General features: G+C 44.4%; 2 protein-coding genes across 3 annotated transcripts; both read right to left on the reverse strand.

Annotated features, from left to right (window-relative positions):
- Positions 1 to 54,257: 54,257 nt before the first annotated feature.
- Positions 54,258 to 162,803, reverse strand: LOC309555178 (baculoviral IAP repeat-containing protein 1e-like). 2 transcript variants are annotated; one of them, XM_082257022.1, is made up of 15 exons: positions 162,748 to 162,803; positions 154,288 to 154,872; positions 130,622 to 130,721; positions 122,785 to 122,866; positions 99,620 to 99,671; positions 97,820 to 97,939; positions 91,648 to 91,747; positions 90,277 to 90,373; positions 86,396 to 86,441; positions 84,223 to 86,178; positions 81,181 to 81,354; positions 74,004 to 74,162; positions 65,654 to 65,740; positions 64,091 to 64,258; positions 54,258 to 54,766 (listed from the first exon to the last, which is right to left on the reverse strand). In XM_082257022.1, exons 2-15 carry the CDS (start codon positions 154,862 to 154,864, stop codon positions 54,402 to 54,404), a joined length of 4,083 nt encoding a protein of 1,360 aa, XP_082113148.1. In that variant the 5' UTR covers positions 154,865 to 154,872; positions 162,748 to 162,803; the 3' UTR covers positions 54,258 to 54,401. The 2 variants fall into 2 exon arrangements, with proteins under 2 accessions (XP_082113148.1, XP_082113147.1); XM_082257021.1 differs by having other exon boundaries at positions 84,223 to 86,304.
- A 7,346-nt stretch (positions 162,804 to 170,149) lies between these two features.
- On the reverse strand, positions 170,150 to 203,589 carry LOC309555209 (avidin-like; the record flags this gene model as incomplete). Its single annotated transcript, XM_082257083.1, has 4 exons — positions 170,150 to 170,183; positions 174,370 to 174,487; positions 203,116 to 203,314; positions 203,533 to 203,589. 4 exons carry the CDS (start codon positions 203,587 to 203,589, stop codon positions 170,150 to 170,152), a joined length of 408 nt encoding a protein of 135 aa, XP_082113209.1.
- Between the last annotated feature and the right edge of the window lie 39,882 nt (positions 203,590 to 243,471).

The raw sequence follows: 243,471 nt of genomic DNA on the forward strand, positions 1-243,471 counted from the left end.
ACGTGTGAGAGAGATCCACCTTTCCAAGTTGTTGGGGTTCATCTCATACTTCTGAAGGTTTGAGGGTGCTGCCTGTTCCATACTCCCCCTACTCCTAGCCTTTTAGGGGTACAAACAATAGTAATTGGGGCCTAGTGTGGTTGTGTACGTGTGATATACATACACTTTTTTTGGATCATATTTTCTATTCCGCTATTTAATCAAAAACCTTTGGGGATCAGTTAAATTGGGGGATAGTCTGTGTTGGTACGTGTGAGAGAGATCCACCTTTCCAAGTTGTTGGGGTTCATCTCATACTTCTGAAGGTTTGAGGGTGCTGCCTGTTCCATACCCCCCCTACTCCTCATCTAGCCTTTTAGGGGTACAAACAATAGTAATTGGGGCCTAGTGTGGTTGTGTACGTGTGATATACATACACTTTTTTTGGATCATATTTTCTATTCCGCTATTTAATCAAAAACCTTTGGGGATCAGTTAAATTGGGGGATAGTCTGTGTTGGTACGTGTGAGAGAGATCCACCTTTCCAAGTTGTTGGGGTTCATCTCATACTTCTGAAGGTTTGAGGGTGCTGCCTGTTCCATACCCCCCCTACTCCTCATCTAGCCTTTTAGGGGTACAAACAATAGTAATTGGGGCCTAGTGTGGTTGTGTACGTGTGATATACATACACTTTTTTTGGATCATATTTTCTATTCCGCTATTTAATCAAAAACCTTTGGGGATCAGTTAAATTGGGGGATAGTCTGTGTTGGTACGTGTGAGAGAGATCCACCTTTCCAAGTTGTTGGGGTTCATCTCATACTTCTGAAGGTTTGAGGGTGCTGCCTGTTCCATACTCCCCCTACTCCTAGCCTTTTAGGGGTACAAACAATAGTAATTGGGGCCTAGTGTGGTTGTGTACGTGTGATATACATACACTTTTTTTGGATCATATTTTCTATTCCGCTATTTAATCAAAAACCTTTGGGGATCAGTTAAATTGGGGGATAGTCTGTGTTGGTACGTGTGAGAGAGATCCACCTTTCCAAGTTGTTGGGGTTCATCTCATACTTCTGAAGGTTTGAGGGTGCTGCCTGTTCCATACTCCCCCTACTCCTCATCTAGCCTTTTAGGGGTACAAACAATAGTAATTGGGGCCCAGTGTGGTTGTGTACGTGTGATATACATACACTTTTTTTGGATCATATTTTCTATTCCGCTATTTAATCAAAAACCTTTGGGGATCAGTTAAATTGGGGGATAGTCTGTGTTGGTACGTGTGAGAGAGATCCACCTTTCCAAGTTGTTGGGGTTCATCTCATACTTCTGAAGGTTTGAGGGTGCTGCCTGTTCCATACTCCCCCTACTCCTAGCCTTTTAGGGGTACAAACAATAGTAATTGGGGCCTAGTGTGGTTGTGTACGTGTGATATACATACACTTTTTTTGGATCATATTTTCTATTCCGCTATTTAATCAAAAACCTTTGGGGATCAGTTAAATTGGGGGATAGTCTGTGTTGGTACGTGTGAGAGAGATCCACCTTTCCAAGTTGTTGGGGTTCATCTCATACTTCTGAAGGTTTGAGGGTGCTGCCTGTTCCATACTCCCCCTACTCCTAGCCTTTTAGGGGTACAAACAATAGTAATTGGGGCCTAGTGTGGTTGTGTACGTGTGATATACATACACTTTTTTTGGATCATATTTTCTATTCCGCTATTTAATCAAAAACCTTTGGGGATCAGTTAAATTGGGGGATAGTCTGTGTTGGTACGTGTGAGAGAGATCCACCTTTCCAAGTTGTTGGGGTTCATCTCATACTTCTGAAGGTTTGAGGGTGCTGCCTGTTCCATACTCCCCCTACTCCTCATCTAGCCTTTTAGGGGTACAAACAATAGTAATTGGGGCCCAGTGTGGTTGTGTACGTGTGATATACATACACTTTTTTTGGATCATATTTTCTATTCCGCTATTTAATCAAAAACCTTTGGGGATCAGTTAAATTGGGGGATAGTCTGTGTTGGTACGTGTGAGAGAGATCCACCTTTCCAAGTTGTTGGGGTTCATCTCATACTTCTGAAGGTTTGAGGGTGCTGCCTGTTCCATACTCCCCCTACTCCTAGCCTTTTAGGGGTACAAACAATAGTAATTGGGGCCTAGTGTGGTTGTGTACGTGTGATATACATACACTTTTTTTGGATCATATTTTCTATTCCGCTATTTAATCAAAAACCTTTGGGGATCAGTTAAATTGGGGGATAGTCTGTGTTGGTACGTGTGAGAGAGATCCACCTTTCCAAGTTGTTGGGGTTCATCTCATACTTCTGAAGGTCTGAGGGTGCTGCCTGTTCCATACTCCCCCTACTCCTAGCCTTTTAGGGGTACAAACAATAGTAATTGGGGCCTAGTGTGGTTGTGTACGTGTGATATACATACACTTTTTTTGGATCATATTTTCTATTCCGCTATTTAATCAAAAACCTTTGGGGATCAGTTAAATTGGGGGATAGTCTGTGTTGGTACGTGTGAGAGAGATCCACCTTTCCAAGTTGTTGGGGTTCATCTCATACTTCTGAAGGTTTGAGGGTGCTGCCTGTTCCATACTCCCCCTACTCCTCATCTAGCCTTTTAGGGGTACAAACAATAGTAATTGGGGCCCAGTGTGGTTGTGTACGTGTGATATACATACACTTTTTTTGGATCATATTTTCTATTCCGCTATTTAATCAAAAACCTTTGGGGATCAGTTAAATTGGGGGATAGTCTGTGTTGGTACGTGTGAGAGAGATCCACCTTTCCAAGTTGTTGGGGTTCATCTCATACTTCTGAAGGTTTGAGGGTGCTGCCTGTTCCATACTCCCCCTACTCCTAGCCTTTTAGGGGTACAAACAATAGTAATTGGGGCCTAGTGTGGTTGTGTACGTGTGATATACATACACTTTTTTTGGATCATATTTTCTATTCCGCTATTTAATCAAAAACCTTTGGGGATCAGTTAAATTGGGGGATAGTCTGTGTTGGTACGTGTGAGAGAGATCCACCTTTCCAAGTTGTTGGGGTTCATCTCATACTTCTGAAGGTCTGAGGGTGCTGCCTGTTCCATACTCCCCCTACTCCTAGCCTTTTAGGGGTACAAACAATAGTAATTGGGGCCTAGTGTGGTTGTGTACGTGTGATATACATACACTTTTTTTGGATCATATTTTCTATTCCGCTATTTAATCAAAAACCTTTGGGGATCAGTTAAATTGGGGGATAGTCTGTGTTGGTACGTGTGAGAGAGATCCACCTTTCCAAGTTGTTGGGGTTCATCTCATACTTCTGAAGGTTTGAGGGTGCTGCCTGTTCCATACTCCCCCTACTCCTAGCCTTTTAGGGGTACAAACAATAGTAATTGGGGCCTAGTGTGGTTGTGTACGTGTGATATACATACACTTTTTTTGGATCATATTTTCTATTCCGCTATTTAATCAAAAACCTTTGGGGATCAGTTAAATTGGGGGATAGTCTGTGTTGGTACGTGTGAGAGAGATCCACCTTTCCAAGTTGTTGGGGTTCATCTCATACTTCTGAAGGTTTGAGGGTGCTGCCTGTTCCATACTCCCCCTACTCCTCATCTAGCCTTTTAGGGGTACAAACAATAGTAATTGGGGCCCAGTGTGGTTGTGTACGTGTGATATACATACACTTTTTTTGGATCATATTTTCTATTCCGCTATTTAATCAAAAACCTTTGGGGATCAGTTAAATTGGGGGATAGTCTGTGTTGGTACGTGTGAGAGAGATCCACCTTTCCAAGTTGTTGGGGTTCATCTCATACTTCTGAAGGTTTGAGGGTGCTGCCTGTTCCATACCCCCCCTACTCCTCATCTAGCCTTTTAGGGGTACAAACAATAGTAATTGGGGCCTAGTGTGGTTGTGTACGTGTGATATACATACACTTTTTTTGGATCATATTTTCTATTCCGCTATTTAATCAAAAACCTTTGGGGATCAGTTAAATTGGGGGATAGTCTGTGTTGGTACGTGTGAGAGAGATCCACCTTTCCAAGTTGTTGGGGTTCATCTCATACTTCTGAAGGTTTGAGGGTGCTGCCTGTTCCATACCCCCCCTACTCCTCATCTAGCCTTTTAGGGGTACAAACAATAGTAATTGGGGCCTAGTGTGGTTGTGTACGTGTGATATACATACACTTTTTTTGGATCATATTTTCTATTCCGCTATTTAATCAAAAACCTTTGGGGATCAGTTAAATTGGGGGATAGTCTGTGTTGGTACGTGTGAGAGAGATCCACCTTTCCAAGTTGTTGGGGTTCATCTCATACTTCTGAAGGTTTGAGGGTGCTGCCTGTTCCATACCCCCCCTACTCCTCATCTAGCCTTTTAGGGGTACAAACAATAGTAATTGGGGCCTAGTGTGGTTGTGTACGTGTGATATACATACACTTTTTTTGGATCATATTTTCTATTCCGCTATTTAATCAAAAACCTTTGGGGATCAGTTAAATTGGGGGATAGTCTGTGTTGGTACGTGTGAGAGAGATCCACCTTTCCAAGTTGTTGGGGTTCATCTCATACTTCTGAAGGTTTGAGGGTGCTGCCTGTTCCATACCCCCCCTACTCCTCATCTAGCCTTTTAGGGGTACAAACAATAGTAATTGGGGCCTAGTGTGGTTGTGTACGTGTGATATACATACACTTTTTTTGGATCATATTTTCTATTCCGCTATTTAATCAAAAACCTTTGGGGATCAGTTAAATTGGGGGATAGTCTGTGTTGGTACGTGTGAGAGAGATCCACCTTTCCAAGTTGTTGGGGTTCATCTCATACTTCTGAAGGTTTGAGGGTGCTGCCTGTTCCATACCCCCCCTACTCCTCATCTAGCCTTTTAGGGGTACAAACAATAGTAATTGGGGCCTAGTGTGGTTGTGTACGTGTGATATACATACACTTTTTTTGGATCATATTTTCTATTCCGCTATTTAATCAAAAACCTTTGGGGATCAGTTAAATTGGGGGATAGTCTGTGTTGGTACGTGTGAGAGAGATCCACCTTTCCAAGTTGTTGGGGTTCATCTCATACTTCTGAAGGTTTGAGGGTGCTGCCTGTTCCATACTCCCCCTACTCCTAGCCTTTTAGGGGTACAAACAATAGTAATTGGGGCCTAGTGTGGTTGTGTACGTGTGATATACATACACTTTTTTTGGATCATATTTTCTATTCCGCTATTTAATCAAAAACCTTTGGGGATCAGTTAAATTGGGGGATAGTCTGTGTTGGTACGTGTGAGAGAGATCCACCTTTCCAAGTTGTTGGGGTTCATCTCATACTTCTGAAGGTTTGAGGGTGCTGCCTGTTCCATACCCCCCCTACTCCTCATCTAGCCTTTTAGGGGTACAAACAATAGTAATTGGGGCCTAGTGTGGTTGTGTACGTGTGATATACATACACTTTTTTTGGATCATATTTTCTATTCCGCTATTTAATCAAAAACCTTTGGGGATCAGTTAAATTGGGGGATAGTCTGTGTTGGTACGTGTGAGAGAGATCCACCTTTCCAAGTTGTTGGGGTTCATCTCATACTTCTGAAGGTTTGAGGGTGCTGCCTGTTCCATACTCCCCCTACTCCTCATCTAGCCTTTTAGGGGTACAAACAATAGTAATTGGGGCCCAGTGTGGTTGTGTACGTGTGATATACATACACTTTTTTTGGATCATATTTTCTATTCCGCTATTTAATCAAAAACCTTTGGGGATCAGTTAAATTGGGGGATAGTCTGTGTTGGTACGTGTGAGAGAGATCCACCTTTCCAAGTTGTTGGGGTTCATCTCATACTTCTGAAGGTTTGAGGGTGCTGCCTGTTCCATACTCCCCCTACTCCTCATCTAGCCTTTTAGGGGTACAAACAATAGTAATTGGGGCCCAGTGTGGTTGTGTACGTGTGATATACATACACTTTTTTTGGATCATATTTTCTATTCCGCTATTTAATCAAAAACCTTTGGGGATCAGTTAAATTGGGGGATAGTCTGTGTTGGTACGTGTGAGAGAGATCCACCTTTCCAAGTTTTTGGGGTTCATCTCATACTACTGAAGATTTGAGGGTGCTGCCTGTTCCATACTCCTCCTCCTACTCCTCATCCATCCTTTTAGGGGTACAAACAATAGTAATTGGGGCCTAGTGTGGTTGTGTACGTGCTAGATACATACACTTTTTTTGATCATATTTCCTATTCCGCTATTCAATAAAAACCTTTGAGGATCAATTGAATTGCGGGATAGTCTGTGTCGGTACGTGTGAGATCCACCTTTCCAAGTTTTTGGGGTTCATCTCATACTTCTGAAGGTTTGAGGGTGCTGCCTGTTCCATACCCCCCCTACTCCTCATCTAGCCTTTTAGGGGTACAAACAATAGTAATTGGGGCCTAGTGTGGTTGTGTACGTGTGATATACATACACTTTTTTTGGATCATATTTTCTATTCCGCTATTTAATCAAAAACCTTTGGGGATCAGTTAAATTGGGGGATAGTCTGTGTTGGTACGTGTGAGAGAGATCCACCTTTCCAAGTTGTTGGGGTTCATCTCATACTTCTGAAGGTTTGAGGGTGCTGCCTGTTCCATACCCCCCCTACTCCTCATCTAGCCTTTTAGGGGTACAAACAATAGTAATTGGGGCCTAGTGTGGTTGTGTACGTGTGATATACATACACTTTTTTTGGATCATATTTTCTATTCCGCTATTTAATCAAAAACCTTTGGGGATCAGTTAAATTGGGGGATAGTCTGTGTTGGTACGTGTGAGAGAGATCCACCTTTCCAAGTTGTTGGGGTTCATCTCATACTTCTGAAGGTTTGAGGGTGCTGCCTGTTCCATACTCCCCCTACTCCTCATCTAGCCTTTTAGGGGTACAAACAATAGTAATTGGGGCCCAGTGTGGTTGTGTACGTGTGATATACATACACTTTTTTTGGATCATATTTTCTATTCCGCTATTTAATCAAAAACCTTTGGGGATCAGTTAAATTGGGGGATAGTCTGTGTTGGTACGTGTGAGAGAGATCCACCTTTCCAAGTTGTTGGGGTTCATCTCATACTTCTGAAGGTTTGAGGGTGCTGCCTGTTCCATACTCCCCCTACTCCTCATCTAGCCTTTTAGGGGTACAAACAATAGTAATTGGGGCCCAGTGTGGTTGTGTACGTGTGATATACATACACTTTTTTTGGATCATATTTTCTATTCCGCTATTTAATCAAAAACCTTTGGGGATCAGTTAAATTGGGGGATAGTCTGTGTTGGTACGTGTGAGAGAGATCCACCTTTCCAAGTTTTTGGGGTTCATCTCATACTACTGAAGATTTGAGGGTGCTGCCTGTTCCATACTCCTCCTCCTACTCCTCATCCATCCTTTTAGGGGTACAAACAATAGTAATTGGGGCCTAGTGTGGTTGTGTACGTGCTAGATACATACACTTTTTTTGATCATATTTCCTATTCCGCTATTCAATAAAAACCTTTGAGGATCAATTGAATTGCGGGATAGTCTGTGTCGGTACGTGTGAGATCCACCTTTCCAAGTTTTTGGGGTTCATCTCATACTTCTGAAGATTTGAGGGTGCTGCCTGTTCCATACTCCTCCTACTCCTCATCCATCCTTTTAGGGGTACAAACAATAGTAATTGGGGCCTAGTGTGGTTGTGTACGTGCGAGATACATACACTTTTTTTGATCATATTTCCTATTCCGCTATTCAATAAAAACCTTTGAGGATCAATTGAATTGCGGGATAGTCTGTGTCGGTACGTGTGAGATCCACCTTTCCAAGTTTTTGGGGTTCATCTCATACTTCTGAAGATTTGAGGGTGCTGTCTGTTCCATACTCCTCCTACTCCTCATCCATCCTTTTAGGGGTAGAAACAATAGTAATTGGGGCCTAGTGTGGTTTTGTACGTGCGAGATACATACACTTTTTTGGATCATATTTCCTATTCCGCTATTCAATAAAAACCTTTCTAGGGCAAGATCTTAAATTACAGAAATATGAGGAGACCGTCAAATAAGGGCCGTGGCCTGGGTCGTGGTGCTGCTGGTAGAGCTCCTGTTGCAAGGAGAGGACGTGGTCGATCTGTGCCAGCTACACGCACAAGTGAAACACCTTCCTCAAGTGTGAGTAGGCGACAGAACCTGCATCAGTATTTGGTAGGGCATCAAACGCCCCTAGAAGTGATGAGGCCAGAACAAGTTGAGGCGATAGTAGATTGGTTTGCTGCTGACAGTGCCTCCAGTTCCTTCACATTGTCTCCCACCCAGTCTACTGCAGAAAGGTCAGAGTTGGCACCTGCAGCCAATGTCCAACCGTCTTTCACCTCACCCCCTTGCAAATCAGGCCAGCAGTCTGAGCCCCAAGCCATACAGCAGTCTCTTATTCTTTTTGAGGACTCTGTCAGCAGGGTTTCCTAGGGCCATCCACCTAGCCCTGCCCCAGAAGTGGAAGAGATTGAGTGCAGCGATGCCCAACCACTTATTTCTCAAGATGAGTACATGCAAGGATCATCGCAGCACGTCTCCGATGATGACGAAACGCAGGTGCCAACTGCTGCGGCGTTCAGCATTGTGGAGACCGACAAGGAGGGCAGGGGTGAAGACTGGGTGGAAGATGATGTGGAGGACGATGAGGTCCTCGACCCCACATGGAATGAACGTCATGCAGGTGACCTGAGTAGTTTGGAGGAAGAGGCGGTGGTCGCACAGAGCCACCAGCACAGCAGAAGAGGGAGCAGGGTGCAGAAGCGGAGCGGCCGTGCCCTAGACACTACGCCCGCTACTGCCCAACGCAGCAAGGGAACGAGCGCACCAAAGTCAGCTCAAAGGAGTTCTCTAGCGTGGAAGTTCTTTAGAAAATGTGCTGATGACAGGACACGAGTGGTTTGCACCCTGTGCAATCAGAGCTTGAAGCGAGGCATAAACCTTCTCAACCTGAGCACAACCTGCATGATCAGGCATCTAAGTGCAAAGCACGAGCTGCAGTGGAGTACACACCTTCAAAACCAAGAAACGTCTCTGGCTCATCCTGCTTCCTCTTCTGCTGCAGTCTCGGCCGCTCCAGCCACATCTGTAGTGATACCGGCACCTGCCACCCCGCAAACAGACGATCTGTCAGCAACACCACCACCTGGGTCACCAACAACCATCTCCACAATGTCCCGTGGAAGCGTTCAGCTTTCCATCTCCCAAACACTTGAGAGGAAGAGGAAGTACCCCCCTACCCACCCGCGATCCCTGGCCCTGAATGCCAGCATTTCAAAATTATTGGCCTTTGAAATGCTGTCATTCCGTCTGGTGGAGACGCACAGTTTTAAAAACCTTATGTCGGTGGCTGTCCCACAGTACGTCGTGCCCAGCCGCCACTACTTTTCCAGGCAAGCCATCCCTTCCCTGCACAACCAAGTGGGGGAAAATATCAGGTGTGCACTGCGCAACGCCATCTGTGCCAAGGTCCACCTAACTACGGATACGTGGACCAGTAAGCACGGTCAGGGGCGTTATATCTCCCTAACGGCACACTGGGTAAATGCAGTGGCGGATGGGCCTGAGGCGGATAGCAATTTGGCGCATGTCCTTCCACCACCGAGGATTGCAGGGCGCTTCAGTTTGCCTCCTGTTCCTAACTCCTCCTACTCCGCTTCCTCATCCTCTACCGCCTCCTCATCCGGACAGCGTAACGCCTTCACCACCAACTTCAGCACGGCCAGGGGTAAACGACAGCAGGCAGTTTTACAACTTGCCTGTTTGGGGGACAAACCACACACCGCGCAGGAGTTGTGGAGGAGCATGGAACAGCAGACAAATGAGTGGTTGCTGCCAGCGAGCCTCAAGCCCGGCCTGGTGGTGTGCGATAACGGGCGAAATCTCATAGCAGCTCTGGGCCTAGCCGGTTTGACGCACATCCCTTGCCTGGCGCATGTGCTGAATTTGGTGGTGCAGAGGTTCCTTAAAAACTACCCCGATATGTCAGAGCTGCTGCAGAAAGTGCGGGCCGTTTGTGCGCACTTTCGGCGTTCTCACCCTGCTGCTGCTCGCCTGGCAGCGCTGCAGCGTAACTTCGGCCTTCCCGCTCACCGCCTCATATGTGACGTGCCCACAAGGTGGAACTCCACCTTGCACATGCTGGAAAGACTGTGCGAGCAGCAGCAGGCCATAGTGGAGTTTCAGCTGCAGCACGCACGCGTGAGTCGCTCTGCGGAACAGCACCACTTCACCACCAATAACTGGGCCTCCATGCGAGACCTGTGTGCCTTGTTGCGCTGTTTTGAGTACTCCACCAACATGGCCAGTGGCAATGACGCCGTTCTCAGCTTAACTATCCCACTTCTATGCCTCCTTGAAAAAACAATTCGGGCGATGATGGAAGAGGATGTGGCACAGGATGAGGAGGAGGAGGAGGATGAAGAGGTAACATTTCCAAGGCTTTCAGGGCAGTCATTCGCAAGGGGCTCCGAGGGTGGGTTCCTGCACACGCAAACGCCAGGGACGCAATTGTCCAGCAGGGGCACAGTTCTGGAGGATGAGGAGGATGAGGAGGAGGAGGAGCTGGAGGAGGAGATGGAACCATGTTCACAGCAGGGTGGCACCCAGGCCAGCTCATGGCCATCACTGGTGCGTGGCTGGGGGGATACAGAGGACACGGACGATACACCTCCCACAGAGGACAGCCTTTCGTTGTCTCTGGGCAGCCAACGCAACCAGGGCACCGCCAGCACCTCAGAAGGCAGGGTTAGCATGGCCGAAATGTGGAAAAGCTTTGTCAGCACGCCACAAAAAACAGCAGCACCAGCAGCTCAGATGGAACGTCTTAGCAGGAGGCAGCATTTTACCAACATGGTGGAGCAGTATGTGTGCACACGCCTACATGTAGTGAATGACGGGTCTGCCCCCTTCAACTTCTGGGTCTCCAAATTGGGCACATGGCCTGAGCTTGCCCTTTACGCCTTGGAGGTGCTGGCGTGCCCTGCAGCCAGTGTATTATCTGAACGGGTATTTAGCACGGCTGGGGGCGTTATAACAGACAAGCGCAGCCGCCTGTCCAGAGACAATGTGGACAAGCTCACGTTCATTAAAATGAACCAGGCATGGATCCCACGGGACTTTTCCGTACCTTATGCAGAATAGCAATGGATACCGACCTTACCCACCCATTGTTCCATTTTTGCTCTTTCTCACTCTTTTGGGGTGTACCCTCATTTAAAATTTTTGAAAAGAAGCAGTGTTGGCTACCTCGTCCTCCTCCTCAGGGCCAGATTAATGTAGGGGCTATTGGAGCTGCAGCTCCAGGCCCCTACCTTTTATATAGGCCCCGGGTTGGCCATATTCACTGTTACCGCTCTTCTGTCACTTGTAAACACAGAAGTCTGGCTTCTATGCTCGCTTCCCCAGGCAGCACCCTCAGAACCTCCCCACACAGCGTGAAGGCCGGACAAGGAGGGACAGTTGGCGATGCATGGATGTGTTTATGGGCTTCAGAGACAGCATCCCATGTTGAATTAGGCATGCATGGCTGCACCCTTCCTCCTCTGGGTGCATGGCAAGGCACGGCCCTTAAGGCCCTTCAAAATCCTCAGCACCAAGCCCATGATGCTGTTAATCCGGCCCTGGTCCTCCTCCACCGCCGCTTCCACCTACACCGCCCATAGGTGTGCGCAGCCTATTGCATTAAGGTGTGCACCCCAAAGTTGAAATACACATGCATGTGTTTGCCAGCAGGGAGAGTAATGTATCGGGGCCATGTACCTGTAGGCAAGGAGAAATAGAGCAGAGCAGGTCCCAGGGAGATCTTTCCCATCTCCTCACTGGCAATGCTATGTGCCCTAGGTGATTAGGGTGTGCCCAGGCACACCCAGCACACCCTGTGCGCACGCCTATGTCACCGCCACATCCACCACCACCTCAACCTCCCTCCTACTCCATATGGGCCTCGTCCTTCAGAGATGAAGAAGAACATTGTTTTATTTTTCTGTTTTTTTTTGTTGTTTTAAGTTATTTCCCTATCCACATTTGTTTGCAGAGCACTTGCCATGCTCTTAATTACGTTTTGCTGCCATTTGCAGCACTCTAGCCCTTTCCTTTGGTGTTTTAGAGCCATTTTAGTGCCTTAAAGTTCGGGTCCCCATTGACTTCAATGGGGTTCGGTGTCCGGGAAAAGTTCGGTAAAAGTCCGGGACACGGACCCGGACTTTTTTTTAAAGTTCGGCCGAACCCGTCGAACACGGACATCTAGGTGTCCGCTCAACCCTAATCTTGAACCATAACACTCTTCAGCCTTTTTAATTCACTTCTCATGGAGTAGGTGGGTCCCCTTGGTAGCTGCTCTCGTATTTTCCTGTGTTTTTCTTCAGCAAATTGGATAGATTTGCTTACATCCATATGCATTATAGATGGTGGTAAAGGAATGTTGTGAGGTGACTCAAACTCGGATATATTTATCAGGTCCATGAATTTATGCCTACAAGATAGGTTAAAAAAAAATTGATAGTTTTTAAATGAATATTATAATTGTAGGAAGCAGTGTGTGAATTTGTAAATAGCTGTTTCGTGTTAATAGTCACGGAGTTAGTTGGTTATAGATAGGTGTAGCACCCTTCTAGAAAGATGTTAGGATTAGGTAGATTTAGTTCTGGCTCACTGTGTTCACAGGAGATGTATTTTTGTTGTTAAGTAAATGTATCTTGTCTCACTATAATCAGTGTGGCTGCAATCTCCGGGTTAGGCAAACTAACTCTAGCTCACTGTATTCACTGCAGCTGCGTTTGATTAGTTAGGTCTGATCAGTGTTTCAGCTGCTGCTGGTTTGATTGCTTTCCAGAGAACAGAGGAAGTCTCTGGAACATAGATGTGTAACAATGCAATTAGCAGTATAAATATGTATACAGCCCTGGCCAATCCCAGGGAGGGTGGTCCCGTAGGCTGCTGTGAAATGCTGAGAAATGTGGTCCCGCAGGCTGCTGTGAAATGCTGTGAAAAGTATAAATGCTCTGAGACACAGAGCTTTGGGGTCCTGTTCTGGAGAGAAGTCCAGCCTGGAGAGCTTGCTGCCCTCTGGACAGCACTGCCATGTGCTTGATGTTTGTGAGGCTTAAGCTTGGCTAGCTGATGGGCCTGGATGCTTAAGTTAGAAAGAGCTGACTGAAGGGCTGTCGTCTGAAGATATAGTCTGGTATCACAGGAGAAAGGTGTCACATGGATGTTGGAAGGAGGCAACCAACTTCCTTAGGGCCTTTGTGACTACAGACTGCTGTGAGAGATCTTAGAGACTTTTGGGCTGCTGCCACCACTCTGGTGCTATAGAGTCAGCTGCATGTTTGTCTAAAGGCGACATTGGTTGGTGTCCTGAAGAGCTCAGTCTATCTATTTCTTGGTGAAAAGCCTCTGTTCTGATTGCTCTAAAGGAAGAAGCTCTTGAGCTTACTGCTTTTACAGGAGCTAAGTATAGTTTGCTTTTGCAAGGACTTTTGCTTCAGCTCTACAGAAGGAAGTTTGCTGTCCTCATCTTGTACATAGTTATTTTTGGAGTATCCCACTCAATTCCCTCAACCCTATCCTAGTTACCCCACATATAAAACCACCAAAAAGAACACCTCTAGACTTGGTATTGAGTCAAAGAGTGACTGTGATCAAATGCCTGGCTGTGGGGCAATTACTGGGAAAAGGAATCTGGGCAATTTCCAATGGTTCCTTCAGGGGTAGCGCTACACAGGTATTTCCTGTACCTGCTAGCTGGGTTAGAAACTCCAAATTGGAGTACACAGAATTGAACTACATGATAATCAATGCAAGTGTCCCTGTGTTCTAATAGTTGACCTCTTTAAATAGTTTTGTTTTAAACCAGCACCAGGGATAGTACTTACATTGCATGTAAAGTGTCACTTATGCTGGAGTCTGCCATCTTCATTAAAACCTTTTTTCCTCTACCCCTGCAGCTCTGATCTTCCAGTGCTGCAAGGGTAATAGAAGCCACTGGATCTATCACAGGCACTCATGTTAAGTGATGAATATGCCTAGTTTATGAACGGAGGAGGCAAACCTTTCATCCCTCCACTATAGGAGTTTCTGTGTGAATATAGTTATTTTTATAAAGTCAGTGGTTACTCAGGAGGGGTGATTGGTAGAGCTACGGGTAGATATGGATATAGTTATTTTTGCAAATACAATATATAATATAAAAAATCTGAGTGCTATGTAAAGAAAAGGGGTTGATTGCTAAAGCTGCAATCGTGTTTTGTGTATGTATGTAGGAGTAAAGCATTATGTGAGTGATGCAGCAATAGGAACAATCCCTAAGAATGTGTGCTGATAGCTGAAAAATATAATGTTTCCTTTTTATAATAGAGAAGGGCATAGTACTCAAAGATTACAGCTGTGGGGGTATCTGTAACGCTCCGGCGTTTGTTTAGTGAACTGGATTTGCAGCTGCAGAATTTCCACTCAGTAGTCGTGTAGAGATGTGTTGAATCACCATATCCAACTCTCCAGACTCATCATTGTGGCCCAGCCTGCCTCAGCATGCAAATATACAGACACTCAGATAAGATGTTCCTGGAGTGATAGGTTGTATACGATAGTATAGAGGTGATGTGCTGAAAGGACAGGCGTGAGTAGTGATAGCAATGATAGGCACTCAATAGTAATGTTCAGGAGTGTTAGCAGATGGTGATAGATAGTATGCAGATAGGTTAGCAATCATGTACAAATAACAGGTGGTAGGGGACAGCAGATGAAGTGTACAGGAATTGCTAACTCAGTGCAAGGATATAGATGGTAGTAGACTCAAGAGCTAGCAATCTATGTAACAGTGCAGATGATAGAAATAGTAATGCATAGATAGCAACAGTCTTTAGTATGCAAGAGTAGATAGTGTAAGTTGATAGGAAGGAATCCCCTGTGGGGTACTTATCACTAGTTGGTTTAGAAAGATGAGGGGTCCGGTAATGAGATAAGGATCAGGTAGCGAGATACAGGATCAGTAGCGAGATACAGGATCAAGTAGCGAGACTCCGGTCTATCCAGATACTGGGGAAATAGCTGGAGGCTTCGGCAGCATCAGACATGACTGTATAACGGTTTGCACGAACACCTTGTGAGTGAAAGCCGGATTGAAATAGCCGCTCAGAGCGGCGCCTAGTGATGACGTCATGCGGCTTAAAGAGATAGGCAGGTATATGCGTTCCACCTAGCTGAAAAGGTGGGACGCAATGCGGAAGAAATGGGCTGGAAGGGTACCGAAGGTACCAGAATCTTACAGTACCCCCCCCTTAAGGCCGGCTCCGGAAGGCCTATAGCACTGGTCTCTCCAGGTATTTGGAGTGGAACCTTCGTATAAGCCTGGGAGCGTGAACGTCAGAAGTATCCAACCAGGTGTCGTCTTGGGGTCCATAGTTTTTCCATCTTATGAGATATTGGAGTTTCCCTCTGTGGATACGAGAATCCAAAATCTCCTTAATCTCAAATTCTTCTCCGCCCTCAACTTGTACTGGAGGTGGAGGCGAGATGGTAGGTCTTATTCCTTGGTTGGGAACATGTGGTTTCAGTAGCGACACGTGAAAGATGGGGTGTATTTTAAGATCTGCCGGTAAGGTGAGTTGAACTGCAGCTCTCCCAATGAGCTTCTCAATTGGGAAAGGTCCTAGAAACAAAGGCCCAAGCTTTTTACTGGGGATCTTTAACCTTAAGTTTTTCGTAGATAGCCAAACGAGATCCCCAATAGCATATTGAGGAGAAGGTCTTCTACGAAGGTCGTAGTACCTTTTTTGTTGGCTATGAGCATGTGAGATGGTGGTGTTAAGTAAACCCAGAGAGTCTTTTATTTGGGTAAGATAGTCAGAGGCTACTGGGTTACTTGATGGCAGGATGCGTGGTGGAAGAAGTGTGGGATGAAACCCATAGTTTAGGTAGAATGGACTTTGCTTAGTAGTACTGTGGGTTGCGTTATTGTAAGCAAATTCTGCCAGAGGGAGGAGGTCCACCCAATCATCCTGTAGGTATGAGGTGTAGCAACGCAAATATTGTTCAATGCACTGGTTGACTCTTTCAGTTTGTCCATTGGTCTGAGGGTGGTAGGGAGAAGTAAGTTTTCGCTCAATTCGTAGTATATGACATAGAGCTTGCCAAAACTTGGAGATGAACTGTGGACCTCGGTCAGATAAAAGAGTCTTTGGAATTCCATGTAGCTTGAACACATGTTTCACTAGTAATTCCGCTGTTTCCTTAGATGAAGGTAGTCTGCGAATAGAAATGAAATGTGCCATCTTTGTCAGATGGTCCACTGACACTAGAATGGTAGTAAATCCTATGGAAGGTGGTAATTCTACTATAAAGTCTAAGGACACAACTTCCCATGGAACTTTGGGTATTGGTAGACTGCAAAGTAGACCAGATGGTTTTGTAGTGTCAATTTTGGACCTTGCACAGATGTCACATGAGGAAACAAATTTTTGTACAGACGTCTTCATATCAGGCCACCAAAATTGCCTGGTGAGCAAATTGAATGTCTTAGTCATACCCATATGTCCTGCCATAGGTACGTCATGTGATAATTCCAAGATCTTGGTACGCATACCAGGAGGTATGTAGAGTTTGTCGTTAAAGTAGAGGAAGCCTTCTGCATCAGCACTTAGTTGTGGTGGTGGTGAATCCAGTCCTATACTGTGCAGAATCTCTTCCTTCAAGGAACGAACAACACCAATAATACGGTCATGGGGTATTATAGGAAATGAAGGGATTTCGGCGCAGTTATCTTCAGTTAGCCGTGATAGCGCATCCGCTTTTTTGTTTTTGTCTGCAGGCGTGTAGGTCACTAGGAAGTTGAATCTTAGGAAGAATAATGACCAACGTACCTGCCGGTGGGAAAGAGTCTTGTTGGTCTGAAGGTATTGGAGATTCTTATGATCTGTATATATGAGTATTGGCAATCGAGTACCTTCAAGTAAATGTCGCCAATTTTCTAGTGCCAGTTTTATGGCAAGCAACTCTTTTTCACCCACTGGGTAATTCACCTCTGGGCTACTTAGTGATTTAGAGAAAAAAGCAACTGGGTGGAGTGGTGAAGTATTCGTTGGTCGTTGGGAAAGAACTGCTCCTACAGCCATATTTGACGCATCTACCTCCAGGATGTATTGGAGGGATGGGTCTGGATGGCGTAGTATGGGAGCAGAAGTGAAGCTTGATTTTAACAAGCGGAAAGCTTTATTTGCTTCTTCAGACCATTTGAATGGTTTCTTTACACTTGTAAGTTGTGTGAGCGGTCTCACAATAGAAGAGAAGTTCTTGATGAACTTCCTATAGAAGTTTGAAAATCCAAGGAATCGTTGTAATGCCTTACGAGTTGTTGGTACAGGCCAATCCAGTATACACGATATCTTGCTCATATCCATCTTGATACCGTTCTTAGATATGATGTATCCTAGGAATAGTACTTCTACCTTATGAAATAGGCATTTTTTCAATTTTACGTATAAATTGTGTGCGAGTAATCTGGATAGCACAAGTCTTACATGTCTTACATGTTCGGACAAGGACTGAGAATAAATGAGTATATCATCCAGATATACCACAACACAAACATCAAGTAAGTCTCTGAAGATGTAATTTATGAATCGCTGAAATGCTGCGGGAGCATTACACAACCCAAAAGGCATCACTAGATATTCGAATAATCCGTATATGGTTCTGAATGCCGTCTTCCACTCATCCCCATTACGGATTCGGATGAGGTTGTATGCCCCTTTTAGGTCCAATTTTGAAAAGTAGGTAGCTCCGCGCACTTGTTCAATGAGTTCGGGAATGAGAGGTAAAGGATAGCGATCCTTTATCGTAATGGTATTTAATTGCCTATAGTCAATAATAGGCCTGAGACTTAAATCCTTATTGCGGACAAAGAAAAGTCCTGCAGCTGTGGAAGAAGTAGAGGGTCTGATGAACCCTTTCGCCAAATTCTCATCCAAGTATTCCTTGAGATGAGAAAGTTCATCCTGAGAAAGAGGATAAACATGACCGAAAGGTAGTTTACTATTAGGGAGTAGATCAATAGAACAATCGTAGTCCCTATGGGGAGGCAATACTTGAGCATTTTTCTCAAGGAAGACTTCTGATAGATCCTGATAACATGGTGGTGGTGAAATTTCATCTGACACCATGGACAGGATTTTTTTATATGACTGGAGGTTACACGTGGTCTCGCAGTAGTGAGAGGGGAAGGTTAGAGTCCGTGTTTTCCAATCAATGGTTGGTTGATGTATGTGTAACCAGGGAAGTCCCAAAATAATGGGAAAATGTGGTGAAGGTAATACATCAAAAGTGGTGGTCTCAACAAGGAGTGCTTGTGTCTGATTGGTAATTGGACCAGAAGATAACGGAATACCGTTAATAAAACTAACAGAGACAGGTTTAGATTTTGAAATAATAGGTATTTTATTTAAAGCAACAAAACTAGTGTCAATGTAGTTCCCACAAGATCCTGTGTCGATCATAGCCTTGGTGGTGATCCTATTGTGGTCCCACTGTAAGGTCAAATGAATAAAAAGATAGGGATTAGAAAAAGAAGTCGTTAATCCCCCCAGCAAGACATGTGAACACTCACCCTCTTTTTTGCGGACAAGGGGACAGACGCTTATCAAATGATCCGGGGAGGCGCAGTACATGCAGAGATTTTCAGATCTTCTCCTGGCTTGTTCAGTAGACGATAATGGTGGGCGTATGGTTCCTACCTCCATAGGAGTAGGGTCAACGGGCGAAACCCGAGAAGGATTGGATAATGGTACTCCCATTTTCTCAGCCTTTCTTTCTCGCAGTCGCCTGTCAATATTGATGCTGAGTTGTATTAAGGCATCCAAAGTGCCAGGTAAATCCGCTCGGACGAGCTCGTCTTTAACGGCTTTTGATAACCCGAGTCTGAACTGGGTTCGCAAAGATGCATCATTCCACCCTGAATCAAGGGTCCATCTTTTGAACTCTGCTACGAAGTCTTCAACAGGTCTCCTTCCTTGTTTTAAAGCCCTCAATTGGCTGTCAGCAGTACTCTGCCTATTTGGGTCTTCATATAAGCTAGCGAGTTCTGCTAAGAATAAAGGATAGGAGTTAAGAAGAGGGTCATTTTTCTCAAAGAGAGAGTCTGCCCAAGCCCGTGGATCACCCGACAAATATGAGATAGTGGTGCAGACTTTAATTTGGTCTGTAGTGTAAGTACGAGGTTTTAAATTAAAAAGCAATTGACATGCGTTTTTAAATTCACAAAATTTTTTCCGATCACCTGTAAACACTAGAGGAGGGTTTATTTTGGGCTCACGAGGTTGAGCAGCAGTGAGCTGTGAAACACGGGCTATCTGCTGTCTCAAAGTCTGATTTTCATTTTTCACTTCGGCAAGGGAAAGGATTAATGCATCTACCTTTTGTGTTAGTTGTATCACATGAGTGGCTAATTCTGCTGAATCCATTTTTTTTTCTGGTTCGTGCAATCTGTAACGCTCCGGCGTTTGTTTAGTGAACTGGATTTGCAGCTGCAGAATTTCCACTCAGTAGTCGTGTAGAGATGTGTTGAATCACCATATCCAACTCTCCAGACTCATCATTGTGGCCCAGCCTGCCTCAGCATGCAAATATACAGACACTCAGATAAGATGTTCCTGGAGTGATAGGTTGTATACGATAGTATAGAGGTGATGTGCTGAAAGGACAGGCGTGAGTAGTGATAGCAATGATAGGCACTCAATAGTAATGTTCAGGAGTGTTAGCAGATGGTGATAGATAGTATGCAGATAGGTTAGCAATCATGTACAAATAACAGGTGGTAGGGGACAGCAGATGAAGTGTACAGGAATTGCTAACTCAGTGCAAGGATATAGATGGTAGTAGACTCAAGAGCTAGCAATCTATGTAACAGTGCAGATGATAGAAATAGTAATGCATAGATAGCAACAGTCTTTAGTATGCAAGAGTAGATAGTGTAAGTTGATAGGAAGGAATCCCCTGTGGGGTACTTATCACTAGTTGGTTTAGAGAGATGAGGGGTCCGGTAATGAGATAAGGATCAGGTAGCGAGATACAGGATCAGTAGCGAGATACAGGATCAAGTAGCGAGACTCCGGTCTATCCAGATACTGGGGAAATAGCTGGAGGCTTCGGCAGCGTCAGACAAGGCTGTATAACAAGCGGTTTGCACGAACACCTTGTGAGTGAAAGCCGGCGATTGAAATAGCCGCTCAGAGCGGCGCCTAGTGATGACGTCATGCGGCTTAAAGAGATAGGCAGGTATATGCGTTCCACCTAGCTGAAAAGGTGGGACGCAATGCGGAAGAAATGGGCTGGAAGGGTACCGAAGGTACCAGAATCTTACAGTATCAGGGGGGAGGGGGTGTTAGAGGAATGAAGATTTCAATGAATATCAGCCACCAGCACAAGGAACACTTTTAATTTGATGTAAGTTCCCTCCCTGGTTCTGATAAAAAAAAAAAAGAGCTAAATGTAAGCTTTAACTGTAGCTGGCTATAGGCTCTTGTGTATGTTTCTGAATCCTGGTCACAGAAGTGTATCTGTTCTATTGTTACATGCACATTGCCAGATAGCTAGGTCTGTGTGTATGTGTAGGGGTCACCTCTCAGTATATTATTAGGTGAAAAATTGGAAACAAGTCGCGCAGAAGTATCACCATACAAATAATTGTGTCACAATCTAACAAGACAATATACAGTATATATCTGTGATAGCTGCACTCACGGTATATCCACATATGTAATATATAAACCTTAAAGACAAATATTGTATTGCACTATCATTAGAAAGTGCATACGATTATTGTAATAATCAAGTGAAAAGAAAAAATATGTGTTTGCAAACATATGTGCAAGTAATAAAAAAATATCTATAAAGTCCAGGAAATAAAGTGCTTCAGTGAAAACATGTTCATGTAAATATTTAAGTGTTGACAAAATCCAGTGCTCCATTAAGTAAATGAAGAAGGATTCTTTACACCCAGACAGTGCACAATCCACTCACTTGCCGCTTACCAACTATTAAGATCCCAGGATGGAGGTCAGGCTGCGCCTTATCCCAATATTCTTATAGGATGGATGGATGCAAGGATTCCAAAATGGACAAAACCAAGCAAACAGGTGTAGCACCCTCCTAGATAGATGTTAGGTAGGAGAGTGGTTTTGGCTCTGCCTGCTTATCAGGAGAGCAGCAGGCAAAACATAGATGCCCTCTGCCTATCAGGGGAGCATGATTTGTAGTTAGGCCTGTTCCATGTGCTCAGTGTGTGTTGCATTACGGCTGAGGGAGTGTCCCCACTGTGTCCAATGGGGAGGCACATTGGACAATGGAGGAAACCCAGCCAATGACACACAGGCTTTGATACTGTCCCATAGATTTGGCATCGAGAGTGATGCATTTTGGGATAGGGTATAAAAGCCAGGAGCACATGTGGCAGGAGGAAGCCAGGTCCCAGAAGGAGGGTGACGGCTGTCTCCTCTTCTGCAGTAGTGGATGCTGGTCACAGGCGGTCGGCCTAGTGAAACAGAGTGTGTGGCTGAATCCAGAGGTCCAGGAGAAGCTGACTGGTGGAGTTGAGGGCAACGTTGACTCTGGAAAAACAGTGTCCATGAGTACAGAGGAACTTGCCCGGGGTCTGCCCAGGAAGGGGACCACTCCAGGGTGTAGAGTCAGTGGACGGGTGTCAGCACACAGTGCGAGAGAAAGGGGGTGCCAAGTTCGAACCCTGAAGATAATTACAAGCAGGAACTTTTATTCTATCTTCATTCCAGTTACAGAGTGAAGCAGCGGCCTTGCCGCATCCTCAAGTCAGATGTCCTCAATACTGTGATTAGTTACTAACTAGTTGGAGTATCCCACTCATCCCTTCTCCTATCCCAGTTCCAAATAAAACCACAAAACAACATCCCCTGGACTGATCATTGACTGAGCCAAGTACTTAAAGTGATATGTTTCTGCAAACTGTTGCTACGGGTAACCCAGGGGAATCCAGAAAGTGATATATTCAGCAGTCCTCAACTCCGGTCCTCAGGGCCCACTAACAGGCCAGATTTTAAGTATTACCTTGGGGAGATGCAGACTAGAGTACTGCAATCACTGAGCAGCAAATGATATCACCTGCGATGTATTTCAGTTATCTTGCAAACCTGGCCTGTTAGTGGCCCCGTAGGCCAGGGTTGAGGATCACTGCTCTATGGGGCAGTGCTACACAGGATGATCTAAAATTAACCGCTGGGACCCAAGGTGGAAGTATAGCTGAGCCTAAACCCAATATCCCTATGGGATGGATGCCAAGAGCAAGGGTTCCAAGATGGATAAACCGTGTAGTCAAAACAGTCCAGCAGTGCACTTAATGAGAAGGGGAGACAGAGGAGGAACTCATAGTGTAGTATTAAAAGTGCAAGTTTTTAATAAAGGTTAAAACTACTTACAACAAGCAGGAGTAAACTTGCATAAAATACAGTCAAACAAATGCAGCACTCTGGCAGGTGTGATGGCCATTTTGTAGCTGCTAGTGAGTGAGGTGTGCACTGTCTGGGTGTGAAGAATCCTCCTTCATTCACTTTTGAAGCACTGAATTTTGTCAACACTTTAATTTTTATATGAACTTTTTTGCACTGAAGCACTTTATTTCCTTGAATTTTTGGAATGTTTATGGATTTTTTTAAATTAGTTTTAAATTACAAGTGTTTTCTTTTTCATATTATTAGGTGAACCTCTTTATTAACCACTTAAGCCCCGATTTATTCTAAACTTGCATCAATAGATGAAGTGCATTTATTACTAAATGGGGGTGTGTCTATTTTTATGTTTTCAACCCACAGCCAGGCAAATGGTATTTAACCACTTAAGCCCCGGAAGATTTTACCCCCTTCCTGACCAGGGCCTATTTTGCGATTCGGCACTGCGTGACTTTAACGGACAATTGCGCGGTCGTGCGACACTGTACCTAAACGTATTTATGTCCTTTTTTTTTTACAAACAGAGCTTTCTTTTGGTGGTATTTGATCACCTGTGCTATTTTTTGATCATGCGCTATAAACAAAAAAATAGCGTAAATTTTGCAAAAATAACAATATTTTCACATTTTTTTATATGAAATTCCCCAAAAAAAACCGCAAAAATCAAAATTTTTTAACATTTTTGGCCAATTTGTTTTATGCTACATATGTTTGGTAAAAAAAAAAACGCAAAAAGCGTATTTTGATTGGTTTGTGCAAAAGTTATCGCGTTTACTAACAAAGGGAAAGATTTTTGTCATTTTTGTTGTTTTTTTTAACAAGTAATGGCGGCGATCTGCGATTTTTTTTGCAGGACTGCGACATTGCGGCGGACAGATCGGACCCTTGACTGACATTTTTGACACTTTTGGGGTTACCAGTGACATTACTGCAGTAATCAGTGCTATACATATGCGCTGTTACTGTAAAAATGACACTGGCAGTGAAGGAGTTAACTGTATTGGAGAGGGAGGGGTCCTAGGGGCGTGTTTCTAACTGTGATTGGCTGTGGCTACTAGTGTAAGAACAAAGATCAACGGTCCTACGTAGTAGAACCGTCTGATCTCCATTCTTACACAGGGGAGACTGACAGGTGGCTGTGTTTACATTAGCCGCCTGCCTTTCTCCTGCTCTAACAGACGATCGTGAGTGCCTCCGGAGGCGTGCGCTCTCTCCCTAGAGCCTCACAGGCTAATGACGTAGCCCTACGTCGCTTTGCCTGTGAGGGGCTGACTGCCGACGTAAATAGTCGTGTGGTGGTCGGCAAGCGGTTAAAGTAGAGTTTACATACAGTTTATGTTACCTTTATTAACTGCCATCCCTCCTGGTCTGAGAGTCTCTAGATAGCTTTCACTCAGTACAGCATAGTGTGGAGCCAAGTTAGACACCTAAAGGCTCATAGATAACTAGAGTGCCAGTTGCATGGCAGATAAAACACACCTGTGTAGTGGGTGCTACCTGCTGATTTGTGGAGTACCCCCTCACCCCCCCAGTGTGGAGAAGTGCACTGGCTCTGCATACTAGTGTTGGCCCTTCCCTTGCCACCCAGGACATGGCAGGCTGGGCTGCCCTGTGTCTGCCCCGCCCTACAGCTGCCATGCTGGGGTTTGAAGCGGCTATGTCATAAAGAGAGGAATAGTGTGGCTGCAGGCTGCCTGTGTCACCTCTCTCACTTCACTGAGCTGTGTAAAATACAGAAGCAGGAGGGGGATTTATTTTATTCTAAAACTTAGATTTATTCTAAACTTGCATCAATAGATGAAGTGCATTTATTACTAAATGGGTGTGTGTCTATTTTTATGTTTTCAACCCACAGCCAGGCAAATGGTATTTAACCACTTAAGCCCCGGAAGATTTTACCCCCTTCCTGACCAGGGCATATTTTGCGATTCGGCACTGCGTGACTTTAACGGACAATTGCGCGGTCGTGCGACGCTGTACCTAAACTAATTTGACGTCCTTTTTTTCCCACAAACAGAGCTTTCTTTTGGTTGTATTTGATCACCTGTGTGATTTTTTTGATCATGCGCTATAAACAAAAAAAGAGCGTCAATTTTGCAAAAATAACAATATTTTTCACATTTTTTATATGAAATTCCCCAAAAAAGAATGTAAAAATCAAAATTTTTTAACATTTTCAGCCAATTTGTTTTATGCTACATATGTTTGGTAAAAAAATCGCAAAAAGCGTATTTTGATTGGTTTGCGCAAAAGTTATCGCGTTTACTAACAGGGAAAGATTTTTGTCATTTTTGTTGTTTTTTTTTAACGCGTAATGGCGGCGATCTGCAATTTTTTTTTGCGGTACTGCGAAATTGCGGCGGACAGATCGGACCCTTGACTGACATTTTTGACACTTTTGGGGTTACCAGTGACATTTCTACAGTAATCAGTGCTATACATATGCACTGTTACTGTAAAATTACACTGGCAGGGAAGGGGTTAACTTTTTTTAAAGGGAGGGGCTGTGTGTGTCCCTAGGGGCGTGATTCTAACTGTGATTGGCTGTGGCTTGAGCTGTAGGAACAGTGATCAACGGTCCTACATAGTAGAACCGTATGATCACTGTTTCTACACAGGGGAGAATGACAGGCGGCTTGTTTACATCAGCCGCCTGACTTTCTCCCTCTGCAGCGACGATCACCGAATGACCGGCGGACATCGGGTCCGCTGGTCACACGCGCGGGGGGGTCCGTGACCACGCGGGAGCACGCCTCTGGGGGTGCGCGCTCGCTCCCTAGACCCTCACAGGCTAGCGACGTAGATCTACGTCACTTTGCCTGTGAGGGGCTGACTGCCGACGTAAATAGTCGTGCGGCAGTCGGCAAGTGGTTAATATTGGTTTCTTTATATTTGCTTGCAGTGATTTACATTCAACGAGGTGGGTCAGAGGGCTGAGATTGTTCTTGGAGTCAAGTCTCAGAATAGAGAACCCAAAAATTACCAAGCGGCTCCTTTGGGGGTGGTGCTACATCTGCATAACCAATGATCCAGTATTCAGCTCTACGGAATTAGAACAAATGCCATACCCACAATCATCTCCCTGTGACTGGCCTTTGCTGCAACTTTCATCCACGGGTATCTTCGCTAAAACATTGTAGACATGTAGACAATATAGTTACATAATCAGGTTGAAAAAAGACATAAGTCCGTCTGGCTCAACCAATAAAAAACCAAAAACATATATAAATATATTTGTGAATAGGTGCACAACTCCTCCATAACATCCTTTGTGTTCACTTGCTGATGTTTTATGTTTGTATAGTGGATATACATACTATTACTAATATTTTATTATATAAAGTTTGTAATACTTCATTCTTGTGTGTTTCTATATACTCAGGTTTATTGTCATACTGTATGTTTTGGCAGAATTGCTTTTTTATTGCCAAACCCAATCTTCCACTTGGATGGTGCTCCTAGTGCCACAGCCTGTTTGGGGAAGGATAATTCCCATAAAAAACAGGGTTATACAGCTGACATTTGGCCCGTGTGTATGACCGTCTCCCGATCAGCACTCTCAGCCAATGGCAAAGTTGAGAAACGCTGCAATGAGCAAACTGCAAAATCTTATTGTAAAATATTACATAGTTACATACTGTAGTAGTTCCATAGTCTGGTTGAAAAAAGACACAAGTCCATCTAGTTCAACCAATAAAAAGGTGGTAAAAAATTAAACAATCCTTTATACACAATCCTTCCAGAGGAAGGCAAAAAAAACAGCAAAGCATGATCTAACTTGCTCCAGCAGGGGAAAAATTCCTTCCTGATCCCCCAAAAGGCAATCAGATGTTCCCTGGATCAACTTTATCTATAAATGTTGCATTTTCATAATTGCATATGGTTAATACATGTATTGACTATACCTAAAATATCATTTTTATTTCACTTGACTTTATTTATATTTTATCTACATTTACATATAGTCCAAGCTGTAACAGGGGCTGGGGCAACCTATAAATCTCCTAGTGACCCTGTCACCTTTTAATCCCATATTTTTGTTTTTGTAACAATTTTTAATTGCTGTGGCAATTTCTCGACTACCCCTGGGCTTGTGAAATTAATTCTAAAATCATGTATTATTTAAACATCATACAAATACCATGTCACCCTGAACAGAAAAATTTACTATTTTGCATGCTTAAAGTGATTGTAAATGATCACCTTATAAAACAACCCATTAAGTTTAAAATAGAAATGAAATGCAAAACATTTTTGTATAGATATAAAAAAATATATATAAATATCTTTTCGCCTTTTTTTATAAGTGATCACATTCCCTCTGTTCTCAGCTGTATAAGAGGTGGGGGGAGGAGAAGCAGCAGCACACTGAGCTTCCCAGTGAATGGCTGTGCAGTGGGGGCATTTCAGGACAAGTCTGACCATTGGAGGAGAGCATACTGAGTTCCCAGCATAGCTAGAGCACTAACCGCAGTGTGTTCTCTTGCTTAGTGTGGTCAGTTTTTAATAGGAAAGCAGAGGAACTTGAAGGAACACCAGAGATTTCACATAAAGGAACCAATACAAAGGCTCCTTTCACACTCTGCACTGCGTGCTGCGGTTCGTTCTCTGCTCAGCGGGGATCAATCCACCGATACCCGCTGAGCAGGCGGAAGACAGCTCCGTCTCCGCACTATGTGCAGAGATGGAGGTGTCAGAGCCCCCGCTGCTCTTTATGGGGAATCGGATGAGAGCAGACCGCCTGTCCGCTCTCATCTGATCCCATCCGATCCGATCCCCTGGACGGATGGAAAATAGGGTTTCCATCTGTCCAGATTTCAGAGACAGGATCGGATGCAGATGGCAGCGAGTCTCAGCGGAGATGTCTCCGCTAACATCCGCTGCTCCATAGGGATGCATGGAGGATCCGATCAGATCTGCCTAAAAAACTGACAGGCAGATCTGATCGGATCGTTCGTGTGAAAGGAGCCAAAGAGAACAAAATACTTTTTCATACAAGCACATGGTACAGCAGGCACATATCAGGACTATGAAGTGTTAATGAAGGGGTAACAAACGTTAAAATGAGACGTTAGTTAGAATTAGATCACTAGAAAACAGACAAAAAAGGAAAATATTTTTTTTTTTTTTGTATAGTTATTGTTTAAACGTTAATACTGTTAGACAAAATGCACACCTGTAATAAGCTTGGAGGAGGAGTGGGTGACTTAATATTCCTATAAAATACCAATTTCATGGGGAGGGCTTCAATTACTCCCACTGACATCAATGTCTTGGGATGGGGAAGTATTTTATTACTCCTACCCACACCAGTAGTAGTGGGTTTCCAAATTCCACCGACACTGATGATGGGGTATTGTGTATGGTATAAGCAAAAATCGGCGCTAATTCAAAAAATCGTATAAACTCCCAAAACAAGAGTCAATATACAGATGGCACATATAATTCAATTGGGGTGAATCAACATCGGCATAAAAATCGGTGCTACTAGATATGAAAAACTAGATCAAAAGAATGTGTGGAAATTATATATTCCTAAAAAGATCTATGATACTCGTGCAGGTATACAATGATGTAAAGGATTAACAAATCTGCATAAATTCATGTGGGTGAACAAATCTGTAGTAAACTTGTGACAGGTGAGATAATTCAAAATCAATACGAAACTACTATTTACACCTTTTCCACATAGGATTCACCATGTTTTTTTGGACTGATTGGGCTAATCACTATCCAATGCGATCCCTTTATTTGATTGGAGTCATTTTATATATTTAGTGTTGTCACACCAGCATTATTCATCTTATATATTTTTTATTTTTTTATTTTGATTGGGACAGCTTCTTACATTTTTATTCATTCTCTCTATTTGTGCTCACACGGCTGACCCGGGGAAGATCAGTCAGATATTTGCACAATCACACTGTTTATCCACAGCATTTATTTATCTCACTCTTTTGGTTACTATTTGTTTCATAGTAACACATTGTTTCCATTTTTGTAAACACGATTGTCCCTTGGAAGATTTGTTGGATCACTGTTCACTCGGATCGTTTATCTAAAGCATTCATTGATTGCACAACTTTTTGCAGTTTGGGATAATCTACTGCACTGATTATTCACCTGCACGGATATCGGATTTGTTTAGTAGTTTCGTATTGATTTTGAATTATCTCACCTGTCACAAGTTTATTACAAATTTGTTCACCCACATGAATTTATGCGGATTTGTTAATCCTTTACATCAGGGGTGGGGAACCTATGGCCCGGGGGCCGTATGCGGCCCTCAAAGCCATTTGGTCTGGCCTCCCGTGCAGTTGAGTCTGTGTCTCTCAGCTGATCTGTCAGAACGGAGCCGATGCTTCCTGTATAGTTCCAGCTCTGTTCTGACAGTCTGAGTGAGTCACAGGCGGAGTGATATCAAATGCACTCCGCCTGTGACCAATACAGAAAACATTGTCTCCAGCGCGGCGCCGCTGCTAGCCAGCTGCACACACAGCAGTACCAGCCAGAGCCAGCAGTACCAGCCAGAGCCAGCAGTACTCACAGCAGTATCAGCCAGAACCAGCAGTACCCACAGCACAGTACCAGCCAGCAGTACCAGTCTAAGCCAGCAATACCCACAGCAGTACCATCCAGCGGTACCTACAGCACAGTACCAGCCTGAGCCAGCAGTACCTACAGCAGTACCAGCCAGCAGTACCCTCAGCACAGTACAAGCCAGCAGTATCAGCCAGCTGTACCCACAGCAGTACCAGCCAGCTGTACCCACCAGCAGTACCAGCCAGCTGTACCCGCCAGCAGTTCTTTTCAAAACTTACCACCACAAAGAGTCGACTGCGCTCCAGACTGACCGACGGAAACCTGGAAAACCAGTTGCGAGTAGCAACATCATCAATACCAGCTAATATCACACACCTCACCAAAGAGAAGCAGTTGCAGCCATCACATTAGGGGTGAGTTAATTAACTGTTTAAACCAAATATAACCGGCACATTTTTAAGTTGATAATTTTGTACGGCCCCCAAATGATTTTATAAATACCCAAATGGCCCTTGGCAGAAAAAAGGTTCCCCACCCCTGCTTTACATCATTGTATACCTGCACGAGTATCATAGATCTTTTTAGGAATATATATTTTCCACACATTCTTTTGATCAAGTTTTTCATATCTAGTAGCACCGATTTTTACGCCGATGTTGATTCACCCCAATTGAATTATATGTGCCATCTATATATTCACTCTTGTTTTGGGAGTTTATAAGATTTTTTTGAATTAGCGCTGATTTTTGCTTATACCATACACATCACTATTTTATGGTGGGGACACCGATTAAAATTGGCAGCTTTTTCTTATTTAATTTTTCCTTCATTTTTATACTTAATATTTTTTGGCTTGCTCCTATCAAACTCCTCTCGGTAGCGCATTGATCCTCATTTGTATCCGATGATGGGGTATTATTTCCTACATTATCACAGGGAGTTTTTCTTTCTGACATTTACACAGAGGCAATCCTTATTCCCACCAGCCTTCAACATAGAGACATTTTTACTCCATGTCAGGAAGCTAGTTCAGCCAATGCTAATCCTTCTGCAGATAATGCTAATCCTTGTGCAGCTAATGCTAATTCTTCTTCAGCTATTGCTCATTCCCATACAGCTAATGCTCGTTCACGTGTACCAGCGCACAGACGAGCTCAGGCTAACTGGTCTGAGGTGGTAAGCGGGGTCCCCCAAGGCTCAGTCCTGGGACCAACCTTGTTCAATTTATTCATAAACAGCATTGAGGACGGGATCAGTAGTTCGATATCAGTTTTTGCAGATGACACAAAATTGGGCAGGGCAATAACTGCACAGCATGAAGCAGATATCCTACAGAATGACCTGGACAAAATAACAGAGTGGGCAACGACATGGCAAATGAGGTTTAATGTGGAGAAGTGTAAGGTTTTGCACTTGGGGACTAAAAACATAAAAGCACAATACATGTTAGGGGGGGAACCCTTGGGGGAATCAAAAATGGAGAAAGATCTGGGAGTCTTGGTAGATGATAGACTAGGCAATAGCATGCAATGTCAAGCAGCAGCTGCCAAAGCCAGCAGAATATTAGCATGCATAAAGAAAGGGATGTATTCCAGAGATAAGACTATAATCCTTCCACTTTATAAAACTCTGGTCCGACCACATCTGGAGTATTCTGTCCAGTTCTGGTCGCCAGTCCTCAGGAGGGATGTGTTGGAGCTGGAGAGAGTCCAGAGAAGGGCAACTAAACGGATTAGGGGATTGGAGGACCTTAATTATGAAGAGCGTCTGCAATCGCTTGATTTATTCTCCCTGGAGAAGAGACGCCTGAGAGGGGACATGATAGCAATTTATAAATATCTCAATGGTGATCTCGGCATAGAAAAACAGCTATTCAGTCGAAGGGATTGCATGAGGACTCAAAGGGCATACAATGCGATTAGAGGAGAAGCGTTTTAACCTCAGGCAACGTGAGGGGTTCTTTACTGTTAGGGCTACAAGATTGTGGAATTCTCTACCACAAGAGGTGGTTTCTGCGGGAAGTATGGTGGCTTTCAAAAGACTCTTAAGGATCAGAACATTCAGGGGTATGTGAGATGATTACAGCCACACACACCTACACAGGTTGAACTGGATGGACTATTGTCTTTATTCAACCTCACCTACTATGTAACTATGTAATGTCCAGCGTGCACTGACATGAAGCCGCATCGCCGTGCGCCAATGTGCATCAGCACGCATGTCTTCACGCATTGGCGCCAAATGGCATATATAAATGAGACCCTGATGGATGCTGGATGGTGGAAGTTCTTCAGTTTCCCCTGATCTGTGTTCCTGTGTTCTTACCTGTACTGACTGATCTTCCATTGCTGACCCGGCTTGTTCATAACCTCGCTCTGGGGATCCTGACCTCGGCTTGCCTCTTACTATTCTCTGCCTGATCTCCTGGTTTTGACTTCGGATTGCTACTGGACCCTTCTCTGCCTGCCTCCCCTTCATCCTGCTGTCTTACCGTGTATGACCCCGGCTCAAATTGACTACATCCCTGACTGTGGCAGTCACCTGCTATCAAGCTAGAAAGCACTCATGCTTGGCAGTCACTTGCTATCAAGCTATCGGCACTCGTGCTTCTTTGAGCCTTGTACCTCTGTCACCACCTCCAGGGGTGCTCAGACCAGAGCCATAAGGGAAGCCCAACTTGGCCTCCAATAAAAGGTACGTGACACTCCCACTGATCATCGAATTAGTAGCATTTTACTTCCACTGACCATTAATAAGGGATATTTTTAACTCACACTGACCACTGTCATAGGGGCATTTATTACTGCAGCCAACCACTAATGTAAGGACATGTTATCTTACTACCCCGATCACGGATGTTGGGACTTTTTTTTTCTCCCGCTGATAACTGATATAGAGTTACCCCTGGAGACTGAGGAAAGGGAATTTTTTGCTCCCCCTGACCACTGATGTAGAGATGTTTTTTGTTCTCCCTGTTCTTCCTGACCACCAACATGGGAGAATTATATGCTCCCCCTGACCACTGACATAGAGGTATTCTTTGTTCTCTGTGTTCTTCCTGACCACCAACATAGGAGCATTATTTGTTTCCCCTGACCACTGACGTAGAGATATTCTTTGTTCTCCCTGTTCTTCCTGACCACTAACTTAGGAGCATTATTTGTTACCACTGATGTAGGGTAATTTTTTACTTCTTCTGACTACTGACATACAGACATTTTTTACTACTCCTGACCACCGACTTGGGGCATTCTTCCCACCCTCTGACCACTGATGTAGGGGCATTTTCTACTCCCCTTACCACTAATGTAGGGGCAATTTTCACTCCAACTGACCCCCTATGCATTTAAAAAAATATATATATACTGACTGCAGTCCAGCCCTTAAACACTGTCTGATGGACAGTGAATTTGCCCTTTGTTTAATATGTTTTGAGATTGTGCTGAACATACGACCACCATTAGTGTTCAGCGGGTGCTAATGCTCCTATTTGCTCATTTTACCTACATAGGGATCTACAGAAATCCTTGAGAGGAATACTGGAAGTCCCGCTTCCATAGGCACTACTATACTTCTGTCCTACTGTATACTTGTCAATGTTTATACAGAGAAAAAAAATCTTGCTTTGGTAGTATGAGGATTGTGCTGTACATATGACCATTATGCAGTGTTATTTAATTTGACATACACAGAACATTGAATATGGACTTCAACGTCCAGGAGATGTTCAGTGGTTTTACAGAAAATCAAACAAAATCCCTTTCACATTGCCAATTAGACTTTGGTAAACGTTTGGTCAGCTCATCATAAGGCAGGTAGAAATGCACTTCAATATAGACATCTTGTCTTCAGTGCCCACAAACAGTATTACCTTACATACTATGGAAAGGAAAATCAATGTACTTACCAAAGAAAACCAAATGAAGAATAAAAGGAAGAAATCCAGATGTTTAGGTTATTAGTACAAATCACTTCACAAACATCAAGGACATTGCTTCTGAACTGCTGCTGTAAGTCAGAAGTGACAAAGGAGGAAGAACCATCCAGATAAGAAAGTGGCATTTTGATAGGTGGCGCATTGTTAAGACAGAGTCTCTGAAACTTTAAAGAGAAAGTGTAGTGTATTTTGAGACGATGCATATTTATAGCCAGTATTGCAGTATTTACCAAAAAACAATGTTTTAAATATAAAATTGGACTAGTTAGCATGACAGGAACAGACCTAGAAGTCCAACTCTTGACCAGAGAAACCTTTTATTCATAAAAACATGACATTTTCGTCTCAGCATATTTAGTCTTCCTAACAAATACTAAGAATACTGTATGTAAATATGCTATTTGAACATAGTTTAAATATAATTTCACTGAGGTAATATTGTACATTGTATATAAAGGATGGATATACATAATGAGATCTACAGTATAAACATGAGTATTGTCATGAACGGTCAAATGCGCATAATGATTATTCCCATATGGCATTCACAGGACCATGAAAATGACTCCTGACTGTTGACCTCTCCAGTCACTGAAATATTCCCATTAACAAAGAAGCATGAGGAAACATGCCCATAGCATGACTCAATTTTATTAAAAAATGATAGCATGTGCACTTACATCAGGCATGTGTACTAAGTACCATGCATACCAATATGTAGTCAGTTCCCAGAAAATCTTCAGTTTGTGTCCCAGCCACTTCCACACACAGCGAACCTTCTTTTGGTGGACCTACTGTCAGTGTGCAGGGCTGGCGTGATGACATTTCCTGTTTAGACATGTCCAATGCATTACGACACTTAGACCTCATCAGGGATGCACACAGGAAGAATCTTATTGTTTTTTTATGCTCACTCGCATCCATTAACCCTTTGTTTGCCATTGTCCATTGTCATTTATTTTAACCTTAAATATGCAGTCACCAAAGCCTGACCTGATTATTCACTACTCCACCCACTCTAAACAATAAATAACAATCCACAAAAATTGTATAATATTCATGGATATATATTGTATGACATTAGACATTGCTCTATTAGCATAAGATCCAATATATCAGGAAGAAAAAAAACAGTGGTGGAAACAAAATTCCATGCTTAAATAAATTAACTTAAAAAAAAAAGTGAAAATATATACTGTGTATAGCTGTATATACCAAATTAGCAATGTTTGCAGGTTAGATTGTTTCCCCCCTGCATTCTGGAGGCTTCCAGAACATAGAGGGTGGGCAGGAAAGACAAATGAGCAGCCTGAATATTTATGAAGCTTCAGCCAATTTCTGGGGAGGTGTGCTAAGTAGGTGGCTGAGTAGAACATAAATAGTCCGAGGCCTGGAATAGCCCTGGTCTAGTCCTGCAGGAGGATTCCCCCAGCCCCAGAGGCTCTGCCCCTCTGAGGCATATTGCTGGAATTTGCTACATGTTTATCAAGATCCCAGCTTTGGCATAGCTGGGGAGCCTATTTCCAAAATCCGTTTTGAGCTAAGGATCTGGTCTGGAGAACTCACTAAAGAGTGCCCAGTGGAAGCTGGAAAGTGCATAGCTGTCCTGAGGCAATGTGAGCATTACCTCTCCCTCATTGAAGAGTATCTGGTGGATACTGGGTCGTGTTCAGCTATCCTGTGACATTGTGAGAACTGACCTGAGCTAAGTATTCTAGTGACTGTGTGCTGGTTTCCTTTGATTAAAAGTGCTAGGGGTAGTCCCAGAGTTGTATAAAGTACTCAAAACCCATACTTGAGTAAAAGTGCTCGATCAAAAAGTGACTTGAGTAGAAGTGGAAGTGCTCGATCAAAAAGTGACTTGAGTAGAAGTACTAAAGTATTCAACATTCTTTGTACTTAAGTATTGTAAGTAGTTTTTTTTTTTAAATTTTGCTACTCAAGTACTGAAAGTAAAAGTACCAGTAGTTTTGAAAAAAAAAAATGCTACTCAAGTACTGAAAGTAAAAGTACAAGTACTGTGTTATGTAGTTATTAAAGAAATAAGTCAAAAGTTTGAACATCATATTGTTTTTTATTATTTGAAATGCAGCTTTTATTTATGCATACAGTAGCATTTATTTTCGTATGCGCTGATAATACACATGAGTACACATGAGTAACTATGCAGCACAAAAAAAAATATCGGAGTAGAAATATTGAAATCATCGAAAAAATGTAGTGAAGTAAAAGTGGAAGTAGGAGAAAAAATTCTACTCTAGGAAAGTACAGATACCGCCTTTCGGTACTTAAGTACAGTAGTGAAGTAGTTCTACTTAGTTACTATACATCTCTGGGTAGTCCTAACTGAGAGAGCTTTTACAGGGTCTTGGTTCTGGTCATCCCTTTTCCCCCTGGTATTAAGACTGTTCAGAGACACTTAGCCAAGTGAACAGTGTCCTCCTGTTACTATTCAGTGTTCTTGGAGTATCCCATACCATCACCCTAAATCCTTTCCCAAGTTTCTACAAGCAATAAATACTGAAAAGACATTCCTTAGATTTATGTTTATGAGCCAGAGTGAATGGACTGTTGCTGTGTACCTGGCTGCCTCGGCACTAGTTTGGGAAACAACCAGTTAAATTAAAGCAGCTTTTTCGAGGGTAGTGCTACACTGATATAATATTTTATACCCTCTTCAACATTTAAACCTTTTGGAATGAGTGTATCCATAGTATAAATCTCCTTGGTTTAATTAGATAATATCCAACATTTCCTTATTGTGTCTGTTCCATAGGATTGGCTCCCTTTTGTGACATTTCTGAAATGTATTGATAAATTGAGTGTTTAGAGGTCTTTTCTAATATTTCTCATGTTTCCTATGCAGACTTGTATTGCCCTAAAGGTATGCCAAATATATTGAAATTTGAATGGGCATTCAATCAAATAAATTTAAAATATTTTTTAAGAGATTAATTGATATTGATAGTAAACCTCTTTCCATTCATATCAAACTCAGTTTTCTGAGGCATCTTGTTGCAGTTTCTACAATCTAGGCATCTCCCAATCTCTTTCAAAGACGCCTAAGCTTTTTTTAGCAAGGAGAATCTAAAATGTTAGGTGCCAACATGGTATCTTCCTATGTATTCTTTGGGTACTCCTCAGTAATAGGGGACAAATTACCTCATCTTTTAATAGAATTGGCCAATATTTAAAAAGAATGGCCTCTATATTTTTACATTGTGTATTATACTGGGTAAAAGGAGCCCAATAAAAACAATTCCTTTAATATTATTTTTATCTTCCATATTTACTCAAGTAATTTCTATCTAAATTGGCAATTTTCTACTTTCTGAATTTTTTTTAGAACTTCTTCCCTTTTTTTCTAACCTTTTTTAAGTAATGTGGTTTTTAGAGTTCCTGTCCGCTCATGAATTTCCTTAATGGAACAGCAATGTCACCTAATCATTTTAAACGGACTTCCTGGCATATATTAAATCCACAGAGGATGGCTGCAAGCTTGAACATGGCATAAAATCATTCCTATGATTACCATTGAAAAAGGTTTTAGTATAGATGGTGTTGTCTTTAACCACTTCCATACCGCGCAATTTCTGGCACTCCCCTCCTACACGTAAAAATCATAATTTTTTTGCTAGAAAATTACTCTAAACCCCCAAACATTATATATATTTTTTAACAGAGACCCTAGGGAATAAAATGGTGGTCATTGCAACTTTTGATGTCACACGGTATTTGCGCAGAAATTTTTCAAACGCATTTTTTTTGGGAAAAAAAAGCCTAATTTTTTTGTATAATGTGAAGGATGATGTTACATTGAGTAAATAGATACCTAACATGTCATGCTTTAAAATTGCGCCAAACTTCGGTACTTCTCTAAAATCTCTACAGGCGATGTTTTAAGATTTTTTACAGGTTATCAGTTTAGAGTTACAGTGGAGGTCTTGGGTTAGAATTGTTGCTCTCACTCTAACGTTCGTGGCAATACCTCACATGTATGGATTGAACGTCGTTTACATATGTGGCCACGACAAACGCATGCGTTCACTTCCGTGTGCGAGCACGCAGGGATGGGGACACTTTCATTTTGTTATTGTTTGTTTGTTTTATTTATTTATTTTTTTACACTTTGCCTTAAAAAAATTTTTTTGATTACTTTTATTCCTATTACAAGGAATGTAAACATCCCTTGTAATAGGATTAGTGAATGACAGGTCCTCTTTATAGGGAGATCTGGGGTCAATAAGACCTCAGATCTCTCCTACAGGCTAGAAAGCCTGAAATAAAAAAAAAAACGATCTTGGCTATACAACCGAAATCAATGCAGTATTGAAAACTGCCAGGCTTCAAAGAGTCAGAGACTGCCAGGGACCATCTGGTCCTCGCAGTCTCTATGGTGACACGGGTGAGCCGGTAGAAGCACTGAAGGGCGGGGGGGGGATGTCCCCTACCGCTGCCTGTAAGAACGATCAAGCGGCTAAAGAGCCGCTATGATTGTTCTTATGGGGAAGGGAATCGCTGGCTGAAAAAAATGATATCTGAATGATGCCTGCAGCTGCAGGCATCATTCAGATATCCCCACTCAAAGTCCAGGACGTCATATGACGTCCACCTAAGGGGAAGTGGTTAATGAAAACTGTTAAATCTAAAAAAAAAAAAATGATAAGCATTTTGTCCATACAGAAAGATGGTTGAATTGCATAATCATCAAAGCCCAACTCCTGGCAAATATGACATTTAAATAGTGCATTATGCATCCATTTTCTTTGCGCCACTTGATTGCAAACACTTCTTCCTAAGCCATCCTGCAGTATAATGGATCAAATTCACAGAGCATGATGCCAATAGTAGCACTTGCAGTGAAATGGGATTTTAGAGGTTAAAACAGGTTGTAAGGAGGCAACATAATGTCTTCTCAGTGCCTGCCAAGCACCTCTGAAAATCCATCCATCGCAGAATCCACTTCAGAGGGCGACCACAAGTGTAAATGAACCCTAAGGGAGAGATACATTTAGGTGGCTCTTGGGGGAGGGGGGTTCCTATGAGGAGAGGGGAGGTTTTTGGCTAAGTTAACCCCCCACCCCCACCCCCTATCTTTCCACATTTCCCACCTCAGTCTCAGTGTAGCGCCTGGCAGGAATGAAGGCAGAAGTAAATATGTTGTAGAGAAAAGGTTAAAAATTCCAATAAAACATGCTTCTGTGTTTGTGGTATGCACCCATCCTTCTCTAAAAACTTTTTACTGCTTGCAGACTTTCTGTATAGAAGATCATTTTGTATAATAAGGAAACACCAGTTGTGCATTGTATATAATTCTGCTTATACATTAACTTACCTAATAGTTGCATAAAGTGTTTAGTGTCCTTGGTGTAAAACATTGTATTAGCCTCCAGCAGTTGCAAGAAAAGCTTGCCCTACTCTCCCAATTGTGAGTTTAATGAATTGTCTTCATTCATGATTTATGTTGTTTACTAATACCAAAACTCTGAAATATAATATAAATATTAATATAATATATACTGTATCCCACAAAAGTGAGTAAACCCCTCACATTTTTGTAAATATTTTATTATATTTTTTCCTGTGACAACACTGAAGAAATTACACTTTGCTACAATGTAACGTAGTGAGCGTACAGCTTGTATAACTGTGTAAATTTGCTGTCCTATCTCAACACACAGCCATTAATGTCTAAACCACTGGCAACAAAAGTGTGTACACCCCTAAGTGTAAATTTCCAAATTGGGCCCAATTAGCCATTTTCCCTCCCCGCTGTCATGTGACTCGTTAGTGTTACAAGGTCTCAGGTGTGAATGAGGAGCAGGTGTGTTAAATTTGGTGTTATAGCCCTCACTCTCTCATACTGGTCACTGGAAGTTCAACATGGCACCTCATGGCAAAGAACTCCCTAAGGATCTGAAAAAAAAAGAATTGTTGCTCTACATAAAGATGGCCTATGCTATAAGAAGATTGCCAAGACCCAGAAACTGAGCTGCAGCATGGTGGCCAAGACAATACAGTGGTTTAACAGGACAGGTTCCACTCAGAACAGGCCTTGCCATGGTTGACCAAAGAAGTTGAGTGCACGTGCTCAGTGTCCTATGCAGAGGTTGTCTTTGGGAAATAGACGTATGAGTGCTGCCAGCATTGCTACAGAGGACGAGGGAGTGGGGGGTCAGCTTGTCAGTGCTAAGACCATACGCCGCACACTGCATCAAATTGTTCTGCATGGCTATCATCCCAGAAGGAAGTCTCTTCTAAAGATGATGCACAAGAAAGTCCGCAAACAGTTTGCTGCAGACAAGCAGAATAATGACATGGATTACTGGAACCATGTCCTGTGGTCTGATGAGACCAAGGCAAACTTATTTGGTTCACATGGTGTCAAGCCAGTGTAGCGGCAACCAGGTGAGGAGTGGTGGGAGTGTCACGGCCTGGGGCTGCATGAGTGCTTCCGGCACTGGGTAGCTACAGTTTATTGAGGGACCATGAATGCCAACATGTACTGTGACAATCAGAAGTAGAGCATGATCCCCTCCCTTCGGAGACTGCGCCGCAGGGTAGTATTCGAACATGATAATGACCCAAAACACACCCCCAAGACGACCACTGCCTTGGTAAAGAAGCTGAGGGTAAAGGTGTTGGACTGGCCAAGCATGACTCCAGACCTAAACCCTATTGAGCATCTGCGGGGCATCCTCAAACGGAAGGTGAAGAAGCGCAAGGTCTCTAACATCAACCAGCTCTGTGATGTCATCATGGAGGAGTGGAAGAGGACTCCAGTCGCAACCTGTGAAGCTCTGCTGAACTCCATGCTCAAGAGGGTTAAGGCAGTGCTGCAAAATAATGTTGGCCACACAAAATATTGATACTTTGGGCCCAATTTGGACAATTTCACTTAGGGGTGTACTCACTTTTGTTGCCAGCGGTTTAGATATTAATGGCTGTGTGTTATTCTGAGGGGACAGCAAATTTACACTGATTACAAGTTGTACACTTACTACTTTACATTGTAGCAAAGTGTAATTTCTCACATGAAAAGATATAATAAAATATTTACAAAAAGGGGTGTACTCACGTTTGTGAGATACTGTGTGTGTGTGTGTGTGTGTGTGTATATATATATATATATATATAGGTAGCACCCTACAGGTAGGTGCTAGGTAGATGCATAGTGGGCCTTGTCTACCTAACAGCAGGGCCATGATTTTTTTTTGGTCAGTGTGTCATAGCTTTCAGGTGTGTCTTTGTCAGGTTCTGACTTTGTGAGAGGTTTCCCATAGGGCAGTGGAGGAAACCCAGTCAGGGACACATTCAGGCTTGTAACTACCCCAGAAGGCAGATTCTGCCGCAGAACATTCTGGGAGTGGGCATAAGTTTGAGGGAAGTGCATGACTCAGCATCTTTGGCGGGAAGCAGAGTCCCAGGAGGGAGAGGACAGCTGTCTCTCCTCCTGTCAGAGGAAGCGGATGTCTCTGGGTGCTGCCTGAGAATCCAGAGGGTGCTGAGTTGAGCTGAAGGGGATCCAGTGTGCCGAGAACCAGCGGAGAGAGAGAGAGGTCCAGTCCCAGGAAAGCCTACAAAGATCGTGAGTACTGTGGATTGCCCCTGGGGGTCTACCCAGCGTCGGCTGGCGTCAAGACAGTGCTAACAGGCATTGTTCTAGAAGAGTCCCAAAATTGTACCTAGTTAAGCCAGAGGAGTATCCCACTCATTCCCTTCTCCCATCCCCTAAATACAATAAAACAAAAGAAAGCAAAGATGCCGGAATGGTCATTGTCTCAGTTCTCACACCTGGGGTTATAGCTCAAATGTGCTGAGAGTGTCACCGGTAACATTGGCAGACCCACATTAGGCTCAATGCCTGGAAAACCTGCTATATATATATATATAATTACCATCTTATGGCTTATTTATTTATTTACTTATTACACTTGAACCTCTCTCCCTGGGCAAGGGGGCTGGCGGCTGTGTGGATGGAGAAATTCTTTCTCACATGGTGGTGGGGGGGGCATCAAACTGAGTCTTTGCCCAGGATGCAAGAATGTCTAGTTTCACCAATACCTGTATCCTCTGATCCACCCCTTCTTCCAGAGTCCCCAATCCATCTCCGGATAGTACAGAGGCTAGGGGACAAGCACATGCTGAGTTTGGCGTGTATTGCTAGAGTTTTTTATTTTTTTTTTTCTTGGGAGAGTACATGTGATCAGCACAGGGCCAATCAGCACTGTCCAGACAGAGGGTCAGGGGTCCTGCATCCTCATAGGACAATCAAGGGAGAATGAAAACTCCTTCTACACGCTTTAACCAGACACTGATAGAAGTCACAAGACTGCTCAAACTGCTGATGGGAAAAGGTATTTAACAGTTTATAGTTATTGAAATAACCGCATGTCCATGTTCTGTGTACTGTGGGAGACCACATATAGTGAATGCAGGGATCTGGGTATAGTAATACTTTAAACATCCAAAAATATTATTTATCAGAATCAGGTGCAGCAAATAAAGGCAACCCTTTACCAGCACAACAGAAATATACAGTATATGCAGTTATTCTATCAATAACAACAACAAAAAAGTATCAAGAACAGCTAACTACAGAGTGTGACTCTTCTTACATTCTCATCAAAAAATTGCAACATTCTGTGGCATCAACAGAATCAAAATTTAAAGGGGGACGTTTCTCAATTAAAAATATTTTGGACATATTTCTTAGGTATGCAGAACTAAACTCTCTCAGCATTAACAATTTTAATCCTCACGCTGCAAGCATTAGTACACAGACAGGAAGGCATATTATTTTGACTTTTTTTGAACTTTTTTTTTTTTACGTTTGTTCAGTTGCTTATGGCCTGGGTCAAAATTATGTCATACATGCCAGGAGTGTTCATGGGCATTTCATTTTCTTTGATCTGAAAGAGGACAGGAGGGGCTTTCTCAACTAAGGGCAGATGGATTCCAGGAAGTAAATGCTAATGAATTATATGCTCTTACTTTAAGATGATCATAGCTAGAAATGCTAGATTGCAAAACAAATACATTTTCCAACAATAAGAAAATTGAATGAACATTCCTAAAATTAAAAATTTCTGATTAAAGCCATGGGCAATACCCTGCGCTGTGAACGCCTGATATACCAACACAGGGGGGTTCCGCATAGGTATGATAAGATCTGGGGAGGATGGCTGGCGGTGCCTGGCCTGGCTCCCCAAGACCTGGTTATGGACCGCCTTCTGCAATGATCGTAGACTTGGAATATGTGCGGGAGGGGGGAGAACTGTATTTTGTTTATGCTGCTGATTACGATGCTGATTGGTTTGCCTCCTCGTCGGGAGCGGTTCCTGACGGGGGGACTTATTTTCTCATTTTTCATGTGTATGGCCTCGTTGGAAGATTACTTTTGTACTTGATAATGGGAAGTAAGTGTATTGAATGTATTCTGTATTGTTGGTTTTTCTTAATAAACTTGGTTTCTGATTTAAAAAAAAAAAAAAAAAAAATTCTAAAGAAATTATGCTAGGGTTTATAATATTTAGAATAGGGTATATTATACTGTATATGCTTGTAATTTCTGTTTACCTTTATAGATTGTATTTTTGAGGGGTATTCTTGAATTACTGTATGTCCGTATATACTGTAGGTGCAGTGAAGGGGAAGGTTTTTATTATAGATCAAATAGTTAATAAAGAAGGAACACCCCTCATTTACTATTACCACACTATAAATATATTTTCCAGATGCATTCAAAAATTGTAGATGATTCCATTTATATACTTTCAAAAACCTAATCAGAAATGTGACCATCTTGCACATAACTAGCTTTAACCAGTTCGGCTACAGAGCTATTAGTTTTATTTGTTGCATACATGTACAATTCTTAATTTTTTACAATAATATTACTTAAATCCCCAGAACATTATATATTTTCTAAAAGCAGAGGCCCTGTAAATTAAAAAGGTGATAGTTGCAAATTTTTGTTTCACGTGATATTTGCGCAACTGTTTATTAAACGCAAATTTTCTGGAAAAAAATATTACAAAATGAATTTTAGTACAAAACTACACCATATAATACCAATTTTTGGTTGAAATATAAAAGATGAGGTTGCATTGAGTAATTAGATAGTAAATTTTTTATGTCTTAACCACAAATGGGAAAGAGGAGTTTTGAGCTGTCCCTTGTGTGCCATAATCCTATCGACTAGAAAAAGAAGAACCATTGATACAAACTAGTTTGTTCAATGAAAAGGAGTATATAGCAGACTTTATAGGCACATGTCAAGCAGGCAAAATTCATTCGTTTAAAAAACATATATTATTTTATTGAACATATATTAAAATAATAATCCAAATGAAAAAAGACAGAGCGTGACATACACAGTTTGGATATGTTAAAATTCACATTTTCTATGAATCAAATTTAGGTATACAGACATTATAGTAGTTACATATGGTAGATAGTATGGTAATAGTCTGAAGAGGTCAACGCGTTTCACCTTAGCTTCTTCTGGACCTCAGACTTATATGTGTTTACTTTTAGTGAAGACAAAAACACGTAATTAGTCCAAGAATGTACATTGTGAGCTCTAACATAGTATTTCCTTAGGCATCAAATGCTACAAAACACACCTCTCAAAATGCAGAAAATTGTGCAATCCGTGGCCGTCAGTACACCATAGTGATCATAGAGAGGAGGAGAGGGAGATGGGCGGGGGAGGAGAAGAGAGATGGAATCGATCCAACTGTATATATAGAGCAAAAGGGAGCATATAATCCCCAAAAGTACATACGAGTTCTCTTTATATATTGAATAGTATTGCATTGTAGTTACCTAAATTCCCAAAACAACAAGATTTGGCAGGGACAAGGAGTAGCGATATGGCGGCTGGTATCAGCAGAAAATAGATGTTATCTAGTAAAGAGAAATACATATATATATATGTATATACTGTATACACACATAAATATCTCTTTATACTTCCGCTTAGTTAAAATATGGAACTCAAAATTTCATATCAGCCTTTAAATTGAGATAATTCATTTTACCTTATATATTTGTGTGGTTTGAATATTCATCATGGAGCCTAGTCCCCTTGTGGTAGAGAATATATATCCCTTGTAGATTTAAGTGGAAATGTTCCACTAGATTTTCCTGGTATGAGCTAAAGATGCGGCCGGATAATAATAAATTGTAATTAGAATTGGAAAGAGAACTAATACCTCTGTCTATCTTAATAACTATATATTTTTTACTCACATGTTGTGGTATATCTATTTAGAAGGTTCTGGCCTTGCTGGTCTATTTCAATGGGCACTGAAGGTTAATTTCAGCCCGTAGAGATGGAGGAGAAAGGAAATCTCATCCAAGGGAAAAGCACTAGGAAGATTACAAAATAAATATATCTAAGTCGCGCAGAGAGTTATATATAGGTTAGGGGTCATTATTGTCATTAGACTTATGGGTTGTTGGTGAGCGAACGTCACTTCCGCCCGTCTCCTTTGCTCTTTTCCGGCACGTGTTCGTTCCATTGAACACCACGGCCAGATGCAAACATATGACGTACTTCCGAGGCGCCGGAGGTAAGAGGTTAAGGCGGGAAAATGACGCACTTCCGGTGCACGGCAACTAACAAACAAACACCTGAGCTAAATAACGCCCTGATGGCTTGTAGATATATAGCGTGCACACAAACACATTGATCATGGCGGGACAACGAGCATGCTGGCGGAGGCATACAGCGCAGTAAGTCTAATGACAATAATGACCCCTAACCTATATATAACTCTCTGCGAGACTTAGATATATTTATTTTGCAATCTTCCTAGTGCTTTTCCCTTGGATGAGATTTCCTTTCTCCTCCATCTCTACGGGCTGAAATTAACCTTCGGTGCCCATTGAAATAGACCAGCAAGGCCAGAACCTTCTAAATAGATATACCACAACATGTGAGTAAAAAATATATAGTTATTAAGATAGACAGAGGTATTAATTCTCTTTCCAATTCTAATTACAATTTATTATTATCCGGCCGCATCTTTAGCTCATACCAGGAAAATCTTGTGGAACATTTCCATTTAAATCTACAAGGGATATATATTCTCTACCACAAGGGGACTAGGCTCCATGATGAATATTCAAACCACACAAATATATAAGGTAAAATGAATTATCTCAATTTAAAGGCTGATATGAAATTTTGAGTTCCATATTTTAACTAAGCGGAAGTATAAAGAGATATTTATGTGTGTATATATACATATATATATATATATATATATATATATATGTATTTCTCTTTACTAGATAACATCTATTTTCTGCTGATACCAGCCGCCATATCGCTACTCCTTGTCCCTGCCAAATCTTGTTGTTTTGGGAATTTAGGTAGCTACAATGCAATACTATTCAATATATAAAGAGAACTCGTATGTACTTTTAGGGATTATATGCTCCCTTTTGCTCTATATATACAGGTGGATGGATTCCATCTCCCTTCTCCTCCCCCGCCCATCTCCCTCTCCTCCTCTCTATGATCACTATGGTGTACTGACGGCCACGGATTGCACAATTTTCTGCATTTTGAGAGGTGTGTTTTGTAGCATTTGATGCCTAAGGAAATACTATGTTAGAGCTCACAATGTACATTCTTGGACTAATCATGTGTTTTTGTCTTCACTAAAAGTAAACACATATACGTCTGAGGTCCAGAAGAAGCTAAGGCGAAACGCGTCGACCTCTTCAGACTATTACCATACTATCTACCATATGTAACTACTATAATGTCTGTATACCTAAATTTGATTCATAGAAAATGTGAATTTTAACATATCCAAACTGTGTATGTCACGCTCTGTCTTTTTTCATTTGGATTATTATTTTAATATATGTTCAATAAAATAATATATGTTTTTCAAACAAATGAATTTTGCCTGCTTGACATGTGCCTATAAAGTCCGCTATATACTCCTTTTCATTGAACAAACTAGTTTGTATCAATGGTTCTTCTTTTTCTATGTCTTAACCACTTTAAGACCGGAACATTTTGCTGCTTAATGACTAGACCACTTTTTTCAACTTGGAACTGCGTGACTTTAACTGACAATTTCTTGGTCATGCAATGCTGTACCCAAATTACATTTATGTTCCCACAAACAGAGCTTTCTTTTAGTGGTATTTTATCACCCCTGCGCTTTTTATTTTTTTGCGATATTAATAAAAAAAGAGTGAAAAGCTTGAGAAAAAAATGACATTTTCTACTTTGTCTTTTAAAAAATATCCAATATACTCAATTGTTGCCATATATTTTGGCCAAAATGTATTTAGCTACATGTCTTTGAGAATAAAAATCTTGATAAATGTATTTTATTTGGTTTGCGCAAAAGTTATAGCGTCTACAAACTATGGTGTAAATACTGGAATTTATGCAGCTTTTACTTTCTGACTGCCTATCTCATTTCATGAAATGCTAGAATGGCAGGGCAGTACAAACCTCCCCCCCCCCCCCAAATTACCACTTTTTGGAAAGTAGACTTCCGAAGGAATGTCCCGAGAGGCATGTTGAGCTCATTGAATATTAAATTTTTTTGTCCCAGGTGTTTTGAAAAATGACAAAAAAAATGAAAAAAATTTTTTTACACAAAGTTGTCATTGAAATGTTATATAGCTCACGCATGCCATGAGTATATGTGTAAATACACCCCAAAATATATTCTGCCGCTTCTCCTGAGTACAGGGATACCACATGTGTGAGACTTTTTGGGAGCCTCGCTGTGTACGGGACCCCGAAAACCAATCACCACCTTCAGAATTTCAAAGGGCGTAAATTTCTCATTGCACTTTCTCACTACCTATCACGGTTTCGGAGGCTCTGAAATGTCAAGATAGCACAAAACCACCCCAAATTACCCCATTTTGGAAAGTAGACACCCAAGCTATTTGCTGAGAGGCATGTTGAGTCCATGGAATATTTTATATTTTGCCACAAGTTTTGGGAAAATTACATTTTTTTAAATTTTTTTAACACAAAGTTGTCACTAAAAGATAAATTGCTCACGCATGCCATGGGTATATATGGAATGACACCCCAAAATACATTCTGCTGCTTCTCCTGAGTACAGGGATACCACATGTGCGAGACTTTTTGGGAGCCTAGCTGTGTACGGGACCCCAAAAACAGTTAATTGTGCATACTTCCTCACTACCTATCACAGTTTTGGAGGCCCTGAGATTTCAAGATAGCTAAACCCCCACCCCCAAATGACCCAATTTTGCAAAGTAGACACTTTGGGAAAATTATTATTATTTTTTTTTGTTTGTTTGTTCTTTTACACAAAGTTGTCACTAAATGACATATTGCTCACACATGCCATGGGTATATGTTAAATGACACCCCAAAATACATTCTGCTGCTTCTCCTGAGTATGGGGATACCCCATGTGTGAGACTTTTTGGCAGTCTAGTCATGTACAGGACCCCGAAAACCAATCACCACCTTCAGGCTTTCCAAGGGCGTAAATTGTTGATTTCACTCCTCACAAACCCCCCCAAATGACCCCTTTTCAGAAAGTAAACACCCTAAGCTATTTGCAGAGAGGCATGTTGAGTGTTTTGCAGATCTCATTTTTTGTCACAAAGTTTTGAAATTTGAAAAAAAGAGGAAAAAAAGTGCATTTTCCTTTTTTGTCTTCATTTTCCAAAATAAATGAGAGATGCAAAATACTCCCCATGCATCTTAGCAAATACCTTGGGGTGTCTACTTTTCGTAAAAGTGGTAATTTAGGGGGTGTTATGCTATCTTGGCATTTCATGGCCTTCAAAACTGTGATAGGTAGTGAGGAGTGAAATCAACAATTTACGCCCTTAGAAAGCCTGGAGGCGGTGCTTGGTTTTCGGGGTCCTGTACGTGGCTAGACTGTCAAAAAGTCTCACACATGGGGTATCTTCATACTCAGGAGAAGCAGTAGAATGCATTTTGGGGTGTCATTTCACATATACCCATGGCATGTGTGAGCAATATATCATTTAGTGACAACTTTGTGTAAAAAAAAATAATAATAATAATTTTCCCGAAACTTGTGGCAAAATATAAAATATTCCATGGACTCACCATGCCTCTGAGCAAATAGCTTGGAGTGTCTACTTTACAAAATGGGGTCGTTTGGGGGGGGTTTTGTGCTATCTTGCAATTGCAGGGCCCCCAAAACTGTGACAGGTAGTGAGGAAGTAAAATGCACAATTTACTGTACTCCATTAGAAAACCTGAAGGTGGTGATTGGTTTTCGGGGTCCCGTACACAGCTAGGCTCCCAAAAAGACTCACACATGTGCTATCCCTGTACTCAGGAGAATCAGCACAATGCATTTTGGGGTGTCATTTCACACATACCCATGGCATGTGTGAGCAATATATCATTTAGTGACAACTTTGTGTCAAAAAAACAAAAAAACAAAAAACAAATTGTAATTTTCCTGAAACTTAGGGCAAAATATAAAATACTCCATGGACTCAATATGCCTCTCAGCAAATAGCTTTGGGTGTCTAATTTCCAAAAAAAAGGGGTCATTTGGGGGGTGTTTGAACTATTCTGGCATTTTATGCTCGATCTTAGCCACACTCTTTTTTTAACAAATTGGGGTCTTTTAGACTCTAGATCTCTCCTCTGACCTTAAAGCATCTGATCACACCAAGATTGGTGTTAATTAGATTCTTTCCCAATTTCCCGTCTGGCTTTACGGGCAACTAAGTACGGCGCCAAAAGCTGGTCGATGAGATCCACCCCTCCCATGTTATATTCATGGACACAGAGGGGCTTCTCCAAAACACCAGTTGCCATATGAATTTGGACCGTCATGTCTGCGTGAATGGAGGACAGAACGAAAACATTCCGTGTATCCCTCCACTTCAAGGCAAGCAATTTGTCAGTTTTTAAGCAGGCTCTCGCCCCCTGACTAAGATGGGAATCTACAAGCCGTTGGGGGAAGCCCCAGCGATTAGGTCGCACAGTGCCACATGCACCAATTTGTAATTCGAGCAGGTGACCAAAAAAGTGGCACGCTTTAATAAAAATAGTCCACGTACAAATGGTACCCCTTTCCGAATAAGGGTGACACCAAGTCCCAAACTATCTTGCCGCTGCTCCCTATGTAGTCTGGGCAGTTGGGGAGCTCCACAGAGCTATCTTTTCCCTCATAGACCCGGAAACTAACTGTATAGCCTGTGGTCCTGTCACAGAGCTTGTACAGCTTGACCCCGTATCTGGCACGCTTGCTGGGGAGATACTGCTTGATAGCAAGGCGGCCAGTAAACTTAATCAGGGACTCATCAACGCAGACAACTTGTTGTCTACAAGGCTGCAAACTGCTAATTGAAGTGGCTTACGAGGGGCTGAATTTTGTGGAGCCGGTCATATCCAGGGTCTCCCCGAGGACGACAGAGTTCATTGTCACTGAAGTGCATGAACCGCAGAATTTGCTCGTATCTCATCCTGGACATGGAAGCAGAGTACACGGGTATATGGTGAATTGGGTTAGTGGACCAATATAACCACAACTCACTCCTTTTAGTTATACCCATGTTGAAGGAAAGGCCCAGAAAAGTTTTAAACTCGGAAACCGTTATAGGTTTCCAGCTGAATTCTCTGGCAAGGGACGAATTTGGATTGGCGGCGATGTATTGACCAGCATATAAATTGCTTTGGTCTACAATAGATCTGAAAAGATCTTCCGTGAAAAACAGCTCAAAAAAATGAAAGGGAGTAAAATTGGCTGTTTCCATGTGAATTCCGGGTTGGGCAGTGAATGGAAGAAGTACGGGCGCTGTAGAATCAGTGGGCTGCCAATTAGGATATGCCAGCGCTTCAGGGAGGACACTATGGGCTCTACGGGCCTGTCTTTGAATTTGCAATGGCTGTGGGCCACTACTCGTGCTAGCCACCGCACCAGCTTCAACTGCACTTATGGGACTCGCCACGTCACCAAGTGATACTGCAGTGCTGGTATGTCTAGGTCCATTGTGTACTAGGCCGCTGGTGCTTGCCAGTTCACCAGAAGTGTGAGCGGCACTAGTACTGGCTCTCTGCTCCATACGAGCACCCTGCAATTCCTGCACCTCAGCAACTCCAGAATGGGGTCAGGCACGCCTGACCTTAGCAGGGACCCCTCCGTCGTTGGAGCTATCTGTCAGGGAGCCACTGCTGTCTACAGGACCCTGATTCTGCCAGTGAGGCTTCCCCATCGCTCTCATTTGACATGGTCAGTATGCTGTAGGCCTCTTCACTACTGTACCACCGTTTGGACATTTTAGCTACTAAATTTACAGGTACAGTAGTGTGACTCCCAGATAAAAAAGCACCTGGTTGTCAAGGACTATTTCAACCGCAGTGGTTTTGTGTGTTTTTTTTTTTGGAAATGACAGTAGTTTATTGATTACTGCACTTGCCTGGGTGGGGTGGGGTGGGCGAAAGGGGCTAAACGCAGGTGCTGGCAGGTGTCGTGACCGATCCTGCTAACACTGCGTTTTGGGAACCCTAAACTATTGGGGATGCTAGTACAGTTCTGATCAGATCAAAGATATTGATCAGTTCAGATACTATACTAGTAATGGAGGTGAATGTGTGTGTATGTGTGTGTATGTGTGTATTACTGATAATCAAGGGGTTAACTAATATTTCTAACTATTCAGTGGGGGATTTAAAGAGTCATTGTAATCATTTGATGAAGAGTTTTCTTTTGTTTCTTCACTTGTCACATTCAAATAAAAAACAATCGAAAGTTTTAGATTCGACCGATTTAAAATTTGTGTATACTAGACAGGTTGTATTGCTTCCTGCAGCAAAGAGGAGAGCTGAACGGAACAAATTTATGAATGTGGGTCAGGGTCAAACAGGCACAGTACATTTAGTATGTCTACATAATGTAACAGTTGTGCTTATCCCTTTAAAATAATCAGAATCAGAATCACATATGCATAAACTGAAAATCAATACATGTACATACAAACTAATATACAACAATCCAAGAACCACAAAAGGCCATATTCAGAAATTAATGTGTAAAAAATTAATAAAAAATGATAGTGACCAAAACATATAATCCAGTCCAAAAGAGTATATATTACATGCAAATATATAATAAAGGTCAAAAAATGAATGTGCAAAAAAATAAATCCAAACTTTTTGGAAGGTTCCAACTCTATCAGTAGTGATAAAGTGCTCGCAGTGCAAAAAAAAATAAATAGGCAATCAAAGTGCTCCAGTGCAGATGTGCACGAAGCTTACCAACAGCAAAAATCTCACACACAGCAGATCTGATATGCTAGCTATAAAACGCGTCGGACAGAGCTGATCTTGTGAAGTCATCATGCGCAATAGCTGCCAGAGCAGAATACTGTGTAATACACTGCTGTTTGCATGCTGCTTAAGTTGTAAATGCAACATCCCATTATTAAATCTTACTAGAGTTTACTGCACTATAAGGCTTCTCCCATATTTTAACTGTTACATATAACTGAGTGATATGTGGAATTGGAGCTTCAGGTCTATGATCTTCATCAGGTAGATGGAGTCCTGAGCTGGCCAGCGGAGTTACTTACCTGTATGTACACAAGAGCATATCAGATCTCCTGTGTGTGAGATCTTTGTTGTTGGTAAGCTGCTTGTATGAGAGTTGCACATCTGCACTTGAGCACTTTGAGTGCCATTTTTTGTAGGGTGAGCACTTTATCACTGCTGCTAGAGTTGGGACCTTCCATAAAATTTGTTTTCTTTGCGCATTCGTTTTTAGAGTGAGGTACATTTATTATATATTTGCACGTAATATATACTCTTTCGGACTGCAATATATGTTGGAATATATGCTTTGGACACTGTCAATTTTGTTTTTTATTCTTTTTTTTTTTTCATATGAATTTCTAGTTATGAATTTGTGTGGAATATGGATTGTTGTATATTAGTTTGCATGTACATGTATTGATTTTCATTTTCTGTATATGTGATTCTGATTTTTTTAAAGAGATAAGCACACCTGTTTCATCATGTTAATTTATTGGGTCCAGTATTCAGACTAGGTTGGTGCAGCTGCCTCAGATAGTCTAAGCACAAGTTTTGATTATGTTATTTATTTATAACATTCTGTATCTCTGTCTGTAAAAAGACTAATTGTTTTGCAAATGTTTCACTTGAAATTAATTTGTCATATCTATGTAAAAAAAAAAAAAAAAAAAAAACAGGGAATACAACATACAAATTTACCATCACAATATGGATTAATTTTTCCTTAAGGGGAATCTAAAGTATTTTATTTTTTGTTTTTTAGCTATGCACAATCATGTATAATTCTATATCAACACACGCATTGCATATGCTTTTCCAAAATCTAATTTCTGGTACACTTTGTCATTATATGTGTATCTGGAGAAACCATATTTGTTCATTCCATATGAACAAATTTCTTTCTGTTTACTAAGGCTATACAGCAATTATGCTTTGCCATTTTTCTCTCAATGCATTCTATCAGTCTAATTATACAGAAAGAAAAGGCCCCATACAGCTAACTAATCTTGTCTCAGCAGTCTATCATCATAGATCCTAAGCACATTATCTGATGCACAGATACAGTGCCTTGAAAAAGTATTCAAATCCCTTGAAATGTTCCACATTTTGCCATGTTACAACCAAAAACGTAAATATATTTTATTGGGATTTTATGTGATAGACCAACACAAAGTGGCACATAATTGTGAAGTGGAAGAAAAATGATAAATGGTTTTAAATTTTTTTTTTACAAATAACTATGTGGAAAGTGTGACATGCATTTGTATTCACCCCCCCCCCCCCCCCCCCCCTGAGTCACTACTTTGTAGAACCACCTTTCACTGCAATTACAGCTTTAAGTCTTTTTGAGTATGTCTCTGCCAGCTTTGCACATCTAGAGAGTGACATTTTTGCCAATTTTTTTTTGCAAAAAAGCTCCAGCTTTGTCTGATTGGATGGATAGTGTCTGTGAACAGCAATTTTTCAAAACTTGCCACAGATTTTCAATTGGATTTAGGTCTTGGACTTTGACTGGGCCATTTAAACACATGAATATGCTTTGATCTAAACCATTCCATTGTAGCTCTGGCTGTATGTTTAGGGTCGTTATCCTGCGTGAAGGTGAACCTCTGCCCCAGTCTCAAGTCTTTTCCAGGCTCTAACAGGTTTTCTTCTGAGATTGCCCTGCATCTGTCTCCATCCATCTTCCCATTAACTCTGACCAGCTTGCCTGCCCCTGCTGAAGAAAAGCATTCCCACAACATGATGCCACCACCATGTTTCACAGTGAGGATGGGGTGTTCAGGGTGATTTGCAGTGTTAGTTTTCCGCCGCACATAGCATTTTGCTTTTAGGCCAAAAGGTTCCATTTTGGGCTCATCTGACCAGAGCACCTTTGTCCACATGTTTGCTGTGCCCCTCACATGACTTCTTGCAAAGTGCAAATAGGACTTCCTATGGCTTTCTTTCAATAATGGCTTTTTTCTTGCCACTCTTCCAGAAAGGCCAGATTTGTGAAGTACACGCCTAATAGTTGTCCTCTGGAAAAATTCTCACACCTGAGCTGTGGATCTCTGCAGCTCCTCCAGAGTTACCATAGGCCTCTTGGCTGCTTCTCTGATTAATGCTCTCCTTGCCCAGCCTTTCAGTTTAGGTGGATGGCCATGTCTTGGTAGGTTTGCAGTTGTGCCATACTCTTTCCATTTTCGGATGATGGATTGAACAGTGCTCAGTGATATGTTCAAAGCTTGGGATATTTTTTTTATAACCTATCCCTGCTTTAAACTTCTCCACAACTTTATCCCTGACTTGTCTGGGGTGTTCCTTGGCCTTCATGATGCTGTTTGTTCACTAAGGTTCTCTAACAAACCTCCAAAGGCTTCACAGAACTGCTGTATTCATACTGAGATTAAATTACACACAGTTAGACTCTATGTACTAATTAGGTGACTTCTGAAGGCAATTGGTTCCACTATATTTTAGTTAGGGGTTTTAGAGTAAAGGGGGCTGAATACAAATACACGCCACACTTTTCAGATATTTGTTTGTAAAAATGTTTTAAAACCATTTATCATTTTCCATTCACTTCACAATTATGTGCCACTGTGTGTTCATCTATCACATAAAAATCCCAATAAAATACATTTACATTTTTGGTTGTAACATAAAAAAGGGGGAACATTTCAAGGGGTATGAATACTTTTTCAAGGCACTGTAACTGCCAGAGGGAGAATCTACAAGTCTGTATATGAAAAATAATCAGCAAAATGTTCAAAAGAAAGCAAATAAAAAAATGAATTTATATACAAAAGTGTATCGGTTAACATTATGATACTTACTCAAAATGAATCTCTCACTAAAAATATACTCAGGTTTCTCCCTAGCTGTCAGCAATTCTACTCAAAAAAGTGCATTTATTTCTCTATAATTGGGTGGAATGGTAGCGTTGTTTGCCAAAACAGTGTTAGACTGTTTCCATTTGGATGCTTTGACTTCATCTCATTAAGTAGTTCCAGATCTTTTTCATCCAACAGCCATCCAAACATGTCCAATTGTTTCAGGCTATGAAGTTTAGATACACTTCGAATTAAGGCAATCAAAGTTACTGGTTCTGTTTTAAATTGTACTTGAATGGTTCTGGAAATGCCAAAATGTTGTAATTTTGGCACATTATCTATAACATTTAAGAAGTCTCTCCATCCAGACTGAGTGATGTCCGGGTTATGGTTCAGATCCAAAACTTGCAATTTTCTCAGATAGCCATCAGCACAGATTTTGCCTGTAAAGAAAGCAATATTATTATTACTGGTGTGAAAAAGGAATTAAAAAGGTATTAAAAAGGAATTAGACAACAATAAGAAAAATGAATGAAATACATAAATGAACATGCTCCAAGGCATACATCTAATAGTTCTGGTTCCATTACCATAGACACATAAGGTTCAATCTTTTCTACAATCAATTTTACTTATTGTTGATATTAATAGGTACATTTTTATTTTACAAACATGTCATACTTACCTGCTCTGTACAATGCTTTTTCACAAAGCAGCCCCCCCCCCCCCCCCCCCCTACGGAGCCAGCAGGAGCCAAAAGAGGGAGAGAGCCGGGAGAGCCAATGCTCTCATGCACATTACTAGATCAAGATTAGGCTCAGGCAAGTATTAGGGGGCTGAGGGGGGAAGCTGCACACAGAAGGTCTTTTACCTTTATGCATAGAATGCATGAAGATACAAAACCTTCAACCTTTACAACCATTTTATTGTAACTGAACCTTAAAAAATATAAATGTACATTGTGTGTGTAATGTTTTATGTTTACCTTTAAACCTATGAAGTACCCAACTCAATACAGAAAATGTCGCTATATAACTAAAAATACACATTACAATCTGCTTAGATTTTATTTCCATAATAAATTTTATTTGGAGAAAAATATAGCAAACATTAGGCTTGAACAATAATAGTACAGTAAAATTCCAAAATCAAAGCATAGCGACAAGTGAGCTCAAGTTTACTATTCATAAACACAGATGGGGGGTGTCATCTTGTTTTATGTATTAGAACATAGAGTTCAGAAATATGGATCTATATGTGGACCAGGGAAAAACCCCCTTCCTGCCCAGGCCAATTTTCAGCTTTCATCGCTATGATATTTTGAAAGAAAATTGGACGATCATGCAACACTGCATCCAAATTACATTTTTTTTTTTCACACAAAGAGCTTTATTTTGGTGGTATTTAATCGCCACTGCTTTTTTTATTTTTTTGCTAAATAAATGAAAAAAGACTAAACATTTAAAAAAAAAAAAAAAAAAAAGCAAAACCTTTTTTTCCATTTCTGTTATAAAATTTTGCAAAAAAAATTTTCTTCTTCACTGATGTGCGGTGATAAGGCTGTACTCATGGGCACTGATGAGCTCTGATGAGGCACTGACAGTCAGTGATATGCTGCGCTGATGGTCTATGATAGGTGGCACTGATGGTCACTGATATGCTGCACTTGTTGTCACTGATTGGCAATAATTGGGCTGAACTAATAATCAGTGCCTTGATTATCAGTGTAAATGTTCCCTGTCACAGGATACCTAGTTATTGGCTTTCCTTTCCTCACATTGTGAGGAAAGGAAATGCTGATAGCCGGCATTTGTTTACGTGACCAGCTGTGATTGGAAACACCTGATCACATGGTAAAGGGCCGTTGTGATTGGCCTTCTATCTCGATTTGTGATCAGCTGTGTCTAAAGGGTACAACAATCACAGAGCGCGCGCCTGATGTGCGCATCATTGTGCATCCTCCTCTCACTTGCTGACTGCGCCACAGCTGTCTTTCCACTATAACACAAAGTGGAAAGTGGAATGGGTGGATGCGGACAGCTGACAAAAGCCCAGGCGCCAGGACGCAATTTCTAGTCACCATGGCGACCTGGCGCCTGGGATTTGTCGAGCTCTGCATTAAGATTACTGTCACAATGGCCATTATTAATCTCAGAAGTTCAACTTCCCTTTACCTAATTGAGTCACTCTCTCATTGGCCGAAAAAAATGCAGAACCCTGATAGCTAACGGTAAGCAATATCTTGTTGGTCTGGCCAGCTACACTTTAGGAGAAGGTAAGGTCACTTTTAGCCAGTCTATCACTATGTTTTCTTGCCAGCGACAGAATCGTTAATGTGAAATGCCAAAGAATAACCAACTTAATTGCCTGAAACATAAAAAAATGTGCAATTTTTATCTTCCATACTGGTGCCGGGATTAGCCCCACTGTCCCTCTCGGCATGGCCGACTACGATCCCCACAGTATCGGTGCAACAACTATATAGAATAAATGTCCCGCTGTCAAATGCACGGTCAACATCAGTCCACATAGCATGCACATACACCAGGCTCCTGGCACCTCTCTTCATGTGCCCCCGGCCTTCATCTTCACTGTCCTCACTAGGACCACCGGCGTCCTCTTCTCTGTCCTCCCTGGGACCCCTGACGCCATCTTCACTGCCCACACTGGGACTTCTCTCTGTTAAGCAGTTGCAGCACTCATGCACTCTGACCCTTTTTCCCCCCTGCTCTCCATGTTCTGACAGCAGAGTACATCTCATAGTCCATATGAAAAGTCCTCATCAGGTTATAGGTTTCCTTTGAACATTTGCGTTGCCACAGGCAACCTTCCATATGGGCTTCTAGCTTCATCCCACTCTCCCTGTCTCCCGCAGATGCAGTCTCACACCTGACCTGGCACTTGAACAACTGTTCTGGGCACAAAAATTGACTTTTCTGACTTTTTCTTCTGCCGTAACTAATGGCAAAATCCCAGACGAGCCCCCAAATGTAGCAGTTTTTCCAGGCCTTGGGCCTGATGTGGGTCTGCCATTGTTACCGGCGACACCTCCAACACTTTTGAGTTGTGAACCCAGGTGTGAGAACTGAGACAATGAACATTCTGGCATCTTTGGTTTGTTTTATTGTATTTAGGGGATGGGAGAAGGGAATGAGTGGGATAATCCTCTGGCTCAACTAAGCACACTTTTGGGACACTTGAAGAAAAATGCCTGTTGGCGCTGTCTTGACACCAGCTGAATGCCGACCAGCGCTTCCTGACGCTTAAAGATACTGTAGTACTGAAACTGTGCTGGAACCTCGACTGTAACTCAGAAGATCTAGGACTGTAGAACACTTGACTCCTGACACTGCTTTAGCTCAGAAGTCACTGAACAGCTCCTTCCAGTCCTGCACTGGCTGAGGTAGCTCTGTGTAGATAATTGTGCTGCTGCAACTCTTAACCTTGTACACTTCCCACTGTACACTGACTCTTCAGGGCCCAAACTACAAGTGCCCCCTTTCCCACTTCAGGGTCCTCTACCTAGGTACTCCCTCTAATACTTCAGGGTCCTCTGACCAGGCACCCCCTTTAACCGCTAGCTGACTCCTGGATCCCTAGAACCTTCTCCGGAGTGGTCCACTCTGACACTAGGCAGACCCCCATGGGCAGTCCACAGTACTCACGACCTTTGTAGGATGCCTCTCTCTCTCCGCTGGTTCTCGACACACCAGATCCCCTCTGCAGCTCAGCTCAGCACTCTTTGGATTCCCAGGCCGCCACCCAGGACAACCGCTTCCTCTGACAGGAGGAGAGACAGCCGTACTCTCCCTTCTGGGACTCTGCTTCCCACCAAAGACGCTGTGTCATGCGTTCCCTTCAAACGTATACCCACTCCCAGAATCCTCTGCGGCAGAATCTGCCTTCTGGGGTAAATACAAGCCTGACTAAGCCACTGATTGGGTTTCCTCCACTGCCCTATGAGAATCCTCTCACAGAGCCAGTGGGGAGACTCCCCTCTCAGTAACCTCACCTGGGAGACATGACAGTCCAGCAGAAATCATGGCCCTGCTGTTAAGCAGCCAAGGCCCACTATACTTTACCTAGCACCTACCTGTAGGGTGCTACAAGAACATTTACAAACCTATTGGCAAGCTTTGTTGAAGTTTTTAATCACTTGAGTCCCAGATGCCATTTTAAAAGAGATGGGGGTTGATAGTCCCAGCACTGTTTTAAAATGGCATTTGGAATCTGCATTTTTTGGGGTCCTGGCTTGAGTGCAGGCTAGAATCACCAGCTGTCAGTAACAGCTGAGGTCCACTGTTAGGTCCAAGTGCTTAAATTATCAGATTCTAGGTTTCCAATGTTGCTACACAGCATTCCACAGGAGGTAGCAGATCAACCTAAACACAATGGTTCTGTGTTTGCACCACAGCACTTCCTCCTAGTACAAAAACCATGCAGAGCTGTTGCAGCTCTATCCAGTTGCTAACTTCAGCAGTAGGTCACTGCTAAAGCGATCTTTTGCAATAAATCCCTATTAGAAATAATCTCCACTGACCAGATCCAGACCCCCAAGGAAAAAAAAAAAACAGTTCAGCTTTACCATTACGGCATATTCGGCAATCAATTGGGGGTGTGCACGCTATGTAAACATTGTGTTGGCAAAAATTACAGGAAAATGCATTTTTTATTTTTTTTTACTATTTATTCCCAATAAAAAAACAAGGAAATAAAAGTATACATATATTATACAGTATCTCAGAGAAGTGAGTACACCCCTCACATTTTTGTAAATATTTTATTATATCTTTTCATGTGACAACACTGAAGAAGTGACACTTTGCTACAATGTAAAGTAGTGAGTGTATAGCTTGTATAACAGTGTAAATTTGCTGTCCCCACAAAATAACTCAACCCACAGCCATTAGTGTCTAAACTGCTGGCAACAAAAGTGAGTACACCCCTAAGTCAAAATGTCCAAATTGGGCTCAATTAGCCATTTTCCCTCCCCAGTGTCATGTGACTAGTTAGTGTTACAAGGTCTCAGGTGTGAATGGGGAGCAGGTGTGTTAAATGTGGTGTTATCACTCTCACTCTCTCATACTGGTCACTGGAAATTCAACATGGCACCTCATGGCAAAGAACTCTCTGAGGATCTGAAAAAAAGAATTGTTGCTCTACATAAATATGGCCTAGGCTATAAGAATATTGCCAAGACCCTGAAACTGAGGTGCAGCATGGTGGCCAAGATCATGCAGAGGTTTAATAGGACAGGTTCCATTCAGAACAGGCCTCGTTATGGTCGACCAAAGAAGTTGACATATGAGTGCTGCCAGCATTGCTGCAGAGGTTGAAGGGGTGGGTGGTCAGCCTTTCAGACCATACGCCACACACTGAATCAAATTGGTCTGCATGGCTGTCATCCCAGCAGGAAGCCTCTTCTAAAGATGATGCACAAGAAAGCCCGCAAACAGCTTGCTGAAGACAAGCAGACTAAGGATATGGATTACTGGAACCATTTCCTGTGGTCTGATGAGACCAAGATAAACTTATTTGGTTCAGATGGTGTCAAGTGTGTGTGGCGGCAACCAGGTGAGGAGTACAAAGACAAGTGTGTCTTGCCTACAGTTAAGCATGATGGTGGGAGTGTCAAGGTCTTGGGCTACATGAGTGCGGCCAGCACTTAGGAGCTACAGTTCATTGAGGGACCATTAATGCCAACATTTACTGTGACTTACTGAAGCAGAGCATGATCCCCTCCCTCAAATGGAAGGTGGAGGAGCGCAAGGTCTCTAACATCCACCAGCTCCATGATATCATCATGGAGGAATGGAAAAGGACTCCAGTGGCAATCTGTGAAGCTCTGACGAACTCCATGCCCAAGAGTGTTAAGGCAGTGCTGGAAAATAATGGTGGCCACACAAAATATTGACACTTTGGGCCCAATTTGGACATTTTGACTTGGGTGTACTCACTTTTGTTGTCAGCAGTTTAGACATTACTGGCTGTGTGTTGAGTTATTTTGAGGGGGCAGCTAATTTACACTGTTATACAAGCTGTACACTCACTACTTTACATTGTAGCAAAGTGTAATTTCTTCAGTGTTGTCACATAAAAAGATATAATAAAAAATTAACAAAAATGTGAGGGGTGTACTCACTTTTGTAAGATACTGTAAATACATACATACATACACTGCTCAAAAAAATTAAAGAACACTTTGAAAACACATCAGATCTCAATGGGGAAAAATATCATGCTGGATATCTATATTGATATGGACTGGGTAATGTGTTAGGAAGGAAAGGATGTCGCATCATTTGATGGAAATTAAAAATATCAACCTACAGAGGGCTAAATTTAAAGACACCCCAAAAATCAAAGTGAAAAAGATGATACAGCAGGCTAGTCCATTTTGCTGAAATTTCATTGCAGCAACTCAAAATGGTACTCAGTAGTTTGTGTGGCTCCCACATGCTTGTATGCATGCCTGACAACGTAGGCGCATGCTCCTAATGAGATGACTGATGGTGTCCTGGGGTATTTTCTCCCAGATCTGGACCAGGGCATCACGGACCTCCTGAACAGACTGAGGTGCAGCATGGCGGTGTCGGATGGCCTGAAACATAACGTCCCAGAGGTGTTCTATTGGATTTAGGTCAGGCGAGCGTGGGGGCCATTCAATGGTATCAATTCCTTCATCCTCCAGGAACTGGCTGCATTCTCTCACCACATGAGGCCAGGCATTGTCATGCACCAGGAGGAACCCAGGACCCACTGCATCAGTGTAGGGTCTGACAATGGGTCCAAGGATTTCATCCGTATACCGAATGGCAGTCAGGATGCCATTGATTAGCCTGTAGAGGTCTGTGCATCCCTCCATGGATATGCCTCCCCAGACCATCACTGACCCACCACCAAACCGGTCATGCTGAAGGATGTTACAGGCAGCATAAAGTTCTCCACGGCTTCTCCAGACCCTTTCATGTCTATCACATGTGCTCTCATCTGTGAGAAGCACAGGATGGCAGTGGGGGACCTGCCAATTGTGGTGTTCAATGGCAAATGCCAAACGAGCTCCACCGTGCCAGGCACAGGGCTGCAGATAAGGCAGTACAACTGGTCCTTTTGTACTGGGCCTAGGCCTCATCAGCTAAACAGGGGTGCCTGGGCAGCTTTACTGTTCATTTCTGCCAAAATAATACATTATTTTACTAAACCACAACACTGCTCCTACTGGCTAACCAGGGCTTAAATTACATTTCCCTGGACCCCATCACATCAACAGAGGGGCCCAGGAGCTAGGAGCAGAGGAGGAACTTTTTTTATTTTCGAGGAGTAGGCGGATAACATCAGTGCTGCACCTTGGGGGCTGGTGTTGGTGGGGTTGGGGGGCCTATCAGGAAAGCTATATGGGGCCCCATGATTTCTAACAGCAGCCCTGGCCAGGCAGTGAGCATAGGGCCCACTAGACGACAATGGGCCCTCAGGCCCCCCTCCTGAAGTCTGTTTCTGATTGTTTGGTCAGAGACATTCATACAGTGGCCTGCTGGAGGTCAATTTGTAGGGCTCTGGCAGTGCTCATCCTGTTCCTCCTTGCACAAAAGAGCAGATACCAGTCCTGCTGATGGGTTAAGGACCTTCTATGGCCCTGTCCAGCTCTCCTAGAGTAACGGCCGTCTCCTGGAATCTCCTCCAAGCTCCTAAGACTGTGCTGGGAGACATAGCAAACCTTCTTGGAAATGTCACGTATTGTGCCATCCTGGAGGAGTTGGAATGCCTGTGCAACCTCTATATTGTCCAGGTATTGCCCTAATGTGACACTGACCCTAGCCAAATACAAAACTAGCTGAAAACAGTCAGAAAAGATGAGTAGGAAAAAAAATGTCAGTGGCCTCCACCTGGAAATTGGGAAACCTGTTTTGGAGGTCGTCTCATTGTTGCCCACTTAGTGCACCTGTTGTTACTTTCATTACCATCAAATCAGCTGGAACTGATTAACAACCCCCTCTGCTACTTAACTGACCAGAACAATATCCCATGAGTTTAATTGACTTGATGCTATACTCTGATTAAAAAGAGTTCTTTTACATTTTTTTGAGTGGTGTGTATACACAATATACACACACACACACGCACACACAGGTGTTTGAGCTTTGAGGTGCACAGCCTAATGCAATAGGCTGTGCACACCTAAGTTTGAGAAGATACAATAACTCTAAGCTATGAATATTTAGGTCTCCCTGACCAACCATTAGGAGTTTTTTTTGTCAGTGGAGCATGATGGGGAAGAATATAAATATTTGAGATGACCTCCTGGAAGTTCTCTCACCTCTAAGGCTCTGCTGATGAAGAGATAATGGTAGCTGTATCTCTCTTGCTTTCTGGGCCCTGCAAAGAAAGGAGACATGTACCTCCCACGCCTGCTGCCTGGACAGAACTAATGCCAGAAGACAGGCTGAATTTGAGGCTTGGAAGATTTCTGAGCTGACCTGCTAGAGGAAATCCAGGGAGAATAGAGCAGGAAGGTGACTATTTGGATTGGAACACCAGGGGTTAAGACTTCACGGCTGAAGAGTGTCCTGGTAATCTGGGTAGAAGCTTCTACAAATGGACTTCTGAAGAGTGAAGAATGCAGAGTCCAGATTAAAGATCCTTTTTCTGTAATGCCTCTAAGTAGAGTCTGGAGTCTGCATTTGATTGTTATTGGCTACCCTGTGCCCTTTTCACTCTCTCTATGGGTTTATGGTCCTAAAAAACTCTGTTAAACTTCCAAACATTTCTTCCAAACCACAAAGAGTCAAGAATTCTTACCTGGGGGTGATCCACTGTCTTTAGGAGGTAAGGGCAGTGGTGTATTTTGCTTTTGTGCTGCCCTAGGCAAGAATAAAATTGGGCGCCCCCCCCTCCCCCTCCTATGTAAATTTGCCCCACTCCTTTTTTAACGGATGTGGCTCCCTCCAAAATTGAAGGACTACAAGTCCCAGCATTAACCCCTTAGATCTCACGAGAGGGGAGAGGGGGGGATGAGAGAGCGAGAGGGGGGATGAGAGAGAGAGAGGGGGGGTGAGAGAGAGAGGGGGGATGAGAGAGAGAGAGAAGGGGGGATGAGAGAGGGGGGGTGAGTGAGAGAGCGAGAGGGGGGATGAGAGAGCAAGAGGGGGATGAGAGAGAGAGGGGGGGAATGAGAGAGAGAGAGAGAGAGGAGGGGTGAGAGAGAGAGAGAGGGGTGAGAGAGAGAGGGGGGTGTGAGAGAGAGAGGGGTGAGAGAGAGAGAGAGGAGGGGTGAGAGAGTGAGAGAGAGGGGGGTGTGAGAGAGAGGAGATGAGAGCAAAAGAGAGGGGGGTGAGAGAAAGGAGGGAATGAGAGAGGCAGCTCTAGCAACCAGTGGCCAGAGAGAGGGGGTGAGAGAGAGCGAGAGAGGAGGGGTGAGAGAGAGGAGAATGAAAGAGAGAGAGAGGAGGGGGGTGTGAGAGAGTGGGGGGATGAGAACGAGAGAGAGGGGGGGTGAGAGAGAGGGGGGAATAAGAGAGGCAGCTCTAGTAACCAGTGGCCAATAGAGTCTCAGGTAGAGGGGGGGCAGCTTTTTTGCCCCCCCTGCAAAGTGCCGCCCTAGGCCTGGGCCTTGTTGGCCTAGGCCAAAATACAGCACTGGGTAAGGGGGTACTATGTGTGTATACCAGAACAGATTTTATATGAGCTGCTATGTAATCAAAGCTGGTCATGTACAAATACAGTTATTTTGTTGTACATTTCCAATAGGTATTTGTCAACTGTGTACCTACCAAGCTCTAACAGGCTGCTGTCCGTCAGTGGTCTGTGGTTAATGCACAGCTTCCTGAGGTTTGGCATATGCTTCAATTGCTGTATGAAACAGGACACGGTTTGCCTTACTGCAGTTCCTCTTGGGAAAATGAATTCTTCAAGCTTCTCCAGAGATGCTAAAGCTTTGGCTGGGATAAAATGTTTAGGAAAATGTAAATAATTTTTTGTACTCCCTTATCAAAGCCCAACTCGAGTCAATATGTTCTTTTCAGTTTTGGGGTGGGGAAGGGAAATTTCTGTTTCTATTGCTTTCAGTTTCCCCATACACACACACACACACACGACATTTCTTCAATACAATAAAATAGTAAAAGTAATAAAGAACCACAGCCACCGGGAACAACTCCACCCCCCCCCCCCCCTTCCTGTCTTGGTGACACTGAACAATTTTGGAACAAGGACAGCAATAAATGTCACGCAGATCTTCTATCCAAAACTAGCAAAAACAATTTTGCCTGGAATTAGACTTTGACAATAACAATCCCACAGAAGGGCCTGCCCCATTGTATAGAAATAGGAAGACCCCCTCCTCCAATCACAAAACATATAAGAATAATTTTTACTGCAACTTTTCTCAAAGCACAAAAGTCTATAGGGTACCATTATCTCCTAGAGCAGTGATCTCCAAAGTGCATCCCTTTACTTGTCTTTATCTAACCCTTGAGGCATTATTCCTGTTACTGACATCAACAATAGGGCATTATTTCTGCCACTGAAACCAACGATGGGGCACTATTCCTTCCACTGACACCAACAATGGGGCACTATTTCTCCCACTGACACCAATGATGGGGCACTATTCACCTCACTGACACCAATGATGGGGGTCCTTTTCCTCCCACTGACACCAACAATGGGGCACTATTTCTCTCCAATGCCAACAATGAGGCACTATTCCCCCCTCTGACACCAACAATGGGGACCTATTTCTCCCCCAAATACGACATATGGGGCATTGTTTACTCCCATGGGCACATTCCAGCCCCCCTAAAGTTTATAGGACAGAAAACTGGCCCTTTGTTTATAAAGTTTGGAGACCCCTGTCTTAGAGCACAGGAAGCAATCTAGTTTTATAACAGAAATTCTTCCAATGTAATATATTATAATTTCTTTTTATTATTATTCTATGTAAAACAACTTGAAACAAAGTAATCATTAATTTTTCATCATATTAGGATAGCAATCTTTTTTTTTAATTTTTTTAAAGGTGTAAATTTGTATTATTAATTACACAAAAGGAACAGTATAGTAAATGTATACAACTGTATACATGTGTATAAATGGGATAGCAATCTTTAATCTCTTATTAGTGACTTCTGCCGAAAACAGCTCCAATTCTGATCCAGTTGTAATAATTGTGTAATGCAAAATAATGTGACCCTTCTGGTACATGAGCACTATAGCAAGGGGAAAGAAATACAAAGAGAATTCAGACTTATATTTAGATAATGTTTATAAATGAGCTGAAGAAAAAAATAACAAATCTATTAAGTATAAATTAAATGTATGCATAATTGTAATACCAAATGTTTCTGATGCTTCAACGTTCACTGAATATTGATCTTCAACTTCCAAAATTTTCAGATTTTTAAGAGAGGGTAATACAGAAGCTGCAAAAAAAAAAAAAATAAATAAACACAAAAGAAAAATGTAAATAATAATGTGAACAATGTATCATGTCAGATAATACCCCGTGTCATGTTTCCAAACTCATAGTAAATGGCTAGAGGTATAAGAATAAAGTACACCTGGGTGAATAACTGTGAAGTTTCTTAACCACTTGCCGACCGCCGCAAGTACATATACTGCGGCGGTCAGCCCCGGGCAGGCAAAGTGACGTATCCATACGTCACTAGTTCTTGCCGCTCTGGGGCGCGCGTGCTCCTGTGGTCCCGCTGATGGCTTGATTGGGTTCAGAACCGATCAGTCATCAGATCCAGGCCAATGATTTTTGGCCTGGACCTGTTGATCGGTCCTGCCCAATCAGATTACATGCTGAGCCTGTGTAATGTAAACACAGGCTCAGAAAAGACGTGCTCTCCCCTCCCATGATCCTTTTTGGATTCATCTCGAGAGGAGAGCACATCTAACTGTAAGTACTGCACCAAGCACATACATATACACTTAGATAGGCACATTTAACCCCCGATCGCCCCCCCCCCAGTTAACCCCTACACCCCCTGTCACAACACACGCTGTATACTGTATATAGCATTTTCCTATATACCCGTATAAGTGTGATCTTTGACCAGGTGTAGCGCTTGCGGCCCCCCCTTTTACATTTAAAATACCCGCCACCCCCCCTAATAAAGATTTAACCCCCTGATCCCCCCCTGACCACCCCCAGTTAACCCCTTCCCCCCTGTCACATTGCACACTAATACAAACATAATATACTGTTTTTCTGTATTTTGTATTAGTGCGATTGTGACTTGAGTTAGCGCTAGCGACTTAGTTTCTGTCCCAAGTAGGTTTAGGGTCCCCGCCCCCCAATAAAGATTTAACCCCCTGACCCCCCCGTTCACCCCTACACCCCCTGTCACAACACACACTGTATACAGTATATAGCATTTTCTATATACCCATATAAGTGTGAACTGTGACCAGGTTTAGCGCTTGCCGCCGTTCCTTTTATACTTAGGATACCGTCACCTCCTCCCAATAAATATTTAACCCCCTGATCCCCCCCTGATCACATCCAGTTAACCCCTTCCCCCCTGTCACATTGCACACTAATACACACGTAATATAGTGTTTTACTGTATTTTGTATTAGTGTGATTGTGACTTGAGTTAGCGCTAGCGAGTTAGTTTCTGTCCCAAAGGAGGTTTAGAGTCCCCGCCACCCCCCCCCAATAAAGATTTAACCCCCTGATCCCCCCCTGATCACCCCCAGTTAACCCCTTTATTGTCCTGTCACAGTGTCACTTTTATAGTGTACAGTTTTTTTCTGATCACTATTATTAGTGACACAGGTGACATTAGCTAGTGTTAGTGTCAGTCTAAAATAGCGCAGATCCCCGGCGCATAGTTAGAAATAACCCCTTGATTACCACACACACACACACACACACACACACACACACACTTCCATTACTAGTATAGTGTTTGAACAGATCAATATCTGATCTGATCAGAACTACACTAGCGTCCCCATAGTTTAGGGTTCCCAAAAGGCGGTGTTTGTACGATCAGCAAATCAATAGATTACTGTCACTTACAAAAAAACACAACACACAAAACCACTGTGTTAGCAGAGTCAGGTCTGATCCCTGCTAGCATTAGCAGTTTTTTTTGGTAGCGGTTGAAATAGTCCTTGACAACCAGGTGCTTTTATTACCTGTGAGTCACACTACTGTACCGGTAAATTTAGTTACTAAAATGACCAAACGTTGGTACAGTAGTGCAGAGGCTTATAGTATACTGACCATGTCAAATGAGAGCGATGGGGAAGCCTCACTGGCAGAATCAGGGTCAGTATATGAACCTGATGACAGCAGCGGCTCCCTGACAGATAGCTCCGACGACGGATAGGTCCCTGTTAGACCCAGGCGTACCCGATCCCATTCTGGAGTCTGCTCGTATGGAGCAGAGTATCGGTACTACGGCCGCTCATCCTTCTGGTGGCCTGGCAAGCGCCAGCGGCCTAGTACCCCCTGGACCTAGTACAACCAGCACTGCAGTAACACTTGGTGACGTGGCGAGTCCCATAAGTGCAGTTGAAGCTGGTGCGGTGGCTAGCACGAGTAGTGGCCCGCAGCCACCGCGTATTCGAAGACAGGCCCGTAGAGCCTATAGTGCCCTCCCTGATGCGCTGGCATATCCCAATTGGCAACCCACTGATTCTACAGTGCCAGTACTTCTCCCATTCACTGCCCAACCTAGAATCCACGTGGAGACAGCTGGTTTTACGCCCCTGAACTTTTTTGAGCTGTTCTTCACGGAAGATCTTTTCAGATCTATTGTGGATCAATCAAATTTATATGCACAACAATTTATCGTCGCCAACCCAAATTCGCCCCTTGCCAGACAATTCGCCTGGAAACCTAAAACGGTTCTCGATTTTAAAATCTTTCTGGGCCTTTCCCTCAACATGGGCATAACCAAACAGAGGGAATTTTGATGTATGTATGTACTCCAGCTCAGATTTATTGCCTTTTCATTTTACCTACAGTTGCTATGTATATGAGCATTTATATAATAAAATTGTTACTATCATTTTAACCATCATGGCCACTTGGGCGCGGTCGATCGGGTGGCTGTCCCGATGTGCATCGGCGCCACGCTTCGTGCCATACCTGTGACGTCACATCTCTGGCGCCGCGGTATTGGCTGCGTATTTTCCATCTGGCGTGTTTTTAGGCACCCTTCCGGAGGTTGACTGCCTGTTGGCGTCCACACTCCGTGGAGGCATGCCTCTTCCCTCACACGCTCGTGTGGCGTTGGAGATGCTGAGGGGGCTGATGGCTGACACCTCTGGCGCATCTTTCTCCTGGATTATTTTTACTTCGACTCTTGTTTCATCGTTCCATGGGTCTGGCACACCTCATGACACTTGTTAAGCTATTACTTATGGTATGTTAGCCAAGATTGCTATCTCCATATATCCCCATACACACTGCCTACCCCATTGTTTCTCTCACGGTGATTCCTGGGAATCTTTTCCTTTCCATTCTTTCGTTGACATTCTCTCACTCCTTCTATTTCCCTGGGCCCATTTGTTATGTGTCCCAAGCACTGTTTGTATAATTTCTACTCTGGTACATACCTAGGACTATTTTCTAGTACTCCCTGACCTCATGCCCTTTAGCTGCACTTTGCATTGCACCCCATTTTCAGTTCATTCACTAGTCCCTAGGAATGTCCTGATATTACTACCTCTTTCACTGCTCAACCCGCTTCTTTCCTCTTCTTTTGTCTTTTCTTTTTTCTTCTACTCCTATGCGCCATGTTTCATGCCTGTTTCTGCCCCTTCTTTTGCATCCCCACAGCTCCTGGTAAGACTATCGCCAGCATCATGTACCCATATGACTTGCTACGATTTGAGCTGCCCTGTGAGTAGATCTGGGTGGAATTTTTCCATGTTGATTCTTTTCATTATTTATTTTTTACCATTTTTGTAATCTTTGCGACATTTTCATATATATATTCTTTGCAGATTCGCATCACATTCTCCTGATGAAGTGGAATATCAGTCCACAGAAACGCGTCGAGCCTATCTTGATGCAGACCATTACTAATACTATGGGTTACCTTTACATATTTATTTTGTACAATTTTGACTGATGTATTGTGCTATTTTGATGTATGTATGTACTCCAGCTCAGATTTATTGCCTTTTCATTTTACCTACAGTTGCTATGTATATGTGCATTTATATAATAAAATTTTTACTATCATTTTAACCATCATGGCCCTTGTTACACGCCTCATTCAAAGTCTCAACCTTCCCCCCTCATGTACATTGAACCGGGATGGAGATGTTTTTCATCTCATTTAAAGTCCCAAACCTTCCTTATTGCTTTTGCAGAATATCAGTCTGTCCCTGATGTTTTTCCTGGAGAGAAGTAGCTTCTTTGCTGTCCTTCTTGACAACAGGCCATCCTCCAAAAGTCTTCACCTCACTGTGCGTGCAGATGCACTCACAACTGCCAGCTGCCATTCCTGAGCAAGCTCTACACTGATGATTCCCCGATGCCTCAGCTAAATCAACTATAGGAGACAGTCCTGGCATTTGCTGGACTTTCTTGGTCGCCCTAAAGCCTTCTTCACAACAATTGAATCTCTCTCCTGGAAGTTCTTGATGATCCGATAAATGGTTGATTTAGGTGCAATCTTAGTAGCAGCAATATCTGTGAATCCCCTTTTGTGCAAAGCAATGATGACTGCAAGTGTTTCTTTGCAGGTAAGTTAACAGAGAAAGAAAAATGATTTCAAGCACCGCTCTCCTTTTAACCTCCCTGGCGGTATGATTATGTCTGGAATTTTGTACCAAAAGCGGTACAATTTTTTGCATGGAAATTTGGTGTTATGTATTATAGGCCTACAATTCTTAGTAATTACTGACTTAAACCTGACCAAACAAGACTCTAGTAGACATCCCAGATGTTATAAAGTTTGAAACACAAAATCATGAATTATAATCTAATAAATAATATAATTTTATTCAATAATGTAATAAATAATGAAATTTGTCAAACAAAGAAAATTCAATACACATCCTGAGTGTTATAAATTTTGAAACATGGAACTGCACAAAGTCCGACGTCACAATCAGGACAATGGAACCTGGTTTCTTTTCTGACTTTCTTTCCATTGCCATCTCTCTTTGAGCGGCAAACTATGCACATCCTGGTAGGTGCTGCCTTTTTTGCGGTTGGCGGGATATAGTCTGCAAAGTGACGACCGGTCAGGCGTTCTGGGTTGACAATGTCAACAACGCGAGGTCCATGTCTATTTACAACTACTGATGGCGTCTGGTGCTTGACAAAAATCCGCTCAGCCACCTTCCAGACAAGCTCAGAATGAGCAAGAGGCTTGTCACTCTTTGCTCTGTGCAGGATATATGCATTCCAAAGGCATTGTTCCAGAAGATGTCTGAATATTTTCTTATAATATTTTTTTTGCTGTTTGCTCATAGCCGGATAAAATGTCATTGCCTGATCGGCTCTGTCGACACCTCCCATGGTTTTGTTATAGTCTATTACGACTTGCGTCTTCAGCACATCTTTCTCACTTTTTGTGTGGACCATGGCAGTGGAGGTATTGTGCACAGTGCTCATGAGACACACATCCTTCTTGTCTCGCCATCACATTGCCATCATCTTACCCTTCTGCCAGGCAACCATTTCTCTGGTTTTTAGTTTATTTTTGGCAAACATAGATGGCATGTCTCGTCGGTTAGGCCTAACGGTACCATATGCGTTAGTTTTGTTTTGTAGCAAAACCTCATATAGTTCCGGGGACGTGTAGAAATTGTCCGTGGTCACACAATATCCCTGGTTCAGCAGTGGCTCCAGAAGTGTAAGGACAGATGATGTGGCCATCCCATAGCCGCTGTACCTGGGGTTGAACTTCGTGCCTATACCGGTGTAAATTACCGAATTCCAGATGTACCTAGTGGATGACTCGCAGAGCATATAGGATTTGATGCCAAACCGCGCTCTTTTGGATGCAATGTACTGTATCCAGCTTAGGCGTCCCTTTTAGGCCATCAAACTCTCATCCACGCTGACGTCCCTTTCTGGCACGTAGGTCCGCTGGAAATTGGCCGCAATAATTTGCATACCTCCCAGATTTTTTTTATTTTGGGAGCAGGATGCGTGGCCTCATCAAACTCGTCATTGTTTGTGAAGTGGAAATACTTCATAATCAGGGAAAAGCGGTATTCAGACATTACAGTGCCAAAAAACGGAGTGGCCAGTAACTTGTTGGTGGTCCAGTACCATTTCTGGAACGGTTTCCCCACCAACCCCTGAAGAATGATGAGTCCCAGAAACTGCCAGATGTCCTCTTTTGTAACCGATTCCCACTTTCTGCTTCTGGAAAACCTGGCATGCAGCGTAGCGGATTGCTGCTCTTGGTAGCGATTCGTCTCCGTGACAATTTTTTCAATTACCTCCTCAGTGAGGAATAATTGCAGGTATGCCAGAGGGTTGTCACGCTCGACATCTACCTTCATCCCAGGTGATCCAGTGAACGGGAATCTTGGGGGAGCTACCTGGTCCGCATCGCAGTCAATAGCGCACCAAGTGCGCACATCACTGAGGTCAGGTGCAGGATCATCGCCGTAGTCACTTGCCAGATCAGCGTCAGTGTCAGTGTCAGACGACAATTCACCCCACGACTCGATATCGCTCAGTTCTGCGAGCACCTCCGTGTCGCTGTCGCTGCCGCTATCATTCAACTGGTCCAAAAGCGCTTTAGTAAAGTGGCGCTTTTTTGACGCCATGTTATATTTTTTTTTGGACACAAATGCCAGTATAATGTCAGGCAAGGGGCACTGTAATGTATCTAATGTCAGATCTGAGGTAATCTGAGGTAATACAGTGTAATCCTCTCAGATTGCATTGTATCACCTCTTTTATTTATTTTTACACTTTTAAATTTCCCGCCCAGCTCCGCTCCCGTGCGCCGCCTCTGCTCGCAGGAAACGGAACCAGGAAGTCAGACACCGGTCAGCCGGCGATCAGAGCGAAGGACATCGCTGGATCGCCAGGACAGGGTAAGTGGACTTCACTGGCAGCTAAGGGGGCTCCGCTGGCACTCTGCAATGCTACCCCAAGCGTGACTCGGGGTTACCGCTCCTGCCAGTAAAAGTTAACCCTCGGGATCACCGCCAAGGAGGTTAAAGCTTCCAGTTTGTTATTCTAACTCAATCAGCATTACAGAGTAATTTTCAGCCTTGTCCTCATCAACACTGACAGCTGTGTAAGAGAGAATCACTGGTCCTTTTGTGGCAGGGCTGGAATGCAGTGGAAATGTTTTTTTTTGGGGGGGGGGGGGGGGGTTAAGTTTATTTTCATGGCAAAGAGGGACTTTGCAATACATTTGCAATTCATCTGATCACTCTTCATAACATTCTGGAGTATATGCAATTTGCCATCATAAAAACTGAGGCAGCAGACTTTGTGAAAATTAATATTTGTGTCTTCCTCAAAACTTTTGGCCAGGGCTGTATTTATTTATTTATTTTAAACGCATATACAAAATTATACTTTAACCACTTTACCACCGGAGGATTTTGCTGTCTTACGTCTGGGCCACTTTTTGCGATTCGCCACTGTGCGACTTTAACTGACAATTGCGCGGTCGTGCGACACCGTACCCAAACGAAATGTACGTCCTTTTTTTCCCACAAACAGAGATTTCTTTTGGTGGTATTTGATCACCTGTGCGATTTTTACTTTTTGCGCTATAAACAAAAAAACTGTGTAAATTTTGAAAAAATAACAATATTTTTCAGATTTTTTATATGAAATTCCCCCCCAAAAAAATGTAAAATTCAAAATTTTTTTACATTTTTGGCCAATTTGTTTTCTGTTACCTATGTTTGGTAAAAAAAAAAATTGCAATAAGGGTATTTTGATTGGTTTGCGCAAAAGTTATTGCGTTTACTAACTAAGGGTGTTTTTTTTTAACGAGTAATGGCGGCGATCTGCGATTTTTTTTGCGGGACTGCGACATTGCGGCGGACAGATCGGACCCCTGACTGACATTTTTGACACTTTTCGGGGTACCAGTGACATTACTACAGTAATCAGTGCTATAAATATGCACTGTTACTGTAAAAATGACACTGGCAGGGAAGGGGTTGATTTTTATTGGTGATCAAGGGGTTAATGTATGCCTGGTGCTTACTGACGTGTGTGGGGGGAGGTGACTATGTGACACAAGGACAGATCGCAGGTTCAGCTATGCTGAACCCTGCAATCTGACCCTGCCTGTCACTTAGGAGATCCACACTAGATTCCCAGACGATCGGGGAAGAGCAGCGACGATCGCCGCCGCTCCTCCCCTGGCCCGACTCCCGCAGTGACTGAAAACAGAGGGAGTGAGCCTCCGGCGGCGCGCCGCCAAGAGAGGGGAATGTCTGGCGACATAGTACAACGTCGCCAGACGTTATCGAGCCACTTTGCCGCAGTACAGCTCTAGTGAGCAGTGCGGAAGTGGTTAAAGAGCGACAATGATATGGGACATGGAAAAAAAACATTATAACATATCAGTACCAATTGTCAATGGGTGTGATTTTGGTAAAGTGTGAGTGGCTGATCTGAGTTACTGCAAAACATTATTACTCTTTGCAGTGTTTTAAGAAATGTACGCACATAAAAAGGATACATTATTATTACTAGACAATAAATTATTGACTCACCCAAATGGATTAGTTCCCAATTTAGCATTGGTTTCTTAATACAGAGAGTTTCCATTTTTGTATTCTGACATAAAGAAGTGATAACCTTCTCAAACTCAGGACAATGATTACATTGTATCGTGAAAGAGTTCAGATTGGGAAAGTGGTCAATCATCTTTGCTGCAAAAAAAGGTACACATTCATTGTGATTAAAATGACAGCAATGACACATATTAGTACACCAACAAATACACATAGCGTCTCTTAGGCTACGTTTCCACTAGTGCGACTCCAAATTTGTGCAATTTAGACTGTGACTTTAATACAATTTTGAGTGCAGCTTTGATCCAACTTAACACTCTCTGTATCAAAGTCGCATCAATAGTGCAGGCACCTTTTCAATGTCGCATAGATGGGAACGGATGCCATTGAAATCAATGGGCTGTGACTTGTCATGTGACACGTGTCCAAAGTCGCATGACAAGTCGCACTAGTGGAAACGGAGCCTTAATGAGATGGAAAAGAGGGACAACTTTTAGTAAAATGTATGTGGGGAAAAGGACCCATCCATTATTTCCACACTGAGGGCTCAATTCACTAAAGAATATCTCATGAGATCAGTGAATCACGTGACACATTTTCTCCAATTATCTCATGAGATGCTGAAAATGTCAGTTCACTATTACCTCATGAGTTATTTACCTCACAAACCAAAAACATGAGGTAAATAACTCATAAAACAGTGTTAAAGTCAATTCATGAAGGAAATAAATAATTAAACACATGAGTTAATTAAGTATTGGTCCAGGCATGAGGTATGTATATTGTAAATGTTTGTTTAAAAAAAAAACACGTTATACTTAGTGTCGGTTCACACTATGGTGACACGACTTCGGGGCGACTTGAACAATTCGCCGTGCACCGCGACTTCGGCGCGGCTTACACTGACTTCACATAATGGAAGTCAGACCAAGTCGCCTGACAAGTTGGAGTAGTGTGAACTGGCACTTACCTGCTTTGTGTGATGGTTTTGCACAGAGCAGCCCCAATCCTCTTCTTCTGGAGTCCCCCGCAGGTGCTCCAAGCCCCTCCTCTTCATCGGGTGCCCCCACGGAAAGCAGCTTTGCATGGGGGCACCCGTGCATGCTCGCTCCCAAGTCCCGCTGCTGCGTCCATTGACACGGACAGCGATACTAGGCCCCACCCTTCGCTCCCGTGTCCCAGGATTTGATTGACAGCAGCAGGAGCCAATGGCTCTTATGGCGCTTTTCCACTGCATGGAACCAAAGGGTTCGGCTCGCTTTTGCACTTTTCCACTGCATGGTACTGCATGGTACGGTGTTGGAACGGTTCGGTATGGTACGGTACGGTACGGCGGCGCTTTTCCACTACATGGAACCGAACGGTACGGCTCGCTTAAACAGTACCACCTCGGTTGTGGTTCCAAGAGGGCCGTACCGGTACCGTATCCCACAATCCTTTGATTGCAGCCTTGACTGTTTGTCACTACTGGCCACTGATTGGTCAGAGAATCATTGTTATCCCACCCACTTTACTTTAGTGGAGAAGCAAACCGTACCAAACCATACCGAACCGTTCCAACACCGTACCATGCGATACCATGAAGTGGAAAACCAAACAGAGCCAAGCAGGGTCAAGTAGAGCCGAGCTGGTACTTGCAGTGGAAAAGTGCCATTACTGCTATCAATCTGTCCAATGAGTAGAGAGACAATGGCTGGAGCCGCTGCGCTCGTGCACATCGCTGGATCGGATAATAGCCAAGTTTGAGTAGTCTCTACCTTTTTGGATCAGTTTCTGAACCGTATTGCATAAAAACCTAAATATGGAAAAACACAGAATCATCGGGTCTGATTTACCTAAAGTATTACTAAAGGCAAAACTTTTTTTTTTTTTTTTTAGTTTTGGATAAAGTGGAGAGGGAATAGCACCCCTGTCATGTTTTTATTGCTGTCTGTGTCCCTGTTAGGAAGATTCACACACTCTATTTGTCCAGTTTACCGTTATCAGTAAAAGTAAAAGAAAATCCCAATTTTTGGGTTGTCCCCAAAAAAGTAATAGAGGGGAAATCTCCCAGTAGGGACACTGGTTCTGGTGACCTGGGGGTCCCCAAGAGACTCTTTTAAATTGTAGGGATTTCCTCTCACTTCCTGTTTTGGCTATGGGACAGAATTGAAGAGAAATCTCCCCAATGACAAAGCTGCCTTTTGTATTGGTGGAAGAATGGTATTTATATATGTGTGTGATTTTTAAACTATTTTCATTCAATATTTGACATTTATAAAGATATTTTGTATTTACTTAACTAGTAGCCAGGCGGGAACTGGTTAAGTAAATACAAAATATGTGTTTTTTTTACCCTGACTAGACAACATATGACATCCTGGATAGAATGGATGGCTTCCTTTCATGCCATCCGTTGGATACAACTCCGTTGATAGCTGTGATTGGTCAGTTAGATCACATGATAAACACAGAGCCAATCAAAGCCCATTTGTACTATGTGATTAGCTCTGGCCAATAATAGCTAATAAAAAAAAACAGACTGAATCTGTTTCATTCAGTAAAATGCTTGCTTATAGCAATGTAATGCACTGCTATAAACAAACAAAATGTGTAAAAAAAAAATCCTGATTACTTTCCCAGAGTAGTGCAATGTTACTAAAGTAATATTCTATTGCTCTGGTCACAGTGTGTTAAAAAAAATGTAAAAAAATAAAAAAAATTGAAAAAATATATTTTTATTTTTTGTACTGTTACCAGTCAGTGTCCCTGATTAACACCACACCTGTTAAATGATAACGCTGTACTGCACTGGTGACAGCATGTAAAAAAAAATTTTTTTTTTTTTTAATTTCTTAATTTTCCAAAAAATTCTAATAAAAAATTACAACTTTAAAAAACTCGCAATGCATCTTACTAAATACCTTGGGGTGTATTTCTACTGTCCTGGCATTTTCAGGCCTCAAGCAATGAGATAGGCTGTCTGTACATCAGGATTGATACATTTTCAGATATATCCCAAAGTTTGTGTAACTTTCACACAGACTAAGTAATATATTTGGGTTATTTTCATCAAAGACGTATAGCAGAAAATACTTTGACCTACATTTCTGAAGAACAATTATTTATTTGCAAAATGTTATAACAAACTAAGATTTTCAATCTTTTTTTAAATTTATTTAGCAAAAATAAAAAAAAACCCAGTGGAGATTAAACACCATGTGACAACCCATACCTTGGATTACTCACCTGCACAATTTCTCATTCACCGCATGTCTCATCCTCACAGAGCCTATTATAAATCGTTCGATATGCACATGGTGAACGCAGCGAAATGGTGCATACCAACTCATTGGAACATGGCCCACACCCCCTCACTCTCTGAATGGTTCACACACCTGCAAAAAAATCGCTGACATGGAAGAACTTATCAGCCACTTGGGCCTGCCGGTTCCATTACCGCGTTCCATTACCGCACTACTGACCATCAGGCCTGGACTGGGACAAAAAACAGGCCCGGGCATTTTAGACTGAGCAGACAATTTTTCCAAGGACCGGGGGGGGGGGGGGGTGGGGGCAGAGGGGGTCCTCTAATGTACAGGTGATATAAAGGAGACTGCACTGTAAAGGAGGTTGTCTGCAGCTTTTCTCTCTGGATTTAAACTTACCCGGGAAGTGTGGCAGGGCAGACCCAGGAGGAGAGGGGCGGGAGGAGCAGATAAGTGCTCTCTCCCCCTCTCGTCCCTGCAGAGACAGGAGAGGGGAGACAGGAGAGGGGAACTGTCAGTGGCGGCTCTGAGGCTGAGCTGTGTGAGAGATACACAGCTCAGCCCTGCAGCCGGAGGAGACACTGTCATGGCCACACAGCGGAAGGTAAGCGGCGGCTGTGGCCTGTGCTAACCCTGTCCAGGCTACAGTTGCCGATTACCTCCAGCTGTGCGGCCTGATCATCAACCGGCCACAGAGCGGGTGGCCTGGCCCACCAAGCAAATGCCCGGTCTGCCCTATGGCCAGTCCGGGCCTGCTGACCATTACTAAAGCCTTGCGGGCTCCTAGGTTTAACATTCCAATAAGTAAATGACCACCATAATTGATTCTTTACCTTCCCCCCCTCCTCCTTTTGGGGGAGTTAGCAAAGGATCTGGTTTATGATTCATATGTACTACCTATCCAAGTAGGGTGTGGGGACTTGAGGGGGTCCAACCACCGGAGAGGTCTCGCAATGGTCTGTCTTTCCTCCATGCCCTCAACATGTCCCTTACCCCCTATCTCTTTTCTCCCCTTCTATTAATTCCTACAAACCTAAGAAGCCACCCCACCCCTTCTCCCCATGGGTTTTTTTTTTTCTGTTTCACCCTCCCCCTTTACGGTAGTCGATCCAGATCTAGATAGGAGGCCAGTGTACTTTGTCTCCTTTTTTCGTTTTGTATGTCCTTGACAAACCCTCCCACCCTAACTAAACATGCTCAGTAAACTATCTTCCTCTTACCCCCCCCTTTTTTTTTCTTCTTTATGCCCTCTTACATATCGACATGGTGGGCTTTGTCCAGTTATTTGATGTTCATTGTCAGATGATTGATACATGTTGCCTTTTTCAATTTCATGCAAGGACGGCCCCTGAATGGGCAACTTGGTTTACCTGTGTTACTCCTACTACTGTTCAGCATAACACATTTACTGTATAATTGCTTAGTCTACATATTCTTATATTGTATGTTCCAAAAAAGTTTTCAATAAATTTTGTTTGAAAAAAATGCCACCAAAAGAAAGCTATTTGTGTGAAAAAAAATGATAAAAATTTAGTTTGGGTACAGTGTTGCGTGACTGCGCAATTGTCATTCAAAGTGCAACAGCGCTGAAAGCTGAAAATTGGCCTGGGCAGGAAAGGTGTAAAAGTGCCCGGTATTGAATTTATTTTAACTTGGTTGTTATTTATACGCCATGTGTAATCTGTGATAGCAGCTTCCCTTTGACTGGTATTCTAGTCATCTTTTTTTCTGATTAATGAAAAAAACGCACTGATTAGTCAGTTGGCATATTTCCACAGTTTAATCCATTTTACCTCTTTATTAGCACTAAAAACTGACAGGGGTTCTAATCCTTCTCCACTGTATCCACCCACTGAGCATCACATCCATCCTGAGATAAAATACCACATGGTTTCATGAGTAAAATGCCTCACATTTTGATGAAATATCTCCTGCTTTATTTTAGTGATGTTTTTTGTGAATTCTAAAAAAGTGTGTGAAAAAATCTATGAGTTATTTTATCTCAAATTTGAACTTCAATTTTTAGTTGTAGCCTAATCATCTTGTTTGAAAAACACACTTTTTGAAGGATCCCACACATTTACTTAATTGAATGCAGCGACACATATTCACTATGTCTCACTGCTGGGTCACCCTTTTCACAGAAACCCCATACTAAGAAACTGAGGGTGCCCCTTCAGGCTCTAGTAGGTCCGTATATGCTGACTACCGCTTGGAGTGCAGGCAGGGAAGGAGCTCGTCTCAGCTCCATTTAAGTCAATAAGGAAAGGAGCCAAACATCACACAAAACCCTCATGCAAAGAGTGGAAACAGCCTCAACCCATACTCCATCCAGGCTGAACCTTCGACATGCTTCACCTTGCCCACGGGGCTTAGTAATGGAGATAAAGAGATAAAAATATAATCGGCTGCTGCATAATTGAGAACAAAATCAATCTGGTGAATGTTTGCCACACGTGGGAGCCATGGAACACAAGGATCTAGCCCACAATATTTCAGAGAGATGTCCAAAGGATACAAAACATCCTAGGTATGTGGGATAAAAGAACACCTCAAAACGTGTGTTGGCAAAGTGTTAAAAGAAAAAAAAAAAAGAAAATAAGAGAATATGCAACAAAGAAACAGGCCAAAATAATGAAAAAAGATTAAAGAAATAAAAAATAGTGAGAAAAGACAAAAAAAGGTGAAATTATGGTATCGTCCTCAAATTGGACCCCCTCCTTTTGCGTCCAAATATGGAATAGGAAGTCCAACAATATATAAAAAAATCTGTTTAATTACATTTTAATACATAATAAACAAAAGTAAATCTGAATAAAAAAAAAAGTGAAAAAAATTAACGGAAGAATACCAAAAGGAAAATAAAAGCATGAGGAAATGAAGAAATAAATAAAACAGAGATAAAGAAAGAAGGAACTACCTTGAAAAAAGCAGTCTTAATTGACAGTATATTAGGTTTTTTTATATATATATATATATATATATATATATATATATACACATACATTTATATATAAATAACCAGACCGTACATGTCTGGTAAAAAAAAAACATATGCATAAATATACAGGTGCATCTCATAAAATTAGAATATCATCAAAAAGTTAATTTATTTCAGTAATTCTATTTAAAAAGTAAACTCATATTTTATATAGATGTATTACACACAGTGATATATTTCAAGCATTTCTTTCTTTTAATTTTGATGATTATGGCAGGTGCCAAGTCCTGCTGGAAAATGAAATCAGCATCTCCATAAAGCTGGTCAGCAGAGGGAGGCATGAAGTGCTCTAGAATTTCCCAGTAGAGGACTGTGCTGACTTTGGACTTGATCAACACCAGCTGATGAGATGGCTCCCCAAATCACCAAGGACTGGGAAAACTTCACACTGGACCTCAAGCAAATTGGATTCTGTGCCTCTCCACTCTTCCTCCAGCATCCGGGACCTTGATTTCCAAATTATATGCAAACTTTTTTACTTCATGCTTCCCTCTGCTGACCAGCTTTATGGAGATGCTGATTTCATTTTCCAACATGACTTGGCACCTGCCCACACTGCCAAAAGTACCAATACCTGGTTTATTGATCATGGTATCGCTGTGCTTGATTGGCCAGCAAACTCACCTGACCTAAACTCCATAGAGAATTTGTGGGATATTGTCAAGAGGAAGATGAGAGACACCAGACCCAACAATGCAGATAAGTTCAAGGCTGCTATCAAAGCGACCTGTAATGAGGATTTATTTTCCTTCCTCATTTTAAGGTTCCAAGTAGCTGTGGTTGAGAAAAGTTGTTCCATGCATTTACTGGCACTTTATGCTGTCATTATTCTTTTACAGGCACCTGAAGCTATAATACATTTACTATCAATAGGAGATTAAAATACTAATCATTACATTTTACACACCCAGTTGTTCACACTGTGTTTCCATATTCTCATTCTTGAATACAAGTTTTTCAATTCTTTGAAGACTTTTAAACTCCTCTGGCAAAATCCCAATGATGTCCCATTTACCACTTGGACATCCCACCTCTAGTTCCTTCAGCTCTTTGAAATTGTGAATGTTTGAAAGGATGTACTCTGTAGAAGATAAAAGAGCTACAGTGACCAAACCAAGAGCTACATCTAAGTGACCAAAATAAAAAAAAAAACATTTTGTGCATAGTAAACCATGCAAGGTATGCTACTGGCCACAGGTTTCAGGAATCCTGTTAACACTATTTAGATGTGTGTACTGTAAGCCTTAGCCAGGTTCCCAAAGGTACCGTTGGCTTTGCAGGGCTAGTTTTACCTCAACCTCACTGCTTCAAACTTTGGTTGTAATTATAATCTTCTAGCAGGCTACAAAGTCTCTATCTGTCAATCAACAGAACTAAACACAGCTAAAATGTGGAAATTACTTTACTGCAAATAATTTGTCACTGACAATTTCCTTGTTCAGACACCTAAGCCACACAATGCAGAATATACCTGTAGCACCCTGCTAGTTAGGTGATAGAAGAGAGTATAGTTTTTGGGTATTTCTGCTTACCAGGAAGATTGTCAGGTAAACTTTTAGTGCTCTCTGCCTACCAGGGAGCAGGATCCATTGGTAGGGTCTGCTCATGGTACTCAAGTGCAGCTCAGCTTGTCTGAATGTTTCACACTGGTCGAATAGGGAGGCATATTGGACAGTGGGAGGAAACCTGACAAGTAAGGGCACAGGCAATGTTACAGCCCTGGTGATTGGTAGAGGAAAGTTTTTTGGTGCATGCTGGATGACTGTATAAATGCCAAGGGCCATGTGCTTGGGGTCTTCGGCTAGAGAGTGGGGTCCCGGAGGGAGGGGGCAGCTCCCTTCATTTTGTAGAAGCTGCGATGCGGCCTTGGGTAGTCGACCTGAGGGCCTGAAATTCAGATAGGAGCTGAACCCAGATGTCCTTCAGAGCTGACTGGAAGGGAGACACTGGAAAGTATCTGACTCTTCCTATAGTGAGTACAGATCTGTGTCATGGGACCTGTCATGTGATATGTAAAAAAACCCCTCCAACTGTCTGCAGGTAATCAGAGGGAAGCCTAAAAGGTCAACACACAGCAAGCCCTACGGGGACAGTGCTACATACCATTTTAACTATCTGCTTTTCTCCACTGCTATTATAGCAGTAAAGCTTAGTCAAGATTATGATTTAAAATATAATAAAAGACAAAAGTTTTTTTTTTTTTTTTTTTTTTTTTAGTTTTGGATAGAGTGGAAAGGGATTAGAACACCTGTCAGTTTTTATTGCCATCTGTGCTCCCATTAAGGAGATTCACCCTATTTTTCCTGTTTACTATTATAACTGAAAATTAAACTAAAAGAAAATCCTAAATTTGGGATTGTCCCCAGCAAAGTAATAGAGGGGAAATCTTACAACGGGGGCACTAGTTCTAGTGACCCGGGGGTCCCCAAAGAATCCCCTTAACCACTTCCATACCGCTGGATGTTATATGGCGTTCTGGGCTTTAAATGGGGATATCTGAATGATGCCTGCAGCTGCAGATTCTCTTCACTAGAAAAACAATCATAGCAGCTTGAGTGTTCTTACAGGCCGCTGGAGAGGACGTTACTCCATCCGGTGCTTCTACTGCCTCACCCGTGCAATCGGTGAGCCAGAGAAGGAATCCGCTGGCAGTGGAAGTACACTATAAAGAATAATGAGGACCAGATGGTCCCTGCCAGTCTCTCTGACTTTCGGAGGCCCGGCAGTTGAAAATACTGCCGTGATCTCGGCTGGATAGCCGAGGTTGTCTTTTTTTTTTTATCTCAGGCTTTCCAGCCTGTAGGAGAGATCTGAGGTCTTATTGACCAAATATCTCTCCATAAAGAGGACCCGTCATGCACTATTCTTATTACAAGAGATGTTTAAATTCCTTGTAATAAGAATAAAAGTGATCCAAAAAAAAAAAAAAAAATGAAAGGGAAAGGGTAAAAATAAAATAAAAAAATAAAATAAACAATAGAAAAAAAAAATGTCAAGTGCCCCCCTCCCCGCATGCTCTCATGCAGAAGTAAATGCATACGTAGGTCGCGCCCAGATATGTAAACGGCATTCAATCCACACATGAAGTATCGCAGCGAATGTTACAGGGAGAGCAATAATTCTAGCCCAAGACCTTCTCTGTAACTCTAAAAAGGTACCCTGTAAAAATGTTTAAAGCATCGCCTATGGGGGTTTTTAGGTACCGAAGTTTGCCGCCGTTCCACCAGTGTGCGCAGTTTCAAAGCATGACATGTTAGGTATCTATTTACTTGGCGTAACATTGTAATTCACATCATACCAAAAAATTGGACTAACTTTAGTGTTTTTTTTTTTTAATTTAATAAAAAAAAAATTTTTTCCCAAACAAAATGCGTTTTGAAAAATTGCTGTGCAAATACAGTGTTTCTGCTAAAAAACATATATAATGTTTGGGGGTTTTGAGTAAATTTCTAGCAAAAAAATTATGATTTTACATGTAGAAGTGGAGTGCCAGAATTGGCCCGTATGGAAGTGGTTAATTTGCAGGTATTTCCCCTCTCTTCCTGTTTGACTATGGGACGAGAAGTGAAGGGAAATCTCTGCAATGGGACACAGATGGCAAAAAAACAATTTGATGATAACCCTCCATTGATCTATCCAAAATGAAAAAAAAAAAAAGTTTTGCCTATAGTTCTACTTTATTGTTGAAGAGGTTATGTTTTTGTAAACTAAAGGTTAAAGGTTTCACACACAGTTGTCTTACTAGTGCTAGCGATCTGTCGAGACCACATTGTGACTTTAAAAAAAAAAAAACAACCCTGCTTTTAGTTAGATGTGGCCAAGCTATTGTAAATCATAATTATTAATATTAATATTATGAATATTATTTTGACATTCGTTTAGCATCAAAGGCGTTGATAATGTTGACTTACTTTATATCAGTGATGTTAGTATGTACTTTGCTGTTTACCTGGTGGTGGCATTTCATTTATTTGCAGGATTTCCAGTGAAGTCAGATGTGTAATTATTTCTTCTTCCTCTCTGGAAAACTCAATAGCCTGTAGACTTAATTTCATAATGGAAGCCTTGTACAGGTCAATTACAGGCCAGATGAAATTCAGAATTCCTGTGCAGTTAGTTAAGTCTAATTCAATGCGATTAGCTAGACTGCAAAATACCATGAGGTTACCTAGGATGTTTTCATCCTCCATGGCACCACCCAAAGCTTTAATTCTTAGCACAGAAATTTTGTGTTGATCAGGGTCAAAACCAAGCTTGGACAGATCGGGAACCTTTAAACTGTTAATATATTTAAGCTCTGGCTTAGTCAGAACATCTGAAGTATGCCGGAATGCATTAGAATAGTCTTCCTCAACTGTTGGGACAGTCCAAATAGATTTAAATCCTTCTGAATTCCAAAATGCAGGGATTGCATTATTCATAGCATTAGGTAAATTTATCTCCAGACTCTTCATTAACATCAGTCCTTCAGGGTATTTGTGCAGGAATTTCAGCAGCCAAAGGTCTGGTTGTCCCCAATTTACAATGTCTTTCTCCTTGATAAAATGCAAAATAATGGGAGCACAGTCATCCAAATATTTACTCTTATTTGCTATGTCAATAGCAAACTCAAGCAACACATTGACTACAAAATCCTGGGAAAGCGTTGGCTTAATGACGCTGAGAAGAGAATCCATGATGCCCAAATCTGGAAGAGAATGGACATTTGTAGCCCCTTCATGTGCAAATGCTTTTGGATTACTCATCAAACTGAAAAGATGAGAGATGATCAATGTAGCTGTTTTAGGAGAATGCATGCATGAGTTTTTTAGGAAAGAATGATAGCGATTCTGGACACCTGAGAAAGTATGAATTTTCTGCAGATAAGATAAGCCACTTTTATTTTCTGCAACATCTTCTGACTGCAGAAGTTCATTCATCTTCCTACCAGCTAAGTACTCCTGGAATAAGGGATGGAAGAATTTGAAGATGGGCTTAAGTCTCTGTGATGTAAATCTACTCATTAGGCCAAACCGAAGAGCATCCTCGCTTTTTACACCTGCTTTATCAAGATTCTCTTGAGTAAATTCAAAGCGTGATTGGAAGATACCATCAAGTGCAAGCTGTCCACATGACAACACCGCAGCTTCTATTTTGTCTTTTTCTGTGCCGTATTTTAAGATTTTGTGCATCACGTAAGTCGTACAAATGAAAAAGTCCTCTGATTTGTTTTCAGCAAAGTTTTGTACCCAAAAAACACAAAGAGCAAAAGCAAATAGAGGAGTTGTTAAAGCTGCCTGGAGCATAGCAGATTTAGGTAGCAGCAAGTGAAAGCCAAAGGTTTCCAAAAATGTTGTATCATGGGAGAAGAGCTGTTTCAAAATATATGATGAACTAAAGAGAGGGAATTCCTGAATACTTAGTATGTTCTTTGCATATTGTCGCACCTTGCATGAAGAATTGGTGCTCACTGTGACTGCTAGAGTCATTCTGTTCCAGGGGTTCTTTGATACAAGTTCTTCTATGGCTCCAGATGCAGAGCCCACCAAGCCATAATCATCCAGCAGGAACAGCACCTTTTCTTTTAGGTGCTGTATCATTTCTCCCAGAGACTCCTCAGTAAGAGATGCGGCAGATCCCTTTAGTTGCTGGCAGATGATGTCACACAAGGATTGATGCCTCTGAGTGGAGGATACAGAGATATAAAACACAAGGTTGAATCTGTTGAGAATAGGACACTTTCCTGAGGCCCAAAGAATAGCAATCTTCCTGAGCAGTGCTGTCTTCCCACTCCCGGCTTCTCCTTCTATCATAGTGATATCCCCCAGCTCTGACAGGACATCTGGTAATGTAAGCTGCCTCAATGGGCGATTTCTAGTGTCCTTCAACAGTACAGAGATATCAGCAAAGAGTGACCTCAGATCTACTGAAATATGAGAGAATTCTGGAAATGGTAACATGTTACTGAAGGTAGAATTATTATAGACATCGGTCAGACACCGTCTTAATTCCCTTGTTTTGTCAGGCCAATGTACATTGGGGGTTTTTAAACCTGGCAATAGAAAAAGTATAAATATAATAGGGCACATATGTACAAACCCATTACAGTTTGTTAACAGCTTAGTACTAAAATACAGACTTACAGATCTCTATGTTGTGAAGCTCTTTCCTGTCCACATCCTGATGAGGCTGGATAGGGAAGATAATCATGAAAACATTTTAATTAAGTTGTCACGTGGCTCAGTCTGTGTGATACAAATGGTTCTGAGCACTTGTGTTGTATAGCATATGTAATATAAGAATGTTAGTGTGTAAAATCAGGGAGAAAACTGATTAGACATTCTTGAAGAGTAACATTTTAGTCTACTTTTATGGGGTAAGAAGGTGTTCTTTCAAAGTCTTGGGTAACATAGATATGCAGAGTGGTCTCTTAGTATCTATGTGGGAATTAGTTGATGAATAAGGCAGGTCCAGATCTAATACTATTCTTGGCTTCATGTGCAGATTTCCATATAAAGTCTAATACAGGACAATTATGGCGCTTTTCCACTGCATGGAACCGAACGGTTCGGCTCGCTTTTGTGCTTTTCCACTGCTGGTACCGCATGGTATGGTGTAGGAACGGTTCGGTACGGTACGGCGGCGCTTTTCCACTACATGGAACCGAACGGTACGGCTCTCAAAAACAGTACCACCTCGATTGTGGTTCCAAGAGGTACCATACCCGGTACCATATCCCACAATCCTTTGCATGCAGTCACTACTAGCTACTGATTGGTCAGAGAATCGTTGTTATCCCACCCACATCCCACCCACTTAACTTTAGTACTACTTTAGTGGAAAAGCAAACCATACCGTACCGAACCGTTCCAACACCGTACCATGCGGTACCAGCAGTGGAAAAGCAAACCGGGCCAAGCATGGCCGAGTAGAGCCGAGCCGGTACTTGCAGTGGAAAAGTGCTATTAGAGGATATTTACTGGGCCAAGAGATCCAAGACTTATATTTCAGATAGTTGTAGAATCTGATAGCTTCTTACATAGTCTGTGAATTCCAATGTGAGATCTCATCTCCTGAGTTCCTGACTCTGCTCTCTCTGTGATGGTGGCCAGCGGAGGTTTAAAGTGTATCTACACCCAAGCATGTAAAAGTAATATATTGCAGCTTACCAGTCCTTAAATTTGGGGACTGCTTTATTTTTAATTTCAGCCTTTTTTTGCTTTATATCGCCTGTTAATCCTGCCAGTAACACAGTTCGTATCCTAGGATAACAAAGCTTAGTTAAAGTATCTATGGAGAAGCAATGCTGTTCGTTTTAGCTGTTCACGCATAACATTGTTGGATAATTCAGTTCAATGCTGTTTAAAGTTCACTGGATTTCTGGCATGATCAGTATTAGATATACTTTAAGAGGCAGTGGCTGAAGGAGTTGGTTCCTTCCCAGAAAACCAAGGAGACCACGCAGGGGCGCCATTTTATGCGCCATTGGCCATTATGTGTCTTGCTGCAGCAGGGAATGGATGGTTCCACACACCTGGCATATGTCTTACTCTTCAATTAGTAATGGGTGGAGTTATGACTTATATATAGCCATCCTTCATATTGGGGTTTATTTGAGGCTGGGCTGGTTTGTGAATGCATCTTGAGTTGAAGCGGTGCTTCAGCCCCCCCCCCCCCCCCCGTAAAAATTAAAAGTCAGCAGCTACACATACTGTAGCTGCTGACTTTTAATATTAAGACACTTACCTGTCTTGGAATCCAGCGATGTCAGCTCCCCAGCCAATGTTTCCAACAGCTCTTGGGTGCTGCCGCCTACATAACCTGTAAGGGAAACCGTCAGTGAAGCCTTGCAGCTTTACAGCCGATTTTCTACTGCACAAAGCATGCTGCGCTTCCTGAATGGCCCAGAGAGGTCGAACAGAAATGGGGACGGGTACCTGTCAAAAACAGGTACCCACTCCCCCCCCCGAAAGGTGCCAAATGTGGCACCGGAGGGGGGGGAGGAAACAGATAAGTGGAGCTTCCACTTTTGGGTGAAACTACACTTTAATGGAATTTTCTATACGGCCCATACTGCACTTATATAAGTGGGGGTATTCTGAACTATATTTTTGATTGCTTATATACATTTTTTGATCCTAGCTGGCTTATGCATGCTCCTAGTTTGTGGTCGGAGTAACCGAGGAGAAAATACTCAAAGCAGTGGCGGCCCGTCCATTGGAGGTGCAGGGGCGTCGCCCCCCTATCCATGTGTCCGGCCCCCTAATCTACATGCAGGGTGCCGGACGCATGGATTCCACTGGGTTTTTTTTTTTTTTCTTGAAGCACGTGATTAGAGCTAGAAGTTCTAATAGGCTTCAAAAAAGGGTGGGCTTGGGGTGCAGAGCATGAGAGGATCCTCCTCCTTGCCAATCAGGAAGTGGGTCCTGAGACCCATTTCCAGATTGGCCGAAAGGAGAAGCCATGTCATTGGCCAAGGAGGAGGAGGGAGGAAACGCAGGAGACTGAGGGGAAAGCCACCACCGTGGCTTCATGCCCACCCTCCACTTCGTAAATGAGCTTGTGACCCGGGTGGGAAGGGGTGGTATGGTGTGCGGGCTGGTGTGGTCCGGGGAGGGGTATGGTGTGGTCCATCTGCGGCCCACCCCCCCCCCCCGACCCATGGAGCACCAGCCGCCACTGACTCAAAGTTTAAACAGTTAAATTACTCTGGTTTATATTCACCACCCCCAAATTAACATGAAATTGTATTATGCATAAAGATATACAGTCAGTGAAGCCTTATATTATATTTACAATGTTATATATCTTACAAGGTAATGTAATGTTCTAACGCTATGTGTTTTTGAATTAGATATCCCAGATCCCCCTGATTAAAACCGTGATCTCTGTAATTGAAACACGTTGGGGTTTCTTCTGGCAGGAGTATCATTTAGAAATACATTTTTATAGTGTGGTTACACACCTACCACTATTAGGGTTATCATTACATTACTATGAGGACAAAATACATCAGAGCTCATATTTTAAGCTTTGTTCTGGTTTTAACTCTGTATGATTAAAGTTATTATCACTTTTTATACTATTGTACTTATTTGATTGTTCGCTGCTTAAAAGTCCTGGAGGGAAATATAACTATTTTTGTGTAGATATACTTTAAGTGACTTCAGCTATCCTACTGATTCATGGAGACAAGCTCTAGGTGTGTTGCTAAAAAAAATGAATTAGGTGTACAATAAAGCATGTCTTAACCCAAAAACAAAAATGAAATATTTTGCAGCATATCAGTCCTTAGATGTGGTGGCTGCTTTAGTTTTCTTTTTCATGTTTTTCCTTTATTTTCACTTTGTAATCCTATGATAACACATTTCCTTCCTAGGGTGGCTAGGCGCACTCCTGAACTGTATCTATTGAGGGAACTTTCTCCTGATTTGGACCACAAATAGGTCTTCTTCTATTCATCTCTATTATGCAGAGGTGGGATTAGTAGTTGACAGAAGACAGAAAGTTCAGAATGTATTTGCTTTCAGTTCAGCATACAGGAAGTGAAAAGGACACTGCATATTTGTTAAGATCAATAGGTATTGTGTACTTGATGAAAATGCTTTTACCCTGAAAAAATAAAGCTAATGCAGCCACCATCTCTAATGATTGGTAAATTGCAGTATAATACATTTCTGTTCTTTGGATTAAATATTGTTTAATTCTTCTTCATCCTCTCTACAAACATTCTTTGCTGTTGTGTATGATCCACAGATTTCACCCTTCTTCTGAAAAATATTGTCTACTTGAGGTAGCCATCAATTAAACTGTATATAAAATCACAACAAACTAAAGGAAAAACATTGAAAACTAAAGGAAAAACATTGAAAAAAGTACAGATTATCTAAAAAAAAAAAAGTTAATGAGGAATCAGAAATGTAATTGAAGCATCATGCGTAGGTGTTAAAATGTTTATTTTTATATAACTGTTAATGTACAAATGGTATAATATTTTAAAATAATAAAGAATAATATAATTTACCTGCTCTACTAGTAGTTGAAACTGTTGGCTCTCTGTATGACTGGTATTTTCAGTATTTTCACATTTTAATTCCAACATTCTCTTCAAAAATGTGCAGCTTAAAAATATATATAAATAAATAAAAAGATAAACAGTAAAATTAAGGGTATAGTCACACCAAAAGCGGTGGGACTGCATTAGGCGGCTATACATAGTCAATACATAGGCTATATAGAAGTTTGGTTTTTAGATGACTTTTAGCAATATTTATACAAACCTGGCTGTTGTAATGCTAGATATTAACCACTTTGCCGCTGCTCACTAGAGCTGTACTGCGGCAAAGTGGCTCTTGTAGGTCTGACGACGTAGACCTACGTCGGCAGACCCTCCCCCTTCTAGGCGGCGCGCACGCACCGCCGGAGGCTCGCTCCTGCTGTATTCAGTCACAGCGGGAGTCGGGCCAGGGGAGGAGCAGCTTGACCGATCGTCGGGGAATCGAGTGTGGAGATCCGCCCGCTTGTGTAAACACAAACGGGCGGATCTCCGAAGTGACAGGCAGGGTCAGATTGCAGGGTTCAGCATAGCTGAACCCTCGATCTGTCCTTGTGTCACATAGTCCCCTCCCCCCACACATGTCAGTAAGCACCAGGCATACATTAACCCCTCCCTTTCCAATAAAATTAGCCCCTTCACTGCCAGTGTCATTTTGACAGTAACAGTGCATATTTATAGCACTGATTACTGTAGTAATGTCACTGGTACCCCCAAAAGTGTCAAAAATGTCAGTCAAGGGTCCGATCTGTCCGCCGCAATGTCGCAGTCCCGCAAAAAAAATCACAGATTGCCACCATTACTCTTTAAAAAAAAAACACCAAAAATGACATAAATCTTTCCCTTAGTTAGTAAACGCAATAACTTTTGCGCAAACCAATCAAAATACGCTTATTGCGATTTTTTTTTACCAAACATAGGTAGCAGGAAACAAATTGGCCAAAAATTTAAAAAAATTTAGATTTTTAAATTTTTTGGGGGGGAATTTTCATATAAAAAAATGTGAAAAATATTGTTATTTTTTCAAAATTTACGCTCTTTTTTTGTTTATAGCGCAAAAAGTAAAAATCGCACAGGTGATCAAATACCACCAAAAGAAAGCTCTATTTGTGGGGAAAAAAGGACGTCAATTTTATTTGGGTACGACATTGCACGTCCGCGCAATTGTCAGTTAAAGTCTCACAGTGTCGAATCGCAAAAAGTGGCCCAGACGTAAGACAGCAAAATCCTCCGGTGGTAAGGTGGTTAAATAAAACATGGAATGACATACAGACAATTTGCCGCTAGGTATTTCTTAATGAATGATTCAGAAGGTTTAAATACACTATATACTGTACTTACTCAGAGCTGTGTTTTACATGTTCAGTCATTGGGTCTTCCCCAGCTTGAAATGAATGTATGCAGATACCACATGTGTAGCACCTCACTGCATCTCCTTTTCCTAAAATAATACAGAAAGCTCACTTGGATTTATAATTTTTTTTGTATAAGAAGGTTTACCTAAATTGAATATTACATTTTTTTAAATTGTATTTTCCCTTCGCCAAGCATAAATACTTTGATTTAAATATATTGCTCGATAGCCACAAAGGATATAAATTCACTCTGTGTGCACTGAATGCCTTTGCAAACTCAGTTATTACCTTGTAAAAGTAGCAGTGACTTCCTCACTGTGCTGCCTATAGTTATAGCAGAAAGAGGGTTTGTTTGGGACTTTATGCGAGACATATACGGCATCCAAAAAATAGTCAATGTTTGAAAAAAACATGTATTTAATCAGTAGTAACAAGTACATCGCATATTCCAATGATATATACATACACAGTATCCACGTACATGTCATGTAGCAAAAAAAACAACGTACAATCACAGTAGAATGGTACAACATATTAAAAATAAGATGCATCCCTTAAGCTCTACGCGCTTCGTGAATAATTTCACTTCTTCAGGGGCAGATAAATCATAAATTTGCAATGAAACATATTAAAATAGTATAACATTATATACCCAAACACTAGAGAGAGGTAGTAACCGGGGGGGGGGGTATCCCTCCTATCCCTCCCCCAGAGGTACTTACATGGAAACTGTATGTGAAGTGGTAAACCTGCAGCAAGAAAGGTCGTTCATGAAGTCTGCTATGGGAGCTGTGGTACAAGGACTCAGGGTACAGACCAGGAGCATAACTAAGACCTCCAAAGAAAGGAAATGATCAAAAGTGTTTGATACTGGCTCCAATGCTGTAACTTATAAAAAATCGTATCAAAAGAAATGTACAATTGAGTATAGCAGGCTCCCCTGAACTAAATCCAATAGAACACCTCTGGGACATTATGTTTCGGTCCATCCGACGACGCCAGGTTGCATCTCAGACTGTTCAGGAGCTCAGTGATGCCTTGGTCCAGATCTGGGAGGAAATACCCCAGGACACCATCCGTCGTTTCATTAGAAGCATGCTCCAACATTGTCAATACAAGCACGTGAGGGCCATACAAACTACTGAGTACCATTTTGAGTTGCTGCAATGAAATTTCAACTAAATGGACTAGCCTGCTGCATCATTTTTTCACATTGATTTTCGGTGTGTCTTTGAATTCAGCCCTCTGTAGATTGATAATTTTCATTTCTGTCAAAAGATGTGGCATCCTTTCATTCCCAACACATTACCCAGTCCATAACAGTATAGATATCCAGTGCAGCATGATATTTTTCCCCATTGAGATCTGATGTGTTTCCAAAGTGTTCCTTTGACACCCAAATTGTACTATTTTTAGCACCCCCTCTACTACACAAAAACGTTCCGAATTAATCATTAAATTGAACAAATATTAATAATATCCACAAAGGGAATTCAGACAGTGAAAGTTGTGGTGTCCCTTTACAGCAGTGGTCAGTGGGAAAATGGCCCATTTCATCGATGATTAGTATAAAAGTGTGCTTCTACATTGGAAATCATAGAAAAAAAACCCCTTTACAATAGTGGTCAGTAAGATATGTGCCTCCTTACATTGGTGGTTAGTGGGAGAGTGTAAGATTCTGGTACCTCTGGTACCCTTAATAATCTATTTCCTTCCAAATATGCGTCCCACCTTTCTTACTAGGTGGTACGCATACACCTTTAAGACAGATGATGTCATCGCTGAGCGGCGCAGAGCGGCTATTTCAACCGCCGGCGTTCTCACTCACATCGTTCGTTCAACCTGCCTTGTGTATCCACATGCTTTCAAGCCTGTCTTGCTGTCGGAACCTCCAGCTGGTTGCTTCTACCTGGAGCAGACTGGAACCTCGCTACTGATCCCTGTATCTCGCTACCGGATCTTCCCCTCTCTACTGGACCCCTCTACTACTAACATTTACTAGTGATAAGTACCCCACAGGGGAATCCTCCATAACCTACTTACACTATCTATCATCTGCACTGTTGCATAGATTGCTAGCTCTTGAGCCTACTACCATCTACTATCTGCACTGTTAAATAGATTGCTAGCTCTTGAGTCTACTACCATCTATCATCTGCACTGTTACATAGATTGCTTGTTCTTAAGTCTACTACCATCTATCCTTGCACTGGGTTAGTCTATCCTGTAATTGTCATCTGCTGTCCTTACCACCTGTCACCATACTCGATTACTAACCTATCTGCACTCTACCTAATACCATCTAGTACTCTCCTGAACAAACCTATCAAGTACTTACCATCTCTATCACTGTTCACACCTGTCCCTTCAGCACAACACCTTCATACTGTCATATACATTCCACCACTCCAGGAACATCTTATTGAGTGTGTATATTTCTGTATGTTGAAGCTGACAGGCCCACAGTGATGAGTCTGGAGAGTTGGATCTGGTTATTCAACACATCTCTACATGACTACTGAGTGGAGATTTTGCAGCTGCATATCCAGCCTACTACAAAAACGCAGGAGCGTTACAGACAGATGAATATGGTGGTAAGTAGAAGGTATGCCTTGTGACCCAAAAAGACTAAATTTAGGTGCCGCTCAGGTAAAGAGATAAAGTCCAACTAGACAGTTGTGAGTGCAGGCATGGACAGGGAGCTTGTCCTAGTTCCATGCTGCAGCAATATCAAAGGAAAAGATGCCCCAAACGCCGCACATCATGAAGCAGACCCATGTGCATGGGATGAGATGAATGGCAACCTCAGTCTGGACTCCAGCCAGGCCATGAACCAAAGTGTTTCGCTCCGCCCCTTGGAGCTTAATCATGGGGCTCCATCATGTTGATGAGCTTCATGACATGCGACTTCTGGATCTTTTTCTTTGACATTGCAGACGGTATGTCTTGTTTTACTGCTCACTGCTTAAGAAACCCCAAGCAACCACTGCAGAATGAAAAAGACTTTAGCTCTTAACTACTTGTCGACTGCCAGCAGTACATATACTGCGACAGGTTGGCTCTATTGTGCAAAACGATGTACCTGTACATCATTTTGCACAATAGCCAATGGAGTAGCGCACGCGATGTCTGTCGGCCACCCACGATCACTTCCCAGAGAGAGACGGAAAGGCGGTCTGCCTATGTAAATGTAGCACCCTCCTAGGTAGGTGCTAGGTAAAAGCATTGTTTGCTCTACCTGCTTATCAGGGGTGCCTGATCAGTAGTTTTGCCTGTTACATGTGTCCATGTGTGATTCACTTGGTCTGAGGGAGTGTCCCCATTGTATTCAATAGGGGAGCCTGTTGCACAGTGGAGGAAACCCAGCCAGTGACACACAGGCTTTTGTGGCTGTCCCAATGGGAGGGCACAACAGTGATGCATTCTGGCATAGGTCATAAAAGCCAGGGGCACATGTAACAGGGGTCTTTGGGCGGGAAGCCAGGTCCCAGGAGGAGGGTGACAGCTGTCTCTCCTCCTTTCAGAAAGGAAGGTGGTCAAAGGCAGTCGGCCTAGTGGACTAAGTGTGTGATGCTGAGCCAGGAGGTCCAGGATACTGACAAGTGGAGTTGAAGGCAGAGCAACCCAGGAAAAAACAGTGTCCGTGAGTACCGGGAAGCTTGCCAGGGGTCTGCCCAGAAAGGGGACCACCCTTGTGGAGAGTCAGTAGACAAGGGGCTAGCATTCACTGGAAGTGAGAAAGGGGGTGCCAGGACCCTGAAGAGAAATCCAGTCAGGAACCTATTTTCTACTTCACTTCAGTGGAAAGGTGAAGCAGCGGCCTTGCCATACTCATTACAGTTAGTGTCCTCAGAAGTTGTGCATAGTTCAAGTTGGAGTATCCCACTCATCCCTTCTTCCATCCAAGTTCTAAAATAAAACACAAAAACCAAATCCCCTGGACTGTTCATGTCTGAGCAAAGTCTTAAAGTGATAAGTTTTACGGAGTGTTGCTATGGGTAACCCAGGGGAATCCACACTCAGCAGCTCCTAAGGGGGCAGTGCTACATAAACAAGGCAGACCGCAGTTCTGTCAGAGATGAACACAGGGATTTTGTGTTCCTGCTATTCAGGAACACAGATCTCTGTGTTCATCCAGTGAGTCCATCCCCCACACAGTTAGAAAGCATCCCCTAGGGACACACTTAACCCAAATATCGCCCTTGGTGTTAACGCCTTCCCTGCCAGTGTCATTAGCATGCATATTTTTAGCACTGATTACCCTAGTAATGTCACTGGTCCCCTCAAAAGTGTCAGTTAGTTGTCCGATCTATCCGCTGCAATGTCGTAGTCCCGCTAAAAATCGCTGATCACCGCCATTGCTAGTAAAAAAAAATACAATAAATAAAAATGCCATAAATATATCCTCTGGTTTGCAGAGGCGATAACTTTTCCGCAAAGCAATCAATATACACTTATTAGGGTTTTTTTTTTTACCAAAAATATGTAACAGAATACATATTGGCCTAAAATGATGAAAAAAATAGATTTTTTTTTATTGGCTGTGTTTTATAGCAAAAAGTAAAATATATTGGTTTTTTTTTTTTTTTTTTGAATTGTTGCCATTTTTTTGTTTATAGCACAAAAAATAAAAATCGCAGAGGTGATAAAATACCACCAAAAGAATTTTCTATTTGGGGGGAAAAAAAGGCATCAATTTTATTTAGCAAAAAAAATGGCCTGGTCATTAAGGGGGAAAACCTCCCGATCCAGAAGTGGTTAAGCTAGAGGATGGCAATCTTTGCTGGTACTTTAAATTCACCAACTATATAGAAATACTTCTTAGTCTTTATTAAGCATTCATTAAGCATGATCTAAGGATCAGCCAACCCAAGAGTGAGCGAACTTCTTAGATCTCTTGGGAACTCCACCAATGAAATCTCCCTAAGAAAATTAGGTGTCCCCACTCCTGATATACTGTATATATGGATGGCACAGTGGTGTAGTGGTTAGCTCTTTTGCCTAGCAGCAACTGGTTCAAATTCCAGCCACGACACTACCTGCCTGGAGTTTGCATGTTCTCCCTGTGCCTGCGTGGGTTTCCTCCGGTTACTCCGAATTCCTCCCTCACTCCAAAGATATTCTGGTAGGTTAATTGGCTCCTGTCTAAATTGGCCCCAGTATGTGTATGTATGAATGTGAGTTAGGGACCTTAGATTGTAAGCTTGAGGGTAGGGACTGAAGTGAATGTACATACATATGTAAAGTGCTGCATAAATTGACCGCGCTATACAAGTAAATAAAATAAGACAGAAAACAAATACAACATCTTAAAATTGTAAAGTAAGAGGAAATCTCTCCAAAATAAAGGAAATTCCTTCTTAGACGGCTGTCACAGAACAAACGTACGCATTCAAAGATTTTCCCCTTCATCCGTGTTCTGGTGGCAACTCAAAATGTTGGATTTCACCTCACTTTCTGTCCCATAGATAGACAATGATCACCAGAGCAGACGAACAATATGAACCTTCCCTTTGGTGACAGATATCAATAAAACCTAACATGGGTTCTAACCCTTACCTACTCCAACTACTTAATCCAAAATGAAAAAAAAAGTTTTGACTTTGGGTTCACTTTAAGTTAAATTAGTTCCCCCCCCCCCCCCCCCCAAAAAAAAGAAAGTAAAATTCTTGTAAGAGCAGGTAATATACTGTGAAATATATGCTGTTTGGCTTTCAAAAATAGCATAATAGGAAGAGTACCTTAGCAACGTTTCCTCAACAGTTTAGGAGGCCCTGCTTTAGAAGGTATGCAATATTATGCGCAGTAAAGATAAGTGAGACTAAGGCTCCATGCACAGCGTGTGTTTGGCTCCAGTGCATGGGACTCTGCATTACGGGCATTTGTCCATGGTTGCTTACTGCTCTAAACAGAAGTACAGTACCACTAGATGCACCACCCAGCCCAGTCCAGCTACAGCAGCTGTCAAACCCTCATAGGATTTGACAGACTGCCAGCAGCAGGGCCAGATGGCACAGTTGTACACTCCACCCATGGGCCGTGGCTAAACACCAGAGCCCCATGCATCAGGGCTATATGGTCAGTGAGCATGGGGCCTAACACATGAACTAGCAAAGGAAAAAAAAAAAAAAGAAATGGCATTTAAAAACCAGCTTTACCTGTATAGAAAAATCCCCATCTGGCAAGTGAAGCCGGATCTACATTAGCATTTTCAGGCCACTTTTTAAATGACTCCAGACGAACATTCTCATTTTCAAAGATATTCAGACTGGCAGCACCTGGGAAACACAATTTTACTGATGTGATATTATTGTAATTACCATCTCTAACAAGTCAACAGCAAACATGGAATTTGCCCAACAGGTTCTAAAATAATGCCATCAATTTACACAACGCTTTACATATTGATTGTACATTCACAATAGTCCCTGCCCTCAAGGAGCTTACAATTGAAGGTCCCTAATTCACATTCATACATACTAGGGCTAATTTAGACAGGAGCCAATTAACCTACCGGCATGTCTTTGGAGTATGGTAGAAACCCATGCAGGCACAGGGAGAACATGAAAACTCTATGCAGGTAGTCTTGTCGTTGGGATTCAAACCAACAACCCTAGTGCTGCCAGGTGGAAGTGCTAACCACTTAGCCACCGTGCTGCCCTGAAAGTTACACTTCAATGTAATCTCAGAGATCTAATAACACTCTGCGGTTGTGAACCACAATTGAATGTTTTGAGAAATTGTCAGTTTAGTAACTGTCCAGAGAATCTGCTTGAAACTAGGTGCAGTGTCCTGTACTAGGAAGACTTCAAGTGTGGGCTTTGTGACGGCGACATTTTCAAATCCCACTGCTTCCTTTAGAATGTGTATCACACTATCAGCTTTATCCTATGCAAAGATTGTCCAGCCTTCGGAACAAAAATCTAACCACAAGCAAACTTCTCCCAGCTCACGCTCGTTTGCCAAGTTCCCGAAATAGGCAGGTACATCACAAATATATCAGCACTTACATCACAGATACATATTTTTCCTTTATCTAAGATATAGCACACAAAATATATTTTTCTCTCTGGAGCTATTTCCTGTATGTCTAGTTTAGAGCAGTTGGCATTTGAGGTTTCGCACCTGTCTGTGTTCTCTTTAGTTCTGTCTCGTTCTGTGCCTAACAGGAAGACAGACAGGGAGGGAGGGAGACTAAGGGGGTTGAAAGTCTCAGTTGGGTATTCTTTCTTTTGTAGTCCCACAAGGGTTTTGTCAGAAACAAACTTGTCAGAACCAACCATCTTGTTTTTACTAACCATTCACCATTTTAGAAGTCTTTTCAGCTGATGCCACAATCTCTGGGCTATGAATATTTATCTGACCTCAGCCAATCCCTGGGTGGTGGCACCCAGAAGGTAGCCGGGGAGAAGATAAATGTTTGGGAAGGCCTGTTTAGAGTTCTCTTGTTCTGGGGCCTCTGGCCTGTGTGGCAGCCTATGTAACTTAAGTTCTGTGCTGGACCCCAGTATGTGCTTGATTGAGGGCTTGGGAAACCTGGGCTGATAGCCATTTGCTGGAGGACACAACTCTAGGATGCTGGGCTGGAGAAGAACCCCTTTTCAAGAGCACCAGGTGTGCCCATGCCTTGATAGTTGGATGCCAAGGATAGCTACAAGATCTGTGACTGCTTTTGAACAGATAGATTGGCTGTCCCTTTTACCTCCAGCAATACCGAATAGCTGCTGCTGAAGGATTTTTGCCCTTGTCCCCTCTTTCCTGTTCAAGTACTCCAAAAAAAAAACACAGGACACCCCTAGACTGAGCCTGTGTTTGTTGGTGTGCTCTGGAACTTATAGCCTCTGTACAGGTAAGGGAGACCTGGGTTATTTCAAGCGGCCCCTCTGGGGGTGAGCACTACAAATACATATCAACACTCCCTAAAAAACAGTCTGTTTAAAATGTATACAGTGACTTACATGTTTGGATGAGCAGAGTTCTATCACTTTTATTATAAATAAAATCTTCTCCCTGTAATGAAAAATAAATGGTTTGAACCACAACAATTAACTAGTAAGCCAAGTTCTATAATTCATTTTACAGACAGAAATGTATATACGTTTACTAAACTGCGACAATAAAATCACAGGCCATTAAAGGGATAATAAACCCAGGAACCTGCATTCACTATATCTGGTCTCCCACAGTACACAGAACATGGAAATGCAATTATTTTAGTTAATATAGACTGCTAGTTACTTTTTCTCATCTGGCAGTATATAGCAGTCTTGTGACTTCTATCAGTGTCAGGTCGAGCACTGGTTAAAACTTGTAGGAGGAGTTTTCATTCTCCTCTGTGTGTCCTATGATGCTGCCCCATAACCCTCTGTCTGGACAGGGCTGATTGGCTCTGTGCCGATCATATGTACCCTCCCAGCAAAAAAAAAAAAAAACTCTCTAGCAATACACACCAAACTGAATATGTGCAGATTGCCTCCTAGGGCTCAGTACTATCAGCAAATAGATTGGGGAAAGTAAAACAAGGGGAGGATCAGAGAAAACATAATCAAACAGCCTTTTTACACAATGTTAAGAATTAACCCCCTTTGGTTCCACAGTGAGTATAACAAGCATGCTTTACTACATATACAGACTGATTTTACTGTTGTGGGTTTAGTAACACTTTAAATGGTTAGTTCACATATACAAAATAACTACCTATGCAGATAATTGGCACCTTTAGATGAAAACAAATTGTGCAGCTTTGACTAAAGTTGGATAATGCCCTTGCTATAAGTATAGGCCATTTCTGTACCTTCTGATGCCTGATTAAAAAACTCCCAGAGATGGCATCATCCCATCCTGCCTTGTTGCTAAGACATTTCTAAGACACTCCCAGCCATTGCTGCTTATCCCCATCTTTACAGCACCGAGCTCTCTATCCCCATACATGTGTGGTTCACTATTTTCTCCATCACAAAAACGCTGAGTCAGGGGCATATCTAGAACTTTCAGGGCCCCGATGCAAAAAACCATGAAGGGCCTCCCTGACCCCATCCTGGGACCCTTTTCATCAGTCCCGGCGTACTTCCCTGCAAGTCTGAGGCCTTATACACGGCCTTTTTATTATGGTCCTGCATTAGGACCCTTTCACATGTTCTATAGCTTGCCCCCCTTCCTCCTGTCTTGGGGTCCCCCTACAGTGGCAAAATGCAACCTTTGCAGAATACAACAAGGGCAACCTTTGCGACCCTGGTAGTTCCACCACTGACCTTACTATTACTAGGGGGACATTTTGGAGGATGTAAGGGGGTACTCTGCAATATGTAAGGGGGCACACTGGAGCATATAAATTGGCACTCTGAAGGTACTATAATAGTAGATTTAGAGTGCCCTCTTACATCCCCTTCCAGGGTGCCCCCTTACATTCTCTTTCAGAGTCCCACCTTAGTGCCTCCAGAGTGCTCACTTACATCCTCCAGAGAGCCCTCCTAGTGCCCCCTTGGCACCTCCAGAGTGCACCTTACATCCTCCAGAGTGCCCCCCTACATGCTCCAGAGTGCCCCCTTAGTGCAGTAGTACTAAGGGAGCACTCTGGATCAGGTAAGGAAGGACTCGGGAGGAGGATGAAAGGGGGTGCTCTGGAGAAGGAAGTAAGGGGGGCACTATGGGGAATGTAAGGGGAGGAGGTATTATTTTAGTACCCTTTTACATCCTCCAGAGCTTAGTTTCTCAACCTTTTTCGAGTTGTGGCACCCTTAACAACTCTGCACAATCTCGAGGCACCCTATTGTAAAATGTAAAAAAAAAAACCTAAACGAATAGTTTTACATAACTCAGCAGCATCTATACACATGGGCCATCCAACATTAGAAAGGATTAATTGCAAACTGTATGGACTAGTATGGACTAGTATTCTAGGGTTTCTCTTCTCCCTCTTCTGTTATTTGCTAATGTGACCCCAGTGCTGATGGAGAAGGGATGGAGAGGAGTAAATAAGAATGCTGTGAAAGCACCCGTCATTCTCCTTATCAACCAGTGATGTCACTGGTTGTCATGGTGCCAGTGGCTTTACCCTCACAGTGCCCAGGGTTGTCAGGGTGCCAGTGGCTTGACCAGCACAGTGACCAGAGTTGTAATTCTACAAAGTAAAAACCTGTGGCAATTTGTTGCCATTTTTAGCCATTTTGCCAAGGCACCCCTGAAGAACTCAGGAGGCACACCAGGGTGCCACGGCACCCTGGTTGAAAAACGCTGCTCCAGAGTACCCCCTTAAATCCTCCTTCAGTACTCAAAAAGAGAAAGTGGAATTTGTGCGGTCAGTAATGTTAGTGGCTATATAGCCAAAAAATCCAGGTACTCACCAGCTACCTCCTGCTCCCAGTTTTATTACGGGCTTTGGCTTTCAGAGAGACAAGCAAGTGGAGAGATTGAGTACATTGGACCACCTGCAACTCGCAAGCGGCCAGGCTGGCGGTAAAATACATAAAAAAAATGTCCTAGATAGCGACTCGGAACATGGCATGTGCCGGCCTGAATTTAGACAATTATTGTACTACTGAGCTTGGTCTCTACTCCTTCGGCAGGCAGTGTATAAGCCATACCCCGCTGCCAAACCTAAGGCCAAGCCCCACAGTTCTCTAATCGTCTGATTCTGGAACTGGGCATGAGCAGTTCAAAGCCGCTGACACAGGCATCTATGGACAGGGGAAAAGTGCATGTTAACACTGCCCTAGACACTGACTACCAATTCAGTTAAGTGGACATGTCCCCTCGGGAGCGTCTGGAATGATACGGTGTGATGAGACACTGAGACTGATCAATGCCAGCCGGGATACTATCTTAAGTCCGAGCTGGTCTGTTTCTATCTAAAAAACTTTCTGTAAACTTTCATTCATTCTGTTTCCTCTGTGTTGACAACCTAACAGCGCTAAGCATTTCCTTGTTGGGCGGACCTAGCCCAGAACCAGGTGGGGGTCAGATATCTGTAACGTGCTGACATGAAGAATGCTGGCTGCTTGCCTAGATAGTAGAAGTAATTTGCTATAACAGCATGACTAAGACTTTTGGATGTGCTAAAATTTATATAAAAGTTTTGAAATTTATATGATGCAAAGGTCGTGATGTATATGTCCTATTGACATGGAAAGTGAGTAGTGAAATGTATAACCTGAAAATTTTTTGAATGACTAAGTAAATGCCATACGCCTTTGTTTATTATTGAAATATTTGTGGTTGTGTTGGGGGCTATTGCCTGGATTCTTTTGAAAATAGTTGTATTTAAACGAAAGTTGACACTATTCTGGGTATCTGATCCTCAAGGGGTCATTGAGCCAGATTGTGGGGAATATGTAGCATTGAGGAACATTGTCCATGAATCCAGCCAATGTGACCCAGAGTTGTGACCCATTAATAATCCACGATACATGTGATAGATTGGGAGTAATAATTGACACTGTCTTTATATGGTATTGCATTTTATTTGTTTTAATTGTGGTGTTAAAAATTTGGTGGGATAGGCAGAGAGGGTTTGTTATCTGTGATCTCAAATTTCTCATATAAGTGTGAAGTGTGAATCTGTGTGAAGTTGAGGAATTTAGAGTGCAGGTGCCTCAGTAGTAAAGGGGGCTACCTCCTTATTCTGTGTGATAATCACAGTACACTAGAAGGGATAACTGTGAATGCATAAGACTTCCCAAGGAAGAGGCAGCAGCAGGGGAGGATTGAGATTTCTGGTAAATGTAGCCACCAATTAGGTAAGCAGGTAATATCCAGGTAATCTAGTTCCACTTTCCGGGGGTGGAAGCATGCCTTTTTCAAGTGGGTTGTGAATAAGGTGCAAGAGAATTGAGTGTCCTGTCCAGGGGGCAGGAAGGAGACACCTTCTAGAGGGAAGGTTTGTAATAAATAAGGGGAAGCTTTTGCCTACTTGATTCTGGGAGAAAAGGGAAAAATAAAGTATCCAGGGGTTTTCCAAAAATGGGAAATCAGTGGGGAGGAGGTGCAAAAATTAAGGGACCACCTTTGCCAGAGATTAAAAGCACGTTATGGCAAGTGGGTGATTAGGTATTTAAAGAAATGGCACAGATTGACACAAATCGCAGACCACCCTGTACCTATTCAGGGGGCTCATGATATCACACCCACCTGTTCTTGCAGATTTGCCAGAAACACTCTGTTCTACCTCTAGAGCAGTGGTTCTCAACTCCGGTCCTCGGGACCCACCAACAGGCCAGGTTTGCAAGATAACTAAATTACATCACAGGTGATCTCATTTGCTGCTCAGTGATTGCAGTATTCTAGTCTGCATCCCCCAAGGTAATACTTAAAATCTGGCCTGTTAGTGGGTCCCGAGGACCGGAATTGAGAACCACTGCTCTAGAGAGGACGTGGGTATTTCGAATGTAGCTCCAGTCAGTGTGGAAATGAAACCAGGGGTCCCTCTGCTGAAATTACCCCAGTATCCCTTATCCCAGCAGTAAAAAGACGGTATCAGAGAACAGATTAAATTGTATTTGGAAAAAGAGGTGTTGGGAAAAGTAGATTCTCCTTGCAATACACCTCTCTACCCAGTAAAAAAGAAACCATTAGACTGTAATGTCCCTGGTAAGTAGAGAATGGTGCAAGATTTGAGAGCAATAAATAAGGTAAGAAAACAAAGCGTCTCTCTCGTCCCTAATCCAAATACAATGCTTTCTAATATTATGAGGGAGGCAACTTGTGTCACAGTATCAGACATTGCAAAAGCATATTTCTCATTGAGACTAGAAGAATCATGTACATACCTCTTTGCCTTCCAGTTTGAAAATCAAAGCTATACATGTAAAAGACTTCCCCAGGGCCTGTCCATATCACCTAGTGTGTTTAACTAGGTGCTCAAACGGGTGTTAGATCAGTGGCAGATACCACCAGGGGCTACAATATGTAGATGATCTCTGTTTATGTGCGGACACTTATGAGAAATTTGAAAAGGCATCTCTAAGTCTCTTACAATTTCTGTTAGAGCAGGGATGTAAGATTTCAAAAAAGAAGCTACAATAGTGCCAGGAGAAGGTGGTTTTCCCGGGACATTGTAACTTTGGGGGGGGGAAAGCATCTCACATCAGAAAGAAAGGCTGTGATGCAAGCATATCCTCTCCCAAAAAATCTGAAGGCACTCAGGGCATTTTTGGGCCTTGTGGATTACCGTAGAACCTGGATTCCAAACATGTCACAGATTGCCCAGCCTTTATATACACTGACATCTATTAAAATACACATTTTGAATTAACAGAGGAACAAAAGCAAGCAATAGAAACATTGAAACAAGCCATTATGACAAGCCCATGTTTAGCCTTGCCTGATTACAAAAAGGGTTATTTATAGTGTTGAGCGAACACGGACTGTATTATTCGTGTTCGTACCGAATAATTGGATTTTTTGTACCCGAACACGGACACGGACACTTTACTGTATGTTCGGGTAAAAATCCGTGTTCGGTCGTTTTATTTCCGGGTTTTGCATGCTTTGGCGCTCTTTTCATGGCGGGCTTTCAACAGCCAATCAACAATCGTTTAACTGGTGTGCCTTAAGCCATCCCAGCCATGCCTGCAAATGTCTCAGTAGCTGTGATTGGCCGTCTGAAGCATGTGACCAAGTCTTTATAAGTTCGAGGCAGCCGCAGCGGCGTCATTATGCTGCTTAGATTCAGGGACAGAGCACACATCAACGTGCTGGCTGCTGATTAGGGAAAGATAGGCAGGAAAAAAACATTTGTGTCCGGATAGAATTGAGGGACAGGTCGGAGTGTTTAGGCAGGGCGAGTTGTAGGCATTTTAGGGATAGAGTCTGCTGAATTATATAGGGTCAGTGTCTTCTACAAACTACAATCGATATTGCTGTGTGGGGGGTGGGGTCTGCACTCAATCCTGATCTACGATCTCTTCTCAATCCTGTTAGGGACAGAGTCTGCTGAATTTTAGGGAAACTGTGTTCTACAAACTACAATCGATATTGCTGTGTGGTGTGGGATTGGAGATAGGCAGGTGTCAGTGATCCACATCCATTTTTCTGTGTGTGAGCTGCAGTGAACACAATCTTTTTGGGCTGCAGTGAACACAATCTTTTTGGGCTGCAGTGAACACAATCTTTTTGGGCTGCAGTGAACACAATCTTTTTGGGCTGCAGTGAACACAATCTTTTTGGGCTGCAGTGAACACAATCTTTTTGGGGTGCAGTGAACAAAATCTTTTTGGGGTGCAGTGAACACAATCCTTTTTGGTGTGCAGTGAACACAATCTTTGTGGGGTGCAGTGAACAAAATCCTTTGTGGGGTGCAGTGAACACAATCTTTTTGGGGTGCAGTGAACAAAATCCTTTTTGGGGTGCAGTGAACAACATCCTTTTTGGGGTGCAGTGAACACAATCTTTTTGGGGTGCAGTGAACAAAATCCTTTGTGGGGTGCAGTGAACACAATCTTTTTGGGGTGCAGTGAACACAATCTTTTTGGGGTGGAGTGAACAACATCCTTTTTGGGGTGCAGTGAACAAAATCCTTTTTGGGGTGCAGTGAACAAAATCATTTTTGGGGTGCAGTGAACACAATCTTTTTGGGGTGCAGTGAACACAATCTTTGTGGGGTGCAGTGAACACAATCTTTTTGGGGTGGAGTGAACAACATCCTTTTTGGGGTGCAGTGAACAACATCCTTTTTGGGGTGCAGTGAACACAATCTTTTTGGGGTGCAGTGAACACAATCTTTGTGGGGTACAGTGAACAGAATCTTTGTGGGGTGCAGTGAACACAATCTTTGGGGGGTACAGTGAACACAATCTTTGTGAGGTGCAGTGAACACAATCTTTGTGGGGTGCAGTGAACACAATCATTGTGGGGTGCAGTGAACTCAATCTTTGTGGGGTACAGTGAACACAATCTCATACTGAAGGTTTGAGGGTGCTGCCTGTTCCATACTCCCCCTACTCCTCATCTAGCCTTTTAGGGGTACAAACAATAGTAATTGGGGCCTAGTGTGGTTGTGTACGTGTGATATACATACACTTTTTTGGGATCATATTTTCTATTCCGCTATTTAATCAAAAACCTTTGGGGATCAGTTAAATTGGGGGATAGTCTGTGTTGGTACGTGTGAGAGAGATCCACCTTTCCAAGTTGTTGGGGTTCATCTCATACTTCTGAAGGTTTGAGGGTGCTGCCTGTTCCATACTCCCCCTACTCCTAGCCTTTTAGGGGTACAAACAATAGTAATTGGGGCCTAGTGTGGTTGTGTACGTGTGATATACATACACTTTTTTGGGATCATATTTTCTATTCCGCTATTTAATCAAAAACCTTTGGGGATCAGTTAAATTGGGGGATAGTCTGTGTTGGTACGTGTGAGAGAGATCCACCTTTCCAAGTTGTTGGGGTTCATCTCATACTTCTGAAGGTTTGAGGGTGCTGCCTGTTCCATACTCCCCCTACTCCTAGCCTTTTAGGGGTACAAACAATAGTAATTGGGGCCTAGTGTGGTTGTGTACGTGTGATATACATACACTTTTTTGGGATCATATTTTCTATTCCGCTATTTAATCAAAAACCTTTGGGGATCAGTTAAATTGGGGGATAGTCTGTGTTGGTACGTGTGAGAGAGATCCACCTTTCCAAGTTGTTGGGGTTCATCTCATACTTCTGAAGGTTTGAGGGTGCTGCCTGTTCCATACTCCCCCTACTCCTAGCCTTTTAGGGGTACAAACAATAGTAATTGGGGCCTAGTGTGGTTGTGTACGTGTGATATACATACACTTTTTTGGGATCATATTTTCTATTCCGCTATTTAATCAAAAACCTTTGGGGATCAGTTAAATTGGGGGATAGTCTGTGTTGGTACGTGTGAGAGAGATCCACCTTTCCAAGTTGTTGGGGTTCATCTCATACTTCTGAAGGTTTGAGGGTGCTGCCTGTTCCATACTCCCCCTACTCCTAGCCTTTTAGGGGTACAAACAATAGTAATTGGGGCCTAGTGTGGTTGTGTACGTGTGATATACATACACTTTTTTGGGATCATATTTTCTATTCCGCTATTTAATCAAAAACCTTTGGGGATCAGTTAAATTGGGGGATAGTCTGTGTTGGTACGTGTGAGAGAGATCCACCTTTCCAAGTTGTTGAGGTTCATCTCATACTTCTGAAGGTTTGAGGGTGCTGCCTGTTCCATACTCCCCCTACTCCTAGCCTTTTAGGGGTACAAACAATAGTAATTGGGGCCTAGTGTGGTTGTGTACGTGTGATATACATACACTTTTTTGGGATCATATTTTCTATTCCGCTATTTAATCAAAAACCTTTGGGGATCAGTTAAATTGGGGGATAGTCTGTGTTGGTACGTGTGAGAGAGATCCACCTTTCCAAGTTGTTGGGGTTCATCTCATACTTCTGAAGGTTTGAGGGTGCTGCCTGTTCCATACTCCCCCTACTCCTAGCCTTTTAGGGGTACAAACAATAGTAATTGGGGCCTAGTGTGGTTGTGTACGTGTGATATACATACACTTTTTTGGGATCATATTTTCTATTCCGCTATTTAATCAAAAACCTTTGGGGATCAGTTAAATTGGGGGATAGTCTGTGTTGGTACGTGTGAGAGAGATCCACCTTTCCAAGTTGTTGGGGTTCATCTCATACTTCTGAAGGTTTGAGGGTGCTGCCTGTTCCATACTCCCCCTACTCCTAGCCTTTTAGGGGTACAAACAATAGTAATTGGGGCCTAGTGTGGTTGTGTACGTGTGATATACATACACTTTTTTGGGATCATATTTTCTATTCCGCTATTTAATCAAAAACCTTTGGGGATCAGTTAAATTGGGGGATAGTCTGTGTTGGTACGTGTGAGAGAGATCCACCTTTCCAAGTTGTTGGGGTTCATCTCATACTTCTGAAGGTTTGAGGGTGCTGCCTGTTCCATACTCCCCCTACTCCTAGCCTTTTAGGGGTACAAACAATAGTAATTGGGGCCTAGTGTGGTTGTGTACGTGTGATATACATACACTTTTTTGGGATCATATTTTCTATTCCGCTATTTAATCAAAAACCTTTGGGGATCAGTTAAATTGGGGGATAGTCTGTGTTGGTACGTGTGAGAGAGATCCACCTTTCCAAGTTGTTGGGGTTCATCTCATACTTCTGAAGGTTTGAGGGTGCTGCCTGTTCCATACTCCCCCTACTCCTAGCCTTTTAGGGGTACAAACAATAGTAATTGGGGCCTAGTGTGGTTGTGTACGTGTGATATACATACACTTTTTTGGGATCATATTTTCTATTCCGCTATTTAATCAAAAACCTTTGGGGATCAGTTAAATTGGGGGATAGTCTGTGTTGGTACGTGTGAGAGAGATCCACCTTTCCAAGTTGTTGAGGTTCATCTCATACTTCTGAAGGTTTGAGGGTGCTGCCTGTTCCATACTCCCCCTACTCCTAGCCTTTTAGGGGTACAAACAATAGTAATTGGGGCCTAGTGTGGTTGTGTACGTGTGATATACATACACTTTTTTGGGATCATATTTTCTATTCCGCTATTTAATCAAAAACCTTTGGGGATCAGTTAAATTGGGGGATAGTCTGTGTTGGTACGTGTGAGAGAGATCCACCTTTCCAAGTTGTTGGGGTTCATCTCATACTTCTGAAGGTTTGAGGGTGCTGCCTGTTCCATACTCCCCCTACTCCTAGCCTTTTAGGGGTACAAACAATAGTAATTGGGGCCTAGTGTGGTTGTGTACGTGTGATATACATACACTTTTTTGGGATCATATTTTCTATTCCGCTATTTAATCAAAAACCTTTGGGGATCAGTTAAATTGGGGGATAGTCTGTGTTGGTACGTGTGAGAGAGATCCACCTTTCCAAGTTGTTGAGGTTCATCTCATACTTCTGAAGGTTTGAGGGTGCTGCCTGTTCCATACTCCCCCTACTCCTAGCCTTTTAGGGGTACAAACAATAGTAATTGGGGCCTAGTGTGGTTGTGTACGTGTGATATACATACACTTTTTTGGGATCATATTTTCTATTCCGCTATTTAATCAAAAACCTTTGGGGATCAGTTAAATTGGGGGATAGTCTGTGTTGGTACGTGTGAGAGAGATCCACCTTTCCAAGTTGTTGGGGTTCATCTCATACTTCTGAAGGTTTGAGGGTGCTGCCTGTTCCATACTCCCCCTACTCCTAGCCTTTTAGGGGTACAAACAATAGTAATTGGGGCCTAGTGTGGTTGTGTACGTGTGATATACATACACTTTTTTGGGATCATATTTTCTATTCCGCTATTTAATCAAAAACCTTTGGGGATCAGTTAAATTGGGGGATAGTCTGTGTTGGTACGTGTGAGAGAGATCCACCTTTCCAAGTTGTTGGGGTTCATCTCATACTTCTGAAGGTTTGAGGGTGCTGCCTGTTCCATACTCCCCCTACTCCTAGCCTTTTAGGGGTACAAACAATAGTAATTGGGGCCTAGTGTGGTTGTGTACGTGTGATATACATACACTTTTTTGGGATCATATTTTCTATTCCGCTATTTAATCAAAAACCTTTGGGGATCAGTTAAATTGGGGGATAGTCTGTGTTGGTACGTGTGAGAGAGATCCACCTTTCCAAGTTGTTGAGGTTCATCTCATACTTCTGAAGGTTTGAGGGTGCTGCCTGTTCCATACTCCCCCTACTCCTAGCCTTTTAGGGGTACAAACAATAGTAATTGGGGCCTAGTGTGGTTGTGTACGTGTGATATACATACACTTTTTTGGGATCATATTTTCTATTCCGCTATTTAATCAAAAACCTTTGGGGATCAGTTAAATTGGGGGATAGTCTGTGTTGGTACGTGTGAGAGAGATCCACCTTTCCAAGTTGTTGGGGTTCATCTCATACTTCTGAAGGTTTGAGGGTGCTGCCTGTTCCATACTCCCCCTACTCCTAGCCTTTTAGGGGTACAAACAATAGTAATTGGGGCCTAGTGTGGTTGTGTACGTGTGATATACATACACTTTTTTGGGATCATATTTTCTATTCCGCTATTTAATCAAAAACCTTTGGGGATCAGTTAAATTGGGGGATAGTCTGTGTCGGTACGTGTGAGAGAGATCCACCTTTCCAAGTTGTTGGGGTTCATCTCATACTTCTGAAGGTTTGAGGGTGCTGCCTGTTCCATACCCCCCCTACTCCTCATCTAGCCTTTTAGGGGTACAAACAATAGTAATTGGGGCCTAGTGTGGTTGTGTACGTGCGAGATACATACACTTTTTTTGATCATATTTCCTATTCCGCTATTCAATAAAAACCTTTGAGGATCAATTGAATTGCGGGATAGTCTGTGTCGGTACGTGTGAGAGAGATCCACCTTTCCAAGTTGTTGGGGTTCATCTCATACTTCTGAAGGTTTGAGGGTGCTGCCTGTTCCATACCCCCCCTACTCCTCATCTAGCCTTTTAGGGGTACAAACAATAGTAATTGGGGCCTAGTGTGGTTGTGTACGTGCGAGATACATACACTTTTTTTGATCATATTTCCTATTCCGCTATTCAATAAAAACCTTTGAGGATCAATTGAATTGCGGGATAGTCTGTGTCGGTACGTGTGAGAGAGATCCACCTTTCCAAGTTGTTGGGGTTCATCTCATACTTCTGAAGGTTTGAGGGTGCTGCCTGTTCCATACCCCCCCTACTCCTCATCTAGCCTTTTAGGGGTACAAACAATAGTAATTGGGGCCTAGTGTGGTTGTGTACGTGCGAGATACATACACTTTTTTTGATCATATTTCCTATTCCGCTATTCAATAAAAACCTTTGAGGATCAATTGAATTGCGGGATAGTCTGTGTCGGTACGTGTGAGAGAGATCCACCTTTCCAAGTTGTTGGGGTTCATCTCATACTTCTGAAGGTTTGAGGGTGCTGCCTGTTCCATACCCCCCCTACTCCTCATCTAGCCTTTTAGGGGTACAAACAATAGTAATTGGGGCCTAGTGTGGTTGTGTACGTGCGAGATACATACACTTTTTTTGATCATATTTCCTATTCCGCTATTCAATAAAAACCTTTGAGGATCAATTGAATTGCGGGATAGTCTGTGTCGGTACGTGTGAGAGAGATCCACCTTTCCAAGTTGTTGGGGTTCATCTCATACTTCTGAAGGTTTGAGGGTGCTGCCTGTTCCATACCCCCCCTACTCCTCATCTAGCCTTTTAGGGGTACAAACAATAGTAATTGGGGCCTAGTGTGGTTGTGTACGTGCGAGATACATACACTTTTTTTGATCATATTTCCTATTCCGCTATTCAATAAAAACCTTTGAGGATCAATTGAATTGCGGGATAGTCTGTGTCGGTACGTGTGAGAGAGATCCACCTTTCCAAGTTGTTGGGGTTCATCTCATACTTCTGAAGGTTTGAGGGTGCTGCCTGTTCCATACCCCCCCTACTCCTCATCTAGCCTTTTAGGGGTACAAACAATAGTAATTGGGGCCTAGTGTGGTTGTGTACGTGTGATATACATACACTTTTTTTGGATCATATTTTCTATTCCGCTATTCAATAAAAACCTTTCTAGGGCAAGATCTTAAATTACAGAAATATGAGGAGACCGTCAAATAAGGGCCGTGGCCTGGGTCGTGGTGCTGCTGGTAGAGCTCCTGTTGCAAGGAGAGGACATGGTCGATCTGTGCCAGCTACACGCACAAGTGAAACACCTTCCTCAAGTGTGAGTAGGCGACAGAACCTGCATCAGTATTTGGTAGGGCATCAAACGCCCCTAGAAGTGATGAGGCCAGAACAAGTTGAGGCGATAGTAGATTGGTTTGCTGCTGACAGTGCCTCCAGTTCCTTCACATTGTCTCCCACCCAGTCTACTGCAGAAAGGTCAGAGTTGGCACCTGCAGCCAATGTCCAACCGTCTTTCACCTCACCCCCTTGCAAATCAGGCCAGCAGTCTGAGCCCCAAGCCATACAGCAGTCTCTTATTCTTTTTGAGGACTCTGTCAGCAGGGTTTCCCAGGGCCATCCACCTAGCCCTGCCCCAGAAGTGGAAGAGATTGAGTGCAGCGATGCCCAACCACTTATTTCTCAAGATGAGTACATGCAAGGATCATCGCAGCACGTCTCCGATGATGACGAAACGCAGGTGCCAACTGCTGCGGCGTTCAGCATTGTGGAGACCGACAAGGAGGGCAGGGGTGAAGACTGGGTGGAAGATGATGTGGAGGACGATGAGGTCCTCGACCCCACATGGAATGAACGTCATGCAGGTGAACTGAGTAGTTTGGAGGAAGAGGCGGTGGTCGCACAGAGCCACCAGCACAGCAGAAGAGGGAGCAGGGTGCAGAAGCGGAGCGGCCGTGCCCTAGACACTACGCCCGCTACTGCCCAACGCAGCAAGGGAACGAGCGCACCAAAGTCAGCTCAAAGGAGTTCTCTAGCGTGGAAGTTCTTTAGAAAATGTGCTGATGACAGGACACGAGTGGTTTGCACCCTGTGCAATCAGAGCTTGAAGCGAGGCATGAACCTTCTCAACCTGAGCACAACCTGCATGATCAGGCATCTAAGTGCAAAGCACGAGCTGCAGTGGAGTACACACCTTCAAAACCAAGAAACGTCTCTGGCTCATCCTGCTTCCTCTTCTGCTGCAGTCTCGGCCGCTCCAGCCACATCTGTAGTGATACCGGCACCTGCCACCCCGCAAACAGACGATCTGTCAGCAACACCACCACCTGGGTCACCAACAACCATCTCCACAATGTCCCGTGGAAGCGTTCAGCTTTCCATCTCCCAAACACTTGAGAGGAAGAGGAAGTACCCCCCTACCCACCCGCGATCCCTGGCCCTGAATGCCAGCATTTCAAAATTATTGGCCTTTGAAATGCTGTCATTCCGTCTGGTGGAGACGCACAGTTTTAAAAACCTTATGTCGGTGGCTGTCCCACAGTACGTCGTGCCCAGCCGCCACTACTTTTCCAGGCAAGCCATCCCTTCCCTGCACAACCAAGTGGGGGAAAAAATCAGGTGTGCACTGCGCAACGCCATCTGTGCCAAGGTCCACCTAACTACGGATACGTGGACCAGTAAGCACGGTCAGGGGCGTTATATCTCCCTAACGGCACACTGGGTAAATGCAGTGGCGGATGGGCCTGAGGCGGATAGCAATTTGGCGCATGTCCTTCCACCACCGAGGATTGCAGGGCGCTTCAGTTTGCCTCCTGTTCCTAACTCCTCCTACTCCGCTTCCTCATCCTCTACCGCCTCCTCATCCGGACAGCGTAACACCTTCACCACCAACTTCAGCACGGCCAGGGGTAAACGACAGCAGGCAGTTTTACAACTTGCCTGTTTGGGGGACAAACCACACACCGCGCAGGAGTTGTGGAGGAGCATGGAACAGCAGACAAATGAGTGGTTGCTGCCAGCGAGCCTCAAGCCCGGCCTGGTGGTGTGCGATAACGGGCGAAATCTCATAGCAGCTCTGGGCCTAGCCGGTTTGACGCACATCCCTTGCCTGGCGCATGTGCTGAATTTGGTGGTGCAGAGGTTCCTTAAAAACTACCCCGATATGTCAGAGCTGCTGCAGAAAGTGCGGGCCGTTTGTGCGCACTTTCGGCGTTCTCACCCTGCTGCTGCTCGCCTGGCAGCGCTGCAGCGTAACTTCGGCCTTCCCGCTCACCGCCTCATATGTGACGTGCCCACAAGGTGGAACTCCACCTTGCACATGCTGGAAAGACTGTGCGAGCAGCAGCAGGCCATAGTGGAGTTTCAGCTGCAGCACGCACGCGTGAGTCGCTCTGCGGAACAGCACCACTTCACCACCAATAACTGGGCCTCCATGCGAGACCTGTGTGCCTTGTTGCGCTGTTTTGAGTACTCCACCAACATGGCCAGTGGCAATGACGCCGTTCTCAGCTTAACTATCCCACTTCTATGCCTCCTTGAAAAAACAATTCGGGCGATGATGGAAGAGGATGTGGCACAGGATGAGGAGGAGGAGGAGGATGAAGAGGTAACATTTCCAAGGCTTTCAGGGCAGTCATTCGCAAGGGGCTCCGAGGGTGGGTTCCTGCACACGCAAACGCCAGGGACGCAATTGTCCAGCAGGGGCACAGTTCTGGAGGATGAGGAGGATGAGGAGGAGGAGGAGCTGGAGGAGGAGATGGAACCATGTTCACAGCAGGGTGGCACCCAGGCCAGCTCATGGCCATCACTGGTGCGTGGCTGGGGGGATACAGAGGACACGGACCATACACCTCCCACAGAGGACAGCCTTTCGTTGCCTCTGGGCAGCCTGGCACACATGAGCGATTACATGCTGCAGTGTCTCCACAACGACCGCCGAGTTGCCCACATTCTAACTTGTGCTGATTACTGGGTGGCCACGCTGCTGGATCCCCGTTACAAGGACAACGTACCGTCCTTAATTCACTCACTGGAGCGCGATCGCAAGATGCGCGAGTACAAGCGCACGCTGGTAGACGCCATGCTGCTGGCATTCCCATCTGACAGCGGGGCCACAGTGGAAGCACAAGGCAGAGGAGGAGGAGGAGGAGGTCGCCAACGCAACCAGGGCACCGCCAGCACCTCAGAAGGCAGGGTTAGCATGGCCGAAATGTGGAAAAGCTTTGTCAGCACGCCACAACAAACAGCAGCACCAGCAGCTCAGATGGAACGTCTTAGCAGGAGGCAGCATTTTACCAACATGGTGGAGCAGTATGTGTGCACACGCCTACATGTAGTGAATGACGGGTCTGCCCCCTTCAACTTCTGGGTCTCCAAATTGGGCACATGGCCTGAGCTTGCCCTTTACGCCTTGGAGGTGCTGGCGTGCCCTGCAGCCAGTGTATTATCTGAACGGGTATTTAGCACGGCTGGGGGCGTTATAACAGACAAGCGCAGCCGCCTGTCCAGAGACAATGTGGACAAGCTCACGTTCATTAAAATGAACCAGGCATGGATCCCACGGGACTTTTCCGTACCTTATGCAGAATAGCAATGGATACCGACCTTACCCACCCATTGTTCCATTTTTGCTCTTTCTCACTCTTTTGGGGTGTACCCTCATTTAAAATTTGTGAAAAGAAGCAGTGTTGGCTACCTCGTCCTCCTCCTCAGGGCCAGATTAATATAGGGGCTATTGGAGCTGCAGCTCCAGGCCCCTACCTTTTATATAGGCCCCGGGTTGGCCATATTCACTGTTACCGCTCTTCTGTCACTTGTAAACACAGAAGTCTGGCTTCTATGCTCGCTTCCCCAGGCAGCACCCTCAGAACCTCCCCACACAGCGTGAAGGCCGGACAAGGAGGGACAGTTGGCGATGCATGGATGTGTTTATGGGCTTCAGAGACAGCATCCCATGTTGAATTAGGCATGCATGGCTGCACCCTTCCTCCTCTGGGTGCATGGCAAGGCACGGCCCTAAGGCCCTTCAAAATCCTCAGCACCAAGCCCATGATGCTGTTAATCCGGCCCTGGTCCTCCTCCACCGCCGCTTCCACCTACACCGCCCATAGGTGTGCGCAGCCTATTGCATTAAGGTGTGCACCCCAAAGTTGAAATACACATGCATGTGTTTGCCAGCAGGGAGAGTAATGTATCGGGGCCATGTACCTATAGGCAAGGAGAAATAGAGCAGAGCAGGTCCCAGGGAGATCTTTCCCATCTCCTCACTGGCAATGCTATGTGCCCTAGGTGATTAGGGTGTGCCCAGGCACACCCAGCACACCCTGTGCGCACGCCTATGTCACCGCCACATCCACCACCACCTCAACCTCCCTCCTACTCCATATGGGCCTCGTCCTTCAGAGATGAAGAAGAACATTGTTTTATTTTTCTGTTTTTTTTTGTTGTTTTAAGTTATTTCCCTATCCACATTTGTTTGCAGAGCACTTGCCATGCTCTTAATTACGTTTTGCTGCCATTTGCAGCACTCTAGCCCTTTCCTTTGGTGTTTTAGAGCCATTTTAGTGCCTTAAAGTTCGGGTCCCCATTGACTTCAATGGGGTTCGGTGTCCGGGAAAAGTTCGGTAAAAGTCCGGGACACGGACCCGGACTTTTTTTTAAAGTTCGGCCGAACCCGTCGAACACGGACATCTAGGTGTCCGCTCAACCCTAGTTATTTATAAAAGGGTTACTTTTATTTTGTCATGAGGCAAACAATCAAGCATCAGGAGTATTGGCACAGAGACATGGGGACAGGTATAAGCCAGTGGGGTACTATTCTCAGCCATTGGATCCAGTTATCTGTGCTTCAGCACCTTGTGTAAAAGCTACAGCTGCTGCAAAGATGATGGTAAATAAAACTGCTGAGATAGTATTGGGAAATACCTTGATTTTAATGGCCCTTGATGCAGTGGAACAGGTCCTTAATCACATCAACAGCAAGCGTTTGTCTGCTGCAAGATTGACCAGATATGAGTTGGCATTGCTTACACCAAGTAACATAATAATCAAAAGATGTAAAGTGTTGAACCCAGCCACTCTACTCCCTGTCATCTCTGTGGCATCGGAAGTGTGGGAGCATGATTGTGGTAATAGTACAAAGGCCTATTTTGAATTATGCACAACAGTGACAGATGTTGCTCTTGAAAACCTAGATATGGAATTATGTGTAGATGGTTCCCGATTCTATACAGAAAAGGTTTCACCTGCCACAGCATTGGCTATAGTGGATCAAGAGAGGGTGGTAGTTCAGGAAGCATTACTGAGCCATTGCTCGGCCCAAGTGGCCGAGCTAGAAGCATTAACAAAGGCATGTCAAATAGCAGAGGGTCAATCGGTTAATATCTATACCGATTCACGCTATGCTTTCGGCGCAGTGCATGCTTTCGCTGTGCTGTGGATAAGCAGAAACTATTTGACATCCCAAGGTAAACCAATAAAAAATGCTGTTCAGATAAAGGCTCTATTGGAAGCTATTAGCTTGCCAGCTGCTGTTGCTGTGGTAAAGGTAAAGGCTCATACAAAGGGAAGTGATCCTGTCACTTTCGGAAACCAGTGAGAAGATAAAGCTGCTAAAGAGGCTGCTCTGTTTCCCTTAGATGGGAGGAGAAGTGAACAAGTTTGTTTCCTACAGGGGACACTTGATGAAGAAACATTGGGGAAGTTACAGAATGCAGCATCCCAAGAAGAAATAAGTAAATGGAAAAAGGCCCAGTGCAGACAAGATGAAAAAGGTATTTTCCAGTATGAGGATGGGAGACCTTGTGCCCCCCGCTCTATGTATTCTGCTTTGTGCTCAATGGCGCATCTCTCCTCTCATGTTGCCAAAGGAGGGATGGGGGGTGCAATTCTAAAAATATAGTTTGCACCAGGTATTGAAATAATGGCAAAACAATTTTGACAAGCATGTTTGGTTTGTGCACAGTTCAACCCAGGAAAAAAGGTACAAACACCATGTGGTCATATCCTAAGACCTTTATACCTATTTCAGAGGCTGCAGATAGACTACTTACAGTTGCCAAAGTGTTTTTTAACTTGTGTGGATTTTTTTAGTGGTTGGTTAAAAGCTTTCCCAGTACAGAAGGCTACAGCTACAGCTACAGCGACAGCTAAGAAATTGATAAAGGAAGTAGTATGTAGGTATGGAATCCCAGAAACTATAGAGAGTGATAGGGGAAAGCACTTCACAGGTCAGATAATTAAAGAGATACTGACAGCTTTCAATATTGAACAGTGCCTACATACACCATACAACCCAGCTGCGAGTGGTAAAGTGGAAAAATGTAATGGGCTGTTGAAAGAAAAGTTGGGGAAACTTAAGGCTGAGGTGAGGTAGGATTGAATTGGTTACACGGATTACCTATTGCACTGTTCTCTTTGAGAACTACTCTGAAACAGAAGGAGAACATATCTCCTTATGACATACTTTTTGGATCAGTACCAAAGACAGGTTTGTACTATCCACATGCCTCAACTAAGTCCTTTGGCACGCTCACAGAGTATGAGATAGAACTAGAGAGACACTTCAATCAGTTACATAATAAAATCTATGCTTCACTTCCACACTTCCAGATCCAGATGGTCTTGAAGGGACACACAAGTTACAACCAGGTGACAGGGTGATGTTCAAGAAGCACCAGAGGAAAGATCTTGAGCCTAGATGGTCAGGACCTCATCGTGTAGAAATGGTGAGCCCAACGGCTGTAAAGCTTGAGGGCAGAGAGGTTTGGGTACATGCATCACATTGTAAACACTTGCATAAAGCCTTGGTACCTGAGTAATCAGGCTAGCTTAAGGGATGGAGGTCTCGGAAAGGGGCCCCGGATCTTGGCCGGCGGTGCTTAGGAAGTATATTAATTGTGTCCTTTTAGTTTCCAGAATAAGTCATTTGTGGAGGGGGAAGATGGAAACATGGCAGGGTGTCCTGATGGTATTAATCCTGGATTCAATATATGTGGGAAGCCAAACCCTCTTAAACAGGATGATCCAAATGTATGAGGTGATCAGTATTCAAACTCCCCCCTCCCTGGAGTCTCCTGCCAAAAATAAAAAGCAACTCTGCCCTGCTGCCTCTCATGCTGCCAGCACCGCTACAACAGGCAGCACAGCAATCGGTATAGCGAGGGGAGTGGATGCAGCAGGTCAGGACCGGTGTAAGGCACACTGGCACAGGCACTCACGTCACTCTGTTAGGGCCAGGCTGTGCTGGGTTCCCGGCTGACAGATCATAGGCACAGTAAGAGCCGGAGGCGCCTGTAGTCCCGCCCACCATGACCGACTGCCTCTACACTTTGTACTTCCTGCCTTGGACTTCAGAGGAGCATGGAGCAGAGAACACGCAAGGTATCAGTTCTGCTGCTGAGCAGCTGAGCCTCCCTCTTTCCCTTTCAGCTTGCTGCCTAAGAGACTGACATCACATACCACTTACCGCTGCTGTGCTGCCATAGGGGTAAGTGAGACTGTGGCAACTGGCAAAGTTTTTCACTAAACACTGGGAAAGTGGGTTACAATTTTTCACTGCTTGTTTGGTACTGACAGTCCAGCCTGGCTCTGTCAGCCATGTTGTGGTGCTGACTGCAGAGCCAGAAGGCTGAGGGGTTACCAGGCACAACAACATGGCTGCCAGGATGGACTGTTTGCTAGCCTCAGTGCCCTGGCCCTTTTTTGATTGTGTTATATCGGCATCAATAAACCGTGGTTCACACTAGAATGTGGTGCAGAAAACCTGCAATGTGTGTCCTGCACAAGGCTGCCTTTAATGCAGGGCAAAAGGGGTAGCTGCCCTGGACTCAGCCCCAGTTTTTTTTGTGGGGCACAAAACAGCTGCCCTTTGAGCCTGCACTGCCTGTAAAAAAGATGACAGCCAAATGCTAATGGAGGAGAGTTGGACTTGAGCTGTCCAGGCAGGGCAGGCCTGGGTGGATGCGTGCCTGACTCTGTCTAATCTCATCTTAAATCCTAAATATGGTGTAATGTGGTGCAAGCTGAGCCCATTCCAAATGAATCTCATGTGAATTGTACAGAAATTTGATGTGGTTCCTGTATAACTCATAGCGTGAACCAAGGCTAAGGCTAGGTTCACAACTATGCATGTGATGTGGCCTGCGTTTGCGTGGGAATGGGCTCCTGTACCTGCAGGAAATGAAGGGAAAAGGCCCGTACACCTTTTCTAAAACCACAGCCGCAGAGAAACCAGTGCGTGGGGGTGCCTTTAGGATTAAAGTGTTACTAAAATAACGAACATGTTATATTCACCTGCTCTGTGTAATGGTTTTGCACACAGTGGCCCTGATCCTTCTCTTCTCTGTGTGCCACCATAGAAAGCTGCTTGTTATGGGGGCACACAGTGCATGCTCGCTCCCGTGCTGTGTGGGTCTATTGAGCCACGCTCTATAGACACACACATAGTGCTGCTTTGTCCCCCCCCCCCACTTTCACCACTTGGTACCTGATGCTGAACCCCCCCCCCCAGGACAAAAAAGTATCTACAGCCCTGTCTCAAGTAGCTACGTAATAAACCTTTTCATTTGGAACTCTTGTAGTCTGGAGGTTGTTTCATTTCAGGTATCCCTTTTGACTCACCCCACAGTAGCGGAATGCCAGGGCCCAGTCGCCAGTGGCGGCCGGTGCGTTGGGGGCGCAGGGGCGCCACCCCTCAACAATGCGTCCGGCCCCCTACGCATGACGCATGGAGCTCAATGGGTTTTTTTTTTTAAATCACCTGATTAGAGCCAGAGGCTCTAATAGGCTTCAGCAAAGTGTGGACCAGGGGTGGACACGGATCCTCCTCCTGGCCAATCAGGAAGCAGATCTGATACCCGCTTTCTGATTGGCCACAAGGCAAACCCCATGCCAGTGGGGAGGAGGTGGGAGGACACGAGGAGACGTCAGGGGACTGAGGAGAAGCTGCCGCCGCTGCTGGTGCAGGTAAGTGCACTGGTCTCGGGGGGGGGGGGGCCCACACTGCATTGAAGGGGGCACGCACGCTGGTCTCTGCGTTGAAGGGGGCATGCACGCTGGTCTCTGCATTGAAGGGGGCGTGCACGTTGGTCTCTGCATTGAAGGGGGCAAGCGAGCTGGTCTCTGCATTGAAAGGGGGCACGCACGCTGGTCTCTGCATTGAAAGGGGGCATGCACGCTGGTCTCTGCATTGAAAGGGGGCACGCATGCTGGTCTCTGCATTGAAGGGGGCATGCACGCTGGTCTCTGCATTGAAAGGGGGCACGCATGCTGGTCTCTGCATTGAAGGGGGCATGCATGCTGGTCTCTGCATTGAAGGGGGCATGCTGGTCTCTGCATTGAAAGGGGGCATGCATGCTGGTCTCTGCATTGAAAGGGGGCACGCATGATGGTCTCTGCATTGAAGGGGGCACGCTGGTCTCTGCATTGAAAGGGGGCACGCACAATGGTCTCTGCATTGAAAGGGGGCACGCACAATGGTCTCTGCATAGAAGAGGGCACACTTGTCTTTGCATTGAAGGGGGCATGCTGGTCACTGCATTGAAAGGGGGCACGCTGGTCACTATTTTGAAGGGGGCACACTGGTCACTGTGCATTGAATGGGGGCACGCTGGTCACTGTGCATTGAAAGAGGGCACGCTGGTCACTGCAGGGGCATGCTGGTCACTGTGCATTTAAAGGGGGCACGCAGGTCACTGTGCATTGAAAGGGGGCACGCTGGTCTCTCTGCATTGAAAGGGGGCACGCTGGTCTCTCTGCATTGAAAGGGGGCATGCTGATCTCTCTGCATTCAAAGGGGGCACGCTGGTCTGTCTGCATTTAAAGGGGGCACACTGGTCTCTCTGCATTGAAAGGGGGGCATGCTGGTCACTGTGCATTTAAAGGGGGCACGCAGGTCACTGTGCATTGAAAGGGGGCACGCTGGTCTCTCTGCATTGAAAGGGGGCACGCTGGTCTCTCTGCATTGAAAGGGGGCATGCTGATCTCTCTGCATTCAAAGGGGGCACGCTGGTCTCTCTGCATTTAAAGGGGGCACACTGGTCTCTCTGCATTGAAAGGGGGGCATGCTGGTCTCTCTGCATTGAATGGGGGCACGCTGGTCTCTGTGCATTCAAAGGGGGCACGCTGGTCACTCTGCATTGAAAGGGAGCACACTATACCTTAATTACTGAAGGCCCCTTTCACACTTTTGTGACCTCAAAGTCACGCAATTTTTTACAGCGTTTTTTGCCGCAAAGCAATGCCTATTACATTTTTCTGTTTGCGCCCCCCCCAAAAATTTTGAGCACCAGCCGCCACTGCCGGTCACAAGTGCAACCTTTGCGACCATGGTAGTTCCGCCACTGCGCTGAGCTTGGAGCTTCTGTGACAGGGGAGAGAGACTGCATGCACGGGGCTTTAAATCAGCTGGGAGTGTCTGAGCAATGTTCAAGCACCAAGAAAGAATGGGATGATGCCATCTTTGGGAATTTTTGACCAGGCTTTGGGAGGTATGTAAGTAGCCTACACCTATAGCAGGGGCCATTTTTAACTTTGGTCAAGCTGCACAGCTTTTTTTTTATCTATAGGTACCCCTTACCTTCCTAGGCAGTTTAATGGTTAAGGTGAACTAACCCTTTACAGTTTTTCCTCTATTCATTACTACAAAAGAAATCTCATTTGACAGCAAAAACTCTATTTTACACCATTGCATTGATTTACAGCCGTGTTAGAGTTTAAGATCTGACTTATAAACCAAAAGCATATCTACTTACTCTAAGTCCTTCAAATCCAATGTAGGAATCTATGTATTCTGTAATTTCTTTGGGAGTTTTCATTCTTTTTAAAAAATCACACCTGTAAGACCAAAATAGAATGTAAAGTAGAAATATATTCTTCAAGCATTTTACTGACAAAACCAAATTACTTTTCATCTACTTCAGTTTAGGATATATTGTATATGTGAGGGGAGGGGCTTAATATGGATATATATTCCACATGTTTTATGTTTTGGAAAGTAAGGAGGGGCCAGAATGTATCAGCGCTCTATTTGTCCTGATGATCATAGTCACTAAAAATGGAAGTAATGGCAAACACAAAATTTTCCTGTTGCAGAACAGAAACAGAGGATACATCTTTCAATAGGGAGATCTGTTCCAATGTAATTTTCCCTAATTTTGCAGAGATTTCCTCCAATTTCCTGTAGTGTCTCTTGGAGAAGAAGGAAAGGGAAATCCTATTAGAACACAATAGCAAAAAATAGGGGAGTGCTTTTAACGATTTTCTATTCTATCCAAAACTGAGAAAAAGTTTAGCTAATTATGCACTTAAAGTGGCATTAAAACCAAAAGCAAACATTTATTATATTGCACCTTACCAATTCTTAGATGTGATGGTTTGTGCTAATTTCCTTTTGAAAAAAAAAAAAAAAAAATGATCAGCTTTTATTTATTCATTCAAAAGCTTTCTCCCAGAAGGAAAAAAGTACTGTTTGCTATAACTGATTATAAAGTGTGAACTGGAGTTTGGCTTCAATTTGTTAGTGGTTCTAAATCTACTAATACCTTTAAAACCCCCAATGACAATGCTGCTGTCTGCTGTGCCTCCTGTTCTCATTCCTCCAGAGTTGTGTTTCCCTAATACAGGAGATGTGTAAAGCCCCGTACACACGTACTGATCGTCGGCCGAACGATCGGCCGTCTTTTGTCCAGGGCTGTCGTGTCTGTTGAAAACTGCAAAAGACTGCACACGAATTTTGTCGGCCAACAACAGCCGACTGCAGAAGTGATGTCATGTGATGGTTAACTTTCCTTGTCTTTTTTCTTTTCTGAGCATGCCCAGTCTTGCTAATCTGCTGTCTGTCGGCCGAAATCTGTACTGACTGGCGAACAATCGGCCGTTCTGGTGACAGCCAACAAATATTTTAAAGTCTGCACAACAGATTCTGTTCGGCCGAAAATGTGCTGTCGGCTGTCGGAAGCATCATACTAACAAGCCTACAATCGGCCGATCGGTCGGCGGCCGAATATTTACGGCCGACAATCGGTACGTGTGTACGGGGCTTTACAGCCCAGATCACCAGGGGGAAAACAAAAGGAAAAACCCAAAGAAAAGAAAACAGATGCAACCACTATATCTAAGGATTGGTAAGCTGAAGTATATTACATTTTTGGTTTTGGGTTTAATACCAACTTTAAGTAGAACTAAAGGCAAAACTTTTTTTGTGAATTAATATTTTTTCTATATAAAAGGTACATCTCATAAAGAGATGGGAGTACAACTGGCGTATATTCATATTATGGACACAAATATAGCGTGTTGGTAAGATAAACCTGTATAACACGCAATAAGTTGAGTGCAATGAAATATCAACTAAAGAGGCATTCAGTGCCGTTTTACACATATGCAATGTCAGACATTGCATGTGATTCGGAGCGCACTGCTCTGCAAATCACATGCCGTGTCTGTGCATTACGAATTCAGCCATACAGACTGTATGGCTGAATTTGCATCGCATTCGGACCAAAGTCGCACAGAACCCTTTTTTGGTCCGCACCAGAATCGGATCGCATGGGTGTTCACACCTATGCGATCCAATTCATGTCTGAACTGACAGTTTGAACTGCGATATGCAAACTTATCTGGGGGTGTTGTTAACTTAGTATTGACACCCCCAACGATTCACATATGGCAGTGTGAACTGCCTGCGAGTTGAGTGTGATGCGGGAACCCGCAGTGGATTCGTAGGGTTACCACATCGCATATGTGTGAACCAGCACTTAATCTGAGTGTTTCAGGCTGTCAGCACTTGCAACAAACAATCATATTTATTTTCTAAACATGTACCCGTGTATTTTTATATCCATAAAGTGGAAATAAATAATAGTGAATGAGAAAAAGAGGAAAAAAATAGATAAAAGGACAAGAAAAGGAGTAGAAAAGTGTGAAGAGCTATAGAAAATAGGAGGGGAAGGGATGGAGAAATGGAGGGTGTGATAGAAGAAAAACAGTTACCAATTAAACCTCCTGTCTAATAATTCTGATTGCAGAACAATAGTACCACATTTTTAGAATTTTGTTTGCCTCAACGATATAACGGATCTCTGAGATTTTGAATAGCCATAGCTGAATGGGATGAGGTGACTTCTGTCTCCAACTTACCTCTATAGAAATCTTAATTTGTCACTGTGTACTGTTTTCAATCCATTAGATGGCAGTTATTCAATTAATCACTCTCACCAAGGATGGGTGATTGTACAGGCACCCAGGGTGCCACTAGGGGGAGCCAGTGTATTTTGATGTCTCTCTGTTGGCGCCTGTATTGTGCTGTCTCTGCAACAGTGTTTTCTCCTAAGATTCCACCTTATGGCGCCTATCCAGACATTCTTTTTTGAGAGTGGACACTGAGCTAGCTGGCAGGAGTCACTTGCCGGTGTTATTATTTGGGCACCGTTCCCTGGTCCATCATGGCACCGATTGACTATTCGCACACGCGTAATACGTCATATCAGCCAGGAACCACGCATGCATGGCAACATTTTTAGGTGTCTGCATTTCCTGTGGCGCCATTGGATGCCGGGGAGGTGGAGGGGCACTTAAGAGATGCCAGGACATGCAAGCTGTATGGTGCAGCTCTGCTGTGAGGTCGACACATCCTAGTACACTATGAGCATAAGGCTAAGATCCAACTTGCTAATTTCTTTGATGGCATGTTAAGATACATATACAAACAGTGGGGTATTTTTTATTTTTTTTTACTAGTCATGGTGCGGATCAGCAACGTATAGTGGGACTGCGATATTGCGGCGGACCAATTGGACACATAACTGACACTTTTGACACTAATACAGTGATCAGTGCTAAAAATTTGCACGGTCACTGTACTAATGACACTGGCTGGGAAGGGGTTAACATCAGGGGCGATCACAGGGTTAACTGTGTGCCTAGGTTGTGCTTACTCACTGTAGGAGAGGTGCTTTGACTAGGAGAAGGCAAAGATCCGTGTACCTACAGAAACAAAGGATCAATACCTTACCTTATGACAGAATGACAATCTGCCTTTCTTTACATAGGAAGATTGTCATTCTACCTGTGTCCTGTGTAATTGGCAGATGCCGTGGACATTGAGTCTGCGGTACCTGCCGCTGGGCTACCACTGTGTATAATCACAGCGGGTCGCCGGAGTTGCAGACGTGCGCCCAGACCCAGAAGTGTGAGATCACGTGCTGGGTAAGTGATCTGGCGCAGAGCGGCCATCCTGCCACAGTAAATGTACGGTGGGGGGGGGGGGGGGTCCACAAGTGCTCAGAGGGCCCTAACAATAGCTGGCAGAAGAAAAATATAAAGAAAGTCCCCTCTGTTCCCTTCTCCAACTTCCATAATTTCTGTGGATAGTGCCTACCCAGTCAGTTTAGGCCTAGTATAGCCACCATCAGTGCACACTGGTTATATAGTCCCAGCAATCTATTAGATCAAGATTAATTGCTCATCACTGTTGCACTTCAGTTGTAAATTAAGCATTGTTTCACAGTAAGTACAATTGCCTTGCTGTGTTACATTTATACAGGAGCATTAAAGCATATTTAAGGGGAGCTCATATTAGTGTCGTCGGCTGTTCAGTGTGATGTAGACTTCAAAGGGGAGCTCAGATTAGTGTCTTTTGTTGTACAATGTGATCTAGACTGCAAATACTATTTTTTGAGGAGACTGAGGTCTTTTAACATCTGCTGGAGGATGCTGAAGAAGATGTTTTATGAGTCTGTGGTGGCCAGCATTCTCCTGTATGTGGCTTGCTGGGGGAGCAGGCTAAAGCCCCGTACACACGTACCGATCGTCGGCGAACGATCGGCCGTCTTTTGTCCCCGGGCTGTCGGTGTCTGTTGAAAAGTGTAAAGACAGCACAAGAATTTTGTCCGCCGACTACAGCCGACTGCAGAAGTGATGTCATGTAATGGTTAACTTTCCCTGTGTTTTTTCTTTGCTGAGCATGCCCAGTCTTGCAAATCTGCGGTCTGTCGGCCGAATTCTGTACTGACTGGCGAACAATCGGCCGCTCTGGTGTCGGCATACAAAAATTTTAATGCTTGCATGACAGATTCTTGTCGGCAGAATGTGCGCTGACGGCTGTCGGAGGCATCATACTAACAAGCGTACAATCGGCAGATCGTTCGTCGGCCGACGCTTGTCTGCCGACGATCGGTACGTGTGTACGGGCCTTTAGGGTAGCCAACACCAACAAACTCAATAAACTGATTCACAAGGCCAGTGATGTTGTTGGATTGGAGTTGGATTTTTAAAAAACATTATTGGAGAGGAGAATGTTGTTCAAGGTACGTTCAATCTTGGATAACACCTCAATAAGCTGGTCAGTCTGCAGAGTACCATTGGTTACAACCACGATGCACCACAGAACGACACAAGGAAACTTTTTTGCTTGTGGCATTCAAGTTATATTATTCTTCTTTGTGAAGGCTGGAGGTGAAGATTTACATCTGGTTTATGATCAGGATTTTTATGTGGTTTTTATAATATGTTGGTATTATGTTAATTATTATTTGAAGCAATATGAATAATAAGGGGAATTGGCGCCTAGGAGTACTCTGGAAAAAATAGAGAGCCCTTTCAAAAATTAAGGATAACTTATCAGATATGCAGCCAATCAACCATAGCAGTGCTATGTATGCGATTTGTGAAAAATATAATTAGCGCAATTTCCGTAGATTAATCTCTTTTATGTTTAATTGATGTTGTATTAATATTAAAATGCCTAATAATTATAGCTGATTTTATATGTTTAAAAATTAAAATTAAATTTAATTAGACAGTAATTGAAAGTGCTGGTGCATGTGCAAACTAGGCAAATAAATGTGTCCAACTGAAGTGAAAACACCTTATGTCTGTCTCAATAGCAGTTACTGTATGTAAATGTGTGTTATCTAGCTTTAGCAAAAATATTATACCTAGATAAATCTTCAATTTTAAATTATGTTAGTGCCAGTGCAATTAAAAAAGTGCCAGTGCAATTGAAAAAAAACATGTGCAAATAAATATTTAAGACCATAATTAATCAGAGAGAATATATCAAAAAATATATAGGTTATACTAGTGACAAATCAATCAATATTGTGAAAAAAAGTCCATCAAACGAATCCATAAAAAAATCCTCCAGTGATAAAGTGCAAAGTGCTGCTTGATCACAAACGAAGTGTTCACAGTGTTCACACGTGAAGATCCTCTCACCCACAGTGCTATAATTGTTTGTCTAGATCAAACTCACCAGAAGCTTTGCTAGTAAAATTATAAACCAGCAAACAAGCAAGCATAAACTCCAACAGCAAACAGCCAGACACCTTTTCTCCTTGTAATCACACCAGGATGAATCAGGGCTCAGGATGGTCCGTATAGAGAAACATGGAAAGGAATGCCTACCATAGTGTAAAATTGTATAACATTTGTTTATTAACCACTTTACCACCGGAGGATTTTACTGTCTTACGTCCAGGCTACTTTTTGCGATTCGGCACTGTGCCACTTTAACTGACAATTGCACAGTCATACAACGCCGTACCCAAACAAAATTTACGTCCTTTTTTCCCCACAAACAGAGCTTTCTTTTGGTGGTATTTGATCACCTCTGTGCTTTTTATTTTTTGCGATATTAATAACAATATGCGAAAATTTAGAAAAAAATAACAATATTTTTCTACTTTGACAGTTAAAAAATATCCAATATATTCAATTTTTGTCATATATTTAGGCCAAAATGTATTTAGCTACATGTATTTGACAAAAAAATTCTCAATGAGCGTATTTTTAACCGCTTTATGACCGGAAGGTTTTACCCCATTCCTGACCAGGCCATATTTTTGCGATTCGGCACTGCATTACTTTAACGGACAATTGCGCGGTCAGGCAATCCTGTACCCAAATTAAATTTATGTCCATTTTTTCCCCACAAATAGAGCTTTCTTTTGGTGGTATTTCATCACCTGTGCGATTTTTCCTTTTTGCGCTATAAACAAAAAAAGAGCGACAATTTTGAAAAAATAACAATATTTTTCACATTTTTTTATATGAAATTCCCCCCCAAAAAAATTTAAAAATTTAATTTTTTTTATCATTTTAGGCCAATTTGTTTTCTGCTTCATATTTTTGGTAAAAAAAATCGCAATAATCTAAAAGTTATTGCGTTTACTAACTAAGGGAAAGATTTCTGTCATTTTTGGTGGTTTTTTTTTAACGAGTAATGACGGCGATCTGCGATTTTTTTTTTTTTTTGCGGGACTGCGACATTGCGGCGGACAGATCGGACCCTTGACTGACATTTTTGACACTTTTGGGGGTACCAGTGACATTACTACAGTAATCAGTGCAATAAATATGCACTGTTACTGTAAAAATGACACTGGCAGGGAAGGGGTTAATTTTTATTGGAGAGGGAGGGGTTAATGTATGCCTGGTGCTTACTGACGTGTGTGGGGGGAGGTGACTGAGTGACACAGGGACAGATCGCAGGTTCAGCTATGCTGAACCCTGCAATCTGACCCTGCCTGTCACTTAGTAGATCCGCCCGCTTTGTTTACACAAGCGGATGGATTTCCACACTAGATCCCCGACGATCGGGGAAGAGCAGCGGTGATCACCGCCGCTCCTCCCCTAGCCTGCCTCCCGCTGTAACTAAATACAGCGGGAGCGAGCCTCCGGCGGCGCGCACGCGCCGCCGAGAGAGGGGAATGTCTGGTGACGTAGGTCTACATCGCCAGACGATAACGAGCCACTTTGCCGCAGTACAGTCAACGTGAGTGGTCGGCAAGTGGTTAAACCATAAGATTAGTTACACTCACATGTGCCAGTGTCTACCAGACACAAAGGATTTGCGTGTATAAGAATCCTCCACTGCCCCAGTCTCGGAGCCTGGATGCAGTGTAGCAATGCGATGCGGTAATGCCTCAGCGTCCTAAGCCACGTGCTACTGGTTTCGTCACCTGACATCTTCAGGGGGTGGTCCCTGAAGTAATCCTAGAGAAAGTGGTGTGTTATTTGCATTTTGTTGGTTTGATTTTCTGTTATTTTATTTATTCCGTGTTGTATTTTATTGTATGAATGGTTTATTTGTGAAGTTTTTATTTGTTTTATTTGGTGCTAATTGCGGTTTTGGTAATTTTGTTGTGTCATGTTTTGTTCTGTTCATTGTTATTATCTTGTGTTGTCTTTGTTGAATGTGGCTGTGTCACAAGAGTTTTCCTTTGAGATTAATAAAGTATTCTGATTCTGAAATACATGTAACACACATCATCTGGTTTACAGTCTTCTACTGTGCACATTTCCATAAAGCTCTCTGTAGAAGTTTAGGCATGGCGTTTGCTAAATGTCAATCACTGCTGAATGTGCATTATTACAGTAATGTGCTGGCTCCACCTGACTTGTCCCATAGGTTAGTATAGAGCAAGATGAAAAGACCTAGTATGGTCGTGTGACCTCTTTTTTTCCCCTGGTGTTTAGGTAGAAAGCTTCAGATAAATGTTAATTATAAGAACAGAGAATTGTACAAAAGACACAGTTAAAGTATATAAATATAGATTGATGCAAACTGGTGTTCAGCTCCCAACTCACTCAGGGAACCACTTGGCATGTTCTTTCCAGGGATCATCATTTTCTTGCCAGTTGCCAAGACAGCCACCGCAACTGAAACACTGTACTGTGTCTCTTCTACCTGGAAGGTACAGCAAAATAAATAAATAATAACCATCATAATACCATAATACACTAATTACAGGTGGCTGTAGGAAAAATCATACTACATACATGATGCTAAATCAATTCCAATATGCAAGTACATATATGTGATTCAGAGAAGCACATTTGAACCTCACAAGACTCCTCTGAATGTATCACATAAGAATCATTCATTCAAGAAATATTTATTCCTCTTTCATTCATTGATGGACACAGCGCTTCATAAATCATAACTGCTGGGTTATGTTGCCTCCTCCAGGAGTAGGACTAGGCAGAACGAAAAACACCTGGCTATGTCCATGGCCGTCCTCAGCTTGGTATATAACCCCCTCTATGCTCTAGGTAATCAGTTTTAATCTGTCTAGTCAGGAGTGGGTGGAATGGGGAAAGATGGGGGGGGGGGGGGGGGAGACATGGCAGATGATAAGAAGGTTCCCATGTTACAAACAACCATTGGAAATGGTACTATTTGTGCCAAAAAAAAAAAAAAAGCAAAATAAGTGTGCAAAATGTGACAATGAATTAAAGTATTTGTTCATCAATCCCAGAAGTCTGCCAAGCAAAATAGGTGAGTTAGAAGCTCTGGTGCATGAGGAGAACTATGATTTAATTGGTATTGCTCAATCTTGGCTTCATTTTTCACATGACTGGGCTAATAATATTCCTGGCTATGCTCTCCTAGGAAAGACAGGATAAAACGGAGGGGTGGTGGTGTCTGTCTCTATGTGAGAAGTGATCTCAAAGTGACTGTGAAAGTTGATGGAGAGTGTGAGGAGTCTGAAGCAGTATTGGTGGAAATGTACATGGGTGTGTGTAATACAAAGATTATCATTGGAGTTTGTTATGGACCTCCCAGTATTAATGAGGAGGTAGAGACTCAGCTCCTGGCACAGATAGAAAGGGCTGCAAGGGCTGGGACAGTGATAATAATGGGGGATTTTAACTTCCCAGACATTGCCTGGAGTAATGGCACTGCTAGAACAGACAAAGGGCAAACATTTAAAAACCTATTACAAAAAAATTTTATGGTACAGTTTATTGAGGCCCCAACTAGAAATTATGCTCTGTTGAACCTGGTAATCTCAAACCATGCATATAATCCATGTTCATATAAAAGAACATCTGGGTAGCAGTGACCATAATATGATTTCATTTAATGTTAGCTGTGAGAAAAAACGCATACAGGAAATATAAAATGCCTAACTTTAAGAGAGCAAATTTTCCAAGGATGAGGGCTGCTCTCTAGGATTTAGACTGGGAGGTAATATTGGCATCGATGAGCACAGAACAGAAATGACAAATTTTCAAAAAGTCTGTATGCAAACTCACTGCAAAGTATATTCCCATGGGTAATAAGTTTAAAAGGCTAAAAATAAAACCTATGTGGCTCATTGCCAAAGTTAAAAAGCTATAAATAAGAAAAGAGCTTTAAAAAATATAAAAATGAAGGAACACTATCATTGTTTAATTGTTACAAAGAATATAAGAGAATATGTAAAAAGGAAATCAAGGACGCAAAAATTCAAAATGAACAACAGATTGCAAAAGATAGTAGGACAAACCCAAAAAAATTCTTCAAATATATTAATAGTAAAAAGGTTAGGTCTGAGCATGTAGGCCCTTTTAACCGCTTGCCGACTGCGCACAGTATATTTACTGCGGCAGTCGGCCCCGGCCAGGCAGAGTGACGTAGGTCTACGTCGCTCGCCTGTCACTCCTTCCAGAGCCAATAGCGGGCGGGCGCGCGCCCGCTGAGGCGCGCGCCCGCCTCGGCTCATTCACGGAGGAGTGCGGGAGTGTGACTGGCGGACCCGATGTCCGCCGGTCACACTACGATCGCCGGTACAGCGGGAGAAAGACAGAGCGGCTTATGTAAACAAGCCGCCTGTCAGTTCTCCCTGTGTAAAAGTGAAGATCAAACAGTTCTACTATGTAGAACTGTTGATCTTTGTTTTTACACTAGTAGACCTGTCCCTGCACAGTTAGAAACACGCCCCTAGGACACACTTAACCCCTCCCTGTCCAATACTGTTAACCCCTTCCCTGCCAGTGTCATTTTTGCAGTAACAGTGCATATATATAGCACTGATTACTGCAGTAATGTCACTGGTACCCCCAAAAGTGTCAAAAATGTCAGTCAAGGGTCCGATCTGTCCGCCGCAATGTCGCAGTACCGCAAAAAAAATCGCAGATCGCCGCCATTACTCGTTAAAAAAAAAAACACCAAAAATGACAAAAATCTTTCCCTTTGTTAGTAAACGCGATAACTTTTGCGCAAACCAATCAAAATACGCTTTTTGCGATTTTTTTTACCAAACATAGGTAGCGTAAAACAAATTGGCCGAAAATTTTAAAAAATTTTGATTTTTACATTTTTTTTTGGGGGAATTTCATATAAAAAAAAGTGAAAAATATTGTTGTTTTTGCAAAAATTACGCTCTTTTTTTGTTTATAGCGCGTGATCAAAAAATCGCACAGGTGATCAAATACCACCAAAAGAAAGCTCTGTTTGTGGGAAAAAAAGGACGTGAAATTCGTTTAGGTACAGCGTCGCACGACCGCGCGATTGTCCGTTAAAGTCACGCAGTAAAAAATCGCAAAAAAACCCCTGGTCTTTTAGCAGGAAAATCCTCCGGTGGTAAAGTGGTTAAAAATAATCAGGAGTGGGTGACTGGGGACAAAGAGAAGGCAAATGTATTAAATATTTTCTTCAGCTCTGTATACAAAGGAGCATGGGGGAGCTCATGACCATAATGAGAATGGTATTGACCAGATTGCATTCACTTACGCATCCTAAAAGAATTGAGCACTGTAAAGCCTTTGTTTCCAATATTTAGGGACTCGTTAAGGACTGGAATAGTACCACTGGATTGGCGTAGGGCCAAATATTTAAAAAGGGATCAAAGTCTTTGCCAAGTAACTATAGACCTGTTAGTTTAACTTCTATAGTCGGGAAGATACTGGAGAGTTTAAAGACCACATAGATGAGTTCTTGCTGGGAAAAAATATTTTAACCACTTCCTTACCGGGCCATTGTAAATTGACGCCGGCAGGAACACTTTGTCGATCCGGGCGGGCGTCATATGACGTGGGCGTGCGGCGATCAGGGATGCGGCGTGTCCGCCGGGACACAGCCCATCCCCGATCGATGTGAAGAGCCATTAAAAAAATGTCTCTTTATCATGTGACCGGCTGTGTCCAATCACAGCCGGCCACATGCACTTCCCTCGTGCACGCTGCTCGCACACGCCCCCAGGTGCGCGCAGAGCGGCGATTGGGGCTGGAGAGTATCACTCTGACACGGTCCATCCCTGATCAGGGTAAAGAGCCTATGAAATTGGCTCTTTACCACGTGACCGGCTGTGTCCAATCACAGCCGGTCACAGAATGTCAACAGAGACAACGGTAACTAGCTGTTACCGTGTTCTCCTCCTCACACACTGATCCTGTGTGAGGAGGAGATTGCGGTAACAGCTAGTTACCGATCATAGTGCACCATAAAATACACTGATTGCCCCCCCCAACAAAATGGACCTGTCACTAGCCCATCAAAGTACCTGTCACTAGCCCATCAAAGTACCTGTCACCAGCCCATTAGAGTACCCGAGTACCTGTCACCAGCCCATCAGGTACTCTGATGACAGGTACTCGGGTATTCTGATGGGCTGGTGACAGGTATTCGGGTACTCTGATGACAGGTACGCGGGTACTCTGATGACAGGTACTCGGGTACTATGAGTACCTGTCACCGGAGTACTGGAGTACCTGTCACCGGAGTACCGGAGTACCTGTCACCAGAGTACCCGAGTACCTGTCACCAGAGTACCTGAGTACCTCTCTGTATCCCATAAGAGTACCTGAGTACCTGTCTCCAGCCCATAATACCCAAGTACCTCTCTGCAGCGCATCAGAGTACCCAAGTACCTCTCTGCAGCCCATCAGAGTACCCGAGAACATGTCATCAGTGTACCCAAGTACCTGTCACCAGCCCATCAGAGTACCCGAGTACCTGTCTTCAGAGTACCCGAGTACCTATCTCCAGCTCTTCAGAGTACCTGTCTCCAGCCCATCAGGGTATCTGAGTACCTATCTGCAGCCCAATAGAGTACCTGAGTATCTGTCTTCTGCCCATCAAAGTATCCGAGTACCTGTCTCCAGCCCATCAGAGTACCCGGATACCTCTCTGCAGCCCATCATAGTACCTGAGTACCTCTCTGTAGCCCATCAGAGTACCCGAGTACCTGTCTCCAGCCCAGGGTACCCAAGTACCTGTCTCCAGCCCAGAGTACCCAAGTACCTGTCTCCAGCCCACAGTGCCCGAGTACCTATCTGCAGCCCATCAGATTACCCAAGTACCTGTCTCTAGCCCATCAGAATACCCAAGTACCTCTCTGAAGCTCATCAGTGTACCTGAGTACCTATCTGCAGCCCATACCTCCTAGATTATGTGTTGGGGTGTTTGCTTTCCAAAATGGGGTCATTTTGTGGGGGTTTCCATTGTCCTGGTGTTCCAGGGCCTTCAAAAGTGTGATTGGTTGTAATGAAATTATATGTGTAATTTATGCTCCTAGAACACCTGACGGTGCTCCTTGCATATTGGGCCTCTGTATGTGGCTAGGCTGTGACAAAGTCTCACATATGTGGTATCGCCATACTTAGGAGGAGTAGCAGAATGTATTTTGGGGTGTCATTTTTGCTATGTACACGCTATGTGTTAGAAATATCTTATAAATTGACAACTTTGTGTAAAAATAAAAAAATGGGTTTTCATTTTCTTTCCACATTTTCCAAAAACTTGTGGAAAAAAATGACATGTTCAAAAGAGTCATTATGCCTCATAGAATATACGTTGGGGTGTTTGCTTTCCAAAATGGGGTTATTTTATGGGTAATCCCCTTGTCCTGGTGTTCCAGGGCCTTCAAAAGTGTGATAGGTTGTAATGAAATTATATGTGTAATTTATGCTCCTAGAACACCTGACGGTGCTCCTTGCATGTTGGGCCTCTGTATTTGGCTATGCTGTGACAAAGTCCCACATATGTGGTATCGCCATACTCAGGAGGAGTAGCAGAATGTATTTCGGGGTGTTATTTTTGCTATATACATGCTATGTGTTAGAAATATCTTATAAATTGACAACTTTGTGTAAAAAAAAAAATGTTTTAACCACTTTAGGACTGCTCACGTTAATGCTACTGCAGCAAGGTGGCAGCCCTGGGTCTAGCGACATAGACCTACGTCACTAGATTCCCTGCTGTCACGGCGACGCAAGTCGGGCCAGGGGAGGAGAGACTGATCACCGTCTCTCTTCCCCGATCTTTGGGGAAAGACTGAGAAAATCCGCTCGCTTGTGTAAACAAAGCGGGTGGATCTTCTCTGTGACAGGCGGGGACAGATCACGGGATTCAGCATTAGGGTTGAGCGAACCCAGACTGTATTGTTAGGGATCATACCGGACTTTTGGGTATTCGGTACCCGGACCCGAACATTTCACTGTATGTTCGGGATACAGTCCGTTGATCGGTAATTTATTGCATGTTTTGGCGCGGTTTCAACAGCTGCAAGGCAGCCAATCAGCAAGCGTTTAACTAGTGTGCCCTTAGAAGCCATCACAGGCATGCCTACTAATGGCATGGCTGTGATTGGCCAGTGCAGCATGTGACCCAACCTCTATATAAGCTGGAGTCACATAGCGCCGCGCATCACTCTGCTCTAACTATACTAGGGACAGGTTCCTGCTGCTGAGGGAGAGATAGGAGATTATTGTAGGGGCAGACTGGAGATTGCTTTCAGGGAAAGAATAGGAAGAATCTTCTTTAATCAGACAGCGATCGACATTGATTTTATTGTGTGGGGTGCAGTGCACAATCTTTTTGCCCTGACCCAAGCCCAGTAAGGAGGAGGGAGGAAAACAAAAAACTTTTATCAGTCTGTTAGGTGGGCGGCGTGCGGCGTGTAGCAGCCATGTAATGCAAGCTTAGTGCATATGTGTCTGCTTAATCTGGATTTAAAAAAGAAAAAAACTTTTTTCCTTAAAATTTTACTTTGACATACAGTGTTTAGAGACAGCTTTTCTAAACTGCTCTTCAAAAAGCACCAATGTAAGGGAAAAATAATTTTTTTTCAGTTTTTTGGGGAAAAAAATTATTTTTCAGTTTTTCATTCAAATGGGTTTTTTAATTATTCAATAGCGGAATTAGAACAACAGTATCCAACCTGTTAGGCGTGCGGCGTGTAGCGGCCATGTAATGCAAACTCAGTGCATATGTGTCTGCTTAATCTGGATTTAAAAAAAAATAAATACATTTTTCTTCATATTTTATTGTGACTTACAGCGTTTAGACACTGCAGTTCTTATCTGCTATTCAACAAGCACCAATTAAGGGGACAATTATTTTTCAGTTTTTCATTTATACTTTACTTTGACACTGTCATACAGCATTTAGACACTGCAGTTCAAATCTGCTCTTCAAAAATCGCCAATTAAAGGGAAAAATAAAAAATTTTCATTCATACGTTACAGTGAGATACACCCATTGGATACTGTTGTTGTATTCGGCTTTGCAATAAAAACCCATTTAGGGGGAAAAAAATGTAATTGCGGCTTAGTCTGCATATGTTACAGTGAGATACACCCATTGCTTACTGTTGTTGTTTTCCGCTTTGCAATAAAAACCCATTTAGGGGGGAAAAATGTAATTGCAGCCTAGTCTGCATATGTTACAGTGAGATACACACATTGCATACTGTTTTTGTATTCCGCTGTGCAATAAAAACCCATTTAGGGGGAAAAAAATAAATTACGGCATAGTCTGCATATGTTACAGTGAAATACACCCATTGGATACTGCTGTTGTATTCCGCTTTGCAATAAAAACCCATTTAGGGGAAGATCCAAAATTCAATAAATATGAGGAGAAGGTCAAATAAGGGACATGGCCCAGGTCGTGGTGCTGCTGGGGGAGCTCCTGTTGCAAGGAGAGGACGTGGTCGATCTGTGCCAGCTACACGCACAAGTGAAACACCTTTCTCAGCTGCGAGTAGGCGACAGAACCTGCAGCAGTATTTGGCAGGGCCTAATGCACCTCTACAAATGTTGAGGCCAGAATAAGTACAGGCGATAGTAGATTGGGTTGCTGACAGTGCCTCCAGTTCCTTCACATTGTCTCCCACCCAGTCTTCTGCTGAAAGGTCAGAGTTGGCACCTGCAGCCAATGTCCATCAATCTTTCACCTCACCCCCTTGCAAATCAGCCAAGCAGTCTGAGCCCCAAGTCATGCAGCAGTCTCTTCTTCTTTTTGAAGACTCTGTTACCATGGTTTCCCAGGGCCATCAACCTAGCCCTGCCCCAGAAGTGGAAAAGATTGAGTGCACCGATGCCCGACCACTTATGTCCCAAGATGAGTACATGGGAGGACCATCGCAGCACATCTCGGATGATGACAAAACACAGGTGTCAACTGCTGCGGAATTCAGAATTGTGGAGACCGACAAGGAGGGCAAGGGTGAAGACTGGGTGGAAGATGATGTGGAGGACGATGAGGTCCTCGACCCCACATGGAATGAACGTCATGCAGGTGACCTGAGTAGTTTGGAGGAAGAGGCGGTGGTCGCACAGAGCCACCAGCACAGCAGAAGAGGGAGCAGGGTGCAAAAGCGGAGCGGCCGTGCCCTAGACACTACGCCTGCTACTGCCCAACGCAGCAAGGGGCCAAACACACCAAAGCCAGCTCAAAGGAGATCCCTAGAGGGGCAGTTCTTCAGACAATGTGATGATGACAGGACACAAGTATTTTGCACGCTGTGCAATCAGAGCCTGAAGCGAGGCATAAACCTTCTGAACCTGAGCACAACCTGCATGACCAGGCATCTAAGTGCAAAGCACGAGCTGCAGTGGAGTAGACACCTCCAAAACCAAGAAAGGTCTCTGGCTCCTCCTGCTTCCTCTTCTGCTGCTGCAGTCTCGGCCTCTTCATCCACCTCTGTAGTGACAGTAGCACCTGCCACCCCGCAAACAGAGGATCTGCCAGCAACACCACCACCTGGGTCACCAACAACCATCTCCACAATGTCCCGTGGAAGCGTTCAGCTTTCTTTCTCCCAAACACTGGAGCATAAGAGGAAGTACCCCCCTACCCACCCGCGATCCCTGGCTCTGAATGCCAGCATTTCAAAATTCCTGGCCTTTGAAATGCTGTCATTTTCGTCTGGTGGAGACACAGAGTTTTAAAAGCCTCATGGCGGTGGCTGTCCCACAGTACGTCTTGCCCAGCCGCCACTACTTTTCCAGGCAAGCCATCCCTTCCCTGCACAACCAAGTGGGTGACAAAATCAGGTGTGCACTGCGCAACGCCATCTGTGGCAAGGTCCACCTAACTACGGATACGTGGACCAGTAAGCACGGTCAGGGACGTTATATCTCCCTAACAGCACACTGGGTAAATGCAGTGGCGGCTGGGCCTGAGGCGGATAGCAGTTTGGCTCATGTCCTTCTGCCACCGAGGATTGCAGAGCGCTTCAGTTTGCCTCCTGTTCCTAACTCCTCCTACTCCGCTTCCTCATCCTCTACCGCCTCCTCATCCGGTCAGTGTAACACCTTCAACACCAACTTCAGCACAGCCAGGGGTAAACGGCAGCAGACAGTTTTAAAACTTGCCTGTTTGGGGGAAAAACCCCACACCACGCAGGAGTTGTGGAGGGGCATTGAACAGCAGACCGATGAGTGGTTGCTGCCAGTGAGCCTCAAGCCCGGCCTGGTGGTGTGCGATAACGGGCAAAATCTCGTAGCAGCTCTGGGCCAGCCAGTTTGACACACATCCCTTGCCTGGCGCATGTGCTGAATTTGGTGGTGCAGAGGTTCCTTAGAAATTACCCCGATATGTCAGAGCTTCTGCAGAAAATGCGGGCCGTCTGTGCGCAATTTTGACATACTCACCCTGCTGCTGCTCGCCTGTCAGTGCTGAAGCATAACTTGGGCCTTCCAGCTCACTACCTCATATGCGACGTGCCCACAAGGTGGAACTCCACCTTGCACATGCTGGCCAGTCGCTCTGCGGAACAGCACCACTTCACCACCAATAACTGGGCCTCCATGCAAGACCTGTGTGCCTTGTTGCGCTGTTTCGAGTACTCCACCAACATGGCCAGTGCCGATGACGCCGCTCTCAGCTTAACTATCCCACTTCTATGCCTCCTTGAAAAAAACGCTTCGGGAGATGATGGAAGAGGATGTGGCACAGGATGAGGAGGAGGAGGAGGAGGAGGAGGAAGAGGTATAATTTCCAAGGCTTTCAGGGCAGTCATTTACAAGTGGCTCTAAGGGGGGGTTCCTGCACCCACAAACGCCAGGTACACAATTGTCCAGCAGGGGCACAGTTCCGGAGAATGACGAGGATGAAGAGGAGGAGATGGAACCATGTTCACAGCAGGGTGGCACCCAGGCCAGCTCATGGCCATCACTGGTGCGTGGCTGGGGGGATACAGAGGACACAGACGATACACCTCCCACAGAGAACAGCTTTTCGTTGCCTCTGGGCAGCCTGGCACACATGAGCGATTACATGCTGCAGTGTCTCCGCAACGACCGCCGAGTTTCCCACATTGTTACTTGTGCTGATTACTGAGTGTCCACGCTGCTGGATCCCTGTTACAAGGACAACGTACCGTCCTTAATTCCCCCACTGGAGCGTGATTGGAAGATGCGCGAGTACAAGCACACGCTGGTAGACGCGCTGCTGGTGGCATTCCCACCTGACAGCGGGGGCACAGTGGAAGCACAAGGCAGAGGAGGAGGAAGAGGAGGCCAACGCAGCTAGGGCACCACCAGCACCTCAGAAGGCAGGGTTAGCATGGCCAAAATGTGCAAAAGCTTTTAACCCCTTGATTACCAACAGTGTTAACCCCTTCCCTGCCAGTGCCATTATTACAGTAACAGTGCATATTTTTAGCACTGATTACTGTAGTAATGTCACTGGTCCCCCCAAAAGTGTCAAAAATGTCAGTTAGGGGTCCAATCTTTCTGCCGCAATGTCGCAGTCCCGCAAAAAATCGCAGATCGCCGCCATTACTAGTAAAAAAAACAAAACAATAAAAATGGCAAATCTTTCCCGTAGTTAATAACTTTTGCGCAAACCAATCAAAATACGCTTATTGCGATTTTTTTTTTTACCAAAAATATGTAGCAGAAAACAAATTGGCCTAAAATGTTAAACAAATTTGATTTGTACATTTTTTGTGGGAAATGTTATGTATCAGAATGTGAAAAATATTGTTTTGTTTTTTCAAAATTATCGCTCTTTTTTTCAAAAATTAAAAATCGCACAGGTGATCAAATATGACCAAAAGAAAGCTCTATTTGTGGGGAAAAAAAGGATGTAAATTTAATTTGAGTACAGCTTTGCACGACCACGCAATTGTCCGGTAAAGTAACGCAGTGCCGAATCGCAAAATATGGCCTGGTCAGCAAGGGGGTAAAATCTTCCGGCCTTAAAGTGGTTAAAAATACGCTCATTGAGAATTTTTTTGTCAAAGACATGTAGCTAGATACATTTTGGCCTAAATATATGACAAAAATTGAATATATTGGATATTTTTTAACTGTCAAAATGGGGTCATTTTGTGGGGGTTGCCATTGTCCTGGTGCACCAGGGCCTTCAAAAGTGTGATAGGTCGTTAAGAAATTATATGTGTAATTTATGCTCCTAGAACACCTGACGGTGCTCCTTGAATGTTGGGCCTCTGTATGTGGCCAGGCTGTGTAAAAGTCTCACACATGTGGTATTGCCATACTCAGGAGGAGTGGCAGAATGTATTTTGGGGTGTAATTGCAAGTATGCATATACTGTGTGTGAGAAATAACTTGTTATTATGACAATTTTGTGTAATAAATTATTTCTTAATTTTCCCAAGAATTGTGGGAAAAAATTACAACTTCAAAACACTCACAATGCCCCTTACTAAATACCCTGGAATGTCTACTTTCCAAAAAGGGGTAATTTGGGGGGTATTTGTACTGTCCTGACATTTCAGAGCCTCATTAGGTATGATTCGGTGTGATCAATTTTTAATTATTGGCACCATAGCTTGTAGACTCTATAACTTTCAAACAGACTAAATAATAACCACTAATTTGGGTTATTTTTTACCAAAGTAGTAGTATAAATTTTGGCCCAAATTTATGAAAAAAAATTACTTATTTGCAAAATTTTATAATAGAATCTAAAACAAAATGTTTTTTTTTTTTAAATTTTCGCTGTTTTTTCACTTACATCGCAAAAAATAAAAAAAACAGTGGTGATTAAATACTACCAAAAGAAAGCTCTATTTGTGTGAAAAAAAATGATAAAAAATTTGATTGGGTACAGCGTTGCATGACTGAGTAATTATCATTCAAAGTGTGAGAGCGCTGAAAGCTGAAAATTGGTCTGGGCAGGAAGGGGGTGCAACTGCTCTGTATGGAAGTGGTTAAGCAACAGACAGCATGGATTCATGAAAGACAGAAGTTGTCAAACAAACCTGATTTCTTTTTATGATGAGGTAAGTAAAACCTTGGACAGAGGGGTGGCTGTGGACGTAGTATACTTGGATTTTGCAAAAGTGTTTGACAAAGTTCCCCATATACGGCTAATGTGTAAGGTAAAGTCTACAGGCTTGGAAAGATCAGTTTGTAAATGGATAGAAAATTGGCTAAAAGACTGAATTCAGAGAGTAGTGGTTAATGATTCTTACTCTGAATGGTCTAAGGTTATCAGTGGTGTACTCCAAGGTTCAATGTTGGGACCCTTATTTTTTAATATCTTTATAACTGATATATGGTCTGGGATTAAAAGTACCATTTTAGTCTTTGCAGATGACACCAAGCTTTGTAGTGGAATAACTTCCTTACAGGATGTCTCCAATTTATAATCTGACCTCAATGCACTGTTTCATTGGTCAACTATGTGGCAAATGAGGTTTAATGTTCATAAATGTAAAGTTATGCACTTGGGGGCTAAGAATATGCATGCATCATAAATACTAGGGGGAGTATAACTGGTGGAATCCATAGCGGAGAAGGATCTGGGTGTTCTGGTAGATCCTAAGCTTAATAATGCAATGCCAAGCTGTGGTTTTCAAAAGCAAGCAAAGTCCTTTCTTGTATTAACCGGAGCATGGACTCCAGAGAGAGAGATATAATTTTGCCCCTGTACAAATGTATTAGTAAGACCTCATCTGGAATATGCAGTTCAGTTTTGGGCACCAGTTCTTAAAAAGGATATTGGGGAACTGGAGAAAATGCAGAGAAGGGCAACCAAACTGAAAAAAGGCATGGAGGAGCTCAGCTATGAGAAATGTATTCTCTCTTCAGAAGAGGAGATTAAGGGGGGATATGATGGACATAAGGGGACATAGGGGGTCCATACAGTGAACTTGGTGTTGAGTTATTCACTTTAAGGTTAACACAGAGGACAAGGGGGCACTCTTTACATATAGAGGAAAACAGATTAAGTCTCCAAATACGGAAAGGTTTCTTCACCGTAAGAGCGGTGAAAATGTGGAATAGACTCCCTACAGAGGTGGTTCTGGCTAGCTCACTAAAATGCTTTAAAAAAGGACTGGATTCTTTCCTGGGTGTACATAATATAAATGGCTACTAATATTTATAGGTAAAGTTGATCCAGGGAATATCCGATTGCCTCTCAGGGGATCAGGAAATTGGACCATGCTTTGCTGGGGTTTTTTTTTGCCTTCCTCTGGATCAACTGAGGGTATAGGATTGTGTATATGGGATTGTATGGTTGGGTTTTCTTCACTGCTTTTTTTTGCTTTTTACTGGTTGAGCCAGATGGACTTGTGTCTTTTTTCAACCTGACTAACAATGTAAACGTGAGTAAGGACCTAGGCTCCCGGCGGGGTCTCTGGTCCTAGCAATTTGTTTTTTTTTTCTCCTTCCTTACATCTTTTTTGTTTTTTTTTCTAGGGAGATCTACAATCAACTGCCAGTGAGCACGTGCAGACCGTATGTCAGGGTGCCAGGAAACCAGACCACACGGGGATGCAGGTAATATAAAGCAGTTTATTGGAGCAAACAACAATAAACTCACAGCAAGAGTGGGGAAGTGAAGGCAGGAACAAGGCGGGGTCAAGTCCAGAAGCGGATAGTCATCTAAGCCGGGGTCGAGTCCAGAAGCGGGTATCCACCGATGCTGGGTCGTCTGTCGATGCGGAATCGTCTGTTGAGGTCTGCGGGGTTGAGAGCCATGGGAGTGGTCAGCCAAGCCAGGTCAAACACGGAGGAACACGGAGAACAGAAGACTGCTAGTAGAGATGCATTTTGGAGCACAAACGCAAGGGCAAAGACTGCAACCCATCAGGTGATAGATTTAGTCAGGTGTGCAGCATCATCACTGTGCAACACCCAGGCAGCAGGCAAGTGATGATGCAATCAGAGTCTATAAGAGGCAGCAGTCTGCACATGTCCAAGATGGCTGCCAACAGGAGGGCAAGGTGAGACCCTGACACCGCAGCTATGCGCTAGGTCGGCTGCGACATAGCCTTTACAGACAGAGGCTGGCCCGTGAGTTAAACGCCTTACAGGGTCACATACGACCGGGCTTGGGTCTGAGTCTCAGCGGTCCCTTGGCCGACAGCTTCCCTACTTTGGTGGCAAGGATTTTGTCTGGAGTGTTACCTGCACCATGGAAGGGTAAGTACAGTCCCCCTCTCCCCTTTTGACAGTTTTTTGTGGTGGAAGCGGGTAACCTCCAGGGATGGTTGGACTACCTGTAGGTTCCCTCCTCCCATCCTTAAATCCCTCAGTGCACCATGGAAGGGTAAGTACAGTCCCCCTCTCCCCTTTTGACAGTTTTTTGTGGTGGATGTGGGTAACCTCCAGGGATGGTTGGACTACCTGCAGGTTCCCTCCTCCCATCCTTAAATCCCTCAGTGAGCTGGGCGTCCCCCCATCTGGACCTGGAGTCTGACGGGGGTCCCAGGGCAGAGGATGCAGCAGAGACTTCTAGGGTCTACCCCGCTATCCCTACTCTGTTAAAGTCCTGGGATAGTGTGTGTCGTGCCCTGGTAGTCTGGAGGGGTCCCAGTGTAGGAGACCCTAGGTGCATGCCCTACTGTTTGCAGTGTGGGTATAGTGCAGGGGGGTCCCAGTGCACAGACTGGTGCAGAGTGCGCAGGGAAGATCCTTGCAGCATGCTTCAGCGTCTGTAGCTGATGGCGGCCATTTTCTCTTAGTTTGCCTGGTCTCCGGTCGGCAGGCATTTTTGTGTTCCCCGATGATGTCAGGGAGGCCATTTTTCCTTAGTCCAGGAGACATTGGAGATGACCGAAGCCTCATAGGGATGCAGAAGCTCCTCCTCTTCCTCCTCAGTTTCCTCTTCCTGTGCCCGGGACATATGAACAGGGATGGCGTCAATGATGATGCTGGGTTCAAATTCTCGGCGCTCCTCCAGTCGGAAGGCTGAGTCCTTGGGGGTCCCTGTTATATATCTCTCTGCTGATAGGTACCCTGAGCCTTGAGGGGATCCTTAATGGTGCCAAAAGATCGTTTTTGTACTGAAAGGTCTTCCTTTCCTTACGGAGCCTCAGGGTCACATCCCCAGATCCTTCTCATAGTGAGAATGATTCCTCCATGGGCGCAGTAGTGAATGAAAAAGGGCTGGTAGATGCACTTATTACTGCAGTGCGAGGATGCGGCTAATGTAGCCATGGACAAGGCTCTGTCGTTTGGTACGCATAAGTCACCTCGTACTCTAAAGGTGTTTCCTTATTCCCCTTATTTTGACAGGTTTTCCTGTAAGGAATGGGAACAACCAAAATTACTCTTTGTGGTCCCCAAACGTTTTGCTGTACGTTACACTTTGGAGCAGTCACTTTGACTTTGACAGGTACTTTTGTGGAGGGATCTGGGGGTCTAAAAGACCCCAAACCCCTCCTCTGACCTTAAAAGAATTCAAAACGCCAAGTTTGGCTGTTTTGAATGCTGTCATTTTTTTTAATCTGGCCCCAGTACCCGGAAGTGATGTCATGACATCACTTCTGGGTTTTTCGGCTGCCGTGCAGGCTGGTTGCCCGGGTCTCCTGGTGGGACGGGAGACCCAGGCGAGCCGCGGGAGGGGGGGAGACATCCCCTTCCGCTCCTTGCAATGACAGCCATATCGGTTGTCATTACAAGACAGTCGACTGTCGGCTATGGACACCGGTATCGGTATGATGCCTCTAGCTGCAGGCATCACTCCGGTACAAGCACTTTCCGAAATATCGGTAAATTCGGCCACCTTGGTGGCCGATTCCGATATATTGGGGAAAGTGCATATCGGCCCTTGATATATCGGTTTTGCCGATAATTGGTCGGTCCCTAGTTGTCGTGGTCAACATCAACTTTCATACTGGGTGCTCCTGTAAATGGGAATCTTGGGTGCACTGCCTGATCCATACCGCAGTAAATAGAGCACCAAATCCGCACATCGCTGAGCTCAGTCGCAGAATTGTCGCTGTCGTCACTTTCCATACCTGATGATGAATTTTCACACTAATTGCTATCGCTCAGTTCTTCAAGTAACTCAGTTTCGCTGTCGCTGTTTTCCAGTTCGTCTAAAAGCGCTTTTGCGCAAAAAAACTGCTTTTTGGACGCCATGGTCGTTCTCAATTTTCCAGGCTCAAAGAACTGGAAAATCCCAGGCAGGGCACTGGAAAATTCACCAGGTGAAATCCTGAGGGGAAATGGCTTGATACGGTGTAGTCCGTTAGGATAACAACTTTATATCATGTCATTTGTTTTATTTACTTTTTTGAAATTGCCGCCAGTTCCACCTCCCTGCGTTGTGACGCTCGCAGGGAAGGGAACCGGAAGACAGGTGTCGGCATCTGCCGAGCACACAGTGAGAGGACAGCGGGAGCATGGCTGGAGGAGGACTGGGGAGGACAGCGGGGGATCGCAGGGGAAGGTGAGTTTAAATGTGGGGTAATCCATTCCCAAGTGGGGCTCGGAGTTACCGCTTTTTGCACTCTATATTAACCCCGAGCCACACTCGGGAATACCGCTAGGGAGGTTAAAAAAGAAAAAAGTGGACTAGTCCACCAGTGGTGGACCCTCCTGTTTCCAGGTTGAATAAAATGAATCCCAGTAGAGGAATCCCCGTCCAGCCAGAGGCAAGACTTGAACCCGATTGAACATCTCTGGAGAAATCTGAAAATGGCTGTGCACTGACGCTCCCCAACCAACTTGATGGAATTTGAGAGGTCCTGCAAAGAAGAATGGGAGAAACTGCCCAAAAAAAGGTGTGCCAAGCTTGTAGCATCATACTCAAAAAGACTTGAGGCTGTAATTGGTGCCAAAGGTGCTTCAACAAAGTATTGAGCAAAGGCTGTAAATACTTATGCACATGTGATTTTTTTCGTGTTTTTTTTTTTTTTTTATAAATTTGCAAAAAGTTCAAACAAACTGCTTTCTCGTTGTCATTATTTGGTATTGTTGGTAGAATTTTGAGGAAAAATAATCCATTGTGGAAAAAGGCTGTAACATAACAAAACGTGGAAAAAGTGAAGTGCCATGAATACTTTCCATGGACTGTATTACCTACAAGATAGACTTTAAAAAAAAAATATTTTCCATAGCAGTGTTAAAATGCAAAAAAAAAATATATATATATTTTATTCTATGTGTCTCTAAAGAACTGCATCTGGGGCACACAGGGTAAAAATCATAGACTTAACTTAACATGGGGACCTTTTTTTGAAGGCTAAACGCAATCCAAAAATAACAAGAAAAAAACAAATAGCCCAATAAACTGTAAAGTAGATGTAAACTTCCATCACTAACTTTTACCTATAGGTAAGCCTATAATAAGGGTTATAGGTAGTGTAAATATCTCCTAAACGTGCACCGTTTAAGAGATATATACTGTACATGCAGCCAGTGACATCACTGGTGCATGCGCTCTGAAGGAATGGTCACCCATGTTGTTCCTTCAGAGCCCTCTGCCGTAAACTGTGGCTCCCGCGCATATGCGCGACAGTGATGTTTATGCGGCTCTGGCCAGTCACAGAGCCGGAGTCAGCAAACCCGGAAGCAAGACGGGAGAAGATGGAAGGGCCTGCAGCTCTGAGATCTCGGCACTGGAAGAGCTTCGTTTTAACCACATCTGGACCGGAAGGTTTTACTCCCTTAATGACCAGGCCATTTTTTGCGCTATGGCACTGCGTTAATTTAACTGATATTTGCGCGGTCGTGCAACGCTGTACCTAAATAAAATTGATGTCCTTTTTTTTCCACAAATAGAGCTTTCTTTTGATGGTATTTGATCACCTGTGCGATTTTTATTTTTTGCGCTATAAACAAAAAAAGACCGAAAAATCTGAAAAAACAAAAAACAATATTTTTTACTTTCTGCTATAAAACATTCCCGATAAACAAAATTTAAAAATCTAATTTTTTCATCATTTTAGGCCAATATGTATTTTGCTACATATTTTTGGTAAAGAAAACCCTAATAAGTGAATATTGATTGGTTTGTGCAAAAGTCATTGCGGCTACAGACTAGGGGAAAGATTTGTGTTATTTTTTTTCATTTATTTATTTTTACTAGTAATGGCGGTGATATGCGATTTTTAGTGGGACTGCAGCATTGCATCAGACAGATCGGACACCTAACTGACATTTTTTGACACTTTTGAGGGGAGCAGTGACATTACTACAGTAATCAGTGCTAAAAATATGCACTGTTACTGTGCTAATGACACTGACAGGGAAGGGGTTAACACCAGGGGTGTTCAAAGGGTTAAATGTGTGGCTAGGGGGTGCTTTCTAACTGTGGGGGGGGGAGTGGACTTGGATGAACACAGAGACCTATGTTCCTAAATAGGAGGAAAACAGGATTCCTGTGTTCATCACTGACAGAACAGCGGTCTGCCGTGTTTACATCGGCAGACCGCCAATCTGTCTCCACAGGGAGCGATTGTGGGTGCCTGTCTACCGGACCCGCTGATTGTCTCCCCCTCTGGGCAATCGGTGCGTGCACCCCTCCACTAGCTGTCCCACGAAACAACATACAGGTACGTCGTTTCATGGGACAGAGCCGACCTGTCACAGTATAAGTACGGCGGCTGGTTGGCAAGTTGTTAAGGTATGTTTAACATAATGTGCTAGTATGCGATGCATACTAGCACATTATGACATTACCTTGCAGGGTAAGAAAAAAAAAAAAAAACGTCCAGTGGTTTATACCCGCTTTAAAATAAAATGCTGCTTATTTTACTATATTCACTCTCAATAAGGGGCACTGCCACACAGTACATCCTTTCTGCCACAAGATGCCCTCAGACTGATTGCCAAGCATCATTCAACCCACTTCTGAGCCTAGAAGGTCCTGGACCCACCCCAGCCTGTGACCAGACATTGAAAGGAGAAGTAGTACAGTGATGAGATCACCTCTCTGTCACTCTGCTCTCCCTTCTTATCAGCATGCTTCTCGTCAGCACAATAACTAACAGGGTTATTGAAGGGCTTCTTCCTCTCAAACTCCAATCCAGCTTTATAGGGACTTCAAGAGGGCGATGCCAGGTACATTTTAGATACTTACACTGCTTGCATTTAAAGTGGATATCCAGACTCTAATTAACTAAGCCTAAAATAGCTCCCACCCCATTTCTAACTCCTATTCTAACTACCCTGTAGAAGGAAGAGGCATATACTTACCAATTCTCAGCAGCTGGCTTCATTGGAGAGGAGAGAGCGCAGACAATAGATAGAAAGCCTGGGCGGTGGAGTCACCCATAGGCTTACTATGAGGCATTGGTTGTCGGGGCTCTCTCCTCTCCCCTGAAACTGCCGCTTGGAGCCTAGCATGTAACTGTACCAGAGCGCCCTAAGAATAGGTAAGTGTATACATCTTCCTTCTACAGGGTAGGTAGAACAGAAGTTAGAAGGGAGGTGGGAGATGTTATACATTTAGTTGGTTAGATCCTGGAATTCCGCTTTAAAAAAAAAAATTACATTAAATGATTTCTCAGTGATTACCAAACTGCAATATTTTATATTGCAGTTTTATTTATACATTTTATTTATACAGCCTGCCTTAGTATTACACTCAAGAGCCCTCAGCCCTGATGCAAGCAGTGGCCTGGCAGATATTAACATGAACCAGAAACATCCAGGCTGGAAAGAAAAGAGTTAGATGATGCTGGATGCAGTGGTGTATTTTTGTTTTGAGCTGCCCTAGGCAAGACAAAAACTAGGCGTCCTCCTCCTATGAGAGAGAGAGAGAGAGGAGGGTGAGAGAGAGACAGGGAGAGGGGGGTGAGAGAGGGAGAGGGGGTGAGGGAGAGTGGGGAGAGAGAGGGGGTGAGAGAGAGAGGGAGCGGGAGTGACAGAGAGGGAGCAGGGTTGAGAGAGGGAGCGGGGGTGAGAGAGGGAGAGGGGGTGAGAGAGAGGGATCGGGGGTGAGAGAGAGGGAGCGGGGGTGAGAGAGAGGGAGGGGGTGGGAGAGAGAAAGGAGGAATAGAGAGAGAGAGCGCGAGAGGTGAGCGAAAGAGAGGGAGAGGGGGAGAGAGAGGGGGTGGTGGGAGAGAGAGGGGGGGATGGTGGGAGAAAGAGAGGGGGTTAGGGGAGAGAGGGGGGTAGGGGAGAGAGGGAGAGGGGGTGGAAGAGAGGGGGGGTGGGAGAAGGTATGACGTCACTGGTTGCTAGATGCCAGGCGGCTCTAGCAACCAGTGGCTAACAGAGTCTCAGATAGAGATGGGGTGGCTGTTTTGCTGCACCCCTGCAAAGTGCCGCCCTAGGCCTGGGCCTTGTCGGCCTAGACCAAAATACAGCACTGAATGGATGTCCTCCATCCAGGAAATGGGGACAATTGTGCAAGATTAAAAGTAAGGCTGGAGTCCAGATTTAAATTAAAACTGCTAACTGCAAATTAGAAAATTTGAAAGCTCAAAAAATTGATGTTTGCTTTATATTTGTAATACTATATAATTGCTTCTGTCATACTTTTAATACTTTCCAGTGGTTCTCAAATCCGGTCCTCGGGACCCACTAACAGGCCAGATTTTAAGTATTACCTTGGGGGATGCAGACTAGAATACTGCAATCACTGAGAAGCAAATGAGATCACCTGTGATGTAATTTAGTTATCTTGCAAACCTGGCCTGTTGGTGGGTCCCGAGGACCGGATTTGAGAACCACTGCTTTACACAATATTTTATACACTTAGGTAATTACTATCTGAGTTGCAATCGAATGTACAATGTCGATAATTTTCACTTTTTTCTAAGTATTAAATGCATTTATTAATTGAAGAATTTATGAAAGAAAATGTTTGCCGACTCGTAGGATTTCTCATTGTGGTTAGCCAATCTTAAAATTACCATTTTCCACACTGCACAGCCAGACTGGTGACACATGTAGTTCCTGATTAAGCAACTCATCTACTTCTTTTTTTTCTGTGCCTCCAGCTTCCTCATTGAGCATGTATTCTTCACCTCTGCCCAGAGAGAAAGAAAGGGATCCAGAAAGTAACTCCAGTTTTCCTCGCTATGCAAAGACCATGTTAAAGTTATATTACACTCTCAGCATATTATAGCTTAATCCACTGAGCAGAATAAAATGAACACTCCCCAGTAAACTGTTTGTTACATTTTTTTTTTCAATACTAACTCCTGCCGTATCAGTGCTGCTTCCCTGGACTTCTGGTCCTCCCAGCAAAGAGATAACAGTGGACAGTGCATCTCTAGTCACTCTGTTAGCTCGGAAAAGGCAGCAGTGTTGCCAACTGTCAGTATTTTTACTGGCAGCCAGTCGAATATGAGCAATTTGTTTTCTGCCAGTAAGGATGCCAGTTAAAAATATGGTTTTGACGCTCGGCTCGGTACTACGCATGCGATGTTCCTGTCTGGAGCCGGCGACCATCCTAATGTCAGCTACAGTGTGTTCGGGTGGCACTGGCTGGTCTGGGGGAGGAGGTACCTGAGCGTTTTATGTGATGTCATGGGGAAAGGGAGCCTTGTGTGTGGGTATGTGAGACGGACTGTGAATGCTGTTTGGACTGGAGTTGACTGAAGGGACCACCTTGCCTGGAGAGAGACTGTCACGGTGACTCAGGAGGGGACGTGAGGTGTCATCATCATCTGTGCTGGGCACACTGTATAGGTAGGTTGGCAACACTGGAGGGGAGGTGGGGAGTAGGGAGGAACAGGGGAGTACCTTGACATCCTAGGCTACAGGGCAGGTTACAGGGCTGTAAGTTTCTATTGATGCACACAGTGTAGGGAGATCCAACTCAAGTCCCTGCATGCAAGGATGGCTCTATAAAATAGAGAAAGGAGCCACCTTGAAACAGGAAACATGGGGCAAGGATAAAAGATAAAAAATCAGCACACTCAGGCCATGGTTCAGGCCATGCAGTTAATGCATTTGTAGCACTGCTCCCTAGAGGACTGCTGGATTGTTCACTTCGGGATCCCCCTGGGTTACCGATAGCAACTGCCGCATACACAATTTATCTCTTTACGCTCTGGTTCAGTCAATGAACAGTCTAGGGGATGTAGTTATTTTTGTGGTTTTATTTAAATTAGGGATGGGAGAAGGGAAGGGTGGGATACTCCAACTTGAATTATTCACAATAGATGAGGATTCCAGTCTGAAGATGCAGCCAGGCTGCAGATTCACCTTGCCACTTAGATGAATTTAGAATTAAGTCTCTATGTAGATGACTTGTTAGGATGAATTATCTTCGGGATACACACCTAGCACCCCCTTTCACTCCACCTGCTGACACCCATCCTCTGACTATTCTACACCGTGGTGGCCCCCTCAGGTCAGGCCCCTAGACACGATTCCCTGTACTCACGATACTGCTTTTCGAGGGTCTCCAGTGTCTCTACCCCTTCATTCAGCTCTCATGGACCTCTGGGTTCAACTCCTTCCGTCCGATCCCCAGGCCGACCACCCGTGACCACGTGCCACTGCTACAGAGGAGAAGGCAGCCACCACACTCCCTCCGTGACTCTGCTCACCAGCCAAAGACTCCACAGCACATGTGCTCCTGGCTTTTATACCACACCCCACAATGCACCAAGAGAATCAGTCTGTGCCAATCACTGGGGCTGTATCAAAGCCTGTGTACCCATTGGTCAGATTTCCTCCACTGTCCAATATGCCTCCCTATTGGACCAGTGTGAAACACTCCCTGGACCAGATGAATCCCACCCTGAGCACCATGAGCAGACCTAACTCACCGATCCTGCTCTCTGGTAGGCAGAAAGCAATATAGATTTGCCTGCTGCTTCTCTAATAGGCAGACAAAGCCAAAAGCTATACTCTCTTACTAGCACCTACCTAAGAGGGTGCTACACATTTTTCGAATGAATTTTGCATTTTTCACACGCGTTTGTAATACGTTTTGTGTTTTGGGGAGGTGTCTGTTGTCTTGCAGGAGAAACCAGTAAACCACAGCACAAATGCATCAAAAACTGCAAGCACATGCGTTTTGGCTGCGTTTCCATTGAAGTCTATGGAACCAAAAACGCAACCTGCTGTGGGAAAAGAAGAACATTTCTCTGACCCTTTCCAAAAAAAGCACCAGTGGAAAAAGCAGAGATGTGAACATGATCCATAGGAAACCCTGTAAAATGGACTGTGAGGTGTTATTGCAAAACGGAAAAACACACTGAAAAATGTATGGATGTGAACCAGTATAAAAGAGGGCTTATTCAGCGCTACAATCTAAAAGAATGTGTGGTAAAAGCAGCTGAACACCGGTATAGGTCAAAACTAACAAATCCCAAAAGACATAAAATACAAAAGGGGTGCAGCGCTAAAAATACATATAAAATCACATGGATTAATAAAAGCAATGTCCAAGCAATAAATACATAAATGAATAAATGTATAGGAGAAAGTCCATAAACTTCACAGAGCCAAGCGGGGGAGGAGCTGTGACGTCACCCGCGACGCTCCGAAGGGATCGTACACTCGAGCACATTGTGTTCTATGTTCCTTGCTGATCTATATGCACTAGGAAAGTGCCATCCTTTGTAAGTAGTATCTTTTACCTTGCAATAAAATATCTTATTAAACGGAGAGCACTAGATGTCCCTATTATCTCTTTTTTGGGGGACGTTTAACCGCTGAGCTGCTGAGTTATCTGGAATTAATAAAGCATAGGAGATCGGGATTGCAGGAGTTTATCTGGTATGCTGATTTAAAGCACAATGGCCCATGCGGTCAATTAATGGAGGTGAGAGGCTAGCACTTACTGTGGTGGTGGAGTCACGAATGAAGTGGTGCAATACTCATCCCTTACAGCACGGGTCTCCTTTATCCTTACCTTTATGCTTGGCTCTGTGAAGTTTATGGACTTTCTCCTATACATTTATTCATTTATGTATTTATTGCTTGGACATTGCTTTTATTAATCCATGTGATTTTATATGTATTTTTAGCGCTGCACCCCTTTTGTATTTTAGATGTGAACCAGGCCTAAGTGATTAAATCAGCTGCTGAAAGTGCTTAAAAAAATGAGGGTTTAATATTACGTCATTAGTGCATTGTTAACTTACCAGTAAAGAAGAATCCAGCACTGACGAGCTGATCTGGTTGAATCATGGCATAGGAAGGCCAATTTGTGAAGGACTTGTGTCGGACTTCCTCGGTTGTGTAGGCTCCTAGAGACACATTAAGATCTGGGGGCTGAACACGGACCTCAAACTTAGAAATATTACCAACATCTTCTCCTTTCATGAAAGGACAGCTTGGGCTTTCCAAAACATGCAGTGTCTTTGGTGGATATGTCAAAGGTCTTTTGTTGATGACAACCCCACAGCAAAAGCACTGAAGACTATTACTGACTCCAGTATGATATAACCCAGCGCTGGCCATCTCTGATGGAGACCACCATGAAAACTTTTCAGCATTGGAATCTTTTAAAGCTTGGAATGATTTTAACCTCCTGGCTTCACATCTCATTTCTGTTTTTTTACTTGTTTCCATCTGCTTATGTATGGCAGCATATTGTTCTTCGAAATCAGTGGTAAATTTTTCCCAGTTGAAATTAAAAATTGAATCCATTATAGACTTTATTGGGTGAGGCTGATTCCCTTTCTCCTCTTTGCCATCAGTACGGTCTTCAGAAGCCATTTTCCCTCCTAAAATTCAATTTTACAATAAAATGTTTGAAAGTTTTCGGTTCTGTTTTCTTTCATTGAAGCCATATAAATTAAGATTTCTCTAATTCAAGCGAGAGAAAACACTTGATTCCCTAAAGAGCATAGATGGAGGAATTTTCCTTGCAATCTACTGTATTCAGACTGTCTGAATACCTGAACATTGACCACATCCAACACATGTTCAGCCAACACAAACTTTCTACCGTCTCCTACAATAATTTAATTAAAGCTTGTCATTCTTATTTGTGGCGGCAGGGCCACTAACAGCTTGAGATTCGAACCCTTTATTGGCCAGCTTACTGTATTTCCAGTGTATTTTTGGATTGAGTTAGGAAGAGCTTTTAATTCTCTGTGTGATTCCATTAGAAATATTTTCACTTCATTCCTGTCACTGTGCTACCAAGAAAATGGGGAAAGTGGTTGTCACCTGGACAGGACGGCACCAGAGATGTATAGTAACTAAGTAGAACTACTTCACTACTGTACTTAAGTACCGAAAGGCGGTATCTGTACTTTCCTGGAGTAGAATTTTTTTCTCCTACTTCCACTTTTACTTCACTACATTTTTTCGATGATTTCAATACTTCTACTCCAATATTTTTTTTTTGTGCTGCATAGTTACTCGTTACTATTATAAAAATTACCACTGCCAGAACAGTAGGTGGCAGGATTCATGAAGCTCAAAACGTGTATTATCAGCGCATACGAAAATAAATGCTACTGTATGTATAAATAAAAGCTGCATTTGAAATAATAAAAAACAATATAATGTTCAAACTTTTGACTTCTTTCTTTAATAACTACATAACACAGTACTTGTACTTTTACTTTCAGTACTTGAGTAGCAATTTTTTTTTCAAAACTACTGGTACTTTTACTTTCAGTACTTGAGTAGCAACATTTTAAAAAAAACTACTTGCAATACTTAAGTACAAAAAATGTTGAATACTTTATTACTTCTACTCAAGTCACTTTTTGATCGAGCACTTGTACTTTTACTCAAGTATGGGTTTCGAGTACTTTATACAACTCTGGACGGCACAGATAAAAATGTGTTCTAATCTGGGGCCCTGTTGAAAAGATTTCCTTTTGCTTCCTGTGCTGTTCTCAATAGGAACATAGATAGCAATAAAATCAGGCAGTTCCTAACCATTAATGAACAAGTGAAAAACAAACACCAAACAATAAAAAATGATATACAAGTGATATGAACACCCTGTAAAGGTGTGAGAATGGTATGAACCAATATTAAGAGGGACTACTCATCCAAGCATGTATAATTATAGTAATCAAAACATTTTTTAGAAACGTCCTCCAATACTAAATGGTCCCAAAAATACTGCTACTATGTTGGAAGTAAGTGCAATTTTAAATAAATTCATTTTTTATTGTTACGGTATCACGCTATGTGCCTCTTTTCTTTCCTGGATTATTCATGTATGGGCCTTACTTATCATAATGTGAGGATTGGCTTTACTTTGATGACATCTGCTCCAGCCCTCCCTGTATCTGCTGCCTAGGTGAATTCCGAGGAGTGTCCTGTGGGATCCTTTGGACTCGCCCCATTGCCAAGCGATTTGTGGTCTATCTATTAGATTAGATTACCATAAGGGTCTCGTAAGCAGCCTACCATAAATTCTTTCTTGGTCACGGGTGCCACCCATTGGATGCTTAATTGGACAAAATCCCTCGCAGTAACTATAATCAATGCTGCCAAAATGAGCATTCCAGTACACCGGGGCACAACAAAAATACCATCCCTCCAGGCATGGATTAAGCTAATCAACAAAATTGAAGAAATGGAACAATTGATAGCAGTAGCTAAAGATACTCATACCAAATACATTACCATTTGGGCCACTTGGTTTCAATATCAGTCTTCTTCAGCAGAATATCAAAAAGCTTAATTGGACACTCTGCCATTGCTGGGACTTGTGGTTCCTTTCAAGTGTGATTCACCACTCCCCTTGGGCACTTTTTATTTCTCCTTATTTTTCACTTAAAGACTTTTTAACAATTTTTGGGACCATTTAGTATTGGAGGACATTTCTAAAACGTTTTTTGGTTACTATAATTATACATGCTGGGATTGGTAGTCCTTCTTAATATTGGTTCATACCATTCTCACCTTTACAGGGTGTTCACATCACTTGTATATCATTTTTTATTGTTTGGTGTTTGTTTTTTTCACTTGTTAAATATTCATTCCTTAGCGAAACACATATTTGGTACATATTATTTGGACTTTGTTCTATGAGTCTGTGTATGCAGCTTGTTTTGTATCACATTTTTCACAATTATTTTTAACTTAGCGCAGAATTTTTTTTGATTTATATAGTTCCTAACCATTCCCTACTTAATCCAAAACAAAATAAAAGGTTTTGGCTGAATCTGGACTTTAGTTACACACTGTAATTAGCGTAAAATAATTGCAGGCAAAAGCACAGAAAAATCAAGTTATTTCAAATACTTATTATTTGTTCCCATAAATGATATTTTCTTTACCTGGGCTTTAGAATTTCCGTTGAAATTTTGACCCCTATAGAAAATGCTCAATTCCCTAGCTTAGCTCCCTACCTCCTTACATATCATAGCCCACTCCATTCCTGAGATCAGGGCTGCTGATAGGGGGGGCACCACTGGTCCACTTGTAGGGGGCCTAAGCACACAGGGGGGCCCACACAGGGAGGGGGATTCGTGATGAACGACATTTACAGAAATCTTCTTCCAGTAGCTGAAAACTGATCTCTCCCCCTCTCCCTGCTGCCAGCTTTTATCTGCTGAGAAAAAGACAATTGCCCCTCACTAATCCCCCTCCCTGTGTGCCCCCCCTCTCAGCGCTGGCTCTAATGTTAGCTCTGCTCCTGAGTTTGTTATCTCTGTAGCTTTGTTTCTCTCCCTGCAGTTCTTCCTATACTCCTTGTCCCAGCCTGTATATTTTTTTCATCTCTCTCCCCAATTGCTCTGTCTTCCTGACACAGTCAAAACTGATCAGCTGCATTCCCATGGGGTGAAGAATTTACTGTTACACCGGTTCCATAGCTGCCTGTTATCTTGTCCCAGTGCAGTTTAGTGGGCTTTATGTAGCTGGGCTTCCCACTCCTCTCCCCCAGACTGCTTCCTGATCTATGCAGCTTTGCTTCTTCTCCTCTATACTGTCAGTTCCCTCTGCAAATCCATGTATCAACTCCTTCTATTTACCTATTTACTAACTGATCTGACAGTAGTAAACTCAATTTTTTTATCTTGTATCTACAGGTAAGCCTATAATAGGGCTTACCTGTAGGTTCAGTGAATATCACCTAAACGTAGCAGCCGGTGATAGCACCAGCACATGTGCACAGCGCTCTCAATGAACGGCATAGTATTTATTAAGAGAGCCGTGCTGTGACCATGACACCTGCGAGAAGGCCAGATAAAGATGGAATCCTTCTCAGTAGTGACCGCACACCACTGGAGAAATCTGTTTTTAGGTTTGGAAAATATAATTAAGGGCTCATTCCCACAGGCTGTGTGAAGGAGAGGTTTGGGCTGGAGCCTCCTGTCATTCTATGGGGTTGCAGTGCCTGTATGAACACATCTGCAGGACCTAATTGGACAGGTGTGCAGGTGAGTGGTCCCCAAATGCACACTGTGCTGTACACCTGCATCCCTACGCCTGTCAGATAAGGACCTGCAGCTGTGTTCGTACAGCTCCAAGTGGCTCAAGCCACATAAATGAACCACTGATTCACACTGTACAGACAACAGCACCCATGTGCATGAGCCCCAAACCCCCCCCCCCCCCACACACACACACACATTTATTTATCAACTCAGTTTCATCTTTTAGATTTAGCAGTAATTCTGTGTGTTATATTGTAATTGTGTCTGATAATAATGATTTTATTGTATTTTTATCAAAATATAGCTTTAATATTTTCTTGGGGGGGGGGGGGGGGCCTGTCAGGTAGTCTGTACGGGGCTCCGTGATTTCTCTCAGCCCTGACTGGGAGTGTCCAATTAATGCCTGTACTGGCCCAGGGCCGAGCACCAGAACACTCATCCCAGCACCTGAGTTCAGTCCTTTTACAAGCTGTCCAGTGGAGTAATCTCCTTCCTGGCAGTAGGTATTCAGCGTATATTCTAAGCAAGAGAAGGAGGTAGAGCGAGAGCAGTGGGGCAGGATTCTTAACACCCCCGCACTGACAACCAATGTCTTTCCTAGCCCACACTGACACCCCCCCCCCCCAAACACACCAACACTGGCCACCAGTGTCATCTTGTCCACCACTGACTGACAATGCTTTCTTTCACTCCAATGATACTAATGTATTCATTTCTTTTGTTTCACCCCACAAACACTAATGCATTTTTTTTCTTCCCCACTGACACCAATGCTTTATTTTCCTCACTGGCCATTGGCATCCAAGCATTCTTCCTCCCACAGACACTGATGCCAAGTATTTTTTTTTTATCTCACTGACCACCAACGCTGGGCATTTTTTTTCTCCCATTGACCTTTACATCCAGTTATTTTTCTTCCCACTGTCTTCCAAACATAGGGATTTTTGCTCCCATTAGCCACTGACCCTATGATTTTCTCTACTGCTACTGACTCTAAGCCAGTGATCTTTCCCACTGACTACCAATGCCAAGAATTTTCTTTCTCCTACTGATGTCATATTTTTCACCCACTGACACTGTACATTTATTCCCTCCACTGACACCAGGACATTCTCTCATGGACCTTAACCACTTAAGCCCCGGAAGATTTTACCCCCTTCCTGACCAGGGGGTTTTTTGCGATTTTTTACAACGGACAATTGCGCGGGCGTGCGACGCTGTACCTAAATGAATTTCACGTCCTTTTTTTCCCACAAACAGAGCTTTCTTTTGGTGGTATTTGATCACCTGTGCGATTTTTTGATCATGCGCTATAAACAAAAAAAGAGCGTAAATTTTGCAAAAATAACAATATTTTTCACTTTTTTTTATATGAAATTCCCCCCCCCCCCCCCCCAAAAATGTAAAAATCTAAATTTTTTAACATTTTCGGCCAATTTGTTTTATGCTACATATGTTTGGTAAAAGAAATCGCAAAAAGCGTATTTTGATTGGTTTGCGCAAAAGTTATCGCGTTTACTAACAAAGGGAAAGATTTTTGGTGTCATTTTTGGTGTTTTTTTTTTTTAACAAGTAATGGCGACGATCTGCGATTTTTTTTGCGGTACTGCGACATTGCGGCGGACAGATCGGACCCTTGACTGACATTTTTGACACTTTTGGGGGTACCAGTGACATTACTGCAGTAATCAGTGCTATACATATGCACTGTTACTGCAAAAATGACACTGGCAGGGAAGGGGTTAACTGTATTGGAGAGGGAGGGGTTAAGTGTGTCCTAGGGGTGTGTTTCTAACTGTCGTGGGACAGGTCTACTATTGTAAAAACAGAGATCAACGGTTCTACATAGTAGAACCGTCTGATCTCCATTTTTACACAGGGGAGAATGACAGGCAGCTTGTTTACATAAGCCGCCCGCCTTTCTCCCGCTGTACCGACGATCGTAGTGTGACCGGCGGACATCGGGTCCGCCGGTCACACGCCCGCACTCCTCTGTGAACGAGCCGAGGCGGGTGCGTGCCTCAGCGGGCGCGCGCTCACCCGCTATTGGCTCAAAACCCGGTGACAGGCGAGCGACGTAGACCTACGTCACTCTGCCTGGCCGGGGCTGACTGCCGCAGTAAATATACTGTGCGCAGTCGGCAACTGGTTAAAGCAATAAAATCTGGGAAGATCAGTGCACTGTTCATTCTCTGACACTTGATGACATGCACCCCTGCAATCTCCACTCCCACCTCTCCAAGCCCCTTATGCAGCTGAGAACAGAGGTCATGTGATCATTTATATAAAAAAATATATATATTATATTAAATTATAATAAAATATTATATAAAATGAATGTATTATTTAATTAATGAATAAACTAATATATTTAAATATATAAATATATTAATAATATATTTTAATATATATTATTAATATACATTATAAATATATATTAACTAGTTCCCGCCCGCGCTATAGCCGAAAGACGGCTACAGCGCAGGCTCTAATTTCCGGGAGGCCATCTTTAAACGGCCTCCCAGTAACAGGCTCCCCGCACGCGCGCATCGGGGAAAATCTGTGTCGGCCGTGTCCCTTGGACACAGCCAATCACAGATCGTGGTGAATGGCCAATCACAGCGGCCATTTGCCACACAATCAGAACATCCAATGAGAGATGATCTCAAATGTAAACATATGAGATCATCTCTCATTGCCAGCTCTCCTTTCCGGCTCACACAGAGACTGTGTGTGAGGAAGAGGAGAGCCGATCAGCGGCTCCTCCTCATAGGTGACACAGAGAAATTTAATCAGGGCACTGATCACCAGTGCCCTGATTACACAAGAGGAAAATAAAATGCCATAACTGCCCACAGTGCCCGACATCAGTGCCCACAATCAGTACCCATAGTGCTGCCAGTCAGTGCCCATCAGTGCCTGCTCATCTAGGCACTGATGCGCACTGACTAGCAGCACTATGGGCACTGAGTGTGGACACTGATGGTGCTGCCCATCAGTGCTCATCAGTGCCGCCCATCAGTGCTCATCAGTGCCACCCGTCAGTGTCCATCAGTGCCACCCATCAGTGTCCATCAGTGCCGACTCTAAGTGCCCATCAGTGCCGCCCGTCAGTGCCACCTCTCAGTGCCCAGCAGTGCCACATGTCTTCTACAATGCACATCCCGAGTGCCTCTCTTCAAGTTCCAAGGGTTGGGAGGTATGTATCAGGCCTCATGCACATAGGACATTTTTTTAGCTGCTGTTAGGGACGTTTATTTTATTTTTTTTTACTGTCTCTAAACTTCCCTCCATGTTATCCTATGTGTCCATGCACACGTAAACTTTCAGAGGCGTTTGGAGACATAAGCCCTTAGGGGCCGCAGAAAAAAACGACAAAATGTGCGTCCAGGAGCAGAGCCTGTTGAGCAGTAAAAACACAAAATGGCAAAAAACGCGGCTAAATACTTTAACAGGCCTTTAGCCGCGTTTGGCATTTTTAGGCATTTTTACATTATAGGGAGTGTTTGTACTGAAAAAATGTCAAAACAGGCTAATGCCAACAGAGGCCCATAAACGCTTTTCATAAACACAGCTAACAGCATGTTTTTGACGCTGCTTTTTCCTGACAGCAGCGCTGGCGCTTTTTAACTTTACTTTAGGTGACCTCTGTCCCCTAACACTCCAGCTAAATTTTAAATACTTTAAAGCACCTCTGTTACTAGGCATTTTCTACTTGTGATCATCATCACAGGTCAGTCCTTTACCACCATTCTACTTTTAATAATAATAAAACCTGCTAGCATTTTCTCTCTTTTCCCTTTTCCCTCCTCTCTTTCCCCCTCCCCCCTTTACCACCCCCTCCCCCCCCCCCTTCCCTCCTTCCCGTTTTCCTTTCCCCACCCCTCTTCCCCCTTAGATTTGGTATGTATAATTCCTACTGCAGCAAAGCATATGTACACCCTCAGCTGCTGCCTTTGCAGCTTAAATAATATATTACCCCAACACTTCATATTCCTGATATGTGCCATCTGTACCATGTACTTGTATGAGAAAGCATCCTGCTCTCTTTGTATTGCTTCCTTTATGTGAAATCCCTGGTGTTCCTGTCAGTCCCTCTGCTTTCCTATCAAAAACTGACCACACTAAACAGGATTCTTATATCACTGTCACATATAAAAATTCACATTTAAATCACTGTCACATTTAAAAATTCACATTTAAATCATAAAAATTTACCAAAAACAAAATCCTAAAATATGTACTCACTGAAATTACTCAATGGTGTTCTTTAAAACAGGTTTTGCTCTCTCAGGCTGCAAATGAAGAACAGGAAGAACAGACACTAATGACTCGTAAATATCACGTGAAAAAAAGGGAAATATAATCCACTAAATATGCAGTATGTTTTTTGTCTTCCGTAGACACCCAAAAAGAAAGGAAGCAAACCTTCAGGAAAGAAACGAAAGTAAAAATAATAATGTGTTAGCTACAAGGTTTGTCCTTTATATTGACTTTGGATTATGAAAGAGTGGAATGTTTGTCTTGTTTGCAGACTCATAGGAAAGACAAGGTTCTCTTTGAAAACAGTAAGCCACATGTACGGACAATATGTGCATACTTTACATAACTCACCAAGTAGAAGGATCCTTGTTGTCAAAAAGTGACAGCTATTTTCCGCCAAAGAGATCTGAAAACTATAGTCATATGGCTGCAAATCTCACCTCAAGTTAAAAGTGTTACTAAACCCACAACAGTAAAATCAGTCTATATTTGTAGTAAAGCATGCTTGTTATACTCACTGGGGAACCTAAGGGGTTAATCATCTGTATTGTGTAAAATCGCTGTTTGATCCTGTCTTCTCTGATCCTCCCCTTCTTCCACAGTCCCCAATCCATCTCCTGATCCTTGGGGGCAAGCTGCACATGCTCAGTTTGGGGGGTATTGCTAGAGAGGTTTTTTTTTTTTTGGAAGGGTGCATGTGATCGGCACAGGGCCAATCAACACTGTCCAGACAGAGTGTCAGGAGTCATGCAGCCTCATAGGACAGTCAGAGGAAAATGAAAACTCCTACAAGCTTTAACCAGTGCTCAGCCTGACACAGAAGTCACAAGACTGCTATATACTGCTGATGAGAAAAGGTATTTAGCAGTTTATATTTACTAAAATAATTGCATTTCCATGTTCTGTGTGCTGTGGGAGACCGGATAAGCGATCCAATAGTGTAAAACCAACGACCGTGCTGACGTCACCCTTTCGAGTCTGAGGACGGGCGGAGGAGCCGACCGGCCGGCGGCTCATTCATACCCACGCTTTCCATAATACTTTGCTTGTAAGTTGCTCTCTTTATTTTATATTAATAAATCTTTGGTTTTACACTATTGGAGCGCTTTGCTTTTTTCACATAACCTGCTATTTGGATCCCTTGGAGCATTCGGTTCAGTCATCTTGGCATCATTTGAAGACATCTCCATCAGACTGTTACTGGCGCATTTGTTACCCTTGTCTGGTAAGCGGCTGTGTTGTCGGTGGTGGTCCCTTTCAACTTTGGTGGCCAATTTAGGTTGCTTTCTTTTGAATTCACGCTGTATATCTGTCCTCTGGTAAGCAGATTGGATTTAAGGGTGTTGGTGCTTTACTTCACTCTCATTCACTACATGTCCGGTTAGCGATCAGCATTTGGTGGTGGCACATACCTCGGGTGACTTGCATGACTAGTGACACACCGAAACAGTATTATGCTATGGAAGTTTTTCTCTTTTCACATGCACTTGACGTTTGAATACTGAGACATCATTCAAATCTGAGGAGTCACTTTGAAGTCACTTTATTAGAATTACCACTTTGATATTTGGGCGTAATTTTTACCTGCATTTGGTAAGGAGATTGTACACCTGGTGGCTTCATTATTTAACCTTGGATTAGTGCAGATTCCTTATCTTTGGATTAATTCCAAGAACATTTGGACAATTTATCTGTGGTCTCACATCATTTAGTGTATGGCTTTACCATCCCTACCTTTCACATCTGATTAATATTTTTTATTATTCAATTTAGCGCAACTTACTTATATGTATCGTGTTTAGTTGTTTGTCGCAATTTAAGTTGCTGCTTATTCAGAGGAGTTAGCGCAGTTATCCCCCCCTTTTTGATATCAGCTATGCTGGACCCTGCAATCTGACACTGTCTGTCACTTAGGAGATCCGCCCGCTTTGTTTCCACAAGCGGGCGGATCTCCACATTCGATTCCCCGACGATTGGGGAAGAGAGGCGGTGATCACCACCGCTCCTCCCCTGGCCCGACTTCCGCTGTGATTGAATACAGCGGCGGAGAAGAGCCTCCGGCGTCGCGCGTGCGCCGCCCACAAGGGGAGGAGTCCAGCGACATAGGTCTACGTCGCTGGACGGGAACGAGCCACTTTGCCGCAGTACAGTCAACGTGACTGGTCGGCAAGTGGTTAAATAAGGCTCTGTTTCTTTGAGGTAAAGGTTAGGTTGACCTTTTTACTCTAAGGGTAAGGGTCAAGGTAGCCTCCTTCTCGTTCAAATTTCCCGCTCTTTATGCTGGTATCTGGGGAGACTAGGTAGTGTATCTGGGGAATTTTAGGCTTAAACCCTATTTTTAGTTCAGAATGAGCCCCTTCCCGCTCTTTTCTCCCGCCTGAATGCCCACCAGTTTATTCCAGAACCGATTCTGGGGGTATTTATTGAGGTGCTATAGCCATCAGAGCTCAATCTTTTTCAGAAATCAGAAACTGTGGTGCTGCCCTCCCCCTCTCCCTTTTGGTTTGTTGCTGCCAAATTATTACGTGGTAGGGTCACCTCTGCTGCGGCAGAGGGGGACGAAGTATTATGTATAATGTTATTGGTTTATATGTGATTTTGGAAAATTGTTTGTACAACCTGAGTTGTAGTGACTAGGTTGTTAAAGTTTTGTTATGATGTTGATGTGTTTATTTATAAAATAAAATTTAAACCAGTAATAAATGGCCGCGGCCTTATTTATCCAACTCAGAGCCGGTTCACATTAGTGCGGATGCGCTGATCGCATGTAATTCGGAGCGCACTGCTCCTTCGTCACATGCGATCTCCTGTGCAGATGCGAGTTTAGCCATACACTTTGTATAGCTGAATTCGCAGCGCATCTGCACCAAAAAAAAATTGGTTCGCCGGCCTCTGTGAAGGAACTGGTGGCTGGGGGGGAGTTACGTCCCAGAAGAGGCGCCGATTGGCTGCCTTCTGGGGGCGTAACCTGGGCGCAAGTCTTTGCGATTGGACACCCCCACTTTCTGATATCCTGGCTGTGATTGGTACAGTCTACAGCCTGGACCAATAATCATCCAGGACATCCCATGGCCCCATACTGACCCCGCTGACGTCACGTCGCGTGCGTCAGTCACGAGTCAAGTGCCTAGTGGACGGACACGGCGGGAGAGAGCGGAGAGGACCGGCAGAGAGCGGAGAGGAGACCGGAGTCACCGGACCAGAATCGGATCGATCCGGGACCAGACCACCACCGGTAAGTATGTGTGTGTGCGATCACCAACCGTGTACATATGTGTATATATTGGCGTTGGCGGCTGCTACCTGGGGGAGTTCCTGTCACTGGAGGTGGTTTTGGGGCTCCAATGCAGCCTGTACACTCCGGTTGCGGGTGAATGGATTATGAGAGGACAGAAGAATAATGGTGATCCATGGTGTCACCGGATGATTAGTGACTACAGCCCAGCAGTGCTAGGTTCTCCATGAAATTGTAGATGTCCTCACAGATCTGTTGCTTGGTGGTGGCACATTCCCGCTTGGTGGGGATGATCTCAAACCAGGTCCCACCATTGATCACGTAGGATTTCCTAGAAGATAAACATCACATAAATCTCAATGAGATTAAAACTCAATGTTCTTAAAGCCCTAAAGCAGCCACCAGCCAGGATGCTTTAGAGGGGTTTGGACCCCCCATATGTCCCCTCCTTATCTACGCCCCTGTGCCTGATAATATATAGCAGGCTAAAGCACTGTGTATGATATGCATGCAATGAGTGTCCCCATCAGACAGTACTGAGACAGGATTGTCTAAGGCCCAGGCAAGGATCCACAATTGAATCCCCCTTCCCCACTGTTAATGCATAAACATAGAATGGGTGTTTCACCCTGTGCCCATTCATTGCCCTTTGCTTCACTGCGCCCAGGGCAACTTTCTCTCCTGCTCACCCCTTGTCCCAGCTCTGCCATCAGATGAGTGTGACTGCTAGACAATGCTTTTCTCAGGACGAGTTTCCTGACCGGAACATCAGTGGACTATATCTGCTTATTGGGAGTTGATATGGCCACATGTAATCCTCTTTGGTGCAGTGTGACAACACAGAAGCATGAGTGGGAGGCAGGGATAGGGCGTTGTCACCCCATAAAAGGAAGTGTCTGAACAAGGCTCTTTATGGTGGGATTACCAAGTATTAGGACTGGTTATATTGTAAGTAAACCCTGTGGGGTACAATGCTGTGGGCACTCTGCAATCATTAGGGTACAATGCTGTGGGCACTCTACAATCATTGGGGTACAATGCTGTGGGCACTCTGCAATCATTGGAGTACAATGCTGTGGCACTCTGCAATCATTGGGGTACAATTCTGTGGCACTCTGCAATCATTGGGGTACAATGCTGTGGGCACTCTGCAATCATTGGGGTACAATTCTGTGGCACTCTGCAATCATTGGGGACAATGCTGTGGCGCTCTGCAGTGATTGGGGACAATGCTGTGGCGCTCTGCATTGAAAGGGGCACGCACGCTGAACTCTGCATTGATGGGGGCACGGAACAGTGTTCATTGCATTGAAGGGGGCACAGCACAGTTGCATTGAAGGGGGCACACACGCTGAACTCTGCATTGTGGGGGCACAGCACAGTGTTCATTGCATTGAAAGGGGCACAGCACAGTGTTTATTGCATTGAAGGGGTCACAGCACAGTGTTTATTGCATTGAAGGGGTCACAGCACAGTGTTTATTGCATTAAAGGGGTCACAGCACAGTGTTTATTGCATTGAAGGGGTCACAGCACAGTGTTTATTGCATTGAAGGGGTCACAGCACATTGTTCATTGCATTGAAGGGGTCACAGCACATTGTTCATTGCATTGAAGGGGTCACAGCACAGTGTTTATTGCATTGAAGGGGGCACAGCACAGTGTTTATTGCATTGAAGGGGTCACAGCACATTGTTCATTGCATTGAAGGGGGCACAGCACATTGTTCATTGCATTGAAGGGGGCACAGTGTTTATTGCATTGAAGGGGGCACAGCACAGTGTTTATTGCATTGAAGGGGGCACAGCACAGTGTTTATTGCATTGAAGGGGGCACAGCACAGTGTTTATTGCATTGAAGGGGGCACAGCACAGTGTTCATTGCATTGAAGGGGGCACAGCACAGTGTTCATTGCATTGAAGGGGGCACGCACGCTGATCTCTGCATTAAAGGGGGCACGCACGCTGGTCTCTGCATTGAAAGGGGGCATGTACGCTGGTCTCTGCATTGAAAGGGGCATGTACGCTGGTCTCTGCATTGAAAGGGGGCATATACCATCTCCTGTACCACGACCTGTGACATGCCTATACCATATCTGTGCCATGCCTATACCATCTCCTGTACCATCACCTATGCCATGCCTATACCATCACCTGTGCCATGCCTGTACCATGACTTCAAAGTCACGCAATTTTTTACTGCGTTTTTTGGCGCGAAGCAATACCTATTACATTTTCCTTTTTGCGCCCCCACAAAAATTTTGAGCACCAGTCGCCACTGCCACCTGACAAGGACCCCCCCCCCCCCAAAAAAAACAAACAAAAAAAAAACATTTAAAAATCAGTATTAGCGGACACAAACAAACATAACTTAAATAATTCCTGCGAAATCTAAAAGGTAAAACTGTATTGAGTTAATAAAGTTCTGTATGTAAATGAGGTCTTGGGGATCATTCACATAGGTGCTGTGGCCTGTACAGTGTGAGGGCTGGTTCACATCACTAAAACACACTCCATATCTGATCTGGATGCATTTCTGCATGCATGTTTTTAATGCGTTTTTGACGTGTTCTGGTGTGTTTTTGATGCATTTCCCGGTGCATTCCAAATGCTTTTTTTTCAGTTTTTTTTTTTTTTTTACTGTACTGCAGTCAGATGTGTTTTTGATGTATTCTGGTGCATTCTGGTGTATTTTTATGCATTTTAGCATGTTTCAGTACAGTCCAGTGCAGGAAAAATGCAGTATGTTCTACTTTTTATCTGGAACTGGAAGAAACTGACCGCACTGGTGTGAACTATGCCATATACCCCTACTTTCCCATCGCTAAAGTACAGATACTGTTTCCAGGCGCACATGTATGCGCATGTGCCAGCCAAGAAGGAGCAGCACAGATGTGGGCAAACATGTACACGTGCATGCACGAATGCAAACACGCATCTGTCACCAAGGCTGGCGCCAAACAGCCTATTTAAACAGAACTTCAGCACTGGCTAATTGCTGTTTGGTCTTCAGAATTCTGTGTATGTTTCTGCACTCTATGTGTTTGACCTCTGATCTTGACCCGGCTTGCTTCGGACTATTCCTGTCTGCTACTTGTCCTGACCCCTGGCTTCCCCCCCGGATTCGGTCTTTGCCTATTACACCTGTTAATCCTACATCCGTTGCCGACTCTGCCTGTGACCCGACTAAGCTGCTATCTGCCTTATTTGGCTGATCTGTCCCTCTGTTACCAACCTGGCTCACCTGACCCTGCTTTCAGCTCTTCCAGCCTGCTACAGCTCCTTCAGTCCAGCTCAGCATCTTCTGGGACCTGCATCCATTGCTGACTGCCTGTAACCCGACTACGCTGCTGTTTGCCATATTTGCCTGATTTGTCCATCTGTTACCAACCTGACTTGTCTGACCCTGCGTCCAGCTCTTCCAGCCTGCTACAGCTCCTTCAGTCCAGCTCAGCATCGTCTGGCACCTGCTTCCTGCTGTGCACCAACAATCTGTCATCAGCCAAGCCAAGCCAGTCTGCCTGCTTCCAGCTATCCTACTGGCACATCTGCCTGCTGTCAGCTACTCCTGGCTTCCTTCCCGGCTTCTACCTGCATAGACTACTGGACTGATCATAGGGGCTCTTACCCCGCCGTGCTCCAGCGGGTACTGTCTCCCCATCAGTGGCCCTCGAGCTAGAGCTGCACAAGAGGCCTTCCTCCACATGTCAGGCTCACCAACCAGGTACGTGACAATGACCCATAAGGTGGGAGCTTTAAGATGGATGTAACCAGCTTCTCCTACTCTACATCAATGGATCCTTTTGGTTGATCAAATAATTCCATATGAAAATTTTTATTTATACTAAAAGAAGCTGTTTGGACAAGCAAAAGACTCAGGCCTGACCTTTTTGGACAATGCTACCTCTTGGCACATATATTAATAAACTTAAGTATTTGAAGGACAACAAATGAGACACTGGTTGTGTTCCTGTTAATATTTTAATTATTAATTACCATACAAATAATGTCTGCATATGTATACGTGTATTCTCCTCTGTTCTGTTATGTTGCCTGGAAATAAGATTTTCATTTCATATTAACAGTCATTTTGAAGTCAAAAGCAGTAAATGGTTTGTTCATCTTCACCAACATCATTTAATCCAAGACAGGCATTATGGTATCTGGTAAAAGACATTAAAGCCAACTCTAAAAGAGAATGAAGGAGAAAATGTTTTCGTTACACACAGCTTTTTACTAAAGCAACTAGCAGCAACATATTGTAGAGCCTATTTAAGAAAAATGGTGACCATGTACAAAGTGGTAAAGTTTCCATCTTTCCTCAGTGTAAGATGAATGGCAATTGGTTGCTGTTTCAAAATATTGTTAATTGCTTGTCAATGATTACTGCACTTTCAGCTTCTCATCATTAAATAAACTTGAAAAACAGGGGAAAAATTAAAGGGAGAGTCCACCCTACCACTAAAATCTCTACATCTACAGACATCCGCAATCTAGGACTAACCTATCTAACCCTGTAAAGAAGAAAACCCTATACAGTGCCTTGCGAAAGGCGCTTTAAACAGACCTCTGAGAATATCACAGTGCAGGTGCATTTATACGGAGACTTGATTACACACAGGTGGATTCTATTTATCATCATTAGTCATTTAGGTCAACATTGCATCATTCAGAGATCCTCACTGAACTTCTGGAGAGAGTTTGCTGCATTGAAAGTAAAGGGGCTAAATAATTTTGCACGCCCAATTTTTCAGTTTTTTATTTGTTAAAAAAGTTTGAAATATCCAATAAATTTCGTTCCACTTCATGATTGTGTCCCACTTGTTGTTGATTCTTCACAAAAAATTACAGTTTTATATGTTTATGTTTGAAGCCTGAAATGTGCCAAAAGGTCTCAAAGTTCAAGGGGGCCGAATACTTTCGCAAGGCACTGTACATACCTTTTTTGAAGCCACTCCGGTTTGGTCTCCAGCAGCAGAAGCTCTGAAGAGGACACAACCGACAATGGGTGTGAAATGAATGGGCAGTGACATCACCCATAGAGTTACTACGAAGTTTCTGTTGTCAGCTGCCTCCTCTGCACCCGCCTTCACAGCGAAGCTGCCAGTAACAGCTCAGCGTGGGACTGGATTGGCTTCAAAAAAGGTCTGTATACTGATTTCTTCTTTACAGGGCTAGATAGGTTAGTCTTAGATCGTGGATGTCTGTAGATGTAGAGATTTTAGTGTAATGCCTCGTACACACGCAACGATTGTTAGCCGTGAATTTTCAGCCAACGTCCGACCGGCCGATTTTCGGCTTGTTAGTATGATGCTTCCGACAACCGACTGCGACTTTTCGGGCCGAACAAAATCTGGTATGCATGCTATAAAATTTTTGTTGGCCGTCAACAGAACGGCCGATTGTTCGTCAGTCAGTACAGATTTCGGCAGACAAAAATCAGATGAGCAAGACTGGGCATGCTCAGAGAAGAAAAAACACACGGAAAGTAAACCAGCACATGACATCACTTCTGAAGTTGGTTGTTGTTGGCCAAGAAAATTTGTGTGCAGTCTTGAGCACATTTCAACCAACACAACAACACTGGACAAAAGACGGCCGATCGGTCGGCCGATAATCGTTGCGTGTGTACAAGGCTTTAGGGTGGACTTATCCTTTAAAGATTAAGTACACCTCTGGTAACAAGTTGTGTGTTACACCCGTAATTAGGGTGTAACATGTTACTATTGTAGCACCCTCCTAGTCAGGTGCTAGGTAAGAGTGTAGTTTTGGCTCTCTCAGCTTACCAGAAGAGCAGCAGGCAAATTATTTCTGCACTCTGGTTATCAGGGAGCAGGATTTATTTTTAGATCTACTCAGTGTGCCCAGTGTGTATTCATTTGGTCTAAGGGAGTGTCCCCAGCTGATCCAATGGGGAGGCTCGTTGGATGCTGCAGGAAACCTGACCAATGACACACAGGCTTTTGGTACTGTCCTAGTGGGTTGGCACAGACAGTGGTGCATTATTGGACAGGGTATAAAAAGCCAGGGGCACATTAGGTAGAGGTCTTTGGCGGGAAGCAGAGTCCCAGAAGGGGGGTGGCGGATGCCTCCTCTTCTGCAGCAGTTGATGGTGGTCACAGGCAGTCGGCCTCGTGTACCGGTGGTGTGAGGCTGAACCCAGAGGTCCAGGAAACCTGACTGAGGAGTTGGGGCCCAGCGAGACTCTGGAAAAACAGTATCGTGAGTACAGAGGATCTGGCCCAGGGGTCTGCCAGGAAGGGGACCACTCCGGGTAGTGCAGTCAGTAAATGGGTGTCAGCTAGCCCAGAGAGAAAGGGGGTACTAGGGGAGTACCCTGAAGGGAAATACTTTAGAAACGCTTATCTCATCTTCATTCAATTCGCAGGATGATGCAGCGGCCTTGCCGCATTCCCAAGTTAAGAGTCCTCAGCATTTTGAATAGTTAACAGTTGGAGCATCCCACTCATCCCTTCTCCCATCCCAATTTAAATAAAACCAAAAAAACAACATCCCCTGGACTGATCTTTGACTGAGCCAAGATCATACACGATGTCTATGGGCCCTTTCACTGTTCATGAGTCTGTATGTTGAATTTTCTTATTAGATAGTGATTGCTCACCTAAATTTCAGCTGGCATTATGGGTGTCTGCAAAGAGTATACATGTGTGTGGTACAAACATGTCTGTCTGGGTAGTTATCAGGCGGTTGGGACATATTCTTAGGCAGCCAATACATTATGCATTTTTTTGTTCAACCAGCAGGTTGAACAAAAGAAAATGCCTGAATTCTCCCATCCACAACAAATATCCCCTGCTGTGGTATTATATTCTGACAGCGGTCAGAATACGATCATCACTATTGCCGGCTATAGCTAGCGGCACTGATCTTTTGGGAAACAAACGATAGGCTGGTTGTACACAAGCAGAGTGATTGTCTTGTGTACAACCAGTCTGCCACAACATGGATCGAAATTCAGCCGGTCCCTGCTGATCTGGACAAAATTTGATCCATGTATGGCCAGCTTTACATTCCAGGTGTCCACTAACTTCTTCCTGATGTTAATCGGCAGCTGTGCCCTATATAAATATGATATTGTTGACACATTGAAGAAAACCTGTCATGACAGAAATAAGTAGGTTGACACTGCCTTTATATAAACTATATTGTCAAAAGTATTGGGACGCCTGCCTTTACACTCACGTGAACTTTAATGGCATTCCAGTCTTAGTCCGTAGGGTTCAGTGTTGAGTTGGCCCACCCTTTGCAGCTATACCAGCTTCACCTCTTCTGGGAAGGCTGTCCAAAAGGTTTAGGAGTGTGTCTATGGGAATGTTTGACCATTCTTCCAGAAGCGCATTTCTGTGGTCAGGCACTGATGCTGGACAAGAAGGCCTGGCTCGCAGCCTCTACTCTATTTCATCCCAAAGGTGTTCTATTGGGTAGAGGTTGGCACTCTGTGCAGGCCAGTCAAGTTCCTTCACTCCAAACTCGCTCATCCATGTCTTTATGGACCTTGTTTGTGCACTGGTGTGTAGTCATGTTGAAACAGGAAGGGGCCATTCCTAAACTGTTCCAACAAAGTTGGGAGCATGAAATTGTCCAAAATGTCTTAGTATGATGACACCTTAAGAGTTCCCTTCAGTGCAACTAAGGGGCCAAGCCCAACCCCTGAAAAACAGCCCCACACCATAATCCTCCCTCCACCAAATGATTTGGACCAGTGCACAAAGCAAGGTCCATAAAGACATGGATGAGCAAGTTTGGGGTGGAGGAACTAAAATGACCTGCACAGAGTCCTGACCTCAAGCTGACAGAACACATTTGGGATGAATTAGAGCGGAGACTGCGAGCCAGATCTTCTCGTCCCCATCAGTGCCTGACCTTACAAATGTTCTTTTGGAAGAATGGTCAAACATTCCCATAACTATCAACTATCAGGGTTGAAATTCTCTGTCCTCTGCAGCCTCATACTCTTCTGGTGCTGTGGGACCTGTGACAGGCATTCATCAAGAGTGCTAACTATACCTGCCCTTTTCACCGCCCTCCTCCAATGAAAAGCGCTCTATGAATGGAGGAGTGAGACCTTTCACTTATGTGCCTGTTCTCCATTCCTGAAAGCTATAGTGCAGCTTCTATGAATGGAGGAGAGGGGCGGAAAGGGCAGACATAGATGTCCCTTGTGTTGATTTTTACCTATAAAAATCAGCTTAGTTTTACCTAAACGTAGGCTTTTATGCAACACTGAATGCTATTGACGTCCAAGATCTCCTCTGAAATAGTTGGTCAAAGGTAAAGCTTTGATAAAAATGCCAACTTCCTTTTAAAATGGTCTCTACTTCTAAACAGTGATTCTACTAGGTGTATACAGTACCTTGTTTGCATCCAGTTATCTTTAGCATCTGAGCTCTCTTCTCTAAGTAACCAGGTAGTTTGTAGAACCTTTCCTGTCTCATTTCTGAAACATTGGCCTGTAAATACCGTGATAGTATCTGTAAAAAGAGTCAACTGGTTAATATCACAAGCCTACACTTTACCATATGCCCTGGTAGGGCCATATTTTTATAATAACACCCTATTATTCTTTGACCTATTAGGAGTTATCAGAAGTTTATGAATTATTCTGTGACCTATTAGGGGTTAAAATCAGGGAACTAAGAATTACTCTGTAACATATTAGGAGTTAATATCAGATCTTATTGTAAGACCTATTTGAGGTTAATATCAGTGGTCTATGAATTAATCTATGACCAAGAAGTACTCTGTAACCTTTTAGGGTTTAACCACTTACGCCCCGGAGGATTTGGCTGCTAAACGACCAGGGGTTATTTTGCGATTCGGCACTGCGTGACTTTAACGGACAATTGCGCGGTCGTGCGACGCTGTACCTAAACGAATTTGGCGTCCTTTTTTTCCCACAAACAGAGCTTTCTTTTGGCGGTATTTGATCACCTGTGCGATTTTTTGATCACGCGCTATAAACAAAAAAAGCGCGTCAATTTTGCAAAAATAGCAATATTTTTCCCTTTTTTTTATATGAAATTCCCCCCAAAAAAAATGTAAAAATCAAAATTTTTTTACATTTTCAGCCAATTTGTTTTATGCTACCTATGTTTGGTAAAAAAAAATCGCAAAAAGCGTATTTTGATTGGTTTGCGCAAAAGTTATTGCGTTTACTGACTAAGGGAAAGATTTTTGTCATTTTTGTTGTTTTTTTTTTTAACGCGTAATGGCGGCGATCTGCGATTTTTTTTGCGGTACTGCGACATTGCGGCGGACAGATCGGACCCTTGACTGACATTTTTGACACTTTTGGGGTTACCAGTGACATTTCTACAGTAATTAGTGCTATATATATGCACTGTTACTGTAAAAATACACTGGTAGTGAAGGGGTTAACTTTATTTGAGAGGGAGGGGCTGTGTGTGTCCCTAGGGGCGTGATTCTAACTGTGATTGGCTGTGGCTTCAGCTGTATGCAGAGTGATCAACGGATCTACATAGTAGATCCATATGATCAGCTCTCATACAGAGGGGAGAATGACAGGCAGCTTGTTTACACAAGCTGCCTGACTTTCTCCCTCTCCCCCGCCGATCGCAGAGTGGCGGGCGGACATCGTGTCCGCCGGTCACACGCGCGGGGGGGGTCCGTGACCACGCGGGAGCGGGAGCGCGCCTCCGGCGGCGCGCGCTCGCTCCCTAGACCCTCACAAGCTAGTGACGTAGCCCTACGTCACTTTGCCTGTGAGGGGCTGTGTCACGGAACCATGAACCAGACGTACAACAACAGATAAGTGAAAATAAGAAGGCTTTATTGAAAATCAAGCTGTAAAGCAAAAGTCCAAACGGATGGCAAAACCGAAGCAGAGTCTTTGCGAAGCCAGAGGTCAGGAGCCAGGAGGGTAGTCAGACGAAGCCGGGATCAGGAACCAGCAGGGTAGTCAGACGAAGCCAGGATCAGGAACCAGCAGGGTAGTCAGACGAAGCCAGGATCAGGAACCAGCAGGGTAATCAGACGAAGCCAGGATCAGGAACCAGAAGCAGCAGCAGTCTTAGAAGCATGTGAACACAGGAGGACCAAGCAAGGAACTGAAGCCACAGACCTCCTATATATATGAGCTAGGCATCCAGCTCCTCCCAGTGGGAAGGAGGAGCCGCAGAGTGGGAGGCTACAAGAAACCCAGAAACCAAGATGGCCGCCAGCACATGTCAAACGAAGGAGAACAGCAAGAAGGTAAGACCATGACAGTACCTCCCCCTCAAGGGCCCCTCCTCCGCGGAGTAAAGAACGGTTTCTGAGGGAAGCGTGCGTGGAAGGCACGGAGCAAGGCAGGAGCATGGACATCTGCGGAGGGAACCCAGGAACGCTCCTCTGGACCATAACCACGCCAATGAACCAAAAACTGCACCCGACCGCGGACCAGGCGTGAGTCCAGGATATTGCTCACCTCATACTCCTCACGATTGCCCACTTGGACCGGACGAGGCCGAGGAACCGAGGAAGTGAAACGATTACACACCAGTGGCTTCAACAGGGAGACATGAAACACGTTGGAGATCCGCATGCCAGGAGGAAGCGCAAGGGCATAGGCTACCGGGTTTACCCTGCGAAGCACTCGGAAGGGACCAACAAAGCGAGGCGCCAGCTTGGGAGTGGGCACTCGAAGGTTGAGGTTGCGGGTGGACAACCATACACGGTCTCCGGCCTGGTAGGAAGGAGCAGGCGCTCGTCTGCGATCAGCCTGGAGTTTCTGGCGCTGCGCAGAGACCTCAAGGGACTTCTGGATCTGTACCCAAGAAGCACGTAGGACGGAAAGGTGATCCTCCACAGCCGGAATATCCTGGGGAGAGAATACCTCCGGTAACACGGCAGGTTGGAACCCATAATTGGCCATGAAGGGAGACGTCCCAGAGGAAGAGTTCACCGCCGTGTTCCTGGCAAACTCAGCCCAAGGCAGGAGGTCAACCCAATTGTCTTGGTGATCGGAGACATAGCAACGAAGGAATTGCTCCAAGGCCTGATTGGATCGTTCTGCGGCCCCATTGGACTGAGGGTGGTAGGCCGAGGAGAAGGAGAGATGAATCCCCAACTGGGAGCAAAAGGCGCGCCAGAACCTGGACACAAACTGACTCCCCCGATCCGACACAATCTCCTTGGGCAAACCGTGCAACCGGAAAACCTCCCTGGCAAAAATCGTGGCCAACTCCTGTGCAGAGGGTAACTTCTTGAGAGGAACACAGTGGCACATTCTGGAAAACCGATCCACAATCATGAGAATGACCGTATGGCCTCGGGATGCAGGGAGGTCCACAATGAAATACATCCCCAGGTGTGACCATGGGCGCTCCCCGGTGGCTATGGGTTGCAGAAGGCCCAACGGAAGGTGCCGAGGGGACTTACTCTGGGCACAAACGGAGCATGCCGCTACATATGCGGCGATGTCGGAACGTAGGGAAGGCCACCAGAACAGACGTGAAACAGCACAGGACAGCTGATTCTTTCCAGGATGCCCCGCGGTCTTGGAGTTATGGTAGGTTCGCAACAACCGAGTGCGCAACTCCTCAGGCACAAAACATCTGCCATTGGGTCTCCCAGAGGGAGCACCAGATTGAGCCGCCAAAATCTGCTCACCCAGGGGAGAGGTCAGGCTGGTGCGAATGGCGGCCAGGATCTGATTCGGAGGTATGACCGAAGTCGGAATCGACTCCTCCCTGGACAGGTCGGAGTACTGCCGTGATAAGGCATCCGCCCTGATGTTCTTGGAACCGGGTAGGTAGGAGACCACGTAATTAAAACGTGACAAGAACAGAGCCCATCTGGCCTGACGTGGTGTCAATCTCTTGGCCTCAGAAAGGTAGGTCAGATTCTTGTGGTCCGTCAGGATGAGGACCGGAACCACCGAACCCTCGAGCAAGTGCCTCCATTCTTTAAGAGCCTGCACGATGGCCAATAACTCCCTGTCACCAATCTGATAGTTGCACTCCGCGGAAGACAGTTTCCGGGAGTAAAACCCACAAGGAAGCAGAGGACCCTCTGGTGTTCTACGCTGAGACAGAAGGGCGCCTACTCCCGTCTCAGACGCGTCCACCTCGAGGACAAAGGGCAACCCAGGGTTGGGATGCGACAGAATCGGAGCCGACACAAAGGCGGACTTTAGAGCCTCAAAAGCTCGGATGGCCTCGAGCGGCCAGACCTGGGAATTACTGCCCTTCCTGGTCAGATCCGTGAGAGGCTTGGCTAGCATGGAAAAGTCCCTGATGAACTTCCGATAATAATTGGCGAAGCCCAAAAAGCGCTGCAGGGAGCGAAGACCACTGGGCTGGGGCCACTGTAAGACAGCCGAAACCTTCTCAGGATCCATGGAGAACCCCTCAGCGGAAATGATGTAACCTAAGAAGGTTACCTGGGATCGGTGAAATTCGCATTTCTCAAGCTTACCGAACAGCTTGTTCTCTCGTAACCGTTGCAACACTCGTCTGACATCCAGAATGTGGGTCTCCATGGATTCAGAATATACCAAGATGTCATCCAAATAGACCACCACACACTGCTGCAACAGGTCACGGAAAACATCATTGATGAATTCCTGAAAGACTGCGGGCGCATTGCACAACCCAAAGGGCATAACCAAGGATTCATAATGACCGGTCCTGGTGTTAAACGCGGTCTTCCACTCATCGCCCGCCTTGATCCTTACGAGGTTATATGCCGCCCTCAGGTCGAGTTTGGTAAAGACCGTGGCCCCTTTAAGGCGATCGAACAGCTCGGAAATCAAGGGTATCGGGTAAGCGTTCTTGATCGTGATGCGATTGAGACCCCTGTAATCGATGCAAGGCCTCAACTCACCGCCCTTCTTTTTCACAAAGAAAAATCCAGCCCCTGCGGGGGACGAGGATTTGCGAATGTGTCCGCGTGAAAGCGCCTCCTTCACGTACTCCTCCATGGCCACATTCTCCGCTACCGACAGTGGATAGACCTTGCCACGAGGAGGAACGGCACCAGGTTGTAACTCGATGGCACAATCGTATGGGCGGTGCGGAGGGAGGGCAACCGCGCGCACCTTATCGAATACATCCCGGTACTCCTCGTATTCAGGAGGCAACAGAGAGTCCGAGGAAGTACACAGCAACTTGACAGGCCCATGGATGCAACTAGCCCCACACTGTGGTGACCACGAGAGGATCTCGGCCGATCTCCAATCAAAAGTCGGATTATGCTTCTGGAGCCAGGGGTACCCCAAGACCACCGAGTAGTGTGGAGACGAAATAACCTGGAAGCAGACCGACTCTCTGTGAACGGCACCAATGGCTATCCCCACTGGAAGGGTCTCATGAGTCACGTGTGGCGGCAGAAGGGGTCTGCCGTCTATCGCCTCAAGAGCCAGTGGAGAACCTCGGGCCTGCAGAGGAATGGAATTGGCGGCAGCGAACACACTATCAATGAACAAACCACCAGCACCAGAGTCCACCAACGCCTGGGTCGTCACTGAGCCCCCGACCCAGGAGAGGACAACAGTGATCAGTGGTTTGTCAACATGGGAAACCGGGGACGAGGAGACTCCACCCAAGATCTGCCCCCGACAGGATCTCAGGTGCGAGCGTTTCCCGGACGGTTCGGACATGCCAACCGAAAATGCCCACCGAGACCACAGTACATGCATCGGCCCTCGCGTCTCCGGAGTACCCTCTCCCCCTCGGACAGGCGAGCAAAGCCCAGCTGCATGGGTTCATCCCCAGCCAAGTCATCCCCAGGAGGCGTGGGAGGAGAGGGAGGCACGGGTGGGACAGCAAAGGTAGGCGCCAATCTGTTAGGAGGCCTCCGCAGACTCTCCTTAAAGGAAGGTCTCTCCCTGAGTCTGGTGTCAATCAAAATCAGGAAAGAAATAAGAGACTCGAGCTCCACTGGTAGGTCCTTAGCTGCAACCTCATCCTTCAAGGCATCCGAGAGACCATGAGAGAAAGCAGCGACCAGAGCCTCATTATTCCAGCCCACCTCTGCTGCCAGGGTACGAAACTCAATGGCGTATTCAGCTACGGATCGTGAACCCTGTCTGATGGACATAAGGAGCTTCGCAGCAGAGGCAGCACGAGCCGGCACATCGAATACCCTCCGAAGAGAAGCAACAAAACCGGAAAACTCGGCAACCACCGGATTGTTGTTCTCCCATAAAGGGCTGGCCCAGGCCAAGGCCTTGTCCGAGAGTAGCGAAATTAAGAAGCCCACCTTTGATCTCTCAGTAGGAAAGGCATGTGGCAGCAACTCGAAATAAATGCCCACCTGGTTGAGGAAACCTCGGCACTGAGTTGGCTCTCCCCCAAAGCGCTGTGGAAGGGGGGCAGAACCGGTCATACCCCGAAACACCGCAGGCGCAACAACAGGTGTCGGGGTAGACTCTGGCGCAACAACCGGAGCGGCAGTAGGAGCGGGCCCAGGAGCGACAGCCGACCCATCGGCAACGGGAGCGAAATGAGCCGTGCGTTCAAGCAGGATTTGCAACGCCACGGCGAACTGACCCAACAGGTGATCCTGCTGATCAAGTCTGGCAACCAGCGTGGGTAGCGAGGATGGCCCTGTACCGTCAGAATTCATGGCTTGGTCCTAATGTCACGGAACCATGAACCAGACGTACAACAACAGATAAGTGAAAATAAGAAGGCTTTATTGAAAATCAAGCTGTAAAGCAAAAGTCCAAACGGATGGCAAAACCGAAGCAGAGTCTTTGCGAAGCCAGAGGTCAGGAGCCAGGAGGGTAGTCAGACGAAGCCGGGATCAGGAACCAGCAGGGTAGTCAGACGAAGCCAGGATCAGGAACCAGCAGGGTAGTCAGACGAAGCCAGGATCAGGAACCAGCAGGGTAATCAGACGAAGCCAGGATCAGGAACCAGAAGCAGCAGCAGTCTTAGAAGCATGTGAACACAGGAGGACCAAGCAAGGAACTGAAGCCACAGACCTCCTATATATATGAGCTAGGCATCCAGCTCCTCCCAGTGGGAAGGAGGAGCCGCAGAGTGGGAGGCTACAAGAAACCCAGAAACCAAGATGGCCGCCAGCACATGTCAAACGAAGGAGAACAGCAAGAAGGTAAGACCATGACAGGCTGACCGCCGACGTAGATCGTCGTGCGGCGGTCGGCAAGTGGTTAATATCAATGATCTATGCATTTTAGCCATTTTTATCAGAGATCTATGAATTACTCTTTGACCTATTAAAAGTTTTATAGCAGAAGCCTATGACCTATGACGGGTTAATATCAGTGGTCCATGTATTGCCCTATAACCTATTAGGATTATTATCAGAAGTCTATGAACTACTCTAGGAGCTATTAGTTTAGTTTATGAAGTTTAGAAGTTTATGAATGACTCAATTAAGTCTAAAATACACCATAATATGATTGCAAATGAGTGTTTTGCTGTTTCCTTATAATGTAAGGTGACCACCAGGATTTTAAAATGAAATCCAGGGGCATATATTTTTTTTTTATTGGCAAATGATATACTATTTTATAAGCATATTTTCCTCAAATAATATATGTAGTGTATGTGGTATGTGTTTATGGAATGATTGTATGATATATACATTATTTCTCACATTTCACCCATTAGATTAAAAAAAATATACTTCCTAAATTGTTTGGAATATGACTACCAAATCTTAAGAAGATAAGATAAAGAAAAAACTTTTCAATGCATATCTTTCTTTATATATTGCATTTCCCTATCTCTATATATTGAATTTCCCTCTCCCTATATACTGTATATCCATCTCTCTGTATACTGTATCCCTCTCTCTATATACTGTATTCCCCTCTCTCAATATACTTTATTTCCCTCTCTCTATATATACTGTATTTCCCTCTATCAATATACTGTATCTCTATCTCTCTGTATACTTTATCCCTCTCTCTATATACTGTTTCCCTCTCTCAATATACTGTATTTCCCTCTCTATATATACTGTATGCCTCTCTCTATATACTGTATTTCCCTCGCTATATATACTGTATTTACCTCTCTGTATACTGTATTTCCTTCTCTCATTATACTGTATTTCCCTCTCTCTATATACTGTATCTCCCTCTCTATATACTGTATCTCCCCCTCTATAAACGGTATCTCTCTCTCTATATATATATATATATATACTGTATCTCCCTCTCTCTATATATATACTGTATTTGCCTCTCTATATACTGTATCTCACTCTCTCTATACATACTGTATTTGCCTTTATATATATATATACTGTATCTCCCTCTCTCTATACATACTGTATTTGCCTCTCTCTATATAATGTATCTCCCTCTCTCTATACTGTATTTCCCTCTCTCTATATACTGTATCTTCCTCTCTATATATACTGTATTTGCCTCTCTCTCTATATACTGTATCTCCCTCTCTCTATATATATATACTGTATTTGCCTCTCTCCATATACTGTATCTCCCTCTCTCTCTCTATATATATACTGTATCTCCCTCTCTCTATATACTGTATCACTCTCTATATATACTGTATTTCCCTCTCTCTATATACTGTATCCCTCTCTCTCTATATATACTGTATCTCCCTCTCTATATACTGTATTTCCCTCTCTCTAAATACTGTATCTCCCCCTCTATAAACGGTATCTCTCTCTCTATATATATATATATACTGTATCACCCTCTCTCTCTCTCTCTCTCTCTATATATATATATATATATATATATATATATATATACTGTATTTGCCTCTCTATATACTGTATCTCACTCTCTCTATACATACTGTATTTGCCTCTATCCATATATTGTATCTCCCTCTCTCTATATACTGTATTTCCCTCTCTCTATATACTGTATCTTCCTCTCTATATATACTGTATTTGCCTCTCTATATATACTGTATTTGCCTCTCTCCATATACTGTATTTCCCTCTCTCTCTCTCTATATATACTGTATCTCCCCCACTCTATACTGTATTTCCCTTTCTCTATATACTGTATCACTCTCTCTATATATTGTATTTCTCTCTATATATACTGTATCTCCCTCTCTCTATATACTGTATCTACCTCCCTCCCTCTCTCTCTATATATATATATGTACTGTATTTGTCTATCTCCATATACTGTATCTCCCTCTCTCTATACTGTATTTCATTCTCTCTATATACTGTATCCCTCTCTCTATATACTGTATCTCCCTCTCTATGTATAGTAGATCTAGCTCTTTCCCTATCTCTCTGGACCCCCTGGGGCTCTCTCTGTACCCAGTGGCGGCTGGTGCTCAAAATTTAAAGAAAAATTTAATAGGTATTGCTTTGCAGCAAAAAACGCAGTGAAAAATTGTGTGACTTTGAGGTCATGGTACAGGCATGGCACAGGTGATGGTACAGGCATGGCACAGATGATGGTATAGGCATGGCACAGGTGATGGTATAGGCATGGCACAGGTGATGGTACAGGCATGTCACAGGTCATGGTACAGGAGATGGTATAGGCATGGCACAGGTCATGGTAAGGGCATGGCACAGGTCATGGCACAGGCATGGCACAGGTCATGGTACAGGCATGTCACAGGTCATGGCACAGGTAATGACACAGGTCATGGCACAGGCATGTCACAGGTCATGGTAAGGGCATGGCACAGATCATGGTAAGGGCATGTCACAGGTCATGGCACAGGCATGTCACAGGTCATGGTATAGGCATGTCACAGGTCATGGTAAGGGCATGCCACAGGTGATGGTATAGGCATGTCACAGGTCATGGTAAGGGCATGTCACATGCCATGGTACATGCATGTCACAGGTGATGGTAAGGGCATGTCACAGGTCATGGTAAGGGCATGTCACAGGTCATGGTACATGCATGTCACAGGTCATGGTATAGCCATGTCACAGGTCATTGTAAGGGCATGGCACAGGTCATGGCACAGGTCATGTACAGGCATGTCACAGGTCATGGCACAGGTCATGGTACAGGCATGGCACAGGTCATGGTAAGGGCATGGCACAGGTGATGGTATAGGCATGTCACAGGTCATGGTTAGTGATGTCGTGGACCTAAAATTTGCCGTTCGCGAACGGCGAACGCGAACATCGGCAAATGTTTGTGAACCGGGCGAACCGCCATAGACTTCAATAGGCAGGCGAATTTTAAAACCCACAGGGACTCTTTCTGGCCACAATAGTGATGGAAAAGTTGTTTCAAGGGGACTAACACCTGGACTGTGGCATGCCGGAGGGGGATCCATGGCAAAACTCCCATGGAAAATTACGTAGTTGACGCAGAGACGGGTTTTATTCCATAAAGGGCATAAATCACCTAACATTCCTAAATTGTTTGGAATAACGTGCTTTAAAACATCCAGTGTGTGTATACGATCAGGTATGATGTTGTATCGATCAGGTAGTGTAAGGGTTACGCCCGCTTCACAGAGACAGACCAAACTCCCCGTTTAACGCACCGCAAACAACCGCAAACAGACCAGAACTGACCAAAATGGGACAGGAACTGGGCTTTAAGGGTTAGGGTTAGGTTTAGTGTTAGGGTTAGGGTTACGGTGAGATACTTAGGGTTAGAGTTAGTAACCCTACCCCTACGCCTCTAGCCCTAACCGTCTAACCCTAAGCACTAAAAATAACCCTAACCCTAGCCCTAACCCTAACCCTAGCCCTAACCCTAATTCTAATTTTTTTTCTGGTTCTGGACATGCTACAGAGCTGAAACTTCACAGGAACACTTTTTAGACCCCCCAGACACTGAATCACACAAAAAGTTCTTAAAAATTGTCATTTTTTGATAGAGAGCCAATTATTGGAAAAATTAAAAAAAAAATTAAAATAAAAAAAATTAAAAAATTCTTTGGATTTAGCGTCTGGGGGGTCTAAAAAGTGTACCTGTGAAGTTTCAGCTCTGTAGCATGTCCGGAACCAGAAAAAAATTACCAATTAGGGTTAGGGCTAGGGTTAGGGTTAGGGCTAGGGTTAGGGTTATTTTTATGGCTAGGCTTAGAGGGTTAGGGTTAAGGTTAGAGGGTTAGGGTTATGGTTAGAGGGTTAGGGTTAGGTTTAGTGTTAGGGGATAGGGTTAGGGTTACGGTGAGATACTTAGGGTTAGAGTTAGTAGCCCTACCCCTACCCCTCTAACCCTAACCCTCTAACCCTAAGCACCAAAAATAACCCTAACCTTAGCCCTGACCCTAACCCTAGCCCTAACCCTAATTCTAATTTTTTTTCTGGTTTTGGACATGCTACAGAGCTGAAACTCACAGGTGCACTTTTTAGACCCCCCCCCCCCCCCCCCCCCGACAATAAATCACACAAAAAAAGTTCTTAAAAATTGTCCTTTTTGATAGAGAGCCAATTATTGGAAAAATTAAAAAAAAAAAAAAAAAAAATTTCTTTGGATTTAGCATCTGGGGGGTCTAAAAAGTGTACCTGTGAAGTTTCAGCTCTGTAGCATGTCCGGAACCAGAAAAAAAAATACCGGTTAGGGTTAGGGTTAGGGTTAAGGTTAAAGGGTTAGGGTTATGGTTAGAGGGTTAGGGTTAGGTTTAGTGTTAGGGGATAGGGTTAGGGTTACGGTGAGATACTTAGGGTTAGAGTTAGTAGCCCTACCCCTACCCCTCTAACCCTAACCCTCTAACCCTAAGCACTAAAAATAACCTGTGACGAGACCAATCTCGCCACATTGCATTGGAGGAGCCTGGTTGCCCGCCTGCTGCCTTTGGACTATGGACCAGACTTTAAAAGACTTATTTTCCCTACAGAAAGGCTTATTCGTGCCTTTTCTGTCGGGGTGTTCGGTAGATTTTATCTCCAGGATAGAGGTCGCTGTGAAAACTAGTTCTAGCTGCAGAGAGAGAGAGGGGGGGGGATTGTTTCCAGCAGCCCCCTCCTGAGGAATGTCTACTGATTACCTGAGTGCTTTTGTCTAGAGTGGGGATGCTTTGCTTCTGTGAGTCTGTAATGTGATACATGTCTGTTTGTGTTACAGTCTTCCATTTGGTCCCCTAGGGGAGTGTCCACCAGGTGGGAGACCTGCATAAATACGGGGGCAGGTAGCCCTCAATAAACAGTCCACTGCTTGAGCCTCACACGGAGCCTTGTCTCGTTCTTGGGGGGATTCACTGAATGCTGTTGGAGACTGATTGCTAGGAGTATAAGCTGATGTATGCTTTTCCTGTTCGTCTGCTAGCAGCTATTCGTGAGGTTCCAGGTTGGAGTGCTATTTTGTATGCAGTTTGGGAGTTTGGTGTCCTGCAAGTAGCTGTGCCTGTCTCTCAGAAAGGGGCATATCGCATAAACGGATTTTAACCCCTTGTCTGCTGAAACGGTCTGTTACAATTGGTGGCAAGCGGCGTGATCGTTCCTACAGCCAGAAGGACAGCTACAGGAGACACCATTGCTCTGGATTTTACAATTGAGGGCAACGCATGTCCCAGTACAGCGACCCTGACAGCACCAGCATGGAACCAGCAGTGGAGTTCGATGAGGGTGCCATGGATGACCGAGATGCAGTCCGCAAAGGCATCTGGTACCAGGCACTGGGTATGGTGGAATACCAGCGGGGCGAGAGACTCCCCAAGGAAGACCAGCGGTTGCAGAAGCGAGTAGCCCTGCGGATGCCTTTCCTGGGGGAGCAGCCCCGGGAGGAATGGGTAAAAGAATTGGAGCTCCGGGTATGGCAGGAGATGTGGCTGGAGGATGCCTACCAGGCGCTGTGGTGGTGTGTTGCACAGTACCTGCCCTGGACAGCCGAGCATGACAAGCCAGAGGGAGAGGAGTTTGATGGTCCTGGCTTGTTATGGGAGTCTTTTTCAGAGCTGGAATTTGGGAGCCCTACACAAGCCCGGTTCAATGATCTCTTGGAGTGGAGGGAGAGCAGGTATGACTGGGACGACGCTCACGAAATTGAGCAAGACCTGGTCCACCTGGTGACCCGGGAGATGGAGCTAGAACAGGGCTACCAGCAGCTGTTCCAATACTATGAGAAGGCTCAGCAGGAGAGCAGCAGGACAGACCCAGAGCCAGACCCATTCAGAGGGGACAAGATGGTAAAGTTTTACTGGGAAGAACCCCAGGTGGCCGGTAGAGATGGGACCGAGGTCTCTCCATCGGTCCTGCAGGGAATTGGGAGCCCAGTCTCCATTCCCCAGCGGCAGTGTAAAGTGCAGGGAGAGGAGAGCAGCGTCCTCCCTCCCCAGCGGCAGGCTGAGTTACAGGGGGCAGAGGTAATTGTTCCTGCCCCCCAGCAGCAGAGTGATATGCCAGGAAGGCAGTGGGAAGTCCAGGGAGAGGAGAGCAGTGTCCTCCCTCCCCGGCGGCAGTGTGATTTTTTGGGAATTGGGAGCCCAGTCTCCATTCCCCAGCGGCAGTGTGATGTGCCGGGAATTTGGAGCCCAGTCTCCATTCCCCAGCGGGAGATACAGCAGGGAATTGGGAGCCCAGTCTCCATTCCCCAGCGGCAGTGTAAAGTGCAGGGAGAGGAGAGCAGCGTCCTCCCTCCCCAGCGGCAGGCTGAGTTACAGGGGGCAGAGGTAATTGTTCCTGCCCCCCAGCAGCAGAGTGATATGCCAGGAAGGCAGTGGGAAGTCCAGGGAGAGGAGAGCAGTGTCCTCCCTCCCCAGCGGCAGTGTGATTTTTTGGGAATTGGGAGCCCAGTCTCCATTCCCCAGTGGCAGTGTGATGTACCGGGAATTGGGAGCCCAGTCTCTTGTCCCCAGCGGCAGAGTATCCAGCAGGGAATTGAGAGCCCAGTCTCCTTTCCCCAGCAGCAGAACTCTGTATTGGGAGGAGAGACAGTCGGTCTCCCTCCGCAAAGACTGGAAGTATGTATAGGAGAGGAGATTGTTACCACCTCTCCCCAGCAGCGGATCATTAATGGGCAGAGTGTTCTATCGGGAGAGGAGCTTGTTACCCCCTCTCCCCAGCGGCAGATTAATGTACCAGGGGGAGACTGTAAGCCCCCCACCGGTGCAGATGGGACCGTGGTCTCTGCACTTACCACACAGGGGGTAGGGATGGTCGGTCCTACCCCCCCCCCCCCCATGACAGAGCTGTGTATCCAAGGGGGAGACAGTCAGTCTCCAGCCACCAGGCTCCAACCAGACTACTCCGGTGGTAGTGCTGGCACCAGGACAGAGTACCGCTGGTCTCTGCCCACTCAGCAACCCACCAAGACAGCCTACCAGTCCCCTACACAGCCGTGGTGAGGCACCTGGACATGGACAAGCTTCTCCTCTACCCAGGTGTAGTAACCATTTATTGTGGGTGGGCTGTACTGTTTTTTCTGCTTTATGGGTGGGCTGCTGGACTAACAAGGGCACTGACCGGCAGGAGGTCAGGTACCCTGTTAGTCATTTTGGAAAGGGGGAGAGATGTGACGAGACCAATCTCGCCACATTGCATTGGAGGAGCCTGGTTGCCCGCCTGCTGCCTTTGGACTATGGACCAGACTTTGAAAGACTTATTTTCCCTACAGAAAGGCTTATTCTTGCCTTTTCTGTCGGGGTGTTCGGTAGATTTTATCTACCGAACAAACTAACGATTACATGACCACCTGGAAGCTAAACCTAATTATATCTTCCATTGTCTCCAGGATAGAGGTCGCTGTGAAAACTAGTTCTAGCTGCAGAGAGAGAGGGGGGGGGGTTGTTTCCAGCAGCCCCCTCCTGAGGAATGTCTACTGATTACCTGAGTGCTTTTGTCTAGAGTGGGGATGCTTTGCTTCTGTGAGTCTGTAATGTGATACATGTCTGTTTGTGTTACAGTCTTCCATTTGGTCCCCTAGGGGAGTGTCCACCAGGTGGGAGACCTACATAAATACGGGGGCAGGTAGCCCTCAATAAACAGTCCACTGCTTGAGCCTCACACGGAGCCTTGTCTTGTTCTTGGGGGGATTCACTGTATGCTGTTGGAGACTGATTGCTAGGAGTGTAAGCTGATGTATGCTTTTCCTGTTCGTCTGCTAGCAGCTATTCGTGAGGTTCCAGGTTGGAGTGCTATTTTGTATGCAGTTCGGGAGTTTGGTGTCCTGCAAGTAGCTGTGCCTGTCTCTCAGAAAGGGGCATATCGCATAAACGGATTTTAACCCCTTGTCTGCTGAAACGGTCCGTTACATAACCCTAACCTTAGCCCTGACCCTAACCCTAGCCCTAACCCTAGCCCTAATTCTATTTTTTTTTCTGGTTCTGGTCATGCTACATAGCTGAAACCTCACAGGTACACTTTTTAGACCCCCCCCCAGACAATAAATCCAAAGAATTTTTTTTTTTTTTAAAGTTTTTTTTTTTTAATTTTTTCAATAATTGGCTCTCTATCAAAAATGACAATTTTTAAGAACTTTTTTTTTGTGTGTGTGATTTAGTGTCTGGGTGGGTCTAAAAAGTGTACCTGTGAAGTTTCAGCTCTGTAGCATGTCCAGAACCAGAAAAAAAGATAATTTTTCAGTAGAGCAGGGATGGTGGGAACCCTCCTTTTTATAACTATATGATCTTTTTTTTCTGGTTCTGGGCATGCTACAGAGCTGAAACTTCACAGGTACACTTTTTAGACCCCCCCCCCCCCCCAGGCAATAAATCCAAAGAAATTTTAATTTTTTTTTTTACTTTTTTTTAATTTTTTTTAACTTTTTCAATAATTGTCTCTCTATCAAAAATGACAATTTTTAAGAACTTTTTTTTGTGTGTGATTTAGTGTCTGGGGGGTCTAAAAAGTGTACCTGTGAATTTTCAGCTCTGTAGCATGTCCAGAACCAGAAAAAAAAGATCATTTTTCAGTAGAGCAGGGATGGTGGGAACACCTTTTACACCTATATGATCTTTTTTTTCTGGTTCTGGACATGCTACAGAGCTGAAACTTCACAGGTACGCTTTTTAGACCCCCCCAGACACTAATCCAAAAAAAGTCATGCCTGCCACCGTATATATCAGTGGTGGGTGGGCAGTGGCACTGCAGTGGGCACAGTACACTCTGTGGACTTGACAGTCACTGGCACCCAGGCAACTGCAATTATAAAAAAAAATATATATATTTTTAATCTGCAAGCTGCTGTGCCACCGTATATATATATCAGTGGTGGGTGGGCACGCAGTGGCACTGCAGTGGGCACAGTACACTCTGTGGACCTGACAGTCACTGGCAGCCCAGGCAACTGCAATAATAAAAAATATATTTTTTTTCAATTTGCAACAAGATGCTGTGCCACCGTATATATATCAGTGGTGGGCAGTGCACTGCAGTGGGTACAGTACACTCTGTGGACCTGACACAGCATTCACTGCAATTATGACAGAGGAAAAAAAAAATATTTTTTAAAATGCAAGGTACTGTGCCACCCGAAATGAGTGTGGTGTGCACACAGTACAGTCTGTGGTGGGTCTGTGGCCTCTCACACACAGCGGGCAGGTAACTGCAGTGCACAATAGATATATATATATATATATATATATATATATATATATATATAAAATACTCAAATACCAGCCCTCAAAAGGGCTTTTGGGGACAATAGATATATATATATATATATATATATATATATATATCACAGAACAAAAAAAATTACACAAATACCAGCCCTAAACAGGACTTTTTGGGGACAATAGATATATATATATGTATATCCAAAAAAAACCTCAAATACCAGCCCTAGGAAGGGCTTTTTGGGGTGCTGTCCTTACAGAAGGAGTGTACCAAGAACACTGGCTAACAACAAGACCGGGAACACTGACTAACAACTGTCCCTAGCTATAACAGCAGCAGCAGCACTTTCCCTGCTCTCAGTAACACACTGCTTCAGAAATGATCTAAGATGGATGCTGCCCTTGCTTATTTATAGGAGGTGGGAGGGTGTGGGAGGGAGGTATGCTGATTGGCCTGGAATGTGTCTGCTGAGTGTGAGGTTCAGGGTCAAAGTTTGCCTCAATGATGATGTATAGGAGGCGGACCAAACATCGCATATGTTCGCCCGCAGCGGCGAACGCGAACATGCTAAGTTCGCCGGGAACTGTCCGCCGGCGAACAGTTCGGTACATCACTAGTCATGGTAAGGGCATGGCACAGGTCATGGCAAAGGCATGTCACAGGTCATGTCACAGTCACAGGTCATGTCATCGCGCTGAAGGCTTCAATCACTATGATAGGGCACCTAGAGGAGGGAGCACTTTGTATCAGTAAGTAGCTTACCTTAACTGGAGCTTGTCTTAGTGAGTACTTACCTAAGCTGGACATTGGGCACCGAGGGGAGGGGGTTTATATCCCAGTGAGACCCTGTCTTAACTGACAATGGGGCAACCAGGGGAAGGGGCACTTTGTCTTAGTAAGTAGCTTACTTAACTGGGACTTTGTCTTTGTGAGTACCTTAACTGGGCATGGGTCATCCAGGGGAAAGGACAGTTTGTCCCAGTGAGTACCTACCTTAACTGGGCATGAGTCATCCAGGGAAAGGGACACTTTGTCCTACTGAGTACCTACCTTAACTGGGCATGGGTCATCCAGAGGAAGGGGCACTCTGTCCCAGTGTGTACATACCTTAACTGGGCATGGGGCACTGTGTCATCCAGCTGTCAGCCCCCTGCCAGGACCGAGCCTGGGTTTTATTAAGCTTGGTGAGGCATTTAGTGCTGTGTACAGTCCGCTTTTATATGTGGCCGTAAAAGAGATGAGATGGAAATGTCAGAAGGCTGAGCTCTGATGGAGGCTCACACTGACACACTCCTCCCGGAGTCCTACTCAATCTGCCCAGTGTGACACCACTGTGCTTCCTGCCCTAAATAATTCACCAACCAGGATAATGTGCTCTCATCGGACCCCATTCATCTCCACCATAGACAAGTGCACAGGGGCTCTGGGGGGGGGGGGGGGACAGAACAGGGTTAATGGAACATGGTGAGAAAAAAATGTCATCAATCAAACCCAGCTAAATCCTTCTCTATGGATTCTGCTGCTTACTAATAAAGCAGAGAGATAAGTCACTTACCTGCTCTCCTGGGCTGCCTGCGAGACGTCCACGGCTCGCTGCTCCTCTCCTCGAGTCCTTTTCTTCTGATGGCGGCAGGAACTGGTCCGGCGGGAAGGTGACATCCACGGCGCGCTGCTCCTCTCCTCGAGTCCTCTTCTGACGGCGGCGGGAACTGGTCCGGCGGGAAGGTGTCATCCATGGCGAGCTGCTCCTCTCCTCGAGTCCACTCCTCTTCTTCCTTCTTCTGAGTCCTGACGGTGGCGGGCAGGCAAACCTCACCAGTCCGGCGGGAAGGAGATTGGGCGGTGACGGTGAGTGACTGACGCACGCACCGGCACCGCCCCCAACAACGTCAGCAGGGTCAGGATGTCCTGAATGATGATTGGTCCAGGTTGGAGTCTGGACCAATCACAGCCAGGACATCACAAAAGTGGGGAGTTTCGGGGTGCATTGCTCTGTGCCCCAGTGACCCCCAGAAGGCCGCCAATCGGCGCCTCTGCCCGCCCATAGCCACCACTAAGTCCGGCACCCCTAGTGGGCTAAAAATTTAATTTTTTTTTTAAATCTTTTTTTTCTTTTTTTAATCTTTTTTTTTTTTTGGGGGGTGGCGCCCCTGCGCCCCCTATACACAGGCCGCCACTGTCTGTACCTCATTAATGTGGTTCTGGCTCTCCGCCGGTCACGTGTAGTCTCTCTGCAGGCTGCAGCCAATGGTCAGTTGTGATGTGGCCCCTAAAGCTCCTCCCTAAATTTCAGTCTAGGCCCTGCCCCCTCCCAGCTTCTTTCTTCCATTCAACAGAGCGGCCAGCACAGCCATGTGTGTGAAATCAATGTGCAGCGCTTGGGGGGGGAGGTCGGGGCTGGATCGGCCCTGCTGGGGGAAAAAAGCAGTGATCGCGGCCCGGAGTTGGACTCGGCGGCCCAGGTCCACAGGGCAAATGCCTGCAATCCGGGGACAAAACTGGGGACAGACTTGGTCCATGGAAAGTGTCCTCAGTCCGGGGATGTCGGGTCACCCTATTTTAATGAAACCTTTTACCAGCATTTTTACATGTGAGAATGCCTGTGTGGGGGAAAAAGTAAAAGTTAAAAAAACTGAAGTTGGTTCAGCATATCTGGATATATACCCAAGTGTGTGTGTGACAGCAAATATATGCATCTTGTTTTGATAGATATGATTATTTTACAGAGTCTTCCAATTCCCAGTTTGCCCAAAACATTCTGGCTTTGAGTGGAGCCATTTGACTGCCATACTGATTTCTTATAACTTTTAGGGACCCAAGAAGAGAGATTTCTACACCCAAATTACTGACTTTGCCCACCTGTTATGGCCAAAAAGTCTCACCTCTAGTTTCTCCAGAGCAGGATTTTCTGGATAATAAGAGCAATAGAAGACACTTCGGGGGACCAGAAAGTGCCCACTGAAGTACCTCAGGGGAGACAGTTGTCATTATGGTTATGAAAATCTTGTCCAAACACGATTCTTTTCTACTGGTAAGATGGCAGAGGGACATGTCACATTGGCACATGTCTCTTAGTTTTAAATAACTAAGCACAAAGTTGAACCTCTAAGGATTTTATTGGTGTCCCCACTAAGGAGATTCACCCTACTTTTCCTGGAAACCATTATCACCTGCACTGAGAGTAAAAAGAAATCCAGAGTTTTACAGTTGCAACCAGAACAATACAAGGGAAAACGTCCAATGGGGACACCAGTTGCTATGACAACTTAGAGGGGATTTCTTCTTTCTTTCTGTTGAGTTTCTGTAGTAGGAAGTGAGGGGAAATCTCCTGAATGAGACACAGACCTTTTAGAGGCAAAGTTATTTCTGGTCCAACTGATCTCAGTGTTTAAATAGCAAAAAAATTATATTGTTCTTTTACAGAAAAATACAACATTGCAAATCTTTATTAGTGTTAAATGACCTTGCCAAAAAGCCACAAAGTTATGCATTTAAAATATACCTGGCTACACACAAGAGAACCCCGCCTTAATTGTAAGCCAAATATTATATCAACAAGTGTGGATCCCCATCCAAAACAAGTTGCAATGGAGTGCTATGCAGGATTATAATTCCAAACCAGCAACTTGCACTTGTAAAGAAAACATTCCAAACAACAGGTTTGTCATAATTGCTCCATAATATAGATACATGGTATAGTATGTAGTACACTATATTACCAAAAGTATTGGGACGCCTGTCTTTATACGTACATGAACTTTAATGGCATCCCAGTCTTAGTCCATAGGGTTCAATATTGAGTTGGCCCACCCTTTGCAGCTATAACAGCTTCAACTTCAGGGAAGGCTGTCCACAAGGTTTAAGTGTGTCTATGGGAACGTTTGACCATAGAAGCGCATTTGTGAGGTCAGGCACTGATGTTGGAGAGAAGGCCTGGCTCGCAGTCTCCGCTCTTTTTCATCCCAAAGGTGTCCTATTGGGTTGAGGTCAGGACTCTGTGCAGGCCAGTCAAGTTCCTCCAACCCAAACTCAGTCATCCATGTCTTTATGGACCTTGCTTTGTGTACTGGTGCACAGTCATGTTGGAACAGAATGGGGCCATCCCCAAACTGTTCCCACATAGTTGGGTGCATGAAATTGTCCAAAATGTCTTGGTATACTAATGCCCTAAGAGTTCCCTTCACTGGAACTAAGGAGAAAAGCCCAATCCCTGAAAAGCAACCGCACACCATAACCCCCCCTCCACCAAATGATTTGGACCAGTGTACAAAGCCTATGGAGATTTTTAAGCACTGTAGTCTGTCGCCATTCCATTAATGCGCAATTCTAAAGCATGACATGTTGGGTATCTATTTACTCGGTGTAACATCATCTTTCACATTGTACAAAATAATTGCGCTAACTTTATTGCTTTGTTTTTTTAAAATTCATTAAAGTAATTTTTTTTCCAAAAAATTGCGTTTGAAAGACCGCTGCGCAAATACAGTGTGACATATAATATTGCAGTGACCGCCATTCTATTATTCAGGGTCTCTGCTAAAAAAATATATACAATGTTCGCGGGTTTTAAGTAATTTTCTAGCAAAAAAAATTGATTTTACCTTGTGAGCAACAAATGTCAGAAAAAGGCCTGGTATTCAAGTGGATATAGTCTATATCATGGAGAGGTATAAGCAGTAGAAAGAGAGAAGTGCTTATGCCGCTGTACAGAACACTGGTGAGACCTCACTTGGAGTATTGTGCGCAGTACTGGAGGCCAGATCTCCAGAAGGATATAGATACTCTAGAGAGAGTTCAGAGAAGAGCTACTAAACTAGTACATGGATTGCAGGAAAAAACTTACCAGGAAAGGTTAAAGGACCTTAACATGTATAGCTTGGAAGAAAGAAGAGACAGAGGGGATTTGATAGAAACTTTTAAATACATAAAGGGAATCAACTCGGTAAAGGAGGAGAGCATATTTAAAAGAAGAAAAACTACCACAAGAGGACACAGTTTTAAATTAGAGGGGCAAAGGTTTAAAAGTAATATGAGGAATTATTACTTTACTGAGAGAGTAGTGGATGCATGGAATAACCTTCCTGCAGAAGTGGTAGCTTCAAATACAGTGAAGGAGTTTAAGCATGCATGGGATAGGCATAAGGTTATCCTTCATATAAGATAGGGCCAGGGACTATTCATAGTATTCAGATATATTGGGCAGACTAGATGGGCCAAATGGTTCTTATCTGCCGACACATTCTATGTTTCTATGTTTCTAATTGTGACTGTCCTATTGTTTGGAATGTTTTCCTTACCAGTGTAGCATTGCCCACGTAAGGACTGCCAGATTTCACTTTATGGGTCCCCCCTGAGTTACCAGCATACAATAATGACGGTTTCAAGTTCTTACTTTCTCCTTCCTTAGCTCGCTCCAATAATCAGTCCATGGGGTATTTTGTTGTTGTTTTGTTTTATTTTAAATGGGGATAGGAGAAGGGAATAGTGGGATTCTCCAATTTGAACGATAGACAATGCTTGAGGACTCCTATCTTACGATACAGCCAGGCTGTTGATTCAACCTGCCACTATGGATGAACTTGGATTGAGTCTCTTTCCCTAAGATGACTTGGTGAACTGGCAATTATCTTCAGGACACTCTCACTAGCATCCTCTTTCTTCTCCACTGCTGACAACCATCCACTGACTGTCCTACATTTAGGGGTTGCCCTCCTCAGGTCAGGCCCCTTGACACGAGTCCCTGTACTCATGATACTGTGGTCCCAGGGTCTCCAGTGTCTCCCCTCTCAGTCAGTTCTCCTGGACCTCTGGGTTCAGCTCCTCTAATCCATTCCTCAGGCCATCAGTACGACCTTCTGCGACCACATGGCACCACTTTAGAGGAGGAGGCAGCCACTCACTTCCCTCCGGAACTCCGCTCTCTAGCCAAAGACCCCCCAGCACATGTGCTCCTAGCTTTTATACAGTATCCCAGAATGTACTGAGATGACCTGCCCTCTGTCAATCACCAGGACTGTATTAAAGCCTATGCACCCATTCGTGAGGTTTCCTCCCACTGTCCAACATGCCTATTGGACCAGCGTGAAACACTCTCTAGACTGAATGAATCACATACTGAGCACAACAAGCAGACCCCACTAACAAATCCTGCTCTCTGGTAGGCAGAGAACAATATAGATTTACCTGCAGCCCCTCTGGTAAGCAGATAGAGCTCAAAACTATACTCTCTCACTAGCATGATCTACCTAGGGGGATGCTACACCAGCAACATTGCAATTTAATAAAAAAAATTTTTGGGTGGCCCAGGAACAAGAAGGAGCCATCCCCAAACTGTTCTCACAACAGGAAGCATAAAATTGTCCAAAATGTCTTAGTATGTTTACACCTTATGAGTTCACTTCACTGTAACAAAGGGGCCAAGCCCAACCCCTGAAAAACAACCCCACACCATAACTGATGTCCAATGATTTGGACCAGTGCACAAAGCCTATGGAGATTTTTAGGTACCGTAGTTTGTCGCCATTCCATTAATGTGCAATTTTAAAGTATGACATATTGGGTATCTATTTACTCGGCATAATATCATCTTTCTCATTATACAAAAAAATTGGGCTAACTTTATTTTTATTTTATTTTTTTGCGTTTGAAACACTGCTGCGCAAATACAGTGTGATATAAAATATTGCAACAACCACCATTTTATTCTCTAGGGTCTCTGCAAAAAAAATATATATAATGTTTGGGAGTTATAGCAAAAAATACTGATTTTAACTCGTAAGCAACAAGTGTCAGAAAAGGCCTAGTCTTCAAGTGGATATACAGTAGTCTATAGCATGGAGTAACTGTGAGGCCCCGTTCCCACTGGGGCGATCCGACTTGCCGGGGCGACCTCACAGGTCGCGGCGCGCAGCTCGCACCGCGACCTCGGAGCGGCCGGCACGGACTTCATAACATTGAAGTCAAAGCAGGTCGCTCCAGGTCGCCCCAAAGAAGCTCCGGACCCTTTTTCTAAGTCGGAGCGACTTGTGTCGCTCCTATTAGAACGGGTCCACAGCTTCTCTATGGCAGGCGACCTGACAGGTCACCCCAGTGTGAACGGGGTCTGACTGTCCTATTGTTTGGAATGTTTTCTTTACCAGCAACATTGCAATGTAATAGTACATTTCATTGGGTAATTGGTCCAATTTAAATCTATTGCTAGAAACATTGAATGCGTTGAGTCCCTTGTGATCAATTGTGTGGTATACATACAGTGCAAATAATAATGGAAATAATATACTTTCATGTACGTAAATTTTGATTAACAAAAGTGTGGGTTGCTGGTTTGGAATTATAATTCTGTTTCATTATAATTTGTTTTGGATGGGGATCCCCATTTGTGGATATAATACTTAGCTTAGAATCAGAATGGGGTTATCTTGTGTGTGGCCATGTATATTTTAAAGGCTTGTAATTTTGTGGCTGTTTGACAATGTCTTTTTTTTTTTTTTTATACAAATAAAGATTTAGAATTTTGTATTTTTCTGCAATATGTCAGTTTATAACCTCGATTACTTTCTTATTGTTGTGGCACAGCAAGTTTCTGATTTTGTCTCCATATGATCAATAAAAACCTTACAGGTTCTATTGGTACCCTAAAAAATGTAGACTTTAGGTACACTTCACATTGCTTAATTTTCATAATCTATTTTACATCAAAAGTGTTAAAGAGGAAGTAAACCCTCCTCTGACACTTGCCTATGATAAGGCTTACCTATAGGTACTGTAAATATCTCCTAAACATGTACCGTTTAGGAGATATTTACCTTACATGCAGCCAGTGACGTCACTGGCGCATGCGCTCTGAAGGAACAGCCGCTGGTGCCGTTTCTTCAGAGACCCGTGCCGTGACTGTCGGCTCCCGCGCGCGTGCGCGGGAGTGACGTCACCGCGGCTCCGGCCAATCAGATGGCCGGATGCCGCGATCCCGGAAGACGGGCGCCCGTCATAGAGGTGAGCGAACGGCATGACGGCGGCTCGTTCTAAGGTAAGTATTTCATAATGAGCTAGTATGCGATGCATACTAGCTCATTATGTGTTTATCTTTCAGCTTGTTAAAGAAGTTTACAACCTCTTTAAGTAACATGCAGGGATTATCACATCGTTTCAGATTAGATTCAGATTTTCACCTAAATACATGACAATGTTATTAAAGCGGAGTTCCGGGCACAGAAGTCATTTTTTAATAAACATACCCCCGGGACAGTCAGGGCTAGCACATTCCACAATGGCTAGCCTCTGATCTGTCCTGGTTCGCACTTACCTTTTAGAAGAAATACTTACTTATAAAATTTCTTCCACCGCGTTTCCATCTCTCTTGTGGGCAGCTGAAGCCGGCGCGGTCCTCTTCTGTGTCTTCTTCCGCGTCTTCTTGTCCCAGAATGCGCCTGCACCGGCCCCTCTCGTCACTTCCGGAAGTGACGAGCGGGGCCGGTGCCGTCGCATTGATTCCTGGGAGCTATGACGTTCAGCTCCCAGGAATCAGAGCGAGACAGGAAGTGACGGGGTGAGCCGCGGCTCCGAGGGAGGAAGTACTCTGAGGTGAGTATTTACGATCTTCAATTAAAAGGTGAGTAAACAAAAAAAAAAAAAAAATAACTATCCAATTCCTTTTCAGGTAATCTCGAACTAGCGGAGGGGCACAAAAAAAAAATATTGTTTTTGTGCCCGGAACTCCGCTTTAACTTTTTTAACTTTCTAACATTTTAGAAAGACACCAAAAGAGATTTCTAGGGACTGTTGTAACCCTGTGTTTAGTAGAGACATATATGATCTTTAATGTAGTCACATAGTATAAACTTGTAAACTAAAACTATGAAGTTAGAGAAGAATTATGTTACTTCAGTAATTACATTTTAGTTACTTATATAGGCTGCTACACAATGTTCAAGTTAAAGCCTAAATTTAGGTAAAAAAGTAAAAAAAAAAAAAAAAAAACAGGGAGGTTTATTACATTTTTCGTGTTTCCTGTGCATGTTACCTGTTCTGTGTAAAATTGGAAATCCAAAATCCTCTACATTTTTTATCTTAATGCGTTCTATTGCGTGCGAGTGGCTCCCGCTGCTGTCAATCAAAGTCAGTCAGCCAATCAAGAGAGAGAGGGTGCGGGGGCCAGGTCACGGCTCTGTGTCTGAATGAATACAGGAAGCTGCAGCTCGGCTCGGGTGTCCCCATAGCAAGCTGTTTGCTGTGGGGGCAATTAACAGGAGGGAGGGGCCAGGAGTACAGAAGAGGGACCCGAGAAGAGGAGGACCGAGGCTGCTCTGTGCAAACCAACTGCACAGCGCAGGTAAGTATAACATGTTTGTTATTAAAAAAAAACAAAAACAAGACTTTACAATCACTTAAATGAACCCCTGTAGCACCATAAGATAACCACTGTGGGGTATGACAAAGGTGCAAAGGATTTTAGATTTCCACTATTACAGCGGGCACCAGCACAAGGGATACTTTAGATAAACCACTTCTGGACCGGTAGTTTTTTCCCCCTTAATGAACATGCCATTTTTTTCGGCACTGCATCACTTTAACGGACAATTGCGCGGTCCTGCGACGCTGTACCCAAATAGAATTGGTGTCCTTTTTTTCTCACAAATAGAGCTTTCTTTTGGTGAATCACCTGTGCAATTTTTATTTTTTACGCTATAAACAAAAAAAGAGTGACAATTCTGAAAAAAAAAGCTATATTTTCCACATTCTGCTATATAACATTTCCCAAAAAAATTTAAAAAATCTAAATTTTTCATCATTTTAGGCCAATTTGTATTCTGCTACATATTTTTGGTAAAAAAAAAATAGCATTAAGCGTATTTTGATTGGTTTGCACAAAAGGTATTGCGTCTGCAAACTAGATAAATATTTATTTATTATTTTACTAGCAATGGTGGTGACCAGCAATTTTTAGGGGGAATGTGACATTGTGGCAGAGAGATCGGACCCCCTGACTGACATTTTTGACATTTTTGGCGGGAGCAGTGACATTACTACAGTAATCAGTGCATAAATATGCACTATTACTGGTATAATGACACTGGCAGGAAAGGGGTTAACTCAGGGACAATCAAAGGGTTAAGTGTATGCCTAGGGGAGTGTCTTCTAACTGTGAGGGGAATGGGCTTGTGCAATCAGCACAGAGACCTGTGATCCTAAATAGGGGAATCACAGGTGCTCTGTGTTCATTCCAGAGAGAACACCGGTGAGCAGACCGGTATTCTCTCCACACGGGGGAGTGATCGCGGGAGCCCGGCAGCAATCGCGGGCACTGGCTCCTTGGGTCAGCTTCCCTGCTGACTAATGGGGGCGCGAGCGCGCCACCAGGAGTGCTTCCACTAACCGTCGTACAGGTACGGCAGTTCACGTAGCCAATGCCAGCCTGCCGCAGTATATCTGTAGCTTGCGGTCAGCAAGTGGTTAAGGGCCAGATCGTACCATAGAAATGCAGTCCAGATGCGTTTCAGATGGTTTTCTTCATGCACATTTTTGATGCATTCCGGTGTGTTTTTGATACGTTATGGGTGTGTTTTCAATACATCCCCCCCCTTCTTCTTCCCCTTAAATAAGGACATGTGTGTTTCAGTGCCTTTGTGGTGCCTTTCGGTCCATTCCACTGAGCTTTTGATGCATTTTACCACATTCTAGGACAGTTCAGTGCAGGAAAAAATGCAGCATGTTCTACTTTATTTCCTGGAACTGGAACTGACCGCAGTGGTGTGAACTATGCTATTGAAAAACATATAATCTACTTTCCATGCGTTTATAAAACAGAAAAAAAATGCACTGGAGTTTAAGTGGTATGAACCGACGATTAATGTAACAACCCTGGTGCTGATTTCTTTTTAAACATACTTTAAGGGCCTGTTCACACCACAAAAACATCCTCCAGATGCTTTTTTTTTCTTTTTGTACTGGGGTCCGGTGCATTTTTGATGCGTTCCAGTGCATTCTGGTGCATTTTTGATGCGTTTTAATGCATTCCATTACAGTCCAGTGCAGGAACAATGTTCTACTTTTTTTTCCTGGAACTGGAAAGCCCTGGAACTGACTGCACTGGTGTGAATCATGCCATTGGAAACCATATAACCTACTTTCCATGCGTTTTTTATGCATAAAATGCACTGGACTACAACTAGACCTTAATGCATTTCGGGGTTCATTCCAGATGCTGTTATTTTCTTCTTTTATCTTTCCTGGTTTTATTTCACTGTACTGGGGTTGGGTGCTTTTTTGATGCTTTTTAGTGCATTCCAGTACAGTTCTGTGCAGAAAAAAAGCAACAGGTTGTACTTTTTTTTCTGGAACGGAAAAGCACTGGAAAGCACTGCGCTGGTGTGAGCTATGCCAATTGGCACTGCGCTGCATGTGGTGTAAACTGGCCCATTGCCTTTTTTTTCTTCATTCAAAAACATAGAAAGTAGGTTACATGATTTTCAATGGCATAGTTCACACCAGTGCTTGACAAAAGAAGTAGAACATGCTGCATTTTTCCTGCACTGAACTGTACTGGAATGCATCAAGAAAGAACCAGACCCAGTACAGAGAAAAGAAAAAAGAAATCATATGGAACTGTAACGAGACCCTTGCTCGCTCGCTTCCGCTCTCCCGACACTCCTCTGCTACCAGTGAGTCAGCTTGCAGATCGCAACGTCTGATGGTTCGGTCAACCAAGGCTCCGGGATCCGAACTACAGCTATGTGCCATTCGGAATCCATTAGAACAAACACTAAGCAGGCTGTATGTAAGTTCAAACAGGAAGACAATTTATTGGAAGAACACAGCACATTTTTATACAGAATTTGGAACATCCTGCCCCCAACAACCACTTTCCCATTGGTCAGTTGCACAGTACCTGCAGTTCCCCTTCAGGTCCTCCTAAGCCATGCAAATGAGGACTTGAAAATGAGTCAGCAGGGATTGGTCCAGCTTCGATAGCTTGACCAGAAGGACTGTTATGTGTAATGAGACAGAAGCCCCAGGGGGCAATCAATGTACACAATAGCCAGACACAGAACAATGGTTCCCTAACGAGCCCCCAATACACATTACTCTGAGTGTCAATACATCCCTTAGCAGACAACAGGTGAGTTCATTGGCACACCTGACAATAGGTGAATGGAAAGCCACCTCAGACAAAAGCAAAATTGTTAGACAGTCTGCCTCCTCATTGAACTTCCTGGAATGACCATATTAGGAGTTGTACTTCCTGGTCAGAGACCTCATACTGTACAAGGAATAAAAATCTTCATATTACAAGGGAGACATTATTCCTGAATATGACTGTCCCATTTGTAGTAGTCCAAACCATATTTTCTGTGTTCACCACCCTCCTGGTCACCCTGCATCCATAACAGATGCAGGGTGACTTAAACATAAGAGAGCCCCATAAGGCTGGGCATGGTGCCCCCCAACCTCTCTAAAGGGATTTGGGGTCCACAACCCCCATGCCCAAAGTGACTCCCGTCCCAGGAACACATCCAGAAATGCATTAAAAATGCACCAAAACGTGCACGCAGAAACATCTGGAATGGATCTGGAGGACGTTTTTGTGCTGTGAACTGGCAATAACACTGATAAAGTTAAAAACGTATTTTGCTTTAGTAAATGATTGACATTTCAGTATATAGTCTACACAATTTAAGCTAACAATGATAAAGTTGAAGAAGAAGTATGTTACTTGTAAACTGCCACATGACGGTAAATCCAAATGTGGGGAGCGCTGATAAATGTTGATGTCCAACCAGAGGTGATTCCGGAATGGTTTTATTGGTGGTAGATACAGCTGTTTGGTATTTCCCTACTATAAGCCCATTCTTGTCAACATACAAAGTCATACCGGAGCCAAGGTCATTCTGCCACAGACCATTCAGGTCACACTGTGCAAGACATAGAATAAAAAAAGAGAAGATACAGTAATTACCATACTATTGGTATTATGACTATATACTATTGTAATGTGTTTTTGTTAAAAAAATAAATAAAAAAAAAATACCAGTATTGAAAAGCAACCAATTATATTTAACTGGACAAAAAATAGACATTTTGATTATAATAGAACTTTGACACTTAAATACATTCCAATGCTGTGCCTTACCTGTGCATTAACACAGAGACTTATGCTCAGCAGACCCAGTGCTAAAGCTAAATACATTCTCGTCCACATGGTGACACTCGTGCGGTCCAGGGCTTACAGAGCTTAAGCTGCGTGTTCTGCCTTATATATAATGACTTTGGGAGTGACTTTGTAACACTGTAGAACCAGAGGCAGTAAATTTTGTAAACTTTCTTTCGGTTTGCTCAGGTTCTATATGACTGGAACTTCTCAGCATCAATAAATCATTTGAGCTGTGAGAATTGCAGGTCCTCCTATTACATCATTGTGGAAGATCTAGGAGATTGAACAAAGATCGCATGATCAGATTTTATAAGCTATTTTTCCTGGATCTCATCAGAGTCCCTCTTTTATGAGTACGATCTTATCTAAATCCAAGATGCTAGATCTATTTTTTCGTTTAAAACTATTTAATAGTATTTGTATTTAATGTATATAAAGTATTTAATGTATTTGTATTAAAGTATTTAATGTATTAAATGTATTAATGTATTAAAGTATTAAAGTATTTAATGTATTTAAAGTATTTAATGTATTTGTGCTGAAAAGTAATCCAGTTTAACACCCAGGTCTCAGGCTGGGTTCACACTATTGCGAATTGGATGCAGGTTTCTCCACATCCAATTCACATGTCAGGAGATTGTAATCGGCTCTTAACCACTTAAGGACCGGAAGACTTTACCCCCTTAATGACCAGGTCATTTTTTGCGATATGGCACTGCGTTAATTTAACTGACAATTGCGCGGTCCTGCAACGCTGTACCAAAATAAAATGAATGCCCTTTTCCCCCCCAAATAGAGCTTTCTTTTGGTGGCATTTGATCACCTGTGCTGTTTTTACTGTTTGAGCTATAAACAAAAAAGTCTGTCATTTCTGAAGAAAAAAAAAAAACTATATTTTTTACTTTCTGCTATAGAACATATCCAATAAAAAAATTAAAAATCTAATTTTTTTCATCAATTTAGGCCAATGTGTATTCTGCTACATATTTTTAAGGTAAAAAAAAAAAAATCCCAATAAGAGTATATTGATTGGTTGGGAAAAAGTTATTGTGTCTACAAACTAGGGGAAAGATTTATGTAATTTTTATTTTTTTTACTAGTAATGCCGGCGATCAGCAATTTTTAGTGGGACTGCGACATTGCGGCGGACAGATCAGACCCCTAACTGACATTTTCAACACTTTTGGCAAGACATTACTACAGTGATCAGTGCTAAAAAGATGCACTGTTACTGTACTAATGACACTGGCAGAGAAGGGGGTCAACACCAGGGGTGATCAAAGGGTTAAGTGTGCTTCTAGGGAGTGCTTTCTAACTGTGTGGGGGATGGACTTAATAGATGAACACAGAGACCCTTTGTTCCTAAATAGGAAGAACACATGATCCCTGTGTTCATCTCTGACAGAACAGCGGTCTAGTTTGTTTACATCAGCAGACCGCCATTCTGTCTTCATGGGGAGCGATAGCTGGTGGCCGGCGGACATCGCGGCCACCGGCCCCGCTCATTGCCTCCCCCTTTGGCCAATTGGCACGTGTGTGCACCCCCACTATCTATTACATGAAGCAACATGCAGGTACATTCGCACAATAGGGCTGACCTGCCACAGTAAAACTACGGCGGCTGGTTGCCAAGTGGTTAATGGAGCCGGTTCACACAGCCCTGGGACGGCTGCGGAGCGAATTGCACAGAAGTCTTCTGGTCTGTTTCAGGCCCAAATTCAGCCACAAAATCAGTCCGAAATCAGACCTGAACCGGTGAACAGGGACACTCTGCACCCCTGCTCTGAGCCGCTCTGCACGGAGATGTGAGTCCAGCCTCAGTGCGTGGTCAGAAAGCCAATAGAATGATGCTATATAGCAAGCATCACTAAATGGCGGATAAAGTGACAATCCAGATGGGCTGCGCCACTTAGCAACCTGGGTGGACATTCTTTCCAGGGTGTATCTGCCTGCTGCTGCTGTGCCATCCTCACAGCATGGCGAGTGGCGAAAGATGTGGCAGGTCTGGAAGGAGGGCAGGACCTGTGCCCAACTTTTTACATTAACAAGCTGGTGATGGATTGCTGTTAACATTAATTTGTATATGCCTAGAGGTCAGCTCCAATATTAACATGCTTTTGCTTGAACTAGAAGAAGTCCAGAAATGGTAACAAACCTAAGCTGGAGGACTTCAGTTATAAGGAACAACTAAAAAAAATTTTAAATAGAAGTATGGGAATTTTTTTTTCTTTTTGTAGAATCCTACTTACCTAGGTGGATGCCACATCGGTCCAATGCTGCATCTGTCCCCCGCTGGCTGTAAGGCCGAGAACCGCTGATCTCTCAGTCCTCAGAGCTCCCTGAGCAGAGAGCTGCTGACTGTCATTTATCGCTGTCTGCTCTGCCCCCACGCTCACTGGAGCGCTGGGCTGTGGAGGGGCGGGAGCAGCCAGGTCAGGCTCTCAGTGGTTTGCTGAGAGGCTAAGCCAGGTGCTGGTCCAGGCATGTGGGCAGATCCCGACTATATGGAACTGGCTCTGTGATGTCAGTCATCGCGGTCTGCTCTGCCCCCCACAGTCACTAGAGCGCTGGGCTGTGGAGGGGCGGGAGCAGCCAGGTCAGGCTCTCAGTGGTTTGCTGAGAGGCTGAGCCGGGTGCTGGTCCAGGCATGTGGGCAGATCCCGACTATATGGAACTAGCTCTGTGATGTCAGTCATCACTGTCTGCTCTGCCCCCCACACTCACTGGAGCGCTGGGCTGTGGAGCGGCGGGAGCAGCCAGGTCAGGCTCTCAGTGGTTTGCTGAGAGGCTGAGCCGGGTGCTGGTCCAGGCATATGGGCAGATCCCGACTATATGGAACCGGCTCTGTGATGTCAGTCATCGCTGTATGCTCTGCTCCCCACGCTCACTGGAGCGCTGGGCTGTGGAGGGGAGGGAGCAGCCAGGTCAGGCTCTCAGTGGTTTGCTGAGAGGCTGAGCCAGGTGCTGGTCCAGGCATGTGGGCATATCCTGACTATATGGAACTGGCTCTGTGATGTCAGTCATCGCTGTCTGCTCTGCCCCCCACACTCACTAGAGCGCTGGGCTGTGGAGGGGCGGGAGCAGCCAGGTCAGGCTATCAGTGGTTTGCTGAGAGGCTGAGCCAGGTGCTGGTCCAGGCATGTGGGCATATCCTGACTATATGGAACTGGCTCTGTGATGTCAGTCATCGCTGTCTGCTCTGCCCCCCACACTCACTAGAGCGCTGGGCTGTGGAGGGGCGGGAGCAGCCAGGTCAGGCTCTTAGTGGTTTGCTGAGAGGCTGAGCCGGGTGCTGGTCCAGGCATGTGGGCAGATCCCGACTATATGGAACTGGCTCTGTGATGTCAGTCATCACTGTCTGCTCTGCCCCCCACACTCACTGGAGCGCTGGGCTGTGGAGCGGCGAGAGCAGCCAGGTCAGGCTATCAGTGGTTTGCTGAGAGGCTGAGCCGGGTGCTGGTCCAGGCATAAGGGCAGATCCCGACTATATGGAACCGGCTCTGTGATGTCAGTCATCGCTGTATGCTCTGCTCCCCACGCTCACTGAAGTGCTGGGCTGTGGAGGGGCGGGAGCAGCCAGGTCAGGCTCTCAGTGGTTTGCTGAGAGGCTGAGCCAGGTGCTGGTCCAGGCATGTGGGCAGATCCCGACTATATGGAACTGGCTCTGTGATGTCAGTCATCACTGTCTGCTCTGCCCCTCACACTCAATGGAGCGCTGGGCTGTGGAGCGGCAGGAGCAGCCAGGTCAGGCTTTCAGTGGTTTGCTGAGAGGCTGAGCCGGGTTCTGGTCCAGGCATATGGGCAGATTCCGACTATATGGAACCGGCTCTGTGATGTCAGTCATCGCTGTCTGCTCTGCCCCCCACACATTAACTAGAGCGCTGGGCTGTGGAGGGGCAGTGCAGCCAGGTCAGGCTCTCAGTGGTTTGCTGAGAGGCTGAGCCGGGTGCTGGTCCAGGCATGTGGGCAGATCCCGACTATATGGAACTGGCTCTGTGATGTCAGCCCGCTGTCTGCTGAAAACAGGTCACAGGAGTGCATAACGAATTACACTCCTGTGATCCACAGCCAAACAAGCTTAAAGCAGAATTTCACCCAAAAGAAGAAGCTCTGCTCTCCCTCTTCCTCCCCTCTCCTCTGCCATGTTTGGAATGTTTTTTTTTTGTTTTGTTTTTTGGGAGGGGTGGTGTGCTATCTAGTTTTGACAGGTACCTGCTTCCACCTCCGCTCCGATCGCTTAGGTTAGAACACCTCCAGGTAGCCATATTGCATTGCACTTTAGAGGAAATACAGATTAAAAGGAAAGGGCAAATTTTAATAACATTTACATTCAATATGACTTGAGTTGCATTTATATACGCTATATGTTTTTTTTATTTGCATTTTTTTCCCCCCCAGGAAAGTGAAGTTACCCTTTAACCACTTGTATACTTGGCACTTTTACCCCTTCTTGCCCAGGCCAATTTTCAGCTTTCAGGACTTTGGCACTTTGAATGACAATTGCGCAGTCATGCAACACTGTAACCAAACAAACAAAAAGAAAACTAAATTGAAATTTGATGTCAAAATGAATACTGGTTATATATCACAAGAGCTGAATCTGTGTCTGTAGTGCATGTTCAAACCTTTAAATGGTATTTGATTCAGCTTTAAAAAATAAATAAATAACAAACATGTCACACTTACCGGCTCTTTGCAATGGTTTTGTACAGAGTAGCCCCGATCCTCTTGTTCTCGGGTCCCCCATTAACTCCTCCCCCATGACCAGTGCCCCCAATAGCAAACCACTTGTTAAGGGGGCACTGGTGCGTGCTCGTTCCGGAGCCCTGTTCTATGCGTCCATAAGACACATAGAGCCACGGCTCTGCCCCAGCCCCTGCTCTCTCCTCATTGGCTCACTGGCTATGATTGACAGCAGTGGGAGTCAATGGCTCCCACTGCTGTCTTAACCAATGAGGAGAAGGAGTCCCGGGATAGCTGAAGCTCTCATGCAGAACTCTGGACCGAGAGGGGTTCAGGTGAGTATTAGAGGGCTGTGGGGGAGCTGCACACAGAAGGTTTTTTACCTTCATGCACAGAATGCATGAAGGTAAAAAATATTCAGCCAATACAACCACATAAATAATAACATGTTATTTGATTTTCACCCTAGGAGTATATATTGAGTTTGAAAATTCTAAAGAAATGCCTAAATAATGCCTCACAATTTAACTAAACCTATTTGATTTTAGTTGACTAAAATACGTCTAAAACTAAAACAATTCAGATGAATAAAATATGACTAAAACTAAAATGGCATTTTATTTAATGGACTATGACTAAAACCTAATCGAAATTTGATGTCAAAATTATCACTGCTGCGTGAGTGTGTTAATGAGAGATGAAAGAGGTCTGTGCAGTAATTAAGGGTTCAAGCCCAACCCCTGAAAAACAACCTCACACCATAATCCCCCTCTCCTCCCCTTCACCAAATGCACAAAGCAAGCTCCATAAAGACACAGATGAGCGAGTTTTGGGTGGATAAGCCTGCACAGAGTCCTAACCTCAACCCGATCGAACACCTTTGGGATGAATTAGAGTGCAGACTGCGCGCCAGGCCTTCTCGTCCAACATCAGTGCATGACCTCATAAATGTGCTTCTGGAAGAATGGTCAAACATTCCCATAGACACACTCCTAAAGCTTGAAGAAAGCCTTCGCAGAAGAGTTGAAGCTGGTATAGCTGCCTAGGATGTGCCAACTCAAGATTGAACCCTACGGACTAAGACTGGGATGTCATTAAAGTTCATGTCTGTGTAAAGGCAGGCGTCCCAATACTTTTGGTAATATAGTGTACCTCTTCAAATCACATCTTAGTGCACATGAAATCCCAGCACCAATTAGAGGATAATTCCACCCAACACCTATGTAGGTCTTAGCTTCTTATGTCTTCATAAAGTATATAAAATCTCCAGCCATCTTCACACTTTTTAATAAAAGGTGCCATTTACTTTCAGCTGAATTTACCTATCATTTAGCTAAATATTAATAGCTTAGTAAATGAGAAGAAGCTCTGCTGACTTCCATCATCCAATCATGTGCAAGCAAAAATGCAGTTTTTTTTAATTTTCCTTGCACGTGATTGGGTATTCTTTGTAAAGTAAAGCCTTGCCTCATTAAGGGCTCTTTCACACGGAGTGGACCGTATTGCGTTCCGCTCTGGCATTTTTTTTTTTTTACGGACGCGGATAACACCTGTGTCATCCGGTCCGGATGTCCGCATATCATCCCATCCGTTTGCGGATGATATACGGACATAATGTATGTCAATGCATTACAACCGCTGACATCCGATTTACCGTCCTTTCCGTTTTTTAAACGGAAGAAAAAATAGGGTTCTGTTCCGTTCCAAAAAACGGAACAGAACTGAAAGGACGAAAATCGGATGTCAGCGGATGGCCATCCGCTGACATCCGCAATCCCATTGACATGCATTATGTCTGTATATCATCCGCAAAAAAATAGGATGATATATGGACATGCGGAACGCCCGTGTGAATGAGCCCTTACTAAGCTTTGGAGAAACTGCCCTTGCAGAGTGCAACTGCATTTTACAAAGTGCACCGTCTATTTGCCTTTAGTAATTAAACCCCTTTGTGTGATTCATTGTGCCTTAAAAGATGAACTCTAAGCACTATTGAATCCAGTTACACATTCATCTGAAATTCAGTAAATGTATTTCTTAATTAGTTAATTATATTTATTACTTTATTAACTATTTCCTACCCGGCCAATGTATATTAACGCCCGGGTGGGAGCTTCCCCATTCTGAGTGGATGTACCCATACGTTAAACAGAACGGAAAGCCATGCAGCAGCATGATCCTGTGATGGCTGTGATCTTCGGTCACAGCACATCACAGATCGGGATATGGGCACTGTGATTGGCCCTCCCAATCACTTGATGGCTGTGTCCAATCACAGCCTTCACAGTGCAAACAAAGACATGTGTCTATGTGTTGGCAATCCCCCTGAGTTCAGTGAGAGCTCAGTTCTAAAGCTAGTGCTTACAGCTCTCTGTGTAACTGGTGATCTTACACAGAGAGCTGTCACTGATCACACAGCCTGCAGCCATTCCCACACAGTACACCAAGCACCTCTGTCCCTGTCACATGAACGTCTGTCCAAGTATCCCAACGAACATCTGTACCAGTGCACAAAACATCTGTCACAGTGTACAAAAACATCTGCAAATGTGTTCCATTGCAACATTAACATATGTCAGTGTCCGCTGGTGGACGATCAAAATCTGTCAGTGTACAAAAGCACAAAAGTCAGTGTACCAGTGTCCCACAAATAAATAAATGTAAAATTAAAAGCGCCCCCGTGCTCACGTGCAAAGGGAAACGCACATGTTGGTCCCGTATGCATGCGTAAACAGTGATCGCACCACGCATGTGAGGTATTGACGCGAATGTCAGAGCGAGAGCAATAATTCTAGCACCAGACCTCCTGTGTAACTCTAAACTAGTAACCAATAAAGACTTATAAAGTGCTGCCTTTGAATATTTTCAAATGCCCAAGTATGGGGCCATTTCACAAGTGTGCGCAATTTGTAAAGCGTGACATGTTTGATATCTATTTACCTGGCGCAACACCAAATTTTATAGTTTACCAAAAAATGTGGGTATTATATTGTCTTTGTGTGCACTGAAATTCATTAAAGCATATTTATGAGTTAGTGTGTAAAATAGCGTTCGAAAAACCGCTGCAAAAATACAGCGTGACATAAAAATTTGCAAAACCCACCATTTTATTCTCTAGGGCCTTTGCTCCAAAAATATATACTGTTTGCGGGTTCTTGGTAATTTTCTAGCAAAAATACAGATTTTTACTTGTAAACAAAAAGTGTGAGAAGTCCTGGTCCTAAAGCAGAACTCAACCCAGAAGGGGAAGCGCCTCTTGTCTGCCTCCTCCCCCCATCTGCTGCCACATTTGGCACCTTGTGGGGGGGGGGGGTACTTGGGTTCAACAGGTACCCGCTCCCACTTTCAGGTCACTTTGCTGAGGTGAACTGCAGGGCCAGTGCAAGGATTTTTTCTACTTAGATGAAAGTGCATTTTGGGGGGCTGAGGGGAGGGCGGGGGCTCTTTGCTGATCTGAGCATGCAGCAGGCGTTCCAGAATGACCATTAGTGGCTCCTTCCTCTCACACTGCAGAGCCTGAGCATTACCGATGCCTTAACCTGCATTCCTGTCCGGAGCTCCTCTGATATCCTGCAGGGGTCACCCATCCCGACAGTGCCCGCACTTCCATAACAACCATAACAATGTGTCCTCTATAGAAGCTAGGGGTTCCCCCCTTTCGAATGCAGGTACTTGCTGTGCTATCAGGAGATCTCGGGTAAAAAGGGAGCCGACCCCTCTGCGGCGCTTGTGCAAGTGGCTGCCTGGCTGGAGATGGTTCTCCTTAGCCAAGTTGATGGCACCATAACCCGAGAGCCGATTCAAGAATCAGCTTGGGTGAGGACGCGTGGGATCCCTGGACAGGTAAGTTCCCAAATAGTAATTATTGCTGCTGACTTTTATTTATTTTAAGTGGATAATGCCTGCAGTACTCCTTGGATGTTGCACCTCTCTATGTGGCTAAATTGGGAAATAGTCTCAAACATGTGTTATTGCCAGGGCATTTTTCTCAGAGACTAGATGCAGGAACTCCCCCTTCTGAGTCACTTCTTGTCTTCGCCCTCTGCCCACCTCTGAGCACCGTCCCTTGGTTCCACCCCATACTCAACTCCCAGTACCACACCATTTAGAGAATACAGAACCAAGTATCATTTTGGGGTGCTAAGTAATTTGCATGGAATTTGTTAATAAGAAAAGCAGTAAAGTAGATCCCTGCAGCCAGCAGCAATAGACCCTTCCCAGTAGGGATGTTGATTATAATCGCAGCATCAATGCATCGTAATTCAGACGTTTGTGATTCTGCATCGATGCTGACAGTCATCCGAATTGATTGCCGATGACGTCATCTGGCGCTCCACACTGTGCTCTGCCTCTTCTGGAGAAAAACAAAGGCAGAGCCTGCCTGCAGACTAAAGCCGACTAAGAGCAAATGAAAATAAAAAAAATGGGGTTCTTCTGACTACTTGAATTTTTGGATAAAACCGATGCATCGGGGAATCGAATTGTTGATAGGATAATTGTAATCAAATCGTGAGACCAGTGAAGATGTGCACCCCTACTTCCCAGCAACAATGGACCCCAAGAACAATAGACCCTGGCAGCAACAACAGATTTCCCTGCAGCCAGCCCAGCATCAATAGACTCTCCATCACCCAGCAACAATAGACCTCACCAGCAACAATAGACTGCCACGCAAAAACAGATGCCCCCCAGAAACAATAAATCCCCCAGCAGCCAGCAACAATAGACCCCTCCCTCAGCAGTAGATCTCTTCCAACAACAATCGACCCCCCAGCAATGTAAGCCTCTTCCCCCCCAGCAACCATAATAGACCTCCCCAGCACCAATGGACTGCCATGAAAAAAATAGATCTTCAGGAGCAATCGATCCCCCAGCAGCCATTGACCCTCCAGCACACCCAAGTACCCCTTTCCATTACATATATTCAGTGCATTCCGGCTGAAAAAAAGCCCTGGGTATTGACATACTCAGGAGGAGTAGCAGAATTTGTTTTGGGGTGTTCTTGTAAGTATTCCAATGCTGTGTGGGAGAAATAACTTATATGACCTTTTTGTAAAAAGAGATCTTTTGTAAAAAAGATATAATTTCTTCATTTTCCAAAGAATTGTGGGAAAAATTACTTCAAAACTTCAAAAAATTTGCCATGCCTCTTACTAAATATAGGATACAAACAAATACAATATGCAATAAGCAGCAGGATTTAAGGTAGATATTAACCGCTTGCCGACCGCTCCACGCAAATATACTGCGGCAGGGCGGCTCGACTGCGCAAAATCACGGCTGTGTTTAGACACAGCGGGAGGCGGGCCGCGGGAGGAGTGGCGGCAATTGCCGCCGGCCTCACACGATCGTCACAGAAACTGATAGAAGACCCACCTGCTCATGTAAACAAAGCAGGCGAGTCTTCTGTTATACAGGCAGGGAGAGATCAGGAGTTTCAGCTGCCTGTCACAGAGCCCCCCCCCCCCCCACAGTGAGTAAGCACCAACAGGCATACAATAACCCCTTTGATCACCCCCAGTGTTAACCCCTTCCCTGCCAGTGTCATTTATACAGTAACAGTGCATATTATTTAGCACTGATTACTGTATTAGTGTCACTGGTCCCCAAAAAGTGTCAAAAATGTCAGTTAGGGGTCCGATCTGACTGCCGCAATGTCACAGTCCCGTTAAAAATCACTGATCGCTGCCATTACTAATATAAACAAAAATAAAAGAAATAAAAAGTCTATAAAATCGATTCCGCAGTTTGTAACACTGCATATAACATGTGCTGGCGACAGGATTTAATAGGCACTGGTCAATGGCTGTTAGCCCTATCCACCCAAAATTCTAAATTCAAAAATGCATAAAAAATGTGTGTCAATGAGAAAAGCTCTAATGTTACATCTTTTATTTTGTAAAATGTTAATAAAACCTTAAAACAGAAAATGCATGTCAACGCACAAAAGAAGCCTGTTGATGCATGAAAAACGCACCCGCCTAAGGCTATGAAAAAGGCACATGCATTGATTAAAACGGACCCTAAGTATCGGCCTTTTGCTAATATAACTGATATTTATTCAGCTGAGTTTTGCAACTCTTATTTCTCTGAATTCTACTGTGGGAACGCTTTCAGTTTCTTTTTACTATCAGAATAGCGTTGTGTATTTCCAAGAAAAGGATTGCTTTACTTCCTTCTAAGTATCCTGCAGAACTGCATTCCTGGTAACTGAGTGAGTCTGAATTTTTTTAGGGTGTTAAATAAACAAATGGTTTGTTGCAATACCAAAATCAGCACTGTACTATCAGGTAGACCCATCACCCTGCAAGGAGAAAGCAGCAGTGGCTGGTCTTCATTGCTGGAAGCTCCTGTTAACAGGCAACATTGCACACTGGATAACTACACACATCTGGAAGATATACACTAAGCACATAAAGATTCAAGTAGGAATACACAAACATCCTGTATTTAGACAATATTTGCTTATCCAGTGTTCAATGTTTAACCACTTGCCGACCGTCCCACGCAAATTTACTGCAGCAGGGCGGCTTGGCTGCACATAATCACGTAGGTCTACGTGATTATGTGCGCACGGTCTTGGCAGTGATTAGACACAGCGGGAGTCAGACTGCGGGAGGAGCGGTAGCAATCGCCGCCGGCCTCCCGCGATCTTCACAGAAACAAACAGAAGACCCGCCTGCTTATGTAAACAAAGCAAGCGAGTCTTCTATCAAACAGGCAGAGAGAGATCAGGAGTTTCAGCTAAGCTCCTGCATATGCTCACAGGCGTTACAAGCTGAGCTCCAAAGAAAACCAAAGTTCACATGAGTAAACGACCCTCCCTCACTAAGTGCCGGTTCACACTTGTGCGGTTTGCGAGATTGCATGTAATTCGGAGCGCACTGCTCCTAAATTACATGCGATCTCATGTGCGGATGCGAGTTCAGCCATACACTTTGTATGGCTGAATTTGCAGCGCATCCGCAGCAAACTCGCACATGAGGCTTTTTTTTAGCCGCATCAGAATCGGATCGCACAGTGGTTCACACTTGTGCGATCCGATTCTGTGCGAAACTTGCAGATCGCACTGCGATATGCGATCGCAACTGGGGGTGTTGTTAACTTTTAATTGACACCCCCTGCGTATCGCATATGGCAGTGTGAACTGCCAGATGTGCGGATGCGATGCGGGAACACGCTGCATATTCGCAGCGTTCCCGCATCGCACAAGTGTGAACCGAGCCTCAGTCATTCCATTTTCGTTTGTTGACGAAAATGGATATTGCTTTTCCTCATAGTTTTTGTTGATTTATGAAAATATGGAGTCATTTTTGTTTTGTTTTCATCACTGGATACATTCTGCTGTCAAAAATGTTTTCGCCAACTAAAATAACACTCAGGTAAGATGGGAGATCAGACTGGCTGATCCAGTGTTTTGGTCACATGATTGAAGGAAGCATAAGGCATTTTTTGTTTTCTAGGAAAAGATAACCATTGCACCCTATGACTTCTTCTTTAGCCTCCCTTTTTTTTCTTTTTTTTTTTTGCCATTTGTGCCCCATTGGGGAGATTTCATTTAAAGTGGTATTAAATCCTCAAAACAAAAAATGTAAAACCTATGTTTACCTAATTAGAAAAAAAAAAAAAAATCCTTGTGCTATTGTGTCTTTCTTTTGCAAAAATCTTCTTGCTATAATGCCCCTCCCCCCACCCCAGCCACCATAATTTTCCAGTGCGGCAGGGGTTAATAGAAATATGGGGCTGCAACAGGCTCTCATTTATGCTGGCCATACATGTATAGATTTTCGTGTGGAAATTTTTGTTTTAAGAAAACTTGTTTCATTTTGTAATCGTTAATGGGGTCAAATCAAAGTCCGTTTTCGACTGCAGTGACGGGAAAATTTGAAGGGGCAGGCAGGGCCGGCCTTAGGGGTGTGCGAGCCGTGCGGCCGCACAAGGCGCCATTGGCAACAAGGGCGCCGTGCAGCCATCACAGCTCGCAAAAGATCAGGCACAGCAGGAGGTAAGCAGCGACCGCGGCCTGGACAGGGCTAACACAGGCCGCGGCCGCCGCTTACCTCCCGCTGAGCCTCGGTCACCTCACCTACTGCTGCTGACAGTCTGAGCCTGAGGCGAGCTGTGTATTACACACAGCTCAGCCTCCGATCCACCACGGTGACAGATTCCTTCCTCCCTGCAGGGATCGTCAGCTCCTCCTCCTCCTACCCCACCCACACTCCCCGGGGATGTGTGGGTGGGAAGTTTAAAGAAAAAAAAAAAAAGCTGGTGAGGGGGGCTGTCTGATGTGGGGGCTGTCTCTGATGTGGGGGGGCTTTTTGTGGGGGGGGGGTCTGTGATGTAAGGGGGGCTCTCTGATGCGGGGGGGCTCTTATGTAAGGGGGCTTTTTGTGGGGGGTCTGTGATGTAAGGGGGGCTCTCTGATGCGGGGGGCTCTGTGTGGGGGTCTCTGATGTGAGGGGGGCTTTGTGTGGGGGGTCTCTGATGTGAGATGGGTCTCTGATGTGAGGGGGGCTCTGTGTGGGGGCTCTCTGATGTAGGGGGGCTCTAAATTAAGGGGGACTTTGTGTGGGGGGTCTCTGATGTAAGGGGGGCTAAGTTATTAGTGATCATAAAAAAGAAAAGTCAAATAAAGTGCAAAAAAGGTGCAAGAAAATGCACGCGGGGGGGGGCGCCACAGGATTAGCTCGCACAGGGCGCCTGAACACCTACGGCCGGCCCTGGGAGCAGGAAGGAAAACTTTTCTCGAATAACGATTTTTCGTTCAGTGTATGTGGTTATCGCTCAGAAATTACATTCAGTTTGAAAATGAATGTTAAAAGCAAAAGAGGATTTTCAAACTACATTTGTCCATTCGTCGAAAGTTCAAAGAAGTTTCGTACGCAGGTTCTATAACATTCTCATTCAAAAATCTATACGTGTATGGCCAGCATAAGAGTGGCCAATTATATTTCTTTGCCCTAATAGATGAGGTCTGCTACCTCCAGTATGTAGTAACAGCTTCTATGTATGGAACAGATGATGGCCAAAAAGGGCTGGCATAGTCAGGCTCTCTTGATGAGTGCCTGTCACAGGTTTTTAGCTCTATTAACCCCTGCCATACTAGAAGATTACTGGAGATGATGTGGGGAGGGGGGTGCATTGGAGGAGGAAGATTTTGGTCAAAGGAGGACACACTCACTGAAGGGAAGTAATATAAGCTATGCTGACTTTTTATTTTAAGTAAACTGTAAAATTTAACATATTGCAGCTTACCCAATCATAGATGTGTTTGCTGCATTTTGTTAGGCTTTTTTCCCTTATTTCCATCTAGTTATTACAGCAGTAATGCTGGCCATACACTATATGAAAAATCGTTCAAACTAATTTTCAAAAAACGAACACTCGGCCATGAGAGTAAACAATAAATTGTTCAATAGACATAAATTAATCTTTTTTTTTTTGTTCGTTTTTTAACCACTTGCTGACCAGCCGCCTATATACAACGGCAGGTCAGCAGGTTCCCGCAAATCGCCTTACCTGTATGGTGGTTTGCGGGAGCGATCCTGGGGGCATGCACGCGCCCATTCGCCAGCGGGGGAAGTTGAGGCGCGGGTCTGGCAGCCGCAATTGCCGCTGGGCACCCACGATCGACCCCCCCCCCCCCCCGTGGAGAGAGAACGGAGGTCTCCTGTTGTAAGACAGCAGACCGTTGTTCTCTCAGTAATAAATACAGGGCCCCTGTGTTCCTCCTATTTAGTTATATAGCAGAAAATGAAAAATGTTGTTTTTTTCTTTTTTTTTGTTTATAGCGCAAAAAATAAAAATCGCACAGGTGATCAAATACCACAACAAGAAAGCTCTATTTGTGGGGAAAAAAGGACCGCAATTGTATTTGGGTACAGCATCGCACAACCGCGCAATTGTCTGTTAAAATAATGCAGTGCCGAATCGCAAAAAAAGGCCTAGTCATTAAAGGGGAAAATCTTCCGGTCCAGAAGTGATTAACATATATCTAGTGCAAACAGTTTGGATGAGAAATACATTAACCTTTCAATTTATCATTCATTCGGCAGAAAATTTCCAAACTTGTCTATCTTCAACTCTTCTGGGAAGGCGGTCGACAACGTTTAGGAGCGTGTCCATGGGAATGTTTGACTATTTCTTCAGAAGTGCCTTTGTGAGACCAGGCACTGATGTTGGATGAAAAGTGTCCACTCTAATTCATCCCAAAGGTGTTCTATCAGATTCAGGTCAAGACTCTGTGCAGACCAGTCAAGTTCCTCTACCCCAAACTTGCTCATCCATGTCTTTGTGGACCTTGCTTTGTGCACTGGTACGCAGTCATGCTGGAACAGGAAGGGGCCATACCCAAACTGTTCCAACAAAGTTGGGAGCATGAAATTGTCCAAAATGTCTTGGTATGCTGACACCTTAGGAGCTCCCTTTTACTGGAACTAAGGGGCCAAGCCCAACCCCTAAAAAATAACCCCTCACCATACTCCCCCCTCCACCAAATTATTTGGACCAGTGCACAAAGCAAGGTCCATAAAAAGAGAAGCTGTTACAAAAAGTATAACAGAATATGTAAAAAGGAAATTAAGGCTACAAAAATTCCAAACAAATGACAGATTGCAAAAGATAGTAGGACAAACCCCAAAAAGTTCTTCAAATATATTCATAGTGAAAAAAGTTGGGTCTGAGCATGTAGGCCCTTACAAAATAATCTAGAGTGGGTGACTGGGGACAAAGAGAAGGAAAATGTATTAACCACTTGCCGCCCGCCTTACCGTCAAATGATGGCAGAGTGGTGCGGCTCTCGTTCTGGGACGACGTCATATGACCGGGGTGTGCAGTGCGGCGATCATGGCTAGGACATGATACGGCGCGACCCCGATCTTGGTAAACAGCCAATGACATGGCTCTTTACCCATGTGATTGGCTGTGTCCAATCACTGCCAGTCATATGTAAATGAGGAAGTGCCGTTTATCGGCTCTCCTCGCCTCACACTGTCAGTGTGTGTGGCGAGGAGAGCCGATCAGTGGCTCCTCCTCATAGGGGAGTCCAGAACAGGTAATCAGGGCACTGATCATCAGTGCCCTGATTACTGTAAAGAAAAAAACAGTGCCCATAAGTCCCCCCAACCAATGCCCATCAGTGTGCACAGTGCCCACCATCAGTGCCCATAGTGCTGCTCGTCAGTGCCTGTGACGGAATCTGGACACCCCGACTGGGTATCTCCGCCAAGAAGCTGCTTCCTAAGCTCTGGAACACGAGATCTGTGAATCTGGCTATAGTTACCCCAAGAACTCGACAGTACCAGTTTTGGAGGAATCCAGAATAAAACTGTTTATTGAAACACAGGCACAAAGAGATATACACTGTGGGACAACCCCAACCCCAATCCACATACACATATACATCCCATAATAAGTTTATCTTAAGGCAGAAAGAAACAATAGAAGAACAATGGGATGCAGGTACTTAACAATAACAAACCCCACCCCACTAGCAAGGGTCTATGAGACACTACTGCAATATGTTAGCAATCTGTTAAGTCAAACCATTTATCTTTATATATTTCCTGAGGGATATTGTCCAGAAATATTATTGTCCCAAGTGAAAGAGCCCCTCACTCTTTCAACACAAACCACACATATAGAAGTCAGAATAACCCGGGGTAATACCAAATGCTGAGTCCAGTGTGGTTGTACAGCGAGTCTGATTAGTGCAGACCCGACTGGGGTTCTTGGTCACCCTGTGCCCCTAATAGACACAGGGTGACTTACACATAAGAGGGGCTGAGGAAGCTGGACAAGGAGTCTCCCAACCTCCCTAAAGCAATCTGGGTTCCACAAGCCCCCCAACCAAAGTGACTACGTCACAGTGTCCATCAGTGCCACCCATCAGTGCCCATCAGTGCCGTCCATCAGTGCCCATCAGTGCCACCTATCAGTGCCAATCAGTGCCGCCCATCAGTGCCACCTCATCAGTGCCCATAGGTGCCACCTCATCAGTGCCCATCAGTGCTGCCTCATCAGCGCACATCAGTGAAGGAGAAAAATTACTTATTTTCAAAATTTACTCACAGAAAATAAGAAACTTTTTTTTTTTCAAAATTTTCTTCTTTTTTTTTTTGTAAGAAATTAAAAACCCAGCGGTGAATAAATACCACCAAAAGAAAGCTCTATTTGTGTGAAAAAAATTATAAAAATTTCATATGGGTACAGTGTAGCATAACTGTGCAATTGTCATTCAAAATGTGACAGCGCTGAAAGCTGAAAATAGGCCTGGGCAGGAAGGGGGTGAAAGGGCCCAGTATTGAAGTGGTTAAATACCTTCTGGAGCTCGGTGTGTACAAAGTAGCACGGGGGAGCTCATGTCCATAATGGGGGATGGCAGTGACAAATGATCCGCAATGGCTCAAAAGTGATATGGTCCAGAAATATTTAGACAGAATAAAGGTGGATAAAGCAACAGGACCAGATGGCATCCACCCACAAATCCTAAAAGAATTGAGCTCTGTCATTTCAAAGCCATTGTTTCTATTTTTTTTATAATTTTTTTAGGGACTCTTTAATGATTGGAATAGTACCACTGAATTGGCGTAATGTGCCTATGTGCTGCCTATATTTAAAAAGGGATCAAAAACTCTAACAAGTAACTATAGACCTGTTAAGTTTAACTTCTATAGTTGTGAAGATACTGGAGAGTTTAACCAGTTCTGGACTGGAAGAATTTGCCCCCTTAATGACCAGGCCATTTTTTTGCGATACGGCACTGCGTTAATTTAATGGAAAATTGCGCGGTTGTGCGACAATGTACACAAATAAAATTGATATCCTTTTTTCCCTCACAAATAGAGCTTTCTTTTGGTGGTATTTGATCACCTCTGCGATGTTTATTTTTTGCTCTACAAACAAAAAAGAGCGACAATTCTGAAAAAAAAACTATGTTTTTCATATTCTGCTATATAACATTCCCAAAAAAAACTTAAAAAAAAATGTTTTTTCATCATTTTAGGCCAATTTTTTTTTTTTTTATTTTGATTGGTTTGCACAAAAGTTATCAGGTCTACAAACTAGGGGAAAGATTTATGTCATTTTTATTGTTTTTTTTTTTTCTAGTAATGGCGGCGATCTGCAATTTTTAGCGGGACTGCAACATTGCGGTGAACAGATCGGACCCCTTACTGACATTTCTTACACTTTTGGGGGACCAGTGACATTACTACAGTAATCAGTGCTAAAAAATATGCACTGTTACTGTAATAATGACACTGGCAGGGAAGGGGTTAACACAGTAGGTGATCAAGGGGTTAAATGTAATTCTACCAGAGTGTTTCTAACTGTATGGGGGATGGGCTTTTGAAATGATCACAGACCTGTGATCCTATATAGAAGGTGATCATTCCAGGGAGAAGAACAGTCAGCTGTGTTTACAATAGCTGACCGTTCTTCTCTCTCAGCGGGAGTGATCCCAGGTGGCCGGCGGCAATCGGAGCCGCCAGCTCCGTGCATCGGAGTCCCCGCTGCCGAGTGAGGGTGGGAGTGCGCCACCGGCGGTGCGTGCTCGCCCCCTAGCAGCAGTCGCGCGACCGATGTAGGGTTACGTCAGTTCGCGCAGGAGGGGCTGCCTGCCACAGTAAAACTCCTTAAGTGGTTAATAAAATACCACAAAGATGAGTTCTTGCTGGAAAAAATATTTTAAGCAACCGACAGCATTGATTCTTACCTTAGAATAAAGAATGGCTTTAGAAGTGGTATACTTCAGTTCAGTAGTATAATGTAAGGTTGTGTCTACAGACTCCGAAAAATCAATTTGTAAATGGATAGAAAACTGGCTAAAAAGACTGAATTCAGAGAGTAGTGGTAAATGATTCATACTCTGAATGGTCTAAGGTTATTAGTGGTGTACCCCAAGGTTCAGTGTTGGGACCCTTACTTTTTAATATATTTAAAAATGATATAGAGCCTGGGATTAATATGACCATTTCTGCCTTTGCAGATGACACCAAGCTTTGCAGGGGAATAACTTCCTTACAGGATGTCTCCAACTTACAAGCTGACCTTAATGCACTGTTTCATTGGTCAACTAGGTGACAAATGAGGTTTATTGTTGATAAATGTAAAGTTATGCACTTGGGGGCTAAGAATATGCATGCATCAAACATACTAGGTGGAGTACAACTGGGAGAATCAATAGCGGAGAAGGATCTGGGTGTTCTGGTAGATCATAAGCTTAATAATGCAATCAGGGCCGCCATCAGGGGGGTACAGCCAGTACTCCTGTATGGGGCCCCGGCAGCAGGAAGATCGGTAGGATGACAGCATACCTCCCAACCTGGGCAGGACTGTCCCGCTGTACAGAGGCTTTGTCCGGCATAATTCTGGTGATAAATGTTACCTTCTAGCTCAGAAGGACCTGCAGCAGTGGGAACATTTAAAACAGCCAGGGATTGGCTAACAAACCAGCTGGGTGTGCACTATGCAGCCACAATGAGAGACTGCACCTGTCAAATTCATGCTGTGATGTCGGTAATGGGCGGGACTGCTACTCAGACCCACCCCCTGTGTCAAGCAACACATGCATAGGGAAGAAGGAGAAGGAAGATATGGCAGCCAGCAACAGAAAGGTATTTTACAAAGGTAATCATGTGGAAGATGGGGACCTTTGGGGAAGATAAGGGCAGAGGACAGGTGTGTGTGTTGCAGAGGTTGTAGCAGCTGGGAAGAGGTGCAGTACAGAGGCATTTACATACATTCGCTACTATGGACAGCTTGGTATGGCACTACTGCCGATTTTTAACATTGGCCTCAATGGGAAAATCTTGGTCACCTTGGTATAGCACTACTCCCGATTTTTAACATTGGCCTCAATGGAGAATCTTGGTCACCTTGGTATGGCACTGCTATGGCACTGCTCCCTGTCTAACATTTGCATCTATGGGAAATCTTGGTCAGCTTAGTAAGGCACTACTCCCTATCTAGCACTCTCCTGAACCCTGTGCATAATGCACTCCAGAACCCTGCATTCTGTATCTAGCATTCTCCAGAACGTATTCCTGACCCCTGCACTCTGTACGTAATGCATTCCTGACCCCTGCACTCTGTATAGGGATGGGGTTGTGAATTTGTGGAGGGATTTGGGGGGGTTGCGGTGTGAGGGGTGAGTGGGAGGGATTTCTGCTAGGAAGAGGCATTGGGGGAGGGGGTGATAATATAATTTTGATATTTTCGGTGGAGGGGGGGGGGCTGTTAGGTAGGCTGTATGGGGCCCAGGATTTCTAGCGGCAGCCCTGAATGCAATGTCAAGTTGCGTTTTCCAAAGTGAGCAAAATCCTTTCTTGTATTAACAGAGGCATGGACTCCAGAGAGAGAGATATAATTTTGCCCCCGTACAAATCATTAGTAAGACCTAATCTGGAATATGCAGTTCAGTTTTGGGCAGCAGTTCACAAAAAGGATATCAGGGAACTGGAGAAAGTGCAGGGAAGAGCAACCAAACTGATAAGCGGCATGGAGGAGCTCAGCTATGAGGAAAGATTAGAGGAACTGAATTTATTCTCTCTTGAGAAGAGGAGATTAAGGGGGGATATGAACATGTATAAATGCATAAATGGTCTGTATAGTGAACTTGGTGTTGAGTTATTTACTCTAAGGTCATCACACAGGACAAGGAGGTATTCTTTACATCTGGAGGAACAGAGATTTCATCTCCAAATACGGAAAGGTTTCCTTACAATAAGAGCTGTGAAAATGTGAAAAGACTGCCGCAAGAGCTGGTTCTGTCCGGCTCAGTAGATTGCTTTAGAAAAGGCCTGGATTATTTCCTAAATGTACATAATATAACTGGATACTTGATCCAGGGAATATCTGATTGCAGTGGCGGCTGGTGCTCAAAATTTTTGGGGGGGCGCAAAAAGAAAAATGTAATAGGTATTGCTTCGCGCCAAAAAACGCAGTAAAAAAATTGCGTGACTTTGAAGCTGTGCCCCCTTCAATGCAATGAACACTGTGCTGTGCCCCCTTCAATGCAATGAACACTGTGCTGTGCCCCCTTCAATGCAATGAACACTGTGCTGTGCCCCCTTCAATGCAATGAACACTGTGCTGTGCCCCCTTCAATGCAATAAACACTGTGCTGTGCCCCCTTCAATGCAATAAACACTGTGCTGTGCCCCCACAATGCAGAGTTCAGCGTGCATGCCCCTTTCAATTCAGAGCGCCACAGCATTGTCCCCAATCACTGCAGAGCGCCACAGCATTGTCGCCAATGATTGCAGAGTGCCCACAGCATTGTCCCCCAATGATTGCAGAGTGCCACAGCATTGTACCCCAATGATTGCAGAGTGCCACAGAATTGTACCCCAATGATTGCAGAGTGCCCACAGCATTGTACCCCAATAAATGCAGAGTGCCCACAGCATTGTACCCCAATAATTGCAGAGTGCCACAGAATTGTACCCCAATGATTGCAGAGTGCCACAGCATTGTACCCCAATGATTGCAGAGTGCCACAGAATTGTACCCCAATGATTGCAGAGTGCCACAGCATTGTACCCCAATGATTGCAGAGTGCCCACAGCATTGTACCCCAATAAATGCAGAGCGCCACAGCATTGTACCCCAATAAATACAGAGCGCCTCAGCATTGTACCCCAATAAATGCAGAGCGCCACAGTATTGTACCCCAATAAATGCAGAGTGCCCACAGCATTGTACCCCAATAAATGCAGAGTGCCACAGCATTGTACCCCAATGATTGCAGAGTGCCCACAGCATTGTACCCCAATGATTGCAGAGTGCCACAGAATTGTACCCCAATGATTGCAGAGTGCCCACAGCATTGTACCCCAATAAATGCAGAGTGCCCACAGCATTGTACCCCAATAATTGCAGAGCGCCTCAGCATTGTACCCCAATAAATGCAGAGCGCCACAGAATTGTACCCCAATGATTGCAGAGTGCCACAGAATTGTACCCCAATGATTGCAGAGTGCCACAGCATTGTACCCCAATGATTGCAGAGTGCCACAGCATTGTACCCCAATGATTGCAGAGCGCCACAGCATTGTACCCCAATAAATGCAGAGTGCCCACAGCATTGTACCCCAATGATTGCAGAGTGCCACAGCATTGTATCCCAATAAATGCAGAGCGCCACAGCATTGTACCCCAATAAATGCAGAGTGCCACAGCATTGTACCCCAATGATTGCAGAGTGCCCACAGCATTGTACCCCAATAAATGCAGAATGCCCACAGCATTGTACCCCAATGATTGCAGAGTGCCCTCAGCATTGTACCCCAATGATTGCAGAGTGCCACAGAATTGTACCCCAATGATTACAGAGTGCCACAGAATTGTACTCCAATGATTGCAGAGTGCCACAGCATTGTACCCCAATGATTGCAGAGTGCCCACAGCATTGTACCCCAATAAATGCAGAGCGCCACAGCATTGTACCCCAATAAATACAGAGCGCCTCAGCATTGTACCCCAATAAATGCAGAGCGCCACAGTATTGTACCCCAATAAATGCAGAGTGCCCACAGCATTGTACCCCAATGATTGCAGAGTGCCACAGCATTGTATCCCAATAAATGCAGAGCGCCACAGCATTGTACCCCAATAAATGCAGAGTGCCCTCAGCATTGTACCCCAATGATTGCAGAGTGCCACAGAATTGTACCCCAATGATTACAGAGTGCCACAGAATTGTACCCCAATGATTGCAGAGTGCCACAGCATTGTACCCCAATGATTGCAGAGTGCCCTCAGCATTGTACCCCAATGATTGCAGAGTGCCACAGAATTGTACCCCAATGATTACAGAGTGCCACAGAATTGTACCCCAATGATTGCAGAGTGCCACAGCATTGTACCCCAATAAATGCAGAGTGCCCACAGCATTGTACCCCAATGATTGCAGAGTGCCCTCAGCATTGTACCCCAATGATTGCAGAGTGCCACCGAATTGTACCCCAATGATTACAGAGTGCCACAGAATTGTACCCCAATGATTGCAGAGTGCCACAGCATTGTACCCCAATGATTGCAGAGTGCCCTCAGCATTGTACCCCAATGATTGCAGAGTGCCACAGAATTGTACCCCAATGATTACAGAGTGCCACAGAATTGTACCCCAATGATTGCAGAGTGCCACAGCATTGTACCCCAATGATTGCAGAGTGCCCACAGCATTGTACCCCAATAAATGCAGAGCGCCACAGCATTGTACCCCAATACAGAGCGCCTCAGCATTGTACCCCAATAAATGCAGAGCGCCACAGTATTGTACCCCAATAAATGCAGAGTGCCCACAGCATTGTACCCCAATGATTGCAGAGTGCCACAGCATTGTATCCCAATAAATGCAGAGCGCCACAGCATTGTACCCCAATAAATGCAGAGTGCCACAGCATTGTACCCCGAAGATTGCAGAGTGCTCACAGCATTGTACCCCAATAAATGCAGAGCGCCACAGCATTGTACCCCAATAAATGCAGAGCACCACAGAATTGTACCCCAATAAATGCAGAGCGCCACAGCATTGTACCCCAATGATTGCAGAGTGCCACAGAATTGTACCCCAGTGATTGCAGAGCGCCACAGCATTGTACCCCAATAAATGCAGAGTGCCCACAGCATTGTACCCCAATGATTGCAGAGTGCCACAGCATTGTATCCCAATAAATGCAGAGCGCCACAGCATTGTACCCCAATAAATGCAGAGTGCCCACAGCATTGTACCCCAATAAATGCAGAGTGCCCACAGCATTGTCCCCCAATAAATGCAGAGTGCCCACAGCATTGTCCCCCAATCAATGCAGAGTGCCACAGCAATGTACCCCAATAAATGCAGAGTGCCACAGCAATGTCCCCCAATAAATGCAGAGTGCCCACTGCATTGTCCCCCAATCAATGCAGAGTGCCACAGCAATGTACCCCAATAAATGCAGAGTGCCACAGCAATGTACCCCAATAAATGCAGAGTGCCCACAGCAATGTACCCCAATCAATGCAGAGTGCAGCGTGCGTGCTCCCTTCAATTTAATGCACTTACCTGGCGGCGGCGGCGGCGGGTTCTTCCCTCCTCGATCCTCTCTGCGGCGGCGGGAAGGAGAGCGGCTTCTCCCTCGTCCTCCGAGCGGCGGTGACGGTGAGTGAATGACTCACGCACCGGCACCGCCCCCATTGTGACGTCAGGGATCGGATGTCCTGGATGATGATTGGTCCAGGCTGGAGACTGGACCAATCACAGCCAGGATATCCGAAAGTGGGGGTGTCCAATCGCAAGGACTTGCGATCGGTTACGCCCCCAGAAAGCTGCCGATCGGCGCCTCTTCTGGGACGTAACCCCACCCCCAACCCCCTAGCCACCACTTCCCCTACAAAGGCCGGCGAACCCAATTTTTTTTTTTTTTAACTTTATTTGTTCGCTGACATTTTTTTTTTTTCTTTTTTTTTAGGGGTAGGGGGGCGGCGCCCTGGCGCCCGCTATGCACGGGCCGCCACTGTCTGATTGCCTCATAGGGGATCAGGAAGGATTTTTTTCCCCTGCTGGAGAAAATTGAATCATGCTTTGCTGGGTTTTTTGCCTTCCTCTGTTTTAACTATGGGTATAGGATTGTGTATATAGGATTGTATGAAAAAAATGTTCCCATTTTATTGGTTAAACTAGATGGACTTGTGTCTTTTTTCAACCAGACTAACTAAGTAACTATGTGACTGGCAATGCACCAAAATGCCCAAAAAACACATACAGTATGTAGCCGGGATGGGACTACCATAATATATGTATATATATACAGTGGCGGCCGGCCCATAGGGGGCGCAGGGGCGCCGCCCCCCCCCCCCCCAAAAAAAAGAAAAAGAAAAAAAAAAGATTTAAAAAAAAAAAAAAATAATAATTTTTTTGCCCACAAGGGGCGCCCGTCTCATTGGTGCCTATGGGGGGGTGGGGTTTTCCACCCGCAGAGGCGCCGATAGACGGCCTTCTGGGGCGTAACTGTAGCGCAGAGCTCTGCGCTCCACCACCCCTCTTTCGGCGTCCGCCGCATTGGTGCCGATGGGGGGTGGGGTTTTCCACCAGCAGAAGCGCCAATTGGCGGCCTTCTGGGGCGTAACTGTAGCGCAGAGCAATGCGCTACACCACCCCCTTTTGTGATGTCTTGGATCATGATTGGTCCAGACTCCAGCCTGGACCAATCATGATTCAGGACATCCATGGTGACCTCGTTGGGGGCGGTGCCGGTGCGTGCATCAGTCACTCACCGTCACCGCCCGGTCACTTTCCCGCCGCAGCCCGCGAAGAAGAGGAGTCGCGAGGAGGGGAGAAGCCGCCGCCAGGAGCCGAGCAGAAGAGGACGGACATCAGAGTCGCGAGGAGGGGAGAAGCCGCCGCCGGGAGCCGAGCAGAAGGGGACGGACGTCGGAGTCGCGAGGAGGGGAGAAGCCGCCGCCGGGAGCCGAGCCGTCGCCAGGTAAGTGCCTATTCCACCACCTGCGCCATGCCTGTGCCATGCCTATTCCACCACCTGCGCCATGCCTGTACCATCTGTGCCATGACCTTACCATCACCTGTGCCATGACCTTACCATCACCTGTGCCATGCCTGTACCATCTGTGCCATGCCTATTCCACCACCTGTGCCATGACCTTACCATCACCTGTGCCATGACCTTACCATCACCTGTGCCATGCCTGTACCATCTGTGCCATGACCTTACCACCACCTGTGCCATGACCTTACCATCACCTGTGCCATGACCTTACCATCACCTGTGCCATGCCTGTACCATCTGTGCCATGCCTATTCCACCACCTGTGCCATGCCTGTACCATCTGTGCCATGCCTATTCCACCACCTGCGCCATGCCTGTGCCATGCCCATTCCACCACCAGCGCCATGCCTGTGCCATGCCTATTCCACCACCTGCGCCATGCCTGTGCCATGCCTATTCCACCACCTGCGCCATGCCTGTACCATCTGTGCCATGCCTATTCCACCACCTGTGCCATGACCTTACCATCACCTGTGCCATGACCTTACCATCACCTGTGCCATGCCTGTACCATCTGTGCCATGCCTATTCCACCACCTGCGCCATGCCTGTGCCATGCCTATTCCACCACCTGCGCCATGCCTGTGCCATGCCTATTCCACCACCTGCGCCATGCCTGTACCATCTGTGCCATGCCTATTCCACCACCTGTGCCATGACCTTACCACCACCTGTGCCATGACCTTACCATCACTTGTGCCATGACCTTACCATCACCTGTGCCATGCCTGTACCATCTGTGCCATGACCTTACCACCACCTGTGCCATGACCTTACCATCACCTGTGCCATGACCTTACCATCACCTGTGCCATGCCTGTACCATCTGTGCCATGCCTATTCCACCACCCGTGCCATGCCTGTACCATCTGTGCCATGCCTATTCCACCACCTGCGCCATGCCTGTGCCATGCCCATTCCACCACCAGCGCCATGCCTGTGCCATGCCTATTCCACCACCTGTGCCATGCCTGTGCCATGCCTATTCCACCACCTGCGCCATGCCTGTACCATCTGTGCCATGCCTATTCCACCACCTGTGCCATGACCTTACCATCACCTGTGCCATGACCTTACCATCACCTGTGCCATGCCTGTACCATCTGTGCCATGCCTATTCCACCACCTGCGCCATGCCTGTGCCATGCCTATTCCACCACCTGCGCCATGCCTGTGCCATGCCTATTCCACCACCTGCGCCATGCCTGTACCATCTGTGCCATGCCTATTCCACCACCTGTGCCATGACCTTACCACCACCTGTGCCATGACCTTACCATCACCTGTGCCATGACCTTACCATCACCTGTGCCATGCCTGTACCATCTGTGCCATGACCTTACCACCACCTGTGCCATGACCTTACCATCACCTGTGCCATGACCTTACCATCACCTGTGCCATGCCTGTACCATCTGTGCCATGCCTATTCCACCACCTGTGCCATGCCTGTACCATCTGTGCCATGCCTATTCCACCACCTGCGCCATGCCTGTGCCATGCCCATTCCACCACCAGCGCCATGCCTGTGCCATGCCTATTCCACCACCTGCGCCATGCCTGTGCCATGCCTATTCCACCACCTGCGCCATGCCTGTACCATCTGTGCCATGCCTATTCCACCACCTGTGCCATGACCTTACCATCACCTGTGCCATGACCTTACCATCACCTGTGCCATGCCTGTACCATCTGTGCCATGCCTATTCCACCACCTGCGCCATGCCTGTGCCATGCCTATTCCACCACCTGCGCCATGCCTGTGCCATGCCTATTCCACCACCTGCGGCATGCCTGTACCATCTGTGCCATGCCTATTCCACCACCTGTGCCATGACCTTACCACCACCTGTGCCATGACCTTACCATCACCTGTGCCATGACCTTACCATCACCTGTGCCATGCCTGTACCATCTGTGCCATGCCTATTTCACCACCTGTGCCATGCCTGTACCATCTGTGCCATGCCTATTCCACCACCTGCGCCATGCCTGTGCCATGCCCATTCCACCACCAGCGCCATGCCTGTGCCATGCCTATTCCACCACCTGCGCCATGCCTGTGCCATGCCTATTCCACCACCTGCGCCATGCCTGTACCATCTGTGCCATGCCTATTCCACCACCTGTGCCATGACCTTACCATCACCTGTGCCATGACCTTACCATCACCTGTGCCATGCCTGTACCATCTGTGCCATGCCTATTCCACCACCTGCGCCATGCCTGTGCCATGCCTATTCCACCACCTGCGCCATGCCTGTGCCATGCCTATTCCACCACCTGCGCCATGCCTGTACCATCTGTGCCATGCCTATTCCACCACCTGTGCCATGACCTTACCACCACCTGTGCCATGACCTTACCATCACCTGTGCCATGACCTTACCATCACCTGTGCCATGCCTGTACCATCTGTGCCATGCCTATTCCACCACCTGTGCCATGCCTGTACCATCTGTGCCATGCCTATTCCACCACCTGCGCCATGCCTGTGCCATGCCCATTCCACCACCAGCGCCATGCCTGTGCCATGCCTATTCCACCACCTGCGCCATGCCTGTGCCATGCCTATTCCACCACCTGCGCCATGCCTGTACCATCTGTGCCATGCCTATTCCACCACCTGTGCCATGACCTTACCACCACCTGTGCCATGACCTTACCATCACCTGTGCCATGACCTTACCATCACCTGTGCCATGCCTGTACCATCTGTGCCATGACCTTACCACCACCTGTGCCATGACCTTACCATCACCTGTGCCATGACCTTACCATCACCTGTGCCATGACCTTACCATCACCTGTGCCATGCCTGTACCATCTGTGCCATGCCTATTCCACCACCTGTGCCATGCCTGTACCATCTGTGCCATGCCTATTCCACCACCTGCGCCATGCCTGTGCCATGCCCATTCCACCACCAGCGCCATGCCTGTGCCATGCCTATTCCACCACCTGCGCCATGCCTGTGCCATGCCTATTCCACCACCTGCGCCATGCCTGTACCATCTGTGCCATGCCTATTCCACCACCTGTGCCATGACCTTACCCTCACCTGTGCCATGACCTTACCATCACCTGTGCCATGCCTGTACCATCTGTGCCATGCCTATTCCACCACCTGCGCCATGCCTGTGCCATGCCTATTCCACCACCTGCGCCATGCCTGTGCCATGCCTATTCCACCACCTGCGCCATGCCTGTACCATCTGTGCCATGCCTATTCCATCACCTGTGCCATGCCTATACCCTCTGTGCCATGCCTATTCCATCACCTGTGCCATGCCTGTACCATCACCTGTGCAATGCCTGTACCATCACCTGTGCAATGCCTATTTCATCACCTGTGCCATGCCTGTACCATCACCTGTGCCATGCCTGTACCATCTGTGCCATGCCTATTCCATCACCTGTGCCATGCCTATACCATCTGTGCCATGCCTATTCCACCACCTGTGCCATGCTTGTACCATCTGTGCCATGCCTATTCCATCACCTGTGCCATGCCTATACCATCTGTGCCATGCCTATTCCATCACCTGTGCCATGCCTGTACCATCACCTGTGCAATGCCTGTACTATCACCTGTGCAATGCCTATTTCATCACCTGTGCCATGCCTGTACCATCACCTGTGCCATGCCTGTACCATCTGTGCCATGCCTGTACCATCTGTGCCATGCCTATTCCATCACCTGTGCCATGCCTATTCCATCACCTGTGCCATGCCTATTCCATCACCTGTGCCATGCCTGTACCATCACCTGTGCAATGCCTATACCATCACCTGTGCCATGCCTATACCATCACCTGTGCCATGCCTATACCATCACCTGTGCCATGCCTATTCTACCACCTGTTCCATGCCTATACCATCTGTGCCATGCCTATTCCATCACCTGTGCCATGCCGTTACCATCTGTGCCATGCCTATACCATCACATGTGCCATGCCTGTACCATGACCTCAAAGTCATGCAATTTTTTTACCTCGTTTTTTGCTGCGAAGCAATACCTATTACATTTTTGTTTTTGCGCCCCCCCAAAAATTTTGAGCACCAGCCGCCACTGTATATATATATGCTTACCGTTATTGTTGATGTTGCCAGAGTGCCCCTTTAAGCCTGCTTTCAGAGGAAGATTGGCCTCTCACTGGAAGTGGAAGAACTGGATTGTGGGAGATATAGTTCCGTACTGGACGCAGACTGTTATCTGGATTTCAGAAGGAACTATACTCCCAGAAAGCATTGGGGGAGTGAAGGACCATAGGAGAGCCTATAAACCTATCTGCTTCACAGTGCGCGCTCTCTCTTGCTTCTGGGACCCAGTGAGTGTAGTCCAGCTTGTGGAATGCTGACAGACACTGTTGACTGTTGAGGCCTAGCACACGCGGCCTAGTCTGAGTGCAGAGCTCGTCCTCAGTGGTGCGAATGCTGGTGATTACGCGGTGGTGGCTAATCCCATGGAGCTGAACGGGAAGCGAGGGGAGGTCGAACAGACTGACCGGGACAGCAGAGTATCGATCATTTCCAGACGCAGGAGCATGGGAGGTCGCATCGCCTGTGTTGTGGGATCATCATATATGGACCTCAGAGAACGGAAGGGTGCCTGTGTGAAATCCTAAATCGCAAATATAATCCTTTTTCATCAACACACTGAACGCAGACAGTAGGGATGTAACGATATCAAAATCTCACGGTATGATACAATTTCGATATTGACCTCACGGTACGATATTTATTGCGATATTGTGGAAAAGCTCACGGTATTGTTTTCTATGTGTCATGTTCACACCAGAGCACTGTATCTGTGTTCCAGAGATGTGTGATTTTATGCAGACGTTTGCATACAAGAACACACATAAATGTGCATAAAGGCAACAAACCTCTTTCCTACAACAGTTGAGTCTTAGGAAATATACCTTTAAAAAAAAAAAAACACACATGTATAAAAATGCATAGAAGTGCCCATAGCAATACACATAAATGTGCGGAAATGTAATGAAATGCAGGTGCATTTGTGTTGTCCTCTGTTAATGTAATGGGCCCTGAGCCTAGATTAACATTGATGCAGTCTGGGATTTGCAGTGATTTCTGTGCACTTAGTATTAGTAGTTCCCCACACTGCTTTACAATCACACTCCAGTCAGTGACTGTCTATGCTGCCTGGCAGAGGTGCACAAACTGCACAAATCACAAAAATGGCTGGGCATAATGGCAAATTATTTGGCAGATAAGACATAACAGGAAAATGAATAATAGGTGTCATCATAGTATGAACCGCTATCGAGTCATCATAAACTAACTCACCGGCGGTCCGGTGTCACTGTGTCTTGCCATGGTGCTGTCACGTGGTGCCTGAAGCTGCTCCGCCGAGTCCGACTCCGCCGCTCTCGTGCGCTGGCTCCGCCTCCGCCCCACAAGCCCGCCCACCCACACCAACTGGCAGCCGCTCGCCTCGGCTCGGCCAGTAGCAGACAGTGTGGGTGACCGTGACAGACAGCAGGAGGAGCTGACGAGACACAGATACGGCGGCCCAGACCAGTCAGAATACACCGTACACCCACCACGATGATATCGGGCCATGTTAATAACCGCGATACCGCGATAGCGGCAATATCGTTACATCCCTAGCAGACAGTATTGCATCTATCACTTCTTTGGGATTACAAATATCACATTGGACAGTGATAAGAGCTGCAACTGCTGGCGAAGACTTAGCAATGCCTTGCTAGAAGAAGGTGTTTAATATTTGCTTTGCCGTAAAGGGGACAGGTTCAAAGTTACTTTCACTGCTCTTAGTCAGGACAAATTGTTGTCTCAGTGTAATTCTAAGTTCCTTTTCCTAGGCCATAGTCCTAATAGTGCTATAAAGTACTAATAGTTATTGTTCAAGATTATATTCAACTGTGTTGTCAATTGGTCGTAAATATTCCTTATCAGCTTTTCCTATTCATATTTGTGTCATTCTGCTGAATCTCACTGGTTCTGGTGGGATTTGGCCGACTGATATCGGTGTATTTCCTCATCACAAAGTTATACCTGTTCATCTTATAGTTATATTTGTTTATCCTTCGAGTAAAATAGCAAAACATTATTTGAATTGTCTCAGTGTGTTTTTTAAGGACTGCTTACCATGTCAGAACCTAGAGTGTCAGGTGGGTTGGATTGTTTGCAGGGTCATGGGTGTGCTGAGGAACACCCGTTAACCAGCAGCCCTCAAGGGTGCAGTGCTACATTTGGAGGCTCATCCGGGATATCCTTTGCTACTCTAGCCCTCAGCCAACCCTACTACAAGCCAATGACAGGAAAGGTGATGAACTCGGCTGCAGGGAAAGCCTGGGGAAGATCCCAAGGGGCCCGGCTAGGGCAAATCATGGTTCTGGAGGTCACAGGAAGTGAGTGCAAGGAGAGAGATCCGGAAATGGGTGAGAACCCTGGTGCCAGAACAAAGGGCCTACCTATTGGATGCATGGACAGATGGGGAATTAGACGTCGTGCAAGTACTGCTGGAATGACAAGAAGACATGCCTGCATGCTTCCAGGTAGAGGAGGTAACCCTGAAGGAGGGGGTCAAGGTCTTAGTGTTCTCTCTCTCAATTGGAGAAAAAGAAATCATTGGAAGAGGGGCCACTGCCCTCGCCAGCCAGCCCTGGTCCTGCAAGCCCTGATGCGAGTGAACTCGGTGTTCCCCTTGTTTCCTTCTATACAGACATGAGCTGTTTAGTCAAGAGCTTGGTGAAGAATGGTTCCAATGGTGCCGGGCAAGGTTATAGAAGGTTATAGGCTGTGGTTCTTTTCGGGTCAGACACCAACTCCAACGGGAGAGGAGGATTTTGAGAAGTGGATGAATCAGGCCACTCAAGCCGTAGAAGAATGGAGTGTGCCAGAGGCTGTGAAGAGGCAATGACTTAGTGAGAGTCTGAGAGGTCCAGCTGCCGAGGTGATTAGGAATTTGAGGATGGGCAACAAGGATTGTGTAGCCATGGACTATATTGATGCCTTGTTTGCCGTGTTCGGCCGAGTAGAAAAGACCCCTGACCTGCTGTACAAATTTAATCATACACGCCAAAAACAAGGAGAGAGACTGTCTGATTATGTCTTTTGGGTGGACAAGATGTTGCATCAGATCATCTTGAAGAAGGGCATAGACCCTGAGGATGCCAATCAAGTGCGGTTGGACAGAGTACTACAAGGAGCTCGGCCAAACCACTGCATAGTCTTGAAGCTGCTATTAAAAGGACTTCGAGCTACCCCTACTTATCCTGAGCTGATGATAGAAGTGAGGGAGGAAGGAAAAGAGCCAAAGTGTTAGAAAACTGTTAACAGGTGAAGGAGGAGAGAGAGGGCTTCTGCCCGCCTGGCTCGTGTGGAGCATAGTCTCTACGAGGAAGAAAGTGAAGCAGATGTAGACCTTGGTCGCTGTGAGAGTTCGGGAGAAAAGAAACCTGAGGACAATTCGAGCTCAGCTGATTTGATGATTCAGGTGGCACAGGCCTAAACCCAGATGTGCCAGGCCTTAATGCAAGTGATGGAAGCTCAAGTGAAAGTTCAAGAACCAAAGGGCAGTCCAAGAGGGCTGAGTCTCTCCACCTCTCAAGGCAGAGGTTGCTTTGAATGTGGAGAAGAAGGACACATTTTCGGGCCAAATGCCCCAAGCGAGGGATTAGCCCTGGACTGTTGAAGGAGCTGCTGAGAGCCTTACAGAAATTCCTTTTATCAAAGAAGGTGGAAAACTTCAGGGGACCTCAGTGAAGGAGCCAATTGAGCGTCCTGAGACTAAATAGAGCTCCAGCACTAGGAAAATTTCAAGAAAATGGCATGGGATGGGGCCTTCCATCCGGTCCCTTTCCTCTACGCCTAGAAAACAGAGGGGGCCATCTGGGTCGAAAAAAAGACACAGGGGGTCAATGTATCTTCTCCTCCAATGAAGAAAAAAAGGATGTGGTCTCCAACTATGAAATCAGTAGAAGTACAGACTGTTAAGTTCCCTTGGAAGGATGCACCCGGACAGTGGGTGGGAACGACTTCTTCTCCAATTGCAAGTTTGGAGGCACCAGTAACCAATACACCTCGGCGATTGGAAGAACCCGTGCCGACAGTACGACGAAGATTGTTCACAACTCCGGAAAGAAGTGTGCCGAAGAAGCTGGTGGGGCCACCCCCTGTGGTCTCATTGCAGGTAGAAGGGATCTACACCAAGGCTTTGTTGGACACTGGCGCTCATGTGACCCTGCTGTACAGACACTTCTATGACAAGCACTTGAAGCACATTCCATTGTGTAAATTAAAAGATCTGGAGATTTGGGGACTCAGCCCCTAGAAGTTTCCCTATGACGGGTATATACCCATCAAAATCGCTTTTGATCCTTCAGTGGTGGGGAGATGGAAGTTTTCCACACTTTGGCAGTAGTGTGTCCCCAAGCCTCCTGGAGCAAAGCAGAATTCCCTGATAATCAGAACGAACACAGACTTGGGGAGAAGAATGCTCATTCCATTGGCCATTAGGAGCTCAGCTGTTGAAGAAAGCTGTGGCGACTGGACACTCGGGCGTGAGTATTGCAACCTGGAGAGAGGACATGTATGAAGGCTACGGTAAAGCTGTCTTGGGACCAGCCGAGTCCTTTTGTGATGTTGGAAGGAAACCCACTTGAAGAAGATACAGGGCTAGAACTGGTCCCGGAGATAGTGCCCACTAAGACGCTGTTGAGGGCTGGAGGGAAAGTTCCTGTCAGCATTCTGAATATCACATGGCAGCCGGTCAGCCTAAAGCCTCGGATGGTGTGGGGGCAGGTGAGTGTTGCCACCCCGGTAAGCCTGAAGGATCTGGTGCAGAAGAGTGAGGAAGTTGGACCGGATGAAGATTCGGGAGTACAATGTCCTGCTGTACCTTCCAAGTGGGGGGAGCTTGTCTGGAGCCAAGTGGTTCAGTGTGCTGGACTTGAAGAGTGGTTATTACTAGATATCTATGCATCGTGAGGACATCTATGCATCGAGAGAAGACTGCTTTCATTAGCCCGTTGGGTTTCTTTGAATTTGATCGTATGCCACAAGGATTGGCGGGTTCCCCAGCCACTTTTCAGAGACTGATGGAAAATACTGTCGGTGATATGAATCTTATTGAGGTTCTTGTATACCTGGACGACATCATTGTATTTGACAAGACCTTGAAAGAACACAAAGCTTGCATTGAGAAGGTTTTCCAGAGATTCCATGCAGAGGGACTGAAGCTGTCTTTGGAGAAGTGTCAGTTTTACCAGACGTCAGTCACTTATTTGGGGCATGTGGTTTCAGTAGATGGGGTAGCTACCGATCCCCAGAAGCTGGAGGCTGTTACCACCTGGCCTAGACCAAGGACTGTAACTGAACTATGCTCCTTCCTTGGGTTTTGCTCCTACTACCGGAGGTTTGTGAAGAACTTTGCTCAGATAGCAAAGCCTCTAAATGAACTTTTACAGAAGGAAAGTGGTGAAGAACTATTGCAGTCAAGTGTCAAGGAACAATGCCCCAAGGGGCCCAGGGGATCCCAAGAGTCTATTTAAGATCAGTGGACCACCAAGTGCAAGCAGGCATTCTGGAAGTTGAAGAAGAGTCTCACACGGGCTCCTGTTTTGGCTTCTGCTGATCCTGTCAAACCCTATGATTTGCATGTTGATGCCAGTCGACACGGTCTGAGTGGGTGCTGTATCAAGAAATTAATAGGAAACTTCCTCCTGTGGCTTATGTAAGTGGTAGTCTGTCACCTTCTGAGAAGAATTACTCAATACACAATTTGGAGTTTTTGGCCCTCAAGTGGGCAGTAGTAGATAAGTTGCAGTTGCCTCCTTCGTGGTGAAAACAGAAAATAACCCTCTGACTTATCTGCTGTCTAAGGCTAAACTGGATGCTACTGGACATCGGTGGTTGGCTGCTTTATCTGAGTTCCAATTCAGTTTGAAGTATCGGCCAGGAAAAGGAAATCTGGATGCAGATGCTTTGTCCAGGAGACCCTATACCTTGGATGGAGAAGACCGTGACTGGGTGCACCTCTGAAGGAGTCCAAGCTGTATGTCAGGGAGTGGAGTATCGACATACTGTAGAGGAGCTACTGGAGCTGAAGCTGTAGGAGTCTCCCCAGCGGGAGTGCCATGTTGCTACTGTGATTTAACACAAATTCGAAGTCAGGAGCTTCCTCAATTGACAAAGGAGGATATGAGGAAAGATCAATGAGAAGATTCTTTGTGTGCTCTAGTAAAGGCCGCATTAACTTCAAGAGATCCTAAGGTCCTGTTGAACAGTCCGATTGTAGGTGCTAGGGTGGTCTTTAAGGACTGGGACAGATTTCAATTTGAAGATGGAATTGTATATTGAATGTGTCCTGCCGAAGAAGCAGATGGAATTCAACAGTTGTTTCTGCTGGAAAAACACCAACTGATGGTACTTACAGCTCTCCACGATGATCATGGACATCTGGGGCCAGATCAAACTTTTAAGCTGGTCAGGGATTGGTTCTATTGGCCTTTTATGAGAAAGGAGGTTAAAAGTTATTGCCACTCTTCTATCAGATGTATTCGGAGGAAGACCTTGCCCAGCAGAGCTGCCCCAATGGGTCATCTAAGAAGCCAAGCACCAATGGAGTTGGTGTTCATTGACTTCCTGTGTCTTGAACCTGATCTGGGTGGGTGTAGTAATGTCCTGGTTGTGACTGATCATTTTACTAGATGTGCTCAAGCTTTTCCAACTCGAGCCCAGCAGGCTAGCACAGTTGCCAAGACTCTCGTGGAAAAGTTCTTCATTCATTACGGCCAACCTCAACGTATTCATTCGGATCAAGGCTAGGACTTTGAAAGTAAACTGAACTGATATGATATGAAGACTTTGTGAACTATTGAATATACAGATGTCCAGAACTCCTCCATATCATCCACAGGGAGATCCAAATCTGGAGAGGTTGAATCATACCCTGTTGAACATGTTGGGGATTCTACCGTTGGAAAAGAAGCAACACTGGGGTGATCACATTGCCACTGTGGTGCACGCTTATAACAGTACTGTAAATGACTCCACTGGATATTCCCCTTACAAATGAATGTTTGGAAGAAAAGCTCGATTACCAGTGGATCTAGCTTTTGGGATGTCACCTGACCATACTTCTCAGAATTCCTATGGAGGATATGTGGATAGGCTTATGAAAAACCTGAAGTTAGCCTATGAGAAGGCTCTTGAAGCATCTGCTGTAAGGGAATAGCGTAATAAGAACTTTGATTTGAAGGTGAGAATTCAAGATCTACATCGATCGAGTCCTGTTGAGGAACTTGGGAATGCCTGGAAAACACAAGCTGGCTGACTGTTGGAGTTCTCAATCTTTTATCATTTGCAAGAGGTTATCTGGCCTACCAGTGTATCAGATTCGTCTGGAGGGAAGATCTGATCCAGTGAAGACTTGGCATTGGAATCACTTGTTACCTATTTCAGATGCTATTCGGGTGCCCTTAGTTCCTTGTCCTGATGCCTCTCGAACTCCTAATTTGCTACGACCTAGGACCCAGTGGGTGTCTAGATCTTCAGCTCAGGAAGAAGGGGAGGAAAACAGTGATTGAGAAGGAGTGATGTTTGTGAACAAATAGTATTGCAACCAGGTGTGGTAATGGACTAGTAGAGGTAAAGGGGACAATAGAGACTATATCTACCAAACCTGGGTAATGGGGATTTAAATGTGCCTCCAAATCAATGAAAAAATATATACATGAATTGTAAAAAGAATAATTCATGTTTATTAAATATTACATACAATCCATATTGTGACAGTTCGCACTGTCACTGACAGTGAAAAAACTATGTGACAGATAAATTGATGGTTTGCACTGCTTCAGTTGGTCAGACTTGTAAGATGCATGTCATCAGCTCAAACACCTGTCTTCCACGCATTGTAAATTATGCTGATTTGCTCACCTATTGTTTACGGTGGGTTCTCAGTATTTACATTATGATATGTGTATTGTATCTTGTGTTAGCTTTGGTGTCGGCAGTCTGGGCTTCCAGGCTGGCTTAAGTGTAATGAGTTAATTAGCATGTTAATTGGGATTAGCCATGAGTCAGCTGTACCTCGTTAGCTATTCATTGTGTGATGTTTTATTCAAATATTCAGGTCATTGTTCATGTAGTGACTGTCATGCTTCTCAAGTGTATAAAAGTCTGCTGCTTGTTTTAATAAAGGAGTCAGTTGTTTCCAGACACATGCAAGCTAAGTTTGTATGGCGGCGGCTGGGATTTGATATCTATATTCATGACTGGGAGGAAGCTGTATACTGACGGAAGTCCACAAGTACAGTGTGGGTTTGAGGTTCCGTTACACATATTGAGAAAGATACAGTCATAATCAAGTGTGACAATGCATGTATATAACAGGTCACATGACCTAAATGTGGACCATATGATCTGCTGATTGATCTACGCGTTTCGCTTGCATTTAAGGAGCTCTTCTTCAGCATACCAAAAGTACATGTATATCATACAAACTTTCATAATGTCACAGTATCTAGAATAATAACAACACAACATATTAGTATACATCAAGCATAGTATATCAGAAAATCTTATACAGTATTTGAAAAAAAAAAAAAAAAAAATGAAAACATATTAAATCAATAACAACCTAGTGATGGAAAATGGACAAGCAGATAATGAGGGGAAAAAAAAGGGGGAAAGTTCTTCCATCTTTGGGGACCAAAGATTTTTAAGTGGGGGGAGGATGTAGCCTGGCTCGGACTGCCATAATATATACCATAATATATGTATATATATGAATTGTGTTTAAAAAGTGTTGCGCCTTCAATTACTACTATCAGTGTTTTTCCATTTTGCAATGCTGTGATCAATAACAGTATAAGAAACAAATTATTTAAATAGTGACAACTAGAATACAATAGCCTTGGAAATATCAGCACGATACACGGATTTCACACAGAGAGGTGTAATGAAGGTTACACTCACTATTTCAGGATTATATGCATTATAATAGTATAACAGCACATGCACATGCACGTAGCAAGGCTACAGTATTCTAGTTGTCACTATTTAAATAATTTGTTTCTTTTTTTAGTTACTGATCACAGCATTGCAAAATGGATATATTTTCATAGTGGTAATTGAAGGTGCAGCACTTTTAAAACACAATTTGTATTTCTGCACTTACCAAAAGGGAAGGGATCAGTGCAAGCAGCTCCATGAAAGAGTCATCTCACATAGTAGCTTACGGGATCCCATATATAATATGTATATATATATATATATATATATATATATATATATATATATATGCATGCTTACCGCTATTGCCAGAGTGCCCCTTCAAGGCTGCTTTCAGAGGAAGATTAACCTCTCACTGGAAGTGGAAGAACTGGATTGTGGGAGATATAGTTCCGTACTGGACGCAGACTGTTATCTGGATTGCAGAAGGAACTATACTCCCAGAAAGCATTGGGGAGTGAAGGACCATGGGAGAGCCTATAAACCTATCTGCTTCACAGTGCGCACTCCCTCTTGCTTCCGGGACCCAGTGAGTGTAGTCCAGCTTGTGGAGTGCTGACAGACACTGTCGATGGTTGTGGCCTAGTCTGAGTGCGAAGCTCGTCCTCAGTGGTGCGGATGCTGGTAATCACGCAGTGGTGGCTGATTCAGTGGAGCTGAACGGGAAGTGAGTGGAGGCCAAACAGACTGACCGGGACAGCAGAGTATCAATCATTCCAAGACGCAGGAGCGTGGGAGGTCGCCTCACCTGCGTTGTGGGATCATCACATATGGACATCAGAGAACGGAAGGGTGCCTGTGTGAATTTCTAAATCGCAAGTATAATCCTTATTCATCAACACACTGACCGCAGACAGTATTGCATCTATCACTTCTTTGGGATTACAAATATCACATTGGACAGTGATAAGAGCTCCAACTGCTGGCAAATACTTAGCAAGGCCTTGCTAGGAGAAGGGGTTTCATTTAATAAATCATAAGATACAGCGCCACTGATAATATGATCTGTGCAAATACGCAATAAGGTGCTGAATCAACTGATAAAGTGCTTGTATATAAAGTGCTTAATATAATTAGTATGATTAGTATATTATTATTATTAATATATTAGTTATACTAATTATATTTTATTATCATTAGAACATGCGTATTTTCTAAAATCCTCCTGAAGAATCGGTTTATACCGTGAATCATGTTGAGGGATATACGCCTGGACTTCTGAATTCCCACCTTGGGATGACCAGTGTTTGAGATGTATTTATATTCTTTGTACTTATGTATTTTTTTTCTTTTGTGATTTTAATATTTTGAATAAAAATTTAAATAGATTCATTTTATCCTGATATATGTATTATATAGTACCATAAGAATCCATTTCCACTCCAAATTCCCCGTCCTTGGTTCCCTTGGACCTTTTGGGGAGGATAGGTCCTCGTTCCCTTTCCCCACATTAGTCCTTACCATCTTTACAAAGTCACATGCTGCCCAACTCTCTTTTATGCAAGGAGAATAAAATTGGCATATTTATGACTTTTAGGGTCCATTAACTCTTTTGCATTAACGCATGCTTTTTTGTTTTTATGTTAATGCCGCCAGTTTTTTTAATAGGTTCTCAAAGCATCAAAGTATGTGAAAAAAAATGCATCTGTTTTATTTTGACAAAGCAGCACACATC

This window comes from Pelophylax lessonae (assembly GCF_965119305.1).
Source record: "Pelophylax lessonae genome assembly, chromosome: 1".
Taxonomy (NCBI): Eukaryota; Metazoa; Chordata; class Amphibia; order Anura; family Ranidae; genus Pelophylax; species Pelophylax lessonae.

Coding starts and splice junctions, on each gene's coding strand:
- LOC309555178 (XM_082257021.1), bottom strand. CDS start 154,864: ATGGCTTCTGAAGACCGTACTGATGGCAAAGAGGAGAAAGGGAATCAG. Junction 122,867..130,621: donor CATGCCAAGTGGTTCCCTGA/GTGAGTTGGGAG, acceptor TTGGTCTTACAG/GTGTGATTTTTTAAAAAGAA. Junction 99,672..122,784: donor TTGGATTTGAAGGACTTAGA/GTAAGTAGATAT, acceptor TTTTCATTACAG/GGAGAAGATTTTATTTATAA.